At 31.2% G+C, this 288358-nt stretch overlaps 1 pseudogene; it reads left to right on the top strand.

Moving 5' to 3' along the window:
• Positions 1-19907: 19907 nt before the first annotated feature.
• LOC138715746 (DNA-directed RNA polymerase I subunit RPA1-like) lies at positions 19908-168072 on the top strand (annotated as a pseudogene).
• Positions 168073-288358: the final 120286 nt, after the last annotated feature.

The raw sequence follows: 288358 nt of genomic DNA on the forward strand, positions 1-288358 counted from the left end.
TTAGTGTCATTGAGTTCATCTGGGCACAAGTGAAAAATGATGCCGCTAAACACAATGTATCTTTCAAATCCAGTGAAGTTCTAAAATTAGTTAAGAAGCGTTGTCCAAGATCACGCCAGAGAATTGGAAAAATGCGTGTGAACATGTTAAAAGGGAAGAGAATTTTTATTTGGAAAGGGATGGAATGATTGACAAGGCGGTGGATCGTTTCGTAATAAGTTTGGACTCTGATAGTGACAACATGAAAGAAGAATCCGCCACTGCATATACAGATAATTTCATGGAGGGTTTCTGTCTCTTGCCACCATCCCCCCCCGCAGAAGACCGGTCAGCCACGGAGTGAGTGAGAGGTAAGAACTATATCTTTCTCTGTCTAAATTTCTCTGCCAACTAAAGAATTCTATACCAAAACTCGTTGGGTAGAACGCTGCAGTCCCGCCATCTAGGCGGGATTGTGTTGCTGCTGTGTGAATGGATTCAAATCCCGCTGTACTCACAATAATTCGCGTCGGTTTCGCACATAGACAAATAACAGAGCGTACGCAAAACATCTGTATACTTGTCTATGCAAAACATCGACGCACAATTCGATTTGTTGCCATCTATTGAGGAGTTATTGAAGGAACGAGGACTTATTGCCTACCACCATCGGTAGATGTCTCTCAGTTCATGTTGTAAACAGAGTCCATGGATATACAGAGTAGCGCAATCACCGAGTCGGCCGCCATTGTTAGTCCTTTTCAACACGCTACGGATAGGAATATTTGTAGTAAAACTCAGATATTTTTAATTTGAAGGGCAAAAACGTCTAAAGGATCTTCTCACATTATAGAACATTATTATCAGTCAACATACTAATGTATAAAAACTTCATTTAATAATTATTACAGCATAAATACGCATTTAAGTGTTCAATATACTCCTTCATAAACATCACAGCAGCATGAACTTAATAAATTACAAGTAACAAATGGAAACAACAATTTTGCAAATAAAATAACAATAAATCTAAACATTTCCAACTGCATTCCTCGTGCAAACTCTCCGGCTTCCGCATATAAGGGCACACTATACTGAAATTTCTCGAAGTTTATTAGTTTTAAGAGTTCACAACAGTGAAACCAATAACTACCATACTTACGAAGCTAGATTCACCACATTTTGATCACTGGTATATCTGCTTATTAGTGACAAGTGTACAAAATTGCATCCGCCTATGATACGTGTTTGCATTTTATTAATTATTTTATTAAAATATTGAACCGCTTTATATAAAAAGTCGCACTACAATTGACATTATTCTTAAGTGATTTTCACTTACATGGCTCCTTACATACATGGAATCAAAGCTTACTATAAGGTTTTGTTGTAAAATTAATAAGTAAATTGCTAGAATTTTTTAGTTAATGAAAAAAATTAATAGTCATAAAAATTCCTAGTAATTTACCCATTCGCTGTACAGAAAATTCCAATAGTAATGTTTGTTTCTAGGTATATACAGAATCTTATAAGTGAATATCAATGAAAAATAATATAAATTGTGACGCAAGGGACTTTTTGCATTAAGCAATACACTATATAATTAAGTTATTAATAAAGTGCAAACCACTTATCATAGAGAGAGACGAAAGTTTGTACATGTGTTATTATCAACCAGAATACTAGTGATAAACATTTTGTGAGTTTAGCTTTAAAAGTATGGAAGTTAGTAATTTCATTATAATGTCCCCAAGGATACACTGATGTGAGATTTTGTCATTTTTGGTAAGAAAATCGTTTCTTTGTTTTTATCTTTAAAAATTCATTTATGGTCTAAAGATGCCCTCTGCCAATTTTCATGATCATACGACCGGTCTATCAGCTGTTTAGGGTCACATTTTTAAAAGGCTGCGAGCTCTGACTGTTAATTTAAATTCTCCGTCCACGACCCCCACTCTGAATTCTGCGACCATTTTGGAAATTACGCTATATTTCATACATTATTTATTATATTAGATTTCCGATTGAGCCAGTGTAGCTTCTTGACTTCTCGAAATATTTCTTCATAGAATCCAACAGGTGTTAGACCTACGTACTTCAAAGGCTGCTTTCCTTTAAAAGATATTCAGTTACAAAGGAGAGCACAACTCTTATCTAAAGGAAAATTCGACTTGTTGCTAGTAGCCATAACAACGTGTTTTCCATGCTTGGTTTTTGTTTGTGATACAAGAAATATTTGCAAGTTTCTAACAGTTTTATTGTTAGTGTTATAATAGTGTCTATAGTCCATAGTGATTTGTAAATAATATTTATCTATTATAGTGTTTTCATAAGATTACATAATTTTTAGTCATCTTTATTTACTAGTGTAAGTTAGGTGTGCACAGCGTGGTAGCGTATATAAGGATAAGTTCTATATATAATATGATAGTTCTACATGTTTCAAAATGCCTAGAAAATAAAAAAGACAGAGACCTGGTTAATTATTATTATCCCAAACCTTAGAAGTCAATTTTCTCCTTTTTAATTTTCTGTAAATGTTGCATTGCTAAAAATGCTACTCTTTCTACAGATTCTGTACTACATGCATGATTTTTTTGTAGAGGTTTTTGAATATGTTCTTAACAAAACTTATTATCAGTATTATACCTAACACTCATTTTTTTTTGTTGTTCTTGTTGTTTAGTCAATTGTCCGAAGACAGATTTGAACCCCATAAGTACCACCAATAAGGCATCACTCATGAGAAAACTAGGCCAGGAGATAATGGGGTAGGGTGGCAAGTTTCTTTCCCCCTCCAATGCATACTTCGCCGATTAGCTACATATTCCACTAATCACACTTTAGATACTTACAAACAATTGTCTTCCTCTGACACATATCGTCAAGTGAGATGTACTGCCTGATTATATCTATATGCATATCAGCCAGAAGAGGTATTTTTTAATATTAAGTTTTTTATGCTCGAGTTGAATTTTTCTGTTTTTTACACTTTTAGTGCATTAAATATGTTTAATTATTTTTTAGTAAAATAAAGAGGAAAATTGTATAGTAAGTTTCGTTTCTGAAGGTCTGACACTTATGTAGACAAAAATTGTGGCCAAAATAGTAGCAATTTTTGGAAACCTAAATTTGCACAATTTAAAATTACAAATTAAAAGTACAAAATTTCATAGATCTACTTAGAATAGTTTAGAAAATTGAAATTTCACATCAGTCTAACCTTAATAGGGTTTCTAGTTTCCACGGTCTTTGTATTTTCTAATCGAGCCAAACAATACAATCTTGTCTCAAGAACAAATTCAGAACTTCACAAATACATTTTGTCATTCTTGCAAATAGCAAATAGGATCAAATTCAGAAATGCTTGTTTTGAAAGGGAGAAGATGGTAAAAATTTGACACTGATATTAATTGGTACGTGACTTTCATTTGTTTTATGTAGAAATATCATTGCTGAATCAACTTAAATTCTAGATTAGTTTTATAAAAATATTTTGGGGCCCAAATTTTGAAAAAATAAATATCAAAATACAGTCATTCATTAATCTCACAATGTATGCTCGCTTAGGTAGCGGATCGTTCCTTTTTATATTTATAGTCACTTCTTTCCTTTTTCCTTATTTCTTTCACATTGTCACAGAGAAAACAAATGTGCGCTTTTTTCAGTTCTCTGTGAACAGTTCTGAACACAGTAGCATTACATTTTTTCATGTTTAAATTACATTCTTTCCCTATGCAACTGTATATTGCATAGCGCGCGCTGGACAAACAATGGCGGATTTGTCGGCATTTGCCGGCTCAAACGATTGCGGTATTCTGGATATCCACGGACTCTGGTTGTAAACTGCAGTTGTAAACACAGTCCGTAGATATCCACGGACTCTGGTTGTAAATAACTCAATACAAGTTGCATCCCCCTGGTTTCGCATTCGCTACCGCTCCCGCGTCGGTGTGCGCAGTAGCTCATAGGGTATTACCAAAGAGTTTGTAATACTTACTAGAGACACATACCCGTGAGTGGCAGGCAAGAAAAATGTCACAAATTGAATCGGCTAGCATCCGCCATTAAAGGGAGTGTTTGCGGCGCAAAATTCGAAAACAGTACCACAATACATTGATGTAGCCTGGTGATAGACACTGTTTTAAACATCTTTTACAAAGGATGAGTCGTGATGAAATAAACATGAATGGCAGAGGAGCGCTATATTTATTAAAGTATTATAATGATTCATCTTTGGCGATATTCTAAAAAATAAATTAAATCACCCATATGCACTCGGGATAAGTATGTGAAATAGTGAATAATGGCAATGTCAGCATTAATTTTCAGTATTACTAGTATTGTTTTAAGGACATAATAATGGATATTTACTGTAATATTTCAAGTGATCTATATTTCAGTCCTTTCATGCAAAGGAAGAGGAAGGTATATGGTGCTTAGAAAATATTTAGTGGTGAAATATGAGATCATAAAAATTCTGGAAACAGATTTAAAATATAATGAGAATACATTTTATCATAAAACAATCTATTCATTGTGTAGTTGATGACCACCAAGTTATAGGTCAGTACAGACTTTTTAATACAATTAGTAGCGGTAATAGTAGGCCTAAAAGTAGTGGTAATAGTAGGCCTAGTAGTAGTGGTAATAGTAGGCCTAGTATTAGTGGTAATAGTAGGCCTAGTTTTTGTGGTAATGGTAGGCCTAGTGGTAGTGGTAATAATAGGCCTAGTAGTAGTGGTAATAGTAGGCCTAGTACTAGTGGTAATAGTAGGCCTAGTACTAGTGGTAATAATAGGCCTAGGAGTAGTGGTAATAGTAGGCCTGGTAGTAGTAGTAATAGTAGGCCTAGTAGTAATGGTAACAGTAGGTGCAGTAGTAGTAGGTCTAGTTTTTGTGGTAATAGTATGTCTAGTTTTTGTGGCAATAGTAGGCCTAGTAGTAATGGCAATAGTAAGCCTAGTAGTGGTAATAGTAGACCTAGTAGTAGTGGCAATAATAGGCCTAGTAGTAGTGCTAATAGTAGGCCTAGTATTAGTGGTAATAGTAGGCCTAGTTTTTGTGGTAATGGTAGGCCTAGTAGTAGTGGTAATAATAGGCCTAGTTTTGGTGGTATTAGTAGGCCTAGTAGTAGTGAGATCTAGCTAGTAGTAGTGGTAATAATAGACCTAGTATTAGTGGTAATAGTAGGCCTAGTTTTTGTGGTAATGATAGGCCTAGTAGTAGTGGTAATAATAGGCCTAGTTTTGGTGGTATTAGTAGGCCTAGTAGTAGTGAGATCTAGTTAGTAGTAGTGGTAATAGTAGGCCTAGTAGTAGTAGTAGTAGTAGTAGTAGTAGTAGTAGTAGTAGTAGTAGTAGTAGTAGTCGTAGTAGTAGACCTAGTAGTAGTGGTAATAATAGGCCTAACTAGGCCATCAGCTATATTTTCACTAATTTCTTTGCATTTAATACAACCAAAAACTAGGAGTACATACTGTACAATACGGAAATTACATTATTAATTCATTTATTGTGAAACAAAACAGTTTTAGACAGATATAGTCTTAGGATTTTCTTATGCACTCTGCTATTATAATCCACTGTAATATGATGGCACCTAACCGTTACAGACATTGTTGAAACCAACCTTGTAAACCTGATTAATTTGTTTCTGGAAAAACTTTATCCAAGAAATATTCCGACATTCTGTAAACACATTCAAAGGAGGAACTGCATTTGGAACATTCTTTGAAATATTAAGATATGCATGCTTTCCTGAGCATCCTACAATAGTAGCTATGTTCGAACAATTATTTGCGGCGCAGTATTTCACCATTTTCTTATTATTTCCCTTCAAGTGTACTTATATTTATTCGCACTCCTCAATAAGCACGAACTGCTCGCACTCCCGGCGAAGCATCAACTCCCTTTAATGGCGGCCGAACAGCGGTTCAATTTTGTACGCGAAACTAGCGCCGTTGGTGTCTCTAGTTATATATTACAAACTCTTTGGGTATTACGAACGCAGGAGCAGTAGCGCCACGGTTCCGGGCTGCAGGACTCCACTGGCCTTGGTCGAGTAATATTTACGGTACATTTTAAAATCTGCACGCATGGATAAATGGATAAATATTTATTTATCCATGCTGGAGGTTTTTATTCGGATTCTGCTGTTTTTTTCGAGGGAATTTTAGCGGCTTTTCATTCCTCTGCGTTGGCGACGCTGCTCAGGATTTAATCGGAAGCAGTGTTGCCAAGTCAGCGGTTTTGTAGCTAAATCTGGTGTTTTCAGGACTATGGTCAGCTACAGAATTTTACCGCCAGCGGCTAGCTATTTATTTGGCGTTCCTTGATGATTCCGGCGAAAGGAGAGGGTATTTTTAAGTTTTTTTTTTCTGTAAAGATGTTATATTGTTTTTACATTGCGGACAACAACATTAGTTAATCATAAACCAGAGATTAATATGGTATTATCACAATTTTTCATTGTGCAAGTATAAAATATCAATGTTTTATGATAACTCGATTTCGTACAACCATGTTCATTTCCTGCCTCATCCATTGTTGTACAAATAATGGTATGCTACATTCGTAAACTTTTAGTTTAATCATGTAGGCATAGTTTTTGTAAATAAATTGATATTTTTAATCATAAAGCGTAGATAATGAACTAATTACTTTCATTTATGATAACTTAAGCCCGGTTCAGACGGTGTGTGTTTCTGTGATGAATTCCAAGGTGGTTGCGCGGATGGGTCGCCTGCGTGGTCACTCACCGGAAGTAATGCACTCTCGTGGCTCCGTGGATGGCTAGCTTGCTGGATTTCGAGGATAAGTTCCTTGCTATTTTTCCTGCGTGCTTCTGTGCTGGTTCAGTGTTACCAAAATAGTTGTTCTCCAACTAAATCTTTTTTTTTTTATGCATTTCTTAGTTTCTAAGGATAGAATAATCAAATATAGAACTTTAGTTGTTTTAAACTTCTTGTTTAATTGCTTTGTTGCAACATTTACTATTGTTAATGTAGAATTTTAGTTGTTTTCCACTTATGGTTAGTTTCTTATTTATCATGAATGTTATCTAGATTGTTCTGGGACCTTGGGAGCGAGAAAACAACAGTGTGGATCATCCTCTGGAAGGTTGCAGAAGCTACTATTTTAAGGGGAGAGGATGGTATTTTTTATGAAAAGTTACTAAATTAAAAAAAAAAATCTTTAAAATACCCTGTGATATGTGTGCATCGTCATTTTTAAACTTCCTGCATTATGGATTTTTAAATCATTCGCCCACTTTTATTGTTGTTTCCGGTAAATTAAATTTTCAAAAAATTGTTGTTTTTTTTTTCTTTAAAATACCCTTTGATATGTGTGGAATACATTGCATAACATTTTGTGGGTATTTGTGCCCTTATCGGATGTTGAGACGTCATTTTTAAACTTCCTGCGCTATGGATTTTTAAATCACACGCCCGCGTTTATTGGTTTCCAGTAACTTCATTATTATTTTTTTTTTTTGCTACATTGCCAGACAAAATGAATATAATTTCTGAACTATTAAAGATACATGCATGATATTTAGAACACACATTCTTTAGACTATTAGGAAACTTTTCTCTGTAACAGAATTTTGTTAATTAACTTCATTTTAAAAATACGTGCGTTTGTTTGCAAGAAAGGAAATCAGAAAATTGTTATTAAATTTTAATTGTTTATTTTACCAACGTAGGGACTAATATCAAAATTCTGTTACAGACAGTTTGTAGAACATACTTTTGCAAATACATTGCAAAAACTGTTTGAATCTATCTTTGAAAACGGTTTAGATATATCGGTTTTAGTACAATCCTGCATTGGGTATATTTTTTTTTTCAAAATATTTTTAATTGGTTGAGTTGCCACAGCTATGAGCTCTCTACATACAAAAAATTAATAATTTACACCAAATAGGAAAAAGAGTTTTGAAAAATACCATCCTCTCCCCTTAAGAGAGCAAGTCGAAAATTTTGATTATGAATTCCCACGGTTGGACCAAAACCAAGTTAGAACTTTAATTGAGGTGTACAGAGAAGAAACATGTTTATATGCTATACAAACAGCATTGTTAAGACATCTTGGCCCGTATTTCTACGCAGTAACCATTTTCAGCTCCACATTCTACTCTTTTTAATTTGATCCGTCTCTTCAGCGTTCAAAGCTAGCAAAACAGCAAAGGCTGCTAAACGTCTTCTTCGTACAGCTTCACATACAGCTTCCATATTTGATGTTTACAAATCGTACCGCGCCAGCATCTTCAACTTCCAAACTAGCCAAAGAGTTTGTAATACTTCAAACTCTTTGGATCCAGCATGCAAGGCAGCTCGCTCCGTATGAACGAAAACCATCACCGCAGCCACCACGGAACCCAGCACCGTAGCCACCACGGCACCCAGCCTGCTAGCCACCTTGGAATCCATCACAGAAACAGGCACCGTCTGAACCAGGCTTTAGAAACTAAGAAATACATAAAAAAAGATTTTGTTGGAAAACAACTATTTTGGTAACACTGAACCAGCACAGAAGCACGCAGGAAAAATAGCAAGGAACCTAACCTCGAAATCCAGCAAGCTAGCCATCCACGGAGCCACCAGAGCGCATTACTTCCGGTGAGTGACCACGCAGGCGACCCATCCGCGCAGCCACCTTGGAATCCATCACAGAAACACGCACCGTCTGAACCGGGCTTAGACCAAAGACGTTGTAGTTATATATCTAGACACACAATTGGCGCTGGTGTCGTGTACAAATTTGGAACCTCTCGCGCAGGTTCGCGCGACGCCATGTTTGGGGAGCACGAATGATTGTTTCTATAAAGCATTCGGAGTTTTGAAAATACAATTGAGTATATAGGCGTTTCTTAGTGGATTTCCTCCTTCACTGTAATATAGCTAAACTTATTTACGTATTTTCTAACGTATAATATAAAATAACAGAAGTAAATCTAAATATTGTAACTAAGCATTGTTTTAAATACAAACGCCTTATATTGCTCATAAATAGACATTAATTTATTTCTATTTCCTATGACCCAATACATGGAATATTTTTACTTATGTTATTTTATATACGTTAGAAAATACGTAAATAATTTATTTAAATTAAGTTACAAAGAGAGGGATGTCCGCTAAAAATGTCTATAATTATGCCCAATGGTATTTTCCAAACACCTAACGCACTGTAATAATAATCCTCAGTGTTTTGAGAATCAGAGGCGATATGACTCTTCTACTGCAGACATTGATTGCAATTCCCTCATTCTTACATCATTCTCAATGACACAATATTGTCAAAATGTGATTGTGTTCATTGCTAGCTTAGTTATTAAATCATTAAGAAAAATATGGTGTAATAAATCTAAAGACTCAATTTATGATACGTAGCCTACCAGCAGTAAACAAAATGTCTTTTATTTTTTTAACGAAAGAATAATGGGAGTCTTGTCATCCAATCATCTGAGATTATAGAAATATGCCGCTTAAGTGAAAGAGCGATTATACAGATGTTGACAGTTCAATGGCATATTACCACCCACTCCTACATCGTGTGAAAACAATGTGCTCCAGAAGTAGAACACTTGTACAATATTTCTACACTTATAGGAACATATTTTAGAAAATGGATCCCAGATTCCTCCCGAGAATCATATTTTAAACTTATTAAACTGACCATAAAAGTACATCAAGATCTACTGACGTAGCTCAGTGGGCTAAGGACTGTCGGTCTGGAGTCGCGCTCGGTCACGGGTTCGATACCCACTGATTTCCTGGTTGGGTTTTTTCTTATATCCCCAACCGTAAGGTGAATATCAGGTAATCTGTGGCGGATCCTTGGCCTCGTCTCGCCAAATATCATATCGCTATCATCAATTCCATCGATGCTAAATAATCTAGTAGTTGGTACAGCATCATTAAATAACCAAATAAAAGAAAGTACTACATAAAGAGCAGATGTTAGCACACAGCTTAAGGTTACCAGTACAACACGACTTTACATAAAAATGTTGTAAGACAATATTTAACGGAGTCAATAATAATAATAATAATAATAATAATAATAATAATAATAATAATAATAACAATAAATCAATAGGCAAGATGTTCTGTACACTAGGCATGAGTTCTCTTACCGTATATGACTAATTGACTAATTCATGCATGTGACGTTTATTTCATACTACATCTGTGATAATGAGGTATTGCACGGTAGACCTACTTAAATTTCAAACTAAAACATTAGGTACATGTTTCTATTTTACAGGTGTAGGTCTATATTATGTGATATGCAAGCGAAATTGTTAATTTCTCGTCCACATCAAAGTAACGTCTTATACAGGCAGTGTTTTGTTAATAATAGTTAATACTAATAATTTTCTTTTCATCTGAACTATTACTACAATATGCATTTGTATTTCTGTTGTCAAATAACTATACAACATCTTTAGTTACGGTATCAAATTGTTACAGTTTTCTTTCGTTTCATGTCAAACTAACGGTAACTGAGCTTGATTAATTCTTTAACGTGGTCGCTTTAAATGTTAATAAGATTTTTTTTCATTTATCCATTCAGATTGATTTATTAGAGACACCAAACATATATATTAAACATTCAGCATTGTATAGTGCAGCCGTCTGCTAGCCGGCGCTTCTCCCAAAGCATGGCGGCGGACGCAAGCTTCAATTTGTCCCTACTCTAAACTTCTGCGCAGCCTCGGCTGTAGGGGCTCGGCTTAGACCACTGCCATCGTGATCTAGACCAGGCCGTAATGCAGGTTTTGTGACGTCATACGATGAGTCGGGCTTTTCTATTTGAGTATACGGAGCTGAGAGAAAGATATTACTTTATAGCGTGTCGGCGCTCAATTTTATTTAGTGTAATGTGTGTATAAGACCCCTTCACACTTCTTATTGCATAATATGTTGCAGAAATAATTACAAAACTGTGTTATTTTAATGTGAACGGAGTTTTACATGGTAACATAACCTGGTTGCATCAACATTTTAAGTTTGGAATGGAAGCTATTTTGAGATTTAATAAAGAAGAATTATTTATATTGTGATTTTAATTTAGCACGTCTACCTTCCTTACTTGTAGGTACAAAATTTACCACAGTCCCTCCTATGAAATTAGTGTATGTACAGTTGTGTGTTAATCTGGTAGGTTAGATAAATACAATTCATTACAACCCAGTAAAGTAGGGAACAAATAAATAATACAATTAAATTTTTATTCAATGTAATATGTGCATAAGTTCCATTTATGTGTTGCATAATGTGGCAGGAATAATAAATAAAACTGTGTTATTTTTATGTGAAGAGAATTTACAATGTTAACATAACCTATCTGCGTCAACATTTTAGGCTTAAGTTGAGAACGAAAACGGTTTTGAGATGTAATAAAGAAGAATATATTTTTAGGATAAACTTCAGAACACGGTTACCGTCCTTACTTATAGGTAGAAAATTCACCACAGTCCCACATATGAAATGTACATACGTTATATTACTTAGTAGCGCTGAGGTATAGTTCCGGTAATTTATGAACTGAAAACAGTTGAATTTATTTTTTGTGGAGATGCATTTGATCCTATAAGCAAGGCATATTAAAATCCTGAACGAACCGAACTAATTTGTATATGCAAGATGTATGAATACGAAGGGAACTACCTCGGCGCTAGTTTAGCCCTAGTAACATATTAAACTAATCAGACTTCAGACTGGAGTACCGTCTGAAACGAATAAATACAATTGAAGTGTAGACAAATTGCATTTATAAGTTATACGTAGCGTTATGCTTAATTATAATGCATAATTGCGAATATGGAAATAAGGCAAGTACTGATAGAATAAACATAACCTATAACTTCAACACATTAAAATATGCGTGCGATGCAACTGAAAATTGTTGAAACGTGCATAAATTAATGTGCAAGAATTTCGTAATGAAGCATGAGTGCTTTATTTCAACTAATTACAATTCTAGATACTGTAACAGTAATGAAAACTATAGGGTATAATTTTTCGTAATATACTATATGTATCAGTTATTGTATCTCGTTTTTAGTTCAAATTGTGTATATTATCAAACGTCGTATTATTTACTCGTATAATGTAGGTTATTCACAAATAAAAAGGGCGCAATAATTTAAATTTAATAAGACAAATACGTTAAACTAACAATAATGGATTAGACAAGAGTAACATCGGTAACGCTGCACTTCGGCCTAATCACAACTTACTTTACATGCCAGTCAGTGTTTCACTTTCACGTATATATTATTACACATATTTAGCCTACTGTTTATAAGACCAAAATTTCACTTAACCACATAAGGGCGCAATATTTAATCGAAATAAAGGCAGGTATTACACATACGAACTTTGCCTGCAACAACGTAATTTTCACACCAAAAATAATATTATACCTTAAATTGCAAGTAAATTGTGTCTCAAGTGTCTCACAATCACTGTTTAAAATTTTACTGACGCAATTACACTGCATTTCAGAGAAATATATGTTATTCTTCATGCACTGCAACTAATTCATATGGTTGAAAGACCGCCTTTCGCGATCAGCTGTTAAGCGAGTCACGTGGTCTGCCTTACGGCCTGTATTAGATCCCGATGGCAGTGCTTAGATAGACATTCTTAAAACCAGACTCATTGTTGGCAGACACGTCTCCAGCTCAGTGTGAAATCAGATTTTGAACTGGCGTGATTGTGAATGTGATTGTTTCCGAAGTGTCCAGTACAATATTATTCTTGACCTACTTCATTCAATTTTGAGGAAATATGCCGCGTAAAACACCACACGTACAAAAGTTTAGAGATGTGAAAAAAAAAAAAAAAAAGAATATGTGTTGAAAGATTGAGTGGAAGAAGTTGCCAGTGATAGTTCGAAAGCTCGATGATTTAAGGTGATATTGAATGCAAAATATTCAGATTTTGCCTAAGAAGTGATAAACACTTTCCATAATTTAATCTATATTTTTATAAAATTCTCCAGTTCCTAAAGCTGTATAGTTTGTATTTTAAATATGGAAGTGATGTGTTAAGAAAAATCTGGAGTTTTTCAAGTACAGTTTAGCGGTTTTTTTTAAGCTTGTGCAGCGGTAAATGGAATTCTGAGTTGGCAACACTAATCGGAAGATTCGAGTCGAAACAAGTATTAGCAGGGCACGTAAACACGTGTGTATTTGGTGTGTAATATATCAAATGGTAGTTATGCTATGTATATTTTAGATACGAAAGTATGTGGTAACTTCTCCATGTTACTCTTCTTACGAGGTCGAGTTTACAGAACCCAGAAATTTAAGTCTTTATGGCAATGGTAAAGTTTAGCGGTCCCTGCTTAGGTCGTTATTGCACGCATGCAAGTACAACGGGATTCAAAAGCACTGCCATAATAAAATAAGTCTGACGGTTTTATGCGTTGCTTACGAGATTATACAAGCTGGCGCATAGAGCTTGAAAAACGAGTCTGAAGTGGTTCCCTCGTAATGCCAATTACGCCGCTCGGAGCTCTGTTCTGCCCTATATGTTCATAACAACACTTAAAAGACATTGACATTTGGGACATTTAAAGGACTCACCATTGCTTATTAAATGCTTCGTACAATATTTTATGGACAATAGACGTAATTTCCAAACTTCTACTCCTCAATTATATTACAATAAAAGGCTGTCATTCTTGATATTAAAACATATTACATATAAACTGAGGGACTGTCTGCTCTGTACTTCAGTTCATACACCAAACATTTCCGGAAATAAATTAACTTGACATCTCACATATACGCACTATAGCCTACCCTTTTCACCTAATATTATTAATATTGTTATTAAATAAGATATTGCAACTAATTAAGGTACTGCATTATCTTTAATTTCCTTAAATTCATAATTACGCATTTGCAAGAAGGCCTAACTTTTCCCTCTCTTTTTAAAAAAAATACGGACGTCACAATAACTGAGAAGTATAATTATTGCGCGATTTTTTCTTGCAGTGGTGAAAACATTTCTATAGGCCTACTGATTAATCTATTGAGCATAGTAATAGTAAACGCTGTAGTATTTTAGTCCGTGTACGCCTACTTAGCTCTTGTAAAACGAAATTTTCACTTTCACTTTCAACGGAACACTCACTTATATTCAGTTCTTGTATCTTGCAGTAAATTATCCATTTGTGATCATCTTTCCAATATAACCTCCCATTGAAACGACCACTTAAAATCATGAGCTAGAATTTATTATTTTAAAAACATTTCCACGTACATACTGTTATAATTGTTATGAACCACAATACAAAAGACAACATTGTGAAATTGGATTAATTTACCAAGATCAACATCAATACCGGTAGTATAAAATCACATATAGGCCTAGGCTATATTATTTCATTACTTTATGGTAATAATTAGAAGAATTAATTTTGAAGAATTTACAAATATGCTGAAATAATTTATGACACCTCTTATAGAAATGTAAAAATATGTATGTACATTTTGAAACAATGGGTATAGCACCACTTGAAAATGTTGAGCATTTTAACAGTAACTTGTAAATTGTTCCATCACGTTGTCTATAGTGTTCATTTATTGTAGCACTTTTAGAACGAACGTGGTTCACATAAAATGAATGAATGAATGAATACATAAGAAGAAATGACGATGGAATGAGTCGAACACATACAGTTTTCTTTAATTTTTAGCAAATGATGAAGTTGAATATATACTGTTACTTCATATCCTAACATAAGTAGAGTTGCTACCATAGATGTAACACCTGAAATGAATATAAAATAAATTAATGTATTGGTAATGATACAAGAATAAAAAGAAATTAGGCTAGACATAACCTCACAAAATTACAAACACATGCTAAAACAAAAAAAAAAAAAAACAAAAAAAAACTTTACGTATCCGTATATAATAAAACTAGATATTCCAGATATAATTTGTTTCACACGATAACCACCTCAGCCTATTTCGGCAGCAGCCATTATTAGTTACAGTTTGAGGTGCATTACCTAATCTCATACTAACCTTGTTAAGTTCTCTAACCTAATTCACTGATAATTACGTAACAATACACAGGTCTAAAATACAGACAAATACACATTAATTACCTAATAAGTACAGTATGAAGATAATTAATTACTTTTGTCGGTATTTTTTAAAAGAGAAAGGGAAAACAGTAACAACATTATCTTCAATGTTTACATCACGTCGTTCACATTTTCATTAGGCCTATATCAGTAATGCTTGGTAAGTGAAACAATGCATGAAATTATTTTACATTTCGGGTCACATCATTCGAGAGTCGGAAAATGCAATTCGCCACTTTTAACATAGCATTGCTTGTTATATGAGAGAACTTTGACATTTACCTTAACCTATAAAGATACGACCTGTTGGTACCGAGTTCTTCACATAGCAAAACACAGACAATTTTCGAATATAACTTAGCTGAACAAACTTCAAATAACACTGTAATATGCTTGGCATATTTATAATATTCGTACTCAATCAGTAATGCACAATTAATCGAACTACTTTCACGATGCACAATGCTTTGTAATGGTACTATTCATCATTTCATAGGGCAGAGAGGCGAACCTAGCGGCAGAAATTGTCATGACTCACAGAGACCTACTCTCGATCATGCTATGCGCCAGCTCGTGTAATTCCGTAAGCAACGGTTTTATGTATGCAATTGACGGCGTAGTTTACGAAGCCGGTACTAGTGGCGTAAAAAGCGCAATTATATTAATTTGTCTATGATTATATTTACACAATGAACGTATGTCACTTTAACCTCTCCTTTAAATGTCAGTCGACGGTTCGAACTCCGAAATGAAATTATTCTTTATTATAGGTATATAAAAAGCGCAATTATATTAATTGTCTATGAATATATTTACACAATGAACGTCTGTGTAGTTATTGTGTCCATTGAAAATCTAACCTATAATGTTGCATGTCAAAAGTTCTGCTGCATTGAAAATATTTTATCTTAACCAGGCGTTTAATGTGAAGTTATAAATTTGAAGGTGAATATTAAAAGATAAACGTATCATTTTGAATATCCGAGTACTTTTGAAGGAACACCCAGAATAGGGATTTAAAAAATTGAATAGGTCTTATATGTGTACCTTCCAAGAGTTATACCACTATTTTGTTTAAAAAGTGTCGCCGTGATTTTCTTTTAATTTGATTGGTTATAGTTGTTATTTGTTCTAGAATTTTCGTTAATTTTGAATGGATAATGACGTTATCAGTTGTTCTTGGTTGTTTGACGTGAGTGGTGTTATGTTGTGTCTGATGGCTAAAGCTATTGAAAGTTTGTCATTTTATGATTTTCTTTCGCTTTGATTGGTTATAGTTGTAATTTATTCTAGAATTTTCACTAATTTTTAATGGATAATGATGTTGTCAGTTGTTCCTGGTTGTTTGACGTGAGTGATGTTACATTGTAGATTTGTCTGCATTTGTCGAATGCGCATCATCATGCTTACGAAAAGGCACTTTTCAGTGCCAATGATTTATTTTGTGTGCACAAGGTTGGAACTTTGAAGTAAGAGGGAAAGGAAGGAATCCGTGTTCTGAAATTATTTATTAAATTTTGTGTCGATTTTGGTTTAGTTCTTTCGCTGGTGATTAAGGATTGTGTTGAATGTTGAGGAGAAAACTGTTTTTTCTGTGGTTTAAAGAAATTACTTACTGAATTTTCTGTAGATGTTAAGGTGTAATAAGTGTTAGAAGAGAATTTCATTTAGTGTAAAGACGTGGTTTATTTATGCAAAGGTGACTGTACGACAAAGTGTTGGTTTAGTTCTTTGTTGCCTGCATGGTTTAAGGTTAGATTGCCTTAAAGCCTGCGTCATTTATACTGGAAGTGAAGTGGTTGTCGATGAAGACGTCAATGAGAATTGAATTTTATTTGATAAGGTGATAAATTATTATGTTTTTTTTGTGTGTTTTTGTGATTTTTGGGGGTAAAGTGCGGACGAAAACTACCAGAAAAGTACTACCAACTACGACGTTCGAATGCCACGAAACGCCAAAAAAAATCAAAGGCGAAAAATTAAATATATTTTCATTTTTTGGAGGGCATCTTGGTGTTTGTAAGTATTACTCCTGATCACATGTATATAACAGATTGACCATCCCCATGTTAAAAACGGTAACATAAAGAAGAGAACAACCACCAAGATCGATTAGTAACGACCGCTAGATAGAAGTATAGTTGCTCCATGCAATTCAAATGAGAGTCTTCTTCTACTGTCGTTAAATGGCAGCATAGTGAAAGTTGTTGCCTTCAAAGCCCGTAAGAGTGATCAATCTGTTATGTGATCTGGGGTAATACATCAACTATTCACACTAATTTAACTTAATTGTAGAACTCATCACAAATTTGTAACAGTTTTCTATGCTATTTCCAACAACGAATGATAGGCCTACCGTCATTCGTTTATCCGAAAATCTTTACAGTAATTTTAAATTTGGATATTTGGCTTTTCTATAGCACGCAACACTGAAACTTCCAACTTGCATTTTTCTAAGTTCTACAGTGCGGAAATCTGTGACAGATTAGGTTAGTGTTTTCATATGCCTTCCATATACGAATCTGTGCCAGGTTAGCTTTGGTTATTTTAGGTTTTTTTAATATGCTTTACATATACGAATCTGCAACAGGTTAGGTTTGGTTAATTTAGGCTTTTGTATGCTTTGCATATACTAAGTGAAGTGAAATATGCATTTCGCGTTCATTTTGAAGTATTCTACCTTTTTATTTCACATGTTAAATAATCATTTTTAAGTTATGGAATGACACACAACCAAATAGATCACATCTTGATAGATAAACAAAAACATACTAGTATAGTAGACATTTGAACTTTCAGGGGGGGCAGACTGTAATTCTGACCATTATTTGGTGATTGGAGGATTAAGAGAAAGACTATCAGTAGCCAAGCGAGTAGAGCTACAAGCTAATATTAGCAGACTCAATATTCTGAAATTAAAGGACGAGGAAAGTAAGCAACATTATCTGGTCGAAATTTCAAATAGGTTTGCCGTATTAGCAACGTCCGACGGAGATGAAGAGTTAGATGTCGATAACGTGTGGGAGAATATCCGAGATAATATCAAAATTGCAGCTGAGCAGAGCATAGGTTATCATAAAACTAAGAAAAGGAAACCATGGTTTGATGATTGTTCCAGTGTAGTAGATAGAAGGAAACAGGCAAAATTGAAATTCTTACAGGACCCAATTGAGGAGAATAGAGATAATTATTTCAATGAAAGACGGGAAGCAAGTCGTACACTTAGGAATAAAAAGAGAGATTACTTGAAGGAAAAACTGAATGAGGTAGAAACAAATAGTAAGAATAAAAACATTCGAGATTTATATAAGGGTATAAAGGAATTTAAAAATGGATATCAGGCAAAGGTAAACGTGATCAAGGATGAGAATGGTGACTTGCTTGCAGACAGTCCTGAATAGATTGAAAAACTATTTTGGACAATTACCAAATATACATAGGCCAAATAGAAATGATCGGGACGAAATTCAAATACAAACTGCTGAGCCATTTATACCCGAACCCACACTTTCTGAAGTCAAAATTGCGATAGAAAATCTGAAAAAGTACAAGTCTCCAGATATTGATCAAATTCCAGCAGAATTACTACAAGAGGGTGGAAGGGCATTATCTAGCGAAATTTATAAGCTTGTACTTGCAATTTGGGAAAAGGAAATTGTACCAGACCAATGGAAGGAGTCCATAATCGTACCTATTTTTAAGAAAGGGGACAAGACTAACTGTAATAACTTTCGAGGAATATCACTTTTGTTGACATCCTATAAAATTTTGTCGAATATCCTTTTGAGAAGATTAACTCTATATGTAGATGAAATTATTGGGGATCATCAATGTGGTTTTAGGCGTAATAGATCAACTATTGATCAGATTTTTTGTATTCGACAGATATTGGAGAAAAAATGGGAGTATAAGGGTACAGTACACCAGTTATTCATAGATTTCAAAAAGGCATATGACTCGGTTAAGAGGGAAGTTTTATATAATATTCTTGTTGAATTTGATATTCCCAAGAAACTAGTTCGATTAATTAAAATGTGTCTTAGTGAAACGTACAGCAGAGTCCGTATAGGTCAGTTTCTGTCTGATGCTTTTCCAATTCACTGCGGGCTAAAGCAAGGAGATGCACTATCGCCTTTACTTTTTAACTTTGCTCTAGAATATGCCATTAGGAAAGTTCAGGATAACAGAGAGGGTTTGGAATTGAATGGGTTACATCAGCTTCTTGTCTATGCAGATGATGTGAATATGTTAGGAGAAAATCCACAAACGATTAGGGAAAACATGGAAATTCTACTTGAAGCAAGTAAAGCGATAAGTTTGGAAGTAAATTCCGAAAAGACTAAGTATATGATTATGTCTCATGATCAGAATATTGTACGAAATGGAACTATAAAAATTGGAGATATATCCTTTGAAGAGGTGGAAAAATTCAAATATCTTGGAGCAACAGTAACAAATATAAATGGCACTCGGGAGGAAAAGGAAATTAAACACAGAATAAATATGGGAAATGCCTGTTACTATTTGGTTGGGAAGCTTATGTCATCTAATCTGCTGTCAAAAAATCTGAAAGTTAGAATTTATAACACAGTTATATTACCGGTTGTTCTGTATGGATGTGAAACTTGGACTCTGACTTTGTGGAAGGAACAGAGATGAAGGGTGTTTGAGAATAAGGTTCTTAGGAAAATATTTGGGGCTAAGAGGGATTAAGTTACAGGAGAATGGAGAAAGTTACACAACACAGAACTGCACGCATTGGTATTCTTCACCTGACATTATTAGGAACATTAAATCCAGACATTTGCGATGGGTAGGGCATGTAGCACGTATGGAACATTTTCTTTCTTCACACCAGAAGAAATTGAGAAACTGAGTGTGTTGAAGATAACAACGCCATTGTCATTCAATTCTATTGGTCATCCATTGAAGTGTGGGCTTTATGATCCCGCACTGGGTAAGTATGCACATTAGACTGTTAGGTATGAAACACAGTAAAAGCATGAAATGTGTGTAACTTACAGCCATCAGATTGAGTCGTCTACAGTTTGTAGAGATTTATATTCAAGGGTGCGGTGTAATTACATATTCCAATATAGTACTGGGGCCAGCCCATCACCTTGTTTTAATTTAATCCTTGGTTCACTTGAAAAATAAAGTTCCACATTCTCCTTGAATATTCACACATGAGACAGTTTCTGTCATTGTTTCATTTAGCTTGACTTTTCAGGAATTTGAAATTGTTGTAAGGTTTTATTAATCTGGGTTCTGTTAATTGAGTCATAAGCTTTGTTGGAAGTGCACGAAAATCTGAAATAGATCCATACATCCTTCTCAGAATTTTTCCATTATCAATTTCACTGTGTTGACCAATTTTTCTTAAATCCTGCTTGTTATTCCCCTATGATCGTCTTGCATATGATTCGAGTCTCATTCTCAGGATGCTCGTAAAAACTTTAGGAACAGGGATGTACCCCTATAGTTGCCACAGTTGAGCTTATCGCCTTTTGGTAGATTGGACACATTATTTCTCCCAGTCTGTGGTAATTTGTTCTATGTTTCATATTTTAACTACCAAACTATGCAAAATATTCAGGAGGTCTGTTCCTCCGTATTTCTGAGGGAATTTCATTATATCCTGAAGCCTTATTATTTTTTAGTGCTGATAACTACTTTCTGTAGTTCTTCTGTAGTAGGCCTAGGTAGTTTCTCTGGATTTTCTACATTTCCTTCTTCTATCTCAATACTATGTGTTATTAGAGGGGCTGCTAAGACACATTCCAGACTAGTATAATTCATAAGCTTTTGAAGTATTCAATCCTTCTGTTTTTTATTTTTTCTTTGTCACCTATCAAATTACTTGCCTTTACTTTTGCAAAGATTTGCACGTGTTTTAAATTCTTCTTTCGTCATTTTGATTTCTTTAGAGGTTAGTAGGCCTATGTGTTTCTTATTTTTAGATTCTCATTAATTTTTTGTTGTACTCAAAAAGCTGTTAAAATCTACGCAGGTACATTACTTCCGTCCTGTATATTTTTGTATAATTTTGTTTACTTGTTCCAAATTTCAAAGCAACAATTGAATACCCCCCCCCCCCCGAGTAAGGTTATATGACTCATTGTTTCCCTACGTACTTATACCCTTATTCCAGTGTGGAGGTATTCAATTATGATATATGATCTGTGGAACACAATACAATTGCTTAAAATTAAAAATAAGAACCATATTCCACTTTTCTTGGCAACTCAGTGCATATTCAGATGCAATTTTAGGGGATCCAGTTTCAATACGTAGTGAAGAATTGAAGATTTAAGTTTTTTCCATAGGGACCGGATGTGTTTTGTTTTTATCTTGGTTACAATATGTGGAAGAGTGTAATATATAATACAATAAAATTCACTTGTATTCGTTTTCTAGACTTAATAAAATGTTCTCAGATCTTATAGATAGTCTAGTAGTGGGGTTGCCACTTAACAAGCATTATTAACATAAGAAATGCATTTTTTTTATGTTGCAGGGCCTGTAAGTGATAGCAGCGACCCGTGCATGACTTGTTCGAACAATGTGTACAAATGTCCTGGACACATTGGACATATAGAACTACCTCTTCCAGTAATTAATTCATTGTTTCATAAAGTAATCTATAATATTCTCAAGTTGGCATGCTTGAATTGCCATAACTTCCGAATTAAAGGTGAGTAATGGACTTGGAGTCTTGTCTTCTTTCTTAGTAATTTCGAATTCAGACATTGTTCTCTAGGAGGGGAGAATGAGTAAATCCGCGGAGGGAAGGGAGAAACTATGCTTTATAAAGCAAAATATATCTAATGGCTCTATTAAAAAATTTACATAAACTCAGAACAACAAAACTTTCACTAGTGTTTTAAATGTATACGTACAACATGCTGTTAAAACCATACATATAAATTAATCATTCAACAGTAAGTTAACATGGGTGCACCCATTTGAAATATATTTCTGAAAAAGCTCGTAAAAGATTCTCTCTTCTGAAAAAACTAGCAGGAAAGAAATGGGGATGCTCTAGGAATACTTTGAACACTACATACAAAATATTTATAAAGCCAGTGCTGATGTACTGTGGAGAAATTTTAATTACTTCACCTTTCATAAACGAAATAGAATATGTTCAAAAGCAAGCTTTCAAGCTCATTACTGGGGGAATCAAAACAACTCCAATAGATTCTGTGAGATTCCTCACTAATACTAACAGCATCAAAATGACAATAGAAGAAAAACCACTGATTCAATATGAAAAATTTAATCAGATTACCATAAAACAATTGGCATTCATACAGTCCTCTCTGTAGATTAAAAACTCAAAGTTTCATATCCAAGATTCAAGAATTAAAACAGAAAATCAACATCCCGAATTTAAAAGAAAACTTACAAATTAAACCAAATCCTTTAACTCTGTTAAATATAGAGTATGAGCTAAATTTAACAGAAGAAGTACTGAAATCAGAAGTAAACACTGAAATAATGAAATAATTGTCTTTACAGACAATACCCTCTACAAAACTGGCTTCATTTATACACCGACGGATCCTTGATCTCCAGGGAACAAAGTGCCGGTGCAGGTGTTACGTGCTGTCTCTTCTCACTTTATAGATCTCTTGGATATGGAACAACAAGTTTTGTTGGAGAAACATTGCAATAAGTGAAAGTCTCAGGAATCTTCTATGCCACATCAATAAATTAAAAATTGCAGTTACATTGTCAGATTCCAAAGCAGCTATTCTATCAATAGTCTCTAGACACACACCTTAATTTCAAACAGCAATTGAATTCTTTTCTGTAGTTTTTGAAGTTGTTGGATCATTTTGTGACATTCTTTAATTTGGATTGACATCATTTTATATTAATTTATTGCATATAATGCTGCTTTAGAATCAGAGAGAATGACAGCATTTTGAAATGTATCTATTCTGTACAGTAGGTGTTCGAGTGACATATGAATAGCCATTATTTCCGCATCAAAATTTGTTGTATGATGTCCTGCTAGTTGAATAACGCACACGTAATTCCTGATCCTGAGTTGTTATCGATAGCAGACCCATCTGTGTAGATATGTAACCATTCTTCTGGTGGGTATCTATTGTTCACAGCTTCTAATGACAGTGCTTTTAGTACAGGTTTGGAAGTTTCAGATTTTGTAACTGGTTCTTCTAAATCTAGTTGAATGTTAATTGGTTCGAAGGTTAGAGGGTTTTCTCTGCTTAAAATGTTTTCTTTAGATTTAGGGAGATTCAATTCTGTTTTTATTTCCATGACTTTGGACAGGAAACTTGTTTGTGTTTTCAACTTGGTTGGTTGTAACAGTCTTTTTTCCCATTTTGTTGTTGTTAACCGTAGCATTTTTTCATGGTGTGTCAGTGCCTGCTCCTCTAGAGTGAGATATATTGGAGGGTTCTGGGTTAGGGCTTGCATTGCCGTGATTGGGGTTGATTTTACTGCACCAGTTATTAGTCGCAGGGCCTGATTTTGGCATACTTCTAGTCGATTCAGGTTGAAATTATTTGCTGTAATTAATACCTCCGCATTGTAGAGAAGTATTGGCTTGATGAATGTTTTGTACGTGATGTTCAAAGTCTGCCGATTACTACCCCACTTGGCTTCAGCTAATCTCTTTAAAATTGGAAGTCTTTTTGTTGATTTATTTACTACTGCTTCAATATGATTTCTCCAAGATAATTTTGCAATGGATACGTGCACATTGTGGAATTGCTGGTTATGAAACTGCTGACTTTCTTGCCAAAAAAGGATCCAATTTAATTCAGAATACAAATACAAGCCTACCTTTTACATCCATCAAAAGACTAATTAAAAATAAATATAAAATCAAGCAAAACCAAGCACTATGTACCAAAGCCAAAGATAAAAAATGGAGCATTTTAATAAAAAAACCAGAAATTATTCCAGGAATCCCACGTAAATCTGCAGTAGCAAAATTCAGACTGCTTACAGAACACAATTATTTGGCCAAACACTTGAATAAAATAGGAATTTACACAAATCCAAATTGCCCTCTATGCAACAAAGAAGAAGAAATGACTGAAGATGATCTCATAACCTGTGAAGCTCTACCTGATGGATCCACCACAGAGAAATATTGGAGAGCAAGAACGCTAATGGCTTCGTTGCCAAAGCCCGGCATTAGATAACAACAACAACAACATAATTTGAAACAGCAGAAATAACTAAAATGCTCTCTCATTTAATATCACTCAATAAAAGAATTGTATTCCAATGGATACCATCCCATTGTGGAATCCTGGGAAATGAGAATGCGGATGCTTTAGCAAAGGAGGGCAGCACTGCTACTTACAGACCTGTTACTAAATCTACGTATTACTCTGTGGAAAGATTTATTAAATCCACATATTTAGTCCACACCTGTGGAGTAATGGTCAGCGTGTCTGGCTGCGAAACCAGATGGCCCGGTTCGAATCCCAGTCAGGGCAAATTACCTGGTTGAGGTTTTTTCCGAGGTTTTCCCTCAACCCAATACGAGCAAATGCTGGGTAACTTTCGGTGCTGGACCCCGGACTCATTTCACCGGCATTATCACCTTCATATCATTCAGATGCTAAATAACCTAGATGTTGATACAGCATCGTAAAATAACCCAATAAAATAAAATAAATCTACATACTTAGACTTCAACAAACAAAATTTGATAACACAATCTCAAGGGAAAAAATGGAGACTTCAGCAAACAAAACTTGATAACACAATCGCAAGGGAAAAAATGGAACTCTCTGCATCATAATCCACAGTTAATTCCCAATTTACCACACAAATCGTCTGTAGCTGCATTTAGATTGGCAACAGACTGTTTGGCCAAGCACCTGCATAGATTTGGAATATATCAATCCCTTAACTGCCCATTGTGCAACTCAAATCAAGAAATGGATTCGGAACACCTCAAAATCTGTGCTTCAGTGGCTGACCATGACAATATCTTTGAAAAATATTGGAGTGCAAGAGGGCAAATGACTTTATTGTCAAATGCCTGGCATTAGAAAACATCAACAACATAAATTAATCAATCTTGTTTTGAGAGGATCAGTATATTTCAATATATACCGGTAATGTAGACTATTTTTAGTAGTAGATTAGCTTACATGTAGCTCTAATATATTCAGTTAAATACAATGACTTACTATGTGCAGGGTTGGTCATAATCTTTGCTTAGGGATCAAAAGTAAAAACAAATCCATATAAACACACATGGCTATTATAACTTTTTAAAATTATTAATTTTTACTCATATTCTGCATCAATAATTTGCCTCCCAGTTAGCAACCAATCTTATCTGGATTATCAAAGAAGAAGGTGCATCACCGTTTTTGAGAGAACGTGGCAACACTCTTGATCTTCTTTAAAAATGAATTGCAAACTAAGTTATAATAGCCAAATGTGTTTATATGGTTTTGCTTTTACATTGGATCCCTAGGCAAAGTTTATGAACTTAACACCATACTTTGCAACAAGCAGGTTTACATAGGTCTGTGCGTGAAAGTGTTCAAGTATGGACTTCAGATTTGTACTTTTTCATTTACCTTAGAACTGTTATTTTCATGCTTCCCTACTGTGCTTTGAAGGTAATGATTTGGATGTTGTAAAATAAACTTAAGTTATAAGAATAATCAAAAGAACACATGTATTATTATTGCTGCTAACCACCATCACCACCGCCACTGCCACCACTGCTGTAGCTATTATTGTTAATACTGCTACTACTGCTGCTGCAGCTGCTACCACCACCACCACTACTGTTACTTCTCCTGCTGCTACTAATGACCACCCCGCTACTGTTTATGCTGCTAATACTACAGCTACTGCTAACCATGAAGGCTTTTTCATGTAAAATAGACAATATTATGTCAGACTACTTTATCTTGACTTTGTATTATATGAACGGCACATGGAGTATTTTTTTTTTTTGACAAATAATAGTCTGTTTTTCAGGTACGAAAAAAAAAAGATAGTATTTGGCTTCAGTTCATTACAATTATCTCCGAAAGTGAAAATTGATATTTCTTGGATACAGGATCATTTCCCTTTGGCCACTTATTGAATTTATCTTCATAGTAATACTGATAATTATGATTTTTTATATTTCTACGTAACTACATAAACCATTAATTTATTTTCCAGGAGTTTCTAAGCATCTTTTCGTAACAAAGTTAAGACTTCTTGATGATGGTCTTATCACTGAAGCCCAGGAAGTGGAAGAAGTCATTGCAGATCTACTTTCATCTTCAAATCCAACGAATGTAGTAAATGAAGCTACTACAGTTCTGGTGGAAGAAAGATTGCAAGAGTACTATAGCAGAATGAAGAAAAGTTAGTTGTCCTTCATTTAAATTTACTTTCATAAATGATTTGTTCATAGTACACTTATTTATAAAATTTAAAATCTCTGTAACTTTATTCATGGAGGGGAAAGAGGAATCTGTAATGAAGCCCAGTGAGACCACAGTCTACTATACAGTCACGAAGCTTGGGATGAATTTTTGCAATTCTCGCGATAGTTGCTAGCCGCTTGGTGCGCTGTGAGTACCAGGAACAATAGACTGTACCACAGCCATCGTGATCTAATACAGGCCGTAAGGCAGACCATGTAACTCTCTTAACCCGATCATGAAGGGGGGCGTTTCAACCATATAAATTAGTTGGAATGCATAAACAGTAACATATGTTTCTCTAAAATGTAGTGTAATTCCATTAATAAAATTTAAAACAATGATTATGAGACACTTCAGACATAATTCACTTGCGAGTTAAGTTCTAATATTATTTATTGTGTGAAAATTACGTTGTTCGTATGTGTAATACATGCCTTTATTTCGATTAAATATTGCGAAATTCTTGTACATTCATTTATGCACGATTCAATAATTTTCAATTGCACTGCATGGATCTTTAGATATGTTGAAATTATAGGTTATGTTTACTGTACCAGTTGCCCCTTTCTGTCTAAATTTAGTGATCTCCAATGCCCTGCCATTCATATGAAAATTATAGGTTATATTTAACTTATATTCCTAAATTCGCAATCATACATTATAATTAAGCGTAATGTCATGTATGATACCCCGGACATTCGATTTGTCTGTATTTTAATACTACAATTGAATTGTATTTATCTACTGCTTAAGAGACGAAGTAACACAATTGTACGTACACGAATTTCATAGGAGTGGTATGGTAAATGTTTTGTCTAAAATTAGGGAAGGTAGATGTGCTAAATTGAAATCACAATATAAATTCTTTTTTATTAAACCTCAAAATAGCTTCCATTCTAAACTTGAAATGTTGACGTGAACAGATTATGTTAACATGTAAAATTCTCTTCATATTAAAATAACACAGTTTTGTAATTATTTCTGCAACATAGTATGCAACAAGAAGTAAACGGAACTTATGGACACATTACACTAAATAAAGCTTAGCAATGTTGAGCAATAAAGTTATAATATAATATTTCACTGAGTTCCATACGCTGAAATAGAAAACCCGAACAAACATTACGGCCTGGTCTAGATCGAAAAAGCATTGACTGTGCCATATTTCGCATTTTTGTGAAAATGCTATGTAAACTGTGAAATGTTCGTTATCGGTTGTGATAACTGTAAATGGCTAAAATACAATAATTTGAATAATAATATGGGAAAGGAGATGTTTGTAGTACTATAAATTGTAAGAAAAATAGGTTAGAGTATGCTTCTTCCGAAAGATCCAGGAAGGTGAGTTTATAGAATATATAGGCTATTTTATGAAAATAATATATAAACCTTAACGGATATCAGCCAAGGGTAAACGTGATCAAGGATGAGAATGGTGACTTGCTTGCAGACTCTCCATCAATCCTAAACAGACGGAAAAACTATTTTGCGCAACTACTAAATGTACATAGGCCAAATAGAAATGATCGGGACGAAATTGAAATACAAACTGCTGAGCCATTTATACCCGAACCCACGCTTTCAGAAGTCGAAATTGCGATAGAAAATCTGAAAAAGTACAAGTCTCCGGGTATCGATCAAATTCCAACAGAATTAATACAAGAGGGTGGAAGTGCATTATATAGCGAAATTTATAAACTTGTACTTGCTATTTGGAAAAAGGAAATTGTACCAGAACAATGGAAGGAGTCCATAATTGTACCTATTTTTAAAAAGGGGGACAAAACCAACTGTGGTAACTTTCGAGGAATATCACTTTTGTTGACGTCGTACAAAATTTTGTCCAATATTCTTTTGAGAAGATTAACTCCGTACGTAGATGAAATTATTGGGGATCATCAGTGCGGTTTTCGGCGTAATAGATCGACTATTGATCAGATTTTTTGTATTCGACAAATAATGGAGAAAAAATGGGAGTATAAGGGTACAGTACATCAGTTATTCATAGATTTCAAAAAGGCATTTGACTCGGTTAAGAGGGAAGTATTATATGATATTCTTATTGAATTTGGTATTCCCAAGAAACTAGTTCGATTAATTAAAATGTGTGTCAGTGAAACATACAGCAGAGTCCGTATAGGTCAGTTTCTATCTGATGCTTTTCCAATTCACTGCGGGCTAAAGCAGGGAGATGCACTATCATCTTTACTTTTTAACTTCGCGCTAGAATATGCCATTAGGAAAGTTCAGGATAAAAGGCAGGGTTTGGAATTGAACGGGTTACATCAGCTTCTTGTCTATGCAGATGACGTGAATATGTTAGGAGAAAATACACAAACGATTAGGGAAAACACGGAAATTTTACTTGAAGCAAGTAGAGCGATCGGTTTGGAAGTAAATCCCGAAAAGACAAAGTATATGATTATGTCTCGTGACCAGAATATTGTACGAAATGGAAATATAAAAATTGGAGATTCATCCTTCGAAGAGGTGGAAAAATTCAAATATCTTGGAGCAACAGTAACAAATATAAATGACACTCGGGAGGAAATTAAACGCAGAATAAATATGGGAAATGCCTGTTATTATTCGGTTGAGAAGCTCTTATCATCCAGTCTGCTGTCCAAAAATCTGAAAGTTAGAATTTATAAAACAGTTATATTACTGGTTGTTCTGTATGGTTGTGAAACTTGGACTCTCACTCTGAGAGAGGAAGATAGGTTCAGGGTGTTTGAGAATAAGGTGCTTAGGAAAATATTTGGGGCTAAGCGGGATGAAGTTACAGGAGAATGGAGAAAGTTACACAACATAGAACTGCACGCATTGTATTCTTCACCTGACATAATTAGGAACATTAAATCCAGACGTTTGAGATGGGCAGGGCATGTAGCACGTATGGGCGAATCCAGAAATGCATATAGAGTGTTAGTTGGGAGACCGGAGGGAAAAAGACCTTTAGGGAGGCCGAGACGTAGATGGGAAGATAATATTAAAATGGATTTGAGGGAGGTGGGGTATGATGATAGAGACTGGATTAATCTTGCACAGGATAGGTACCCCTGGAGGGCTTATGTGAGGGCGGCAATGAACCTTCGGGTTCCTTAAAAGCCATTTGTAAGTAAGTAAGTAAATATATAAACCTTATGTATTTCATATTTCAATAGTGGAAGGAAGGCGTTAATTTTTTCAAAAGAACACGATATCGAAAGTACAATACATTTTATGGTCTGCTAGGGAAAGAGTCTGTGATGAGGCGATAGTAGCGATCCTGGTGGTGAGCAACTATCTATGGATGCACATTTCAACTGTCTATGTTTGCATATTTAGTAAGTATTAAGTTTCGTGACTGTATATACTAGACTGTGGTGAGACTATGTAGATTCTCCTGCAAAGAAAAGTCCACAGAATCATTGAAGCATTTAAGTCAGAACACATTAGAACAGAAATAATTCAGCTCTCAATATTGAGTTTGGAATATTCGTTGATTTGCCATTTAAATTGTCTTGTCAACCAATTTTAGTCTCTTTAGAGTTGGGTCAGACCGAGTCGATCTCTGATGAAACAGTTTATTGTTACAAAATCTTGCAGGTAAACAATTTTGTGGTCTACGAATTAAGATTGCTTTCAACAGTGGTTAGAAAATTACATTGTTACTTGTTGTGCTGAAATCCTGATTAGTGCTGATTCTTTTCCTATTATGATTCTTTTTAAAATATTCATTCCAATGTAAGAACAGCAGCAACATAATTTGCTATTTTTGTCACATAGATAAAGCACTGTCACATTTTCTGTCTTGGAAATACTCGTGCAAATATAAAAAAAATTTAATCTTCATCTTACAATGTTTGGATGACGTATATACGTCCGTTGATGTGACATATTGATGAATTAAATACAATTATAGTCATAATCATGCCATGGTATGAAAGAAAAATTTCACAACCTCGAGCGGGAATCGAACCTGCGACTTCCTGTTCTCCGGTCAGGTGCTCTACCACTGAGCTATCGAGTTCGTCTCACGCCAAAGGCTTGGAATTATTCTTTCACATTGGCGACTCTGTTATAGAGTACTGTCAGATGAAATTGTTAAAACTTTGATTCTAAATATTTTTATTCTGTGTTTCTTAAGTGAATTTTAAAGTTTTAGTTCGCATAAAGCAAAGATATGAAAATTTGTTTTTGAATTGTGCTTGCTTGAGATGTTACTTCTTGTTTGAAGAGAAAGTCGTAGAAGATACTGTTGGTTGAGTTAGAGAAATATGGAGTTGGAGGAGAGAATGCATATTGTCTCTGTGCCTCCAAAACTCGCTATATGCATTTAAACAGATTTTTCAAGAGAAAGAAAAACATTGTCAATTTCAGTTCCCTTGAATTTCAAAGCTACATTCAATCATTACATGAAAAATGATGAAACTGTACCGTACCAAAAGAAGCTTTGAAAATCAAGGTGATTAAAAGTGATCATGTTTATTTTTTCTCTCTCCTGAAAAATCTGTTTAAATGTATATAGTGGATTTTGGAGGTGCAGCAGTGATATTTTATATATTGATGTAATATTTCACATCTGTTCTGAATTTGAACTGAGCACAGGAGAATAAATGGTGTGCGTTATGTATGTTACAGTGCATGCATTTGTCCTGAAAATATAAATATATTTATATTTTTACACTTCTTTAACTAATACGTTCAAATAAAATATCAAAATTCATGATTGTGAGTAATAACAGTAACAGTGATAAAGCATCGAAATATTAACCTCTGAAACAAATTCTATCTGTGCTTTCAATATCCTTGTGAAGTGGCCGACTGAGATGTAAGGATGATAAAAATTAAGTTCGGGTCAATCCTGAAACCATAACACCAGAGGAGGAGCAATGCTTGAATAAATTGTCAAAATGAACTAGTTGTTTTGTAACAATAGGAATTAAAAGGTTGGTGGCAAACCTTTCTCATTGAGTAGTCTCTCTCTTTCTTTTTTTCTTTTCTAACCCTTTCTTCCTTTCTTTGAAATAACAATGTTGAATTTTGATGCAGTGAAATCATATCCATGAACATCAGGCATATTTTTTTATCTTTATGTATGAGTATATGTATGTCTCCTAAAGATAGCTTATTCGTTTTCAGAAAAAAATGTTCAAAAACCACGTTCACGTACAAAGTTTGTGGAGTTCATAATAAATGATCTTGTTAATGCAGTAGAGAAATCTGTAAATGAATTGAAGGCTTGCCCAAATTGTAAGGCGCCTATGAAGAAAATCTCAATGTACCGAAACAAGTTGATGATCAAAGTCCAGAAAGCTTCGACAGAAACAGAAAGGTAAGAATGGATTTATAATTACTAATACAATTTGAAAGCAAGCAATCCCTTTTTAACGAATCTTGTCCTTAAGTAGGACTTTTTGATAAAAGGGGCTTACACAAAATGGAAAGGAAAGGCTAAAATAACTAGTACTGACATGTGTGTTGTGTGCCAAACATTATAATCATTTAATTAGGCCTACAATTTTATTTACAACTAGCCGTACCCGTGCGCTCCGCTGCACCCGTTAGAAATAAATATAAAGTAATTACATAATTAAAATAGGACATTTGATCCAGGGAACATTCGTGTTTGATAGAAGGATAAATCGTTTAATATGTTACTTAATTTAAATTGCATCCAAATAATTAAAATGCGATCATTTTGGTCCATACACCACTCATTGGTGCAATGACAATTCCTTTAACATGTTTCTAATTTTTATTACATGCAACCATAATTTAATGAACATTGACATCATTTAGATTTAATGTGTATACTATATTTTACTTGTTATAGGTTTCCATTGAATTATGGTAATAACTTAATTTTAACCCTTGTTTTCTACATATTCAGTAAATGGCGTTTGGCCCACTATGGTTCTGAACCCTTCAAATAAATTATATTATATAATATTACATTAGGCCTACATATATTATATTATATTATATTATATTATATCATATCAGAAGTTACTATAATAACATTATAGCATTATGTCCATCTAGAGAAACTTCACTTTCCAATGGTGAAATAATAATTAATTATACAAATCCGTTAATTTAGCTTCCGATATTACTTCATACAAGCACAGAAACATTCTCTGTAGGCTATCTTTCATAGCTTTCGATTGTTGCTGTCCAAGGCCCCTTATAGACGGAGTCGTTTGTTTTTTATTTCATTATATGGCCTTAGATGGCGGTTATTTTAACTTTAAAAATCATTTATCTCATTAAATATCAGTCCTATCAAAATTTGTCAAGGAATAAAACTTATCGAAAATTATTTTTAAAGAAACATTTGTTATGTAACATTTTTCACAAAAATCAATAATAAGCGAGATATTTCGATTTATTTAATTGAGGCCCCCTTATAACCCCCCTTTTAAATAATGTATTTTGAATGCCATATAGCCTATAATCTAAGTTACAACGAACATAATTTATATTCCAATTTTCATCGAAATCCGTTCATCCATTATCGCGTGAAAAGGTAACAAACATACAGACAGACAGACATACAAACAAAAATTTCAAAAAAGCGATTTTTGGTTTCAGGGTGGTTAATTATATATGTTAGGACCAATTATTTTTGGAAAATCGAAAATTACCAGAAAAATTTCGGCAACACATTTATTATTATTAGTATAGATACACTTCATTATTATATTTTTGTAACTCTTCAAGTGGTAGGCACAAATGTTTTTTCACTTGGTTGAACCTGAACCATACTGAAAATAAGCATTGAAAAATGTCTTTTTTCTTCTTCTTCATTGTTCCCCCATAATGAAGTAATTGGCAAACCATGCCTTTTGCCATATGCGATAGTGCTATTTGAGGATTGGCCTCGACATCCCTTATTATTTTCACTTTCTGTCCGATAGTTAATTTCTTCCAGTCAGTTGTCATTATAATGATGCATAAACTAACAAAAGAACTTGGAAACAGGATCCACACAACACGCGAGAACAAAGCAAGCAAAGCGGCCACTCTGTGCAAGCAACACAAAGCAAGATAAAGAATAATGCTGCCACATGGCACTGCATTGCCACAGATGGAGACGTGCTGAGCTGTACTATTGATTATTGAAAGCCAGGTCGATATTTTGGGCTTCGTTTTCATAAAATCCACTTGAAAAATATTCCCGAAAAGCAGGATTTCCCTTAAATCTGGTTTTCTTAAAAGGAGAATCAATTACACTATTACATTATTTTTATGGTAATTTGACTGGAACTTACCAGATTATTCTTTGAAAACTGGAATGTTGTTGTTGCTGTTTTCAAATGCCAGGCGTTTGACAATAAAGTCATTTGACCTCTTGCACTCCAATATTTTTCAAAGAATGTTAAAATCAGATTTTACTGCAATTTCAATTTATTTGTTAGAGTATCCCTCATCGTTTTCTTTTCCACTCGTCTTATTTCTCTCCCTCCTCATCTTTTCCTTCCTTTCTTTTGTCTTATTATTAATCATAATCATCATCATGATCTTTCTCCTTAATTGTGACGTAACTACACATCATGGATAAATTTTCATTAAGAATGAATATTCTACACTTCATTGACAAGGCATTTAATTTAATAGATAGCAGTTTTGAAATTTCTAATGCTAGAGAAGAGTATTTAGAATTGAAATTTTCATTAGAGTAGATAAATATTTACTATATCTGTTTTCACATTTGCTTGAATTTGTTGGTTTGACAAGTTTATGTTGATTGCAAGTTTCTTTTAACTGGCACTGCTATAGCAGTTACAGCATCCTGTCTTTTCCTGTGTTGTATTCGGACAGTTCACATGAATTTCTTTTTGTCCGTTTTTATTTCTCAGACCCAATGTAATTTGACTTACTGTATATGTTTTCTAGTGGTCAAGTTTATATTTGTAGTATGGCTTTTCTTTGTGGTTAAATTAGTAGTGTTATGGGATAAATATTTCTGTTGTCTGTTACCGTTTTGTCGAGTGTATTTTGTAACATTGTTATTCATTACATCTAGTGGGATAACACAGCGCAGTCGAGAAGTCTCTCTGCAATGCTGTGTAGCCCGTGGTGCTATCATGCAGCACACGATGGACTGGGGGGTGAGGCTGTCGAACTGGAATGAGTGGGGGAATGCCAATTGTCTACAGGGTTACTAGAATTAACAGAGCTGCGGAGGGACTTTTCGATTGCACTGTATTAAAATGGATTTGAGGGATGTGAGATATGATTGGGACTGGATTAATCTTGCTCAGGATAGGGACTGATGGCAGGCTTATATGAGGGTGGCAATGAACCTCCATGGATGAATATATAATAGGATGCGAAACTTACAGCGTTTCCCGTAACACATACTAGAGGCGCTGTTGTAGAAAATGATCTTGCTGCCACCTGTTAGAGGAAGGGGCGTTATTACATCTAGCAGCGCACCAAGTAGCAAAAAGAGTAACTAATTACTCCATGCATTTAGCAGTGCACCTGGTGACGAAAATGTTAAACTGTGCAGAAAGTATTCCCTCCCACCCTCATCGATATTCGAAACTAACCCAATTTAAAATAAAACATTTACATTTTTATTCCTCACAGCATCTTCTACTGAAAATTCTTACCGGAGCCAATAGGAAGATAAAAGAGACTATCTATTTTACACTACCCAATTAAAATATAACCAGACACAGACAAAAAAATAAAGCAAAAGGTTAGATAATTGGGATTGTATTCTTTGGGTATTTATTGTACAGCACAATGGAAAAGTCTGCGAGAACTACTTAGATAGTTCAATTTATATATTACTATTACTTTACAATACATTCAACAGCACTATTTTTACAATGTCCATAAACATCACTGTTTAACATGCACTGCTTATACACACACGTATCACTTTATGTTCACTTATTAGCAAGTTTCTGTCTGCCATCTTGTCTCCTCGAGCAATATCTCGAATGGATAAATAGAGAACTCTGGGTAATGTACCCAACACATAGTTCTAATGTTCACCACCTACGACGTTGGTCGCTGATCATCTTATTTCAGCCCCCCATTGCCAGATGGTGCTGACCACAGTTTCGCATCCTATTATATATTTGTCCATGGAACCTCCGGGTTCTCTAAAAGCCATCTAGTGGCTTGTTTTTATGTGTGTCTTCTGTCAAATGATTTTTTTTCGGAGCTAATAATCATTGATGAAGAAAATTTAGAGTATCTGAATGTGTAGTCAACTGTCTTTCTGTTACAGTTGCTGGTTAGTTTCTATATTCCATGCAGCTTCTGTTACAAGTTCATTTTAAAGGCTAGCTGGTACTGAAAATTTTGATTGTATTGTTATACTAATTGAGTAGTTATAGGTAGGTAAGAGCATCTTTTTGTACATTCAAGCAGGTAATTGTGTTTCTCGTGTGACTAATGATACAGTTGAACTTTTCCTTGGGTACACAGCCTGACTTCTTGTGTCAGTGGTTTCTCGTATTTACTTTCTCTGTAAGTTCCCTGGTTCAGGGATTAAGATATTGATGAGAATGATTAGTGATATTTTTGGGTTGTTATAATCCTTTCAATCTAATGTAAACATCCTTATATGTTTTGATCGTGTGATATCAATAACGTTTTTACTTTTCATCCAGAAAAATAAATTTTGATTCCTCTTAGATTATATGATGGTGTTTTTGTTTCAGGAACCAAGCATCTAGTGGAATAAATAGGGGGAAGTTCGTTACAACTGTAATTCTACCAGATGAATCAAGGTATACATAAATTATAAGATTTAATTTTCTTCTGTTATCACTTTGTTTTTTTCCCTCCCAAATCTTAAACAGAGTAATATATCCTATGATGGTGCTGAATTTTTATGTTTTTAAAATGTTCGAATCATTATTTTTGTGGCTGTACTTTCATATCGCCGCTTGAATGCAAGAACTAGGTAACTCGAAATTTGCGGTTTTTAGTTACCTCTTTTATAGCATAGCAAAAATCGCACAAAATGTAATCCAGGACCTAGGTAACTGATTGAACGATACCAGCGACATCTATTTTCCAATGTAACAAATAGGTAAAAGAAAACGAGACATATTCCTTAGTGCAATAAATAAGTAAATAGGCAATGACACAAAATATGAAAAATCAAGTTACCTAGTTCTTGCATTCAGGCGATGATATAATATTATAGGATACTACGGACAGTTGTGATACATTTGAAATTACCGTAATTTCAGTAATTTTAGATTTTCTTGCTTTCATCAGTTTGCAAGGTCAAAAGGGATGGCTGCTTAGTCAGTTTCAAAATGTTTGACAATTTAGAAGTTTGTGTCGAGTTCTTTATGCAGAATAACTGTATTAAAGAAATTTAACATAATCCTCATTCTGTACAAAAAGACTCTGCATATCAACAAACATACCACAAAATCTTCCAGCTCCCCAACTTCTGATTGGTTCTATGTTTGTGCTGGAAAATGAGGCATGTATTTACACTGACTGACACATGACATAATAGAAATTATTTTAAGCTAATAACTTAACATAAAGCATAGAATGCATGTGGAATTTTTACAAGAATGTATTAAATTATGAACGGGTATCCCCTGTTGACCTTACGACATTTTAGGCCTGAATTCCCAGCAACAACACAGCACATCACTGATACAGCATTATAATACAGTAACAGAAACTGATTGATTAGCCACCATTTCCATTACTCTGTTTGGGTTAGTATTTTGAGTGATGATGCACCTTACACAACCTCTTTGTTATGTTATCATGTCTCATTGCAACAGTCTGTGATCGACCCCATTTACAAATCACATTCTTTCTTGACAGTCTTAATTAGTTTTCAAACTACTTGAAATATAATGTTTCGTGTTTAAAAAACCAGCAAGTTTACCAACAGGTGTGTTTTCAGACAGGGAACTGCAGTAAAACCTCGTTAATCCGGACTAATTGGTGGGGTGGGGTGGGGTAAGTTGACCAATTTAACGAAGGTCCAGATTAACTGAAATAACCTAAAGGAACAGTAGAAAGTGCATTAAAACTCCGTTTATAGCAAAAAACATGTTTATTATAGTGTATTTAAAGGGTATAGGGCTAAATACACTATACAATACAGCAAAATGTAAAGCAATACATACAATGTAGTACATTATTGTAGTTCCACAGTTCTAATGTATAAAAGTAAGTTTTAAAACAAGATTCTTCAATTTTTTCAAACTTATCTGTTTTTTGCCTATCTGGATTAAGCGAAGTTCGGATTAACGAGGTTTTATTACAATTAATGTCGCGTTTTAGATGCCATAAAGAGGCTCTATGTTCTGTAGCCACTAGGAAGGGCTACAGACACGTGCTTGAAGCTTATATTTCGATACAGTAAGCTCCTCATCGCAATACCATGCTACATTGGGTCAGAAAATGGCATTTAACACACTCAGTATGAGACAAGTGTTGTGTTTCTCATTGGAGGAACATAACGTCTGAAAATACACAAAGTGTAATCTGTGCACGACATGCATTATCACTTTGACTAGCAGAGTGCAGTTTAAGGAGTTGCACGGAGTTCTGTAGGGTTAAACCAGACTAATCAGACATACTCAGTAAAACAGGATTGTCTGATAAAACACACTTTCATTTTTTTGGACTTGTCAACAGGCAGGATTTTCGTTAGAAAAGGAAATCTTCGTGAAGTGCAGAAGGTTCTCCTTCATTTTGTAGAAGTTACAGTTTGGTGTGGTTGAACATCATCTACCATTATTAGGCCTTACTTCCTTCGAGAATGAACACAACAAAGCAGGGAGATGTGCTCCCGAAATTAATTACCAAAGAATGCAGAATAATATGTTCTGCATTATCCCATATTTCCTTCATTTTCATGAACGTGCTATGGGCTATTTTTCCAAGACAAATCATATCTCGATTTGGGAACATTGCATGCAAGGTCAATAAATGCACAATAAGTATCTTTACAAATCGGTTCTTTTTTCTTTTTCTTGTAGTGTAAATAAGTTATCAATGCACAAACGACCAAACCAGAAATCTGGTCTGTAGAACTTATATTGTTGATTTTAAACAAATTTTTATTGAAAATTATTGTATTTCATATGCATCATTTTTGGATAAGCCTACTCATGTGTACAGAATATGGACAAAGTTTGTCCTCAAATTCAGAAAAAATGATTGCACACAGACAGATAGATGACATATCCAGAATTAATTTTTCGGTATCTCAGATGCTGGAAAAGAGATCAAATAAAATCTCGAAATCGATTTTTTGCTCACTGTACTCCGTATAATTAGAAAGTAAACTGTGTCAAATAATGATGGTGAAGAACTGAAGATTTATATTTGCCTGGTACATTTAAAATGTTCTACTGTCCATTTGAGATAGTGATTTGATTCGGTTTTACAATGCAAAGTAAGCATGCAGAAAAACTTATGAACACTTGAATATAACTAGCATACAGATTAGAACATAATTGACTGTATGAACAGTGTAGTGATTATTGCTTCCTATAATAAATTCTACAGTTTTCAGGAACGAGAAACATTAATATTTTTACTGTATTTTGTAATTTTCTAGGATTATTTTTTTATGGGAAAATTTTGCCATTCCTCGTGCCCCTCCCTGAGTAAACCTCTTGAGTTGGTCAGGGTTGGAATATATTCAAGAATTAATTAATTTTTATGTAAATGGTGATTGTTTCATTTTAGAACACATTTGCGCAAGCTGTGGCAGAATGAGAAGAATTTCATGTGTGCTCTGTTGCCAGTATTGGAATACTGTGATACACAGTATCCAACTGATGCCTTGTTCCTCACAATTATTCCTGTTCCACCACCCAAAATGAGACCAGTAAGTAAAGAATTGTACTTGTGTCAGAAGAATTTTACTTAACCTCTTTCATAAAAACTGATAGCACCTTCTAACAGTAAGCTGCTCTTGGAAGTCATTTGCTGTTTGAATACTGTATTATATCGTTCTTAATTTTATGTAACCACCTATATCCACTGTACAGAGCATAATCTTTTCAGGAGGAAGGAAAAAGTAATTAAATATCAATAGGTCTACAGAAGAATATTATATAATTCGGTAGAAAACATTGGTGAATATGATGACTGCATCGAGGATCAGCGTAGGGCTATTGATATTTAATTACTTTTATGCTCGACCATGCGGAAATGTACTAATTATACACCTGGTAGCAGTCCTTTAATGCATGTCATTAAAGTACACCTACTCATTAAAGTACAGGTCTTCAGCCAATGATAACTCAGCTTACATGTGTTCAGCCAATGACAAGTCAGCTTTGTACCGTTATAAAACAGCAATTATCGATTATTCTCGGATATGCAATCGAAAGAGAATTAGCGAAAAGTCATGGAGGCTGGATATCCAATACTGTCGCACAAGGTTATGTTCTGTTACTATAATAATTAGCGTTAATTGTAAATAATATTCAAATAAATTCAATTTGTCATCTCGTTTTTCAATGTCGAATTCAATAATCAAGGTTATAATATTATAATATTATCAAGTTAAACGGGACTATGTCAAGGTCAATGACATTATTGTTCCTCGGAAAAAATCAATACTTTCGCGTCTGCGCACATCTCACAATTCACGACCTAGAACAAGGTCACTTCCGATCTTGTCAGATACAAATAAAATGTATACATCTGAATACCGGTAATTTCAAGTTAGAAATATGGTCGAGCATAAAAAGTCATATGAAACTCGCCTATAATGGTAATTAAGAAGCTCGTATGAAAATTATGAAACGAGCTTGCGCTCGTTTCATAAATATCCATACTCGATTCTTAATTACTATCATTATAGGCTCGTTGCATAATGTACTATTTCCTTCCTCCTGAAAAATTATGCTTTGCACTGTCACATGTTTTAATTTCTTAACAATTATTAGATTTATATCCTAGTATGGACGCACGCACAAAGAAAGTGGATTGTTTGCTGCCAATCAGTGTGAAAATTGCTTATGTTTTAGCAGTAGACATTGGATGTTCAGGCAAGTGCCTGTTTTATATGAACTAACGTTTTGAAAATCTAATATGTATGCATTATTTAAATATTAAGTACCCTAATGCCCCATTTCACGAAGCTTCAATAAATCAATCCAAATGAAATATTAACTAGTGAAAATTAAAATATAAACAATTCACTAAAATGCGAGCTGTTCACCAACCAGATTTTCTTAACATTTAATGAATAGTAAGTAATGCTTCATTACAAATAAATAAGTGGGTTCAGTGAATATTTCATAAGTACAAATATCACAACATTTTCATGATTTGAAAATTTGTAATTAATTTCTTTGATATGCCTGCGAGAATTCCACTACTGATCTGTCTACTTTTGGGCAACAGTTTCATACTAAAACCTTTAAAATCAAAATATTTTAATCGGTCAGCATTAAGGTTTGCTTCTTGAATAAGGAAGATATCTACATTAATATCTGAGAGTATATCGGCTAGTTCAGTCTTCTTAGCTGATGTTATGGCGTCAGCATTCCATTGTAAGATGTTTAGTTGATTCTGTACCATTAGAGTAGTCCCCGTCCAGAGATCCGATTGGGGGACTATTTTAGACTATAATCTAAATTTAATAGAAGAAATACTGAAATCAGAAGTAAACACTGAAATAATGAAACAATTGTCTTTAGAGACAATTAATATTAGGTACCCTCCACAAAACTGGCTTCATTTATACACTGACAGATCCTTGATCTCCAGAGAACAAGGTGCCGGTGCAGGTGTTACGTGCTGTCTCTTCTCACTTTATAGATCTCTTGGATATGGAACAACAAGTTTTGATGGAGAAATCATTGCAAACAGTGAAAGTCTCAGGAATCTTCTATGCCACATCAATAAATTTAAGAATGCAGGTATATTGTCAGACTCCAAAGCAGGTATTCTATCAATAGTCTCTAGACACACACCTTCATCTCAAACAGCAGAAATAACTAAAATGCTCTCTCAATTTATATCACTGAATAAAAGAATTGTATTCCAATGGATACCATCCCATTGTGGAATCCTGGGAAACGAGAATGCGGATGCTTTAGCAAAGAAGGGCAGCACTGCTACTTACAGACCTGTTACTAAATCTACGTATTACTCTGTGAAAAGATTTATTAAATCTACATACTTAGACTTCAACAAACAAAATTTGATAATACAATCTCAAGGGAAAAAATTGAACTCTCTGCATCATAATCCACAGTTAATTCCCGATTTACCACGAAAATCGTCTGTAGCTGCATTTAGATTGTCAGCAGGCCATGACTGTTTGGCCAAACACCAGCATAGAATTGGAATATATCAGTCCCCTAACTGCCCATTGTGCAACTCAAACCAAGAAATGGATTCGGAACACCTCAAAATCTGTGCTTCAGTGGCTGGCCATGATAATATCTTTGAAAAATATTGGAGTGCAAGAGATCAAATGACTTTATTGTCAAACGCCTGGCATTAGAAAACAACATTTTCATGAAACCACAACCTACTATGTTGTAAATTGTTACCTGGTATATCATTTGCATATGAGCCAACAATGAAGCAACACAGTTATAAAATATAGAATATGGAGGAAAAAGTATTATTATTATTATTATTATTATTATTATTATTATTATTATTATTATTATTATTATTGATCTAATTGGATTCATAACTTATTTTTTTTTCTGCTGCTATGTGTGTATTAATTTTATACTATATATTGGTTAGATCCAAGCTTGAATATGCATCTGTAATATGGAACTCCATTACTTCTACTGACTCGGATAAATTGGAGAATATCCAAAGAAAATTTATTTCTTTGTGTTCTTATAGATTTGTACCCAGTTCCAGTGATTATAAATATGAGATTAACTGCAAATATTGTAATTGCTATAGTTTGTCAGACATCAAGATCTTGATTATTTATTTTTTTGTAAAATCATTAAGGGTGGTATTGATGTGAATCCTTCTTCAGCAATATCAGTCTTCATATTCCTGCTAAAATTTTTTGCAATAGAAATTCTAAATCTCTCTCTCCGGTCAGCAGTTGTATAAAATATGCTAATTTGCATAGATTAAACTTGGATCCATTTCATGTGTAGTATATGCTTTTGGAGTTTTATGGCAGTTGTTATTAATTTATGTCTTTTATTTAGATATGTATTGTATTATGGGTATTCTCGTTATATTTCTTATCATTCGTATTATATTCATATATAAGATTCCATCTTTTATTTTCAGTTGTCATATTTTAAATTGTCATTATTTTAATAATAATTATTCCTATGTACTTTTATTGTAATTTCTATCATTATTAATGTTCTTGTAGTGATATTATCATGTGCTGAACTGTTATTGGCCCCTGGCTGTTGTACAGCACATTAAATATTAGTAAATAAATAATAATAATAATTATTTTTTTATTATTATTATTATTATTATGATTGTTGTTGTTTTATTATTGTTATTAATATTATTATTATCATTATCACTATTATCATTATTATAATTATTATCATTATTATTATTATTATCATCATTATCATTATCATATTATTATTATCATATTATTATTATTATCATATTATTATTATTATTATTATTATTATTATTATTATTATTATTGTTATTTTTATTATGATTGTTATTATTATTATTATTATTATTATTATTATTGTTGTTTTATTATTGTTGTTAATATTATTATTATCATTATCACTATTATCATTATTATAATTATTATCATTATTATTATTATTATCATCATTATCATTATCATATTATTATTATTATAATATTATTATTATTATTATCATATTATTATTATTATTATCATATTATTATTATTATTATTATTATTATTATTATTATTATTATTGTTGTTTCATTATTGTTATTAATATTATTATTATCATTATCACTATTATCATTATTATAATTATTATTATTATTATTATTATTATCATCATTATCATTATCATATTATTATTATCATATTATTATTATTATATTATTATTATTATTATTATTAATACTCCTGCTGCTGTTGTTATAGCTGTTGTAATTGTTGCATTCCTGATTCCAGTGGTCGCATCATTTGAGGGAGGAATGATACATACATTAACTCAATTTAGGTATAGATAATATTCTTGAAATCTATTGTCCAGAATGAAAAAAATTAGAGACTTATGGATTTACTGTAGTATGAAGTACAGTTGCAGAGCTGAAAGAAAGTAGAAACTTAATATCTACATAATATGCTGTATTTATTTTATATATTCATTGAATAATCAGCTCAAAGAATTTGAGTGACCATAAGGGTCCTGAATACAATAAACGTGCACAACATAATGTGATTTGAAACATTAAGAAAAAAGAAAGTTAATTGTTGAAGGGAAATATATAAGTGGATTAATTGAAATAGAAATGATGATGTAATATTTGAAGAGAATCCTTGATAATATTTATAAGGACAGACATTACATAATCAAAAGGAATGTGAAGTTCCTTAAGATAATTCCATGTGATTTTTGTAATTGAACCTCTACTGCCAAAGAGCAAACCAATGACGGACCATTGTTTAAGAGGGATGTTGTACTTTTGAGAAAGATACGGCAGACAAGGTTCATATATAGACTTCTTCTCAATATCAACTTCGGCGGCCTGATTTAGGTTCCTTTCGAAACAGATAGTAGGGTCAAGAACCTGTGTGCCTAAATTTAATTCTAATAAATGGAAGTTACTATACCAATTAAGTTTCGTTATGTTTGAATGTACATTGTGTATTAATTTACTAACATTTATTACGACGAAGTAAAGAGAAGCAACTAGACGCATTTGAAATGGGGATATGTAAAAGAATTGAACATGTGAAGTGGACAGACAGAATGAGAAATGAAGCTGTGTGGGAAAGAGTGGGTGGAGAAAGAATGATGCTGAAACTGATCAGGAAGAGGAAAAGGAATTGGTTGGGTCATTGGCTGAGAAAAAACTGCCTACTGAAGGATGCACTGGGAGGAATGGTGAATGGGAGAAGAGTTCTGGGCAGAAGAAGATATCAGATGATAGACGACATTAAAATATATGGATCATATGAATTTACAAAGAGGAATGCAGAAAATAGGAAAGATTGGAGAAAGCTGGGTTTGCAGTGAAAGACCTGCCCTTGGACAGAACACTAAATGAATGACGTAGTTATAATAACCACTTTCATGTGTTGAAATAAAAATTAAGTTCTATGTTACCTAATTGACTAGTTTCAGCGTTGTCTCAGTCATTCTGATGATATTCTAACCTATGATCAGTTTCTTCTAAAATTTTGAGTACCGGTACCATGATCTTCATGTCCACACCTGTGGAGTAACGGTTAGCGCATCTGACCGCAAAACCAGGTGGCCCGGGTTCGATTCCCAGTCGGGGCAAGTTACCTGGTTGAGGTTTTTTCTGGGGTTTTTCCCTCAACCCAATATGAGCAAACGCTGGGTAACTTTCTGTGATGGACCCTGGACTCATTTCACCAGCATTATCATCTTCATCTCATTCAGACGCTAAATAACCTAAGATGCTGATAAAGCATCGTAAAATAACCCAATAAAATAAATAAATAAACGATCTTCATGATGCTTTATCTTTCGTGAAATTTTGTGTCATTCAGATTTTCAAAATGATCCTTTCTTAAATGGTTAAAATTTCTCCATCTGGCTCTTGATTTTCGAGCAGTTACAGATGTAACAATTCTGCATCGAAACGTTCCACCATTTTTGATTGCAACTAATGAACCATTAAAAATTTAAAGACAGAAATTTCTATCACTGTCTGCCGAGTTAGCTCTGTGGTAGTGTATTTGCCTACAGACTAGCTGGCCCGGGTTCGATTCCTGGCGAAAATGTAAAATTTCTACCTCGGGACTAGGAGAGATGGCAGTGCACAACTTCTAATCACTGGATTTTGCACCAATATGCTTGGATTAAATCCCAAATCTCTCCGCAGTACATATGAAGAGAAGGCATATGTCATTGTTTGTTGATAGTGATTCGTCCGTCGGACGGGGATATTAAGCCTCACGGCCCCTTGGTGCTATTCGACAGAAGTTGGCTACGTGCCGGCACCAGGTTTCCCCTTCTCCCTTCCTCATCTTTATCATCATCATTCATTCCAGACACTACACTTACACATACTCTCACCCTAGTACACGACATAACTCTCCACAGATACACATCATGTACATTGTGGCCAGCCAAAGTGGTGTGCAACTAGGGTAAATGGATCACAGTCCTGCCATCTATCCGCAATATGCGGAACCCGAATCACGTAAAGTGAAGTGGGTAGGCATTGGATACATACATACATACATACATACATACATACATACATACATACATACATACATACATACATACATACATACATACATACAATTTCTATCACTAAACTGATGCGATAGCTTTACTGGTTCTTTAGGGCTAAAGATGCTTGGTGAGCTATAAAAATAATTTAATGAACCAATAAATAAATTAATGAATCATTAAAAACATAGTAAAGCTTGATGAAATCGGCTATAAGTGTTATATTCCCTATTTTTCCATTTTTGGTGTAAATTCTTCATGGTCATCAATTGCCTTTTTTACTTTGTGTACTTATTTGGAAAACACTTGTTGATAAATTGGGAACACTCAGTTATTGTGAAGTTGTGAGGAAATACAATTCTATGATGACTCAGCTATAACCAGGGTGCGAATTAACGGGGGAGGGGGGGGGATTTCCGCCCCTGTTGGAAAGTTATCTCCCTCTCATAAATTTATATTTACGTTCCTGCCAGAGATAACTTCTATCCCCCTCACAGAATATAATTGTTTTAATATGAGTATACTTTATAAAGTACAGTATAAAGTAAGCAAAAAAATAATATTGATGTATTTATCATTACCGACAAGCTCACAACAATAAATAACTTAGGAATTACACATCTTATCTTAAACCTGCTCATGGGTATAATTATTATTATTATTATTATTATGATCAAGATGCAACTCAGTGCGACCAAGCGTTGAGCCGTATCGAATGAGGATAATACTAATTTTATGTAGTATATTTTCTATCCCCCTCATTTGAAGTCTTAATTCGCACCCTGACTATAGTTGATGTCCATTTGGCTGCTTGCTTAATACCGGTAAGTTCCCCCATGTTGACAGCAAAGAATCCAGTAAATTATACCTTACAGGAAAAAACCAAGGACAGGAATTAGTGTAAGGTAATTTTGGCTCACAAATTTTCAATTTGATTTTAAAATTTCAAGGCAACCTACCACTTTTCAAGGGGTCACATAGCATTGAGTGTTTATGATTGGTGGAACTTATTTTTCACTATATTCACCAATGTGATAGAACAATCTGAAAAAGATGTAGTTTTTCAATTTTATTTGGTAACAATCATTGCATCATCAACAGTGTGGATTAGTACATTATGCAACGCGCCTATAATGGTAGTAATTAAGACGCCAGTATGTTTATGAAACGAGCGCAAGTGAGTTTCATAATTTTCATACGAGCATCTTAATTACCATTATAAGCAAGTTTCATACGACTTTTTATGCTCGACCATATTTCTAACTTGAAATTATTCATAAGTATTCATGTTATTCTTATCTGAGTGGGGAGCGGAACTGACCTTGTACAATATCTCGTAAATTGTGAGATGTGCGCAGACGCAAAAGTATTGATTTTTTCCGAGGAACAAACGTCATTGACCTTGATATAATCTAGAGAGTAAAATGAACATTAATCTTGATATAACCTTGAAATTGATTTAGACATTGAAAAACGAGATGACAAATTGAATTTATTTGAATATTATTTACAATTAATGCTAATTATTATAGTAACAGAACATAACCTTCTGCGACAGTATTGGATTTCCAGCCTCCGTGACGTTTCACTAGTTGTCTTTCGATTGCATATCCGAGAATAATCGATACTTGTGCTTTCATATTGCTACAATGGTGTTTTTTGATTGGTGGAACACCTGAACTTTAATGAATAGGTGTACTTTAATGAGGTCCATTAAAGGGCTGCTACCAGGTGTATAATTACTACATTTCAGCATGGTCGAGCATAAAGAATTTTACGACATTTTGAATAGTGCACTCAAAACTTCAACTAGGCCTAAATTAAGGACAGAAAAAGCATTCAGATTGGTATTTCTAATGAAATGTTATACACAATGTGATAAGCTCTTTTGATTAATTTTTTTTGCAGTAGTAATAATAATAATAATAATCTATCTAAATAGTTTAATTTTTTTATAGAATAACAATTTAACTTTAGATAATATCTTGCCCAGAGCTAAGCTAATAACGTGATACAAGTATTAATGTATGAAGGATAGTTTATTATTGCTGTAATTTTAATTGTATATAAACATAATGAAGACATATTTTAAGCAATGTTATTAGTCTATGAAACTTTCTAGAGTTAAAACGTTAAAACTGTTACAATTTTTTTAAAAGGTAATGTACCTTTATGACAGACAGGCCCCATTTCAACACCGGTGTGGTGTCATCTTCAGTGTCCTGACACTGTTTTATTCAAGTGTTAAAGTGAATGATAAAAACAATGAACGTTGTTAGTATTTAAAATAGCACATTTAGAAATATAGGGATATGTACTACCTAATGCATATGTTAACTTCATTAGAAAAGTGCCAGAACATTTTTAATGATCAAATCTGATTTAAATAAAAAATAATTTATTTGATTTTCCACAGCTTACCAGCTTGTATTTGCTGCTTCAACAATAAAAAGTTCTTACTTGTTACTTTCAGCATGTTCCTCCTGCAATAAAATTCAACCTATGGAAATAAAAATTAATTAGTTATTAATAGCTTTAAAATTCGCTGGCACTAATATTGTGTGCTGTAGAAGGTTGTAAAATTTTAATGCTTTTTTTTTTTTTTTTTTTTTAAGTGAAACCTGTTTTTTAGCATCTAAACATTCGATGTATAATTAACATACGGCTGGACAAAACACAGTGTTCAGAAAATCTCAGGTTATTATTTTATATTCGTTTTTTGAAAGAAATTATATTAGCTGCTGTAATATGTATTAAAAAGCCTTTTTCCAGCAATGGTAGAGAGACATTTAAACAAAATATTGCTGAAATCCAATTTTGTGTCCAGGTGAATTTTATTAATGATAAGATAATAGAACATCCACAAAGTAAGACGCTCAAAGCCATTCTTCAAGATTCCATAATTGTCCAACATGTGATGAAGGCAGTGCGAGATGGCAACACAGAAAACTTAACAGGAGAAGGACAGGTAAAAGCTCTTTTTTCTCCTTTTGTTTTGCTACTGTTTTTCTCTTTTTTTTCCCTGCCTCCTTCCTCCTTCACTCAATTCCTTTTTCTATTCCTGCTGTTTCCTTCTTATTTTACTACCCTGTCTGCTCCCAGCACCACCCCCACCGCCACGTTTGTTATGTGTCAAGTTTTTTTATACAATTTTTTTGGAGTCGTGTACCATTGAGTTTATCCAAATGGCATTGACTGATCACAAACAATTCCAACATAGAAGCCACTTGGTAGCTGATTATTCACTTCGCATTCTGTTAGGCAGAGTTCTTCTGAATCTGATTTTCTCTATACCACACTTTAAAATTCATTTTTCGTAATTGATTAACTAGTGGAACTTACTCGTGTTAATTATGGAAGTCTGTGCGGCTTACAGCTGTTTCAGTGTATGATCACACCATCTTACATGAGTAAGTTCCACTAGTTAATCAATTACTTATATGCAGGTGTTAAAAGTAGTATACGCAAGATTCAAAATGGATCATTTTTCGTATTTTTATATTGCACTTCTTCAGATATACAGTACATTTTATCGAATGTAATTGTATTTTTTTTTTTTTTTTTTTTTTTACTGATATTGTGTTTGATTTGACTCAATACTTGATCAGAGCGTAGTGGAAGATCTCTGTGGCACCACCTTGCAAGAGAAGCTGCATTTTGCTTGGGATGTCTTACAAATTGATGTGAACAATCTTATGGATAATGACATGGATAAGGCAGCAAATAGATTGAAAATTCCTCCTGGTTTAAAACAGGTAAAACATTACAACAAGTTTGCTTTTATTATGCTCACACCCACAATTCTGTGGTTCCAAGGCAAATATGTTAATTTTTGACGAAAATGATATTTTACGATATGTTGTGCATCCTGACGATAACTTTATTGTGACAGAAGATGGTATGCATATATCTATTATTTTTCTTTCTAACTCTTTGTTATGAAACACGATTGCAATGATTTCATGCAGTTGTTCAAACTTTAAATGCTCGCTCCTGAAGAACTGCAAGAAGTGATACATCACATTTTGCCTTACATCACATTTTGCTTTTGAGGCACAGAATTATTAATTAATTGACAAGAACTGTTATGACTCCATCAGTTCATTGCTATTGCTGGCATGTGTCATTACATATTGTAAGTTGTCATTTAGATTTTTCAGTTATTTTATCTTAATTGAAACCATATTAGTAATCCTTTCCTTGTAAGCCTCTTTTGCATGACACATTTCATTTTCTTTTGTTGTGGGGTGCTTTTATCATATGTTTTATTGCTTTATTTTAGATAGCACAGCTTATTGTTGATGTTAGTATTGTAAATTTAGTCATTTATTGTAGTTCTCCATTAACTAATAGAGTCTTTTAAGTATAAATATTTTCATTAACAAATAATTGACTTTGGTGATAGAGTGCTCACTGGATTTGCACATAATCCAAGGTACATTGATTGAATATCAGTTGAGGGCCATAGAGCTTTAGGCAGAAAAATTCTTTTAAGTGCGACTTGACTTCCATCAAAGGAAGAATAAATAAATTTGTTGTAAAAGTACGGAATGAAATGTATGTGAGCTCAGCAGCTGGGTTGCCTTCTTGCACCCCAATAGTGTGTTGTCAATTGTTGATAGCTGCTTCCTTCTGTCTTCTTCATGGCTGGATATTGGAAGGGATATTCTTTATCCATTGCATAGTACTGATTGGTTCTTTACATCGATGCAGTCAGATGAATAGATGGATAGCCTTTGTAAATGTTTTGCAGGATAGATATGACCTGTATGTAACCTGAAGAAAGTCACTGCTTGTGATCTTTGGAAGTCTGGGTGGAAATTTGGCGCCCTCCACACTGTTGACATTTAGATGTTGCCTGATTTCTTATTTTATATAATTCTTTTCAATTTGGAAGATACGTACGAAAGTTTAGCATTTGATAACTGACAGATTTCTGTTCCTTTTTAGCCTGTTCATTTCCATTGATCCCACAATGTGAAGGTGTCACCTTCCAGTGGGTTTTATTGCTCATATTAAGAGCCCCAGTGCTTCATCTTGCACTATTCTGTCAGTTGATAATCTGCTGAGATGCAGTTAACAAAATCCCACAGTTGTACAGTGAGATGGATTTAATAAATGTTTTGTAGGTTACTACTTAGGCATAGTACTTATTAAATAATAACAAACCTACACATTAGCAACGCGTATCTCTAACTTGTAGGAACATATTCATACTTCGAAGATATTACACGCTTTTAAAATACACTAATTGTTAGAAATGACTATTAATGTACTCCATCACTGACTGAAAAACTAAACTTTCTATTGACTTTAACTTTAAAACACTATTAAAAGTAGACTAACACAAATTAACACACTATTAATAATAAACAACACAAATGAACACATGAATCTTTGTGTTGATGAAGTGCTTCCAGTTCCTTTCTTGTACGTGTACCTACAATTAAACGTAGACGAATTCACCATAAAGAATGGTACTAGTCACCCAATTAAATTCAGTACTTAGACGTAGGTCTATAATTAAACAATAACATATCTACACATCAGCAACATGTATCTCTAACTTGTAGGAACACATTCACGCTTCGAAGATATTACGCATTTTTAAAATACACTAATTTTATTATGAGAAACTACTATTAATGTACTCCATCAATGCTAAAGACTAAACTTCCAATTAACTTTAACTTTAATGCACTATTAAAGTAGACAACACAAATCAACACTCTATTGAAAGTGAACAACACAAATGAACACGTGAATCTGCATATGTTGATGCTTGACAAAGTGCTTCTGCCCCCAAAACATGACGTTGCACAAACCTGCGTGTCTAGATATATAACTACAATGTCTTTGATCCAGATAAATAAAACATAAATTTCGTCGTCTTTGGTGGTTTTGTGGTTACCGTAGTAGTAGTTGGATCTAGGATTCGTTGGTTCTAACAGAGCCAAGGGCAATGGATTTTAAAAGGCAATAAAATCCTTAGCGCAGATTCCTCTTAGAGGGAACGGACTATGTCATAGATTTACATACAACACACAAGAAAATTCTTTCCCTAATACAGGGTTCAGGCAAAATTTATAGGCTATTTCTCTCTCAGTTGAACTTTAATGCTGAATAGCCTCTGGAATTGGAAGTATCGTTAAGTAGAATGGTACTACTCCTGTTGCTGCTGCTAATATCTCCATCGATGATGACAGTTTTCATGGATGAATTTGCTATGTGAATGATGACTTTATGAAAGTGTCAGAAGTGCTCATTTGTGTCTGTTAGTCGGGCTTAGACAGTTAGCATTTATGGGACATTCAAAAAACTGTTGACTATGAGGTGGCGAAATCAAGAGAGAAACTTCAGTTTTTGTGTGTGGGCAGGTGTGCGTGTGTTTTTTTCTAACACGTCAATTCAAAATAAAGTGTTATACAGATATGTTGTTTCTTTTTTTATACAGATTATTGAGAAAAAAGAAGGTATTATTCGTATGCATATGATGGGGAAGCGAGTAAATTATGCAGCTCGCTCTGTTATAACTACAGATCCATGTTTAAACATTGATGAAATTGGTCTCCCCGAGGAATTTGCCAAATGTCTGACATATCCTGTGCCTGTCACGGGATGGAATGTTGCAGAGTTACAGAACATGGTGCTCAATGGGCCCAATAAGCATCCAGGGTAAGATAAGTAACATGTCACAGCTAATTTTGTTTCTTTTGTATGGCCTTCAAGATTGTGTCTTTGTTAGAAGAGAACCAATTTTATTATTGTTTCATACATTTACTGTATGGCGGCCGGGTAGCTCAGTTGGTAGAGCAGCTGGCTACGAACTGAAAGGTCCGGGGTTCGATCCCAGGTGGTGACAGGATTTTTTCTCATTGCCAAACTTTCACTCAGCCTCCTATAAAATTGAGTACCGGGTCTTTCCCGGGGGTAAAAGGCGGTCAGAGAGTGATGCTGACCATACCACCTCATTCTAGTGCTGAGGTCATGGAAAGCATGGGGCTCTACCTCCATGCCCCCCAAGTGCCTTCATGGCATGTTACGGGGATACCTTTACCTTTATCATACATTTATAAAATGAGAGTCGATTGAAGTGAAGATACTGGATAAAGGTACTGTTTGCAAAGGTCTTGGCTACAAATGCATTGCATGTTATGCAGTTTTATCAACTTACCACAGTGGCTAGGTATCCATTGAAATAATATTTCTTTTTGGAGATTCTTGAGTTCACTTACTTTCGTTTCCTTTTTCTTAATAAAGTAATGAGTTTGTGGAAAATCTGTTGTGAAGCAAATTGAAATACATATAATTAACTCAGTGTGATTATGAAAGAGTGCCTTACATGATGCTCCTTTTCAGAGCTGTGATAGTCTAAAATGAAGATGGTTCTGTGATAAGATTGTCTGCTTTCAACTCTAACCAGCGAGAAAGTGTTGCAAAACGCCTCTTGACGCCGAGTGATTTAACTCACAACTCCCAGAGGTTGAAAGTGGTGTGTATAGTGTTCTGGAGCAAATTTACCTCTTCTGACACTTTAGAAATGTCGCTTGTGGTTGCACGAAATTCATTAAATCCAATTTATAAACACTAAATTGTACAGGAAAACTTTTTTATAATTTTCATACTCAAATGTTTTTTTTTTCTTCAAGTCCCAGCAAAATTCCTATACTTTTCACGTTAATTTATTTTGGTTACACATTTCTTTTATACAATTTTTACACTTAAAGTTCGTTCCAACAAGTAGTTTATGTATCAATTCATGTACGAACCTTGTATCATCTTACGCACGTGTGCTGGTTAGGTACCTACTATGGGATTGAAATAGAAGTGAATGATGTTGAAACACTTTTTCAGATCATCACATACTAAAACCAGAGATTCTGTAACTTTTGCCTGAGAATGGGCTGCTTGATTATTATCGTGTTGCAGCTAATTCAAATTGCAAAAAATAAAATTTCGATAATTTTATATAAAAAGATAACAAAAAGATTGTAAGGTAAAAAATGTAATTAACTATTTCATTACCCAAATAATTTTCATTCTCTTTCTTTTTGGTGAAAATTTAAATTAAATCTTTAATTTTTATTGGGCAAATCGCAATATAGCGATGGCCCATGGCCCCTTCCACTTTTCCCCTACTAGCTCATCAGACACACTACGTGATAGACGAGTGTTGTGTCGAATGCACATTTCATGTGGGTGGGGATAACTTACCCTACCGGCGTTCAGTATATTGCGATTTATCCTTTTTATTATTTGCAGTTCATTTTCCATCTTAACCTCTAAATTGTGATGTGAAAGACATAAGCAGTCGATCTTGTCTTTCTTCAGTATCCAGGAGACGTTAGTGAGCATATGCACATGTCCAAGACAGTACATGCCTCAGTGCACCAACTACTTCTGATCGCTCCAGATCCGTGTCAAAAGTTTGTTGGAACGTTCAACTGAAGTACATGTTTCCGGTTCAGAATTGGTTTGGAGTGTGTTGGAATGTCTTTTCTGTACTGCGCATGCTTACAGTAGTTACGGATGGTTACTGACTGTTGTTGGAACGAATCTTTATACAACTTAATCGCATTTTAAACCCCAGAAGATAATGAACATCATTTAAACATTCTAAATGAATTTTGTTCGAAATTAGGTTTGCCATAAAAATACAGTGTGTGTTCATTGTTAAGATGCAGAAATTCGAAACTGCCCATGCTTTCCTCCCCCAGTTTTGTGCACCTACGTTACTGCTTTGGAAACAGTGAAATATTTTGTGAACACCATGATGTAATTGAACAAATTATGGAACAATTATCAAAATTTGAGGATATGGTTTGTTCTTTAGGAGCTAGCAATCCAAAATGATTGACGTGTTTGTAAAATAATCACATGTTATTAAATGGAGATCACACTGGAAGAACGAGGTAAGTCAGTATTGTAAAATTGCCTGGATTGGAGTTGTGGCTCTGAGCAACTAAGATTTCCTATAAATAAATTTATATTATTCGAGATTCGTGTTATAAATTTGAGGATCGTATTATAGACTCAAAGATTTATTTATTTATTTATTCTGGTGTAGTAAAAAAATACACTATATACAAAGTAAAGCTACACAAGAAATAGAGAGAGAAAAAAAACACTATAAACAAAGTAAAGCCACACAAAAATATACACAGGTTGCAGTCACACAAACTTTAAATGAGTGATTAAGTATCATAATAAATTGTATCCTAACTAATTAACTAACATACACAAGAAACTTGCAATTTTAATCTAGGTTAAAAAAGAAAAGGAAAAAAAAAAAAACACAAATCAATACTTCTAGCAATACCTAAAAAACATTAACTAAGACAAAATTTTCCAATTTAATTTTGAATTGTGATAAAGTCCGGCAGTCCCTGACGTCATTAGGTAACGAATTCCAGAGGCGAGGTAGTTCTACAGTATAGGAAGATGTATATAAAGACTTTCTATGATGAGGGATAGAAAGAAGTGCTTGATGTCGGTTTCGAAGAGTTGTAAGACAATGAAAGCATGATAACAGATAATTCAGAGTAGAAGTATGCATGATTCTAAACAGAAGAGACAGGGAATGTATTGTTCTTCGTTCCTTCAGACGCACCCATGAAAGTAACTGGAGGGAAGGTGTTATATGGTCAAATTTACGAGTATTGCAGATGAATCGTATGCACACATTATGAACACGTTGTAGTCTCTCAGCTAAGAGTGAACTTACATTAGTTAGCAAGGAATCGCAATAATCAAAATGGGGCATTACAAGCCTCTGAATAAGATTCTTCTTTTAGACTAAGATGGCTTAATTGTGAAGTTCTAAATTTCTTTTATGGAAATTTTACTGAATTGGCTTAACTTGTTTTTCCCATAAAATCTTTAAATGTTATTTCATATGTTATTGAATGTCATTTTAATTATATGTTTTCCTCACATACATTTTTTTTTCTCCAGACCCCATAAAAATGTATAAATGAAGTTTTACTGTGTCAGGTTATGAAAAATTTCTTAATTGTATACATTTGGTCCTTTATTTAATAGATCTTAATAATACTTTTGCAACTGACTATGGACTGGAAAGTTCTAGGTCCAATTCCAAGTGGTGGCGAGATTTTTCTCGTTGCCTAAACTTGCAGATCAGTCCTGAGGTTCATTCACCCTTCTATCAAATTGAGTACAAGATTTTTTCCAAAAGTGAAGGCAGTTGGAGCATGATTCTGATCACACCACCTCATTCCAGTACCAAGGTCATGAAAGCATCTCGACACGCCCCAAGTAACTTCATGACTGACATACAAAGGGGATACCTTTACCTTTTTACCTAATAATAATTTTAATTGTTGTAATTACTGGTTTGAACCAAAGTATGTTTGGCTTACAATGAGACTCGTTTACTTTATAGATTTCTAATTACTGATTTTATGACTTATTTCACAAAAATAAAAGCAAACAATATGAATTTGTTTTTTCAGAATATTTCTTTTTCTCGTTCTGTGAAGTGTTTCATAATGTTTGAAGAAGTTCAGGGAATAAAATTAAGTAGGTATGTTCCAAATACAAGAATTGAAACAGGTTGGTAATATATAATATAGGCTATTTTTAACATTGATCTTACTCTTGTTTCCTGATAATAATGTGTTAAATTATCACATGAGGTGTTTGAATCAAAAATACTTATGTGTGCATGTTCCAAATACAAAAATTGAAACAGATTGGTAATATACAGAGCGTTTACCTACGGGTGGGGCCAGGAAAGCGGCCTGCCTGCAGTGTCGCTTGTTGGAATCGTCTATCCGTAAGCTTCCGCTTTCTATACTATAGTCTTTAGGGTTTTAATTTTAAAAGTTTAGCAGCAGTAAAGACTGATGTTTTTGAAACACTAACTTCCTATGAAACACATCTTAGAGATTTATTAGGAGAGCGTGTAAATTATGCACTGATTTCATCAATTTTTTCTCCCGTCAGTACTCTTTGTTTTTGCTTAGGAATTGTAGCATTTATCGACCCTGTTGTCCTTCATTTGTTAACAAGACGTCTAACAGTTTCTCTACCCTGAACTGGAGCACCCGGATATTTCACTTCAAATTGCCTACGCACCTCTCTACATGACTCTGTTTTCACATATGCATCATACATAAAAACTCTTTGTTCAAGCGTTAATTTTGCGTTTTGCATTGTTAAGAAATTTTACACAATGCTGAATATTTAAGCAACTGTGTCAAGAAACTGCACTGTACGTCTTAAATACTGCAACATCTGGCTCACAACTGATAACTTGTCGACCTTGATGTCTTTGATTGTCGAGCGTGTCTCAACAACTGCTTGCACAAAGCGGTGTATCAGTACATGCCGCTTTCCTGGCCTCACCCGTAGGCGAATGCTCTGTATAATATAGGCTATTTTTAACATTGATCTTACTCTCGTTTCCTGATAATAATGTGTTTAATAATGACATGAGGTGTTTGAATCTAAAATACTTTAGTGTGTTCTATAGCATTTGTTTGAACTATATAATCTATTATATTGTTTTTCTGTAGGTTCACAGACATCTCTGCAATGGAGACGTGTTACTTCTAAACAGGCAGCCTACTCTACATAGACCTAGCATCATGGCCCATACTGCACGAATCCTGAAAGGAGAGAAAACTATACGGTTGCACTATGCAAACTGCAAAGCTTACAACGCTGATTTTGATGGTGATGAAATGAATGCTCATTTTCCCCAGAATGAAGTTGCTCGCAGTGAAGCCTACAATATTTGTATGTATTAATTATCTCATGATTAATTACAGCTTTCCTCTTCATTAATTTTAAATAGCACTGTAGCATTCTGTTATAGATTTAACACTTGCTACTGCCTGTCAAAAGGTGCTGCTGTTTAATGCAGGAAATTTTCTTTGTGCTTCAAATAACTCCACTCAAATTTAAAATAATATGTTATGTAAGAAATACAGCTTTCTTGAGTCACGTGTGGGCATGAGTAATGTAACAGGAATCGTGTATTTGGATGTTCACTAACAGTTTGAGCTGATCCATTAGCTGTCAGTTTTTTCCGAACACAGAAGTGCTTGTCCTTGACTCACATGGTGCGTGTGGACGTCTATGAGTGCAGACATGTGTGACATGGAACCTTATTTGTGAATATCGGAACATTTTGTCTTTGTTATTTATTTAATTTTTTTGTGCTTGGCTGATTACCGAGTTATTATTATTCACTCGAATTCCATAAAAGCAAGTACAGCCAGTATGTTGTTGTTATCTATGTTGGTGGGATATAAGGAACCAATCCATGAGTCTTCTGGCATTCCAGTACAGTTTTGAGAGGTTCTTCGTCTTCTGGAGAGTGGGATCCAGTTTTCGCCATTGACGTAGATGTTCTCCATTCGTTTTAGTGCTCTGGTCCTTGCAGATGGTGCAGTGTTCAGAGTTATAAATTTCCATGCGATATAGATGTGATGCTAGACAGTCACGCTCAGTGCAGGCAATATAACAAGTTATATTGTCATCATACGACTTAGAGGTGGTGGTGTCCCTCACATTTTTGTATACAGTTCACCACTACACTTGATTACATTCAATCATATATCCTAAAATATTTTTCCTCTCATCTATATCTCCCCACATCTTCCATTACCTTCAGTTCAACTCTATTTCAGTCTATTTTCTCCCTCCACCCTTTCTGATATGCTGTACAGTATTTTCAACTCTTCCCCTTCTTTATCTTCCTCAGTCCCATTCCCGAATACTATGCAACACTGTCTACCTTACTCTTGTTCACAAACATTCTATTTATCCGTCTCTATTATCATTGTCATCTTCCATTATTGTTATCCCTAATTTTCTGTATATCTTAAACCCTTTCTTCTCTGACTAATATTCACTAATTTTTCTACTTTCTCATCTACATTACCATATTATATTATTTGTTTCATTTATTGTTCCAATGTTCCACTGTTTATAATACTTCCTTACTATTACTTCTTCAATGCACATAATTCTTTCCGCAAATCAAGCTTTCAGGTATAACTTCCTGTAAAGTTCATTTGAATAATTTCGAGGGAAAAATTGTTCCGGGGCCGGGTATCGAACCCGGGACCTTTGGTTAAATGTACCAGTGCTCTACCAACTGAGCTACCTAGGAACTCTACAAGACACCGATCCAACTTTTCCGTCTATATCCACAGACCTCAAAGTGGGCTGACAACCGTCAAGCAACCAGCACTGAGTGCACACTAACTCTGTGTGAGGAGGAGGGGAGGTTGTAAGCTGATTTGGATCAAAATTAACATTTTTTGGTTTTTAGCTGAACTAATAAATTAAGAAAAAGTCGGTAGGTTAAGGAAGATCACAACTAAAGGTGTCCAAATTTTCATAGATGTAGATTGAATAGTTTCTGAGATAAGTGTACCTGAAGTTGCTAAATTTAACACAGCGAGGATAGCCCTAGTTCAGCTAAAAAACCAAAAAATGTTAATTTTGATCCAAATCAGCTTACAACCTCCCCTTAAACGAACAGTGGCGTGTATTATGCAAATCAAGCTTTCAGGTGTAACTCCCTGTAAAGTTGATTTGAATAATTTCGAGGTTGTGAGCCCACTTTGAAGTCTGTGGATATAGAGGGAAAAGTTGGATCTGTGTCTGGTAGATTTTCCAGGTAGCTCAGTTGGTAGAGCATTGGTACATTTAACCAAAGATCCCGGGTTCGATACCTGGCCCTGGAACAATTTTTCCCTCGAAATTAATCATTTTTTCCCCCTTTATTGGATAACTTTTTCCGTTCGCTCTCACTACTTTTGCTCACTTTCTACATCCTCAACTCCCCATATTCTTCCTCCCTCAGTTACATGAAACACTCAGTATTATTTTTTCCTAACTCGTATTAGCCTCACTACCGTCATTACTTTTCTTCTCACTGTTTATTCTATTCATTTTCTCCTCAACACTTCACTACTTATTCCTCTATCTTATTCTCAGATCCACTTCAGTTACACTAATTGATCTAATCATCACATCTTTGATGGCATCAATACCTCAGACTAAGTCAGATTTCTCCTCTAGTTCACTTATTACACTTCACACATCCCTGTTTCTTTAACTAATATTCGCTGAACTGTTTTTACAAGTTTCCTCTAGTTTTTCGTACCTATCAATGTCTCCTATGGTCGCTGGACTTGGATCATCTCCGCTCTTCTTCTCTCTTATATTCTCGACTTCTTCTTTCTTCTCTTCATCTCAATCCCTTTCGTAACTTACACTTGGACTTGCACTCGTCAAGATTTCTTCCATTACACTCTACTTATTCTCCTATTATCCCAACCCTGCACTCCTCTCCCTCTCTTTCCTTCTTCTTTCCTCTATCATCCCCTCACTTGACTCATGTCAATCAATAGCTTCCCATTCTTCATAGATTAAACATATTCCAGAAGTATATTTGGCATTTAATTTTAAAAGAAAACAATCAGATAATTTTTCGAAACACTTTATTTATACATTCAAATAATTTTTCCAAGCACTTTATTTATTATTTGTAATAAATAATATGGATATGGAGGGTAGCTGCGAATATATTGAATAAGCAGTCGTGGGTGGTCCTCCAGCTTGGGAGTTGGGTGAAGGGCTAACAACCCATCACCGTAAGAAACAGCTAGTTACGAAACCTAACAATAAGGTTGAGAAGCTTCTGTCATCTAGTCTGCTGTCAAAAAATCTGAAAGTTAGAATTTATAAAACAGTTATATTACCGGTTGTTCTGTATGGTTGTGAAACTTGGACTCTCACTTCGAGAGAGGAACATAGGTTAAGGGTGTTTGAGAATAAGGTGCTTAGGAAAATATTTGGGGCTAAGAGGGATGAAGTTACAGGAGAATGAAGAAAGTTATACAACGCAGAACTGCACACATTGTATTCTTCACCTGACATAATTAGAAACATTAAATCCAGACTTTGCGATGGGCAGGGCATGTAGCACGTATGGGCGAATCCAGAAATACATACAGAGTGTTAGTTGGGAGACCAGAGGGGAAAAGACCTTTGGGGAGGCCGAGACGTAGATGGGAAGATAATATTAAAATGGATTTGAGGGAGGTGGGATATGATGATAGAGACTGGATTAATCTTGCTCAGGATAGGGACCAATGGCGGGCTTTTGTGAGGGCGGCAATGAGCCTCCGGGTTCCTTAAAAGCCATTTGTAAGTAAGTAATAAATAATATAAATCTTCCATGGCCAATAATTTGAGTATTAGAGCCACTACTATATTTCCTCGTGTATTAGACGCACTTTTTTCCATAATTCTTGGTTTAAAAATCCAGGCATAAGTATTATATGCCAGGAAAAAATTTTAGGCGAAAAAAATCATAACTATCTGACATTCCACGTGATAATCACAGCTGTTTCGACATCGAACATTGAACTGATATTGAAAATCATTGACTTGTGCGACTTCAAAAGCATTGATATATCAAGGAGCAGTAATAATACGAAATGAATAAAAAATATAGCACCGTATAACCTAGAACTGAATACAAATAAAGGAATATAATGATGTTATAGTATGTACATTCAGACTTCGCGAATAAGTACATCGACACGAAAATATACCCACGCTGAAAAAATTGAACACTGCACAGTAGCCTTCTCCACTAATAGGAATGTAGCATGCTCTATCAACTGCTGCTGAACACTGCTGTGTTGTCAGTTTGCTTCATGTTGTTACTAGCACTGCTGTGAAATCCTGCAAAAAAAAAGATGTTGTTCAGAGAGTGATGACTCACAGACTAGAATCCTTTGCATAAAGGCAATAGCATCTTACATAGTAAGGCATCAGAATTGTGCAAAGGACTCTTCTGCTGTTGTATGGTGGTCATTGTGACATCGGATCTCTCACTATCTACATTACACAAAGCTGTCAGGTACATAGTTACAATTGTATTGTATTTTTTTACATTCCATCGCTTCACAGCTAGAATATGGAATATGTCGAAAGAAAAGTCGTGATAGTACTACAAAGACTTACTCCATAGTGACAGTCTAGTGAAATACTAAGGCATTCAGTAATGGCAACAATACTGTAAATCAGCACTCCTAGCAGTGAGCATCGGAATCTTTTAGTATGTAATAAAGGAGCGATTGTTGCATAAATGTGGAATATTAAAAGTCTATAAGTAACCATATTTTGTGAATACAGGGACTGTTTCTGATTTGTATTAAGTAATAACGCCCTAGAAATGTTAATAAGGTATGAACAAAGATGCATCATAAAAATACAAGTTACAAGAGGAAAAAAATGCAACTCAGAAACTTGTGGGAGAAAAGTCCTACCATACCGAACTGTTGCAAAATGGGTGGAAGCGAGGCATTTGCTTTCAATCAAAAGTTGGCATCCGAACAGCTTTAGATTGATCAGTGAAAAAGAGATCCAGAAATGATGCTGCAGATGGAGTCCATCATCTTCCAAGGGTTTGTCAATGTACTGTTGACTGGCAGGGGTCTTTATTTGAAGTATGTAATGCCAAAAGCAACCTGAATAAATTTAGGGAGAAACACTATGTTGCCATTATTCTTCGAATGCCCTTGTATATACAGAAGGGTTTTACATTATACTAATACAACACAAGGGGTTAGTATCGATACTTAATACAAGATAAAAATATACGTTCAGCATTGTTGAATGTCATGAATTCATCTACAGAATAGAAGGTATGAGAAATTAGGTACCTCTTTAATTTGATCCTAAATATTCGTAAGTTTTGATTTTTTTATATCCACAGGAAGGCTATTAAAATGTTTACTGCCATGTAACATACTTGAATACTTGTATATTGGGCATGTTTGCTTGAACTGACAGTAATTTGCAATAACATTCCTTGTGTGCTAATGCAACATCCGCACAAATTCATTTTATATTACATGTTATCCTAGATCATATATGTAACAGATAGGTCGGCCTTATAGGCTTTGACGTTAACAACTTTTATCAGGTTTACTACGCTGCCATCTAGTTGTTACATAAGGAGTCACATCATAATTCCCATTTGAATTGCATTAGCAACAGTACTGCCATCTCGTGTTCGTTTACGGCGGACAGGTGGCGATCCTGGCTGTTGTTCTCTTCAAAGTGCTACCGATTTTAACATAGCGATGAGTTAATGTTACATATATGATCTAGGGTGTTATGCATTACATTACTTGTGTCTGTATGTGACATTAGATTTTTTTAAAACTTTCTATATTTAATTACCTAAGTATTCATTGAAATTGATCATAAAATGTATTTTAACACTTTTCTTGTTATCAGAATTACCTTTGGACCTATGTATCCTAAGTTCAAACCCATACATAGTAGTTTTTTAAGTGGATAAAATTGCAAAACATAGTTACTTCCATTGATTAAGAAAGTAGAGTTGTTGGTCCCATTTCATAGATTTACTTATATTGGAGATTTAATTGTTCAAAAATAATGACGAATAAAGACAAAATTCTGTATCCAGTTCTACTATTATTCTTCAGTCTCAACTCTTGGTAACATGTATCACCATGACAACTTAACAATTTACTGTAGGAAAGAGTGAGAGTGATTAAGATCTCATTAGTACACATCCTTCTGCATACCGATACACAAACTGTGTTAATTAAGATGACACCAGACAAGAGTACTCGTTGATCTACTTCTCAAGTGTTCGATATTGGATACCACCAAACTATGCCATTGACTCTGTAGCATGTCCTTTAATGAATCAAGGAAACATGTTTAATATATTTTGTAATGGTCAATTGAAAGATTAAAAAAGCAAAGTTTGTGCGCAGTAAATAATCTGACCCTGGTTGTAAGAAATTATGTTCTTAAAAGTTTGCTTGAATTGCACCTGCTCTTTCGTCCCAAACAGATATATTTGGCTTCCATTTCTGAATTTTGTTTCATTTTCAGTGAATGTAAATAATCAGTACCTGGTTCCAAAAGATGGAACGCCATTGAGTGGCTTGATTCAAGACCATATTGTGGCAGGAGTACTGCTGTCTATTAGAGGACGATTTTTTGTAAAGTGAGTAAACTAATAATTTCCTAGAGTCAGTGTGAAACATATCACTTTTCTCGTTTTCATTTCAAGATCAGTGGCAAATATTCAGAGCATGCCCTATTATTATTTTTAAAAACACAATACCTATAATTCGAATTATTATTATTATTATTATTATTATTATTATTATTATTATTATTATTATTATTATTATTATTATTATTATTATTATATTTATTTTTCTTGTTTTATTTTCCGCGCAAATATTAAATAATGCTGTATTCACTTTAAATCTAATCAGGTTAGACTGCATACAGTTTATATGGCCTATATCCAGCATTTGACAAAAATGCCTTCGGAAGCCTCAGGGTGTATTACTGTTCACAGATCTCATACAAGCGCTGAGCAGACAAAGAATGTGTTAGGGTGAAATACCTGTCAGTTCGGATGCCGTAAAGGCAGAGTGTAAATCTGCATGCTATATGACAGTGACGGACTGACACACAGTTTTCTGCCTGCTTGACCTTACGTTTTTATGGTTATTCTGACAGTGATATTTTTCAGCATAATAGCAAATGGACATAGTTTATTCACCACTCAAAGATCCGCACCTTTTACAATTTAGCTTTCAGTGTAGCATGATTTCGTGACAGTTCAAGTGCTCAAGTTTCGTTCAGATCATCGAGAAGATAAAGTTGTATTTTGTTGTTTTGTTTAATGTCAACATGGGTGACTGTGACAAGGTGTTGTTACATTGGAAAACATAAATTGAAACCTTTCCAACATATGAACTTTGAGGAAAAGCAAATTATAGCCTATTTTCTCAAGACAGTCTAGTAGGGTGCTATTCATAGACATTTCGCAGCACACGCTACGAGCATACTAAGCTAGCCCCTGCTATCCTCTGGTTACTAGTACAGAATTCAAATCATATCCTATCGCTAACACTGGTTTATGAATACGAAAAACGCTGATCATCCACTGGAAACCCGCGCTAAAAATGTCTATCAATACGGCCCGTAGTGCCTAAATTAACAGCAGGTGGATTTCAAATATAAATATACTGGTAAATCTACAGAATTACATTTTGGAAGTTAAAGAATAGAACTTTATGCTGTGTAATAATAATAATAATAATAATAATAATAATAATAATAATAATATAAGGAATAATGTCTAATCACGCCAACTTTCTTGAGAGAAATTAAAACAATTGCATGGTGCATGCATGCTTTGCCATTGTTCAAGATGCCAAATTGTCCTGAACTTACTTTGACTAGGATGTTATCAGTGCATATAATTCATAGCTTTAAGCCTGTTTCTTCCTTCAAGAGAGGTTTAAGCCTGTATCCTATTTCAACAGAATTCAATTTCCATGTGGTCAGAAGGTGCCAGTATCATATGAGTTTGAAATCTAGTAATATTTTGGTGTATCTCTCGGTTGACATTTTTAAAATATGTGTGTACCAGTCTTGTTTCTGTTTGTTTATATACACTCAAGTAAATGGAAAATACGCAATTCTGTTTGTTTTGTATATATAAAAGCGTTATAGGCCTATTCTATCACCTAATTAGCTTTTTCCTTTCTTTGTGTTTGTTGCAGCTCACACAAGTCAGCATAGGTATAACATTCTCATTTGTGCTTTTCAAAATGTGTTTATATATTCTCCATATGTTCCACATATTCTTTGATGTATAATTAATTCCATATTAACATCTTGTTTGAGGTGCTGTGATATATTAAAAACCAGATGATGAACATTTGCTGCATGCTCTGTAATGTTATCTTCTATCTTACATGGAGTTTTGCTTCCTTAAAATGTCATTGTTTTCATTTTTTAATCTATATTCGTAAATGTCTAATTTCTTTCATTCTACAATGCACAATTTCTCTTGCTAATGGTGGAATACTGTTTAATTTTCATATTGATAAAATGTTCATGCAATATAAATTAGTGCTTGGCAGTTGTAATTTTCACAAAAGATTAAATGTAAACCTAAGAACAGTTAAACTTACTGCTAGAGTGTTGTCTGGTGTGACTCCTTGAGATACAATACAGACGTGGACAAATTATTAACAAAATTGACGATTTTTATGATAATTCTGTTTACAAAATTTGACTTTTCAATTTAGACTACAGTTGACAATTTTGCATATTTCTATCATTACAATAGACAAAATACGCAAAAATGTCAACTGTAGTTTAAATTGAAGAGTTAAATTTTGTAAAAATATATAATAAAAATCTTCAATTTTGTTAATAATTTGTAAATTAGCAAAAATTTCAACTACAGTCTAAATTGAAGAGACAAATTTTGTAAAACTATAAAATAAAGATCTTCAGTTTTGCTAATAATTTGGAAATATCCCAAATGTCAACTGTATTCCAAATTGAAGAGTCGAATTTTGTAAAAATATATAATAAAAATAATAATAAAATAAAATTTGTAAATATGCAAAAATATCAAATGTAGTCCAAATTGAAGAGTTAAATTTTCTAAAGCTATACAATACAAATCTTCAATTTTGCTAATAATTTGGAAATACGCAAAAATGTCAACTGTAGTCTAAATTGAAGAATCATATTTTGTAAAAATATATAATAAAAATCTTCAATTTTGCTAATAATTTGGAAATACGCAAAAATGTCAACTGTAGTCTAAATTGAAGAATCATATTTTGTAAAAATATATAATAAAAATCTTCAATTTTGCTAATAATTTGTCCACGTCTGTAGATAGTTACGTGTTTAAATTTTGTATAATGCGGAAAATAATCCCCCCCCCCTCCCCTCGCTTTGAACAAGTTTTATTGTATTTATTTTTTATGTTATTATTTCAGAAGTTCAACATTAATACCATTGTAGCCTACAGACTAGCAGGCGGAATGTACATTACAAACATTGAATCTGTGTTGCAGAGAAGAGTACCAGCAGCTTGTCTTCCAGGGACTGGGGCATCAGAAGGGCGAGATCAAGCTGTTGTCACCAGCCATATTGAAACCAGCTCCTCTTTGGTCTGGGAAACAAATAATTTCTACAATAATTATAAACAACGTGCCTAAGGGGCAGCACCCACTGACTCTCACTTCCTCATCAAAAGTCTCGGACCAGGTACGTATACTATCCATTGTAAGTGCTCAATGCACCATCATGTTCTAGTGGTTACTGTACTTGTCCCTGTTTGCCTTTTATTGCTTGACATCAGAGGCTTCTGTCACTCCATTGGCCTCATCAAGATTACATTCCCGTATTGCCTTGGCAATTCCTTCTCTTCAGCTGATGCAGGTCTTTGCCTTTCCTGCATCCTTGCTGTGACCAAGACAAGATCTGCGTTCTGGCATCCTTTGATACTACTGCAGAGCTTTACCTCCCAATCATTCAGCTACTGATTCTCTTTGGCTCATTTTTTCTCTCATTACATAATTTCAAATTCATTGTAATGCAGAAACTAGGCAATTCCTTTGCAATCCATCCATTTCCATCGGATATAGTTTTTGCGTGTCTCTGATGTTCACTTTAACACTTATTATAAAATATAAAACTTTATTAAAACTTAAAAATTTAATAATATATCTTATTGACAGATGGTACTGTCACAGTCTACTATATACAGCCGCGAAGCTCAATATGTAGTAAAAATGCAAACATGGGTAGTTGCCCACCACTAGGATCGCTACTATCGCCTCATCATCGCAGATCTCTCCTATACTAAAAGCCAGGTTATGAACCGACGAAACAGGAAGTAGTTGGGAGGGCGAGAGGAAAGTGCAGGTTAGAGGGGTAGCCTGTGCAGCGATGACACGTTGAGTATGGCGGGGCGGAGGGGGGAAGGAGAATGGAGCTTTTCATTGGACCTCACGTGAAAATGTCGTCTGCTAACGAAAATCTGGCAACGGAATCACGGAGACAGTATAGCCAAACTTCCCAGCAATACCACTTGCATTACGAGTCGCATTTTGTACAGCGTCATTAGCTCGTGCTTTCTTAAAAACAGTAATTTTAATTACTAATATTGTAGGTAGTGTTATCGAGAACTATATAAAGCAGTTATTTTAAACATATCGGTGACAAATGCTGAACACGCTTTGAATCTCGCGCCACTATGTGGCAACAGAGCTCAGAAAGAGACCAACAGAACGTTGCTTCCGGTTTAGTTGGTTCATAACCTGGCTTTTAGTATAGCAGATGACAAAATGTTACACTTTCGTTGTTGTGTTCTTTTGGAAAAATTAACACCTTCCTTCCATTATTGAAATATTAAATGGATAAAGTTAATTTATTATTTTAATGAAGTATATTAAATTCCGCCATAAACTCGATACCTGCAAGAAATAGGTTAATATTATTTTTGTTTGTGCAAAACGAACTGAAATTTACTATAATCATTTCACTCATTTGACATTATAGCGATAATGAACTATGAAACCAATAAATATTAATTTGCATTTCCCTTTACAACAATAATATAATAACAATAATAATGGAAATATGAATGAATGGAATAACTTATGTGTACTGGTACTTGTAGTGTAGGCTTACGTAGTTAACAAAGTGGGATGAGGTTAAGCAATAATAATCACACCAGAATTGGAAATAAAACGTGATCAATAAATTTTATTGTAACAGACTTACTTTTTCTACGTCTCTAGTAAAGTAACAAATAAAAATAACAACAAAATTAACAGCTATAATTAAAAACATATCCTTTGAAAAAAAAAATAGGTCTAAGTTGTCTGAAAATATACAATTCTGTGGTGTTCGGGTAAAGGAGTATAAGTTATTTTTTTGTCCAGGTGGACTTTTGTTTGCCCAGATGAACACACAAGTTAAATTACACAAGTGAGTGTGCAAAAATCAAAGAATAGTAGCAGTTGATGTGTTTTATTTGTGTAGAAAAATTTTTGTAATAAGGGTTCCAAGTTTAATTTTCATTTATCTCCGAACTCATTTTTATGACTTATCTCCCTTTACCCAAACACCACAGAATTATTCCAGGAATCAGCTGATACAGACGTAGAATTAGTGCAAAGGTTTTGTTTCTCAGCTACAGGTTTATTTGAAACATCAAATAAAGTTGGAACTGCATTCCAGATTAATTTTTTTTTTTTTTCATTCATAAATTGTGTGTTTTCGAAATGAAGAGTGCAAAACTTTATATTATTATAAAGATATGTTTCATTCTTTGTCATTAGATCTTCCCTCCTGCTGTTTATTAACCACTTTTTGCATCTAGAAGTAAAATAAGAAATAGATGTTAGGATTTTTCTTCAGGAGCATCAATGCGAAATACGCAACGACCTAGCACTCGATGGAAATACGACTCAGTCCACTCTAAATCCAAAGTCGACCGTGGACAGTCTATTATTTCTAGTTGCTAACTGCTTGGAGCGCTTTATCGCGAGATTTGCAAAAAATCACCTCAAGCTTCGCGACTATATTTAGTAGACTGTGGTACTGTCATGTCTGAGACTTTAGCTGGTCTTGCTTTTTAGTGTTCACTGTCATTTGTGGATCGTATGACGATGGGGGTTGTTTGTATTTTGTGTGTTATTAGATCAAATAATGTGTGTTTGTTGAATTGTAATTGCGTATTAAGTATATGTTGTGGATGTGCTATTGTGTGTTTGTAGATTTCATATTGTTTTAATATGCTTCACAATACTAACACACAAAAATGCAGCTTCATTCAAGAAACTAAAATACAAGATAGCATATAATTTAAAGATAAATAGGAAGATGTTTGGTGTGGAATTCTGTTTGAAAAATTTTAACCATACAGAGATAGGGGCAAATGTTGATGAAATGAAAGAAAGAGACCTGAAAGAGGAGATAAGGAGCATTGCAGTAAAATATACGATGGGAGAACTATTTGGAAAATTAGAAGATGGAGAGGTCATCACACAGGAAAGAATAGCAAGCAATGGAATGAAACAGTCCGTGAATTACAGCGACCAGGAAGAGAGGCCAGCGACCAGCACAGCTGCAGCGGCAAGCAAGGATGACGTCAATAAGCGATCGAGGAAGAAAGAAGAACTTGCACTAAAATAATGATGTGGCACCAGGCAGACAATAAGGGGATAATCGAATGGCAGTAGGAAAAGGAAACAACTGAGTTGTCATTAGAAGAAGAAATGGCCTAGGCAGAAAACCAGATATCTACATTGTAGTCAACAATAGTTACTAAAAATACAGGGCAAGAGCTCCATATTAAGGCACAGTCACACGTCACTACTTTTGCTGTGCAACTTTTGTACTGCAGCTGCAAAAGTTGCGTGTCGTGTTCACACGTAAGCCGGAAGTAGCGCGCTGCACGCTACTTTTTGTGCTGTGCAATCCGAATACTGCAAAAGTTGCAACTGAAGGTTGCGAGTCTGTTCACACACAAGGCGCTACTTTTGCAGCCGCAGTCTAGCTGCAGCTTTGCATATCCATGTTGACTTTTCAATATACATTTTGTGAGTATGTTCACATTAGAGTTTTGGATTATGAAACTCATGCGATAGCTTACTTATCTATTATTTGCTTTTCTGTCCTAACTAGTATTCAGAAATTAGCATTATTTTTACTATAAAGCTATTAAAAAACGCCTATATACTTAAATGAGAACCAACATATTCACATAATCAACGTTGGCAACCCTCTTGTTTGAACCTACGCTATGAAAAATAAGAAAAAAATTAATTATGTCATCAGCAAATATACTCTGACTGTGTTGTACATTTAGTAACTGTTACAAATCATTTATTTTCATCACATCTAACATTAAAATATATCCAAACAATAAAAGTATCATTGGCACATTTGGGTGGCAGCACTGGTCGCAACTGCTGCAAAAGTTTCAACAAAACCGATATCAAAAATGCTGCGGCTGTAACCCTGAGAACCCTGTTCACACGTCGCTACTTTTAAGCTATGTACAGCATGAAAAAGTAACGAGCAGCAGGTTCGGCAGCCGCTACTCTTCGGGTTGCACCGTTGTTCACACATCGCAGTATGAGAATTGCGCAGTTTTTTGTACTGCACCTCTACAAAAGTAGCGATGTGTGACCGTACCTTCAGACACATTCTTGTTATGACGATGATCAGTGTTAAGGCCTGCAGTGCTATAAGTGATACCTCTTCGACAGAATCAGGTTACATCTGTGGAGCCAACCCTTGACAAATGAATAACTAGGAAAAATAGGTGAAAATGAAAACAAAAACTGCCAACCTGCTCTAATTCGGCCTGTCTACACTTAATGCGCGGATTAGACTTTTTAAATGTAAATCTATTCTTAATTTGTCGTCTTGATGTTAGGAAGTGGCAAATAAGATGGCAAGGAGACGAAAATAATGTAGAAAACGGGAAAAACCCATATTAAAGGTTGGATTAAGAGTTGAACTAGGCTTACTTGTGGACCAACCTGAAGTCTGGGGTCATGAGGGAACACAGCTCGGTCATTTTTTACAGTGTAGATCGAGCTGCACAGGTTGTAGTGTGCCCAATTGAAAGATTTACCACAAATTTTAGAACCTGCCATGTGGCTGTGATATCAATGAGGGAGATTATGAAGAAAGTGCCGTACAAACTGCGCGCATTTTTGTAGAGAAGTACCTCTAGTACTACATGCCAGCATCATTGCACAAGGTGCTTGTATATGCATCAGCGGCCATTTCTGCTGCCCTTCTTCCAATTGATCAGATGATAAATGAAGCTCAAGACGCAACAAACAAAAATATAAAATCATACAAAGAACATCACTTCAGAAAAATTTCCAGAACTGCTACAAATCAGAATATTTTTCGAAGGCTTCTGCTAACATCCGACCCCTTATGTCTTCTATCAGACATTTTCCAAGGAAAATTATGGGATCACTCTACTGATGTCGTTAATCTTATGAATGCACCAGAATCTCCTAGAATAGCAACAGAACTTCCATCTTCAGAGGAGGAGGATGATAAGGAAGAAGAAAATGCAGAAGGGGAGAAAACTGATCTATTCAAATAGCAAGGAATGTTTAAGCCACCCAAAAGTAATCTCTGTATGTTAATGGATTGCAACATGCAATATGAAAATAATGTATACTAATATATAGATAATAATATGAAATTAATAAAATGCGGTACTAGCCTATAATTTACAGGACTTGTAGTCTAGTATGAAATGGTTTATATTGGTTATAAAACATGCAATACTCTTCACTTCTTTCTAAAAAATCGTTTTGAAGTGATTTTTGTAAATAATTTTGCCTCTCTGATTTTTGCCGGTTTTTTCGTCTTTTTGGATCACTGAGCAATGGTTTCCTATTTAATTCTGCTTTTCGTGTTAGGACTTGGGGACACAGATTCTTGTAACTGTTTTCCAGGCATGTCTTGATTTTCCAAATCCCACAGTATGTTCTGTCTTGTAACATAATTTTCCTGAAGGCTTTGTTTTTACCATTCCTTAGTAATTAATACACTTCCTGCAACAGCCCAGATCAGCTCCAGATTTTGAGTTATAGGTTCATTGTTACGTTTCTGTTGCCTCTAGAATTTTCCATGTCATCCAATTAGATTTATTTTACTTTTCACTCCCTGGTCCAGAGGCTTTTTATCAGCTTCGTGAATTCATGATTTTAAATTTTCATACATTGCAGCAGCAGGCCAGTCTTCATTTACATTGATCTTCTGTTCTAATTGTTGATACTGCCATCCTGCAGGAGGTTCGGGATGTGCTCGGCTGCATATACATAGATACTTACCAGTGAAATACCTGAGGAAAGAATAGACTATGGGCTATACTTGATGTCAGTAGAAATATCTCTTTTTCTTGAACATGAAGAAAGGGCCAATGTTGAATGATCCTATCATAGATCTCTTTTTACAGAAAAATCGTCGAATCGAACTTCAATACAAGTAGTCTATAATGTCACAGTAACTAAATAAAGTTATAGTAATATCGTACTTAGGGGTTAAATTGTATTGATTAATGTCCATCAGCAATACCCGTGTAATAATATTCACACCACGCCACCGATATATGTATAATATTTAAATCTAAAGCGTAAAATAGTTGAAGTAGTTTTATATTATAGGTATACATGAAAGAAATATACTAGGACATTCAGTAAGTAATGGCAACAATACTGTAAATGAGCACACCTAGCAGTAAGCATCGGAATTTTTAGTGCATAATAGAGGAGCGATTGTTGCATAAATGTGAAATATTAAAAGTCTGTAAGTAACCATATTTTGTGAATACAGGGACTGTTTCTGATTTGTATTAAGTAATATCGCCCTAAAATGTTCAGTAGGTATGAACAAAGATGCATCATAAAAATATAAGTTGCAAGAGGGAAAAATGCAACTCAGTGCTTTATGGCATTACAAGAAGCTTGTGGGAGAGTAGTCCAACCACACTGCACTATTGCAAGATGAGTGGCAGCGAGGCATTCGCGTTCAATCAACAGTTGACATCCGAAGAGCTTTAGATCGATCAGTGAGAGAGAGCTCCACAAAATGATGCTGCAGATGAAATCCATCGTCTTTCAAAGATTTGGCAACATGGCAGGGGACCAGGGGCGATTTCTCAGGGCATGCTATGCTTGCTGCGCAAGCCCAATATTTTCATAGAATATGTATTTCTCAAAATGGGATTACTTACATTAAAATTTATTTTGATTTTTGGAATACTGTATAGGCGTAATACCATCCGCAGGTTGCACACCGCAAGTATCGCAACGCTTGCTCGTTTCTCGGAGCTACAGGAAGGACGTGGAAATAGCGAGAATATGATGCGCGCGCAAGTGTCTTCCTCCTTGGTCCGTCCTAGGCGCACATGCTTCTGTTACGTGTTGTTTGAAGCTCTGGTCCGAGAGCTACACCAACGACTATTTAACGTTACACAGAGCAGTATTGACAGCGGGGATGTGCTGTGCAATGTAATTGTATGAGCGCAATGCATGTGTTAGCTGCTGCATGTATTATTAATTCTTAAACATTAATTTGCAGTATTGCAATGAGTTCGGAATTGTGTGTTATTGAAACCTTATTATTAAATCCATTTTCCTGAAGGACTATTCAAGAGAAGACAGACATTATAGAGAATATGCGCGCTCGTTCAGTGCAGCTCAATACAACAATGTGCATTGGTTGGCAGGGTCGAAAAAACTAAATAAACTGTTTTGTTGGCCATGTTTGTTTTATTATATCGAACTTCTACATATCATAAGCAAATATGATCCATGACTCATAATGATTTCATAATTATAAAATAAATTATTTATGTCGGTCTGATTATTTTTATTAATTATGAATTATTACATCCTCCCATCTTCCTCTATGAATAAAAGAGCAAGCCTGACTTTCGTGATAGCATTCGCCCCTGCAGGGGACTGTATTTGAAGTGTGTAATGTCAAAAAAACCTAAATAAATGTAGTGTTGCCATTACTTTTCGAATCCCCTGGATTGTTTTGTATGTCAAATTACCTTACCAATTCCGCATGCTGAGGTCTCCTGTACAGTCTGTGAAGTCTGTATACTTACGGTTTCCTTCATAGCGTCTTTGTTATGAAAACGATTTTGATAGGCAATATTTCTCTCATGGTTGATTGGTTTATATATGATTGACTTTTTTTCAATTGAGGATCTCGAAGTAGTATGTTCGAGAGAATCGTTATACAGCAAGATTATGAATTCATATGTTCCCATTTTCTAGTAGAGTGCTCTCCAATGCGACATGTTATCTGTTACCAAGAGTTTAAATGTAGTACCAGCGAGTCTGGGCAAAGAAATTCGCCTTTATTCATCTGCTATAATTATACTCTCCATCTTGCCTATAAATCCACTAAACTCAGGCGTAATCAAATCTATATAGTTTGGAGCCAATGGTACGATAACTAGTAAATCACTGATTACATATTTCTCTTATATGAATTTCATATTCTCTTGATTATGTTTTGAAATTCGCGTTTTTTTTTTTTTTTTCGGAGGCCTTGATCTCAATTTTTTTATTCTAGTGTATGAGAATATGGTAAGTTCTGTCATTTCAATTTTGTAACAATAAGAAGTTTTCATAATCTTGGTCTAGCAATAATGAAATTAATTGTAATTATAGTGAATGTAATGTATAAACTATGATCAATTCAATAGTCTATAATTAATTAAATCACCGTAGGTAATCAATTGATAATTGATTGATGCACACTTGATGCAACTGGCAAACTACCTATTAAAATCAGCAAAATCGATGTTTAAACAAAGTAAAACTCATACCGTACTTAATATCAGTGCACAGCAAAAACAAAATAATCTGTAAAAAATTAAGGTGTGCAAAGTATGCAGGGACCCAAATTATGGGAGCAGATATAACTTCCTGCTGATGTAATTTTGAAACGTAAACCATGTTTAATAAATTATTTAAATGTTAATATTGTACGAACAGTAATTTTAAGTAATAAAATACAGAAGTAAAAAAATAAATAGTTTGTATACGAGTTTCTAAGATGTTATTGTTTAGTCAGCTGCCCAAAGACAGGTTTGAACCTCACAAGTGACACCAATAAAGCATCACTCATGAGGTAACTAAGCCAGGAGATAATGGGATAGGGTGGTCAGTTCCTTTTCCCTTCCATTGCATACATCGCTGACTAGATACATATTACACTAATCAGACTTCAGATGCATATAAACAAATTGTTCTTTCTCTGACATATATCGTCACGTGAGATGTGCTGCCTGATAATAGAAGTACATATCAGCTAGGACCTAAATCAGAGGGTGTTTTTTTAAGATATTAGAAACAAATTGCTTCATATATGAGTAATTAGTTTTCCCCCATTAAAGATTATCTTTGTACTTTCATTTCACGATAGGCATGGGCAGTGAAGAGACCTCGATCGTGGAGAGCTGGAGGAACCCCGTTTACTGATCCGAAAACAATGTCAGAAGCAGAGGTCATAATTCGAGATGGTGAGCTTTTATGTGGGGTTCTGGACAAAGCTCATTATGGTGCCACTCCGTACAGTTTGATTCACTGCATGTTCGAGGTAAGCCAAATTATCAGAATGTGTAAGTCTTACAACATTTCTCCAACTCCAGTCTGAGGCTAAAATGAGTAAACTTGTAACGAACCCGAGCTGTTAGCTTATTGCTCTGGACAGGCATTCAATCGAGTGCTGTGAAGGACTGAACACTTGTCTGATATTTTATTAATAGGGCTGATGATGTTTCTCATTTCGATTTCAGGAACTGGATACAACATTATTTGAAGTCTGTTGCATTACAGATTGAGTGTCCACTGTTTTATACCGGCAAAAAAAAGTGGATCACTGTGTAAAAACCGATTCATCGTCAATAAACCACCAATTTAGAGAGAGTATTATTAAATTGAATATGTTTTATGAGTAAGGAAAGATGCATTCAACATTTTTGGAGATGAATATGATGATAAGATGTCTCGGTATGAGCCACTTTCTACCAGACTGGTGCTTCATGGTTTTACAACAGAGACCAGCAATAAAACAATGGTGCAGTAACCCCTATTGATGAATTATCATTGTGTGTCAGGCACATTTTCTGTCATAAGTCAATATTTTTCTTTAGTTACTGTTTCGAATTTGATAAGTTAAGATGCCTCTTATTCGAAAAGACTTTGCTGGATCTGTTGCTTTGGTTGTGGGTAGATGAATCATTCGTTTTGAAGCTAATGCTATCGGTGTGTCTTTCAACGTGCCCTGTGGCATTTCTGTGAACTGGGTACTTGCCATAGACGACTGGAATCAGGCTGTAGTAGGTTTACGTCCACCAGGGATAACAGATTACTGATTCTCTGTGTCTTGCGACATCTCCGCACGACTGTGGTCTAGGCCAGAAATCATCGTCATTGTGATTGAGAATAATGTTAGACAAAGACTCGAGGAAGCCAATTTGACCTCAAGAAGAGCTATGTCAGAAATTTATTTTTTCAGTCGTTGACTTTACTACTTTATATATTTTGTTAGGTGTTAACCTTTACATAATAAGTTGTGTGATGTATGAACGTTTTCGTTGAGCATGTCAACATCATCAGATACAATCTGTCATTTTACAATATCAATACTCTCAGTGTTATCTACATAATCTACACATACAATACATGTTTACTATCATATGGGTATAAAACCTATTAAAAATTATATGAATTAGTTTTATAATGAATAATTTCAAGAGAAAAATTGTTCCGGGGCCGGGTATCGATCCCGGGACCTCTGGTTGAACGTAGCAGCACTCTGCCAACTGAGCTACCCGGGAACTCCACCCTACATCGTCTCAACTTTTCCCTTTATATCCACACAACTCGCGTGGGCTGACGAAATGCCAGAGACCCACGTCGAGTGCACACAAACTCTGTGTGACTTGGAATTGTGGTTTTCTGTTAACGTACACAGTGACGTATATATTATGCAGGGAGCTTATCTGAAAGTTTGATTTGCATAGTTTTATAATGTTCAATTGTGGATACCCCAAATGTCAACATTTAAAATATACTTATACTATCATGGATTTTTTTTTTTTTTTGCAAGTCATCACATGTGAACAATATTATGAACGATGTAATGATATGAGACTAAAAGTGAGATTAAAATATAAAAATGAGCTAACTCTATTCAATGCTTTACTACGCTGCTCAAGAAGAGCAGCAATTTCTCCACAGCCCCCTCCAACACCAGGCAGCATGATTACTGTTTACTGGAACTAGACTATGAACCAGTGGTCAATGATTCTGTTCATGAATGAATCGCGATTTTGCTTCTGGTCAGCTGATGATAAAGAGAGAATATGGAGGAAGTGTGGAAAGTGATATTCGCCTTGAAATTTCCCCGAAAGAACGGCGCTTGTATGCGGCTCAATCATGGTATGGGGCAATATCAGTTTGAGGCCCAAATAGAGCTTGTTTTCATCGTTGGAGGCACTCTGAATGCTCATGGATGTGTTAATAGACCATGTAATCCCCTTTGTTCTCTTCGCTGGCGAAAATTTCATTCTTATGCATGACAGTGTCCACTCCCATGCTCCTCACTACGTGACATCAGGATACCAAATCTGGACTGGTCAGCACGCAATCAAGACTTAGATCCTATTGAACACTTGTGGGATAAGCTCGACCAAAGTGTCCGACGTTGCAGCTTCCACACCCTGAACGAAACGTAGGCAGCATTGTTGGAGAAGTGGGCTTTCAACCATCAGGAAATGTGGTCAGCATCGCATTATGAATGGAGAACGTCATCACCACTAGAGCTTGCAACACACAAGGTGCGCGCACAGTGGCATAACCATATGTTATAATGTGAGCCATTGCCTCTAACTTAATGAAATGCATTATTTGAAATTTTGCATAAATTACAACACTTTCGAACTTAAAAATAAATAACAAAAACATTTTGATGATGGAATTGAAGTGCACAGGATACATATTTACTTCAATTTACAATATGCCTTTTTCAGGATGCAGTAAAAATAAAGCATAAGCAATAAAATTGTAGTTCTTAAAAAAAATTAAGTGATCCACTTTTTTGGCCAGTCAGTGTAGATAGAATTGTGCTGTGTTATTTTGAATTATGAACCTTGCTCCGATTTTTCATATCATTGGCAGAATGATGTTTTTATATGCTAGGAATATTATTTTTTTTTTTCCTCGAAAGAGGGCCCGCGGGCAAGCACCACAGCCTTGGGCTTATTGAGCAGCCTCCTTATGTTGAAATGATTGTTGAATCCATTAAGGATCGCTTTTCAAACATGTGATTCACTGCATGGTTCATCATATCGATTCATCCACAGCATCCAGTCCTGACTGGAGACTGATCCTCCGCCTTCCTGTGATGTTATCCTGCGGTCTCCTCAGATCGATGGCATCTGTTCGCAATTCATGTGCTTGAATGTGTTACATCCTTAACCAGAGGAACATGTAGCAGTCAATTCCACGACTTACCAAGGTGCCATCTATCCAGGGGTGCTACACTACCCCGGTTGCCCACAGTCCGCTTATAAGTCCCTGTAGCTTCACTGGATATGTGCAGCTCCCACAGACAGATGCCTCCTATAGGCAGATCCTGGACCACATCCGCCATGTCCTCCTTGTCGACCTGTAAACTGTTAAGATGATTAGTGAAATGATACTAATGAAGGCAAAATGAGTCCGAGGTTCAACGTCGAAAGTTACCCAGCAGTTCGGCTTCGAGTGGTTGAGGAAAAACCTCAGGAAAAAATCCCAACCAGGTAACTTGTCCCAACCAGAATTTGAACCCAGGCCCGCTCGTTTCATCGCCAAGAAGGCTAACCGTTACTCCACAGGAATATTATTTACGTATTTTTTTCTTGTCTGAGTAAGCGCAGTACCCAGTCTACAACACAGTATTTGTACAGCAGAGAAAATTGTTTTTGGCATTGGCCTCCACTGTTCATGCATAGAAAAGAGTCTATAAAGTTGATTCAATATAAAAGGTATAAATTACCTGTGCATTTACCAGCAAGTGGAGTAATAACCACGCGAATGTTGTCTTCCAGCCACTAGTCTGAATTTTACATGTAAATATGGCTGAAAAGTGTTTCAAGTTTGAAGTTACCAGATTTAGCAAGCAGAATGATAAAATCAGAGTGACAGTTAGTGGCGAATTTACAATTCTGTTACCTGTAGGAACCCAAAAATATCCTGCCCCTTTTTCCTTAACATTTGCCCCTCCACTTTCATCCTCGATAAAAGTTGAAATAAAAAATTTCTCCACTGTGTTGGCAGGGTTATGCCAGCACACAGAATATGTCGCCTATTATCTGGAAAGAAATTACAATTGAGGCATCAGAAGCAAAGGGGTATAAGTGCACTTACGTTATTTTCTAGAAATGTGATTAAAAGTTACTAAGCTTTCGTAAATTCTGTGAACTTTAATTGCTCTCTGCCAATTATTAAATCTTCCCTTAAATAAATATAACAAGACAGTAATTCTTTCAGATTCTAAAGCTGCAATTCAGGGAATATGTTCAAATGCTACAAAGAAGTCAACAAAAATAAGAGAATGCTACAAAATGTTAACACAACTCCAAAAAGTTAATAAGATTGTCCATCTCCAATGGATTCCAGCACACTGTGGAGTCATAGGGAATGAAACCGCAGACACACTTGCCAAGAAAGGCACGACAATAAAACAAAAGTCTAAATTTAATTTCTCATATTCCTCAATAAAACGCTTGATCACTACAAAATTTTCTCATTCATACCTACAAGAAATAGAATCAAATGCTAAAGACAAAAAATGGATTACACTACTTTCCAACCCAGATATAATCCCCCAGAGACCAAGGAAAACAGCAGTTGCAGCCTTCAGACTATTGACAAATCATGACTGTCTAGCAAGTCATCTCTACAGAATAGGTATCTCAGCTTCACCAATATGTATCCTGTGTAACGATCCAGCAGAAATGAATGAAGACCACTTGAAGACCTGTGAAGCATTAAGATCAGAAGAAACTACAGTTCAAAAGTATTGGAAAGCACGACTGCTAATGGCTTCATTGCTAAATGCAAGGCACTAGACAACAACAACAACAATTTTAAATGTTAATGTGCAATGTGGATAAAAGACATCCCTTTACCACTGAAATTTTAAATGCTTTAGTTTACCCTGGAGGCACGTAAATCATTTTTTTAAAATGTCACTTACACCTCTTTGCGTCTATCCACCTCAGTTGTGTTGGTTTGAATGTTTTATTTTCGTGTCGGTTTTCTAATGGAAGATACGATAACAGAAGTAATGAATGTGAAGCATGCAACATATTTTCGCTTCACTCTCCCTTTTGTATGTTGTGCAATACAAGAAGAAGATTCTATACCTCAAAAATATTGGCGTGCAAGAGGACTAATGGCTTCATTGCCAAACATCTAGGCATTTGAACAACAATATATTTTCACTTCATATAAGGAAACATTCTGAAATTAGTCCCAGTTCACAACAAATTTTTCACTGTAGTTCTCTCAAAGTGTATCGTACATGTCTATTATCACTTTAATATTGCAGAACTCGCAATTACAAATCAAACCAGCGGTTGCACACATCTGTAGCTGCCCTCAGTGTTGAGATAGACTGCGTGGCACTGTTCATTTTACACACAACTTTTGTGCTCTCATGCTCGTAACAAGGGAAGATGGCAACATTGGTTGTGATCACACAAGTTACATTGCTGCGTGGCCTAACTACTAATAACGTTAGCATTTGGCTGTGGCAGATAGTCTTGTTAGAGGAAGCATTTTAAATTCTGTCATTTTTTGTTTCGCCACGGATACTGGAACAGGTTCCCATACCCATTGCGGGGAAAGACATATTCTGTGTCAAACCCTATGAGTTCTGTATGACAATATACAGCTTTCTAACATCTTCTGCTGAGCAAACTGATCATTGAATTTGGACAAGCTCATTTTCTCCAAAATGTTGTCCTCTATGGAGATGATAGCTAGTGAGGTAGTTCTGAGTTATGTTTGTGCGCAAATCATTTTTTTATCTTCTCAGCCGTGAGAAGGTGTGCTCTGCTGAGCACTTGGCGCAGTGGAGAGCTGAAAGATGTAAACATGCCGCAGTCTGATCTCTCCCACATGTGACCTAGTGTGAGTGTTCAACTATCCACTGTCCCATGTGTACAAAAGAACAGCTGCCACTATCATTTATAAACACAGTTATCTGCAAATTACAGTTATCTTAAAATTATCTGAAAATTCCCACATCTACATTTTATTTTTGTAGATAATTGAATAACTACACGCTGTTCATATAGTGCTACAAATGAATAATAGGTGTTATTTGCACTGAAAATTGTCGAAAAACACAAGTTTCCATAGTCGACTATTGGAAACTCTTCTTGTAGTCTAGATATCACGTTAATTCAACATATATTAAGAAACGAATAATAGTGGTCTTCCAACTTAAGACATAGATTTGTTATTTAAAAATTTCCTGCCCCTGAAAATTTTTCACCATAGCAGCTGCTCTCTATCTATACACAAATTTATAATATCATCGCAGGTTAGTGACTTTTATGGGCAAGACATTTTATGTTGAAAAGAAGTAAGTACGTGTGTGTTTGCAACAAATTTCAAGATGATCAAATGAAACTGAATGATGGTCCAGAGCAACAGAGGGCCAGGCCAGGAACCTTGCATACAGATGACAAGTGTGCTGTTGTCGAAGGTTTGATAAGGGACATTTGAAGAATCGAAGTCCGTGAAATTGAAGCAGTGATGAACATTCCAAAGGGGATTCTTCATGAAATAATCTCAGGCTTAAATTTATGTGAAGTATCCACGTGCTGGGTTCTGAAATTGCTGACTGAGGAACACAAAAGCAAAAGAAAGGTTGCATCACTGCAAAATCTCTACCATTACTACTGAGAGGAAGAAAACCCTTTTTTGGAAAGCAGCATTACGGGAGATGAAACATGGGTTTAGAGTTCGCTTCAGTGATGTAAGAAATTCGAAGTTCAGTCATCTGAAAAAAAAAAAAGTTGTTGTTGTTTTCTAATGCCAGGCATTTGACAATAAAGTCATTTGACCTCTTGCACTCCAATATTTTTCAAAGATATTATCATGGCCAGCCACTGAAGCACAGATTTTGAGGTGTTCCGAATCCATTTCTTGGTTTGAGTTGCACAATGGGCAGTTAGGGGACTGATACATTCCAATTCTATACAGGTGTTTGGCCAAACAATCATGGCCTGTTGCCAATCTAAATGCAGCTACAGACGATTTTCGTGGCAAATCGGGAATTAACTGTGGATTTTGATGCAGCGAGTTCCATTTTTTCCCTTGTGATTGTGTTATCAAATTTTGTTTGTTGAAGTCTAAGTATGTAGATTTAATAAATCTTTTCACAGGGTAATACTTAGATTTAGTAACAGGTCTGTAAGTAGCAGTGCTGCCCTTCTTTGCTAAAGCATCCGCATTCTCGTTTCCCAGGATTCCACAATGGGATGGTATCCATTGGAATACAATTCTTTTATTCAGTGATATTAATTGAGAGAGCATTTTAGTTATTTCTGCTGTTTGAGATGAAGGTGTGTGTTTAGAGACTATTGATAGAATAGCTGCTTTGGAGTCTGACAATATAACTGCATTCCTAAATTTATTGATGTGGCATAGAAGATTCCTGAGACTTTCACTTATTGCAATGATTTCACCATCAAAACTTGTTGTTCCATACCCAAGAGATCTATAAAGTGAGAAGAGACAGCACGTAACACCTGCACCGGCACCTTGTTCTCTGGAGATCAAGGATCCGTCAGTGTATAAATGAAGCCAGTTTTGTGGAGGGTACCTAATATTAATTGTCTCTAGAGACAATTGTTTCATTATTTCAGTGTTTACTTCTGTGATAATAATTGCGATTACTCTAGGATTTTTAAGGCCTTCAATGGTGACATACTGTGACACTCTCAACATATTGATTGAATAAGCCAGGGTTACATGCTCGTGAGAGATTTCTGCATGGTGGTGCACTACCTCACATCAAACCAGGCAAAAGCTTGGAAAAGTGCAAGTGGGAATTTCTGCTGCATCCACCTCGTAGTCCTGATCTGGCACCATCAGATTTTCACCTCTTTGGTCCATTCAAGAACTTCTTATCCAGAAAATTATTTAAGGATTAAAACACATTGAAAACTGGAGTTTTGCATTATTTAATTTTCCTTGGACAGGAAAACCCTATGAAGGAATGTTTGAACTTGTTTGAATCTTAATGGTGACTGTGTGGAATGTTTGTTTTATTTCCCCTCTCCCTGCCCCAGATTTTGTGAAACATGTTGATATAAGTCGGATCTGTGCCTTACATATCGAACCACCCTCGTATGATTACAACAAAAGCATGCAATTCAAATTGTTGTATAATTAATTTTCAAATTGTGCGATAATATGAAAATAGTTGACTGAATTCGTTTTACAAATCAGAAGGAAGGGCGAAAACTATCAATGAATTATCTAGTAGTTGTATTCTAGTAACGGTATTGAATACATCCAACTAGTTAATGGTGTCCATGCTAATAAAAACTGTGCTGTTAGGAGATTTGAAGATACACAGCAAGCTTAGGTGTATAATGCTACTTCACAACTTTTTGAATGGTGAAAAATGACTGTTCTTGCTTTATATTTGACTGATCATTTTTGTTAATAGAAACTTGTTTATATTTCATTGTGTTTTCCAGCTGTATGGTGGAACATATTCTGGTGCATTGTTGAATTCGTTTGCAAAGCTTTTCAATGCTTTTCTAAAAATTGAAGGTTTCTCACTTGGTGTTGAAGACATTCTTGTTGTGGGTGCTGCAGAAAAGTGGAGGTCCAATATCATTAGAGATGCTAGAAATGTAAGTTTTACTTTACTTTGTGACAGTATTCCTTTCAACTAAAAGTGGAAAATGATGCAGAAACAAGGATCAGATTTCATCAGTAGAGCTATAAATTAACTTTTTTTTATATAATGTAAATATGAAAAGTTTTGCAAATATAACAGTTAAAATAGTAAATATAAAATTTGACATAGCTTTTTAAAGATGTTTTCTTGCATCCTCTTGTTTCATCTTTCTTATATTTTAGGATTTTTAGAATTTGTACAAAGTCGTCTCCATAAATGAATGTTAAAATCCTTCACTCTTACATTTGATGCTATAGTATAAAAGATTTTTTTTCAAAGATTGTATAATTTTTTTATATATAAATAATTTTTATTTAATGAACTTATGTCTCACAATTTTCAGATAGGTGACACTGCTGTGAAAACTGCACTTAACCTTCCAGAAACAACATCACGAGAAGAGATGAATCAGAAAATGGATGAAGTGTATCAGGACAAAGCCATAGGAAGAGCAATTATTGATGGCTCATATAAGAATTTGCTTGATGACTACACAAATAAAATAAACAGGTATGTTTCAGTGAGATATTTCTGAAACACTGTAGCTTTCGTTTATTAATAGTGTGACTTTTAATTCAAACAATAATGTAACTTTTATTCACAACAATAATGATTTTCTATAACTGAATTTAAACACTCCCGTCAACAATGGGTATTTCACTCCACACAGCACACACAGTATTCGTTATTGCACTCCACAGACGACAGTGACAATTCACTTGGATTATTGAGAACAACAATGTACTGCTAATCTCAACTAATGTTCACAAAGCACTATTTACAACGCAAAACTGTCAGTTCTCAGTTCACAGTTCATTGCCTTAGCTAGTTCTTCTAGCTCATTCACTCAAGTTCACAGTATATCGAACCCAAGACTTCCAGAGACAGTCCACTGCACTCGAACTCAAGACTTCTGGATACGCCGCACTCCCTGGTCACTGTCACAGTTGCGGTCCTCCTCAAGTTGAACCCAGGTCTCGAAGGCTGGCTTCCTTGACGTTCACTGCTGCCTCGCAAGTTGACTCGCTGTTCTAAACTGAACTGGCTCTCTTCGAAGGCTGCTCGATTTTTATTAGTTAAATCACACTTCGCGAACCTTCGACCCTGGAAGTTTCTGTTTCTGGGCGATTCTCGGTCTCCCCATCACTCAGACTCCAGACTTCCTTTACGTCCGTCGCAGTCGGTTTTCTCCCCCTCTCCCTTCACCACGTGCCGCGCCACCTCCTCGCGCCCCCTCTCTTCTGCCGGATGCGCACGAAGTTCCCCGAAGCGACCAGGAACGACTAGAATATTCGGCCTGCCGTCACAAAAGATTTGAAGGCTTGTGTGTACACATTACCACCATCACTATTGCTGTCATTATAGTTGCCACTGACATAAACACCAGTGACTGTGTGCATAACAAATTAACAAATATGATTAGGTGAAAAAAAATTCGTACCAGTATCTGAAGAACAAATAAGCAAACACGAGGTAAATGGAAAAGGGATGGAACAAGTTATTAGTAATAGGACTCGAAGAACAAGTCTGAGCGAGAGGTGCTGGAGTATCTGGATATCTTAGAGGAACAAGTACAGTGAAAATCTGATGGGAGAGTATGGCTTGAAACATGAAGGCCATTGTAACATCGTTGTGCTTTTGTCCCATCAAATTGGCTGTAATAAATATGCTGAAAATACTGTAAATAGTAAATGTTTTTAATGAGTGAAGGCCAAATTCGCATATAATTAAATTTTAATAATCTGTAATACAGCCATTTTCATTGTATTTTTTTGTCACAGAGGAGTGTCTGATGGCTTGCATCTCAGCCTGAGTGTTATTGTGCTTACCTCCTTTGATAGGGATGATTGTTTAAGGCCCGGTTTTGTAAATATGGTTAATATAAAGATTATGTTAAACCTAACCGTGAGTTTAACTCTACGTGCTGTATTACAGAGTCTCGGTTAAGTTAAACCATAGTGGAATACAATTGGTATTACTGCTAGAAAAGAAAAGAAGACGATCGCAATTGCTTAATTATATTATTGATTTAAAATAGCTGATGCTCGTGGAGAATCTTCATTAAGAAATATCTTCGTTCTTCGATCAGAGAGAGTATCATAATAAAACCTAAAGAAGACCAATACCGCATACTTCAGTATGCTTGTCAAGCAAGTGAATAGTAAATTGAAATCAATATTTTGGTGTTTAGTATAGCTCTCAGTTGCAATACAGCAAAATTAGCAGAACAAGGTTTTTAGCAATAAAATCAGAATGCTCATTCCAAGTCAATAGATTATCCATAATTATGCCAAGAAATTTAGTACTGTGTTGGCTTCGGGTCGATATATCCCCCAACTGACATGGAAAATTTATATTCATGGGTCTATTAACAAATTTTAAACATACAGTCTTATTAATATTAACAATTAATTTGTTATAATCACACCACGTTTTGAACTGAGATATAGCCAACTTTACTTATCAAATCATTACAAGACTCCGAATAAACAGTAATAGAAGTATCGTTTGCGTATAATAAAACTTTACCTTCCTTTATATAATTAGTCAAATCATTTACGTAAAGTAAAAATATAAGAGGTCCAAGTACAGAACCCTGAGGGACTCCCATATTTATATAAAACTCATTAGAAAGAATACCATTAATATTTACACATATTTTTCAATCAGACAAGTATGATTTTAAAAATGCTAAAAATGTACCTCTAAAACCTAAGGCTTTTAATTTAATCATATATAATTGAAGTCCAAATTATCAAATGCCTTAGCTACATGTTTACCTTCACCAAGGTTTTCATAAATATAGTTATTAAATTCGTAAAGAGCAGTTTCTGTTGATTTACCAGGGAGAAAACCATGTAGATCAGGAGTAATTAAATTAAATTTTAATAAAAATTGTAACATTCTATTATATATTAACCGTTCAAATATTTTATAAATCGTGCTTAACAATGGTATAGGTCTATAGTTTCTTACATCAGTAGAATCACCTTTCTTATGAACTGGTTTAACAAGAGCAGTTTTTAATAAGGATGGAAAAACTCCATTATTAATGCAATGGTTAAATACGAAGGCTAGAGGAGATGCAATAATGTCACTGATCACTCTTAATAGTTTCAAGGAACTATCGTCAATACCAGTGCTATTAGTATTTTTTAACGATTGAATTGTTTTAACAATCTCATTAGCATCAGTATCATAGAAAACAAAACTATTATTAATTCCTAAAGATTTGGTGCATAACGTAGATTTGCTTGGACCAAAATATTCATTCAGTGCATCCTCCACATTGGTTGAAAAATACAATCAAAATGCATTGGCAACATCAGTCTTATTTGATACCCTGTCATTATTATGTACAATAGTAATACATTCTACAGGCTTCTTTCTGTTTAATTTACTATTTACCAGTTTCCAAATTTGTTTTGGTTTGTTAGAAGAATTACAAATAAGTTGATCAAAGTATTTACTTTTTTCACTAAAGATTAATTTCTTGTAAGCCTTCTTTTTGTTTCTATATAATTGAAGTAAATCAAGATTGTTATGGAAATTGTTTGTTAACAAAAGTATATTCCTAATTTCATCATTCAATTTTAAAACCTCAGGAGTAATCCAATGGTTATACTTTTTGGTATTTGTTTTTTGTATAAGTTTCAGTCAACATAGGTAAATTTATATCAATAGCACCAGTAATCATATTCATTAATTTAGTAAACAAGTTGTCTGCATTAATATTCAATTCATACATCGTATCAAAATCTAAAGCATCAACAGTAGACCTTAGACCAGTTAAACCATCATTTGTTATTTTCCTAAAACTTTTTACTTCCGATTCGACAGGAATCATTTGACTAGCTAGATTGATATTATAAATTAAAGCCAGATGGTCACCAAGATTAGGTTGAACAACTTGTGTAAGAGCTATCAAAAGCGTTAGTAATTATATAATCAATCTTAGACGATGACATATGACCGTTCTTATTTACAAAAATTCGAGTAGGTTCTGAAGATGTACATCTTAATTCAAAACATTGCAATAAATCATCTAATAATTGTTTATATATCTTATTGTCTAAGGAACTATAAATTAGGCACCTAAAGGAGATAAATGCTGTCCCTGGCAGGGATAAATTATTGTCATTTCAGCAACAGACACCAAATTCTCCAGAAGGGACAATCCCTGGCATCCTCCCTATCAATTTGCACCATGGTCTTCTGTGCCATCAGGAAACAGAGATGGATATGTACCATATAGACATCTGTAACACTCATAGACTCAAAATATTGAAAAGCACAACTTTATTGCGAAGTCAAGAGAATTAGATGCATACATTATTACAAATAATAGTGATTAGAAAAAGTTAAAACTTCATTAATTGCCTAATACACTTTTGGAATAATCATGGAAATAAATTGTTTTGATATTCTAGAGATGGTTCATAAATAAGGTTCGCATTCATAGATGTTTGAATGTACTGTATTATGAATGCCTTTGTATTCATAGGAAAAACTAACAGGTGATGAATCATCTCGAACATTACGCATAATGATTGCAGTATCATCAGATGAATGATTCCCATTACTTCACACATTATATTCTGCGTAACATTACTCATGACTGTACGCAGTCAGACTTACATACTGAATACAAAGTATAAAATTCCACTCAAATGAGATTTTTACAACCATTATAAGACTACACTACATAGTGACTATTGTCATATCTGTGAATGGTCTATCACCTTTCAGTAGTTTCAGGCTGATCGAAGGTGCAGCAGATGTAGTGCTTTTATTTCCACACAGATGAGGGAGCTGCATAAGTCCCAGGGGGATGGAGAGGCTTTCATAACAGACTGTTGGACATGAGTGATGTGCGACTGAATCGATAGATGGCACCAAATGGTGAATCACGATACCTACAGTAACATGATCTTTAGGTCAATATATAGGATGCAGCAGGGAGGTAGTACCACAGTCTAGTATATACAGTCACGAAGCTTGATACGTAGGGAATATCCATCCACAGATAGTTGCTAACCACTGGGATCGCTACTATCACCTCATCACAGACAATGCGAAATTGTACTGGCACAGTCTTTTGTTCCTAGTACCCTCAACAACTCAAGCTTCGTGACTGTATATACTAGACTGTGGTAGTACCATTATTTGCATACAGATAACATCTAGCAAAGGAAACTACTGAAGTCACAAAGGGACAGAAGTTTCTGAGTCCATCAGAGTGGGGGTTGTAGCTAAATTCATGGCTCCAAACAGTGAATCGCGATACTCACAGCAGTGTACTTCTGACGACTTCCATAATGAGTGGCACAATATGCCTCAGGTTGAGGTGCAAGCCTTCATGCCCTCCTCAGAAAAAGGGGAAAAGATGCTAGGAAGGAAAAGGGAACAAGGATGACCAAAGAGAATATATTAGAAAGCTTTGTATTATTATCAATATATACATTATGTATATAAGTTGGAAAGAAAAGCAGGCTTATGCCTATATCGAAGAAGGAGATTTGGGCAAGGATTACAGTTGGGGTGGAGTTGCTTTATTCCCATTTAGACTGCCATCCTACCAATTCATCATTTTACCATGACCTTTCCAGCAGAATCCCTCATATCCAGCACCAGGCTAGTTCCGGATACAAGATTTTGCTGGATAATTGAATAAATACCAATATGTACGTATTTCATGGTGCCAAATGTTGAAACTGGAGCCATGTGAAGCTTATTTCTCTATCACTTGCTCATAACTGAATAATCATAGAAACTGTGTGGAGTTTCCTTATTAAAACACATGACACAACACAAATAATACACTAATTTTAGGTTTGAATATGAAAGTTCATGCGAACTTCCTAATGTGGCAACACTGACAGCCCAAACATAATTAAATAAACATAAAAACTGTGTAGATTTTCTTTATTAAAACACATCACACAGCACATATAATAAACAAATTTTAGGTTCGAATATTCACTAAAAACGAAAGTTCATGCGAACTTCCTAATGTGGCAACACTGATGGCCTGAACATAATTAATAAACATAAAAGCTGTGTGGATTTTCTTTATAACACATCACACAACACAAATAATATACTAATTTCAGATTCGAATATTTACTGAAAACAAAAGTTCGTGTGAACTTCCTAATGTGGCAACACTGACAGCCCAAACATAATTACATAAACATAAAAACTGTGTAGATTTTTTTTGTTAAAACACATCACACAATACACAAAACACATAATAAACAAATTTTATGTTTGAATATTCACTGAAAACGAAAGTTTGTGCGAACTTCCTAATGTGGCAACACTGACAGTCCAGACTGTAGTAATGTGACAGATTTGAACTTTTTTTTGCCCTGCCAAAAGTGCCATTGTTTTGGTATTGCCGGATATTTGGGTGCTGGTTACGAGGTATTTTACAGTATCTGTCATATAGATGCCTAGTAATGTGTATAGCTCTGTTCCATTTTTATAACTTCTTCCAGTGGGCTTGTATTATAAAATTTGTTTTGAAATTGTGCTGACATATACGTATTCTGTGATTGACCATTATAGTTGATATGTTAATTATATACAAATTGTTAATGCAACTTTAGTTTGTCTAAAATGTCTTCATATCTTGCCTGATACAAGATACTTTAACAGACAGAATAAGACACAGCAGAAAAATCATACAGCAATGGCGTTCATTCAGGATAGGCTATGTATGCTGCACCTAACCTGGCTTTATTAATATTAACAATAAATTCTATTTAAAGATATTACTAGCTTCAGAAGCTAATAAATATCCATTTTTTTTTTACATAAATTACTTTTTCTTTCAAAGCTAGTCTAACTTTGTGCTGTCTTGCAGGCAATGCAACGAGCTCTACTGTATGGTCAGCTATCAGAACCATGATCATGTATGCCGCAACTCGTTTTCTCTTGTCTTCTATCTTGCCTCGTTGGCTTGCTTACTCTCTGTATGCAACCATTTGGTTTGTTATGTCGGTCCAGTAGGCACTAAGCAGATGTGCTTTGGCAGTGATTTCTAATTCCAAGAGTATTGGTATGTAAAAATAGAAGTGAATAATGTTTCATTATTGATGCAAAAGTGTAAATTGAAGGGTGAGTGTCATATAATGACTTAAAATAAGTACACAATAGAATAAATCCTGAAAAAGTCATTTGATTGCCGTTCTTTCAATGAAAAAGCGAAATTGTAACTGTGGGAAAGCCTATGTCAGAATCGTGGATGTGAAATTAAAACATAAAAAATAGGTGGCATATTTTCAATATTTTAATATAAATCAATATGAAAAAATTATTCGTGGTAAATATCCTCATGAACTGAAATTTAAGCGACTACACACAGCAGTCTGAACTGTATGAGTTGACATCATTTGTTTTGTTCATAACCAACACATTAGCATCAGTCGAATGAAATCACTTGAACGATCGACTCAAGAGTAAGAAAGATTGAACAACCTAGCCTTGATGTCAGTAGAGAAGAAGAAGAAGCTACAAGCACTTAAAATTCTGCAACATTTTACAGTGACTGTATCAATGAGCTTATGAAGCAAAAGGAAAGAATGGAGTTTTTCTTCAAGTAAACAATATACAATTCTTTAAAATGTTGTGTTATTTCTTGATTAGTTTTGTGCTCATTGTCGAAATCTGCTAGAATAATTTAATGAACATAATACATAATATGGTCTAGAGTGTGACATTAGGAAAGTCCAGGATAACAGAGAGAGTTTGGAATTGAACGGGTTACATCAGCTGCTTGTCTATGCGGATGACTTGAATATGTTACGAGAAAATCCACAAACGATTAGGGAAAACACGGGAATTTTACTGGAAGCAAGTAAAGAGATAGGTTTGGAAGTAAATCCCGAAAAGACAAAGTATATGATTATGTCTCGTGACGAGAATATTGTACGAAATGGAAATATAAAAATTGGAAATTTATCTTTTGAAGAGGTGGAGAAGTTCAAATATTTTGGAGCAACAATAACAAATATAAATGATATTCGGGAGGAAATTAAACACAGAATAAATATGGGAAATGTCTGTTATTATTCGGTTGAGAAGCTTTTATCATCCAGTCTGCTGACAAAAAATTTGAAAGTTAAAATTTATAAAACAGTTATATTACCGGTTGTTCTTTATGGTTGTGAAACTTGGACTCTCACTTTGAGAGAGGAATATAGGTTGAGGGTGTTTGAGAATAAGGTGCTTAGGAAAACATTTGGGGCTAAGAGGGATGAAGTTACAGGAGAATGGAGGAAGTTACACAACACAGAACTGCACTCATTGTATTCTTCACCTGACATAATTAGGAACATTAAATCCAGACTTTTGAGATGGGCAGGGCATGTAGCACGTATGGGCGAATCCAGAAATGCATATAGAGTGTTAGTTGGGAGGCCGGAGGGAAAAAGACCTTTAGGGAGGCCGAGACGTAGATGGGAAGATAATATTAAAATGGATTTGAGGGAGGTGGGATATGATGATAGAGAATGGATTAATCTTGCTCAAGATAGAGACCAATGGCGGGCTTATGTGAGGGTGGCAATGAACCTCCAGGTTCCTTAAAAGTCAGTAAGTAATACATAATATACTTCTAAAGCTGGATTATAAAATATTGTCGTAGTAGTGACATTGAGTTATCTCTCTAAAGGAAAAGCCTACCCTAAGGAAGCAGACACCGCACACCGCACTGATATGCAGCATGTAACTATTGTATGTTAATGAAATTACAATTTGAAATTAAATACAGGTTAAAAAAAAGTTTAAAATGTGCTAACATCATTTAATCTGTTCTGGCTATAGGGCGTGCATTCCAGGGGGGCTTTTGAAGAGATTTCCCCGCAATAACTTGCAGCTTATGATTCAGACTGGTGCCAAGGGTTCAGCTGTGAATGCTATGCAGATCTCCTGCCTGCTGGGTCAGATTGAACTGGAAGGCAAGAGGCCTCCGCACATGGCGTCAGGCAAGGCACTCCCAAGCTTTCCTCGCTACGACACGTCGCCAAGGGCCGGAGGATTTGTGGATGGCAGGTTCATGACTGGTATCAAGCCACAGGAATTTTTTTTCCATTGTATGGCTGGAAGAGAGGTACGGATAAAAAAATTGGTATTATAAACGTGACACATTTTTTTCTTATTCATTTTACGCCTTTTTCAACAGTTCAGGTATGACTGGTATGATCAATTTTGTCACTTTTAAATTTGACTTCATTTTGTACTTTAATTCTTTAGGTTTTTAGGTTAAGAATGTGTTTATTTTATGTAAAACTGATACATGGTTTTCGAGAAATAAGCATTTTAGTGCAACACTGCAGATTTAAAGAGGCCCCAGGTAGGCTCAAACGTCATTCCTTACATTTTACTACAGGCCATGCACTAACTTAAATTCAGCAGTTTAAAAAAAAAGAATCACTGATCTGTCATGGCTACAACAGAAATTAGAGCAGTTTGAAAGAACCGTTACAGAATTTAGAAATCTCGCTATTCATGAGCTGCCACAAGGGACAAAGAGTAATGATACTTGTTTTCATGTATGTATTTAACCACAATATTTCACAGTATTCATAAGAATATTGATACTTGTTTTCAATTTCACAGTATTCATAAGAATACTGATACTTGTTTTCATTCATGTATTTAACCACAATATTTCACAGTATTCATAAGAATACTGATACTTGTTTTCACGTATGTATTTAACTACAATATTTCACAGTATTCATAAGAATACTGATAATTGTTTTCAATTTCACAGTATTCATAAGAATACTGATACTTGTTTTACTGATACTTGTTTTCAATTTCACGGTATTCATAAGAATACTGATACTTTTCATGTATGTATTTAACTACAATATTTCACAGTATTCATGAGAATACTGATACTTGTTTTCATGTATGTATTTAACTACAATATTTCACAGTATTCATAAGAATACTGATACTTGTTTTCATGTATGTATTTAACCACAATATTTCACAGTATTCATAAGAATACTGATACTTGTTTTCATGTATGTATTTAACCACAATATTTCACAGTATTCATAAGAATACTGATACTTGTTTTCATTCATGTATTTAACCACAATATTTCACAGTATTCATAAGAATACTGATACTTGTTTTCATGTATGTATCTAACTACAATATTTCACAGTAATCATAAGAATACTGTTACTTGTTTTCATTCATGTATTTAACCACAATATTTCACAGTATTCATAAGAATACTGATACTTGTTTTCATGTATGTATTTAACTACAATATTTCACAGTATTCATGAGAATACTGATACTTGTTTTCATTCATGTATTTAACCACAATATTTCACAGTATTCATGAGAATACTGATACTTGTTTTCATTCATGTATTTAACCACAATATTTCACAGTATTCATAAGAATACTGATACTTGTTTTCATGTATGTATTTAACCACAATATTTCACAGTATTCATGAGAATACTGATACAGTGAATCCTCTCCTTACAGACACCCCCAAGATATGGACACTTCTCAAATACGGACAGATTTTTATGTCCCAACTGAAATAATATAGAAATAATGATAAATTAAACTCTCGTTTACGGACACTCTCAGACACAGACACGGACAGCTGTTTCACAGTCCCAAAAACTTGCTTTACCTCCTGACTGCAGACAGAACTTGGATTTGAAGACCTAATGTGTTACAAAAATGGAAAATGTAGTTTTGAGAACTGCACAGAAATTCCTTAACGTGAAAGAAGACAATAAGGGTCTCATAGGCTACCACTAGCCCAGCCGGCTACCCCTTCTTAGCTGGAAGCGGGTGGATAAACAAAGTCATTAAATTTAACCTGTCTGATGGGTCCAAGACTTCCGCGATCGTGAAATTGTATTCAACACATGATAGGGTTAGTAGGATTATTCTCTTCACTTCAATCAGTTGTTCTGTTTCAAGAGACGTGGCACCTGAACGTAAAGGTTAAGTTGAAAACTGTAAATTACAGTACTGCATAACTGTAGACCTAGAATAAAATTGCATAGTACAGTACTGTATTTTCCTTTTGCGGTCTTATCTACTGTAGTTCAAAGTTGCAAAGAATTTACTGCAGTACAGTAGACCGTATTTAGAATTAAACTTCAGTAATACATTTCATTTAAGGCGTGGAGGGATATATAATGCATATTATGAATTTACTGTTCGATTGGGAAGCCTCCCTCCCAATAAAGGACACCTCCCAGATGCGGACAGATTGTTACGTCCCTTTGATATCCGTAAATGAGAGGTTTCACTGTACTTATTTTCATGTATGTATTTAACCACAATATTTCACAGTATTCATGAAAATACTGATACTTGTTTTCATGTATGTATTTAAACACAATCATTTCTTATTTTCAGGGTTTAATTGATACAGCTGTGAAAACCAGTAGGAGTGGATATCTCCAAAGATGCTTAGTTAAACATTTGGAAGGTTTAGTAGTTCATTACGACATGACAGTTAGAGACAGTGATGGCACTGTAGTGCAGGTATGACAATGAACAGCAGTCACCATTCATTCCTTCAAAAGTAAAATGATATTGGTAATGATGATTACAATATGGGTCCAAATCTATTACGATGTTTTTGCATAGAAACAGCTGTGTGAAAACCATTCTTATAATATTGTAATCGCAGCCTAGCATTTTTCAGTGACTATTACACTCTTACTACGTCATACTACTTTTGACCAATAAAACGGTACGAAAGGACGTATTTCAACCAATCATGGCCGCTTATCGCACAATTTTATCGCGTCCCTAGCATTTGTTTAATTTTATCGCGTCCCTAGCATTTGTATCTTTGTTTGCCAACATTTGAAACTGCGCTGCTCTGGACATAAAAAAAAAATATATATATATAAAATTACAAACCACTCCAGTCGATGCACAGCAGTTTCAAATATGACTCGCATTGGCATTCAAGAACATGAATTAATAAAAACCACTTATCATACCTGTGCATCTTCTGAAATCCGATTTGCAAATAAATGAAGAGCACCATTCGGAAACCCTGAATAAGTTGAATACACCATGTAGGCCTAAATCAACGAGTTCCACTTCTATTACGCACACGTCCAATATAACATCAATTGAACCACCAACCACATTCAAATTTGAAAATTGTACATTCAATAATTATTCCTTTTAAAATTATTCATGTTTATTTTTTATGTCATCGTCGTTAATTAAAGCTTTTCTAACACTTGTGTATATTATTTAGGTTATGTTATAGCTTCTGCCATATGATATTATGGATAGTCACGTATCAGAGATTGTTTAATATTAAGATTTATTGAAAATCATCTGTCAAGTGACGTTGATTACTGGGATTCGGATAATTGAAGTGGAATGTTGCATTTTAATAAAAATGAAACTGAATCAACAAAGCCTTCTTGACTAGTAACATTGCCATCGTGTATAATAGATCGAGAACTTCTCGACGAGAAGGCATTGCTCACTACTGCCATCTAGCATGCATCTAGCGTAATATTTGTAATGTTGAGATGGTACAATAATACATTTGAAGACAGTTGTATTTTCGTAAGTCAATTAATATTTTATTGTATTGGAGTACTTCGTTACTTCTAATCTTTATATACTTTCTTCTGATCGTGTAATAGTCAATTAAATCCCACTAGAGTTTTGATTTTCTCTAGATAAATCAAAACGTCTAGTGAGATTACTGTTGATAAAAGAAGTCTACTTTATAGGACGTGGAGACTATACTAACTGACCATATACTCTGCGCATGTTATCCTTAAAGGGTTTATTTACAACAAACCTAAAGCAGTCAACCATAAATTCCTCAGTCATGCAACCATTTTGTGCTTGAAATAGAACACCAGGGTGTTTAGAATGGTTGAAGACTATTGCTTAAACGGACCGTGCTCTGAAACCAGTAGCCAATAGCAAATTGGAAAAAACGAAGTGGACACTTACTGATCCATTACATATTTACACCATGGATGGCTGTGAGTCAATTGTGAAGCGTTTCAAAAAGTGCTATGTTTCTAAGAACATGGATAGCAGTAAGGATGACATTTTGTGGCAGGTTTACTTACTTACGGTGTCACCCTGAGTAGCACAGTTCGTATAATGCTGGCCTTCTGTGCCTGAGGTAGCGGGTTCGATCCTGGCTAGGTCGATGGCATTAAGTGTGCTTAAATGTGACAGGCTCATGTCCCTAGATTTAGTGGCATGTAAAAGAACTCCTGTGGGACAAAATTCTGGCACACCAGTGATGCTGAAATAACCTCGGCAGTTGTGAGCGTCGTTAAATAAATCATAATTTATAATTTTTATTTTACTTGTGGCATTTAAGGAACCCAGAGGTTCATTGTTGCCCTATCCTGAGCAAGATTAATTCAATCTCTATAATCATATCCCACCTCTCTCAAATCCATTTTAATATTATCCTCCCATCTATGTCTCGGCCTTCCCAAAGATCCTCTCTGGCCTCCCAACTAACACTCTATATACATTCCTGGATTCGCCTGTACATGCTACATGCCCTACTCATCTCAAATGTCTGGATTTACTTACTTACTTACTTACTTACTTACTTACTGGCTTTTAAGGAACCCGGAGGTTCATTGCTGCCCTCACATAAGCCCACCATCGGTCCCTATCCTGAGCGAGATTAATCCAGTCTCTACCATCATATCCCACCTCCCTCAAATCCATTGTAATGTCTGGATTTAATGTTCCTAATTATGTCAGGTGAAAAATACAATGTGTGTAGTTCTGTGTTGTATAACTTTTTCCATTCTCCTGTAACTTCATCCTTCTTTGTCCCAAATATTTTCCTAAGCACCTTATTCTCAAACACCCTTAATCTCTGTTCCTCTCTCAAAGTGATAGTCCAAGTTTTACAACCATACAGAATAATTGGTAATATAAGTGTTTTATAAGTTCTGTCAGTTTTTTTGAGAGCAGACAGAAGCTTCTCAACCGAATAATGAGAGGTATTTCCTATATTTATTCTGCATTTAATTTCCTCCCGAGTGTCATTTATATTTGTTACTGTTGCTCCAAGATATTTGAATTTTTCCACCTCTTCAGAGGATAATTTTCAATTTTTATATTTCCATTTCGTACAATATTCTGGTCACAAGCAGTGGCGTAGCCAGACTAATTATTTTGGGTGGGTCAGATATGCAGGCTTTAGAAAGTACCTGACCCATCTCCTGACAATGCCGCTGCCTTCAACTCTCTTGAAACTCATTCTCGGAAGTCTCATTTAATAACATGCAAAATTATGATAAACAATCATGCAAGGCATATCTATACAAACGCTTCATAAGGTGAACTGGAGCTGTTGAGATTTCCTAGCAATGAATCTGTCGATCGCTGATGGTGGATCCTTCAACAAATCCCAACTTTTCTCCCTCTCAATGGATAGAATTGCTAGATTACAAAGTGTATTGCTTGACATGATTGTCGAATTTTTCTTCGTTTCAGAGCTTTGAAAAGTTTTATATCATTGCCTTAATGAAGGACGAACATTTACTAATATCCATTTTTGGAGACTGAGGTGCTTCCAATAATGAATTTGCAAGAGCAAAAATATCGTTTAAAAATACCAAATAAAATAAGGTGTCAAATTTTTCTAGCTGATGTAACAATTCAGTAGCCTCCACGGCTTCCTTCTTTTTATTGCTGCCAGACAATTTTTTAGGCCCAACCCAACACAGTTAAATTGGATCTTGAAGAAATGAACGCATTTTTTACTTCTTACCTTAATGCTATCGACTGTAACTATTGCTCTGGAGCCATGGTTTAGTTTTAATGTTGAGTATTTTCTATTAGATTTTTGCCATTATGGTACTTATTGGAAGAGTGTGGTCTCTAGAGTTAAGATTTAAATATGCATGTATTGTCATGTTAAGTGTATTGAATGTATATACAGTGAAACCTATTCAAATCGGAACCTGAATAATCCGGAATCCTGTCTATTTCGGAACAATTTATTGGTCCCGGCGAAATTTGTATGTATTATGTGTAATTTTTCCTGAATAAAACGGAAACTGTCCAACGCGGAAACGGAAACTATCTGCTACTGTTCAGAACGGAAACAATATTTTGGACACACTATATTTTGTAACTATATTTTGAAACAGCGAGTAATTTCAAGGATTATACGAAATATGTAGGTCACTAAGATAAAAACAATTTTTCTTTGTAAAATTCTAGAGGGTATAATATGAGGGTGTGTTGGCCTGTCAGTGATAAATTTTATTACTCTGTTGACTAGGCAGATGAGTCCCTTCAAAGATTTTCAACACTTCACACCCGTATACTGTCGTAGCTAAACAGAGCGCAAGTGTAGTGATTTCCAAGTAAAAAAAAAAGTTGCATAAAATGTGGCATTAACATTAAGTGAAGAAGTAAAAGTTATCGAGATAAAGGAAAATTAGAAACAAAGTCTATGTGAAATAACATTGAAGTAGAGTTGTGGAAAACTCAGGTGTGCCAATATTGGTGACACAATAGGAACCAGAAAGCAACTGTTTATGTGGAAATAAATGAACTGTTGTGAGAGTGGGTTCTTCATGACCTTTCAAAGAACAAGCCAATTTCTGGATCTGTTCTGTAAAGCAAGCTATTGAACTGGGAAAGAAATTAAATAAACCAGAATTCAAGGCTTCTAATAGATGGCTCCTAGTCCAATTAATTAATAATGTGCAGTGATATGCAGTACAGTATTTCTGCACACAGTATTAGATATTAAATAGAATGAGATTAGTAAACTTTAGTAATGTTTAATGACTAATGAGGGAGTTACGATAATATTTATACAGAAAATGAGATTTTAATCAAGATGATTCACCAACGGAATAAGTGACACAAAGCTGATTTAATGTGATGAGTGTTAAATGGAATATTTTGTACTTCTTACAGTTGCGGTATGCCATTTTGTTTTTCATGTAAATGAATGACAAAATATTCCATATTAATGTCACACCTGAATAATACGGAAACCTGTCCACAACGGAAAAAAAATTAGGACCATGTCACTTCCGTCTTGAACAGGTGGAAGTGAAATAACCTTGCAGATTGAAAGGGACGATAGGGTATGCTGAATGAATAGAAAACCTATATTATGCTCCCTTCTCTAGCTACAATGTTGCGATGCATCGATCAGTGGTTTTTTAATTAAATTTACACGAAAAGCGCCCACATTATTGAAATAGGACAGAGGGATAAATGATTCTTTATTAGATTTTCTATCAGTATGGACAAGAATTACAATCCAATTCGCAATAGTTACCAAATAAGAGGGTGTTAAACATTTAGGAAAAAACATTTTTTTCTGAGAAAACTGTGAACTCTCCACCAATCTGGTATTACAGTTTTTTGTTACATGCAACATGAGCTATTCACTCTAAAAATCTGCAGGGTTATTTCACTCCCACCATATATATGTATATATATTTTTTTTTGGGGGGGGGGAGGTTATCTTGATGAAATAACTTACAACTTATTTTTGAATGAAGTGTGTATTTAATGTTGGTTCCTCTGAAATTTTTTTTTCGCAGTATTTTTCAAAGAAATTCCGAAATGCATTTTTTGAAATCAAGTCCTTGCACATGTCTTTCCAGAGCTCATGTACTCGGGGTTAGCTTTGATGCAAAAGTTTTCGAAGTCATTGCTTCCTTGTAATCTTCTTCATAACAAGTTGGTCTGAATGTGTTGCCTGCCTACTAGGAAAGGGGCATCTTTTATTGAAGATTGTGCAATGTATACAAAACTTAAGTTACGCATAAAAATTGCACTTAGATGTTTGCTGCATGCTTGACAAACCATTACTTTTTTCCATTAGTGCTTGGGGCATATTCGCCAGTGAATTTAGGAATTGTTTATTTTGCTTTAATAACAGAGCTTTTGTACATTTCAACATAACATGATCCACAGACATATACTGTATATATATATATATATATATATATATATATATATATATATATATATATATATATGCAGATGTATGTTTCACTGAGTCACAATGACTGTTAACTCGGTAGTGCTGTTAACAGTATTTTCACGTATAAATATGAATATATAAGATATTTTTTTCTTCTGTTTCTATCAAACACAGACTAATGTCCTATACACCGTGTGATAAACAAATGTTGGTGAGTTGTGAGCTGGCCACAGAAACAAATTATCTTTCATTGTTTTAATATAGACATGGCAGAAAGAAAAGTGTGTTGGAAAAGAAAATTTGCGATTGTCAACAGTTAGGAACATCTGTTACAAAAATTTTTAATCTCACATTTTTCAAAAGTTTCGCCCTTTGTCAAAAGCATATTATTTGAAAAAATGAGGGAAATAAAAACAGTACTTCTTCAATTACACAAGCACAATGTGACAAATGTCCATACGTTTATTTTGTCCTATAAAAATATGTGTCTCTCCACATTTTCACTACTTGAATTAAATATTTTAAAATAGCAGTCCATTTATTTTGAAGAACTATATAGTTTAAATTAGCATACAAAATTTCAGCCCTTTATCTTAAGTAGTTTCTGAGTAAATGGTTCCTGAATTTAGAACAACATTTTTTTTTTCTCTTAATTACTCACCTGCATATATTGTATATGTGTGGATGGCAGTTTTTATCTTCGCATACATATTTTTTAGTTTTTCATTCAACTCACCTATGTGCTGTATATTGTACGTGTGTGTACAGTTTTATGTCAACATGTCATACATAAGTACTAAATAATAACTGCCGTTTATGAAGTTCAAACATAATGTGAAGAAGATTTGAAAAAAGCATGTCCATGTTCAGCCAGTTTTTTGTTTTATCATTATTCTTGTCTGTTTTCCAATTGCATTGAAAGTGCAACATGGAATACAAGAATTTACATAGATATTACGTTTCTGTTTTTAGTTTGCTTATGGTGAAGATGGGAAAGATGTCATGAAAGCCCAGTTTCTGAAGAAGAAACAAATCCCATTTCTTGCAGACAATTATAAAGTGATTAAGAATTTTTCGTCAGAAATGTTGGATGATGAACAAACTACTGCTGACATAGCACAGCGAAAAAAACAGGTAATTTTGATTTTCATATACAGACTTAATTATATCATACAACTAATTAATTATATACAACAATATATAATAACACCTTCACATGTTGGACTATTTGGCAATGAAATGGCAGATAACTTTCCAAAAAAGGCACTAAAATCCAAACAATAATCCACTCCAAATCAAACCTCTGCAGGAAGATTGAAGAAATCAAGAAAGCATTTCAAATGGAAAACACGCAAGAAAATATTACAGCTGCCAGAGGGAAGTCATGAGAAAAAATTGATGAACTATCAATGGAATTAAAATATAAAGGCTGCAAGGAAGCTGTAGCAAAATTTAGGTTGATGTCAGGACATGACTGCCTGGCTCACCATAGGCGTATACCACTCCAACAGATGTGTTGTGCAATAACCCTGACCAAATCATGGACAAACAACACCTCCTGTCCTGCCCAGCCTGAAACCCAACTGCACAACAGACTGGGGACCTTGTTAGCTTGTACTGGGAAGCTAGAGGGAAAATGACTTGATTGTCAATTCTAGCCATTGGAAAATAAATAAATAATCTTACTTTCAGATGTCAGTGTTATGACTGGGTTTAGGATTTTTGGAATATAAAAATTGAGAATTATTAATTTTTTAATGTGTTAAAAAATTAAAAAATATTTGCTAAAATATTTAAAATATTTTCATCGTTCACATAATAATGTTCAATATCCTAACACCTAAAAATCCTAACCTAGTCAAATATGAGTAAAAGCCTGTGTACTCACTAACAGTGCCTCATCAGTCAATTGCTGAAATGTCTTTGGAGTTCCATTTCACAATACATGATATCTCCGAATTATCCATTAAAAATCTCTGTTGATTGTCACAGAACACAGTCGGTACTGGGAAAACGACTGTTCTATATCAAATGAAGTCAGTCTAACGTACTTCAGAAGAGGGATATCAGACATTAACTCTCAGGTTCTCATTGTCTACTTGTTGATCTTCTGGAGCTTGGGCAACTTTGCTCATAATTTCAAATTCAATATTTTTTCTAAACACAAGTTTGGATTATTTTTTAAAACTTTTCCGTTTTGTTTTTAAACTTGCCATTTTTTAATCTCTAAGCAAATATTTTTCTTTCAGTATCGTGTACTTTTTTAACAGTTTCTTTCAGGAGGTTTGTTATTTCTTCTAGTTTTTAATGGAGTTGGACAAGACACTCAAATTAGCAGAAACATATGGAGATTTATTTCTTCAATACATTTTGAACGAAGTTTTTGTCCATTTCATCTACTACCAATTTAACACTATTAAAATGATATGCTTAAGACATCACTGCAGAAAATATTTTGTTGCATATTTTTATCCTGAAAATTTGTATTTTTATGCGATACAAAATTTGGATATACTCTTTTAGACCGAAAAAGGAATGAAGAAATTTTAGAACAATTGGAAGTAGACTCAGTAGAAGAAAAAATCAGCAGATACAAATTAAATTGGCTAGATCATGTAAGAAGAATGGAAAATTCAAGAATCCCAAAAATTATGATGCAGTATAAACCTAGAGGACATCGTCGACCAGGAAGACCTTTTAGAAGACTGCTAGATGGGGCTGAAACAGGTCTACAAAGGCCTAATTCGTGAAGGATGATGATGATGATGATGATAAAATTTGATATTTTTGCTGGAGACATCATGTCTAAAATTTTTAACTTAATTGATAAGTAATCACGAACAAAAAAACATTTATTCACCTAAAAAATCCTAAATCTATTTTATCACAGTATCCAGATATTAACCTGAGAATCTCGAATTTCTTAACTAAATACACCTAGTTTTACTATAGTTACTGTATGTCAGTTGATTAGCAACATATTAGGTTTGATTCCATTCATGCAGAGGTTTTGTAGAGCGTTAAGGAGTTAATATTGTGAATAGAAATAAATTGGAAAATATATGTTTTCTAAGATGTTGAAGTTAGTTTTGAGAGCATTAAAATCTGTGATTATTTTGAACGGTTTTATCCTGATTTAGCAATAATTTTATTTGTAATATAGCACTTTGCAAAATATCTCAGAAGAAGCAAGAGGCACGATACTTAAATAAATTGGCAAACTTAAATACATTTATAATCTTATTTGTAGCTATGAGACATTTGAGTGTGAAAGAAATGTTGCTGCTACTGCTGTTGTTGTTCTTGTTACACTGTAGTCTATGGGATCAGATTCATAAGCTTCGACATTTTTAGTCCATTATTTATTTTGAGAAGATTCTGTACGTTTTTTATTGTAAGCAGTCCAATATGTATTGGGGTTGGCATCTGTTTTTATCACAATTAAAAGGGATGGAAAAAAATTACTGGACATCCACTCTATCATGTGATTCTTTGGCAAAAATCAAGACTCTCTTCTGCTTACATATATAGGGTGAGTCTTAATATGTGGGACCCACGTCGCAGGGGGGAGGACACACTAAAACAGTGAAAAATGCTATATGAACAGTGTCCATTTGTACCGCATTTCCAAGTTATCAGTGCAGTTCTGTTGCAGCAATGATAGGCGTAACATTACAAGAAATGCTCAAAATGTCTCCCTGTGGCTTGAATGCTACACTCTTTCAAATGAAAATTCAGTGGGTTTAAGTCTGGGGAACGCACAGGCCATCGAGTGGGTCCTGTGTGTCCTATCCATTTGTTAGGATATAGTTCATTGAACACGTTTCTGGAATTTTATTTGTGGAACTGTCTGAAAGAAATTGTGTACTCAGAACCCATTCCCACTGTTGAAATACTTCGTCAGCGTATACAAGATTGATGTCAACAAATCTGGCGAACACCGTACAGTTGGGTTGGCAATCCTTCTTATGAAAAAATTGAATGCTATGCAGTAGCCTTCTGAACCAATCAGAACGTAGCATTTTCTATCAGCTGCTCATGTTGCCACATGGAGCACTGCTGTGTTGTCGATTTGCTTATGTTACATAGTGTTAGTATCATGTGCGTAATTTGTTAGTTAGTGTTATAAAGTTATAAATAATTTGTAGCACTGGTGTGAAATGTTGCAAAGAAAAAAGATGCTCAAAAAATGGTAACCCACGTAGTGGGAATCCATGCGTAAATAGTCAGGCGTCAGAATGGTGCACATGATTCTTCAATTTTATGAGCAGGAGATGGAATTTGTCCGTATATATGGGCAACCCTCCATTTGTGCAGATAATTTAATACAACGGACATAAAAAAAAAAAAAAACTTCAGGTCTCTCCAAGATAACAATAATAAAGAATGAGTTACATAATAATTACCATTTAATTTAACGGAGCAAAATAGCAAACTCCGCATAATTTAAGTCAGCTGTTGTGTAGTGAGGGTCACTGTGGCAAGGTCACGTCTCTCGTTACCAGCGTAACACTAAACTGCCAAGTGCAATGTTGCAGTGGCCTGGGTGTAGGTTGTTACAAGGCCATTATGGAAACACTACTCTCTTGTAGAGAAAATTGATTTTAATTGTTCCTATAAAAGTAACATGAACTAATATTTTATATGCATCAGTCATTACTCCTCTGATTTTCTTTTACTTTCTGATGATTTTTTTTTCTTCACTTTGTGCCGCTTTCTTTTTTTCAGATTCGTAAATGGAAGAAAAAGAATGGAAATCCTTTCCAAAAACATAGAATTAGTCCATTTTTATTGTTTTCTGCTGATATGAAAGATCATAAAGTATACAAAGGAAGGAAGTTGAACAAGGAAACAGGAAGACCAAGATTTGCTGAAACTATGTGCAAGCTTTGGAGGGAGAGCGATACTGACACAATTGAAACGTGAGTATTGTGAACCATTTAAAATGTAACTTTCTTTCAGTCCTGTAAGGTTTATTATGTATTCGGAAGTGATTTTTACAAATTTGAGATGTGGAGTAGAGTGCTTTAACATGAATGCACATCCAATGGCAATAGGGAAATGCAGACCAGTGCCAGTAGTATGGAGTGGACCAGCCTGCATAGGGAAGTGTGTATGGACTTGTCCATGTATTGGCATTCGACCACTTGCTGCATACCAACAGATTTTGTTGAAGTGGGAGCGGTAGGTGGTAGATAAAATCAGTACAAATTGAAAATTTTCTGCAACTTATTCCTTATTCTAATTGTTTGTCCAGAATTTTAGCAGTATATCAAGTTAGCATGGTTTTCAAATCAATTAATGTTATCGTCAAGTGACTGTTCGTCACCCTTATTTCTGGTAGTAAGAAGGATAATTTGAAGTGACCACCAGTAGGCTATACATGCAGAGTATGTATGTTCCTGCATTTGCACGCAAAGTACGAGTAGCTATTTGCTTGAACTAGTTTCTAAAAATGTTTTCATTGTTTTCTATCTATTTAGCAGTTGCAAATACCATATTTACTCATGTAATAGGTCCTGTTGCATAATGTACGCATCCCAATTTTTTACAGTAATATGTAGGGAAAATAAATCCGCATTACATTTTATACCTAGTTTCTGCTTTATTTGTATTCAGTTTTAGGTTATACCAGCGAATAGGGATTATAAAGAATGGACACTTCGCGTCGGTACCTTTGATGTAGCCGGACCGATTTCAGTGACCTTCAAGCCAGCTAAGCGTCTGATTCTGCTTTCTCCCTAGAGTTGGCGCTGACATCACACCAGCTAGCAGTCGACACAGCAGAAATATAACACATAATTAATACATCTAGGTACATTATGTACTCAAATAAAATAAATTGGATCCATAGAATAATAAATCCTTCATTAACTGCAATGTCTAGACTCTAGAGTTCCTTTATAATGAGAGTTGAGACGTTGACCCCAACAACAATTAAAATATGTAATGATTTGATAGCGCTGAAAATGGAAAAACAAAACTCTTACGAGAAGTAAAACCATATACCTATATTATATTATTATACAAATATTAAACGAATTCGATACTTAATTTTATAATGTATTATATTATTTTATAATATAATTTATTGTATCTGAAATATAAAATATTATTATTACAACTAGTTTGTCACTGAGAAATAAGGAAAAGCTGTTAACTTGAATTTATTTGAAGCAAAGCGTTACTGGATTATGCAATAAGGTAGGCGATTTTTGGATCCTGTGTCTCAACTCTATACTCAATTATTATTTTAGCGTATGCTCGATTACACTACCTCTAGCGCTTGAAAGTGGAACTAGCCGCTGGCGCACAGAGAAACAAAACACAGGAAAATTCGCTCAGTGTCCATTCTTTATAATCCCTCTTCGCTGGTTATGCTGTGCTACATTTGTTATTCATTTCGTACGTTACGCACTTCACATTGTTATTGCTCATAAGCATTTGATATGTCGGTGCTCTCCAAGTCATACAGACCCAGAAACAAAATTTGGGCCACCTGAATTTTGTTCTGGGCCTGTAAAATCAATCATTTTCAATATTACTGAAATGTCTGATGTCGAAATCTGCTGTGATTATCACGTGGGCTGTCAGGTAGTTACTCAGAATTTTTCCTTTCATATAATACGCACCCTGGATTTTTAATCCAAAAATTATGGAACAAAGTGCGTCTATTACACGAATATATACGGTAATATTAGATTATACAATTATGCGTGCTTCCAAACATGGCCTAGGCAAATATGATTTTTGTCTGCTGTAAGGATTGAAATGGAATTGAAGCTTGTGTTTCAATCTCAGGTATAACTACAAGGCACTGAGATGTGCTGATCCTGTGAGTGCAGAGTTCCAAGGAGACCGTGACTTCGGTGCTATAACAGAGAAGCTAGACAGTCTCATGGATGAATATTTGAAAGAAAGGCACAGTTGTAGGAAATCTGAGTTCCGGCATCTGATGTCTGTGAAATCCATGCTTTCTCACGTACATCCAGGGGAACCCGTCGGACTTCTGGCTGCTCAAGTAAGTTGTTTCTTGTATAATAATATAGCATTCATCATCATTCACCAAACACAAATTCAGGCCATAAGTTGACCTATTTCGCTGTAGACTGTAGACAGGATCTACAGTCTATGCAAACTAGAAAGGTATTGACAGTTCTCGCTTGCACTTGCGGAAAGGGAGCGACATTGTGAAGTTATGCGGTAGTCAGTGCGGCTCTTTGCGCCTCCTATCTGCCGTGTCGGAACTAAGCAGCTGACATGAAATCATAAACTCATAAATTTGTATCATACGGTAGTCTTTGACCAGACTAATATAATAACATATGAATGAATGCGATTATGGTGTATGTGTGTAAGCGATAAATTCTCTCCACTAATACCTTACAACCATTGATTTTTTTATACTTGAAACCTAAATTCTTTAAGACAGTGTGCAGGGAAGAAACACTGCCGTGAAAAACATCCGCATCTCGAAGCAAAATTTGCAGCTTTTGTAATTTAGGTTGCCCCTCCCGTCGGTAATATAAATATACATGCCGCCAGATTGCATTCTCCTGAAAGACATCTAAAGGTCCGGTCACACGTCGCTACGTTTGCAGCGATGCAGTACAAAAAACTGCGCAACTCTTGTACTGTGACGTGTGAACAATGGTGCAACCTGAAAAGTAGCGGCTGCCGAACCTGCTGCCCACTACTTTTCCATGCTGCGTGCAGCTTAAAAGTATCGACGTGTGAACAGGGTTCTCAGGGTTGCAGCCGCAGCATTTTTGATATCGGTTTTGTTTAAACTTTTGCTGCGGTTGCAACCAGTGTTACCACCCAAATGTGCCAATGATACTTTTATTGTTTTAATATATTTTAATGTTAAATGTGATGAAAATAAATTATTTGTAACAGTTATTAAATACACAACACAGTCTGAGCATAATTGCTGACGATATAATTCATTTTTTAAACTTTCCATAGCGTTGTTCCAAACAGGAGGGTTGCCAACATTGATTACGTGAATATACTATTGGTTATCATTTAAGTATATAGGCGTTTTTAAAAGCTTTATAGTAAAAATAATACCACTTTCTGAATACTAGTTAGGACAGAAAAGCAAATAATAGATAAGTAAGCTTTCACATGAGTTTCTTAATAATGCGAACATAACCACAAAAATGTATATTGAGAAGTTAACACGCAGATGGAAACCTGCAGCATGACTGCGGCTGCAAAAGTAGCGTCTTGTGTGAACAGACTCGCAACCTCCAGTTGCAACTTTTGCAGCACTCGGGTTGTGCAGCACGAAAAGTAGCATGCAGCGCGCTACTTTTGGCTTACGTGTGAACATGAGACACAACTATTGCAGCTGCAGTACAAAAGTTGCGCTGCAAAAGTAGCGATGTGTGACCGTGCCTTTGATTTGTTATCCACTTTTCCACTTTCATTTTCTTTCCCAGGGTTTCCAGTCGGGAAGGTCCATCCTCTTGCTCATTCAATTTAATCTTTCCTTTCCTATTGTAACGATGGTGTTCTTTCCTATTTTGAGAGCCTCTGCAGTACTATTTACCACCTGTTGTACAGGATAAGAGGCCCGCCATTGTCTCTTCTTTCTCGAAATAGTCTTGCTCATTACAAACCATTTCTCTCGCCTGACTTGTAAGAGGAGCACTTTTTCCGTTATTTCTAGACCACTTGCTGTCCCTTGTAGCACTCCTTTCTCCCTCTGAGCCCGTGGTTCGTTTTGTGCCGCTAACTGCAGGAATGATGTCTTGCAACATTGTATAAGTGAAACACACTGACACTATAAGTCATGTTACAAATACACTCACAGCTAAATTAAATTTAAAACTAAATTCAAACTAACTCCACCTTCATCAACAACAAAATATCTACGAAAACAATAGCCACGACAGAACACTAATACTTGCTGTAACACAGTAACGAAGATTCATCACTTCCAAACAAAACACGTACTCTCTGCGAAACAGTCGGCAACATTGGCCTGTTGTCATGGTCTCTGATTGGCTAGTTTGGGCAGTTGCCATGGTGACGCTTAGAAGCCGCTGAACTGTCTGTATAGACTGTAAGAGTTGTTTTCGTGGATGGCCAATTCGACGTCTTCCTTCTGGCTGGTAGTGTAATACAATGCAACATTAGGTATCTGAGTTGGTGGCATTCATGACATGTTGGAGCCATCTTTTCCTGTAATTGAAAAGTTTTTCTTCTAATGGCTGCATGTAGAGTATATCCAGCTGTTCGGTGCGTACTGTATATCTCATTTCTGCAGCTCTTAATGTACTGAAGTCTTTCTTCTTCAAGTTTCACTTCCATATAGGATAGTCAGAGAGGCTAGTGATTTATACAATTTTAATCCCGGGTTTTCAGCCCTATGTGCTGATGCTTTATCCACTAAGCCACACCAGATTCCAGTTTCACTGCCGGATCGAATCCCCTCAGTTGAAGTTCTACCTCTCAGTTTTCCTTTTGGTGGCGTACCCTCATGTACTGTATGACAGAAAATGTGACAGTGGCAAGATGTCCAATGCACTATGTACAGAGGCGCACTCATTATGAGTGACTAAGTGGCCGGAATCCGACAGGATGAGCATCATCTTGAATCACAAAGTGATTACTTATGCATATCATATTAGTATATCATTATATATTATAGTCATCTTGAGATTTTTTTTATCAAAATGTTTGTGGACTTAATATGAAAAGTGATTAAATTTTCCAAAATATAGTGATTAATAATGATATCACAATCTGTCTCACTGAAACATGGTTATCCGAATCTGTTGTTAATACAAATTTGTTTCCTAACAATTATACTGTGTTTCGTGCTGATAGATTATTTGAAGTTACCAACAAAGTAAAAGGTGGGGGTGTCTTAATGGATACCTTTTATACGTCGGAGATATGATTTAGAATTCATTAATGAATGCGTTTGGATTGAAATTAAAATGCTAATTGGAAATCATTATTTCCCACCCGATATAGATCATAAACATGTAAAGTCTTATCAAAATTTTATAGAAAACAATCTTGATACCCACAACTTTAGAATTGTTATCCTCGGGGATTTCAATGCTCCTGGCATGGTTGCATTCTTAATGATATTCATTATTATGCTAAAATTAAGTTTCAGGATTTATACCGGCATTCCTTTTCTTGTCTTCTTGGACTAAACCAATTAATCTTATGAGAAATAGTAAAACTCTTCTTGATCTTGTTTTTACAAATGTCTGTAACTGTTCAGTTAATCTTGCTAATCATTCACTAGTTTTGGAAGATGTTCATCACCCATTAAACTATTCTCAAGGTGATTATCACTGTATTTATCCACTCTCCACAATTTTGTTTGGGATTGTATACGGTATATCTTACTACCGATGTCAATGTTGCTACTAATTCTCTGACTAAAATTGTAAATGATGCTATATCTAAAGCTGTCCCTGTTACCTTTGTGAAAATGTCGCACTATCCTAAATGGTTTTCAAACAGTCTACATCAACTCATTAAGAAAAAGAACAAAGCACATAGAAATTTAAAAAAATATAAATCTGATCAACACTATCAAATTTTCTCTTACTGTAGAAAACAAGTCAAGGGTTTGATTAATTCTGATAAACGTAATTGGTTACAATCCATTGATGACAGTTTAAAAAAGAGCCTAATAAATTTTGGAAATATGTAGAATCTTTTCAGAAATCGAAAAACATTCCTAATGAATTTATTATTAATGGGGTTCACATCGCTGATCAAAGAGTCATTGCAAATGCATTTGCTAGTCAATTTAAATCATTTCAGATCAGTCATAACTCCAATTTTCTCAGTTGTTATTCTAACATTAATGACTTTTTACCCCTATCTGTAATCTCTAGTGAGAATGTCAGGAAGGCCATAAAAAATGTCAAGCCGAATGAATCTATGGGTCGGATGGCATCCCTAATTTTATTATTAAAGGATGCTCTGAAATTCTTATAGGCTTACCTGTTTTAACCTACATTTTCAATTTGAGTTTGAAAACAGGGAAATATCCTTCTCTTTGGAAGAAAGCATCTATTATTTCCATATTTGAGAATGGTAATAAAACTATTGTAAGTAATTATAGACCTATTTCCATTCTTGATAACTTCTCAAAATTAAAAAAAAAAAAAAATTAAAAGACATATTTCTTTTTACGTGAAAAACAAAATGAATTCGGCCCAACATGGTTTTACAAACGGGAAATCTACGACTACTAATTTAGTATCATATCTCAATTTTGCTATGCCTATATTTGAAACTCAGAGTCAAATTGATTCCATATATTTTGACTTTAGCAAAGCATTTGGTGTTGTTTCCCGTAATATGTTACTGAGTAAATTAAACTCTTTTGATCTTACCACTAACTACCTGAACTGGTTTGAAAATTTTTTAAAAGATAGACAATCCTGTGTTAGACTTCGAAATTCTTACTCTGATCCATATATTAGTTTATGCGGAGTTCCATAGAGTTCCACTTTGAGGTCTCTATTAGTTTTATTATTTATAGATGATATCAGTGCTAGACTAAGTTCTAACTGCCTTTTATTTGCCGATGACCTGAAAATATTTCGCAAAATTAATAGTCTGGCATACTGCGTAACTTTGCAAAATTATATAAACGCTGTTGAGCTATGGCATGCTGGTAATGGAATGAAAATTAATGAATCGAAAATTTTAGTCATTTCCTTCTCTAGAAAAACCACTTCTCTCAAATTTAATAATTGAGGACCGTTTTTACAAAACTTGCTAACTGAAAAAAACTGAATTTTACAGGAGAGACAAAACATTATAGTAAGCAAGTTTTGCTGTATGTCTCACTTATAGCAGAAAGCAAGTTTGGAAAAAACGACCACATTTTGACACACTACAATGAAGAGAAATAACCCAATTTTACTAAGACGCTTTGAACATCATGTAGAGGCCTGCCTTATGTTAATGAATCCATCAAAATCTCAATTTTGCAAATTTTGCAGTTAGCAAGTTCTGCAAAAACGGTCCTCAATTATACTCTTAATAATATCAACATAATAAGGAAAGACGGTATTAGAGACCTGGGAGTTATACTCGATACCAAATTACATTTTCATAATCATGTCCAATATATTTATAATCATTCCATTAGAATGCTCGGACTTATAAGGTCTTTTTCTACTCCAGCTACTCTTGTAATTTTATACTATACATTAATCAGATCGAAACTCGAATATGCATCTGTTGTCTGAAATTCTATTACTTCTACTGATTTGGTTAAACTGGAAATCATTCAAAGAATTTTTTATGTCCCTACTTGCTTTCAGGTTTTTATCAAATTCATCTATTTTCAATTATGAGCGTACTTGTAAATATTTTAAGTTTTCTAGCCTTTATGTTAGACATCTTGAATTTGACTATTTATTCTTTTCTGAGGCTGTAAAGGGTGATATTGATTGTGAATCCTTCATAAGCAATATCTACCTTCGGGCCCCTTCGAATGGTTTAAGATTTCAAAAAATTGTTTTTACCTATAAGCCGGAATCTCTCCAGTTGTCAGATGTATGAAAGCTGCCAATTTATATTACATTAATTCGGATCCGTTTAATGTGTAGCTTGCTGTTTGGTTATTTTTATATTGAGTATACACATCAAAATCACACTCATTTCAGTTTCATTCGTTTGTGTTGTTTTTTAGCTATTCTGTATCATGTATTTTGCAGTTGTCTATTAATTTTGTCATTATTGGTTATTTTATTTGTCTCTAATTTTAATAATTATTTTTATGCACTGTTTATGTAATTCCTTGTGCATTGTAAATCTTGTGCTAACTTTTATCTTGTGCTAAACTGTTGTTGGCTCTAGGCTGTTGTACAGCACAATAAATATTAGTAAATAAATTATTATTATTATTATTATTATTATTATTATTATTATTATTATTATTATTATTATTATTATTATTATTATTATTATTTATAAATTACACTTGTGAGGAAGTTAAACGCAGAATAAATATGGGAAATGCATGCTATTATTCTGTTGAGAAGATTTTGTCGTCCAGCCTACTTTAAAAAATATTGAAAGTTAGAATTTATAAAACAGTTATATTACAGTCGTTCCATATGGTTGTGAAACTTGAACTCTCATTTCGAGAGAGGAGCAGAGGTTAAGAGTGTTCGAGAATAAGGTGTTTAGGAAAATATTTGGGGGTAAGAGGGTTGAAGTTACAGGAGAATGGAGAAAATTACATAACACAGAACTGTACTCATTGTCTTCTTCACCTAACATAATTAGGAACATTAAATCCAGACATTTGAGATGGACAGGACATGTAGCACGTATGGGTGAATCCAGAAATTCATATAGAGTGTTAGTTGAAAGACCTGAGGGAAAAAGACCTTTGGGGAGGCCAAGCCGTAAATGGAAGGATAATATTAAAATGGATTTGAGGAGGTGAGATATGATGGTAAAGATCGGATTAATCTTGCTCAAGATAGGGACCGATGGCGGTCTTATGTGAGGGCGGCAATGAACCTCTGTGTTCTCTAAAAGCCATTTGTAAGTAAGTTATTTTAAATATACAATCTTTCTGCATAAGGAGTCTACAAATACAGATGGTTTTTCTATTTCAGCCCATCGGAGAGCCATCCACTCAAATGACTCTGAACACATTTCACTTTGCTGGTCGTGGTGAGATGAATGTGACATTGGGTATACCTCAATTGCGAGACAGCATCACATAATATGAAGACTCCAAATATGGACATACCATTCCTTCCTGACATACGTAAACTAGAGAAAAAAGCAAATAATTTGAAATTGAAATTGTGTAGAGTTACAATGTCTGACGTATTGCAGTACATTGATGTAAAGGACAAAATTGAACTTTTTCCTGAAAGGTAAGAAGTGAAAATGTATATAACATTTATGCTGAACAAATTACTGTATGTGAAAATTAAAGCTGTTTTCAATTTTTTTGCATAGTACTTTCTTTCACCAAGTACGCAATGTTTATAAAATACTACGTACAAATGTATGACCACGTTTTTAGAGATATCAGCAAATACGTTAGAAACATTGATTAATAATTTATTTTGGTATTCTCGTTAGTCTGTAATCGTTGTAAACTTCTTCACCAATTTATGATTATACTTATTCTCAAGGTATCAGATAGACTCTCAGTAATCATCTGATAAAACTTTGCGTTTACTTGTGTTATAACCTCTCTCTATCAAGTCTATAAATACAGGTTCGAAACTTACTGTTTTCCGTTAGAAATCTGGCACTGGTTCTTATTAAATTACTACTTGGCTTTATTTCCATGCTTCTGTGTATTCAGAGCTTTCAGATGATTAAGATTTGGTTGAACTGTGTTTCATAAATGCTGATGTTGCATTTCTTTGAGCATCTGTAATGTGAAGGCATTTTAAACGGGATAATTCTATTACTGTGTGTCCCATTTTTATTCTTGCTCCAGATGTTTGAATTTTACATGGACTATGTAAATATAAGTGTTTGGGATTTTCTTAGGAGTTTTAATATGATGTTTTTTTTTCAAAAATAGGATTTTGTCATTGAGAGAAAAGTCTTAAAGGAGTACTGAACTCAAAAACACATTGAGGGATGATATATTCTAAACAACATGCAATGAAGCAAACTAGACCTTTCTACGATTAATGGTTTCCAAGCAACATACTTCTGAACGTGGACATTGGCAATGCGTGTGACATCATACTGCTATGCAAGTCCATTGTTGCTTTAGTTACATTACATTCACTATAATTCATGTCCAATACCGTTCTTCTTTCCATAACAAAGCGTTACGCAGCTGTGAACTTGTACAACGCAAACCACGGTTGCAGTTGTGACTAACAAGAAAGACAGACTATGATGTGATGTCACATTCTTAATCATAACTATGGACCTCAAATTTCTTGAATAAAATCCCTTAAATTTCTTGAGTGACAAAGGTAAAAATTCTTGAGTAAAATAATTAAATTCTTGGGTGAAAAAGGAAAATTCTTGAGTTCTGTGATCATCTATACTTGAATAAACAGCTCAATATGGCACCAGGTACTGTTTACAGTTTTATTAGTATGCGAGGGAAAATAGAAATAGTAGCTTCGCGCACAACTTGCTTATTGCAGAAACTGCACAGCATTATATTATCTCCAAACTTGTTCATTCCATCTTGGGAGAATTGTTTGTTCCGTTTATCTAACCTGAGTTTCGGCAGCATAATGAATAATATATAAATCAGTTTTTATTTTCACTCAATCACTTATCATGTTAAGATGGCAGAAATGAATTCTGTTACATCAGGATACAATATTAATATAAGTCACGAATATTTTCGACTTACTTTCAAGTCATCTTCAGGTGATAGTTTACTAACAAACAAACATTTGAACATGGTGAAAAATATTATTTAAACACATCTGTAAAACACTAATAAATAGTCTAACCATGATACTTTTTCTTAAAGTGGTTAAATGGCGTACATGGTATTAAATTAACTTTCAGATACAAAGCCTTCCAGTGGATATAATTATAATTTATGCAATATATTAAAAAGCAGGCTCCCCTCTAGCTGAGTTGGCAATAATAAAATAACTTCAGATAGGATGTTTACTGTTTCTTAAGATATTAATCATTTGTCTTCGAATGTAGGCTTTCATGGCAGCCATAAATGAGGTGAGTGTTTTCCAAGCTAAGAAGCAATGATCTACTTCGTAGAGGTGCAGACAGTTATTATATGCAACTTAATTTCGTAAAATTTTCTGTGGCCAGTCTTTTCGCATACACATGTATGAAAATAATTCCATAGTGGTGCATTGCGAGCGCGTGCTGCATCCAGAAAATAAATTGTTACAAATGTATGTATGCATATCCCACACTTTTGATGCTCTAGTTACAGATAATACATCAGGGAATAGGTTTGTATTTTTTTTTAACTATGCTATTTAATGTAATCGTTTTAATTTGAAAGAAAAGTAATTTAAAAATTAGGCCAAATTGTGTAAAGTAGTAAAAAGTATTGCATTTAATATTTCAAATGCACTGAACCCAAAATCTCAACTATATATAGACTCAAAAGTACTAAGCGATCTTATTACAGTGCACACATACTTCGCATAGTTTCAGATAGTCATAACTACACAAATAATAAATAACTGTGGAAATAAACAATATGGATCTCTTTATTTGATGCCTGGAATTCATAAAAAAAAATTCGCCCATTTATGAAAAGATCATACTTTGTCAGTTTGCGATTTGATGTGGAATGACTCTTAAATAAAAATTCAGTGGTTTGAGGTAAGGAGGAATAGACCAAAATGTTGGTCCCCATGATCTTTTCATTTCTTAGAGAATCACTGACCTAGAATCGTTCCAGCAGCAAAAGAAAAAAAAATGAGGCAGTGCCCACCATGCATGAAAACCCAGTTCTTACACCTGCTACTGGTGAATTAATTTGACTAAATTTCTGAAACTGAACTGTCAAGAGAATGAATAAAGTATTGTAATTTGTTCATTTTCTTATTTCAGGAACCAAGTATATATGATACATATGCAGTTTCTTCCACGTGAAGTATACAAGTCCAAATTTTCTGTGAAACCATCAGAAATTCTGAAGCATGTCGAGAAAAAGTTTCTGAAGGAGATCTTCTGTGCCATGAAGAAAATATTGAAAATAAAAGCTACATTGTAAGCACTAATTTAATTTATTTTTATACTCGTTCACTTAGATCTTTTATTTCCTGCTTCAGATTTTTCTGTATTTTTTACCAAATATTTTCACTCGGTAAAAAAAGAAAGAGAATTCAATATCCTATACAATGGCCAACAACTTCCTAGGTCTTATGAATCCAAATATCTTGGAGTTATTTTCGATAGTAAGTTAATATGGAGGAACCATTTGAAATACATTTCTGAAAAAGCTCGTAAAAGATTCTCCCTTTTAAAAAGACTAGCAGGAAAGAAATGGGGATGCTCTAGGAATACTTTGAACACCACATACAAAATGTTTATACAGCCAGTGCTGACATACTGCGGAGAAATTTTAATTACTTCACCTTTCATAAACGACATAGAATATGTTCAAAACCAAGCTCTCAGACTCATTACTGGTGGAATCAAAACAATGCCAATAAATTCTATGAGATTCCTCACTAATATTAACAGCATCAAAATGACAATAGAAGAAAAAGCACTGATTCAATATGAAAAATTTATCAGATTACCAGGTAACAATTGGCATTCATACAGTCCTCTTTGTAGATTGAAAACTCAAAAAAGTTTCATATCCATTGTTCGAGAATTAAAACAGAAAATCAATATCCCAAATTTAAAAGAAAACTTACAAATTAAACCAAACCCTTTAACTCTATTAAATATAGAATATAATCTAAATTTAACAGAAGAAATACTGAAATCAGATGTAAACACTGAAATACTGAAACAATTGTCTTTAGAGACAATTAATATTAGGTACCCTCCACAAAACTGGCTTCATTTATACACCGACGGATCCTTGATCTCCAGAGAACAAGGTGCTGGTGCAGGTGTTACGTGCTGTCTCTTTCACTTTATAGATCTCTTGGATATGGAACAACAAGTTTTGATGGTGAAATCATTGCAATAAGTGAATGTCTCAGGAATCTTCTATGCCACATCAATAAACTTAAGAATGCAGTTATATTGTCAGACTCCAAAGCAGCTATTCTATCAATCGTCTCTAAACACACACCTTCATCTCAAACAGCAGAAATAACTAAAATGCTCTCTCAATTAATATCACTCAATAAAAGAATTGTATTCCAATGGATACCATCCCATTGTGGAATCCTGGGAAATGAGAATGCGGATGCTTTAGCAAAGAAGGGCAGCACTGCTACTTACAGACCTGTTACTAAATCTACGTATTACTCTGTGAAGAGATTTATTAAATTTACATACTTAGACTTCAACAAACAAAATTTGCTAACTCAATCCCAAGGGAAAAAATGGAACTCTCTGCATCAAAATCCACAGTTAATTCCCGATTTACAACGAAAATCGTCTGTAGCTGCATTTAGATTGGCAACAGGCCATGATTGTTTGGCCAAACACCTGCATAGAATTGGAATATATCAGTCCCCTAACTGCCCATTGTGCAACTCAAACCAAGAAATGGATTCGGAACACCTCAAAATCTGTGCTTCAGTGGCTGGTCATGATAATATCTTTGAAAAATATTGGAGTGCAAGAGGCCAAATGACTTTATTGTCAAACGCCTGGCATTAGAAAACAACAACAACAACTTTTGTGCATTTGGCATGAGTCACTACGTACTAGTGGACTGGTGAATGTTCACTGTATCATCATTTCTGATGATGGATTGAAGTATGCAGTATTTAAGAAGTAAATTAGAGCTGTCATGTCAGCTGTTAATCTTATAAAATAAATATTATGATGATGTACCGAAGTACATGTGATATTTCCTGCAGGAATTCTGCATACCACGTGATGAAGGCTGGGTAGGCACCAGGACTTGAACTCGAGTTTTCAGCTCTACATGCTGATGCTTTATCCACTGAGCCACACCGGATTCCAGTTCCGGTGTCAGATTGAATCCCCTCAATTTAAGTTCTTCCTCCCAGTTTTCCCTTTGGTGGCCTGCCCTCATGTACTGTGTCACAGAGTATGTGACAGTGGCACAATGTCCAACGCACTATGTACAGAGGTGCACTCATTACGAGTGACCAAGTGGCCGGGAAAATGTATGCTATTGTTGCCAAAGTGCAAATAGCAGTTAGCAAAGCTTTCTCGTTTTCCATGGTCGTCCATCATGCGAGTAGAATGAAACTAGAAATGTGTTCGAGGCTTGTGCGTCCTACTCAGGTGGTTCGTATCATGTGCAGCGCTTGCACAATTTACTCCGCGCATTACATGCAGCGCCACTGTACTGCTGTTGCGTGCCCATGTATATGCGGCCTAGTGAGCATTGAGTCAGAAGCTAAGGACTGTTAATTCTTAACCGATGTTGATGCACCCAACCATAAGTATTATATGTACACTTGTTGTTGTTGTTATTATTATTATTATTATTATTATTATTATTATTATTATTATTATTATTATTATTATTATTATTATTATTATTCATCCAAAGGAAATTCATATCCTTATGTTGATTCAGATTTCTGCCCATTAACTCTGGGTATAGCTATGAGATAATTTGCATTTACCTTAATTGTCGAAGCCTATATGCTAGATGCCATGAGCTCGATTATCTATTCTGCAAGGTCCTCAAAGATGATATATCCTGTAACTCCTTAAAAAACGTTATCTTACGTATTCTGCAAAAGATATGAGAGCTTACAAACTTTTCTATAATAGAAATTCAAAATTTCTTTCACCAGTCTCCAGATGCATTAAAAATACCAACATGCATGGCTGCGAATTTGATCCTTTCACTGTATGGACTTAGTTTGTTCCTGACAATTACATAATCTTTTATTTATTCTTGTAAACAATTGTCTTCAATTTTTTATTGTAATTTTTCTGTTTTTTTTTTATGCTACATTATATCACTGATTAGCGACTCATTTTTTGTTTGGCATTGTTTTACTTGTATCTATTAATTAACAATATAATATTAATCCAATGTATAAATTTTTTTATTATTGTCATCATTGTAAATATTGTTTTCAATTTATTCTGTATTATTGCATTATTATCGTCTCAGTTGTGATAGATTATCATTGGCCAACTGCTGATGACTAACACATTAATATTAATAATGAATAAATAAATAAGGAAATAAATTTATTATTATTATTATTATTATTATTATTATTATTATTATTATTATTATTATTATTATTATTATTATTATTATTATTATTATTATTATTATTATTATTATTATTATTATTTTAGAATTGAAAGTGCAGCTGAAACAGCAGAAAAGTCCTTTAAGAATGAAGATGACGAAACTGAAATAAAATTGGAAGATGAAGTGGACCCTGACTTTACGAGGAAAATTAAGAATGCTGGAATAGGAGAAGAGCATGAAAGTTCTGACGAAGATGAAGGGGTAAGACACAAACAGTTTTGTACATGGAAAAAGTACAGTATAAATCAATTTCAGTGAGAGTTGTAAATGTTGACATTACATATTATCACACTGATAAACTTCACAGTTGTCTAAATTAGGGGCAATGAGTACTGGTAATATTTAATTATGTAATCTCTCACATTTCACTTCTTTATCAGCTGTGGTGACTGAATGGCCACCCTGCTTGCCATTAAATCAGAGTCCTGTGTGTTCAATCTCAGTCCAGAGCATTTCATTTTAAAGATGATGATAAAATCCTTTTAAATGGCTTCAAAAGAAAAATAAATGTGGAATCCTTTGTCACACGTTTAGGGCCCTGTCTCTAAATCAAACGGCTTCATACAAATTATTTCCACATGTTCTTTGCAAGTTATTAGGGATAATGAATTTTAGTGTATAGATGCACACCTCAGAAATTTAATTTTTATACTGCTATAGAAATAGGATCCAGGAAGTTCTTCACTGATGATGTGGGGTTATAGCTACTAACATTTTTCGTGTGCTTGAAAGGTTATATGTTAATGATAGAGCCCAAATTTATATGCAATATTCTGATATACAAGATCTATTCCAAAAGTATTTTTGACTCTTGGCTGGGAAAAATACAATTATTACTCACCAGAAGGTCTGAAACCACGAACATCTTTCAATGCACTCTTCCCCTTGGGACTGCCCACATTTCTTCCACTAGTCCTGCCACGTTGGAAGCATTTCTGGAAGGCTTCTTTGGAAATACAGTAGAATTGAGTCATTGTGTTACAAATGATGTCTTATTGTGATTTAAACTGAGTCCCTTCCAACAGCATTTTCAGCTTGAGGAACTGCCAAAAACGAGAGGGAGTCGTGACGGGAGAATAGAGAACCTGACGAACCTGAGGAATGTTATATTTGGTCAAGAAAGCCTGAATCAGTCGCGAATAATGGGTGGGTGCTTTCAAGTTTTTGCTGGTCATTTGCCTGCACAGCATCACGAATGCGATCGAAAACTTACAGATAGTATTCTTTGGTAATGATTTGGCCTTGTGAAGCATATTCGTAATGCACCACCATAGGAGTCAAAGAAAAGGGTCAACATGAGTTTCACTTTGCTGCGCATCTGCCATACTTTTTTAGTCCTCGGTTATGATAAAAGTTTTTACTGCGATGACTGTACCTTCGTTTTTGCTTTGTACATTGAAGAACGTAGTCTTCTCCTTGGGACTGCACACTCTTCTCCCAGTGGTCCTGCCACTGGAAGTCATTGTTGTCTGCGCATTCCAGCTAGTCCTGCAGAGTTGCTTCTGCTCCATACTCCATCATGATCAGCTTCAGTACGAATTTCGTGGACATTCTGCATGGCCAAATCCTCTTTAAAAATGGAATGTACCAAACTACCTTGTCCACAAGTTCTTGGACTGTAATATAATGTTCCTGCATGACCAGTGTCCACTTTTGGTCAATCATCTTGCCATTTCGGCTTGTTGAGGGCCTACAGAAACATGATTCGCTCTCCACCAATGAGTGGCCATGTTTGAAATGGTTGTACCACTCCTATATTTGTATGATGCCCATAGCATTGTCACCGAAAGCCTATTGAATCTTTTGATTCGCAAAATTTGTTGCATTACTCCTGTTCAAGTCATTCTGTCACTTTGCACAAGTGAAAATCTGATGGGCATGCACTTACTCGCAGGTTGACTGCCAGCAACTGACACACTCTGCAGACAGAAAAAACTCAATGCATGCACATGAAGGTGCCCTACACCACACCTGAGATTACTACCTGTGTGTGCTTCATTTATTTCCACGGGAGAAAAAATAAAGTCAGATTATTTCAAGAGCACAGGGGGGAAAAGATGAGGGTTTATACAACTTTATGTTGAGAAAAACAAACTTTTAACTTTGAAGTCTCATAATTACTAATTAACTTGACTGTATACACAGTAAATTATAACGTTTTAAATTTTACTTAATGTTATTTGTGTACAAGTATCTCATTAATTACATAATGAGAGAATATAATAATATGCAAATGTCGTAACTTACATTGGAAAAAGATGAATGTTATAAGGAAACACTATGATCACTTTCATAATACTGAAAGTTTAACAAAATTAAACTACTGTCACTAATAAAGCAAATAGATCTACTTATAATGAGAACTGGATCTCATATTGTTTCACTTAGGCATCACAAACAAATCGAGCTTTTTGAGAAAAAATTTTTGAAATGCTGCAGGTAATTATATTTTGGTTTACATAGGTGTGAGGCTATAATAAACTGTCCTGAAGATGATGTAGGAATTTTGGCTACAGCTTCAGTTCTCAGTCCGAAGTACTTATATCATTCAGGGATGATTTTCAACTATAATAATTTCTTTTACAGGTCTTATTAGCAAATGGGCATTTATTAAGATATTTTGGAGGCAAAAATATATGTCGAAGGTTTCAAAATAAGACGATTATCATGTGGTATCACTTCAAATGCATCAGACTTAACTGTAGCATTTCGCACAACTGTATTTCACTCATATGGCAATTCCACTATCGTCTTCAGACTGATTAGTCACATGTTGCGATCACACTCTAAGGTATTATGAGTGTCTCTGGATTGAAAACACAACAGTAATCTTTTTCAGTCTTTTTACTTTATTCACAATGTAGTGGAGCATCAGTATAATGTTTGTTCTGCCCAAGCATAGTCAGCTCCTCAACCTCATGGCCCAAATGATTCATTGAAGTCCCACAGCATTGTTAACACTTCCTTCTTTAACATTTGTATTTAGCTTAATGCATTGTTCTCTGCCAGATTCTCTAGTTTTGTTTATTTCATTAGTCTTCTTCTCAATTGTTTTTATATTAACATCCTTCATTCCCCTTCCTTTTCCTTGTTAATTTTGGGATTAAACCTTCAAAAACTGTTCACTTAATAAGCCAAGAGAACACCTGCTGTTCACAGTAGTAAGTCAACAAAGTGATATAAAATGCACGGCTACATTATTATCCACAGCTTGAAACAGGGAACGGATTACTACTTGTAGCTGGATGGACTATTACAAGTGACTAAATAATTCGGGAAAAATAATTTTATTAGATTGATTACTGTTTAAAAATAACCTAATACAGTAAAATTAGTTGTATTGGCAAACTTGCAAACAGAGGTTAAGGATTGCCAACATAAACAGTATAAACAGCATATTGTGCACTCTCATTTTTTTTTTCCTTCATCCTTTTTTGCAGTGTACAGGTTTTTCAAAACATGGCTGTAAAATTGTTTCCTCATCTCTCTTTTGTTTTTTTTTAAGCCTATTCCTCTCATCTTTTTTCCCCGGTGCTCTTTATTTCTAATTCTTAATAGATTTTGTATGTGAAAAGTGAGATTCTTGAAAAAATTACTCTTTTTCTTCTCATCGATTTGATTCTAAATGCTGGGTAACTTTCGGTGCTGGACCTCGGACTCATTTCACCGGATTATCACCTTCATCTCATTCAGACGCTAAATAACCTAAGCTGTTGATAAAGCGTCGTAAAATAACCTACTAAAATAAAAATTGATTCTAAATGTTTATTTCTATAGAAAGAATACACTGCTTAAAACTATTAGGAGAACAGTATGAGTTTCTTAAATATTTTTGTACTGACAAGAGTAAAGATACGAAAATTGATAATAACATTACTTAAGAATGTATTTAACATCATGCAAATAAAAATAAATTAATAATAATGAATTTTAATGCCACTAATTAAATTTACAATAAAATTCGTCCAAGTAAATATTTAAATCTTGGCATAACTCATCAAACCTGAAGATCAAATAGAAGGTTCTAGTATCATGTATGGCATCCACGACTTTCGATGACATATCTTTGGCATCTTTGTGGCATATTCCGAATGAGTTCTTGTACTTCATCTTGGGGAATTTTCTCCCATTCCTCCTCCAGAGCATCCACAAGTTCGTGCAGGATTTGTGGAGAGTGGACTCTCGTCTGATTTTCCTGCCCAGCAGTTCCCAAAATGTTCAGAACAGGACTACTGCAGGCAAGTCCATAATCTCAATTTCGTTCAACCTTAGGAAGTTCGTCTCAGTCACAGAATGTGCCCCGGTATTATCACAAACAAGCACGAATCCAGGACCTCCTATAGCAGCAAATACTACATGGTCTTCTACAGGGTGGGCAAGAAGTAACTAGATGTTAAAAGAGGCATATAAAATTTACATTTACAACGCAAATTTATTGAAACTAATTTTATGTGTACATTATTAAATGGGAATACAGATGCATACCTCAAAATTCAATGTAGGCACCTGTAGCTCCGACCAATTTCCTCAAACAGCCAGGAGTGGAATCCACAGTCTTCTGGAGGAAGTTGCGTGAAACATTAGTGACGCCCCGAATCTTTGCTTGCAATTCTTTCAGAGTGCGAGGTTTCGTCCATTACACTTCATCGTTTGCCTGGCCCCATAAAAAAAGTCACAGGTTGTCAGGTCAGGGTTTCTTGCAGGCCGTTCATGAGATCCACATCGCCCCAGCCAACATCCCGGAAACTTCTCATCCACCACATATGCACGACATTTGCAAAGTGAGGTGGTGCGCTGTCCTGCATAATGTCATTCAAGGAAAATCGATTGGAAGGCACTGGCCATCAGACCCTCTCGCACTGCTCGTGACGTCATCTACCGTCAAGACTGGGCCTTTAACATCCCTCATACTATGAAAAGCAATGCACCGAAGATGCAGGCTTCGAGACTTCGGACCCGATAGAGCAGTTCAATGGGAAATCCGCATAACGGCGTAGTGAGTATAGTGGTAAAGCGTACAGTGGGTGGGGGTACTGTAGAATGCATGCCAACAAAGACGCAAAGGAAAACGCTCTGGATTTGAAGGTTCTGACGAATAATTTGGTTTTCATATAAATCTGTTTTCAAACTGTGTCTGAAACTATTACACGGTTAGAAAAGTCAGAGCAAGAGATGCCGGAAGCCCTGAAATTAGTTAAGGAAATGACACAGAGAATTAATGAGACACCAAGTACACTGGTTACTGACCGTGTAAAATAGAAGTGGAAATCAATTTTATGTAAAAATAACGGATATGGATCACTGTGTAATATAAACAGCAAATTAGTGGACATATAGTCACCTGAGAATAAAGGACTGTCTCTTAGAGACTGCAATGATGTTTAGAACGCATCTTTTCACAGTACAAACTGTGTTTGGCAGATAACCGAAAAATATTTACATTTGAGACACTGAAAATGTATCTTGTAGTACATTGCAATTCGGTACTGTAACTGTAGTTCCTAAAGACGACCAATAGGATAAATGAATAAATTAAAATTGCTACATGTTTATTTCCACCATTAACACTGTGTATAATAATTAAACACAAATGCTTATAAAAGAGGAGAATAAATGCTTTTCACATTCTTTTGACATTGCCATTGTGTAATGTATATTTGCTTTCAGAATGTACATATGTGTGTGTTTCCCCATACTACTGTACTCTACTCTAAATAGCAACCTCAACACATCTCTACCTTTTACTACCTGCAGCGAGTCAACAACCTATAGTACATGGACAGTAAACTTATTGTATCGGGTCCAAAGTCTCGAAGCCTGTTTATGATACTCATAGAAAGACCATTGTGATCCCAAAAATTTTTCAGTTATTGTGGGCTCTTTAGACATTGTTAAAACACTTATGTGAGGATATGAAAATAATACAGAATGATTCTCTAAGAAGAATATTATATTATTGTGCTCACATTACATAGTTAACGATTTTCTTAATTTTCTTCGCTGTTTTATGGCTAGTTGTAGACGAATTACTTTTCTGCCCTTGTCGATGTTTGTTGAGAGCTTTCATGATGGTCTAGTTGTGGACTATCATTCTATAACGAATGGATCTGTAGGCCAATAGAGATCTTTCCGTTCAGTATATTAGCAAATGTTTGTGCTAGGTTTTTGAACTTGTATGGCGAAACCTGGGCTCATCAGAGAAGAACACGAACCGCCACCAATTGATATTTCAATCTGCATGATACCAAGCAAACATACAGTATGTCTTGCTGCTCTTCTTATCGTATATTGTGTTCTCGTAATCTGTTTCTTACATTTGATCTGAAACACAAACTCCAGAAGCCATGTGAAAATCATTCAATAGGTTCCTGGTCGTACTTACACGACGTTGTAGAGCATAAGTCTTGCAGATGGCTGGTTTTACGCTTATGGCCATTGGCCAGCTCTCCTATAACACTATCTTGTCTCTGTATCTTTTCCAGAGTCTGGACACCACAGATAGATAAACACCAAACTCTCTACTTACTTGTCACTTGTTGTATTAAAAGAATTACGTGGTAGACATCCAACTCATTTAAATTGATCATTTTGTCAGTAGTTTGAACCACTGTCTGCTGGATCTCATCCTGTGGCTGCTTACACTGTCTGCTCAATCAATGCTTACGTGCGAGTAGCCACTAGGTGGCAGGTAGTGCATACCATTATTGGGATAATGTTAATATCTGCTACCTAGTGGCAAAATAACTTTGATTGAGCAGGCATTTACGCATCCATAGGATTCGATCCAGCAGGCAGTGGTTTGAACAAACAAAGCAACTATCACCATTCGTTGCCATAGTAATACCAGAAAACTGACTAATGGAAAGTTTGTCATTACCTTATTAATCATAGACTTCTCAATATTTGTTACTTCAGTTATTTCTCTGAATTTGGGAAAAGAATCTTTCGAGTGCTCGTACATGAGTAAATTCTATGTTTCAATTTGTAAACTTTTTAATTTTCAGTACCACAACTTCAAAAGACAATAAATTGAACACATTATTACAAGTGTTTCTCTAAATTTTTTGACCAGGTTGCACTCTTTCTGTCCCAACAATACATTCCGTACTTTACTGATATGTTCGCCTTTTAAATAGCTCAGATTTATTTGATATAGAAATTGTATTTTGTGGTAATAATTATAAAAAAAATCGTAACAATTTCAGTACATGAACTTACATAAATATGGCACCTCTACTCTTTTGAATGTTTGTATTGTTATACAGTTAATGTAAAAAGTCGCCATACACTTATTAAAATAGCACAAATATGTCGTAAAGAAGCGTTTTGTAACCTCAGTATGCTAATTTATAATAAATATTGTAAATTTATTTCCACTCAACAATAGGATTTTATTCTTCCAACAATAATTCCTTTCTACAATTCGCCTTAAACGCTCTCGTCAACAATTGGATTTTCACTCAACACAGTATTCGTTATAGCACTTCACTGACGGCAATGACAATTTACTTGGACTATTACGAACAACAATGAACTGTTAATCTTAACTAATATTTACAAAGCACTATTTACAAATCAGAACTATCAGTTCTCAGTTCACAGTTCTTCTGGCTCAGTCATTCGAGTTCACAGTATCTCGAACCACAGACCTTCAGAGACAGTTCACTGTACTCGAACTCAGGTCCCTCCAACTGCGGACCACTGCACTCGAACTCAGGTCCCTCCAACTGCGGTCCACTGCACTCGAACTCAGGCCTTCTGATGCTGACGCAGTTGCGGACGCACACTCGAGTCGAACTCCGGTACACAAGACTGGCTTGCTTGCTCTGGCTTTCTCACTTACTGGCTGACTAATCAACTGAAAACTGAAAACTACTGTCGTTCCTTTGCATCCGTAATTTATAACCACAGCGACGTAGCCTCGAAAGTTCCACGCATCTCTAGAGATGGCACTCCAGAAAAATCCAGAGCCCTCTCCTCTTTACCAGCACCAGATGCGCGCGCACTCTCTCTCTCCACTCTCTCGCCGCGTAGGCCCTTTCCCCTTACTTCTCTCCGCCGCGCGCCATCCCCGCGCGATCTGCTTTCTTGCGGGACGCTGGTCGTGAGTTCGAATCTCACGTCATTGTCACAATATAATATGTTGAAGGATAGATACAAATATAATAGAACATACAAAAAAATAAAGAAAAATAATTTTATTTCGAATTCCATAAAAAAAATAGAAACGTAAAGAAACATTTCAAATCAATGTGTAAAAAGTCTTTATACACAACTAAGTATTCCTCTGAAACAGCTGAACCTCTGCTACAGGTAGGGGTAGGGATAGTGTCTGTTCAGTTCGTGGTAAGCGCAGATACACCTGTGTACCGATGCAGGCCGCAATTGTGTACCATGTTGAAGTAATACAACAATATGAATTGAAAACGATGTGAAATGACTGACGAGGAGAGAAGAATTATCATTAATTTGCATAATAAATGTAAGTTTCTCTCCGAAATATAAAAAATTGTAGGAAGGCATAGAGCAACCTTCAGCCTATAATTGACAGAGCTGGTAAGTCCAAAAAAAAAAAAAAAAAATCGAAGGGGATCAGGCCATCCAACAAAAGTGAGTAAACGAGCTGAATCACTGATACTCAGAAACATAAGAATAAATCCACATATCAGTGCTCCGAAAATAGCTAGTGAGTTAAGTAATGAAATTCACATAAATGTCAGTCCTTCAACAGTAAGAAACTGCCTATGACGAAATAATAATTTTCATGATAGAGTAGCATGTAGAAAATGTTATGTCAATGAAAGAAATAGAAAAAAGAGGTCCTTGTTTGCTAAAATGCATGTAAACATGACAAAGGAGTTTTGAGATAGTCATTATTTACCAACGAAACCAAGTTTAATGTATTTTCGTCGGATGGGAGGACAATGGTATAGATGGAAAAAAAAACACAGAGCTACAAAAAAAGAATCTGGAACCCACTGTTCTTGTTTGGGGGTGTATGAGCATTGCTGGTGTTACATCCTTGCATAATAACCAGATATAAATCCCATAGAGTATCTGTGGGCCCATCTCGACACTAAAGTCAGAGAAAGGCAACTGAAGAACAAACAGAATTGAAAGATGCCTTCTGGGAAGAATGGAATAAAATTCCTCCTTCCAAGATTAGAAGTTGGATGCTATTAATGTCAAGACGTCTCACAAGAGTTGTGGAAGCAAAAGAAAATCCCACCAAGTATTAATTTCTGTTAATTCTATGAAGAATGGGGCATTAATTTGTAATGGTATGAACACTTTTTGTTTGTTGTTTTTAGTTTGTTTTTACAGAAAACAATTATTCCCAAGTGATATAGTGTTAAAAGTTGTGTAATCAAGATGTATCAATATGTTTGCTGACAACATAAAGTCCACTATAGTCCACTGTAGTCTATTCAGTTGTTGTTTTTCACGAGATGTATAATTATTTTGTATTAAAAGAATTGGTCCTGATTTTAATCATGTGCATGTAAATATGTTAGTTATGTTATTAGGTGTATAGGAAAAAATTACTGTTGTTTATACTGTGTACCTCTATTTAGTTAAAATATTTTGGTGTGTGAAGATTTTGTACACTCACTTTATATAGCTAGTCTGCGATGTATGCAATGGAGGGGGAAAGGAACTGGCTATCCTACCCTATTATCTCCTAGCTTAGTTGCCTCATTTGTCCTCGGTAACATAGTTCCAGTCGAGGTCGATGGCATTTAAGTGTGTTTGAATGCGACAGGCTCATGTCAGTAGATTTACTGGCATGTAAAAGAACTCTGGAGGGACAAAATTCCGCCACACCAGCGACGCTGATATAACCTCTGCAGTTGCGAGCATCGTTAAATAAACCATAACCTTAAAAAAATTTAGTTGCCTCATTCGTATCACTTGTGAGGTTTGGACCTGTCTTTGGACAGTTGACAAAACGACGTGTACAGTATTATGCTTAGTTGTTATTCATTTTAACTACAACCTAACATACCACAGATGCAGTAGGGTTATTTGTAAATGTTGGATATTCAATAATAATGATAATGATAATAATAATAATAAAAGTGTGTACGAGTTTAAAATCAAACTTCATTAAATTGCATTGAAATTTAGCCACAGGCGTGGCTCAGTCGGTTAAGGCGCTTGCCTGCCGGTCTGAAGTTGTGTTCAGGCAAGGGTTCGATCCCCGCTTGGGCTGATTACCTGGTTGGGTTTTTTCCGAGGTTTTCCCCAACCGCAATGTGAATGCAAGGTAATCTATGGGGAATCCTCGGCCTCATCTCGCCAAATATCATCTCAATATCACCAATCTCATCGACGCTAAATAACCTAGTAGTTGATACAGCATCATTAAATAACCAATCAAAATAAAAAAATACATTGAAATATCATCAAAGAAAATCTCAGAAATATTTTCGTTACATAGGTGAACTGTAAGTCAAATCATTAATTTTAAGGGGGTGGGGGTGATTTAATCTTTCAGATATCTGAAGCAGAAAAAATGTTTTCAATAAAAATTTTAGTAGGGTGTTTTAGGAAAACTTTTGACTTAATTTCCAATATCCTCAGTCAATTTAAGAGAACATCGAATTCTGATAATAAATGATAGAACGGATTTTAGTTTTGTCCCTTAAATTTGTAGAAATTTGATCCAAACAAACAAATGTAAATTTTCATTCCTTAGAGCAATTTTAAATTGTACAGAACCGTGACAACGCTGTAAAAAATTCTGCAGTCAACAGACTTGTAGCTTGTATGTACATGATGGAGAAGAGAACAGGAAATGTAAATAATGTGTGATGGTGGTGGTGGTGGTGGTGGTATGGTAGTGGTGGTGGCGGTGGCGGTGGCGGTGGCAGTGGCAGTGGTGGTTTTTAAACGGAAAATTTAAATAGTATATCATCTGTATTTTTTCTTAGAACATTAAAGACAACCTATATGACAGTGACTTTCCACTCACCTATTCAAAAACGTCCAGTGAAGGGGTTGTTCATTGAAACACAACAGGCTATTGTGCATTCTGTCAGTGATTATAATGTTGCACGATGGCATAATTCATATGTTTAAAATTGCACGTTTCTCTGGAAGACTATCCAAAACACAGCAAAATGATACTTTACTTTTTTTGTTGCTCTTTACTAAGAAATATTCCACCAGAATTAATGATCTGACTTCCAGTTCACTCAATATACTGCAACAGAAGAAAAACAGAATTCATTGATATTATGTCTGTCCTATTATGATTGTATTATGCAGTGAAGAGCATTTATTGTGATCGGAAATAGATAGTGCTGAGCTATGGCTTGATTACCATGAGGTGCATGCCTGTATCAACAATATGAGGTCCACACCTGTGGAGTAACGGTCAGCGAGTCTGGCTGCGAAACCAGGTGGCCCGGGTTCGAATCCCGGTTGGGGCAAGTTACCTAGTTGAGGTTTTTTCTGGGGTTTTCCTTCAACCCAATACGAGCAAATGCTGGGTAACTTTCGGTGCAGGACCCCAGACTAATTTCACCAGCATTATCACTTTCATATCATTCAGACGCTAAATAACCTAGATGTAGATAAAGCATCGTAAAATGACCCAATAAAATTAAAAAAAAAAAAAAAAAACAATATGAGTTGTAGAATTTATACTTAGCTAGATCACATTCATTGCTCAAAATGGCGGTGCAATTGCTGCAATTCATTCACAATCTTGTATGAAGTCGTTATTCACTTTCACATATATACCCACTTTTCCAATCATAACTTGGTTCAGATGCCACAGCACTGAAAAACCTGCATTTTTCTTCAACACACTAGCTCACTATGTAATAATTTGACACAATTTGAGAAATTGTGAAATAGCTGTTAAAATTAAAGAGCAACAAAACTGTAATTCATGTTTCAGGAGTAAGGAAAATAATTTTAGGGGCATATTTTATTAGACCTTGTGTTTACTATCAAAACCATTTGCGTAAAGAAGGATCCAAGTTTTTTCAGCCATTCAACGCAAAAATTGATCGTTATAAATAAATGCTTTAAACTTACTTTTCCCACCTAATCACATATTTCAGGAATCTGATGTTACACCCTTTTTCCATAGAGTTCGTCAATTGAAAATGTTCATTGTTGGTAACAACAGATGCATATTGTCCATTTTATATCATGGAGTGCAGTTCGGTGGCTCCTTTGAACACTCACTTACGTACGTCTGACCATTCCAGCCTGTTCCCTCATCCCAACATTGCACAGTTGCCACAATCCTGGCAACCCTCAAAATAAGAAGATTCGTGGCTGGCATCCCCATCTGGACGCCATGTAATACCAAGAGCTGACTGCTCAATGACTGCTGTATTTTACTGCAGTTTATTATAATTTCATTATCCACATGTTTAACGAATACTATAGAATACACTCTCAATGATACTTTTGTGCTAACTGACGGGATTCTTGGGATTCGGAAAAGATGTGGCAACTCTGCCTCCACGTGGATTTGGCGGGTACCTGTCAATTCTTCTGAACAAGAGTTGTGATTGGTTACTGACAGGAGAAGACAAGATTTCCGTCACAGTAAGGAAGACATTTATTTATGACATCCAATTAGTAGGGAGCAGTAGAATGTCTGGCAGTAAAGTCCTTTCTATGAAAGTGCACTCCATGAAATAAAATGAACTATATATAGCAAAGGTGTGAGGTGCGTGCCCAATCCTCAGCAAGATGACAGGCTGCTCCTTGGATCTAGATAAATGCTCCTTTTTGTATATATGGTCGAAGGGATATAGTTATTATTATTGTTATCCAAATATTGAAACCCTATTTTACCTTTGGTATATTAGGGTTGTAGTTTGTTACATGTGAAATACAATATGTAGTGATAATACACAATTTTAAAGAATTAATAGTAGGTGTGAATCATAGTTACAGTATAAATATACTAATTAAGAGACAGTAAACAATACTAATACGTTATGCAATAATTACTTTCAGTTAAAACAAAATGAAATAAAATTAGAAATTATAATCGAAGGTGTAGAGAAATTGCAAGATTATTACATTAATTTGTGATCTTATACACAATTTTAAGCAATATTAATGAGATAATGCACATAATTGGCGTAGTTACAAATAAAATACCTATTATATAGTTGGTTTGCGATAGGAAAGAAAAAATAAAAACAAAATTACTTATGGTTACAAACTATATACCTGTCATCAAATACTCAACAATAGTAAAATCTATAATACAAACATAGTTATTGTTGTCATTACTATTATTATGTCCCAAAGATAGACACCTTGTTTTACATAGTGCATTAGGATTTTATAACATCATTAATTTATATACAATTAACAGCTACAGTCTTGCGTGGATGTGGTGTATAAACTCTGTGAATTGTTTGTAACAACATTTTTTTCTAAGAAAATGGTAAAGGGGTGTGGAGTAATTTAAATTGCAATCCGAGATATGATATCTTAAAAAGTGTCTTTTCCTTTCGAACACTGGACAGTGAAAAATCAAATGTTCAACAGTCTGATTCTCTTTGCATATGCACAGAGATTCTTCTGCACTTTTGATCCTAAATCTTTCGAAGTAGGAACCGAATTTTCCATGGCCGGTCATAAATTGGGTGTAAAAGAAGTCGGTTGAGAACTGACTGCAACATAGTCTGTCTTGTACATTGGGAAAGAATAATTTCTTGGTCACAGAGCCTTTAACACTAGAGTTCCAGTATGTATTCCACTTGAGTGTAGTTGTGTGCTTGATCTTCTGCTTGATGTACGAAATAGGACAGGTGGAATATTTATATTCTGAGTTGGTTGAGGCCGCTTGCTTCGCTAATGTATCCGCTCTTTCGTTTCCTTCAGTACCTGTGTGGCCGCGCACCCACATTAAGCAAATACGACCTTCAAATTTAAGTATTAGGGATCTAATTTCGACGGCTATAGAATGCAAGTTGTATTTATCGTCAATGGTTTGTAAGGCAGATTGAGAGTCGCTGTGAATACATGAGTCAATCCCGTTGGTAATGCTCCATTTCACTGCTTGCAAGATGGCAAAGAGTTCTGCTTGGAACACGGAGCACATGGGCGCCAGGCGGAACGTGGCAGAGTGGACTTCAGTAGTGTTGTAGTAGGTAACAAAAGCACAGCCCACCAAGGTGACGTCGTTCTCCTTTTGCAACCGAGAGCCGTCAGTATAGATGTTGTATTCATGTCGATCTGTACATGTATTTGATGCACGGTGAAAATCTTTCGGATGACCAGTTAATTGAAAATGTGATCTTTTTTCCACCTCAAGATATGATTCTTGTTCTATAAATATCCCGTTTCTTTTCACGTTAGAGATTTCAGCTTTAGCCATGGCATTTAAAAACAATGGTGGTATACCCGCGATCACTAGGGCTGCGTCTGTCGATGTGGTTCTGTAAGCCTTCGTGATTCGTAGAATGAATCCACGCTGGATTTGTATCAATTTATTTTGAACCCACTTTTTGTGAAGTATATTTTGAAATGCCGAGACACAGTATAATATCAATGGTTCGAAAGCGCCATGATATATTGTTCGCAATATATCAGGACTAAGACCCCAGGTTGGTCTGGTGGCCCTATGCAAAGCAGATTGAAACTGGTGTGATTTAGTGACTAGTGAATCAATATGTGCCTTAAAAGACATACGTTTGTCGAGAGTGACGCCTAAATACAAGAGTGTCTCTACTATGTCGATATCCTTCATGTCCATCTGTATGTGTGGTAGGTCGTAATTTCTTTTCCTTGTAATCAGCAAGGCTTTTGTCTTAAGAGGGTTGAACTGTAGTTTGTTGTCTTTTCCCCACTTGGATATGGAAGTCAGCGTTTCATTGGCTTTGTTTTCAATACAGTTTATATTGTCAGCTGTTATTAGGACGAGAGCGTCATCAGCATATGCTATTAATTGACAATCATTTGGCAGATCCATCTGTAGCAGGTCGTCATATAAGATATTCCAAAGCCCTGGACTACAGCAGGAACCCTGGGGACATCCTTTATTAACGTCTTTCATTAGAGTAGTAGTTCCTATCGTGAGTTGTACTTTGCGATTGCTAAAGTAATTTTTGACTAGGTTATATAGGTTTCTAGGACAACCTTTTTTCTTCAGTTGAGACATAATTTTAGGCCACCAAGCGTTGTCAAATGCCCCCGAAATGTCCAGTGATATGAGTAATCCGAACTGCCGACGTCTTAGAGTTTGATTTGCCCAGTTCACAACATGAAGCACTGCATCTTCTGTGGATTTTTGCGGTGTGAACCCATATTGATTCCCTTTTAACATATTTGTATTATACAAGTTATACATAATTCTATCTATAATAAGTTTCTCCAAGAGTTTTCCCATAACAGGTAGCAGACAGATAGGCCGATAGGCGTTTGCTGTTCGGTTATGACAGTGCGGTTTTGGTATTATTTTAACATTTGCGATTTTCCAGCAGTCAGGAAAGACTTGCAATGACATACATTTATTGAAAATACTCACAAAGAGATCGGCACAGCTCGTATGTACATTTTTAATTATATTGGCAGAGATTGCATCAATCCCTGGTGCTTTTTTATCATTCAATTTTTTTATTGCCCTCTCTACCTCTTCTGCTGTGAATTGTGGTTCATCTTCCGTGTCAGGTGACAGCTCGGATTCAAGTCTGGTACGCTTGTGCACATCCGTGTCTATAGAATCATCAGGAAAGAATTTATTGATTAGGACACTAGCTGTTTCGTATGTATTAGAGGTAAACCCGTTGTCGGTTTGGATAGTATTGAGAGATCTGTTGAAGTTCTCGGGTTTTCGACACATTTTATAAATTATCCCCCATGGGTTTTGTGGACTTTGCGATGAGCAGAACTCCTTCCATGCCTTAGTTTTAGCCTGCAAAATTTTGTTTTTGTAATCAGTTTTAATGTTGTTGTAAAATTGCTCGTATTTAATTCGAAGCGTTTCACATTTACATCGTTTGTATCGCCTGTGGCTGGCTAACACTCGTTTTCTCATTATGTTTAACTCTGCGGTCCACCAGTAGTTTTTGATCGCGGTTTGAGATTTCTTTGGCAGATGAGCTTCACATAGTTCTGTTATGTTTCTAGTCAGTTGTTCTATAGCTGAGTTAAGTGATTCCGGCGTGTTGCTATTATTAATGTTTATGGATGTTCGACGCAGTTTGAGTCGTGCTGCCCTTTGGAATCGCGACCATTTGACGTTGTTGGTTTTGTAAATGCGTGCACTTCCTGCATTAGTATATAACTTTGGTTGTAGTTTTATGTCGATTATGATTAATTCATGATCAGACATTGTGTGAAAGTCACTAACTTTCCATTCTACGATGAACGGTGTTAGAGAATGACTACATACACTCACGTCGATGAAACTCGTGGAGTTGTTGCGTCTGAAGGTAGGTTTGTTGCCAGTGTTCAGGATAGCTAAATTGTGTGAGCAACAAAAATCAAAGAATTGCTTTCCTTTATAATCGCTAACAGGACTATTCCAAGCATGATGTTTGGCGTTGATGTCCCCTACAATTAACAGATGTTTTCCCTTAAGATCAGAGCAAATAGCCTCCAACTCATTCAGTATCTGCGTGAAGTCACAGTCCGGGTCGCAATAGATATTACAGACATATATATCCTGACCGAAAAGATCAACACATACCACTACTCTGTCAGGGGTGCAGTACTGAATAAGATTAATAACATTATTGTGTCTTGTTATTGTTGCTGCCCTTATGTTATTGCCCTGATTATTTGCAGTTTCATTATTATTATGTTCGAATATGAAGGTATTAGAGCCAAATCCAGAAGCACGGTTTCGTTTGGTATTGGGTTCTTGAACACAAAGTAATTTAATTTTGTTGTCTATTGTACTGGATGAAAAATCTGCGTTATGAACCAGTTCTTGAGTAGGCGTAAGTGATTTGTGCAGGTTTTGTTGGTAAATGGTAAGTTCACCCATAGTTGATTTTGGATATTGTGATGACTATTTTCTCGTATTGGGGACACTCAAAAGAACTGGCTGGATGGTTGGTGATACAAACACTAACATCTAAAAAGCTGCTGGAATTGCTATACCTATATGTTGGAATAATCCCATTGTTAAGAATAACTAAATTGTGAGCATGGAAAAGATCATGGAACATTTTACTCCGAGCATCATCCACTGGACTGCCCCATGCACAGTGTTTTGAATTTATGTCCCCTGTGATAAACAGAGGTTTTCCCTTTAATTTCTCACATACACGCTGAAGATCGTTAAGTTCAACAGTCAGATCACGCCCTGGTTCGCAGTAAACACCACAGGGATATAGTTATCCATAGATTAAGAGGTAATTCACTATATGGTAAATTGACAAAAATATTCTATTAACATTTTTTTTTATTTATAAGTGTAGTTTCATTACAATAAGCGTCAGGGGAGAGAGGGTAGACAGTGTGTATCCTTAACATTTTGTGAACGGAAAATTTTCTAGTTAATTCAGTTATTTTTTTAGAACATTAATTATTCCCAAATACATTACATTATTGCATTCCCCACTTTACTTATTTTCGACTCACTTCAGCAGCTCAAACCATGTTGCTATAGTAGACGAAAGTAGACGCTGACCAATCTGTGTATTTCCACTTTGAATTTCAAAGCTTTCAGATAGAGCAACACTAACACTATCCGTAGGTGCGGGCTGTGAAACTGTGCGAAATTTCTTCGCCCAGTAGAAGTCGAGCCAATGTTTCTTCTTGCTGTCATTGGCCGGTATTTGAATCTCGGTTATAAAGGTGCTCTTTATTGGCTACTATCTCAGGCATGCTCTTAATGTAATTAATTTGAATTTACTTTATTATAAGACACGTCTAAAATAAAATAATGATATAATAATATTCAAATACGAAGTATGGGAAACTTACACCTAATAAATAAATGATGGCATCAGACCCCTCAAGTACTGTACATGCCTTTTCTTGCCCGCCAATATTAGTTACGAAACAGTTTCTTATTTAGAAAGTTTCAAAGTTACGAGTATGGTGTGAGACATGAGAGCAAGGTGGCTAATAGGGTATGCATTTATGTTAATGTGTTATAATAAAGTGATAGCCCTAAGTGATAATTTTGCTTTATATAGGCATACTGAATAATTACTGATAAAATATAAAGTGTAATTATTGTTTTCTCGTGTGGCAATCTGTGTGTTTATTCAGGATATAGGCTAATGACTTCTGAATTTAACAGTCCTGACTTCGATTCAGTTGTGTATTTACTTAATGATATTTTCTCCTTGTTGTTAGAACAAAAGGTAACGAGAAAAACGTTAGAGAAACGGCAGACCTAACGTTATCGCAAGAGGACGAAAAATTTGTTCGAAAATTTCAGAAAAGCTGGTATAATAAATATCAGTGGTTGTGTGGAACTGGTAAAGATCATGAACAAAAGCTAATGTGTTTTTATTGTTTGATGTTTGGCATTGATGGGTAAGATTCTTGGCGCAGAAGAGGTGTAAACACCATAAACAATTTCGAAAAAAAAAAAGCTAAAGAACACGCAGCATCTGGAAATCATATAAAGTGCGCCGAGAAATTTCATATGTTAGGGTGGTGCCGTATCGACCATGCCACTTCAGAGGCCATTAAACACAATGAAATGGTTTAAAAAAAAAATAGGAAAATTGTCAGCAGATTAGTAGACGTTGCTTGTCATTGAAGTATTCAGGAATTGCCATTCAGAGGTCGTCAGGAAAGTCAATGTTCATGTAATAAAGGGAACTACTTGGCTACTCTTGATTTACTGGCTTTGGTGGAATCTTTCATGAAGCAGGAGCCATTAATATAATATTTAACACAGATCTGTATGCGTTGAAAACAAAAATTCCATACATAATAATATGATTAATATCGGTTAAATAAAAAAATAAATATCTATCTACCCCCTTACGTAGCTACTGACGAGACATTTGAGACTTCTTAATGTACTATATCAGTAACAAAATGGCGGCCACAGTTATTAATAGTTTCGAATAAACTTATTAATGCTATCATGAGATTTCGAAGTTTAAATTTGAAGAAAATCGTGATTCATGTAAAGAGTTAATTGGAAACATGAAGTATGTTTCTTAGGATGTTATTGTAAACAACCCCTTCAATAAGAAATTGTTGACTGACGTCAGCATAGCACAGTTCTGCTACTGTTATTATTCAAAATATATGACTCATATTTTGTTGCAACATAATATATTTCCAAATTTTTTGTTAAAATCTCAGAAAAAACATTTTTGAGATGCCAACCTCTTTCCTTCCTGAGAGAGTGTCCTGCTGTGACTAAATAATTGCTTTGTTAGTCTCTCTAATTTGAATTGAGATCTCGTCAGCTATTTAACAAGGAAGGTCGTCCTAACCATGGGTTGTCTTCTATCCACATTTGTAGCACCGATACATCTGATGCAGCACTAAACACTTAGTTAAACATTTCACATTTAGTCACCACCATGGTGATCTAGTGGCTAGAGTGCTGGACCTGGGTTCGATCCCCAGTGTACGCACTGATTTATAACGTGTGTTGGTCAAACCCGTGTTCGAGGTGATGTAGAAGTTTTCTCTGGGAGCTCCAGTTCCTCTTGTGCATGCCAACAAATCTCCATCATCACTGGTGTAGCGTAGGATACTCTGGACAATGATTCTCTCTGTAAATGGTTTACACACTGGCTTCATATGGGTGAATGACGAACAGTCAAGTACCTGCCAAAAAAAAAAACCAGATTCATGCACTACCCTACATCAGACATTTTTAAATAGCAGAAAAGTCACTATAAGTTAAATCTGCACCCACTACAATGGCTTGGTGTAAAAACAAAAAAAGATATGTACTGTAATTCCTCACAACTGTGGTCTATGATACAACCATTCAAAGATCATTGTAGACCATTCATAGATAGCTGCAGTGACTTAACTTCAAACTTCAGTATAGCAAAAATGTGGATAAACGAGATACTACATTTTAGAGTGCAAAATTTGAATGATTGTATCGTGGACCATAGTTGCGGGAAATTACGGTACATAATATAGCAGCTCATGAAAGTCATTGCTAGAATGTACCACTTGCTAGACACTGCAAAGTTTTGGATCTTTTTGGATAGATCTTTAGACTATAGTTATCATATCATATATCATATCTAATGCATGAGATGTAAATAGAAGTTCACGTAAATCACTCACTTAAAATATTTGATAATTAATATTGTGACCAGTAGTTAACATTTGATTTCTTGCATTAGTCAGCATTTCCTGAAAGATAATGATTCGCCCAAAGCATTCCTTCCAGAGTAATCAGTACTGTTTCATTTCTTTAAGTACACCAAGTTTTTAAACACCTTTCTTTTCTTAAAATGAATCCATAAAAATATCATCTTCTAATATTTCTAAATCACAGCGCTGTAATTTTAATGGAGCAGTTGAATGAATACCTCATACCTGCTGAGTGATTAACATAAAGATGTGTTATAATTTTTTTCAGGGTGATAATGATGATGCAACAATGGCTCGCACTAGACAGAGACATACAGAAAATCAAGAGTATGAAGAACCAGAAGAAGAAGAAGAAGAAGAAGAAGAAGAAGAAGGTTAGTTTCTCAGTTTTCAAAAACTTAATACAGATTTCATTTATACATTTTTTTGGGGAGGGGGGGGGGGAATGTTTTGAAAAAAAATACATAAGTAAAAAAAAAAAAAAAAAAAACTTATAAATGAAATGATATTTAATAACAACTGAAATAGCATTTGAAGACGAGTTAAATCAATTTAGCAAAATTTTCACAAGACAAATTTATCATTTTAGAGCTACGCCATCTTTGAGTCTATGATAGGCCTACTCAAATTTATAACACATATTCTTGAAGAATGTAAGGTTATTTGTAGGAAATCTTACTGATTAGAGCCAAAACTGGCTGATATATATTACATTTCTAAATGCAATCCAGAAAATTTTACGAAATTGATTTACCCTGTTCTTTTCATGTGACTATTTTACCAATAAAAAAGTCAATTATTTTTGGACTGCTTGCCCACAGGGAATAAGCCATGCTCTCAGATTGTGATAACTGTTCCATAACTTGTTCATTTACATCATACATTTCTATGCTAACTCTGTGACGTCACATGTCTCTGCTCTCGAGCGTCTTAGGAGGGGAAGCACAGGTAAAAGAGCAAAGTAAGGGGATGAAAATGTTTAAATAGCGGAGACACAACATTACCCTCCCTCACGTGCTCTACCAGCTCTGCTCAGAGAGGGGAAATGCACTCCGACATCACAGATTAGCCAATGGGAAATGACTAGTCATAGTGCATTACGAAATGTAACAGCAGATTAAGCATGGGCAGCTTCGAGTTTCAAAGTGGGTTACATCTTAAGTGGGTTGCTTTATTTTCACATTGTTACATTTTCACAGCAAATGTAATTTCGATCAAAATTGATTTAGGACGTATAAATCAAGTTCCGTATCTCTTGAGATTTAAAATATGATCGTGCAAAAAAAGGCATAAACAAAAATGTATAACCGAACTAAATTAACATAGAAAGTATAGGAATTTTGCCAGGACTTCAGAAGGAAACAGAAGTGCGAAACATACAGACATTTTGCTGTATTATTGAGAAACTGTAGTGAGTCTAAATGAGTTGAAGTTTTCAAAATAAATAGCAAGTATTGTTACTGGTAATGACTTTTTCTACTTGCTTATAAATAGCTACAGTGGAGCTTCTTTCTCATCAAAGCCATAAAACAACTAGAGGGCCTTTAAAAGATCATTCATTTGCAATGCATTCCATCACATTACAGGAGACAGAGTAACGAGAAAATTAATTCTCTTGCAAAGAAAGACTCAACAGTTCTTCAGAATAGCTCCAAAGAAATATCTTCTATCTGCACTAAATAATCTGTTCGTTTTGAGTTAAATTAAATTATGGTTTATTTAATGGCGCTCGCAACTGCCGAGGTTATATCAGCATCGCCGGTGTGCCGGAATAATGTCCCACAGGAGTTCTTTTACATGCCGCTAAATCTAGTGACATGAGCCTGTCGCATTTAAGCACACTTAAATGCCATCGACCTGGGCTGGGATCGAACCCGATGATGATGGTGGTCGTGGTGGCGGTAGCAGTGGTAGTGGTGGTATCTGTTGCCCAGGCACTTGGAATTTCTCCATTCGCCTTCTAGCTTCCCAGTATAATTTAGAGTCCGAATCCAAAAGATTTGATGCCAGAACTGGACATTTTCGTAAATGTTCTCGATTCATCTAAGAGTCTTCTAGGTTACACAGGATGCATTTTGGTGAACAAAAATTCCAATTTTAAACAGATGTGTTGCTAAACAGTCATGGCCAGTTAGCATTCGAAATTTTGCTACTGCATCATGTTGAGAATCAGGTATAAATGTTCTTTCTCAGTAAGCAGTAGTGAACAAGATTTATTATTACTGTTTTCTTGAAATTTCTTTAGAATTTTGATTTGAAATTGTGTTTATGAAGAATTTGACACTGATAAGTGAGCTAGGATTTATATGTAGTACTAGCCGTACCCGTGCCCTCCGCTGCACCCGTTAGAAATAAATATAAAGTAATTACATAATTAAAATACGACATTTGATCCAGGGAACATTCGTGTTTCATAGAAGGATAAATCGTTTAATATGTTACTTAATTTAAATTGCATCCAAATAATTAAAATGCGATCATTTTGGTCCAGAGACACTCATTTGGTGCAAGGACAATTCCTTTAACATGTTTCTTAATTTTTATTACATGCAACCATAGTTTAATGAAGATTGACATCATTTAGATTTAATATGTATATTTTATTTTACTTGTTATAGGTTTCCATTGAATTATGGTAATAACTTAATTTTAACCCTTGTTTTCTACGTATTCAGTAAATGGCGCTTGGCCCACTATGGTTCTGAACCCTTCAAATAACTTAAATTATATTATATAATATTACATATTATGTTATATTATATTATATTATATTATATTATATCAGAAGTTGCTGTAATAACATTATATCATTATGTCCATCTAGAGAAACTACACTTTCCATTGGTGAAATAATAATTAATTATACAACTCGGTTAATTTAGCTTCCGATATTACTTCATACAAACACAGAAACATTCTCTGTAGGCTATCCAAGGCCCCCTATAGACGAAGTCATTTGTTTTTTAATTCATTACACGGCCTTAGATGGCAGTTATTTTAATTTTAAAACTCATTTATCTCAATAAATATCAGTCCTATCAAAATTTTTCAAGGAATAAAACTTATCGCAAATGATTTTTAAAGAAACGTTTGTTATGTAACATTTTTCACAAAAATCAATAATAAGCGAGATATTTCGATTTATTTAATTCAGGCTCCCTTATAACCCCCCTTTTAAATAATGTATTTTGAATGCCATATAGCCTAAAATCTAAGTTACAACAAACTTAACTTATATTCCAATTTTCATCTAAATCCGTTCAGCCATTATCGCGTGAAAAGGTAACAAACATGCAGACAGACAGACATAGAGACAGACATACAAACAAAATTTTCAAAAAAGTTATTTTCGGTTTCAGGGTAGTTAATTATATATGTTAGGACCAATTATTTTTGGAAAATCGAAAATTACCAGAAAAATTTCGGCTACAGATTTATTATTAGTATAGATGAGTTAAGAACAACGCCGAGTATTGTTGAGTCAATGTGATGCCTGTTAAGAAGGTTTTAAACCTAGTTGACAAGACTGGCAGCTTTTAAACCCGAGCTGTTTTGTAAGAGGATTAAAGACCCTTAGCACTAACTAATGGAAGTACTGAATGACGAGAATGGCAAGTATGAGGAGTGGGGGGCATGGCTTGCATGTTTATATTAGCTTTACTACATGCGAATCCTAGCTCTAGTGATAAGATATCTTTTTCAAGGGTACTTGTAATATTTTAGTTCCTTTCTTTGCCAAACAATCTGCAATCTCATTGCCCATAATACCACAATGGGCAGGAATCCATTGCAGATACAGTTTTTATTTTGTTTTGCCTGTATGTGTATGAATGATTGAATTTCTGCGTTTTTGGAATTTATAGGAATATTGATTGAAGCTATGACTTGGATTGCAGACATTGAGTCGCTAAATATAACAGCATTTTTGAACATATTAATTTGATAAATAAGTTGTGTTAATGCCCTGTTGATTTCTGCAATTTCTCATCAAAGTGAGTAGAAGGACTCCCTGTAGACAAATAAAAATTGAATAATTTGGAATATATCCCAGCCTCGGCTGGTTCATCATTTAGATATTTGCAGCCATCTGGAATGTATTTATAGTTTCAAGAGCAACTTGTTTTATTTATTAAAGTGTAGACGATTCTTCTTCTTCTTCAAATCCTTAAATAAATTTGTATTATAATTTATACTGTCACATTGTAATGGTGATTTATGTAATAGGGACTTTTCTGGTTTTAAATTAAAATTAAATATAAGTATAAGTTTCTGGATTGCCTCTACAAACCCATTTCGCGTTTTCAGTTTTCTGAACCTGAATTGGTAGCTTGTCGAGTATGTGTCATGTGGTAACCTTACCATTCTTTCATGTTGCAACAGTGATCTTTTATGTATCTTCTCTTTTATGGGATAGTGCTTTGTTATTATTTGCATTGCTATTGCTGTTACTGAGGTAGATTTAACTGCACCAGTAATTAATATCATAGCATTATCTTATGTCACTTCTAATTTGTCAATGTTTTTGTTGATGCTGTAAGTTAGTTTTCACGTTCATAAAGAATTTGTGGTTTTATATATGTCTTGTAAGTTGTATTCAATACTGGTCTTGAACATCCCCATCTCACTCGCTGCCCAAGGGTGACTCTCTCTCACTACTGACTAACTGCTGAGAAGACTAACTCGAACTCAGGTCCACCTCACTCGCTGGCCAAGGCTGGCTCTCTCTCACTACTGACTAACTGCTGCGAAGACTAACTCGAACTCAGATCCACCTCACTCGCTGCCAAAGGCTGGCTCTCTCTCACTACTGACTAACTGCTCCGAAGACTAACTCGAACTCAGGTCCACCTCACTTGCTGCCCAAGGCTGGCTCTCTCTCACTACTGACTAACTGCTCCGAAGACTAACTCGAACTCAGGTCCACCTCACTCGCTGGCCAAGACTGGCTCTCTCTCACTACTGACTAACTGCTGCGAAGACTAACTCGAACTCAGGTCCACCTCACTCGCTGCCCAAGGCTGGCTCTCTCTACTACTGACTAACTGCTGCGAAGACTAACTCGAACTCAGGTCCACCTCACTCGCTGCCCAAGGCTGGCTCTCTCTACTACTGACTAACTGCTCCGAAGACTAACTCGAACTCAGGTCCACCTCACTCACTGCCCAAGGCTGGCTCTCTCTACTACTGACTAACTGCTCCGAAGACTAACTCGAACTCAGGTCCACCTCACTCGCTGCCCAAGGCTGGCTCTCTCTACTACTGACTAACTGCTCCGAAGACTAACTCGAACTCAGGTCCACCTCACTCGCTGGCCAAGGCTGGCTCTCTCTACTACTGACTAACTGCTCCGAAGACTAACTCTAACTCAGGTCCACCTCACTCACTGCCCAAGGCTGGCTCTCTCTACTACTGACTAACTGCTCCGAAGACTAACTCGAACTCAGGTCCACCTCACTCGATGCCCAAGGCTGGCTCTCTCTACTACTGACTAACTGCTCCGAAGACTAACTCGAACTCAGGTCCACCTCACTCGCTGGCCAAGGCTGGCTCTCTCTACTACTGACTAACTGCTCTGAAGACTAACTCGAACTCAGGCCCACTTCACTCGCTGGCCAAGGCTGGCTCTCTCTCACTACTGACTAACTGCTCTGAAGACTAACTCGAACTCAGGTCCACTTCACTCGCTGGCCAAGGCTGGCTCTCTCTACTACTGACTAACTGCTCTGAAGACTAACTCGAACTCAGGTCCACCTCACTCGCTGGCCAAGGCTGGCTCTCTCTCACTACTGACTAACTGCTCTGAAGACTAACTCGAACTCAGGTCCACCTCACTCGCTACCCAAGGCTGGTTCTCTCTACTACTGACTAACTGCTCCGAAGACTAACTCGAACTCAGATCCACCTCACTCGCTACTCAAGGCCGGTTCTCTCTACTACTGACTAACTGCTCCGAAGACTAACTCGAACTCAGGTCCACCTCACTCGCTGCCAAGGCTGACTCCCCTCTCGCTACTGATTCACACACACTGGCTTCCGTCGGCACCCGCGGTTTTATTTATTTATCACTGTCGCGTAGCTTCCACAACAATCAGTCTCCAGACGTTTCCTTCTTCCGTTGCCAACTCCGCGCCAAGACTGCAGTCTTCTTTCCTAGCGCCACGCCGAAGTGTCCACCGAAGCTGGAGTTCCGCTTCCCCACGCCTTCCTTCTCCCCAGACGCGGCCAGACACAACTAGAATGTTCGGCCTGCCACCACAATAAATTAAAATCAAGTGTTGAAACTAATCAAATCTTTGATAATTTTACCAGTATCATTCCAGTCATTATATTCTACAGTATCAAAATGGATATTAAAGTCTCCTAATAAGACAGTCTTGTTATGGATATCGAGTGATTGTTTCTGTAATTTCTTCTGTGGGGGTTATATACACAGAACACCTTTATATGGTTGTTATGTTTCAAAACATCTATTTTAACTATTTCACTTTTATCTTTTTCTGAGATATTCTTTACAATATTAATTTAGAGGTAATTTTTTGTGTGTTCCAACTAATATCCCACTGGCCACTTGTCTAGATTTTGGAAGCATATTAATTGTGTAATCTTTTATCTCATAGTGTTTTATATTATTTTCTCATAATATATTAGCCTCTACTATACAAAAGAGTCCAGTTTTTCATCATATAATATTTTCGACAATTCTGTTTTCTTCGTCTAACTTAGGCCACCCACATTCCATTGCAATATATTAAGGCTTCTTCCAGCTCCCAACCGGAGATCTGGCCCAAATACAGAAATGTAAAGGGCCAGCAGGACCAGAGAAATTAATGTGAGAATAAACCATATCATATCATATATCATGTTATATCATATCATAATAATATACGTAATACATAATTCAACAACTGTAAATTGCATATTTTACAGTTGAAAATGAAGAGGCTGAAAATGATGAAAATGAAGATGAAATTAAGATAAAGAGAGAATATTCAAATGAATGGGAACATGGAAGTGATAATGAACAAGAAGATCATGAATTGTTCTCCGATGCAGTAAGTATAATTAATTTCCATATACATATGTGGGTATTTATGTCTGTGTTTGTGTATGCAAGCTCCATAACTGAAGTTTTCTGCATATAGAAGCAGTTTTCATTTTGTGCTTATGTTGTACATACTTCAAATTATTTTGCTCTGTAGCTGAGAATATCGGTAATTGAGATTTCATGTTATCTCAAAGCATTTTACATTAAATCTTGAAATGTGTGAATATTGTATCAAGCAGAAGTACAGAATAATTGTACAGGTATGTCCGTCAAAATCACAATACTATAATTAGCAAAATATTACAACATTTACAGTTATAAACATTTTCGGCATAAGCTGCCATCTTCAGAACACCTAACAATACAAGAATATGAATACTTCGTGTGGAAACATTATACATGTTGATTACATATTAAAATATTTAAAACTAGATTGTATATGAACATGGACACATAAAATGAATGTTGCTGAATGATAAAATAAAATTACATGATTCAAATATACAGGGCATATCAAAAGTCCGGTAGCACTTTCAATATTTTATTACACAAAAACTACTAATGATAGCACTTTCAAACACACGTAATTTTAAAGTCAAACTCTCAAAGTTCTGTTTACACCTTACAGAGATTCAATGTGTGAACCACGAGTGACTCGGCAGATGTCCAAACGATAATGAAACTCTTCCAATACCCTTTTCAACATATCCTCTGTGACCGTGGCAGCAGCTTCTCGAATTCTGGTTTTTAGTTCCTCTAAATCACATGGCAAAGGCGGTACAAACACAGTTTAAAGTCAAACTCTCAAAGTTCTGTTTACACCTTACAGAGAGATTCAATGTGTGAACCACAAGTGACTCGGCAGATGTCCAAACGATAATCAAACTCTTCCCATACCCTTTTCAACATATCCTCTGTGACCGTGGCAGCAGCTTCTCGAATTCTGGTTTTTAGTTCCTCTAAATCACGTGGCAAAGGCAGTACAAACACACGGTCCTTTAGGTACCCCCATAGAAAAAAAGTCACATGCAGTCATATCGGGTGACCTTGGTGGCCATGTCATGAAACATCTGTCCCTTACTCCAGCACGTCCTATCCAACGATCAGACATCTCCGTATTCAGGTAAGCACGAACTGCGTTGTGGAAATGTGGCGGAGCTCCATCTTGCTGAAAGATAAAATCGTCATCGAGATCTTGTCTAAGTTGAGGCACCAACCATTGCTCCAACATGTCCAGATATGAATGTCCAGTCACAGTAGCCTCGATGAAGAAGAAAGGTCCGTACAGTTTTCGTTGTGACAACGTGCAGAAAACATACACCTTTGGTGAATCACGCTCATGTTCAATGATTCTGTGAGGTTTCTATGTACCCCAAACACGACAGTTGTGCTTGTTAATTTTCCAACTTGTATGGAATGTCGCTTCATCGCTGAAAATTAAGCAGCTGAATAAGTCGTCATCTGCTGCCTGTTGTAGCTGGCAAGAAAACTCGTAGCGCTTGCGTTTGTCATCCTCATTTAGCATATGCAGAAGCTGCAGTGTGTATGCTTTCATAGCCAGCCTCCACACAGTCATTGAAGGAAGTTGAAGCGCACGGGACGCTCTATGCACTGATTTCCTTGGGCTCCTTACGAATGCTTCTCTGACTCGCTCAACGCTCGCTTCACTCACCCTGGGACAGCCACTCCTCTTTTGCAGACACAAGCAACCCGTGGTTTCAAATTTACGATACCAATGGTAAATTACCTTCCTACTTGGTGCTTCTTTTCCATACTTGGTCCAGAATTTTCGTTGCACATTGGTAGCACTCTTGTTTGCATGAAATTGTAACATGCAGAAAGCTCGCTCAGCACCAGTATTCGCCATTGTTGTAACTAACGCCAACTGTCGGTAAATTATGCAACTATGCGGTAGTATTTGAGAGTTTGACTTTAAACTGACATGTGTTTGAAAGTGCTATCATTTGTAGTTTTTGTGTAATAAAATATTTAAAGTGTTACCGGACTTTTGATATGCCCTGTTCTGTTGCAAATATCTGGTAACTCGAGTTCTCGACCACTGGTGATATATGAGTCGCTGCTGGGTGACACTTCAACACAGTGTGAAATAAATATTTGAATTATCATAAAATATAAAAATATATACCTGCTTTCAAAGTTTCAAACAATGAACAGTTAAGTTAAATGATTTCAATAATATGTGACTTCAGTGACCCATTTTCTGTTGACGACACCTTGCCAGAATCCTTACTTGGTTGGCAACAGGAAATTAATATTCTATCATCTCAGAAAAGGCTGTAAAACTTTTTATGGTGTTCACAACTGCTTACTTTTGTGAATGTGGTTTTTTTCCTCTAATTTATTTTAAAAGTAAGTACAGGAATAAGCTGAATGTTGAACCTGATGTAAGACTGAAATTAACTCAATTGAAACCTGGCATAAGAAATTCTGTTTTGCTAACAAGCACGATCTTCACACTGAAACTGTGTTTATTTATTTTAGTTACAAATTTTAGCATCAGCAGAGATACTACGTGTTTATGATATAATTTCTTAGTATTTAATCATTTACCATTATGTAACAAATAGAGCTAGACCTATATGTATTTTTCTGTGTATTTTATAGAGCATTCCATTGATTAAGTTCGAAGAGGGGCTGTTTCTTAATTAAACATGCCTAAATAAAGCAATTATTGGTATAGTAGCATAGGAAATGAAAATTATGACCCTAAGAACAATACATGACATTTTCCCATAATAAATTTGGTTGGTGGTAGAGCTAATATCCTAAATTGAAAATAGTGTTGTTATTGGGTTATTTTACGACGCTGTATCAACATCTAAGTTATTTAGCGTCTGAATGATATGAAGGTGATAATGCCGGTGAAATGAGTCCGGGGTCCAGCACCGAAAGTTACCCAGCATTTGCTCGTATTGGGTTGAGGGAAAACCCCGGAAAAAACCTCAACCAGGTAACTTGCCCCGACTGGGATTCGAACCCGGGCCACCTGGTTTTGCAGCCAGACGCTCTGACCGTTACTCCACAGGTGTGGACTTTGAAAATAGTGATACATCATTGGAAAAGGTTGGGAACCACTGCACTACAAGATATCAAGGTTTGAACATTTGAGTCTTGTGACATACATGAATAATACTAGTATACTTCCTAGAAAAATAAGAAATAGAACATTTGAGAATCAAAATCGTTGTGATAATAATCCTCTTGTTATGCATATAACTTTAATATATTATATTAAACCAAACATGCTGTGGCCTTGTGTCTTCCACTGTAGCAACCCGATTACGATCCCATCTGAGACGTGAAGAAATTTGTGGTGGACAAAGCAGGTGCAAGGGGGTTCCCCCATTTTCCCTCATAATTATCACCATTCCACCAATACTCAGCAGTCACCCTCACTCTGCGAGATCCAAAACAAGACCTCCAGAGCAAATAAAAAACAGCTGAAAGTTGTATAGATCCAGAAACAAAATTTGGGCCATCTAAAGGTGCGGTCACACGTCGCTACTTTTGCAGCGCTGCAGTACAAAAAACTGCGCAACTCTTGTACTGCGACATGTGAACAACGGTGCAACCCGAAAAGTAGCGGCTGCCGAACCTGCTGCCCGCTACTTTTCCTTGCTGCGCGCAACTTAAAAGTAGCGACGTGTGAACAGGGTTCTCAGGGTTGCAGCCGCAGCATTTTTGATATCGGTTTTGTTGAAACTTTTGCTGCGGTTGCAACCAGTGTTACCACCCAAATGTGTCAATGATACTTTTTTTGTTTGGATATATTTTAATGTTAAATGTGATGAAAATAAATTATTTGTAACAGTTATTAAATACACAACACAGTCTGAGCATAATTGATGACGATATAATTCATTTTTTTTAATTTTCCATAGCGTAGTTCCAAACAGGAGGGTTGCCAACATTGATTACGTGAATATACTGTTGGTTATCATTTAAATATATAGGCGTTTTTAAAAGCTTTATAGTAAAAATAATGTCAATTTCTGAATACTAGATACAACAGAAAAGCAAATAATAGATAAGGAAGCTTTCGCATGAGTTTCTTAATAATGCGAACATAACCACAAAATGTATATTGAGAAGTCAACACGGAGATGGAAACCTGCAGCATGACTGCGGCTGCAAAAGTAGCGCCTTGTGTGAACAGACTCGCAACCTCCAGTTGCAACTTTTGCAGCACTCGGGTTGCGCAGCATGAAAAGTAGCGTGCAGCGCGCTACTTTTGGCTTATGTGTGAACACGACACGCAACTTTTGCAGCTGCAGTATAAAAGTAGCGCTGCAAAAGTAGCGACGTGTGACCGTACCTTAATTTTACCAAGTTCCAGATGTGCAGTAAACAAGAGCGCCTGAATGTATGCTACTTGTGGACTGTTGCGAAGCTTGTTGCCTACATAGAGGAGGAGGACAGCTACCAAGACTCGGCCCATTTTTTAATTCCGTATCTGTACACATTCACCTCTGCTGAGGCAGCCACCATTTGGCTGGCAGGCCTTTGCCCTCATAGGCTGTCACATCTATGTTATACTGCACGATATTGTACAGAGTGTATGCAGATTGATGTCAAATATTTTGGGGACATGTTATATTCCTAACAACAAAACATTGAAAAACTTTCATATAAACATAGTCCTGAAAATGCTTAATTTCAGACTTAATGCTAACAAACTCACAGTAAAAGTGATACTATTAAGCAACTTGTTTAAAAAATACTTATTACAAAAATTGCTCAAAGTGGCCTCATCCTGCATTCCATGCTTTGAAAACACCTGGAGTGTTTCTTATTTGTTCAAATGTATTTAGCATTAGGTACAGGAGTTGCACAGACTATGGATTTCAAATGTCCCTAGAGATAGAAAAGCATTGAGTTTGAATCTGGTGACATCCCAACAATTCACCATTGTCACCATGCATTACAAGTGCAATGTGGATGTTGCGCTCTGGATAGTCTCTGATGAGCTAAGTGGTCTATGCTTTTCGGCACTAGTGACATCTATGAGCACACTTGTAAAGCCAGGACAAATAACGACATGTTAACCCATTTATGCCCATAATTTTTTCTTGTTGAATATTTTCATAATTTTCGCACCACCACATGAAACTGAAATGGAAGTTAATTATTGTGCTGCAGGCTCCTTTGATTCTTCTAGTATACACAGCAATGAAATAAAAGTTAATTTTGTAATTCATTCCTTTGCATTTTTGCAGAACAATAATTAATGCAGATATGGCCCTGCCATTGGACAAAAAAGAAATTCTTTGTTTTTTTATATAAAAAATTTAAATGTTGTTGTTTTCTAATGCCAGGCGTTTGACAATAAAGTCATTTGACCTCTTGCACTCCAATATTTTTCAAAGATATTATCATGGTCAGCCACTGAAGCACAGATTTTGAGATGTTCCGAATCGATTTCTTGGTTTGAGTTGCACAATGGACAGTTAGGGGACTGATATATTCCAATTCTACGCAGGTGTTTGGCCAAACAATCATGGCTGTTGCCAATCTAAATGCAGCTACAGACGATTTTCGTGGTAAATCGGGAATTAACTGTGAATTATGATGCATAGAATTCCATTTTTTCCCTTGAGAGTGTGTTATCAAATTTTGTTTGTTGAAGTCTAAGTATGTAGATTTAATAAATCTCTTCACAGAGTAATACGTAGATTTAGTAACAGGTCTGTAAGTAGCAGTGCTGCCCTTCTTTGCTAAAGCATCCGCATTCTCGTTTCCCAGGATTCCACAATGGGATGGTATCCATTGGAATACAATTCTTTTATTGAGTGATATTAATTGAGTGAGCATTTTAGTTATTTAAATGTAAAATATCATCAGAGCAAGACATTACATTATAACTTGGTTTTGATGCATGTATTTTTTCGTATGTTTATTGATTTCTTAGAAATTAATTTTTATATTTGCATGTGACACGTTTATTCTTTAAACATAAACAATAGATTATATAAGGAAGACAGTTAAAAACAAATTAGAATACACCTTTACAAACAATATGAAAATAGCATTTTATGTCTCTTTGCTCAAGTTTAGAGAGAGAGAGAGGCCAAAGTATCAGCGGAATATGAGGCCAGACGAAAGGCAGTAGTCTGCTCAATATCTAGTGTGACTGAATATGATTATGACTCTGAAGAGGAACTCTGGTGTAAAGTGAAGTTTGCTGTAAGTATTAAATTTGTTTTATTCAATTAATATTGCCATTGTCATTATCCTGACATCTCTGAATAATATCTGTTTTTGAAAAGGGACTTTAAAATAAAGAATTACCTATCATATAAAAAATTTAAGAGAAAAATTATTTGAAGATTTTCTATATGAATACGAGAACGGAAAAACATTGCAGCTTTTTTTCCTAATACAGTATTTTAATAGAAACAAGTTTCACATACTCTGTTTTATACTGTAGCGAATTCTGTTGGTTGACAATGGAAGTACAACCTCCAATATAGGCAGTAGAATCTAGGAGGTTGTTGAAAAAACGCATGAAGTGTTTTTTATGTTCCTGTAAAACTTTAAATTTGGTGCTTGCAAGTTTTTTCCACTCAGCTGTTCATATGTAATTCTTAGATAATAATGTAAATTTTATTTCAGCCAATTGTAATGAATTTATTCTTTGCAGTTACCAGTGAAATACAAAAGAATTGATTTAACAAACCTGTTGACTGAAGTTTCTGAGAAGTCAGTCATATGGGAAGTGCCCCTAATTAAGCGTGCAATCACATATGTGAATCAAGAAACTCAACGGCTTACTTTGAAGACTGAGGGAATAAATTTTCAGGTACTGTAAAAATTGTAGTGATGTTTATGAGATATGCTTAAATTAGGAAATTTGTGTGTTTTTCAAATGACATACTGAGTTAAAGATAGAATTGACGTTGTATTTTCCTTTAATAATCATGCTTCTCCTGGTTGAGTGTTAGAGAAGGCCGTCTGGCCTTAACTCTGCCAGGCTACATAAATCATTATTATTATTATTATTATTATTATTATTATTATTATTATTATTATTATTATTATTATTATTATTAATATTATTATTGTTGTTGTTATGTGTCCGACTTCACCCCCTTCCAGCTATGCAGTAAAGTGCATTCAAGTACTTCTCTTTCTGTAGAGCTTCCATGAGGCCTTATCGTTGTTTAGATGACTTATTGTTAACATCACGAGACTGGAGATCAATCCATTCTTCTCGAAATGTAACATCAAAGGTTCATATGTTTTATAACAGGCACTAATTTCTTCGAATTGATCATTATTTTTACTCATATACGATTTATTTTAAACACCTTGATACTAGTTTTATTTACTTACTAGCTGTACCCGTGCGCTCCGCTGCACCCGTTAGAAATAAATATATAAAGTAATTACATAATTAAAATAGGATGTTTGATCCAGGGAACATTCGTGTTTGATAGAAGGATAAATTGTTTAATATGTTACTTAATTTAAATTGTATTTAAATAATTAAAATGCGATCATTTTGGTCCAGAGACACTCATTTGGTGCAATGACAATTCCTTTAACATGTTTCTTATTTGTTATTACATGCAACCATAGTTTAATGAAGATTGACATATCATTTATTTTTAATGTGTAAATTTTATATTACTTGCTATATGTTTCCATTGAATTATGGTAATAACTTAATTTTAACCATTCTTTTCTATGTCTTCAGTAAATGGCGCTTGGCCCATTATGGTTCTGAACCCTTCAAATAACTTAAATAGTGATACAGCATATATAGTGGTGTTTAATTACATTTCTTTCTTTTGAAAATGTAAGAATTCACGATCTCTTATGTACCATTGCCATGGAATGAATAAATGTGTCTTTTCTTCCTACTCAAAAATTTATATTTTGCAATAGGAGTTACTGCAGGAACAACAACGCTATAATCTGAGGTGGCGGTGAAAATGTATTATAATATTGTTATCTTAAAAGTCTTGTATATCATTAAATATCGGTCCTATCAAAATTTTGCATAGAATAAAACTTATCGGAAATCATTTTTAAAGAAACTTTTGTCATGTAACATTTTTCACAAAAATGAATAATAAGCGAGATAATTCGATTTATTTAATTCAGGCCCCCTTATAACCCCCCTTTTAAATAATGTATTTTGAGTGCCATATAGCCTAAAATCTAAGTTATAACGAAATTAATTTATATTCCAATTTTCATCGAAATCCTTTCAACCATTATCGCGTGAAAAAATAACAAACATCCAGACAGACATACAAACAAAAATAAAAAAAAAGCGATTTTCCGTTTCAGGATGGTTAATTATACATGTTAACACCAATTATTTTTGGAAAATCGAAAATTACCAGAAAAATTTTGGCTACAGATTTATTATTAGTATAGATTTAATTTTTTTTGTAATGTAAATTCTTCGTTAACTTTCTCCTTTTATTTCTTTAATTGTCTTCACATCCTGGCATTGTTTTGTAGACCACTTGATGTCCGTCCTGCTTTAAGGTTTATGTGATAGTGCTTTTTCATTGTTCTTCTTAAGTGGCATTTTTTTTTTTCACATGAGACAACCACTAGTCTTGTATTGGATTCTCTTTTCATTCAAGGGTTCTCTTTCAGGAAAGGAATACAAGTAAAAATAAATAATATATCTCACTTAAATAATATTTTACATGCTGCAATGAAATAATACTGACAACATCAGACAACACATTTTACACATACTTGATAAAATATGAGGCGTGTCCATAAAGTAACTTTCCCACTCTCGCACAGATGGTGCGTTGCTGCTGTAGACAATTTTCAGCAGGACGACAAAATGTGCATGACGAGGAGCGCAGTGGGAGGCCAACCATCATCACAGACGACCTTGTGGAGCAATGCACCATCTGCTTGCTCATGATGTTAGGCCCATAGACCTGGCACAGCTGACGATCAATTTCAATCGGCGCTATGCCCTGTGCATTCAAAAACTTTATCACTGACCGCACTTAACACGCGGCGGAGCTGGAATAGGAGCATCCATCTTCAACCAATGCAACGAAGCTGCTGAGAGCACTCGGGAAGTTCCGCTAGCGCATGCGCCTTGCCAGGACATTACTCTATCACGTAAACGCAGTCGCTTTGCGCAACATATGGTTTGCTAGCTGTGGGCCGAGTGGGAAAGTTACTTTATGGATGCGCCTCATAGCACTGAAATACAAATTTAAAATCTCAACTGAAAAACAAATGTAATAGTTTTCAGTGGCAATTATCTAGTTAGTAGTAATAAATTATGACATAGTGAAACAAGTAGCAAATTTAAATTTCTTGGAAAAAAAGAAATCCTTTAATTATTATAAACATAATTTTGTTTTAAATTTTGGCCCTCCAGGTTGGGGGTTGAGGCGATAGGCCAGCTTGCTATTCATTATAAAATAATATTCTGCTAAAAAGCCCAAAGTGAGTATAATTACTTACAGAGCAGAAGTTTGGCCACTAACAGAAAGAACAAATATTTATTTGTCTAATGGCTAGGACATGATATTTACTATCACTGACTGAGCGAAAAACAAGAAAGTGGTGAACAAAACTACGGATTAAGTAATTAAAAACATTCGGGCTCTGGCTTCCCAGTAGCGGTCGACTTCCGTGGAGGATTTCAGAGCAGGGCATTGTGCAAGATGTTGTCTGTCCATGTCCTCTTGTTGATGGCACAAAATGCACCCTGGACAACGCTTTGCGGCAAAATGGTCTATAATAAGGCAAAGAAAATGAGAAAGCCAACCAATTGTCCTTTTAAGGATTACTCTGAACAAAAAATGAATATAGATGATACTGTTTTGGACTACATTAAAATGAAACAATTACAATGGTATGCCCACCTAAAAGGGATGAAAGAGCAACAACTACAGAGAAGCATACTGGAATGGATAACTCAAGGAAAGCACAAGAGAGAAAGACCAAAAACAACTTGGAGGGATCGTATAAGGCAACGTTTCCTAAAGTGTGGGTCACGACCCCCTGTAGGGTCGTGTAAAGAGTTGAGGGGGTCGCGAGATGTTTAAGAAAATAAAGCAGAAATGCCTTATTAACACATTTATGTTGTATTCAGAAAAAAAAATTAACATAAAAATAAAGTTAAAAAATCCATGTTGAATCTTTCGTACACTACTTTTAACACTTGAATATAAATAATTGATTAAATGGCGATCTTACTCGTGTTAATTGTGTAAGCATGTGCGGCTTACAGCTCTTTCGGTGCTTCTTCACACCATCCTCAGAGCCTGAAAGTTAAAAAAGTTTCAGTAGTTAAGTATAGCTAAAGTAAAAAATAATTAGTGCTGTAAATGTGTCTGTTTTTGAGAAAGTAGCTTCTCAAATCTTCGCTCTGTATTCAATATTCACCCAATTGTATCATTTCCAATTTCAAGGAGATTTCTCACTTTTGTTTTGATGGAAATCATAGACTGGAAACTTATTGTGCATAAATACGAGTTCGCAAATTTATAAAAAAAAAAAAATTGTACTTTTAATCTTCCATCAGTAAGCACATATTTTAATAAGTTTTTTCTCCCCCCCCCCCCCCCAATTGAATGAAATTGTTAGAAACGGATTCAGTATCTATCTGTCACTGTCATGATTGTTTTGAGTTTCTTCCGGAAGATATTAAAAGAACTGTTGTTTAAAATTGTGCAAAGTCAGTTGTATGTCCACAAAAACTAACTAAGAATTTGTCGTGTCATACGATATATAGCTAAGTTTTCCTCGAGTTCTTTTCTTTAATGCACTGGAATGAATTAATGTTCTTTTTGTCCATATGTCTACCAGAAAACAAGTTTCCTTATAAATCCGTCGATTTTATCTCTGGCTGTTATGCTAACATCTTGGCTTTGCAAACTACTACTTCAAGTGTTCTAAGTGTATCAGTGTATCAGCCAAAAGAATTGAAATAGTACATTACGATACAAGTTTGGGAAGTTCTTTTTACAAAATCGAGGTGAAGTCTGAAAAACGAGCAGAGCGAGTTTCCGAGATTTTGTAATGCACTTCACAGACGTGTGTTGTTCAACATTTTTTGCACATTCAGATTTTTAAAATTACAAATACAATATATTTATATTTTGCATTGAAAATTTAGAGCATTATTATTCCAAAGCCTTCGCAAAACTGCACTGTAATGGTAACTAAGTAACAATAAGTGCACTGTAATGGGTCTATTTCAGTATAGTTTTGTTATGAAGAATGGTTTCCCTAGCAACAAGTTTCTGTGTGAGAATTCTAACTTTCAAGGCCTGACAACAATAGCTGTAAATACAGCAAAAAACACGATCATGCAAAAAATAGGTTTGCATATTGCAATTTCTCGTCTTGCAGGTATTGACACATTAAAAGTTGGGTGTATTTCTGGTTTTGAGTAATTATCGTTGTTCACGATCTTACTGGCATTTGTATTTTTCAAATGGGTTAATTACTAGTATGATAAAGGGGGGATGGGGGTCGCAAACGAATGTCTCACCCAAAAGTAGGTCGCACCTTTAAAAAGTTTGCGAACCACTGGTATAAGGTGTGCTATGCTAGAACTATATCTGGATGAGGATCAGTGGAACAGCAGATGGGTAATCAGAAGATGTGATTAACATTGTAACAACCAGTATATGTGAGTATATATAATTTTGAAAATAAACTCTCAGAATTCCAGTTCATCTGTGGAACAATAAAAGCATTATCTAAGAAAATACGAAAACAGACTCTATTAAAATGTTATAAAATCACAGCTATACTAGTTCTACATTGCATCTGTGATAGCTGGTTGCTGAGAATTAAAGGTTGAAAACAACTACAATCAGCAGAAAAGAAGTTGAAAGATGTATGTGCATTGCTGGACCGAACATTAAAAAAATAAATAAATGGGGACTTTCAATAACAGTCCTTCAGAATCGAGTACAGAGCTGCATGAGAGAATGGAGTGATCACATCTTAAAGATGAACAAGACAAGAATCCCAAGAGCAGTCTTGGACTACATCCCTAGAGAAGAGATCAGGGCGCACAAAAAAAAAGAGAGGGAGAGAGAGAGAGAGAGAGGATTGTCATCACAACTGTTCTAAATCTATCTGGACAGATATATTGTCTGTTCTGTATAGATGATGATGGTTATAAATAGAGCTGGGATTTTTATGTAGTGTCACTTAGCAAAATATGTAGTGAAAAACAGTGAAATATGTTGTAAAATATTATGTAAAATGAGAAAAATATGTAATATCACATATTTAATACAAACTTATTATTTTGTTAGTTACAACACTCAAAACACGTTTATACATTAAATTTGTAGCACAGTGCACAATAATGTATTCTTCTATGTTCTCTGGGGTCATTGAAAGACGTGTGTCACTCAGAATGTTCTTATATGCTACGTCACATGATGTAGCTGGGGCAAATTTTAGGAGAGGAATTTTACCTGGAGAAATGTCCTTGGGTGGATCAACATCATCTCCATTTGGAATTCGGCACACACTGTAAAATGTTAAATACGTGGGGTTTCTTTTCAAAACTTTGCAATTTACTCAATACACTTGCAACAGTTTCTCCATGCACAGCACTTAGTTTTCAATAGCATCCTCTATGACATCAATAGATGGATTTGAACCTACAAACCTCGGTTCCAGTGGCAAGCATGTTAATCACTAGACCACTGAGGACGACTATTGGAGGGTAATACTCGTCTAATGATAGATTTTAATTTTACATCTTGAATCTTCTATGCAAACTTTAATCATACATAATTGTTAGGGATCCTCAAATTTCTTGAATAAAATCACCTAAATTTCTTGGGTGAAAAGGAAAATTCTTGGGTTCTGTGATCATCTATACCTGAATTAAAAGAGCTCAGTATGGCAACAGGTATTGTTCACTGTTCTAATAATATGCAAGGGGAAAAAGAAATAGTAGCTTTCCATGCACTTGCTTATTGCACAGCATTATAATATTATCTCCGGACCTCTTCATTCCATCTTGGGAGAATTGTTTGATCCGTTCATCTAAACTGAGTCTCGGTGGCATAATGAATGTTTCTCAAATGAACGTACTACATCAATCTTCTCCTTATACTGCTGGAATGTAACTGGAGTGCTTGGAGATATGGAGATAATGCGTGTGCGAGGTGAGATGTGGTTTTATACATTTGGGTATTCTCGTATATTTTCGTTACACCATCATGAAACTAGTGCTCACGTTCAGGTATTCACAGATATCGTCGTTACATCACCAACGGAATGGTCAGCGCTAATTTGCTTGGGTCATTGTGGCATTTTATCTATATTGGCGTGATACTTTGTTAATAGCGGCAACATATTTGTTTTGGTACTTCCAGATTCCAGAACATAGCATACAAATTCCAGGAAATCATTCCAAAAATGATCCTCCATACATTCTTAAGTTAGATTCCATCAAACTACTCTGCAGCACATAAATAAGGATCACCTTCAAATTTATACAGATGGATCTCTAAATCCTAATAATGGGACATCAGGAGCAGGGTATTATATTCCAAAATATCAAGAAAGTTATTTCATACCATGTTCATCCTCCTCCAGTCTTGACACTGAATTGCTAGCTATTGATGCTGCTCTTCAGTGTGTTACTTAAATTCCTGAAAAATCTATTTGCATACTTACCGACTCAAGGGGGCTATATTTAATATAATCAAATATGTAGCAAACCTATATATATATACACATAGAATTATTCCAATTCAGAAACAACTAAGTAAACTAAAAGAACTCCAAAAGGAAATAACATTTCAATGGATACCTAGTCATTGTGGTACACCTGGAAACGAGAAAGTCGATAATATTGCAAAACAGGCAACATATTTGCAACCAAGACCTCTTCAAGTGATATCTCTATCCAGTGCTTTTGCTTCAGTAAAGTATCATGTTACAAACCTATGGTTCAACAATTGTTCTCTTCTGTTAAAGGAAAAATTTTACAGTCTGTACAAAAGAAACCAAATGACCTGGAAATTTACAAAAACTTGCCCAGACATGTTCAAACATTTTTAACAAGAGCCAGAACAGGTCACATTGTCACAAAATTGTACCTACACCGATTTCACATTTGTCTGTGGTGTAATAATCATGGTGAAGATCTGGAACACATTCTTCTATACTGTCCATCCATAAACCATAAAAGAAGTAATTTAAAATCGTCAGTACCAGTTGCAGAAGACACAGCCCTGCAGTATATATTGACTACACCCCAACCTTGGCTACTAGCAACAGGCATCTATAATGAACACTGATCAAAATAGCCCTCATTTCTCATAAAAAGAAGAACTGAATAGACTATAGTGGACTATAGTGGACTTTATGTTGTCAGCAAACAGCTGGATACATTAAGAAGATTGATTGATTGATTGAGTGATTAATTGATTTGTTAATAAATTGCTGAATGTGGGGGTGGGGGAGAAGAAATAGTGCGGGGAAGTAATGACTTTAATTTACGATTTTTTGCTAGTGCTATTCAATTTCTCGAGTAAAAGTAGAAAGTCGCTGATAGAGACAAATTTAAAAAAAAATCGCGGGTACTTGATGTGTCGAAATACATGTAAATATATTTAAAATTACTTAAAAATACGTTTCCCATCATTTTGCAATGTTTTTAAATTTTTCACGAGTCGCGAAATTTGAGTGTCTCTAATAATTGTGAGAGGCACCATATTCATACAGAGCTGTACAAATAAAATTTATTTAATGCTGCTGTAAGCTCTACCAAAGTCAGTAAATAAGAGATGGTTATTTACACACTTACTTACTGGCTTTTAAGGAACCCGCAGGTTCATTGCCGCCCTCACATGAGCCCGCCATTGGTCCCTATCCCGAGCAAGATTAATCCATTCTCTACCATCATATCCTACCTCCCTCAAATCCACTTTAATATTATCTTCCCATCTACGTCTCGGCCTCCCCAAAGGTCTTTTGCCCTCCGGCCTCCCAACTAACACTCTATATGCATTTCTGGAATTCGCCCATACGTGCTACATGTCTTGCCCATCTCAATAGTAATATACGTTACAAGAGCGGTATATTGACGTTTTCATGTTCGAGGAAAAGATTGAAAAAGTGAAACGTAGTTGAGCTTTTTTAATTTCCGAGAACATGAAAACAAACATACCACTTGTGTATCGTACATTATTTTGTGCGAAGATCGTTTATTACATACCTGAAAGACGAATTTCTAATTAGTTGCAATGAAATCTCCATCTTGGTTTCTGTTTAATGACGGCAACTTTAGAAAACAAAAATATCTATACTCCAGCAGGCTGTGATATACATCTGTCTTTTTTTTCCCCCAGTCTATAAATGCGAACTTAAAACAAACGGTAAGGTTATATAATGATTTATTTTTCATTTTAATATTTTAACAGTATTATTTATATAACATATTGCAGTAATAACATCGGCATCTGGAGTCTTGTTGATTTTTTCACGGCTTCCTTAATGTTACTTGTATCAGGAATGCAATAAGTTTCGTGGAGTAGTAGACTTTACTTAATTTTTGCAAATATTTAAAAACAATAATTAACAGTGCAATTTAGGTGAAATTGCAGTGGTAAGTTTCCAATTTATAATTATTACTGTGTTAAACGTCTCTAAAAATAATATGTTAAAAGCCTAATGCAGTAAAATGAATGTCGCGCTTAAGCGGTAAGAAGAGGGAAATTGTTATGTGTGTTACGTTGGGAATACTGAATGTGGTATTTCACACTTACCGCGTATTGGTTCTGTGCGGAAAACAAGCAACTATGCACGATCTCGCACAAACATTATTTATACACTACGAGAAAATGTTACTGTAAAATATTTTGAATCATATTGTTTCAAAGTGCATGTAAGAAAGACAATATGTCCACCACTGTGGAGTAATGATGGGCAGATATTAAAAAATTCTATGGCTTTCTTCATATTATCTTTTTTTACGATGCTTCATCATCTGCTATGATTATCTAGCATCTGAGTGAAGTGAAGATGATAATGCCAGCGAAATGAATCCAAGGTTACCCAACATTTGCTCTTAATGGGTTGAGGGAAAGCCCTGAAAAAACGAGTGGGCCCTGGTTGAAATCCCAGTTGGAACAAGTTACCTGACTGAGGTTTTTTCCAGAGTTTTCCAGAGCAAATGCTGGGTAACCTTGGCATTATCATCTTCACCTCACTCAGATGCTAGATAACCATAGCAGATGATGAAGCATCGCAAAACAAGATAATATGAAGAAAGCCATCGAATTTTTTAATATTTGCCCATCCATTTCAACATGTATTCCTGCAAGAGGAAGGCTGGTCATGTGAGATTACAGTTCGCTACATCAAACCGGATGACACAAATTAGCAACTCTGTGAATTTGTATGGAACATTTAGATTTACTATAGGATTGATGTTCCGTGAAAGTAATATAGTATACTAATTTCATTTTACTTTTCACACTGATATTAATAATAATTTTATCGAGAGATTATGAAATGATGGCAGGGAGATGAGAAATATTTCGAGAAAACCTGCCCTGACACTGCTTTTACCTACCATAAGTTCTGCTTGAACTCGGTGCTGGGATTTGTGCTCAGGTTTCCAGTACAAAAATCTGACGGTCTTAACCATCTGTTAACGTTTTATCAGATATTTCAGATTGGTACCGTAATACGAGTATTGTAATGTACTGAGGTTATATTTATTACAAGCAAAAAAGTCTTATTTTTTTCTAACTGATTACTGATTTTGTATGATAATGTTTTTAATTTTCAGGAAATGTATAAATTTCATAAACTTCTTGATCTCAACCGACTCTATACAAATGATGTCCACAAAATGGCAGAGACTTTCGGAATAGAAGCAGCTAGAAGAGTAATAGTGAAGGTACGCAAATTGAAATAGCTTAGTTTATTTTTCTGTACTTTTTTTTTTTTTTTCAAAAAATAACTAATGTTGTTATACTCAATTGTTAAATTGTATATTTATTTTAAGGAAATCCAAGATGTGTTCCAAGTGTATGGCATCACTGTTGAGCCACGACACTTGCTTCTGGTGGCAGACTACATGACTGTCAGTGGAAAATATGATCCATTCAGCAGAAAAGAAATGGAACACAATGTATCTCCTCTGCAGCAAATGTCTTTTGAGGCATCGGTGAACTTTCTGAGAAGGGCTGTGACACGAGGCAAGCTAATATTTTAATACGGATTACATTTCACACATTGAATTCATCTATACATTTGGAGTGAAATAATGTAACGTCTGAGTTATTTCTGTGGGTCATTATTTCATTGTTCTTACGCTTTCCTGCAATATTTGCTGCTTTAAATCATATTCTATGGTGAATAGAATGTGAAACTTCACTTTAATATTTCCCCCTTTAGCTTTCCTTCCCTTAAATCTTTCCCTGACACCCCTCACCCCTCCTGATTCCCCAAAAAGTGTTAAAGGGATTTGGGTATATGTATATTATTATTATTATTATTATTATTTTTTTTTTTTTACAAAGTCATAGTTTTCTTATTCATAAAATTTACTTCGGACCTAATCAAGAGCAAGAAATAAATTTTCAAGAACCACATGAAAAAGAAACGTGTTACAATGCTCAAAAGTACAGTAATTAGCTCATGTTTACAGTATAACCTCGATTATTCGTCACCCTATTAACTGATCAGCGGATTATCCAACACACACTCTCCCTCTCCCCTCCCCCTCCATCCCCCCTCTCTCCCTTTCCCCCTACTACCAAAAAAAAAAAAAGAATGGGTTAATATGACATATTTCGGTAAAGTTTCTAACCAACTTAGTAATTTAAAAAAAAACACGGCATTGGCATAGCTTTCTGCTCAAATAACAAATGAAATAACATAATTCCAAATAAGCTCAACACCAGTGATAGACGTCAAAGTGGAGGCATATACATGTTGCAATGCAAGAACTGCCCACATAAATTTATTGGCCAGACTTGTAGAAACTTTAGAACGAAGTGCAGTGAACATGTTGCCGACTTTAAGCATAACAGGAGAAAGTCTAAGTTCGGCACCCATCTGATCGAGCAAGGCCATGAATTAACCAATATAAATGAGGCTTTGCACATTATTCTCCCTAGCACATACATCAACGCAGCTGAACACTTTCATATAGCCTGGGCAAATATCGCTTTTGAATGAACAAGTTCCCAATCTGCGCAACCCACTTTTCACTCTGAATACACAACCCACGTGCCTGCTTGTCAGCCTATAACCAACCTCCCCCCCCCCCCTTCCACCGTCAGCTGCTACCTAAGCTTAGTAATACCTGTAAATGAAGCGCACCCAACAGTTGGCTCTCTACCATCATAGACTTTGGAAGCACCGTTACTACACACACGATTGTAAGTTTGTTCATTCATTATAACCCAAGATAACGCTGTTTAGACATATTAATAATTATTTTATAACTTATTAAACCCCGCTTAAATCATTTCATAAACATTACTCAGATTAATAGCAATTGTTCCATCCATAATTCGGTACGCGAAGCTTGTAACCAGATATTATATTAATGTTATTATATTAAGCTTGTATAGGATTCAACAGTACATAAGTACATTTCATTGTTATTAGTTTGTAATTTCCTATTATGCATGTATTATTTTGGTCCACATTTTATTCCGTATTACAGTTGAATTGTCTCCATTCAAGACGCCATACTGGAGCCTTTGTCTGAGATGGTTCAGCAAATTATAATCAGAACAACATTTTCTATTTTAATATTTTATTGATCACAGCTTATATAAGCTTTTATCTTATTTAACTACTTTTTAATCACTTTGGAGTTCATAATTGTTTATAGCAGAGGCTCATAACTTGCTTATTGATCACATTGTATCACATAACACATATGTACCAACCCTTATTTATATGTTTTCTCAGGCATAATTTTCTGAAGATGGCTCCTTGGAGCCGAAAACGTTCAAGCTAATAAAATGTGACAAATAACTTTATCGTTTGGTGTGTGGATAAGCTTCAGGGCTTCCACCGCATTGTTTTGGTGTTGGTGGCGGTAGAAGCCCCGAAGCTTATCCACACACCATGTACACCAGCCGCAGAAGCCTGCGCGAAAACTTTATTATTTGTTATGTAGATAAGCATAGACGGATCCAATTCAATGTATTAGCTTATCGGTTCTCATCATGGTATGGATTAACCATTGAGTCACTCCCTTCATTAGCACGGATAATAGAGTTCTGCTGTATCTCTGTCTGAAGTACAAAGTGGGCCTACCAATTATTAACCATCATAATCTGTTAATAGTTACTACAATTAATTATTTCCTTGATTATCATCAGTACTAGAAGTTACTGTATTGTACTGCTGTTTTTACCACATACAGTATATTAATGTTAGTTGTATAATTATGAATACTTTCATTTTGCAGGAAAACGAGATGACTTGCAGTCGCCTACAAGCCGTCTGATGGTTGGACAGCCCGTGATGGGTGGAACAGAGATGTTCAATCTGTTCCTGAAGTATTCCTTTTCACAGTTTTGAAGAGGATTGAAATGTGTAATTAAAGTAAAAGAATGGAACTTTGTATTTAACAGAAATATTTAGAATATTGTAATTGTAATAAATAAAAAAAAGTACAGCTGCAATTTTATAATGTCTTACTTCCGATTATCCAAGATGATAAATGAGCTGCATAATTATTGACAAATCGTGAGGAATTCATTAAGACACGTGGAAAGTTATAAGAATGATTATAAATAAAACTAAATATTGCAACATAATGTATCTTTTAGATATTAACTAAACTTAGAATAGAACTCTTCACTATCAAGAATAGATACTGGCTTAAGATTTATCCTTCTCTTTCCCTTTTTTTTCTCTTCACTTCACTCACTTTCCCCTCTCTCTTGCTGTATCACTTCCCCTCTCTCTTGTTATCTGCCTGCCTGCCTGCCCGTCCACCTATATCTATATCTATATCTGCTTGTCTGTCTAATATATCCAATCCATCCCATCTATCCTAATCTAATCTAAGCTGGTATCTATATACTGTACAGTAAAATCCCTCATATCCAGCACCCAAATAACCGGCACTACCAAAACAACGGCACTTTTGGCTAGGGGTGAAGCCACAGTCAGAAGAGACCAGACATAAAGTGAGTGAAAGACAATTGTGCAGTACATCATTTTAAAGCTTGAAATCTCTTTCACTTAGATCCGTGGATAATTTTGCAAAAATGTACAGAATTTTGAAAGGGAGCTTGAAAAATGTTTTTAAATGGTGTAATTTTGTGTTACCACAAACTCATAATGGGTTAAAATAAAATCTGTGAAGAACAAAGACAGTGTTGGAAAAGTTGGTCCTAGGGTTCTCAATAAAATTGTCCATCATCTTTTTGTGAAAAAAGTGTTTGTTCTTGTCAGCCAGAATTGTAACATATCCCCTAGCACCAAGAATAACTTTCACATCTGAACAGCCGAAAAGAGATTCAGGGGGTGAAGTTTATTTTGAAATAAGGTTCCTCAAATTCATTCATACATACACTTCTGTATAAGACTGATAACATTAGGGGCTACTCCCATTCATAAATTTTGACATTTTTTTCCTGAAGCAATTTCCTCATTAAAGCTTCATATTCATTATGTTTAACGTATTTCTGGAACATTTCACATTCATATGGAATCTCTTGTCATTATCGTATATCATAATATATAGCATCTTATGGAATTTGAGAAATTGATAGTACTGGTAATGTGTTTCTTAAATTGTGTTTATTGCTATGATAAATTCTTTGTCAGTGGCATCTTGTGGTCAGAAATTCGGTAGTGCATCAATAATAATAATAATAATAATAATAATAATAATAATAATAATAATAATAATCTATTACTAATAATAAATCTGTAGCCGAAATTTTTCTGGTAATTTTCGATTTTCCAAAAATAATTGGTCCTAACATATATAATTAACCACCCTGAAACCGAAAATCGCTTTTTTGAAATTTTTGTTTCTATGTCTGTCTGTATGTTTGTTACCTTTTCACGCGATAATGGCTGAACGGATTTCGATGAAAATTGGAATATAAATTAAGTTCGTTGTAACTTAGATTTTAGGCTATATGGCATTCAAAATACATTATTTAAAAGGGGGGTTATAAGGGGGCCTGAATTAAATAAATCGAAATATCTCGCTTATTATTGATTTTTGTGAAAAATGTTACATAACAAAAGTTTCTTTAAAAATAATTTGCGATAAGTTTTATTCCTTGAAAAATTTTGATAGGACTGATATTTAATGAGATAAATGAGTTTTAAAATAAAAAACTGCCTTCTAAGGCCGTGTAATGAATTAAAAAAACAAATGATTTCGTCTATAAGGGGCCTTGGACAGCAACAATCGAAAGCTATGAAACATACCCTACAGAGAATGTTTCTGTGTTTGTATGAAGTAATATCAGAAGCTAAATTAACCAATTTGTATAATTAATTATTATTTCACCACTGGAAAGTGTAGTTTCTCTAGATGGACATAATGCTATAATGTTATTACAGTAACTTCTGATATAATATAATATAATATAATATAATATGTAATATTATATAATATAATTTAAGTTATTTGAAGGGTTCAGTACCATAGTGGGCCAAGCGCCATTTACTGAATACGTAGAAAACAAGGGTTAAAATTAAGTTATTACCATAATTCAATGGAAACCTATAACAAGTAAAATAAAATATACACATTAAATCTAAATGATGTCAATCTTCATTAAACTATGGTTGCATGTAATAAAAATTAAGAAACATGTTAAAGGAATTGTCATTGCACCAAGTGAGTGTCTCTGGACCAAAATGATCGCATTTTAATTATTTGGATGCAATTTAAATGAAGTAACATATTAAACGATTTATCCTTCTATCAAACACGAATGTTCCCTGGATCAAATGTCCTATTTTAATTATGTAATTACTTTATATTTATTTCTAACGGGTGCAGCGGAGCGCACGGGTACGGCTAGTAATAATAATAATAATAATAATAATAATAATAACAGAAAAACGACAATTTGTATATATCCAATTCATAATTTCAATAGTTTGGATTGTTTTGCGAACTCTTGTTGAACAATTAGAAATTTTAAAACTCAAACAGCTGCAATCCTTATTCAGGAACCTGTTGTACTCAATGCCTGTGTACCATATCAGCGACAAAAATAAATTCATATTATTATTATCATTATTATTGTGTTTGTTTTTTTCGCTGTATCTGGGGAATATCACTATGGATATCAACTCTGAACTAGTTGCACAATAACCTGGAATGTATTCTTTATCTTATGTTGGTCTGGTGCCATCCTAACATGACCAAGGAATTAAATGTCTGGTGTTGAATCATCATCCGCTTAATGTCAGTAGGTAACATTCATTCTGTTCTGCTTAGGGACTGGAATAGAAGAATATGGCACATTTGAACTGAGCCTCTGAGAGAACTACACAATTGCACTTGCTCTTCTAGTGTCTTTCAAAGACTTACGTAATGTGTAGCATAAATTGGTGTGTATTCTATTAACATTAGTAAGATTGATTTGATTTAAGGAGATGATGCTCTGCTATATGTTCAATAAAGCAAGTCGCCACTGACTATACATTATTAATTTCATTCACATCAATTCTCATTATAACTGTTATAATATTTTTAGATTTCATATCCTTTGATCATTCCGTCTGTATGTCGTGACCAGACAGCGGATTTTCGGTCCCTACACAGTGACAAGACGTCATGTTCCTCGGCATGCAGAGGGAGAGACCCCCTGCAACTGACATATGCTTAACGTTCAGTAAAATGCTCTGTGCTGTCTGATTAATACATTGTCTCAGTAATATAGTGATTCATAGTTTTCTTCACACACATTCCTCTTTTTGAAAATATTATATTTTTGGAAAAGATGCACTAAATTTCATACCAGTAAGAGAAACGTTGAATTCGCTTAGATAAAGACTGGAAAAGGTGTTGCTAATGTACATCATATTGTAATTCACACATCTAGTGAAATATTGTCGTGTGTCGAAAATCACATATTAGTTTTGTAAATTATTTCCAACGCTGTTTTACTAGTTGGAAGTATGAAATTCTAATAACGAAATAGTAGATTATCAAAGGTTTTGGTGCCTGTTTGTTCAAGTATTTTACAGCAGTATTTTACTAGGAAATACACAAATCACAATTTTCGAGGTACTGGGAGTGCGAATTGAAATGTCTGCATTACAATACCAGTATGTATTGAAGCATGCAGTGATTTAGTTGGAAGAAATATTTACAGGAGCTATCCTGATCAATTTTGCAATCACCAAATGAACTCGTACTGGGTGTCAAGTTTGGCATCCTCACATTCGATATGCATACACTTTTATTTTTCGGAATGGCATTGTGATGCGTTCACGTGCAACTAAACCAGTGGATGTATGATGTGTGATGTTGATTATGTAACAATGCAGACTGCTTTATTAAGAATAATGTACATATGGACTGTAACAGTAATATGCGTTACAAGAGCGGTATGTTGAAGTTTTCATGTTCAAGGAAAAGTTTCCGAGAATTTCCGAGAATTGAAAGTAAACATACCGCTCGTGTATCGTACATTATTTTGTGCGAAGATCGTTTATTACATACCTGAAAGAGGAATTTCTAATTAGTTGCAATGAAATCTCCATCTTGGTTTCTGTTCAATGACGGAAAATTTACAAAACAAAAATATCTATCTTCAACATTGTTGCTTTAAAATGTTTTCTGTGTTTACTATACTCCAGCAGGCCGTGATATACATGTCTTTTTTTTTCCCCCAGTCTATGATGAGTCTGGAATCTTGTTGATTTTTTCACGGCTTCCTTAATGCATCACGAATGCAGTAACTTTAGTGGAGTTGTAGAGTTTACTTAATTTTTGTAAATATTTAAAAAAAATAATTAACAGTGCAATTTAGGTGAAATTGCAGTGGTAAGTTTCCAATTTATAATTATTACTATATTGAACGTCTCTAAAAATAATATGTTAAAAGCCTAAAGCAGTAAAATCAATATGTCACTTAAGCGGTAAGAAGAGGGAAATTGTTATGTGTGTGAGGTTGGGAATACTGAATGTGGAATTTTAGACTTTCCGTGGATTGGTTTTGTGCGGATACCAAGCAAATATGCACGATCTCGCACAAAAATTATTATTGTACTTTCATCATATTTACTTGTAAACTTTTCATTTTAATTCAGATTAATTTGGATGACTAATGTAACTAGAAATGCGAACTAATAAGTCGATTACTGATTATTTTATGTGACTTTGCTAGAGTTTGGTAGAATTCAACAGATTTAGAACTAGATTTCCAAAGTTTATTACTTTTTCAGCTTTTTCACTGCTATAAAATCACATTATGCATAACAGTGAGTAGAAGTAATGTAATGTAATACAATTAAGGATTTACAATTTCTAGTCATAGAAATTTGGATCTGTAGTCCCACGAGTACAGTGCTGGTATTATTGGTATTTCGTCTTTAAATTGTATTCTTTCGTTAATTTTAATTTCTTCTGCTACAGTACGTAAATTTAATCAGACTCGCTTAATTTATTCTTCCACATTACATCATACATTCTTCTTTCAGAATTATGCTATTTAAAAATATTCTTTAATTTTTACTCTTGTAGAAGGGATCAAAATTCATGTAATGAATGCAATGTTTTGGGATAGAGAAACATGTTTAGTATTAAAATATACTTAGGCCTATACAGGGTGATTCAGACCACCCGTAACAGTAATTTATTTCGAAAACTAGTGCATTAAAATTTTCCGAGACAAAAATGTTTAAACTAAACCATATGTGAACTTTCACTTGAGCTTGATTTCACCAATCAGCCCTAACAGGAAGTAGGGTCAGTGGCGTATCACTTTCAAATTTCAAATGGGAGTCGGGTCAAATAGCATAGCATTTGATAGAGCTCTTGAAAACAAACAACTTTCGTACGTAAGAAACGTTTTTACCAATTCCTGATCTTCCTATAAGGAAACGTGCGAGAAGGTAATCATTAATATTGAGAAATGTTACAAGAAGAAAATATAAACAAGATTATTTCATTTAATGTTAACACAGTAGGCCTACACACGCACAATTACCTGGTGGCCGGCAGCACCATCAAGGGGTGAATACAAGTAAACTACCCCGTCCCTTTGCTCGCACAGCAGCATTTCCTTTAGTCACCACAATACAGTACGGCCAGTGCACTTAGCCAGGTAATAAGCTCAGATGGAATTGCCCAACAATGTAGGCCTACATTAAGAAGAAAGTATTTTGTTTTCTCTGTACCTACGTAAGTACATTTTTCAAGTTATGCAATTACTTTTGTGACTAATAAAATAAATATCTAAAAGTTAAGAATGATTACAAATACCTACTACGTACTACAAACAGTAATGGTTTACACAACTCAAGAAGGTTTTGTTATGTTGGTGATAGTGGGCGAATCTCGTAGAAGCTTCCGGGCTGCCCAGCGTCTATAACCGCAAAGTGCTCGTCAGTCTTGTGCTCGTTCATTCATTCATTCATTCATTCATTTATTTTATTCCATAGATCTTACATGAGCAATGAAGCTTTAAGATGTGGAACAAGTCAACATTTTACAATATTACAATTACAATTTCTACAAATTTTTATAGTTTTACAATTTAGTAATTTTCTACAATTTTTTAATTTTTTTTTACATTTTTTTTTTTTTTTTTTTTTTTTTTTACATTTACATTTTGGCGAGATGTAGTGAGATGAGATGAGGTCCGAGGACTCGCCAAAATATTACCCGGCAGTTGCCTTTTGTTGGGGGAAACCTCGGAAAAACCCAACCAGGTAATCAAATCAAAGGGGTTGATGCCAAGGACTCGCCATAGACTCGCCATAGACCTTCCAGCTTCAGTCCCACAGCTGGGGAAAACCTCGGAAGAAACCAAAGACCAAAGGGGGATCCAACCCAAGCCCGAACGCAGCTCCAGATCAGCAGCCCAGCGAGTCTGCCGACTGAGCTACATCGGTGGCTCTACTAAAAGTATACAATACATAGCCAATCAGATTATTAAATTTACAAACGCGAACGATCATTCATCAGTTGAGCTATATGTATAATACAAAACAAGTTAATTAAATTTAAGGCATAAACAATTCAACCAGTTGTGATATACAGAAATTGATAATACATATCATGCAAACTACTTCAAATTACAAATACAAACAATTTATCAGTAGAGCTATATAGATTACTATTCAATTTAAAGCATATACAATTCATCGACCAAAACTATACAAATATATACAATACAAAGTAGCATACTTTCATGTACAGCAACTGGACAGCTGCAGCCTAACCAGTCAAAATAGATGTGACAGACGAGAGATCTGCTGATGTCATTGCTGCCATTCTTGTCAATCCTCACGACTCGACCAGGAGAATTGCTAGGGAATCTGATATTAGTCAGACAACGGTGTGGAGGGTTCCTTACCACATCACCATGCACCAGCAGCTTGAAGGAGATGATGTTCAGAGTCTTGTGGTTTTGTACAATTGATTGTCACATAAAGCCGTCGGTTTCATCACAGTATTCTTTGCACACATGAAGCGACATTCAAGAGCAATGTTCCAGTTTTCTAAATCCGTACTTATTTTGGTGCTGTAACAATTTAAAGTCCCCGAAACCAATTGAAAGGGACCAGCACGTGCGTGAAGCTGCAGACACTGATTCTAACTAATTTTATTTTTCATTATATAAAATGTTAATATCACAGAGAGAAATATCACAATACGCAGTGTGAAAAGGGACATAATGAACTCACTGTTTATAGTCTTGTAAATAATTACAATAAAAAATAATAAATAACTTTTAATTGAAGATGTGATCGTTATCTAGCATCTGAGTGAGATGAAGGTGGTAATGCCAGCGAAATGAGTAGGCTACAAGTCCAGCGCCGAAAGCTACCCAGCTTTTGTTCTTATTGGGTTGAGAGAAAACCCTGTAAAAAATTTCAAACAGTTAACTTGTCCCAAACAGGATTTGAACCCGGGACCTCTCGTTTCAAGGTCAGACATGCTATTCACTATTGCTGTAAATGACACTCCTCTTGGTACATAAGTAAGAATCTGTTTAGGCCATCTAGTGTGATCCATCCTTTCGACATGTTTTTTCCACTGAAGTCGATATTGTTGAACAATATTAACTATAGGATCCATTTTTAGTTCCTGCAATATGTCCACATTTTTAAAGTGTTCTAAATAATTAATTAATTAAATTAAAAAAATAAAAAATATTAATTAATGTATTGAATTAAAAATTTGAATTAAATAAATTAAATAAGTAACTAAATAAAATTAAATAAATTAAATAAATAAGTAAATAAATAAATTATTAAATAGATAAAATAAATACATTAAATTAAATAATTAGATAAATTAAATTAAATAAATAAAATAAAATAAACAAATAAATGAATAAATAAATAATATTAAATAAATTAAATAAATAAATTAAACTAATAAAATAAATAACATTAAATAAATAAAATAAATTAAATTAAAAAAATAGATAAATAAAATAAATTAGCTCATGCGATAAGTATAACATTGTAAACTAATTTCATAATAATGGTCCATGGGCGTGAATTTGAATAAAATAAATAAAATAAATTAAATTAAATCAATAAAGTAAATCAATTAAATAAATGAAATAAATACAATAAATTAAATAATTTAAATTAAATAGATTAAATAAACTAAATAAATTTAATTAAATTAATTAAATAAATGAATAAAATAAAATAATTAAATAAATTAATTAATTAAATAAATTAAAATAAAATAAACTATCTATCTATGTGTCTGTCTGTCTGTCTCTCGTGGTACTCTTTGTCGATGGCAACCTGTAGTGGTTACGGGAAGAAATTAAATCAAATCAATAAATCAATTAAATAAAATTAAATATAAATAAATAAATTTAACACAATTACATATAAACATATAGGTTATTAAGATAAAATTGAATATAAATAAATGCAAAAATAGATAAATTAAATGAAATTAAATATAAATAAATAAATCAATTAATCAATAAATAAAATAAAAACAATTAAATATAAATAAATAAACAAAATTAAATATAAATAAATAAATAAAATTAAATGTAAATAAATTAATTAAATAAAATTAAATATAAATCAATAAATAAAATTGAATGAAATTAAATATAAATAAATATATAAATGAATAAGTAAATAAATAAATAATTAAAATGAAATAAATGTATTAAATTAAATATATTAAATAACTTAAATGAAATAAATAAATAAAATAAAATAAATAAATTAAATAACTGAACAAATAAGTAAATAAATGAAATAAACTAAATAAATTAAATTAAATAAATAAATAAAATAAGTAAATGAATTAAATAAATAAAATAAAATAATTTAAATAAATAAATAAAATTGAATGAATTAAAATAAAAAAATTAATAAATAAAATAAATAGATAAATAAATAAAATAAAGTAAATAAATTAAATTAAATAAATAAACTAAATAAATGAAATAAGTAAATTAAATAAATTAAATAAATAAATTAAGTTAATTAAAATTAATAAATAAACAAATAAGTAAATAAATAAAATAAACTAAATAAATTATATTAAATAAATACAATGCAATAAATAATAAATAAATTAATAAAATAAAATAAAAAATTATTTAAATTAAATTAAATAATTTAAATATATATATAAATAAAATTAATGAATTAAAATAAAAAAATAATAAACTAAATCAAATAAATAAATCAATAAAGTAAAATAAGTAGATTAAAAAAATAAATGAATAAATAAATAAAATGAAATTAATTAATAAAAATCAATAAATAAATAAGTAAAACTAAATAAATTAAATAAATAAATTAATAAATCAATTGATTGAATAAATTAAATAAATAAGTAAATAAAGAAATTAATTAAATAAATTATGAAATAGATAAAATAAATACATTAAATAAAATAAATAAATAAAAATAAAATAAACAAATAAATGAATAAATAAATTAAAGTAAATAAATAACATTAAATAAATAAAATAAATAAAATTAAAAAATAGATAAAGAAAATAAATTAAATTAAATCAATAAAGTAAATCAATAAAATAAATAAAATAAATAAATTAAATAATTAAATAAATTAAATAATTTGAATAAAAAATAAAGTAAATATATCATTAAATTACTTAAATAAACAAAATAAATTTAATTAAATTAATTAAATGAATGAATAAACTAAAATAATTAAATAAAATAAAATGAATATATTACTTAATTAAATTCAGTTAATTAACTAAATTAAATAAATCAAGAAATAAAATGAATAAATAAAATAAATACATGAATAAATTAATTAAATTAATTAATTGAATTAAATTAAATAAATTAAATAGATTATGATAAAGTAATTTAAAATATATATATATATATATATATATATATATATATATATATATATATATAAATCAAATAAATAAAGTAAATACTAAATGAAATAAAATAAATAAATTAAGTAGTCGAACATGCTGTTTTAGCACAATAAAGAAAAAAAAATAACTTAAGAAAATAAAAATAAAATAAATAAATAAAATAAGTAAATAAATTAAATTAAAATAAATAAATATATTAAATAAATAAAACATAAATTAGATTAAAATATTGAATAAAATAAATAAATTAAATTAAAATGAATAAATAAAATAAAATAAGTGAAATAAAATGAAATAAAAAATAAATAAAATATATGAAATGAAATAAATAAACTAAAATGAAATAAAAAATACATTAAAGTAAATAGAATAAATAAATTAATTAAATATATTAAATTAAAGATATTGTGACAGCGACGTGAGATTCGAACTCACGACCAGCGTCCCGCAAGAGAGAAGATCGCGCGGAGCACTTTGGGATGGCGCGCGGTGACGAGGGGAAAGGGCCAACGCGGCGAGAGAGTGGAGAGAGAGTGCGCGCGCATCTGGTGCTGGTAGAGAGGAGAGGGCTCGGGATTTTTCTGGAGTGCCATCTCTAGAGACGCGTGGAACCTTCGAGGCTACGTCGCTGTGGTTATAAATTACGGACGCGAAGGAACGACAGCAGTTTTCAGTTGATTAGTCAGCCAGTCAGTGAGAAAGCCAGAGCAAGCAAGCCAGTCTTGTGTACCGGAGTTCGACTCGAGTGTGCGTCCGCATCTGCGTCAGCATCCGAAGGCCTGAGTTCGAGTGCAGTGGACCGCAGTTGGAGGGACCTGAGTTCGAGTGCAGTGGACCGCAGTTGGAGGGACCCGAGTTCGAGTACAGTGAACTGTCTCTGAAGGTCTGTGGTTCGAGATACTGTGAACTCGAGTGACTGAGATAGAAGAACTGTGAACTCGAGTGACTGAGATAGAAGAACTGTGAACTGAGAACTGATAGTTCTGATTTGTAAATAGTGCTTTGTAAATATTAGTTATGATTAACAGTTCATTGTTGTGCGTAATAGTCCAAGTAAATTGTCATTGTCGTCGGTGGAGTGCTATAACGAATACTGTGTTGAGTGAAGATCCAATTGTTGACGAGAGCGTTTAAGGTGAATTGTAGAAAGGAATTATTGTTGTGACGAATAAATTATATTGTTGTTACTAATAAAATTTACGATATTAAGACAAAAAATTAAATATGTAAATAAAATAAGTAAATTAATAACATAAATAAAATAAATAAATAGAATAAACAAAATTAAATAAAGCATATAAAATAAAATAAAATAAAATAAATTAAATGAAGAACTTAAAAAAATAAATTGAAATAAAAATGAAACTTAAAAAAATAAGATAAATAAATACAATAAATTGAATGAAACTATTTAAATAAATGAAATAAGTAAATAAATAAAATTAAAATAAACGAATTAAATAAAACAAAATAAATTGAAATGAAGTAAATTAAAATAAATGAATAAATTAAAAATTAAAATAAATAAAATGAATAAATAAATGAAGTAAATTAATAAAATGAAAAGTAAAATAAGTAAATGAATTTAATTAAAATAAAGAAATAAACTAAAATAAATAAACTTAAATAAATAAAAATAAATAAACTAAAATGATTTAATTAAAAATAATTAGAATAAATGATATAAATTAAATATGATCAATAAAATAAATTAAAATAAATAAAATAGAATAAATAAATATATTAATTAATAAAATAGAAGAATAAATAAATAAAAATGAATAAATAAGATAAATGAAAGAAATAAATAAAATAAGAATATAAATTAAATTAAAATAAATAAATTAAATTGAATAAAATAAATGATTAACTTATCTAGATAAATAAAATAAAATAAATTGAAATAAAATTAATGTTTATATAGATTTAAATAAATAAATGAAATAAATTAAATCAAATAAATTAAATACGTAAATTAAATTAAATTAAATTAAATAATATTGAAATTGAAATAAGTTAAATAAAATAATTAAATATATAAAAATAAATAAATAAATAAGCATAAATAGAATACAATAAATTAAAATAAAGTAAATTAAATAAATTAAGTTGTAATAAATAAAATAAGATAAATGAATAAGAAGTAATAAAATAGATAAATTTTAAGTAATAATAAATAAATAAAAATAAAGTAAATAAATGAATAAAATAAAATAAATACACAAATTAAGTAAATATAATAAATAAAAAAATAAATTAAATATAATTATTTAAATAAAATATATTAAAATAAAATAACTTAAAATAAAAGAAATTAGAGTAAATAAAATTAATAAATATATAAATAATTTAAAAAATTAATTAATTAAATTAAAATAAATACATTAAATAACTTAAATTAAATAAAATGAGTAAATGATATTGAATGAAATAAATTAATATAAGCAAACGAAAATAAATATGTAAATAAATTAATTAATTAATTAAAAAACAATATATATACATGAATTAAATAAATAACTAAATATACCAAAATAAATTAATTCTATATATTAAAGAAATAACCAAATAAATATATAAATTAATTAATTAATTAATTAAAAACAAATTACTTAGATATATAAGTAAATAAATTATATTAAATATAAATAAATAAATAACATATAAATAAATGAATAATTATATATAAATACATAAATAAAATATAAATGAATAAATAATTAAATGAATGAATGAATTAATTAAATAAATGAATAAATAAATATATAAATAAATAAAATTAATTTTAAATATAAAAATAAATAAGTAAATAACTAATTTAATAAATCAATCAAATAAATCTCCAATCTTTCCTATTTTCTGCCTTACTCTTAGTCTCCGCATATGATCCACATATCCTAATGTTGTCTATTATTCTTTTCAACCAGAGACCCAACCAGTTACTTTTTATCTTTCTAATCAGTTTCAGCATCATTCTTTCTTCACTCACTTTTTCGAACACAATTTTATTTCTTATTCTATCTGTCCACTTCACACGCACCGTTCTTCTCCACATCCACATTTCAAATGCTTCAATTCGTTTCTCTTCATTTCGTCGTAATGTCCATGTTCCTTCCCCATACAGTGCCACACTCCACACAAAGCACTTCAGTAGTCTCTTCCTTAATTCTTTTTCCAGAGGTCCGCAGAAGGACCCTTCTTCTTCTTCTATTAAAAGCTTCCTTTGTTCATGTTTGCAGTTTTTCTTGGGAAGGATAGGCCTAAATGCGGTAACATCCCGTTGCTTTCCGCACACCACTATCTCTTTCGCATCTTATTAAATTCCAGGGGGCCCAAGCGTGGAGATGAGGAGAGTAGATTTGACTAATTGGGCCCTCCGGACTTCACCGAAAGTCACGGTAAGGGTTAAATATTAATTCTATCAGGATGTTTGACCCTATCAGAGATCGGGAAATCTCAATTAGCCTTTGCCCCCCGCATCCTGGACTAGCTTCTACGAATCATCAGAAAATCTTAGAGTGTGATTGGGCCAATTTTTCCGAAAATGTTTCCACACTTTTGTCCTCGTAGCTCAGCGGACGAACGTCGGAATTTAGATGTCAACGTCTCAGGTTCAATTCCTCGTTGCTCCTTTTCATTTTATTGTGGTTCAAGATAGTATAATGTAATAATACACAAAGAAAAACTAATAGCAGTATTATGCAACTGGATTTTTCCAAACCTAATATTAAATTTATGTTATTTATATCGCTAAAGAACGATTACAATATAAATAACTTCAATATTATTTATATAGTATCACTAAAGAACGATAACACAATATAAATGATAAATATCGGTTTGTTTAATTAATATAAGATATTGTATAATACGTATTTAATTATCTAAATAAAATAACCTATTTTACAAAGAAAGATGTTTATTTGTGTTATAATAATTACTTACATAAAATACAGATTATTTATATTGCGAAAGAACAATAACAATATAAAAAACGTGAATATTATTCATATCGGAATTTCACAGATTTATTACAGATGTATTTAAGAAATTGTAGAAGAATAGTAATTAGTAACAGTGTCCTATTTATTCTTCTTGGAGCCAAATTTGTAACTTTTAAAAGTGTGGTTACTATGTTGACGTGTATGTGTTGTAACGGATGCTTGATTTGTTACGTATGTGAGTCAGTTATGGGATGCTTGATGTCGTCGCAATGTCGTAATTATAGTTTGATTGTGTTTGTGTGACTATTGTGTATTAATTTATGATGTATGGTACGGAAAGCTGCATATTTGTGTTATAGAAGTGTTACGTATGTGTGTTGTTAATATTTTTGTATGTTTCAAATTGATACCTGATATTTGTTTTGCAATCGCAATGCCTAATTTACGGATTGTTTATGTTTTGTTTACATCGCGTAAGTTAATTTAATTTTCTTTTCCATTTCTCTTTATGCTTATCTTTTTTGTGTATAAAACTATAGCCCTAACATACATATGTAAAATAGGGCTAACCACCATTGGAGATACAATAATAATAATTGTTATTCATATCGTTATAAAACGATAACAGAATACAAATGATGACTTGAATTTTATTCATATCTCTAAAGAACGATAACAAAATATAAATAACGTGATATCCACCAAGAACGATAACTGAATATAAATGATAATTTGAATATCATTTACATCGCTAAAGAACGATTAAAAAATAAAATGAAAACTTGAAGAAGGCCCGAACCCACAACCTTTGAATCATTAAACAAGCACTCTACCGCTGGTCTGCGAGGAGCAGATATGGAACACTTTCATAGTTCCGGAACTGCTTGTACAAGCACATGCATCGTGTAACATCGCCGCGACCCGAAGTGGACTTTGAAAATATTCGCTGTTCACGAGTGCGGCCACTTTTTTTTTGACAGCTGTACATCCACATCTTTTGTTAATTCTTCAAACATAATAAAGTGTACCATTTGTAATAAACATTTTACAAAAAGAGGTATTCACATACCTTAACTTAAGTCCATCTGAAGATCAATTAACTGTAATGGGCTTCGCAGATGATATTGTTATCATTGGTAAAGACAAAAAATCCTCTTTAACAGTCTTCAATCACGCAGTTCAACAATTCCATGAAATCGGACTAGATATTAACATTAACAAGTGTAAAGGCATGTGTATTAAAAAGGGTCAGCTGTTTGAAGGAAATTTCCACATCTCGTCTGGAAATGAAATAGCTGGTTTGCAAAGAGGTGACTTCATTCGCTATCTAGGAGTCAATTTCTATGACGAGATTAATTTTGATCCTCTTTCAACATTGTCTAAACTAAGAATAAAATGTAGAATTGCTTATTTCTTCACCACACTTACAAGCGGATCAAAAATACAACATCATTAACACCTCAATCTGTCCTAGTCTAATATATCCATTTCAGACAGTGCCTCCAAACAAAATTCTAATAAATTCATAGTGGATGTAGATATTATGATAAGGGGTGTGCTGAAAGAAATACTGCAACTGCCTAATGACCTTCCTACAGATATGTTGTATACAGACACAAAATTCAAGGGATTAGGTTTATTCTGCTCAGAATTATACTTACAAAATATAAACACATGTAAGATATTGCTTAAATCCAATAATTTCTTCCTACATGCTACAAGGGAATTATCCCAAGAAATTACATCCAGTCTCACAGCACTCAATATCACCGAATCAGCAAATATTTTGGACAAGTACGGCACTGTAGATACGCGAAAAGTACGGCAAGTAGTAAGATAAAAAGCGTTTGAGAACTGGAGCCAGAAAAAACATAAAGGCAAAGGCGTGCTCTTATACCAACAATATACCCGGCCAATAAGTGGATCCGGAATCACAAGGGTCTTTCCTGTAGTGAGTGGAGGGAAGCAATCAAGATGAATGCGAACGTATCAGCTGTGCGTAGTGTACCTGGCAGGTCTTCGGACAGTAACCTCTGTCGACGTTGCGACAGGGAGGTTGAAACCCTTGCCCATGTCCTGGGGGCCTGTCCACACGGTGAACTTCTACGAAATACGCGGCATCATACAGCAAGATCTATAATAGCAACTGCCTTAAGGAACAAAGGCTATTCAGTATATGAAGAAGTACACGGCATATCCAGTGAGGGCAGTAATCGAAGAATCGACATAATTGCATTTAAACCTCCCTCTCTTGAAGGTTACATCATAGACCCTACTGTGAGATTCGAATCGCACGAACATCAGCCAGAAGAAGTACACGAGGAAAAAAGGAATATATATGAACCTTCCATCAGTTTTTATAAGGACAAATACCATCTGGAATCCCTCGTCATTACGGGACTAATGATAGGAGCCCGTGGGACCATACCCCGGTTCCTAGTCGACTTCTGTAAATCTTTTGGCCTGCATAAAAATATTTTAAGAGATCTAACAATTGCAGCACTCAAAGGCTCAATAGCTACTTTCAGGCATCATACATATGGACCATGACTAATTCGCATCTCCTTGACGTTACTTCGTTTAATATAATGTGTTTCAATATAATTCAAATTGTTTATTTTTCACTCTAACAACAATTTATCACTAAGCCTCAAGGCATTGTATCATGGTACTCTTTGTCGATGGCAACCTGTAGTGGTTTACTGGAAGGAATTAAATCAATCAAGTAAATTAATAATGTAATTGATCAAAATAAGTAAATAAATATATAAGCGAATTAACTAAATTTAAATAACTTACCACATTTTGCCCCATTTATCACCAACTCACCCTAAGTTCCGCTAAAGTACCCCAAGTTACCCTAAATTATCCTGAATTACCCAATTTCCCAATATTACATTATGTACAGTTTCCCTGGAAAAGGATGAGACGAGTGAATATTCCAAAGTCTCAGATGTAAGACACTACGCATGATCGGAGACCAGAGCACTGATACACAAGATAATGAACATTGAGTTACTTAAATTCAGGCTATTTGGTTTGTTAGTAGCATCGTTCCGAAATTCACTTCAAAAACTACAAGAAATATGATAATATTACGTAAATAAAAGATAAATATATACATAAATCGTGTAGTTAAATCGACAATGGACCTTCATGACTAGATCGACACTCCGCACAGAAAGGAAAGCTTTCATGTCGTTTCAATAGCTCAGACGGTAAGACTTCTGCGTGTTGTGTAGAAGAGTGCGAGTTCGATCCTTAGTCTACACAACGATTTTTTTTGGTCTAAATAACGTTGAAATAGCTAAGTAACGTTGAAATAGAGTTTTACAAAGTCCTGAGATTAAGTGTTAATGATCGCAAACAATACAAAATTACAAGTTATAATATTATAAACGTTAATTTAATGAATGCATTTATACACACATATACAATGTAAATGCATATAATATTGTGAATTTTATTAGTTACAACAATGTAATTTATTCGCCAAAACAATAATTCCTTTCTACAATTCACCTTAAACGCTCTCGTCAACAATTGGATTTTCACTCAACACAGTATTCGTTATAGCACTCCACCGACGACAATGACAATTTACTTGGACTATTACGCACAACAATGAACTGTTAATCTTAACTAATATTTACAAAGCACTATTTACAAATCAGAACTATCAGTTCTCAGTTCACAGTTCTTCTATCTCAGTCACTCGAGTTCACAGTATCTCGAACCACAGACCTTCAGAGACAGTTTACTGTATTCGAAGTCGGGTCCCTCCAACTGCGGTCCACTGCACTCGAACTCAGGTCCCTCCAACTGCGATCCACTGCACTCGAACTCAGGCCTTCGGATGCTGACGCAGATGCGGACGCACACTCGAGTCGAACTCCGGAACACAAGTCTGGCTTGCTTGCTCTGGCTTACTCACTGACTGAATAACTGAAAAACTGCTGTTCCTTCGCGACCGTAATTTATAACCACAGCGACGTAGCCTCGAAAATTCGCGAGTCTTCCACTTCGACGGATTTCTGGAATAGTCGGGAAGGTCGTTCCACATTCACTGCGTTAAGTAGCAGCTGCGCGCGCAGCCTCCCCTCGCGTGTAGGCCCCTTTCCCCTTTCCCCGTGAAGCCCGCGCGATATGCTCTCTCGCGGGACGCTGGTCGTGAGTTCGAATCTCACGTCGCTGTCACATTGCTCCCTCCTTAGGACTGCTCGTCTCGGGCAGTCCCTTGGTAGGCTGCTAGTCGGTCCAACGTTTGGGGTCCTCCGGCTGCTCTCTCCTTATGGTGGCGCCACCCCATCCTTGGCTTGGCTGGGCAGCGATACTCGTACTGCGTGGGCGCCATCTTGCTTTTCCACTTGGCCCTCCAAGGAGAGCTCGCTGGCCACGGGTTGGTCCTCGGCGTCCATCAGGAACACTTCATCCTGCCCAAGACGGAGTATACGGCGCCGGACGTCCACCGTCGCATCGAGTAACCGCATGGCGTCGAGTCCCAGGACGACGTCCTCGGTGATGTTGGCGACGAACACCCACATCTCCAGTTTCCTCTTCCCCAAGGTCAGGTCCAGGAAGACCTCTCTCTGGATGGGCAAGCTCTCGCCTGAAGCAGTCCGTAGCTCGTATTGGCGCAGCGGCGTCCTGCCAGGTAGGCCCCGCACGACGTCTGGTCTGGCGATAGTGAGCATCGCCCCGGTGTCCACCAGTACTCTGCATGGACGGCCTTTTATCCGTCCTTCAGCAATCAGCCCATCGTCGCATCTTCTGTCAACCGGTTTCAGGACGAGCCGAGGGGACGGTGATGACGGCGCCGACGTGCTCCTCCGAGCATCGGCCCCCTCTGTCTCCTGACTGTATCCAGGTCGGTCGCAACTCCTCCGCAAGTGCCCAGGTTCACCGCAGGACCAGCAGGTGGGCACCCGTCGTCCCCGTTGCTCAGGCGACTGTTGACTCCTCTCAGTGCCAGCCACCTCTCTCTCCGGCCGGTGGCCAGAGCGGTCGCAGTCCCTCCTTAGGTGTCCCGGCCTCCCGCAGGACCAGCAGATGGGTGCCTGTCGTCTCCGCCGCTCCGTTGACTGTTGGCGCTCCTCGACGTCGGCCACCTCTCTCTCCTGCCTGTGACCGGATCGGTCACAGTCCCTTCTCAAGTGTCCCGGTTTGCCACAGGACCAGCAGGTGGGCGCCCGTCGTCTCCGCCGCTCCGTTGACTGCCGCTCGGGTGGCTTCGGTTGGCGCCCCCCAGCATCCGTCGCCGTGACGCTCCTGATCCAGTGCGGTGCTGAGACTCCAGCCGCCGACTTGGCCGCCTCCATCCTGAGGGCCGCCGCCAGAGCTGCGTTGATGGTACGATGCTCTGCCAGGAGTAGCTGTTGTCTGATTTCGGGGTCCCGAACTCCGTTGCCGAAGGTGTAGGCCGCCTCTCCAGCGATGAAGTCATTAGGTAGGCCCCTGAGGGCCTTATGGGCCAGTTGTTCCACCGCCATCGCGAATTCTTGCAGGGACTCGCCTGACTGTTGGACCCTCGTTTTCAGTTGGGTCCTGAATGCTGCAGCAAGTTGATGGTCACCATAACGTCCCTCCAAGGCCGCCATTATCTCAGCGGCTGTCCCATCTTCTGGAACGCTGTGAAGAATCTCCGACGCCTGTCCCTGAAGCGCGGCCAGCAGCTGAGTGGTTTTCTCTGCTGGCGTCCACCCATTGTGCTCTGCGATGGCCTCGAACTGGCGATGGAATATCGCCCAAGACGTCGTACCGTCGAACTTCGGCGTCTTGACGTTGTGATGTCTGGCTGAAGGCGATGGTTCCGCAGGGCCACTATAGGGAGTCCTCAACTCTGTGGCCGCTTCTTGCATGGCACGTCGAACCTCCTCGGCAACTATCTGTTTATGTTCTCTAGCCTGGCGATCCACCAACGCGAGGATGTGCTTGTTTTCTACAGCATGTTGGTCCATCAGCACACACGTTTCCTCTTGACGACGTTCGAGATCGCGGATTTTGCCGTCGAAATGGTCTACCTCCTGTCTCAACTCGGCTACTGTCTCGTTTATAGTTGTAAAATTCTTGTTTAGGTTGTCAAGATCGGCTTTGAGTTCGTCTTTCACGACGGCGACAATTCCATCTACGTGGGCCGAAACGCTTTCAATTTGCGAAGTGACGTCGCCTTTCACTCCGCTTATGTCACTTTTCATCTCCGTTTTCACTTCACTTATGTCGTTCTTGACCTCACTGATATCGTTCTTCATTTCTGCTTTTACGTCACTTATGTCCTTTTTCATTTCAGCTTTCATTTCCGCGATGGCTTGCAGGATCTGCTGTAGGTTCTCCATTGTCGATAATATCCCGGTTCTGACACCAGTGTGAATTTTATTAGTTACAACAATGTAATTTATTCGTCAAAACAATAATTCCTTTCTACAATTCGCCTTAAACGCTCTCGTCAACAATTGGATTTTCACTCAACACAGTATTCGTTATAGCACTCCACCGACGACAATGACAATTTACTTGGACTATTACGCACAACAATGAACTGTTAATCTTAACTAATATTTACAAAGCACTATTTACAAAACAGAACTATCAGTTCTCAGTTCACAGTTCTTCTATCTCAGTCACTCGAGTTCACAGTATCTCGAACCACAGACCTTCAGAGACAGTTTACTGTATTCGAAGTCGGGTCCCTCCAACTGCGGTCCACTGCACTCGAACTCAGGTCCCTCCAACTGCGATCCACTGCACTCGAACTCAGGCCTTCGGATGCTGACGCAGATGCGGACGCACACTCGAGTCGAACTCCGGAACACAAGTCTGGCTTGCTTGCTCTGGCTTACTCACTGACTGAATAACTGAAAAACTGCTGTTCCTTCGCGACCGTAATTTATAACCACAGCGACGTAGCCTCGAAAATTCGCGAGTCTTCCACTTCGACGGATTTCTGGAATAGTCGGGAAGGTCGTTCCACATTCACTGCGTTAAGTAGCAGCTGCGCGCGCAGCCTCCCCTCGCGTGTAGGCCCCTTTCCCCGTGAAGCCCGCGCGATATGCTCTCTCGTGGGACGCTGGTCGTGAGTTCGAATCTCACGTCGCTGTCACAATATTAAAAACTAGCAATTAAAATGAAATTAAAAAATATATGTAATAATGGACAAACTTTTACAAAGGTTTACAGTCCTTAGGTTAAGTCATTTGTTAAGTAATTATTACAATATTTTATTAACAGCTGTAGCAATGTGGTGTCATAACTTGGGGTTTGTTTACTTAATGTAATTAGATTTAATTTGATTAGTTTCGCAACAATTGGACTTCCTGTTATATCCTGTTATTTAGATATTTAATTTAGGGTTGATTTATTAACTCTTACTTTGCAAGATGCCTGTTATTTCAATAATTCTATATCACGTTAAATAGTCATTGTCTACACTAAAGTATTATCGTCATCCCTCATTTCTCATCGTAATGGCGAACCGACGTGACATGAGACAGCGAGTTATAGCTCTAGTTGAGGCTGGATATGGGGCTAGATCTGCTGGCCGTTTGGTCGGTGTTCCTGGAAGTACAGCCGCGAGGTGGGTTCATCGTTACCAAAATTTAGGGGAGGTCGAAAATCGCCCTATTCTTGGGCGTCCGCGGATTTCTTCATTGGAAGAGGATGCTCTTTTATTCGAGACAGTTCGACAATACCCCATTCGGACTGCTAACGAAATAAGAGCAGCATCTAACTTTCCCGGCTCTTCACAGACTGTGATCAGCAGGTTGAGGAACCGCGGTATTAGGAGCCGGAGGGCTGCGCAAATGGAAATATTGGAGGAAGCACAAGATGTCGACCATCTTGCCTTCGCTACCAATCGAGTGGATTTCGATTGGAGAAATGTAATTTTCTCCGACGAAACAATCATCTCGAGTGATTACGAAGGTCCTGTCCGTGTCTATCGTGAGGATGGTCTTCGACATGATCAGCGCTATGTGCACCGACGTGAAAGATCGGGGCGCTTTAGCATATCGTGTTAGGGGTTGATGTCTTACGATGGACCTGGCGTTATAGAACGCATCGATGACCGGTTTAATGTGGGAACTTACGGACACATTCTGGAAAATATATTGCTTCCCTCCGCCCGAGAACGTTTTCCCGAAGGAACATTGCTGTTCCAGCAAGATAACCATCCCGTGCACTATGCTGCAAGCATTCAAAGATGGTTTCAAAGGAGACCCGAGATCGAAATCATTAATTGGCCTCCGAAGCCACCTGATTTGAATGCCATCGAAAATTTATGGGCGGAATTGAAAAAGAGAGGGATAGCCACCTATGCCCACCGACGCCCTCGAAATCGAGACGAATTGTGGGATCAAGTTGTTGACACCTGGGAAGATCTCGCCGGGGATCAGAACTTATTCCACAATCTCGTGACATCCATGCCGGATCGACTTAGAGCTGTAATAGAAGCTCATGGCATGTGGACAAGATTTTAAGTTAACATGTCTCTTTTTGTTTCTTATGATTTTTGTTTGAGGAAGAATACTTTCAACTTCCAAGTAAGATTTATTTATTTTTTGACGAGGTTCAGCCCACTTGTAAGACCCAGAAATTGGGCATAAATTATTTCATATTTTTCGACAAATTAGACAGTCGAGGAACTCTGAACAAATTAATTACACCTCAATAAAAAAAAGTTTTACCCGGGATCGAACACGAGACGTTTCGGTTATATAATGGAACCGGCACGCTACTATATGAGCTAACGAGACAAGACAGTGACAGCAGCAGTCCAGAATGTAGATCCCTTAGCAGGCATTTGCCATTCGGTACAGTGAAGCAATGATATTTTGTGACCCGAGCTATGTTGTGAAATCCTGGCCTTAAATGGCTGTCTATTCGTGATCCTTATTCTGGTCCTTGTCCTTGTTGTGGTCCTTGTAACAATTCTTGTACTATTTGTCATGTTATATATCGTGACGTCGATATCGAGTGAATTGCGCTGTAGAACTTTTAACTTCCGACGTCCAAGAATCGTCTCATTCTTTTTCAGGGTAACTGTACCTCAAAATTATCTTATGTTAACCTAAGTTCCCCTAAATTACACAAAGTAACTGTAAGTTACAATAAATTAAAAAAAAATTAGCTTAACTTACTATAAATTCCCCTGAATTACCCCAAATTAAATATGGCTCTTATAAATTACGTCAAATTACCCCAAGGTACTCCAAGTTACCCCCAAGTTACCACTAAATACTCCACATTACCCCATTTTACCACAAATGACCCCAGTTACCCTAAGTGTCCCCAGATTAACCGAAATTACTCCAAGTAACCCAAATTACACAAAGTTCCCCAAATTACCCCCAATTACCCCAAATTACTCCAAGTTACAATACATTACTCCAAATTATCCTACATTACTCCAAGTAACCCTAAGTTACCCCCAAATTACATCAACTTACTCCAAATTAACCCAAGTTACCCCAAATTACCCCAAGTTACCTCAAATTACCCCATGTTACTCCAAATTACCCCAAGTTACACCAAATTACCCCACGTTACCGCAAATTACACTGTTACCCCAGTAATCTCAAATTACTACAAATTACAAGTTACACCAAATTAGCTCAAGTTACCCCAAATTACAGCATGTTACCCCAAATTACACCAAGTTAACCCAAATTACCCAAAATTATACCAAGTAACTGCAAATTACCCTCAAGTTAAGCCCAAATTAACCCAAATTACCCCAAGTTATTACAAATTACACCAAGTAACCCAAATTACCCTAAGTTACCCCAAATTATCTTAAGTTAACCCAAATTACTCCAAGATACCCCATATTACCCCACGTTACACAAATTTACCCAAATTACCCCAAGACGCCCCATGTTACCCCAAGTCACAACAACTTACCCTTAATTACCCCATGTTACTCCAAATTTCACCAAGTTACCCCAAATTACAAGTTACGCTCAAATTTCCCAAAGTTACCACAAATTACACAAAGTTACCCAAATTATAAAAAATTACACCAAGTTACCCAAAGTTACCCCAAATTACACCAGTTACCCCAAGATACTCCAAGTTACCCCAAATTACCCCAAGTCACAACATATTACCCAAAGTTACCCCAAAATACTCAAAGCTACCCCAAATTATCCAACGTTACCCAAATTTACTCCAAATTACCCCAAGATGACCCTGAGACCCCAAATTATCCCGTCACAACAACTTACCCAAAGTTACCCTAAATTACCCCATGTTACTCCAAATTTCACCAAGTTACCCCAAATTAAAATTTACGCCCAAATTTCCCCAAGTTACCACAAATTACACAAAAATTTACCACAAATTATACAAAGTTACCCAAATTTCCCCAAATTATAAAAATTACACCAAGTTACCCCACATTACCCCACCTTACCCAAAGTTACCCCACATTACCCCAAGATGCCCTAAGTTACCCCATATTACCCAAGTCACAATATATAACCCAAAGTTACCCCCAAATTACCCCAAATTATCCCAAGTCACAACAAAATACACAAAGATACCCCAAATTAACCCACGTTACCCCAAATTACCCCAAGTTACCTCATGTTACCCCATGTTTCTCCAAATTACCCCTAAGTTACCCCATTTTACCACAAATGACCCCAGTTACCCTAAGTTTCTCCAGATTAACCTAAATTACCCCATGTTACCCCAAATGACACTAAGTTCCCCAAATTAACACAAATTACCCTCTAAACCAAAATCACTCCAAGTTACCCTACATTACTCCAAGATACAAGTTACCCCAAGTTACCCCAAATTTCACCAACTTACTCAAAATTATCCCAAGTTACCCCAAATTATCCCAAGATACCCCAAATTACCCAAAGATACCTCAAATTACCCATCATACTTCAAATTACCCCCAAGTTACACCAAATTACCCCACGTTACTACAAATTACACTGTTACCCCAGTTATCCCAAATTACAACAAATTAACCACAAGCTACACCAAATTACCCCATGTTACCCCAAATTACAGCATGTTACCCCAAATCACACCAAGTTAACCCAAATTACCCAAAATTTTACCAAGTAACTGCAAATTACCCACAAGTTACGCCGAAATTAACCCAAATTACGCCAAGTTATCACAAATTACACCAAGTAACCCAAAATTACTCCAAATTACCCCAAGTTACCCTAAGTTACCCAAGTTACCCCAAATTATATCAAGTTAACCCAAATTACTCCAAGTTATCCCATGGTACCCCACGTTAACCAAATTACCCCAAGATGCCTCATGTTACTCCAAGTCACTATAACTTACCCAAAGCTACCCTAAATTACCCCATGTAACGCCAAAATTCACCAAGTTACATCAAATTACAAGTTACGCCCAAATTTCCCAAAGTTACAACAAATTACACAAAGTTACCCAAATTTCCGCAAATTATAAAAAATTACACCAAGTTACCCCAAATTACCCAAAGTTACCTCAAGTTACTCAAAATTACCCCAAATTACCCTCAGTCACAACATTTTACCCCAAATTACCCCAAAATACTCCAAGTTACCCCAAATTATCCAACGTTACCCAAATTTACTCCAAATTGCCCCAAGATGAGCCATGCGACCCCAAATTACCCCCAAGGCACAACAAATTACCCAAAGTTACCGTAAATTACCCCATGTTACTCCAAATTTCACCAAGTTACTCCAAATTAAAATTTACACCCAAATTTCTCCAAGTTAACACAAATTACACAAAAATTTACCACAAATTATACAAAGTTACCCAAATTTCCCCAAATTATAAAAAGTACACCAAGTTACCCCAAATTACCCAAAGTTACCCCACATTACTCCAAGATACCCTAAGTTACCCCATATTACCCCAAGTCACAACATATTACCCAAAGTTACCCCAAATTGCCCCAAAATACTCCAAATTATCCCAAATTACCCTAAGTCACAACAAAATACACAATTACCCCAAGTTACCCCATGTTACCCCAAATTACCCCAAGTAACCTCATGTTACCCCAAATTACCCCATGTTTCTCCAAATTACCCCCAAGTTACCCCATTTTACTACAAATGACCCCAGTTCCCCCAGATTAACCGAAATTACACAAAGTTACCCCAAATGACACTAAGTTCCCCAAATTATCACAAATTACTCTGTAAACCAAAATCATTCCAAGTTACCCCAGGTTACCCCAAATTTCACTAACTTACTCCAAATTATCCCAAGTTACCACAAATTGTCCCAAGTACCCCAAATTACCCCATGCTATTCCAAATTACCCCCAAGTTAGCCAAATTACCCCAAGATACCACAAACTACACCAAGTAACCCCAAATTAACACAAATTACCCCAAATTACAAAAACTTACCCTAAGTTACCTCAAATTACATTACGTTACCCGAATTACACCCAAGTTACCCCAACTTACAACCAAGTTACCTCAAATTTACTCGACGTTACCCCACCCCAAACTACCCCACACTAAACGTTCCCCGAAGTTAGTTCACGTTACAACCCCAACTCAAATCACCATAAAAACTATAAATAGGCCTACCCTTAATTTTTTCAAGTATTAACTTTTGAAAATAGAAGACAAAAAAAAAACCTTTGCTTTTGAACAAAAAATTAATTTAATAAACAAATTATTGAAAAGTTAAAAAGAAAGTATGTAAAAATAAGAAAAATTGAAGAAAATTGCAAAAATTGATCGGTTAAAAGAATTAAAAAAAAAACGGAAAAATGAAAATAAAGACTTTTTTTCAATAAAAATTTTGAAAAAAAAAAAAATAAAAAAATGAAAAAAAAGGAAAAAATGAACAAAGAAATTTAAAAAAAATAATTCTTAAAAAAAAAGTAAAAAAAAAAAATAAAAAATGTAATACTTCAGAAACAAATTCTGACAAGAAAATTAAACGAAGTAAAAACAATAAAAGAGAGAATTGAGAGTATAAAAAAAATTGAAAAATAAAAAAGAGCATAGAAGAAAACAAAAATAAGGGAAAAAAATTGAAAAATATTTAAAAAAACAATGTCTAAAAAAAAATTTGAAAATAGGAACCGAAAAAAAATTAAAAGAAATCCTGAAAAAATAAGAAGAAACAGAATTTAAAAAAAGTCTGCCAAAAATAAGAAAAAAAAATTGAAAATAAGAAAAAAATAAAAACACTATTTGAAAAGTTATACAAAAATTGAAAAAAAAAAATGAAAAGAAACCAAAAAATGAAAAAAAAAGTTTCACAAAATGAAACGAAAAAAAACTATAAATAAAAAAAAATTAAAAGAAGTTTTGAAAAATGAAAAGAATAACAAAAATAAAAATTGAAATCAAATAAAAAAAACTCATTTTTGATTTTAAATGTTAAAAACATTTTTTCTATAATTTTTCATTTTTTTAATTTTTTTTCTCCTATTGTTATTTTTTTTTCTTTTTCTGATAGAAATTTCAATTTTGTTCCTTTTTTATTTTTTTCATGATTTCTTTTAAATTTTATTGTTTCTTTTTTTTTTAATCTTTTTTTAACATTTCTTTTCGAGAGTTTTTTTCAATTTTTATTATATTTGTTTTCTTGAGGTATCTTGGGTTAATTTGTGGTAACTTGGTGTAAGTTGGGGTAATTTGGAGTAACATGGTGTAATTTGGGATAACTTTGGGTAATTTGTTGTGACTTGGAGTATCTTGGGGTAATTTGGTGTAACTTTGGATAATTTGTTGTGAAATGGGGTAATTTGGGATAACTTGGAGCATCTTGGTGTAATTTGGGGTAACTTTGGGTAACTTGGGGTAATTTGGAGCAACTTGTAATTATTTATAATTTCTGGGTAATATGGGGAAATTCTGGGTAATTTGGGGTAACTTGTATTAATTTGGAGTAACATTGGGTAATTTGGGGGTAACTGTAAGTTGTGTCTTGGGTAATTTGGGCTAACGTGGGGCATCTTGGGATAATTCTGGGTAAATTAGGGTAACGTGGGGTTATTTGGGGTAAATTAGAGTAATTTGGGGTAACTTGTGATAATTTGGGGTAATTTGGGGTAACTTATGGTAACTTGGGATAATTTGGTGTAACTTTGGTTAACATGGTTTAATTTGTGATAACATGGGGTAATTTGGTGTAATTTGGGGGTAGCCTGTGTGTAATTTGGAGTTACTTGGGGTAATTTGGGGTAATTTGTAGTAATTTGGGCCAACTTGGGGGTAATTTGGGGTAACTTGCGGTAACGTCGGGTAATTTGAGGTAATTTGGTGTAATTTGGGGTAACTCAGGGTAATTTGGGATAATTTGGCATAACCTGGGATAATTTGGGGTAACTTAGTGTAATTTGGAGTAACTTAGGGACATTTTCGGTAAATTTATATATTTATTTATTTATTTATTTATATTTAATTTTTAAAATTAATTAGTTTATTCCATTAATTAACTTTATATTAATTGCTTTTATTTATATGTATTTATTTTCAATTACTCTATTTTAATTCATTTATTTTAATTTAATTAATTAATTTTATTTTTTTATTAAATATTTTATTTATTTATTCTATTTTATTTATTTTAATTTATTTTATTTTATTTATTTTAATTAATTCATTTAATTATTTGTTTGTTTTAATTCAATATATTTACTTATTTTCATCTATTTCATTAATCCATTTTATTTATTTATTTTTTTATTTAGTTTATTTCACTTTATTTATATCCCTTAATTAATTTTATTTATATTCATTTATTTTGTTTTAATTAATTTTATGTATTTATTTTAACTTACTTTGTTTAATTAATTAATTTTAATTTTATTTATTCAGTTATTTTATTTATTTAATTAATTTTATTCAATTTATTGTATTTAGTAATTTTTTATTTTTTAGTATATTTATTTATTTTATTAATTTATTTCATTGATTTTATTCAACTTATTTCATTTATTTTATTTGTTTATTTTTTTATTTCATTTAATTTGATTAATTTGTTTATTTTATTTCACTTCTTTAATTCAATGTATTTTAAATTTATTTATCTTATTTGATTGATTTATTTTACTAATTTTTTATATTATTTAATAATCTATTTTATTTATTTACTTTATATTACTTAATATATTGAATTTAATTTATTTAATTAATTTATCTATTCATTTTATTTACTTTAATTTATTTTTTATGTTATATTTTTATTTATTATACTTTATTTATGTATATGATTTATTTCATTTATTTATTAATTTTAATTTATTTTAAATTATTTTATTATTTATTTATTTTATTTAATTTTTTTACTTTATTTTATTGACTCTATTTTACATTATATTGATTTATTTTGTTTATTCTAATTTATTCTATTTTAATTTATGTTATTTAATTTATTTATTTTCTTAATTTTATTTATTTGAATTGAATTTATTTATACATGTTATTATTTTTTAAATTTATTTTATTCAATTTCTTTAAATTAATTAATTAATTAATTTATTTATCTATCTATTTTAATTTATTTATTACGTTTATTTTATTTTTATTTATTAATTTAAATAATTAATTAATTTATTAATAATTTAATTTATTTTAAATTATTTTATTTTAATTTTTATTTATTTATTTTATTTTTATATTTATTTTATTTAATTTACATATTTTATTAATTAATTTATTTGTATTATTTACTTTAATTTATTTAATTTATTTGATTTATATTAATTTATTTAATTTTAATTTATCTAATTTCATTTTATTTATATATATAATTTATTTTATTTTATTTAACTTATTTAATTTAATTTATTTATTGTAATTCAAATATTTATATTCAATTTTTTAATTTAATTTATTTTATTTCTTTATTTATTTTAGATTATTTATTTTAATTTAATTATTTATTATTTAATTTATTATATTTATTTCATTTTGTTTTACTTTAATTTATTTTCATTTATTTATTTAATTTGTTTATTTAGTCTATTTTATTTATTTACTTATTTTAAGTAAATAATTTTAATTTATTTATGTTATTTTAATGTATTGTATTTAATTTTTTTATTTTAATTTATTTCATGTGTTATTTATTTATATTATTTATTTGATTTAATTTATTTTATATAATATATTTAGTTTATTTGTTTTTTATTTTATTTTATTTATTCATTTTTATTGAATTTATTTATTTATATAATTTAATATATTTTATTCAATATCTTTAAGTAATTAATTATTTAATTTATTTTATTTTATTGATTTTCATTTATTTTATTTTCATTTATATTTTTTTATTTATATTATTTCTTTATTTGGTTATTTAATTTATGTTATTTTAATTTATTTAATATATTTTATTATTTATTAATTTGATTATAAAATTAATTAATTTATTTATTTCAGTTAATAAATGTATTTATTTATATTTATTGATTTACTTTATTTCAATATAATTAATTTAATTTTCTTACTTTATTTAATATATTTAATTTTAATTAATACATTTATTAAAATGGACTTAATTGATTTAGTTGTTTTATTTATTCAATTTATTTTATTTAATTAATTAATTAATTATTTTTTTAATTATTTTACTTTAAATTAATTTATTCTAATTTTTATTTACTTATTTATTTTATTTTATTTATTTATTTAAATTATTTATTTTAATTTTATTTATTTTATTTCAGTTATTTATATTACTTAATTATTAATATATTTTATTGAATTTCTTTAAATAAATAAATAATTTAATTATGTTATTTATCTTGACTTATTTTATTTTAATTAATTAATTCGTTTATTAAATGCATTTTATTTTTATTTATACATTTCTTTTAATTAATTAATTTTTTTCAATTCATTTCTTTACTTTACTTCATTTTATTTATTTATTTCAATTTATTTATTTATCTTATTTAATTTATTTTATTCAATTTCTTTATATAAATAGTTGATTAATTAATTCATTTATTTTATTTTATTTATTTTTTCAATTAAGTTATTTTACTTTTATTTATTTATATAATTTATTTTATACCTCATAATTTATTATAATTAATGTATCTATTCATTTTTATTTATTGACTTATTTGTGTATTTTAATTTATTTCATTTAATTTCCTTCAATAAATAATTAATTAATTTACCTATTTATTTAATTAATTTTAATTTATTTTATACCAATTCATTTAATTTCATTTAATTTATTTATTTATTTATATTAACTTATTTTATTTTAATTGATTAATTAATTAATTTAATTTAATTCATTTAAACAATTATATTGCATTTATTTTTATTTTTACATAATTTATTTTATTTTAATTTATCGATTTAGTTATTTATTTCATTTAATATATTTATTTTATGTAATTTATTTAAATTCATAGATTTCATTTAATTAATTTTTTATTCAATTAATTTATTTTATTTTATTTATTTTTTCAATTAATATATTTATTTATTATAATTGAATATATATAATGTATTTATTTATGTTTATTTATTGTCTTACTTATGTATTTTATTTCAATTAATATAATTTATTTATTCATTTTAATTTATTAATTTAATTATTTAGAAATTTATTTAAATAATTTTATTTTATTTATTCTATTTTATTTATTTTATTTATATTTTTAATTCATTTTATTCAATTTATTGATTTATTGTATTTTTATTTATTTCATTTAATTTATTCATTAATTTAATTTATTTATTTTATTTAATTAATCTATTTTATTAATTTATTTTGCTGATTTAGTTATTTATTTACTTAATTTATTCATTTTAATTGAATTTATTTAATTATTTTATTTATTTATTTTATTTTAATACCTTTATTTATTTTATTGATTTATTTAATCGTTTAATTAATCAATTAATTTATTTTATTTCTTTATGTATTTTATTTATTTTATTTATTTGATATATTCTTTTAATTATTTCAATTTATATAATTTTAATTAATTAATTTATTTATATAATTTAATTTATTTTTATTTAATTCATTTATTTTAATTTTATTTACTTAGTTATTCTTATTATTCATTTAAATAATTTTATTAAATTTATTGTATTTATTTATTTTTCTTATTTTTTTTATTAATTTAGTTTACTTTATTTTACTTTAATTTATTTATTTATTTTATTTTATTCATTTATTTTTTATTTAATATGATTTATTTAATTAATTAATTTTATTTATTTATTTAACTGAATAAATTTATTTTATTTTATTTCATATATTTCATCTAATTTGCTTATTTAATTTAATTACTTGATTTCATTTTATTTTATTTCATTTATTTTATATATTCTTATAGTTATTTATTTTAATTAATTTATTTACATAATTTATTTTATTTTTATTTTATTTATTTATTTATTACATTTAACTTATTTTACGTTATGTTATATATTTATTTCAATTTAATTTAATTATTTTATTCAATTTTTTAATATAATTTATTATATTTTTTTCTAATGTATCTATTTTAATTTATTTAATATATTTCATTTATTTTATTCACTTTACTTAATATATTTAATTTAATTTATTTATTTACTGTATTTACTTTAATTTATTTTATTTCGTTTTATTTTATTTTATTTCACTTATTTATTTATTTAATTTAATTAATCTATTTTATTTATCTCATATATTCTTTTAGTTATTTATTTTAATTTATTGATTTATATAATTTAGTTTATTTTATGTTATTTATTTCAATTCAATTTATTTGTTTTATTTAATTTTTTAATTTATTTGATTTATTCTAATTTATTTTATTTTACATTATTTTATTTTAAGTATGTAGTTAATTTTATATTTAAGTAATTAATTTATTTTAACTTATTTATTTCAATTTAATTATTTATTAATTGATTAAAATAATTAAATTTTATTTTATTTATTATAATTTGTGTTATTTTACTTTTTTTAATTTATTGTTTTTTTATTTTAATTTTTTATTTAATTTAATTTATTCATTTTTTTTATTTTAATTAATTAATTAATTTATATTCATTTATTTTAATTTATTTATTTTGTGTTATTAATTTATTTCATTAATTTTTAGCTGATTTATTTACTTATTTTATTTATCTATCATGACTTATTTTATTTTAATTTTTTATTTTATTTTATTTTTATTTATTCATTTAATTAATTAATTTATTTTAATACATTTCTTTTAATTTATTTATTTTAATACATTTGTTTTAATTAGACAATTAATTTATTTTAATTAATTTAATTTAACTTATTTATTTATTTATCTGATTTATTTATTTAATTTATTTCATTCAATTTCTTTAAATAAATATTTATTTTACTTATTTTTTCAATTAATTAATTTTATTTTTTTATTTATTTATACAATTAATGTATTTATTCATTTTTATTTATTGACTTATTTATGTATTTTATTTTAATTAATTTAATTTCATTATTTTATTTATTAATTTAATTTTATTTCATTTAATTTCCTTAAATAAATAATTAATTAATTTACCTATTTACTTAATTAATTTTAATTTATTTTATTCTAATTTATTTGATTTAATTTAAGTTATTTATTTATTCATTTCAACTTATTTTATTTTAATTGATTAATTAATTTAATTTAATTTATTTAAACAATTTTATTGCATTTATTTTTTATTTTTATTTAATTTATTTTATTTGAATTTATTGATTTAGTTATTTATTTAATTTTATTTATTTATTTTATGTAATTTATTTAAATTAATTTATTTAATTAAATTAATTTATTATTCAAATAATTTATTTTACTTTATTTATATTATTTATTATAATTTAATATAATTAATGTATTTATTTACTTATATTTTTTGACTTATTTATGTATTTTATTTTAATTAATTTAATTTAATTTATTTATTTTTTTTATTGATTTAATTTTATTTCATTTAATTTCCTTAAATAATTGATTAATTTTTCTAATTATTTAATTAATTTTAATTTGTTTTATTCTAAATTATTTCATTTAATTTAAGTTATTTATTTCTTTATTAATTTTAACTCATTTTATTATAAATGATTAATTAATTAATTTAATTTAATTTATTTAAACACTTTTATTCATTTTATTGCATTTATTTTTTATTTTCACTTCATTTATTTCAATTTATTTAATTTTAATTTATTGATTTAGTTATTTATTTAATTATATTTATTTATTTTATGTAATTTATTTAAGTCAATAGATTTCATTTAATTTATTTTTTATTCAATTAATTTATTTTATTTTATTTATTTTAATTCAGTTTATTTTATTTATTTTATGTATTCTTTAATTATTTATTATTAATTAATTTTCTTATACAATTTATTTTAATTAACTTATTTTATGTCATGTTATTTTTATATATTATATTGAATTTCTTTTATAATTATTTAATTTTTATAATATATTTATTTTATTTTCTTTATTTATTTAGTTTATTTATTTTATATTTTTTTAATCAATTTATTTACTTGAATTAAATTTATTTATTTATTTAATTTATATATTTAATTTATTTAATTTATAATATTAATTCATTTATTTTAATTAATTTATTTATTTTTATGTACTTATTTTATTTTAATTAATTTAATTTATCTTATATCTTTTATATAATTTATTTTAAGAATTTATTGACCTTATTTATTTATTTATTTAATTTATTAATTTTAATATAATGTATATATCTTATTTATTCATTTAACTTATTTTATTCAATTTGTTTAAATAAATAACTAATTAATTTACTTATTTATTTAATTTATATTAATTTATTTTGTTTTAATTAATTAATTGCTTAATTCATTCGTTTTATTTATTTGTATATATTTATTATAATTTAATTTATTTAATCTAATTTATTTATTTTAATTTATTTATTTAATTACTTTAATTTATTTAGTCCTAATTAATGAATTAAATGTAATTTAATTATTTTATTAATGTTCTTTATTTAATAATGTATGTTATTTAATTTATTTAATTAATTTTATTCAATTTATTGCATTTATTTATTTTTCTTATTTTTGTTTATTTATTTATTTTAATTTATTCTATTTTAATGAATTAATTTATTTATGTTATTTATTTAATTCAATACATTTTATTTTATATATTTTTTATTTAATTAATCTATTTTATTTGATAATGTATTTTATTTCTTTCATTTATATTGCTTAATATATTTAATTCAATTTAATTTATTAATTTTATTCACATTAATTTATTTTATTTTATTTCATTTATTTTATTTTATTTATTATATATATATTCTTTTAGTTTATGTTATTTGTTTATTTTAATTTAATTTAATTCTTTAATTAATTAATTTATTTCATTTATATTATTTCATTTTTTATTTAATTTAATTTATTTAATTCATTTATTTACTTTATTTATGAATATAATTTACTTTATTTTATTTTATTTAATAGATGTTATTTAATTTATTTTATTTTATTTTATTAATTTTATTAATTGCTTTATTTAATTTATTTACTTATTGCCTTCAGTTTATTTTATTTCATTTTATTTATTTATTTTTTTTAACTAAATTAAATTCTTTTATTTATTTGATATATTCTTTTGGTTATTTATTTTAATTAATTTATTTACATAAATTATTTTATTTATATTTCATTTATTTCAATTAATTATTTTATTATTTATTTTAATTCAATTTATTTGATTTATTCTAATTTATTTTATTTTATTTTATATATGTATTTCATTTTTGTATTTAATTTATTTATTTATTTTTATTTATTTACTTTAATTTAATTATTAATTAATTAATTTAATTTATTTTATTTTATTTATTCCATTTTATTTATTTTAATTTATATTATTTTAATTCACTTTATTAGATTTATTTTATTTACTTATTTATTTTCATTTCCTTTATTAGAATTTATTTATTTCATTTAATTTATTTATTAATTTAATTTAATTAATTCATTAATTTAATTTAATTAATTCATTAATTTAATTTAATTAATTTATTTATTTTAATTTATTATATTGAACTAATTAATTTTATTTAATCAATCTCTTGTATTAATTTATTTTGATGATTTAGTTATTTATTTATTTAGTTATTTTATTTATTTATTTTAATTTAATTTCTTTATTTATTTTATTGATTCAATTAATCGTTTAATTAATCAATTAATTTATTTGATTTCTTTATGTATTTTATTTATTTAATTTATTTTTCTGATTTATTTATGTAATTGAATTGATTTTATTTGATTTTTTTGATGTATTCTTTTAATTATTTATTTCAATTTATTTAATTTTAATTAATTAATTAATTTATCTATTTATTTATTTGATTTTATTTCATTAATTAATTAATTTTTATTTAATTCGATTTATTTAATTAATTAATTGTACTTATTTATTTAACTTAATATGTTCATTTTATTTTATTTAATATTTTTTACCTAATTTGCTTATTTAATTTAATTTATTTCATTTATATGAGTTTAAATATTTAATTAATCAATTTATTTATTTTAATTACTTTATTTTATTTTATTTCATTTATTTATATTATTTTATTTATTTGATTTATTTTATTTTACTTATTTTATATATTCTTATAATTATTTATATTATTTTTATTTTATTTATTTATTTATTATATTTAACTTACTTTATTTTATGTTATTTATTTATTTTATTCAATTTTTTATATAATTTATGTTATTTATTCTAATGTACCATATTGACTTTATTTTAATTTAATTTAATTTATTTAATTATTTTATTTAGCAATATAATGTATTTTATTTTATTTAATATATTATATTTAATTAATTTATTTTATTTATTTATGTATTTCATTTATTTAATTTATTTTACCTAATATATTTAATATAATTTATTTATTTACTGTATTTACTTTAATTTATTTTTTTCGTTTTATTTTATTTTATTTAACTTATTTATTTATATAATTTAATTCATCTATGTTTTTATCTGATATATTTTTTCAGCTATTTATTTTAATTTATTGATTTATATAATTTATTTTATTTTTATTTTATTTATTTATTTATTTTATTTAACTTATTTTATTTTATGTTATTTATTTCAATTCAATTTATTTGTTTTATTTAATTTTTTAATTTAACTTATTTGATCTATTCTAATTTATTTTATTTTACTTTATTTTATTTTATATATTTAGTTAATTTTATATTTAATTTATTTATTTATTATAACTTATTTATTTCAATTTAATTATTTATTAAATGATTAAATTAATTTTATTTTATTTTATTTATTATAATTTATGTTATTTTACTTTATTTTAATTTTGTTTTATTATAATTTATTTATTTTAATTAATTTATTTATATTTATTTATTTCATTTTAATTAATTTAATTTATTCATTTTAATTATTAAATTATTTAGCTGGTTTATTTATTTATTTTATTTATTTCAATTTATTTATCTTGACCTATTTTATTTTAATTAATTTATTTATTAAATGTATTTTATTTTTATTTATTCATTTAATTGATTTATTTCAATTCATTTCTTGTAATTTATTTACTTTAATTCATTGCTTTTAATTAACGAATTAATTAATTAATTTATTTTAATTAATTTTATTTAACATATTTATTTCAATTTAATTAATTAATAATCTTATTTATTTTGCTAGTTGATCATATATTGTGTAAAGTAGATAATTTTTATTTATTTTAAATTTGGATATGTAACATAAACGTATCATGTAGTATTGCAAATACATGCTGTTTTAGCACAATAAAGAAAAAAAATCTTAGTTATTTATTTAATTTATTTTATTCAATTTCTTTAAATAAATAGTTGATTAATTCATTCATTCCTTTTATTTCATTTATTTATATCATTTATTTTATATCTCATAATTTATTATAATTAATGTATTTATTCATTTATATTTATTGACTTATTTTTTGTATTTATTTATTTTACGAATTTATTGAGCTTATTAATTAATTTATTTAATTTATCAATCTTAATTTAATGTATTTATTTTATTTATTGATTTAATTTATTTCATTCAATTTGTTTAAATAAATAACTAATTAAGTTACTTATTTATTTAATTTATATTAATTTATTTTGTTTTAATTAATTACTTAATTTATTCATTTTATTTATCATAATTTAATTTATTGAATCTAATGTATTTAATTTTATTTCATTGCTTTCATTTATTTAGTCTTAATTTATTAATTTAATTTAATTTAATTATTTTATTAATTAATTAATTTATTTCATTTAATAATGTATTTTATTTTATTTAAATATTTAAATAATTTTATTCAATTTATTGCACTTATTTATTTTTCTTTTTTTGTTTATTTATTTATTTTATTTTATTTTGTATTACTGAATTAATTTACATAATTTTTTATTTAATTAATTTAATTTATATGTTATTTATTTAATTCAATACATTTTATTTTATTTATTTTTTATTTAATGAATCTATTTTATTTGATAATGTATTGTATTTTTTTAATTTATATTGCTTAATATATTTAATATATTATTTATTTGCTGTATTTGCCTTAATTTATTTTATTTCGTTTTATTTTATTTTATTTCAATTATTTATTTATTTAATTTAATTAATTGATTCATATAATTTATTTTATTTTAATTTTAAGTATTTATTTATTTACTTTATTTTACTTATTTTATTTTATGTTATTTATTTCAATTCAATTTATTTGTTTTATTTAATTCTTTAATTTAATTTATTTAATTTATTATAACTTATTTCATTTTATATATGTAGTTAATTTTATATTTAATTAATTAATTTATTTTAACTTATTTATTTCAATTTAATTTATGTATTTATTTATCTTATTTATTTATTTAATTTATTTTAATAAATTTCTTTAAATCAGTAGTTGATTAATTCATTGATTTATTTTATTTTATTTATCTATATCATTTATTTTATATCTCATAATTTATTATAATTAATGTATTTATTCATTTACATTTATTGAGCTTATTAATTTATTTGTTTAATTTATTAATCTTAATTTAATGTATTTTATTTATTGATTTAATTTATTTCATTCAATTTCTTTAAAAAAATAACTAATTAGGTTATTTATGCATTTAATTTATTTTGTTTTAATTAATTACTTAATTTATTCATTTTATTTATTTGTATTTATTTATTATAATTTAATTTATTGAATCTAATTTATTCATTTTTATTTAATTACTTTAATTTATTTAGTCTTAATTTTTTTATTTCATTTAATTAATTATTTTAATGATTAATTAACTTTATTTAATAATGTATTTTATTTTATTTATTTAAATAATTTTATTCAATTTATTGCACTTATTTATTTTTCTTTTTCTTGTTTATTTATTTTATTTTATTTTGTATTACAGAATTAATTTATTTAATTTTTTATTTAATTAATTTAATTTATATATGTTATTTATTTAATTTAATACATATTAATTAAATAATTTTTTATTTAATTAATCTATTTTATTTGAGAATGTATTTCAATTCTTTAATTAATATTGCTTAATATATTTAATTTTGTTAAATAATTTTATTCACTTTAGTTTATTTTATTTTATTTCAGTTATTATATTTTATTTATTTTATACATTCTTTCAGTTTTTGTTTTAATTTATTTTTATAATTTATTTTATATTTATTTTAATTATTTATTATGTTTAACTTATTTTAATTTATGTTATTTATTTATTTTAATTTAATTTATATATGTAATTTAATTAATTTATTTTATTTTTTATTTCATTTAAATTATTTTATTTTATTTTATTTATTTTATTTTATTAAATTTATTAATTGATTTATTTAATTTATTTACTTATATTATTTATTTATGTATTTTATTAATTTAATTTATTTTACTTAACATATTTAATTTAATTGATATAATTAATTTATTTAGTTACTTTATTGCCTTCAATTTATTTTATTTCATTTTATTTCTTTTATTTTTTTGATATAATCTTTTAGTTATTTATATTACTTTAGTTATTTATATAATTTATTTTATATTTTATTTATTTCAATTAACTTATTTTATTTTATGTTATTTATTTATTTTATTTATTCCAATTTATTTTATTTTAATTTATTTTATTATATTTATGTATTTCATATTTGTATTTAATTTATTTATTTTAATTTAATTATTTATTAATTTTATTTTATTTATTCTATTTTAATTATTATAATTTATGTTATTTTAATTCATTTTATTCAATTTATTTTATTTATTTACTTTAATTTCTTATTTTATAATTTATTTAACTTATTTTGTTTTTATTTATTTATTTAATTAAATTTATTCATTTATTTAATTTAATTATTTATTTTAATTTATTTTATTTTATTAATCTCTTTTATTAATATATTTTGCTGATTTAGTTATTAATTTATTTCATTCAATTTAATTGAATTTATTTAATTATTTTACTTATTTATTTTAATTTAATTTCTTTATTCATTTTATTGATTTATTTAATCGTTTAATTAAACAATTAATTTATTTTACTGATTATATTTAACTTAATTTATTTAATTTATTTATTTATTGCCTTTTTTATTTTATTTCATTTATTTATGTAATTGAATTGATTTTATTTTATTTACTTGATATATTCTTTTACTTATTATTTTCAATTTATTTAATTTTAATTAATTAATTTAATTATATAATTTATTTTATTTTTATTTAATTCATTTATTTTAATGTTATTTACTTAGTTATTCTTATTATTCATTTCAGTAATTTTATTCATTTTATTGTATTTATTTATTTTTCTTATTTTTTGTTTATTAATTAATTTAGTTTGATTTATTCGACTAATTAATTTTTTTATTTATTTAACTTGATATATTCATTTTATTTTATGTTATATATATTATCTAATTTGCTTATTTAATTTAATTTATTTCATTTATATTAGTTTAAACATTTAATTAATTTATTTATTTTAATTATTTGATTTTATTTCATTTCATTTATATATTTTATTTTATTTATTTTATTCATTTCATTTCATTTATTTTATATATTATTATAGTTATTTTTTAATTAATTTATTGATATACTTTATGTTATTTTTAATTATTTATTTATTTATTTATTATATTTAACTTATTTTATTTTACGTTAGGAATTTATTTTAATTTAATTTAATTATTTTATTCAATTTTTTATATAATTTATTTCATTTATTCTAATGTATCTTATTGAATTTATTTTTAATTTAATTTAATGTATTTAATTATTTTATTTACTAATATAATGTATTTTATTTTATTTTATATATAATATACATAATTAATTTATTTTATTTATTTATGTATTTCATTTATTTAATTTATTTTATTTCACTTTATTTTATTTTATATATTTAGTTAATTTTATATTTAATTAACTGATTTATTTTAACTTATTTATTTCAATTTAATTATTTATTAATTGATTAAATTAATTTTATTTTATTTTATTTATTATAATTTATGTTATTTTACTTTATTTTAATTTATTGATTTTAATTATTTTAATTTTTTTATTATAATTTAGTTATTTAATTTATTTTTATTTTCTTATTTAATTTAATTTATTGATTTATTTATTTATATTTATTTTATTTTATTATAATTTCATTTATGCACTTTAAGTTATTAATTTATATAGCTTAATTTTTTATTCATTGTATTTATTTTAATTTCTCTTGACTTACTTTAATTAATCAATTTAAATATTAAATGTATTTTATTTTTATTTATTCATGTAATTTATTTATTTTAATTAGTTTATTTTAATCCATTTCTTTTAATTAATTAATGAATTAATTAATTTAATTTAATTAATTTAATTTCTTTATTTCAATTTAATTTATGTATTTATTTATCTTATTTATTTATTTAATTTATTTTATTCAATTTCTTTAAATCAATAGTTGATTAATTCATTCATTTATTTTATTTTATTTATTTATATAATTCATTTTATATATCATAATTTATTATAATTAACGTATTTATTCATTGACTTACATATGTATTTTATTTTAATTAATTTAATTTATTTTATATATTTAATATAATTAATTTATTTTATGAATTTATTGAGCTTATTTATTTGTTTATTTAATTTATTAATTCTAATTTAATTTTTTATTTTATTTATTTATTTAATTTATTTTATTCATTTTCTTTAAATAAATAACTAACTAAATTACTTATTTATTTAATTTACATTAATTTATTTTGTTTTAATTAATTACTTAATTTACTCATTTTATTTATTTTTGTTTATTTATTTTATATTTATTTTTATTTATTAAATAGCTTTAATTTATTTAGTATTAATTAATTAATTTAATTTAATTTAATCATTTTATTCATTAATTTATTTATGTATTTATTTTAATTTATTTTATATTAATGAATTAATTTATTTAATTTTTTATTTATTTAATTTAATTTATTTATTTAATTCAACACATTTTATTTATTTTTTATTTAATTAATCTATGTTATTTGAGAATGTATTTCATTTCTTTAATTTATATTGCTTAATATATTTAATTTTATTAATTAATTTTATTCGCTTTAGTTTATTTCATTTTATTTCAGTTATTATATTTTATTTATTTTATATATTCTTTTAGTGTTTGTTTTAATTAATTTAATTTTTATAATTTATTTTATATTTATTTTATTTATTTATTATGTTTAACTTATTTTAGTTTATGTTATTTATTTATTTTAATTTAATTTATATATGTAATTTAATTATTTTATTTTATTTTTTATTTCATTTAATTTACTTGATTTTATTTTATTTATTTTATTTTATTAAATTTATTAATTGATTTATTTAATTTATTTACTTATATTATTTATTTATATATTTTATTAATTTAATTTATTTTACTTAACATATTTAATTTAATTGATATAATTAATTTATTTAGTTCCTCTATTGCCTTCACTTTAATTCATTTCATTTTATTTATTTTATTTCATTTATTTATTTAATTAACTAAATTAATTTCTTTTATTTTTTTGATATAATCTTTTAGTTATTTATTTTAATTTAGTTATTTATATAATTTATTTTATATTTTATTTATTTATTTCAATTAACTTATTTTATTTTATGTTATTTATTTATTTTATTTATTCCAATTTATTTTATTTTAATTTGTTTTATTATATTTATGTATTTCATTTTTATATTTAATTTATTTATTTTAATTTGTTATTTTAATTCATTTTATTCGATTTATTTTATTTCTTTATTTATATTAATTTCTGATATTATAATTTATTTGACTTATTTTATTTTTATTTATTTATTTTAATTTATTTAATTTAATTAATTAATTTTATTTAATTAATCTCTTTTATTAATTTATTTTGATGATTTAGTTATTAATTTATTTTATTCATTTTAATTGAATTTATTTAATTATTTTACTTATTTATTTTAATTTAACTTCTTTATTCATTTTATTGATTTATTTAATCGTTTAATTAATCAATTAATTTATTTTACTGATTATATTTATCTTAATTTATTTAATTTATTTATTTATTGCATTAATTTTATTTTATTTACTTGATATATCCTTTTACTTATTAATTTTAATTTATTTAATTTTAATTAATTAATTTATTTATATAATTTATTTTATTTTTATTTAATTCATTTATTTTAATGTTATTTACTTAGTTATTCTTATTATTCATTTAAGTAATTTTATTCAATTTATTTTACTTATTTATTCTTCTTATTTTTTGTTTACTAATTTTGTTTAATTTATTTTTTAATTAATTTTATTTATCTATTTATTTAATTGATGTAATTTAATTAATTAATTTACTTTTTATTTAATTTGATTTATTCGGCTAATTAATTTTTTTATTTATTTAACTTAATATATTTATTTTATTTTATATATATTATCTAATTTGCTTATTTCATTTATATTAGTTAAAAAATTTAATTAATTTATTTATTTTAATTATTTGATTTTATTTTATTTCAGTTATATATTTTATTTTATTTATTTCATTTCATTTATTTTATATATTATTATAGTTATTTTTAAATTAATTTATTGATATAATTTATGTTATTTTTAATTATTTATTTATTTATTATATTTAATTTATTTTATTTTACGTTAGGAATTTATTTTAATATAATTTAATTATTTTATTCAATTTTTATATAATTTATTTCATTTAATCTAATGTATCTTATTGACTTTATTTTTAATTTAATTTAATTTATTTAATTATTTTATTTACTGATATAATGCATTTTATTTTATTTTATATATTACATATAATTAATTTATTTTATTTATTTATGTATTTAATTTATTTAATTTATTTTATTACACTTTATTTTAATTTATATATTTAGTTAATTTTATATTTAATTAACTGATTTATTTTAACTTATTTATTTCAATTTAATTATTTATTAATTGATTAAATTAATTTTATTTTATTTTATTTATTACAATTTATGTTATTTTACTTTATTTTAATTTATTGATTTTATTTATTTTAATTTAATTTTATTATAATTTAGTTATTTAATTTATTTTTATGCTCTTATTTAATTTAATTTATTCATTTATTTATTTTAATTTATTTTATTTCATTTTATTTTATTTTATTTATGCATTTTAACTTATTAATTTAAATAGCTTAATTTTTTATTTATTGCATTTATTTTAATTTATCTTGACTTACTTTAATTAATCAATTTACATATTAAATGTATTTTATTTTTATTTATTCATGTAATTTATTTATTTTAATTTATTTATTTTAATCCATTTCCTTTAATTAATTAATGAATTAATTTATTTAATTAATTTAATTTAATTTATTTATTTCAATTTAATTTATGTATTTATTTATTTAATTTATTTTATTCAATTTCTTTAAATCAATAGTTGATTAATTCATTCATTTATTTTATTTTATTTATTTATATATTTTATTTTATATCTCATAATTTATTATGATTAACGTATTTATTCATTATTATTTATTGACTTATTTATGTATTTTAATTTAATTAATTTAATTTATTAATTTTAATTTAATTTTTTATTTTATTAATTTATTTAATTTATTTTATTCATTTTCTTTAAATAAATAACTAACTAATTTACTTATTTATTTAATTTATATTAATTTATTTTGTTTTAATTAATTACTTAATTAATTAATTTTATTTATTTTTATTTATTTAATTACTTTAATTTATTTAGACTTAATTAATTAATTTAATTTAATCATTTTATTAAATTATTTATTTATGTATATATTTTAATTTATTTTATATTAATGAATTAATTTATTTAATTTTTTATTTATTTAATTTAATTTATTTATGTTATTTATTTAACTCAATACATTTTATTTTGTTTTTTATTTAATTAATCTATGTTATTTATTAATGTATTTTATTTCTTTAATTTATATTGCTTAATATATTTTATTTAATTTATTCAATTAATTTTATTCGCTTCAGAATATTTTATTTTCTTTCAGTTATTTTATTTTATTTATTTTATATATTCTCTTAGCTTTTTCTTTTAATTTATTTATTTTATGGAATTAGTTTATTTTACTTTACTTTTTATTTAATTTAATTTATTTAATTCATTTATTTACTTTATTTATTAATATAATTTATTTTATTTTATTTTATTAATTGATTTATTTAATTTTTTTAATTTATTCTACTTAATATACTTAATTTAATTTATGTAATTAATTTATTTAGTTATTTTATTGCCTTCAATTTATTTTATCTTATTTTATTTTATTTATTTATCTAAATTAATTTCTTTTATTTACTTGATATATTCTTTTAGTTATTTTAATTTATTGATATATATATAATTTATTTTATTTATATTTTATTTATTTATTTATTTATTTCAATTAACTTCTTTTATTTTATGTTATTTATTTATTTTATTTATTCTAATTTATTTCACTTTAATTTATTTCATTTTATTTATGTATTTTTTGTATTTAATTTATTTATTCATTTTAATTTATTTATTTAATTTAATTATTTATTAATTTATTTAATTTATGTTATTTTATTTATTGTATTTTATTTATTTTAATTTATGTTATTTCAATTCATTTTATTCGATTTATTTTATTTATTTATTTTAATTTCTTATATTATAATTTATTTATTTGACTTATTTTATTATTATTTATTTATTTCATTTCATTTATTCATTTATTTAATTAAATTAATTAATTTATATATTTTAATTAATTTAATTTAATTAATTAATTTTATTTAATTAATCTATTTTATTAATTTATTTTGCTGATTTAGTTATTTATTTAATTTATTCATTTTAGTTTAATTTCTTTATTTATTTTATTGATATATTTAACCAATTAATTTATTTTACTGAATATGTTTAATTTAATTTATTTAATTTATTTACATATTTACTTTATTCTATTTTATTTCATTGATTTATTTATGTAATTGAATTGATTTTATTTTATTTATTTGATATCTTCTTTTAGTTATTTATTTCAAATTATTTAATTTTAATTAATTAATTTATATAAATTATTTAATTTTTATTTAATTCTTTTATTTTAATTTTATTTACTTACTTATTCTTATTATTCGTTTAAATAATTTTATTCAATTTATTGCATTTATTTATTTTTCTTATTTTTTGTTTAATTTATTTTACTTTAATTTTTTATTTATTTAATTTATTTTATTTAATCAATTAATTTATTTTTATTTAATTCGATTTATTTAATTAATTAATTATATTTATTTAATCTAAAATATTTATTTTATTTTATTTAATATATTTTATCTAATTTCCTTATTTGATTTCACTTATTTAATTTATATTAGCTTAAATATTTAATTTATTTATTTATTTATTTTAATTACTTGATTTTATTATATTTTATTTCATTTATTTATTTTATTTTATACATTCTTATAGTTATTTATTTTAATTAATTTATTTATATAATTTATTTCATTTTTATTTTATTTATTTATGTATTTATTTTTTATATTTAGCTTATTTTATTTTATGTTATTAATTTATTTTGATTTAATTTAATTATTTTATTCCATTTTTTATATAATTTATTTCATTTATTCTAATGTATCTTATTGAATTTATTTTTTATTTAATTTAATTTATTTAATTATTTTATTTACTAAGATAATGTAATTTATTTATCTATTTATGTATTTCATTTATTTATTTTATTTCGTTTCATTTTATTTATTTATTTAATTTAATTAATCTATTTATTTATCTGATATATTCTTTTATTTATTTATTTTAATTTATTGATTTATATAATTTATTTTATTTTTACTTTATTTATTTATTTTATTTAACTTATTTTATTTTGATATTTATTTCAATTCAATTCATTTGTTTTATTTAATTGTTTAATTTAATTTGATTTAATCTAATTTATTTTATTTTACTTAATTTCATTTCATATACATATAGTTAATTTTATATTTAATTAATCGATTTATTTGAACTTATTTTTTTCAATTTAATTATTTATTAATTGATTAAATTAATATTATTTTATTTTATTTATTATAATTTATGTTATTTTACTGTATTTTAATTTAAAGATTTTATTATTTTAATTTTGTCTTATTATATTTTAGTTATTTAATTTATTTTTATTTTCTTATTTAATTTAATTTATTTATTAATATTTATTTTATTTTAATTTATTAAATTTAATTTATTCATTTTAAGTTACTAATTTATTTAGCTGATTTATACCTTTATTGTATTTATTTTAATTTATCTTGACTTATTTTATTTTAATTAATCAATTTACATATTAAATATATTTTATTTTTATTTATTCATTTAATTTATTTATTTTAATTAATTTCTTTTAATTTGTTTATTTTAATCCATTTCTTTTAATTAATTAATGAATAAATTTATTTATTTTAATTAATTTAATTTAATTTAATTTATCTATTTCAATTTAATTTATGTATTTATTTATCTTATTTATTTATTTAATTCTATTTCTTTAAATCAATAGTTGATGAATTCATTCATTTATTTTATTTTATTTATTTATATAATTTATTTTATATCTCATAATTTATTATAATTAACGTATTTATTCATTTTTATTTATTGACTTATTTATATATTTTATTTTAATTAATTTAATTTATTTTATATATTTTCTGCAATTAATTTATTTTATGAATTTATTGAGCTTATTTATTTATTCATTTTATTTATTAATTTTAATTTAATTTTTTATTTTATTTCGTTATTTACTTAATTTATTTTATTCATTTTCTTTAAATAAATAAGTAACTAATTTACTTATTTATTTAATTTATATTAATTTATTTTGTTTTAATTAATTACTTAATTTATTCATTTTATTTATTTGTATTTATTTATTTTATATTTATTTTTATTTATTTATTTAATTACTTTAATTTATTTAGTCTTAATTAATTAATTTAATGAATTTAATCAATTTATTCAATTTATTGCATTTATTTATTTTTCTTAATTTTTTGTTTATGTATTAATTTTTATTTATTTTATATTAATGAATTAATTTATTTAATTTTTTATATATATAATAACATTTATTTACGTTATTTATTTAATTCAATACATTTTATTTATTTTTTATTTAATTAATCTATTTTATTTGATAATTTTTTTTTCTTTAATTTATATTGCTCAATATATTTCATTTAAATTAATCAATTAATTTTATTCGCTTTAGTTTATTTTATTTTCCTTTAGTTATTTTATTTTATTTATTTTATATATTCTCTTATTTTTTTCTTTTAATTAATGTATTTTTATAATTTATTTTATTTTTATATTATTTATTTATTATGCTTAACTTATTTTATTTTATGTTATTTATTTATTTTAATTTAATTTATTTATTTAATTTAATTTATTTATTTAATTAAATACATTTATTTTATTTCATTTTTTATTTAATTCATTTATTTACTTTGTTTATTAATATAATTTACTTTATTTTATTTTATTTATTACATTTTATTTTATTAATTGATTTATTTAAATTTTTAATTTATTTTACATAATAAATTTAATTTATGTAATTAATTTATTTAGTTAGTTTATTCCCTTCAATTTATGTTATTTTATTTTATTTTTTTTTATTTTAGGTATTTATTTATCTAAATTAATTTCTTTCATTTACTTGATATATTCTTTTAGTTTTTTATTTTAATTAATTTATTTATATAATTTATTTTATTTATATTTCATTTATTTATTTCAATTAACTTATTTTATTTTATGCTATTTATTTATTTTATTTATTCTAATTTATTTCATTTTAATTTATTTTATTTTATTTATGTATTTCTTTTGTATTTAATTTATTTATTCATTTTTATTAATTTATTTTATTTATTCTATTTTATTTATTGTAATTTATGTTATATTTATTCATTTTATTCGATTTATATTATTTATTTATGTATTTTAATTTCTTATATTATAATTTATTTATTTGACTTATTTTATTTTTATTTATTTATTTCATTTCATTTATTCATTTATTAAATTAAATTAATTAATTTATATATTTTAATTTATTTAATTAAATTAATTAATTTTATTTAATTAATCTATTTTATTAATTTATTTTGCTGATTTATTTATTTAATTTATTCATTTTAGTTTAATTTCTTTATTTATTTTAATGGTTTATTTAATCGTTTAATTAATCAATTAATTTATTTTACTGATTATGTTTAATTTAGTTGATTTAATTTATTTATTTATTTAATTAATTCTATTTTATTTCATTGATTTATTTATGTAATTGAATTGATTTTATTTTATTTATTTGATATCTTCTTTTACTTATTTATTTCAAATTGTTTAATTTCAATTAATTAATTTATATAAATTATTTTATTTTTATTTAATTCTTTTACTTTAATGTTATTTACTTAGTTATTCTTATTATTCATTTAAATAATTTTATTCAATTTATTGCATTTATTTATTTTTCTTATTTTTTGTTCAATTTAGTTTAATTTATTTTACTTTTATTAATTAATTTTATTTATATATTTATTTAATTGATTTTATTTAATCAATTAATTAATTTTTTATTTAATTCGATTTATTTAATTAATTAATTTTATTTAATTTAACATATTTATTTTATTTTATTTATTATATTTTATCGAATTTCCTTATTTAATTTCATTTATTTCATTTATATTATTGCAAATACTTAATTAATTAATTTATTTATTTTAATTAGTTGGTTTTATTATTTTTATTTATTTTATTTTATATATTCATATAGTTATTTATTTTAATTAATTTATTTATACAATTTATTTCATTTTTATTTTATTAATTAATTAATTAATTTATTTATTTTTTATATTTAACTTACTTTATTTTATGTTATTAAGTTATTTTAATTTAATTTAATTATTTTATTCAATGTTTTATATAATTTATTTCATTTATTGTAATGTATCTTATTGAATTTATTTTTTATTTAATTTAACTTAATTATTTTATTTACTAAGATAATGCAATTTATTTTATCTATTTATGTATTTCATTTATTTATTTTATTTCGTTTTATTTTATTTTATTTTATTTATTTATTTAGTTTAATTAATCTATTTATTTATCTGATTTATTGTTTTAGTTATTTATTTTAATTTATTGATTTATATAATTTGCTTTATTTTTATTTTATTTATTTATTTATTTTATTTAACTCATTTTATTTTGTTATTTATTTCAATTCAATTTATTTGTTTTATTTAATTATTAATTTAATTTATTTGATTTATTCTAATTTATTTTAATTTACTTAATTTTATTTTATATATTTAGTTAATTTTACATTTAGTTATTTAATCTATTTTAACTTATTTATTTCAATTCAATTATTTATTAATTGATTAATTTTATTTTATTTACTATAATTTATGTTATTTTACTTTATTTTAAATTATTGATTTTATTTATTTTAATTTTGTTTTATTATCATTTAGTTATTTAATTTATTTATTTTAATGTAATTTATTTATTTTAAGTTATTAATTTATTTTATTAATTCATTTAGCTGATTTATTTATTTATTTTAATTTATTTATATTCACTTACTTTATTTTAATTAGTTAATTTATTTGTTAAATGTATTTTATTTTTATTTATTCATTTAATTGAATTATTTTATTTCATTTCTTTTTATTTATTTACTTTAATTTATTTTTTTAATTAATGAATTTATTTATTTATTTATTTAAAAAATATAATTTTATTTATTTATTTCAATTTGATTTAATTATTTATTTATCTTATTGATTTAATTTATTTTATTCAATTTATTTATATAAAGGGTTGATTAATTCATTCATTTATTTTATTTTATTTTTTTTCAATTAATTTATTTTATTTTGATTTATTGACTTATTTATGCATTTTATTTCAATTAGTTTAATTTAATTATTTTATTTATTAATTTAATTTATTTCATTTAATATCCTTAAATAAATACTTAATTAATTTACCTAATTAATTAATTAATTAATTAATTAAATTAATTAATTTAATTTATTATAATTAATTTATTTAATTTATTTTAATTTATTTTTTCCATTTATTTAATATTATTTAATATATTAATTGATTTATTTTAATTAATTCATTCATTTTCGTTTACTTATTTTATTTTAATTTATTTATTTTATGAATTTATTGAGCTTATTTATTTATTTAATTTATTTTATTCAATTTCTTTAAACAAATAACATTAATATACTTATTTATTTGATTTAGATTTATTTTGTTTTAATCAGTTAATTACTTAATTTATTCATTTTATTTATTTGTATTTATTTATTATAATTTAATTTATTTAATCTAATTTATTTAATCTTCATTAATTAATTTAATTTAATTTCATTATTTTATTAATTTATTTATTTTATTTAGTAATGTATTTTATTTAATTTATTTACATAATTTTATTCAATTTATTGAATTTATTTATTTTTCTTATTCTTTTGTTTATTTACTTATTTTAGTTAATTTAATTTAATTTATTTATGTCATTTATTTAACTCAATACATTTTATTTTATTTATAAATTTTTTAATTAAATTGATATATTTTATTTGATAATGTATTTTATTTCTTTAATTTATATTGCTTAATATATGTAATTTAATTTAATTAATTAATTTATTCGCTTTATTTTATTTTATTTCATTTATTTTATTTCAGTTATTTTATATATTCTTTTAGCTTTTTCTTTTACTTAATTTATTTAAATAATTTATTTTATTTTTGTTTTATTTATTTATTATGTTTAACGTATTTTAGTTTACGTTATATATTTATTTTAATTTAATTAATTTATTTAATTTAACTTATTTTATTTCATTTTTAATTTAATTTAATTTATTTAAATTATTTATTAATATAATTTATTTTATCTTTTATTTTATTTAATAGATGTTAATTTTATTAATTGATTTATTTAATTTAATTACTTATTTTATTCATTTTTATATTTTATTTAATTTATATTACTTAATATATTTAATCTAATTTATGTACTTAATTTATTTAGTTACTTAATTGCCTTCAATTTATTTTATTTCATTTTATTTTATTTTATTTTATTCAATTTATTTATTTAACTAAATTAATTTCTTTTATTTATTTGATATATACTTTTGGTTATTTATTTATTTACATAATTTATTTTATTTATATTTTATTTATTTATTTCAATAAACTTATTTTATTTTGTTATTTCTGTTAATTCAATTTATTTTATTTATTCTAATTTATTTTATTTCATTTATGTATTTCATTTTTGTATTTAATTTATTTATTCATTTTAATTTATTTATTTTAATTTAATTATTAATTAATTTATTTAATTTATTTTATTTTATTTTAATTAATTTTATTAAGTTAATTTTATTTATTTATATTTATTTCCTTTATTATAATTTATTAATTTGACTTATCTTACTTTTATTCATTTACTTCATTTAATTTATTCATTTATTTAATTTAATTAATTAATTTACTGATTTAGTTATTTATTTATTTAATTTATTCCTTTTAATTGAATTTATTTAATTATTTTATTTATTTCTTTAATTTAATATAGTTTAAGTAATTTATTTATTTTATTTATTTTGTTTCATTATATTTATTTATTTTACTTTAATTCCTTTATTTATTTTATTGATTTAATTAATCGTTTAATTAATCAATTAATTTATTTTATTTATTTTACTGATTATATTTAATTTATTTAATTAACTAATTAATTTACATCATTTTATGTTATTTATTCGATATATTCTTTTAATATAAATAAAATAAAATGTATTGAATTAAATAAATGACATAAATAAATTAAATTAAATTAACTAAAATAAGTAAATAAACAAAATAATAAGAAAAATAAATACATTCAATAAATTGAATAAAATTACGTAAATAAATTGAATAAAATACATTACTAAATAAAATAAATTAATTCATAAAATAATTAAATTAAATTAAATTAATTAATAAAGATTAAATAAATTAGATTAAATAAATTAAATTATAATAAATAAATACAAATAAATAAAATGAATAAATTAAATAATTAACTAATGAAAACAAAATAAATCTTAATCAAATAAATAAGTAAATTAATTAGTTATCTGTTTAAAGAAATTGAATAAAATAAATTAAATAAATAAATAAGCTGAATAAAATCATAAAATAAATTAATTAAAATAAAATAAGTAAACAAAAATGAATTAATTAATTAATTAACTAAAATAAATGAATTAATATATTAAATAACATTAAATAAATAGAAAAAATAAATTAAATAAATTAAATAAATAAATTAAAATACATTAAATAAATAAATTAATTTAATTAAAGTAAATAAATTGAATTGTATAAATAAATAGGCAAATTAATTAATTATTTATTTAAGGAAATTAAATGAAATAAATTAAATTAATAAATAAAATAATTAAATTAAACTAATTGAAATAAAATACATAAATAAGACAATAAATCAAAATAAAATAAATTAATTGAAAAAAAAATAAAATAAATGAATGAATTAATCAACTATTTATTTAAATAAATTGAATAAAATAAATTAAATCAATAAGATAAATAAATAATTAAATCAAATTGAAATAAATAAATATATTTTAAAATAAATAAATAAATTAATTAATTAATTAAAAAAATAAATTAAAGTAAATAAATTAAAGGAAATGAAATAAAATAATTCAATTAAATGAATAAATAAAAATAAAATACATTTAATAAATAAATTAATTAATTAAAATAAAATAAGTCAACATAAATAAATTAAAATAAATAAATAAATCAGCTAAATAAATTAATAAAATAAATTAATAACTTAAAATAAATAAATTACATTAAAATAAATAAATTAAATAACTAAATGATAATAAAACAAATTTAAAATAAACAAAATCAATAAATTAAAATAAGGTAAAATAACATAAATGGTAATAAATAAAATAAAATTAATCAATTAATAAATAATTAAATTGAAATAAATAAGTTGAAATAGATTAAATAACTAAACATAAAATTAACTAAATATATAAAATAATATTAAGTAAAATAAAATAAATTAGAATAAATCAAATAAATTAAATTAAAAAATTAAATAAAACAAATAAATTGAATTGAAATAAATAACAAAATAAAATAAGTTAAATAAACTAAATAAATAAATAAATAAAATAAAATAAATAAAATAAATAAATGAAATAAATAAATAAAATAAATTACATTATATTAGTAAATAAAATAATTAGATAAATTAAATTAAATAAAAAATAAATTCAATAAGATAGGCCTACATTAGAATAAATGAAAAAAAATTATTTAAAAATAAAATAAAATAATTAAATTAAAGTAAAATAAATTAATAACATAAAATAAAATAAGTTAAATATAAAAAATAAATAAATAAATAAAATAAAAATGAAATAAATTATATAAATAAATTAATTAAAATAAATATCTATAATATTATATAAAATAAATGAAATAAAATAAATCAAATAAATAAAATAAAATCAAGTAATTAAAATAAATAAATAAATTAAATATTTAAACCAATATAAATTAAATAAATTAAATTAAATAAGCAAATTAGATAAATATATTAAATAAAATAAAATAAATATATTAGGTTAAATAAATAAATAAAATTAATTGGTCGAATAAATCAAATTAAATAAAAAGTCAATTAATTAATTAAATAAAATCAATTAAATAAATAGATAAATATAATAAATATATAAATTAAAGTAAAATAAATTCAACTAAATTAATAAACAAAACACAAGAAAAATAAATAAATACAATAAGTTGAATAAAATTATTTAAATGAATAATTAGAATAACTAAGTAAATAAAATTAAAATAAACGAATTAAATAAAAATAAAATAAATTATATAAATAAATAAATTAATTAAAATTAAATAAATTGAAATAAGTAAGGAAAAGAATATATCAAGTATATAAAATAAAATCAATTCAATTACATAAATAAATAAATGAAATGAAATAAAATAAAGGCAATAAATAAATGAGTTAAATAAATTAAGATAAACATAATCAGTAAAATAAATTAATTGATTAATTAAACGATTAAATAATTCAATAACATAAATAAAGAAATTAAATGAAAATAAATAAATGAAATAATTAAATAAATTCAATTAAAATGAATAAAATAAATTAATAACTAAATCAGCAAAATAAATTAATGAAAGAGATTAATTAAATAAAATTAAATAATCAAATTAAATAAATTAAAACAACTTAATTAATTTAATTAAATTAATGAATAAATTAATGAAATAAATAAAAATAAAATAAGTCAAATAAATAAATAATAATATAAGAAATTAAAATAAATAAATACATAAAATAAATCGAATAAAGTGATTTAAAATAACAAATTAAAATAATTAAAATAGAATAAATAAAATAAAATTAATAAATAATTAAATTAAAATAAATAAATTAAATACAAAAATGAAATACATAAATATAATAAAATAAATTAAAATAAAATAAATTGCAATAAATAAAATAAATTGAATTAAAATAAATAAATAACATAAAATAAAATAAGTTAATTGAAATAAATAAATAAAATATAAAATAAATTATATAAGTAACTAAATTAAAATAAATAACTAAAAGATTATATCAAAAAATAAAAGAAATTAATTTATTTAAATAAATAAATAAATGAAGTAAAATAAATAAAATGAAATAAAATAAATTGAAGGCAATAAAGTGACTAAATAAATTAATTATATCAATTAAATTAAATATGTTAAGTAAAATAAATTAAATTAATAAAATACATAAACAAATAAAATAAGTAAATAAATTAAATAAATCAATTAATAAATTTAATAAAATAAAATAAAATAAATAAATTAAATAACAACTATGAAATAAAATAAATAAAATAAAGTAAATTATATTATTAAATAAAGAAAATAAATGAATTAAATAAATTAAAGTAAATAAAAAATAAAATTAATTAATTATATAAAATAAATAATTTAAATTAAAATAAATAACATAAACTAAAATAAGTTAAACATAATAAATAAATAAAATAAATATAAAATAAATTATAAAAAATCAATTAATTAAAACAAAAAACTAAAAGAATATATAAAATAAATAAAACAACTGAAATAAAATAAAATAAACTAAAGTGAATAAAATTAATTAATTGAATTAAATATATTAAGCAATATAAATTAAAGAAATATAATACATTATCAATTAAAATAGATTAATTAAATAAAAAATAAATAAAATAAGATGTATTAAATAAATAACATAAATTAAATTAATTAAATAAAAAATTAAATAAATTAATTCAGTAATACAAAATAAAATAAATAAATAAATAAACAACAAAAATAAAAATAAATAAGTGCAATAAATTGAATAAAATTATTTAAATAAATAAAATAAAGTACATTATTAAATAAAATTAATTAAATATTAAAATAGTTAAATTAAATTAAATTATTAACTTAAGACTAAATAAATTAAAGTAATTAAATAAAAATAAATTAGATACAATAAATTAAATTATAATAAATAAATACACATAAATAAAATGAATAAATTACGTAATTAATTAAAACAAAATAAACTAAATAAATAAGTAACCTAATTAGTTGTTTTTAAAGAAATTGAATGAAATAAATTAAATCAATAAATAAAATACATTAAATTAAGATTAATAAATTAAAAAAATAAATTAATAAGCTCAATAAATATAAATGAATAAATACATTAATTATAATAAATTATGAGATATAAAATAAATGACATAAATAAATAAAATAAAATAAGTGAATGAATTAATCAACTATTGATTTAAAGAAAATGAATAAAATAAATTAAGTAAATACATAAATTAAATTAAATTAGTTAAAATAAATAAATTAATAAATAAATTAATTAATTAAAGGAAATGGATTAAAATAAACAAATTAAAAGAAATGAATTAAAATAAATAAATTAAATGAATAAATAAAAATAAAATACATTTAATATGTAAATTAATTAATTAAAATAAAATAAGTCAAGATAAATAAATTAAAATAAATACAATAAATAAATAAATCAGCTAAATAAATTAATTTAAAATGAATAAATTGAATTAAATAAATTGAAATAAAATAAATAAATATAAATAAATAAAATAAAATAAATAAAATCAATAAATTAAAATAAAGTAAAATGACATAAATTGTTATAAATATAATAAAATAAAATTAATTTAATCAATTAATAAATAATTAAACTGAAATAAATAAGTTAAAATAAATTAATTAATTAAATATAAAATTAACTAAATATATAAAATGAAATAAATTAGAATATATTAAATAAATTAAATTAAAAAATTAAATAAAACAAATAAATGGAATTGAATTAAATAACATAAAATAAAATAAGTAAAATAAAGTAAATAAATAAATACTTAAAATAAAAATAAAATAAAATATATAAATCAATAAATTAAATTAAATATATAAATAATTGAAATAAAATGAAATAAAACGAAATAAAATAAATTAAGGCAAATACAGTAAATAAATAAATTATATTAAATATATTAAGTAAAATAAATTAAATGAAATACATAAATAAATGAAAAAATTAATTAAATATAATATATAAAATAAGATAAAATAAATTACATTATATTACTATATAAAATAATTAAATAAAAAATAAATTCAATAAGATAAATTAGAATAAATGAAATAAATTATATAAAGTAATTAAATCAAATTGAATTAAATAAATAACATAAAATAAAATAAGTTAAATATAATAAATAAATAAATAGAATAAAAATAAAATAAATTATATAAATAAATTAATTAAAATAAATAACTATAAGAATATACAAAATAAATGATTAAAATAAAATAAATAAAATAAATGAATTAATTAAATATTAAAACTAATATAAATGAAATAAATTAAATTAAATAAGCAAATTAGATAAAATATATTAAATAAAATAAAATACATGTATTAAGTTAAATAAATAAATAAAATTAATTAATGAAATAAATCAAAATAATAAAAAATTAAAGTAAAATAAATTAAACTAAATTAATAAACAAAAAATAAGAAAAATAAATAATTGCAATAAATTGAATAAAATTATGTAAATGAATAATAAGAAGAAGTGAATGAAATTAAAATAAATGAATTAAATAAAAATAAAATAAATTATATAAATAAATAAATTAATTAAAATTAGATAAATTGAAGTGAATGTTAAAAGAACATATCGAATAAATAAAATAAAATAATGTAAATTAATTAGTTAATTAAATAAATTAAATATAATCAGTAAAATAAATCAAATAAATTAATTGATTAATCAAACGATTAATTAAATCAATAAAATAAATAAAGGAATTAAAGTAAAATAAATAAATAAAATTAAACAAAATAAATAAAATAAATAAATTACTTAAATTATATTAAATTAAAGAAATAAAATAATTAAATACATTCAATTAAAAGGAATAAATTAAATAAATAAATAACTAAATCAGTAAATCAATTAATTAAATTAAATAAATGAATAAATTAAATGAAATTAATGAATAAAAGTAAGATAAGTCAAATTAATAAATTATAAAAAGGAAATAAAAATAAATAAATAAAATTAACTTAATAAAATTAATTAAAATAAAATTGAATAAATAAAATATAATTAATTAAATAAATTAATTAATAATTAAATTAAAATAAATAAATTAAAATGAATAAATAAATTAAACACAAAAATGAAATACATAAATGAAATAAAATAAATTAGAATAAATAAAATAAATTGAATTAACAGAAATAACAAAATAAAATAAGTTTATTGAAATAAATAAATAAAATATAAATAAAATAAATTATGTAAATAAATAATTAACCAAAAGAATATATCAAATAAATAAAAGAAATTAATTTAGTTAAATAAATAAATTGAATAGAATAAAATAAAATGAAATAAAATAAATTGAAAGCAATTATGTAACTAAATAAATTAAGTACATAAATTAGATTAAATATATTAAGTAAAATAAATTAAATAAAATAAAAAATTGAATAAAATAAGTAATTAAATTAAATAAATCAATTAATAAAATTAACATCTATTAAATAAAATAAAAATAAAATTAATTACATTAATAAATAATTTAAATAAATTAAATTAAATTAAAAATGAAATAAAATAAATCAATTAAATAAAATAAATAAGTTAAATTAAATAAATAAATTAAATTAAAATAAATATATAACGTAAACTAAAATACGTTAAACATAATAAATAAATAAAACAAAAATAAAATAAATTATTTAAATAAATTACGTAAAAGAAAAAGCTAAAAGAATACATAAAATAACTAAAATAAAATAAAAAAATAAAATAAAATAAAATAAAGTGAATAAAATTAATTAATTAAATTAAATTACATATATTAAGCAATATAAATTAAAGAAATAAAATACATTATCTAATAAAATATATTAATTTAATTAAAAATATATAAATGAAATAAAATGTATTGAATTAAATAAATGACATAAATAAATTATTAAATTAACTGAAATAAGTAAACAAAAGAATAAGAAAAATAAATAAATTCAATAAATTGAATAAAATTATGTAAATAAATTAAATAAAATACATTACTGAATAAAAGAAATAAATTAATAAAATAATGAAATTAAATTAAATTAATTAATAAAGATTAAATAAATTAGATTAAATAAATTAAATCATAATAAATAAATACAAATAAATAAAATGAATAAATTAAGTAATTAACTAATTAAAACAAAATATATCTAAATCAAATAAATAAGTAAATTAATTAGTTATTTGTTGAAAGAAATTGAATAAAATAAATGAAATAAGTAAATAAGCTCAATATATTCATAAAATAAATTAATTAAAATAAATTAAGTTAACAAAAATGAAATAATTAATTAATTAAAATAAATGAATTAATATATTAAATAACATTAAATAAATAGAAAACTAAATTAAATAAATTAAAATAAATTAAATAAATAAATTAAATAAATTAATTAATTTAATTAAAAAAAGTAAATTGAATTAAATAAATAAATAGGCAATTTAATTAATTATTTATTTATGGAAATTAAATGAAATAAATTAAATTAATAAATAAAATAATTAACTGAAACTAATTGAAATAAAATACATAAATATGTCAATAAATCAAAATAAGATAAATTAATTGAAAAAATAAATAAAATAAAATAAATGAATTAATCAACTATGTATTTAAATAAATTGAATAAAATAAATTAAATCAATAAGATAAATAAATAATTAAATCAAATTGAAATAAATAAATTAAATTTTATTATTAAAATATATAAATAAATAAATAAATTCATTTATTAAAAAAATAAATTAATGTACATAAATTAAAAGAAATGAATTAAAATAAATCAATTAAATGAATAAATAAAATAAAATACATTAAATAAATAAATAAATAACTTAAAATAAAATAAGTCAATATAAATAAATTAAAATAAATAAATAAATCAGCTAAATAAATTACTAAAATAAATTAATAACTTAAAATAAATAAATTACATTAAAATAAATAAATTAAATAACTAAATGATCATAAACAAAATTAAAATAAACAAAATCAATAAATTAAAATAAAGTAAAATAACATAAATTATAATAAATAAAATAAAAATTAATCAATTAATAAATAATTAAATTGAAATAAATAAGTTAAAATAGATTAAATAACTAAATATAAAATTAACTAAATATATAAAATAAAATTAAGTAAAATAAAATAAATTAGAATAAATCAAATAAATTAAATTAAAAAATTAAATAAAACAAATAAATTGAATTGAAATAAATAACAAAATAAAATGAGTTAAATAAAATAAATAAATAAATAAAATAAAAATAAAGTAAATTATATAAATCAATAAATTAAAATAAATAACTAAAACAATATATCAGATAAATAAATAGATTAATTAAACTAAATAAATAAATAAAATAAAATAAAACGAAATAAAATAAATAAATGAAATACATAAATAAATAAAATAAATTACATTATATTAGTAAATAAAATAATTAGATAAATTAAATTAAATAAAAAATAAATTCAATAAGATACATTAGAATAAATGAAATAAATTATATAAAAATTGAATAAAATAATTAATTTAATTGAAAATAAATTAATAACATAAAATAAAATAAGTTAAATATAAAAAATAAATAAATAATATAAAAATGATATAAATTAATTAAAATAAATAACTATAATAATATATAACATAAATGAAATAAAATAAATAAAATAAATAAAATAAGATCAAGTAATTAAAATATATAAATTAATTAAATATTTAAACCAATATAAATTAAATAAATTAAATTAAATAAGCAAATTAGATAAAATATATTAAATAAAATAAAATAAATATATTAAGTTGAATAAATAAATAAAATTAATTAGTCGAATAAATCAAATTAAATAAAAAGTAAATTAATTAATTAAATAAAATCAATTAAATGAATAGATAAATATGATAAATATATAAATTAAAGTAAAATAAATTCAACTAAATTAATAAAAAAAACACAAGAAAAATAAATAAATACAATAAATTGAATAAAATTATTTAAATGAATAATTAGAATAAATAAGTAAATAAAATTAAAATAAATGAATTAAATAAAAATAAAATAAATTATATAAATAAATTAATTAATTAAAATTAAATAAATTGAAATAAGTAAGGAAAAGGATATATCAAGTAAATAAAATAAAATCAATTCAATTACATAAATAAATAAATGAAATGAATTAAAATAAAGGCAATAAATAAATGAGTTAAATAAATTAAGATAAATATAATCAGTAAAATAAATAAATTGATTAATTAAACGATTAAATAATTCAATAAAATAAATAAAGAAATAAAATGAAAATAAATAAATGAAATAATTAAATAAATTCAATTAAAATGAATAAAATAAATTAATAACTAAATGAGCAAAATAAATAAATAAAAGAGATTAATTAAATAAAATTAAATAATCAAATTAAATAAATTAAAACAAATTAATTAATTTAATTAAATTAATGAATAAATTTAATGAAATAAATAAAAATAAAATAAGCCAAATAAATACATAAAATAAATCGAATAAAATGAATTAAAATAACAAATTAAACTAATTAAAATATAATAAATAAATAAAATTAATAAATAATTAAATTAAAATAAATAAATTAAATACAAAAATGAAATACATAAATATAATAAAATAAATTAAAATAAAATATATTTCAATAAATAAAATAAATTGAATTAAAATAAATAAATAACATAAAATAAAATAAGTTAATTGAAATAAATAAATAAAATGTAAAATAAATTATATAAGTAACTAAATTAAAATAAATAACTAAAAGATTATATCAAAAAATAAAAGAAATTAATTTATTTAAATAAATAAATAAATGAAATAAAATAAATAAAATGAAATAAAATAAATTGAAGGCAATAAAGTAACTAAATAAATTAATTATATCAATTAATTTAAATATGTTAAGTAAAATAAATTAAATTAATATAATACATAAATAAATAATATAAGTAATTAAATTAAATAAATCAATTAATAAATTTAATAAAATAAAGTAAAATAAAATAAATAAATTAAATAACATCTATGAAATAAAATAAAATAAAGTAAATTATATTATTAAATAAAGTAAATAAATGAATTAAATAAATTAAAGTAAATAAAAAATAAAATAAATTAATTAAATAAAATAAATAAATTAAGTTAAAATAAATAAATAACATAAACTAAAATAAGTTAAAAATAATAAATAAATAAAATAAATATAAAATAAATTATAAAAAATCAATTAATTAAAACAAAAAACTAAAAGAATATATAAAATAAATAAGACAACTGAAATAAAATAAAATAAACTAAAGTGAATAAAATTAATTAATTGAATTAAATATATTAAACAATATAAATTAAAGAAATTAAATAAATAATTAATTTGTCAATTTATTTCATTAATTTCAATTTATTTTATTCTAATTTATTTAATTTAAGTAATTTATTTATTTATTTCAACTTATTTCATTTCAATTGATAAACTAATTTATTTATTTAAACAATTTTATTGCATTTATGTTGTATTTTTCTTAATTTATTTTATTTTAATTAATTTAATTAATTTAATTTATTTATTTTATTTCTTTATTTAATTTTATTTCATTTAATTTCCTTAAATAAGTAATTGATTAATTTTCCTACTCATTTAATTAATTTTAATTCTTTTATTCCAATTTATTTCATTTAATTTCAGTTATTTATTTATTTTAACTTATTTTATTTTAAATGATTAAGTAATTAATTAAATTTAATTTATTTAAACATTTTTTTTCATTTTATAGCATTTATTTCTTATTTTCACTTCATTTATTTTAATTTATTTAATTAATTTTTTATTCAATTAATTTATTTTATTTTATTTATTTTTATTTATTTTATATATTCTTTAGTTATTTATTATTAATTAATTTATTTTATTTAAATTATTTTATTTTATTTCATCTTATTTTTATATATTATACTTAATTTATTTTCTAATTATTTAATTTATATAATTTATTTATTTTATTTTTTAGTTTATTTATTTTATTTATTTTTTATTTATTTAATTCAATTTATTTACTTTAATTAAATTAATTAATTTATTTAATTTATTTATTTAATTTATTTTAATTTATTTAAGTTATTTTTTCTATTTATTTAATGTAATATATTAATTCATTTTTTTAATTAATTAATTCATTTTTGTTTACTTATTTTATTTTAATTAATTTAAATTATTTTATATGTTTTATGTGATAAATTAATTTTATGAATTTATTGAGCTTATTTATTTATTTAATTAATTTTATTCAATTTCTTTAAATAAATAACTAATTAATTTACTTATTTATTTGGTTTAGATTTGTGTTTTAATTAGTTAATTACTTAATTTATACATTTTATTTGTATTTATTTATTATAATTTAATTGATTTAATCTAATTTATTTAATCTTCATTAATTAATTTAATTTAATTTAATTACTTTATTTAGTAATTTATTTTATTTAATTTATTTAAATATTTTATTCAATTTATTGCATTTATTTATTTTTCTTATTTTTTGTTTATTTACTTATTTTAATTTAATTAATTTAATTTATTTATGTCATTTATTTAATGCAAAACATTTTATATTATTTCTTTTTTTATTTAATTAATCTATTTTATTTGATAATGTAGTTTATTTCTTTAATTTATATTGCTTAATATATGTAATTTAATTTAATTAATTCATTTTATTCACTTTAGTTTATTTTATTTTATTTCATTTATTTTATTTTAGTTATTGTATATATTCTTTTAGTTTTTTCTTTTACTTAATTTATTTATATAATTTATTTTATTTTTGTTTTATTTATTTATTATGTTTAACGTATTTTAGTTAACGTTATATATTTATTTTATTTCATTTTTATTTAATTTAATTTATTTAAATTGTTTATTAATATAATTAATTTTAATAATTGATTTATTTAATTTAATTACTTATTTTATTTATTTATTTTATTTAATTTATTTTACTTAATATAGTTAATCCAATTGATGTAATTAATTAATTTATTTACTTTATTGCCTTCAATTTATTTTTATTCAATTTATTTATTTAACTAAATTAATTTCTTTTATTTAATTGATATATTCTTTTCGTTATTTATTTACTTACATAATTTATTTTATTTATATTTTATTTATTTATTTCAATTAACTGATTTTATTTTGTTATTTATTTTAATTCAATTTATTTTATTTATTCTAATTTATTTTACTTCATATATGTATTTTATTTTTGTTTTTAATTTATTTATTCATTTTAATTTATTTATTTTAATTTAATTATTAATTAATTAATTTAATTTATTTTATTTTATTTTAATTTGTTATTTTAATTCATTTTATTATAATTTATTAATTTGACTTATTTTACTTTTATTCATTTATTTAAGTTAATTAATTAATTTTTTTTATTAATTTAATTGAATTAATTCATTGTATTTAATTAATCTGTTTTATTAATTTAGTTCACTGATTTATTTATTTATTTATTTAATTTATTCCTTTTAATTGAATTTATTTAATTATTACATTTATTTATTTTAATATAATATAAGTAATTTATTTATTATATTTATTTTGTTACATTTTATTTATTTATTTAAATTTAATTCCTTTATTTATTTTATTTATTTTACTGATTATATTTAATTTAATGTATTTAATTAATTAATTACCTTATTTTATTATATTTATTTGATGTTCTTTCAATAATGATTTCAATTTAATTCATTTTAATTAATTTATTTATTTATATAACTTATTTTATTTTTATTTAATTCATTTATTTTAATTTTATTTACTTATTTACTCTTATTATTCATTTAAATAATTTTATTCAATTTATTGTAATTATTTATTTTTCTTATTTTTTGTTTATTAATTTATTTTAATTAATTTTACTATAATTTATGTATTTTAATTATCTATTCACTTAATTTATTTTATTTCATTAATTAATTTTTTATTATTTTGATTTATTTAATTAATTAAGTTTATTTATTTATTTAAATTAATAAATGTATTATATTTTATTTAATATATTTTATCTAATTTGCTTATTTAATTTAATTTATTTAATTTATATTAGTTTAAATATTTAATTAATTCATTTATTTTAATTACTTTATTTTATTTTATTTTTTTCATTTATATATTTTATTTTATTTATTTATTTTGTACATTCTTATAGTTATTTATTTCAATCAATTTATGTATATAATTTATTTCATTTTTCTTCTATTTATTTATCTATTATATTTAACTTATTTTATTTTATGTTACTTATTTAATTTAATTTGATTTAATTATTTTATATAATTTATTTCATTTATTCTAATTTATCTTACTGAATTTATTTTATTTTATATATTATATTTAATTAATTTATTTCATTTATTTATGTATTTCATTTAATTTATTTTACTTAATATATTTAATATAATTTATTTATTTACTGTATATACCTTACTTTTTTCATTTCGTTTTATTTTATTTTATTTCAATTATTTATTTATTTAATTTAATTTATTGATTTATATAATTTATTTTTTTTAAGTATTTATTTATTTACTTTATTTTACTTATTTTATTTTGTTATTTATTTCAATTCCATTTATTTGTTTTATTTAATTATTTTATTTAATTTATTCTAATTTATTTCATTTTATATATGTAGTTAATTTTATATTTAATTAATTTATTTATTTTAAACTTATTTATTTCAATTTAATTATTTATTAATTGATTAAATTTATTTTATTTTATTATATTTATTTTTAGTTTGTTTTATTATAATTTAGTTATTTAATTTATTTTTATTTTCTTATTTAATTTATTTTATTCATTTATTTATTTTAATTAATTAATTTATATTTATTTGTTTTATTTTAATTCATTTAATTTAATTTTTCATTTGAAGTAATTAATTTATTTACCTTGACTTATTTTATTTTAATTAATTAATTTACATATTAAATGTATTTTATTTTTATTTATTCAGTTATTTAATTCATTTCTTTTAATTTGTTTATTTTAATCCATTTCTTTTAATTAATTAATGAATTAATATATTTATTTTAATTAATTTAATTTAATTTATTTATTTCAATTTAATTTATGTATTTATTTATCTTATTTATTTAATTAATTTATTTTATTCAATTTCTTAAAATCAATAGTTGTTTAATTAATTCATTTATTTTATTTTATTTATTTATATAATTTATTTTATATCTCATAATTTATTATAACTAATGTATTTATTCATTTATATTTATTGACTTATTTTTTTGTATTTATTTATTTTACGAATTTATTGAGCTTATTAATTTATTTGTTTAATTTATTAATCTTAATTTAATGTATTTATTTTATTTATTGATTTAATTTATTTCATTCAATTTGTTAAAAAAAATAACTAATTAAGTTACTTATTTATTTAATTTATATTAATTTATTTTGTTTTAATTAATTACTTAATTTATTCATTTTATTTATTTGTATTTATATATTATAATTTAATTTATTGAATCTAATTTATTTATTTTTATTTAATTACTTTAATTTATTAACTTAAGGTAATTTAATTATTTTTATAATTAATTAATTTTATTCAATTTATTGGACTTATTTATTTTTCTTTTTTTTGTTTATGTATTTATTTTACTTTATTTTGTATTACTGAATTCATTTAATTTGTTATTTGATTAATTTAATTTATATATGTTATTTATTTAATTCAATACATTTTATTTTATTTATTTTTTATTTAATTAATTAATTTATTTGATAATGTATTTTATTTCTTTAATTTATATTGCTTAATATATTTAATTCAATTAATTAATTTTATTCACTTTAGTTTATTTTATTTTATTTCAGTTATTTTATTTATTTTATATATTCTTTTAGTTTTTGTTTTAATTAATTTATTTTTTATAATTTATTTTTTATTTTTTATTTATTTACTATGTTTAACTTATTTTAGTTTGTTATTTATTTATTTTAATTTAATTTATTTATTCAATTTAATTAATTTATTTTATTTTTTATATAATTTAATTTATTTAATTCATTATTTACTTTATTTAATATAATTCACTTTATTTTATTTTATTTTATTTATTTTATTTCATTTTATTAAATTTATTAATTGATTTATTTAATTTATTTACTTATATTATTTATTTATGTATTTTATTCATTTAATTTATTTTACTTAATATATTTAATTTAATTGATATAATTAATTTATTTAGTTACTTTATTGCCTTCAATTTATTTTATTTCATTTTATTTAATTTATTTCTTTTATTCATTTAACTAAATTAATTTCTTTTATTAATTTGATATAATCTTTTAGTTATTTATTTTAATTTAGTTATTCATATAATTTATTTTATATTTTATTTATTTACTACAATTAACTTATTTTATTTTATGTTATTTATTTATTTTAATTCAATTTATTTTATTTATTGCAATTTATTTTATTTTAATTTATTTTATTATATTTATGTATTTCATGTTTGTTTTTAATTTATTTATTTTAATTTAATTATATATTAATTTTATTTTATTTATTCTATTTTAATTATTTTAATTTGTTATTTTAATTCATTTTATTCGATTTATTTTATTTATTTATTTTAATTTCTTATATTATAATTTATTTATTTGACTTATTTTATTTTTATTTATTTCATTAAATTTATTCTTTAATTAAGTTAAATTAATTAATTTATTTTAATTCATTTAATTTAATTAATTACTCTCTTTTATTAATTTATTTTATTCATTTTAATTGAATTTATTTAATTATTTTATTTATTTATTTTAATTTAATTTATTTATTTTATTGATTTATTTAATCGTTTAATTAATCAATTAATTTATTTTACTGATTATATTTAACTTAATTTATTTAATTTATTTATTTATTGCCTTTATTTTATTTTATTTCATTTATTTATGTAATTGAATTGATTTCATTATATTTACTTGATATATTTTTTCCTTATTTATTTCAATTTACTTAATTTTAATTAATTCATTTATATAATTTATTTTATTTTTATTTAATTCACTTATTTTAATGTTATTTACTTAGTTATTCTTATTATTCATTTAAATAATTTTATTCAAATTATTGTATTTATTTATTTTTCTTATTTTTTGTTTATTAATTTAGTTTAATTTATTTTACATTAATTAATTAATTTTATTTATCTATTTATTTAATTGATTTTATTTAATTAATTAATTTACTTTTTATTTAATTTGATTTATTTCATTTATATTAGGTTAAATATTTAATTTATTTATTTATTTTAATTACTTGATTTTATTTCATTTATTTATTTTATTTTATATATTCTTATAGTTATTTATTTTAATTAATTTATTTATATAATTTATTTCATTTTTATTTTGTTTATTTTTTATATTTAACTTATTTTATTTTATGCTATTAATTTATTTTAATTTAATTTAAGTATTTTATTCAATTTTTATATAATTTATTTCATTTATGCTAATGTATCTTATTGAATTTATTTTTTATTTAATTATTTTATTTACAACGATAATGAAATTTATTTTATTTATTTATGTATTTAATTTATTTTATTTCGGTTTATTTTATTTCATTTTATTTATTTATTTTAATTTATTGATTTATATAATTTATTTTTTTTATATTTTATTTATTTATTTATTTTATTTAACTTATTTTATTTTATGTTAATTATTTCAATTCAATTTATTTGTTTTATTCAATTTCTTAATTAAATTTATTTGATTAATTCTAATTTATTTTTTTACTTAATTTATTTTATATATTTAGTTAATTTTATATTTAGTTATTTAATCTATTTTAACATATTTATTTCAATTTTATTATTTATTAATTGTTTAAATTAATTTTATTTTATCTATTATGATTTATGTTATTTTACTTTATTTTAATTTATCGATTTTATTTATTTTAATTTTGTTTTATTATAATTTTGTTATTTAATTTATTTTTATTTTCTTATTTAATTTAATTTATTCATTCATTAATTTTAATTAATTTAATTTAATTTATTTATTTTAAGTTATTAATTTATTTTATTAATTTATTTATCCGATTTATTTATTTTATTTATTTTAATTTATTTATATTGACTTATTTTATTTTAATTAATAAATTTATTTATTAAATGTATTTTATTTTTATTTATTCATTAAATTTATTTATTTTAATTCATTTCTTAATTAATGAGTTTATTTATTTATTTATTTATTTATTTGTTCATTTATTTATTTTAATTAATATAATTTAATTTATTTATTTCAATTTAATTTAATTATTTATTTATCTTAATGATTTATTTTATTTTATTCCATTTATTTAAATAAATATTTGATTAATTTATTCATCTATTTTATTTTATTTATTTTTTCAATTAATTAATTTTATTTTGATATATTGTCTTATTTATGTATTTTATTTTAATTAATCTAATTATTTTATTTATTAATTTAATTTTATTTCATTTAATTTCCTTAAATAAATAATTAATTTGCCTATTTATTTCATTAATTTCAATTTATTTTATTCTAATTTATTTAATTTAAGTAATTCATTTATTTATTTCAACTTATTTTATTTCAATTGATTAATTAATTAATTTATTTAAACAATTTTATTGCATTTATGTTTTATTTTTCTTAATTTATTTTATTTTAATTAATTTAATTTAATTTATTTTATTTCTTTATTTAATTTTATTTCATTTAATTTCCTTAAATAAATAATTGATTAATTTTCCTACTTATTTAATTAATTTTAATTTCTTTTATTCCAATTTATTTCATTTAATTTCAGTTATTTATTTATTTTAACTTATTTTATTTTGAATGATTAAGTAATTAATTAAATTTAATTTACTTAAACAATTTTTTTCATTTTATTGCATTTATTTTTTATTTTCACTTCATTTATTTTAATTTATTTAATTTTAATTTATTGATTTAGTTATTTATTTAATTATATTTATTTTATGCAATTTGTTTAAAATAATAGATTTCATTTAATTAATTTTTTATTCAATTAATTTATTTTATTTATTTTTATTTATTTTATATATTCTTTAGTTATTTATTATTATTAATTAATTAATTTATTTTATTTAAATTATTTTATTTTATTTCATCTTATTTTTATATATTATACTTAATTTACTTTCTAATTATTTAATTTATATAATTTATTTATTTTATTTTATTAATTTATTTAATTTATTTATTTAATTTATTTTAATTTATTTAATTTATTTTTTCTATTTATGTAATGTAATATATTAATTCATTTATTTTAATTAATTAATTCATTTTTGTTTACTTATTTTATTTTAATTTATTTAATTTATTTTATATGTTTTATGTAATTAATTAATTTTATGAATTTATTGAGCTTATTTATTTATTTAATGTATTTTATTCAATTTCTTTAAATATATAACTAATTAATTTACTTATTTGATTTATATTTATTGTGTTTTGATTAGTTAATTACTTAATTTATTCATTTTATTTATTTGTATTTATTTATTATAATTTAATTGATTTAATCTAATTTATTTAATCTTCATTAATTAATTTAATTTAATTATTTTATTTAGTAATTTATTTTATTTAATTTATTTAAATAATTTTATTCAATTTACTGCATTTATTTATTTTTCTTATTTTTTGTTTATTTACTTATTTTAATTTATTTAATTTAATTTATTTATGTCACTTATTTAATGCAATACATTTTATATCATTTCTTTTTTATTTAATTAATCTATTTTATTTGATAATGTATTTTATTTCTTTAATTTACATTGCTTAATATATGTAATTTAATTTAATTAATTAATTTTATTCACTTTAGTTTATTTTATTTTATTTCATTTATTTTATTTTAGTTATTTTATATATTCTTTTAGTTTTTTCTTTTACTTAATTTATTTATATAATTTATTTTATTTTTGTTTTATTTATTTATTATGTTTAACGTATTTTAGTTAACGTTATATATTTATTTTATTTCATTTTTACTTAATTTAATTTATTTAAATTATTTATTAATATAATTAATTTTATTAATTGATTTATTTAATTTAATTACATATTTTATTTATTTATTTTATTTTATTTATTTTACTTAATATAATTAATCTAATTGATGTAATTAATTTATTTATTTACTTTATTGCCTTCAATTTATTTTTATTCAATTTATTTATTTAACTAAATTAATATATGAAGAAAGGAGCAAAGGAAGCCATGCACAAAGCTGTAAGTGACATTAGAAACATTTTTAATGAATTACAATTCGCCCTAGATGATAGAACTAAGGCTCAGAAGAGGCCTGACAATGAGGTTGGAATAGACAAAGCAACAAATATTTGCGTCTAGAGCCCAACCATCAAAAGCTTCCACTTGAGTAAGTAGTTAGAATTTCACTCACCAGGTGGCAGTGGTGTTGCAGTTTTCATATTAATAGAATCTTTTGGCGCTAGATGGCGGTAACACTAAAGCCGAAAATAGTGACTGTTTTTGTTCAAGTTAAAAGTTATTGTATTCGTGTTAAAATGAGGTGTTAACAGTTAAATAATGACGAAAAAATTTGTTTGCAAGCTGTGCGACAGGGAGTATGATTATTATAATAACCTTAAGAAGCATGTAAATAGATCTCATCCTGGGAAAGTAGACGAAATTGCTCCTAAACTGAGACAAACTAACTTGAGTAAATACAAGTTTAAATGTTCTTATTGTGACAAAATATTTATTCAAAAATATCATGCTACATTTCATGAGCGGAAAATTAATGGATTGCCCTCTAACACAGTTCTAATTGGAAGCTTTTGATGGTTGGGCTCTGCAAGTGCAACAAATACGGAGGGAGATGACAATCGACCTACGGGACAACTAGCGACATCTGCCGGCCCCTGCGCAGGAATCACGACAGCCAGGAGACTGGGGATGAAAAGGACTTCCCCCACCAGACGACACCTATAGAACAGACTCACATAGCATACTCAGTCACCGAAATGGAAGACAAGATCACAAAAAACGTAACACAGATGATAAAAAACATGATGGAGAGCTTCACGAGTAATATCAGAAACATGGTAAGAGAAGAAGTTACAAACAAAACAAACCCAAAACTGACGGCTGATTAAAAAAATCGTCCAGATGCAAACACCTCAAGAGCAACCACAGAGAGACAAAGAACTATGGACAACTGTAGTCACTAAACCCTTAACGCCCAAGGAAAACAGCGAGAAAATGAAGGCCACAACAACCGTGGGTACAAGAAAACCCGAAAATGAGAATGATAACCAACAATCGCAACCAGGACAACTGCAAGCCGCAGAACGCAGAGCCTGGTTATACATAGGGAAACTACACCACAATACAACCGAGGAAGCAGTTAAAAGACATCTCACAAATTTACATGTAACCAACGTAATGGAATGCGAAGAACTCCAATCAAGAGGCACACTTAAGGCATACAAAGTGGTGATCCCTCTGACAGATGTAACAAAAGTCAACACACCGGAGGCGTGGCCAGAGGGAGTCGTCATAAGACGCTATTGGCTTTTTCGGCCACAGGGAGCAGGAGCCAGACTACCAGTTTAGTCTACTTCTGTGGAATGTAGAAGGGATAAAGAGCGCCCTAGCACTAACAAATAATAACTTTCTGCACACACATGACATAATAGTCCTCGTAGAAACTCTGGCAACTAAAACATTAGAAATAAACGGATTCTACTCACAACACATACCTGCAACGCAAGGTCCAAGACGACGGCCAAAGCGAGGAACCTCCTGTTTCTTCAAACCTCAAATGGGAAAATTACTAAGCACGCATCAGAATCAAGACACACTAGTGATGAATTTCGAAAACCTCTCCGTAATAGCCATATACACAGAGCCACTAACCCCAATAGAAGACATAATAGAAACCATCATGACCGCCTTAAGGCACGTTGCGCCAGGGCAAAACATCATCATAGCCGGGGACCTGAACTGCAGACTAGACGTCGCCAGTCACAGAGCAAACGAACTGCTAGACATGATGACGGAAGAAGATTTCACCCTTGCCAACAAAGCAGACGAACGAACATACTTCGCACACCCCGGATGTAGCACCATAGACCTAATCTTCTTCAAAGGACCCAACATCTCGCTCAATAATTACAAAGTTTGTTACACAGCAGATGAAACACCCCTAAAGAAGCACTGCCCAGTCGTGGCCAACTTCCGCATCCCAAAAGTGGAGAACAGAGTAAAAATCACAGCTACCAAAACCTCACGACAGCTAAATAACCAACTACTAAGCCAGAAGACAAGTGAATGGAGAGAATTTGAAAACCACATAAAAGAAAACGATATTGAATTGGCAGCCATCACACTGGAAAAAACCATTCAGTCTGCTATGGTATACAACCCCGAAAGAAGAGCACAGAAATGGTTCGACAAAAAATGCTATAGAAAAAGAAGAACCACCCTCCAGGTGCTGCATACGGCAAGATCCACTAGAAGCCCAGAAGACCTCAGATACTACAGCCAAAACAGGAAAGAATACAAAGACCTCCTGAAGGCCAAACGCAAGTACATGGAACAGGAAGAAACTAAGATGGTGGAGGAAGCCAAAAAGGACCCGTACATAGCATTGAGGCCGCGAAGAGCTCAGAGCAGCGGAAAAATGGACATAAGAATCTGGGAAGAACACTTTAGCAGCATTCTCAACATAGAAAAAACCACCTCAGCATATGAACCGATCACTGCGGGGATACACCTAGCGGAACGAACCCCTTCACGATGGAAGAGGTGCACGAGACAATAATGTCTCTGAAAAAGAAAAAGACTCCAGACCCAGATCGGATATGTAACGAGCATATCAAAGACTCAAACCTAATACCACAAGCAATCACAGATATGTTAAATCTATGCCTAAAAAAGGGCAACATACCAGATATATGGAAGCTCTCGACAATAAAAATGTTATCCAAAGGGAGAGGCGACCACATGGACCAGAATTCCTACAGAGGCATCGCCCTGGAAAAAAGCATACTGAAAATACTCACAAGCATAATCACAAAACGCATCTCCAAGGAAGTAGAACACAAGATACCGGAAGAGCAATTCGGATTCCGAAAAGGCCGGAGCACACTACATGCCATCAAGAACCTGCTAGATGATATAGAGGACGCACTAAGACATCCCTGAAGAAAATTCCACGCAGTCTTCGTAGATTATACGAAGGCTTTTGATGAATTAAACAGACGCCTTCTAGTATCGAAGCTGGAACAAATAAAAGGAAAAGATAAACTCACAGTGCTGATCCATAATATGCTGACAGCCAACGTCATCCAGATCACAGACGACGTAACCACATCGAAAACAATAACGCAAACCAACAGCGTATTGCAGGGGGACCCATTAAGCCCCCTACTCTTTAACATTGCCACATACGATGTTGTTCAGATGATTAAACAAGAGACGGAGGAAGTCAAAATCTACATATACGCAGATGACATGGTCATCGGATCGAACTCCACACACACCTTGCAAAGAGCAACCAACCAACTTGAGAAGTGAGCATGGGAAAACAAAATGGAAATTAACATGGAGAAAACAGTACAGATGACATTCCGCAACGGAGGCCGAGACGCTAAGGAGGACAGAATCTACATAGGATCAGAACCTCTCAGGACAGTTAACAGCTTCAAATACCTGGGTATAACTCTGCGAACCACCGCCAGGTCATTTAGAATACACATAAAATCCCGAGCAGCAGCAGCCACAAAAGCCATGTTTGACATCCAGGCGATATCCAGAATATCACTCAAAACCGCCATGGCCTTGTTCAACGCAAAAATAGTTCCCATCGCAACCTATGGAATAGACCTCATCTGGGAAAAGCTGAGCCTAAAAGACTTAATGACTCTGGAAGCAGTGAAGTCACGATTTCTGAAAGCCACCTTGGGTATCTCCAAATACACAAAGTCGAGGCTAGCATACGAACTCGCCAGGGAACCCTTCTTCATAGAAGACCTACGTATGAGGCTCCCATCTACCGACAACTCAAAGAAACTTCTACACGAAAGGGAGAAAAAGAGAAGGGACATATGGTTGGATTTTTATACAACAGAAGCCATGACAAACAGATCCTGGACCGACGCAAATCAAGATCTCCGACACCTAGTGAACTCAATAGCGGTGCATGGATACCACCACAAAATATGCAAGACTAAGTGCTTCCACGAACCTGGGAACAACTGTGTGTGTGAACTGCGCGAGCAACCATGTGACCGATACCACGTAACCAAATGCAAAAAACGAATGAAATCCCTGGTAGAATTCTGTGAATAATGAACAAGGTGAACAGTTAGAGGGAAATCCTCGGTAGAACATTGAGCACAAACAATGTGAGCAACAGAGTGCTAAGTTCAATCTGCATCTTATGTAGCTTAACTACCTTATGCACGACTTGTGCGCATTTATTCTATTATTATTATTAATAAGTAAATAAATATATAAATATTAACTTAAATATATATAAATAAATAAATTAGTAAATAAATTAATGAATAAATTAATAAGTGAAGAAATTAATAAATAAATAAGTAAATAAATAGATAAAAAACAAACGAATTAATTAAATACATAAATATATATACATAAATAAATATGTAAATAAATAATGAAATAAAGAAATAAGTAATAAGTAAATAAATATAAAATTAGTAACTTAATTAATTAATAATTATATAAATTAATAAATGATTAAATTAAGAAATAAATAAATAAAGTAATGAATTAATATATTAAGAAATAAATAAATAAGTAAGGCAATAAATAAATACAAAATAAATAAATATTTTAATTAATTAAATTAATAAATTATAAAAGTAATTAATAAAATAATAAATAATTAAATATATAAATTAATTAATTAATAATTAAATTAATAAATTAGTTAATAAATTAGTAAATTGTTAAATAAATAAATAAGTAAATACTTTAATTATCTAATTAGTAATTAATAAATTAATAAATAAATGTATAAATTAATAATTAAATTAATAAACGAATAAATTAATTAATAAACTAATATGCTAGTAAACTAATTATCAAACAAACAATGAAACAAACAAACAAACAAATCAATAAATAAAGAAATCAATCAATAAATAAAATTATCATATTGTACTGTACCTTACCCTAACCTACCATACCATACCATACTATACCATGCCATATCGTATCATCATATAATACCATACCATACCATACCATACCATACCATACCATACCTTACCTTACCATACCATACTATACCATACCATACCATATCATATTATAGAAACATTGGAGTATTCAATACTGAACACTGAATGAATGAAAGAGTAAAATTCTGAGAAAAGGTCAATAAAAAGTAGAGCAAATAATGTAATATTGCAATGTAAATGAAAAAGTGGAATATAGATCATTACCGTCAACCGGGTATACTTTACACAAGGGGGGTGACTTTACACATTTCTAGAAAAAATGTTTAGATGGCAGCAAATTACAGACAATGTGTAGCAACTCCGTGGAACTGATTCTGTGTGACAACAGCACATGTGTGTAGTAGTCTGAAGTGTGTGCCATTATTAAAGCTGTTATACACCATTGTTGCTGGTGAATTTCACGAGGCAAGTATTTTACTCCTTTTTATGTGCAAAAACTTTGTGTTGCACTGAACAGTTCAGTTCACACATTCAATTGTGACTAGTATTATGAAGCTTTCGGACTGCCTGACCAGTTTTTCGTTACATGTGCTATCCTGCGAGAGGGAAAACAAGAATGATAATAACCTAATGTACCTCTGAACGGGGCACTTATTAAAAATAAAAATTCTTTTTAATATGATATATAATGTCACTATTAATGGTAGTAGGATCGATTCCCGTCAATGATAGGGGAAAATAAATGACTTTCAAAACAGACAAGGTTGTTACTTGTAGATTATTATTATCATTACTATTATCATTATTATTATTTTACATAATCCGTGGCACGTCAGCTCTGAAGGATCAATGCCAGTTGGATCGGTTACTGCATCTAGTAGGTAGCAGTATAGTCATGTGGTTAGCATGACGCTATCCCTCAACCGTTGGACCGTCACCAGGTTCTGAAAGGCTTCCTACAGCACCTTCCCAGGAAAATCACAATGTAGCAGCGCATTCATAAACTGCATATAACCATTTATTGTACTGTTATTACATTTCTTTACTTTTATATAAAATATTTCATTTTCAGGAATTTACCAATACATTTTGTTCCCACTGTGCTAACTGTAGTGGGCTAATAAATTGCGAAACACGTCATGTTCAGAAATGTTTTACCTTTCCAATCCCAGTACTTAAAACAGTGCAATGATGGACCATATAGGACAGAATACTCGATTATAAGGCAAAGTAAATATGTGTGTAAAGTAACCCTGTAAACGGGGCATCTTTACACACGTGATTATTTATTTACAAGTGTGTCATAATGAATATGTACAACCACTAGATTTTCAAATTTACTCAAATTAACCAGGAACATTCACATAAAAATTAATTTATGTATCTAACTTTATAATCTTCAATTATTTTAACGAATAAGCAAAAAAAGTGTGTAAAGTAACCCCAGTTGACGGTAGTGAATATTAGTTAGAGATAGTCCCCGTGGGGGACCTTGTAACCCCTATCGGGCGCGTCCCTCAGGTGGCGGATGAGGGATCCCACCAGATATGGTGGGGTGGTCCGAATAATTAACAATAAAGACCCGTGGACCAACAAGGAGCCCAATTCCTGGGGGCTTTAAAATACTGGGACACCCTCTCTCCAGGGGACATAAATATGGAGAGCCCTGCCAGGGTTATGGTGAAGAAGACCTTAACGGCGACTCAGGCGAAGAAAGACTCTTTCAACACGGCTCAGTCGGCGGAGAAGGCACCCCTCCTGTTTGGGGAATTAAACAAGGATGCCAGTCCAGAGGCATTAAGATGGCAGCCCCATCACTGGACTAACCCATCAACAGGCTCGTAACCTGTTATGGGGACATTTTTATACTGACAATCCTCAACAAATGAAGCCGGACGGAAACAATGGTGACGACCACAGCAAGGACAAAGGAAAACGAGTAGGTATTAAAGATATAATGAACTTGGGAGTATGGAATGTAAGAGGACTACGAAATAAAGAAAAAGAATTGGAAAATGAACTTATGTCTAAGAGAATAAACATAGCAGTAATATCAGAGACAAAATTAAAATGTAAAGGAACGAAAGACCTAGATAATTATGTAATGAATTATAATGGAAAACCTCAAAATGAAAGAGCTAGCAGTGGTGTCGCAATATTAATAGATAAGAAATGGAAAAATAAGCTACATAGCTATACTTTCATAAACGATAGAATCTTAATGACGAGGTTTAATATAGAAAGAGGACATTTAACCATAATTGGAGTATATGCTCCGGAAGAAGGCAAAAAAAAGACACAGAAGAATTTTACGAAAATCTTCAAAAACAACTACATAAATGGAATAAGAAAGACTATCTTATTATTGCAGGGGATTTAAATGCTAGGGTTGGGAATATAAATATCCCTAATGTAATCGGAAAATTTGGAGAAGAGACTATAAACAAAAATGGAGAAGAACTAAAAGAGTTTGTAACATATAATGATCTTAAAATAACAAACACATTTTTCAGGAAGAAACATATTCACAAATATACCTGGAGCGCTAGAGGAAGTAGATCAATTATAGATTATGTAATTGCCAATAGAAAGATAGCATCACAAATAATTGATACAACGGTTTATAGAGGAAATGATGTGAACTCAGATCATTTCCTAGTAATGTCAAAAATCCAAATAATGGCTAGATGGAAAAGAAATAAAATAAAAAATGTTCCACCAACAGAGACATAGATGTACAAGATCTACCTTCTGAATCAAGAAAGTATCAGGAATCTATATCAGACACGAATAAATTCGATCACAGCTAATACCCCAATAGATTTGGATATAAATAAAGAATGGAACAATATACAGGGAATCATAAAAATAGCAGCAAATGAAGCTTTAGGATCAAAAACCAAAAATAGAAGAAGGAAGGGTTTAAGAATTTGGACACCCGAGATAGCTGCAGCCATAGAAGAAAAGAAAGAAGCGTACAAAAAGATGCTACAACTAAATACAGAAGAGACGAAAGAGATATATAAACAAAAACGAAACTATTCAAAGATATTAGTAACAAAAGCACATCAAGAATCCTGGGACCGGTTTGTAAGTAATATTGAAAATGATATTCATGGAAGACAAGAAATAGCTTATAAAATCATGAGACATTTAAACACAGAAGAAAAAGATAATGCAGAATTAAATATCATTAAAGAGAAGGGATGGTTGGAGCATTACAGAAAATTATGGTATGATCCAGAAATTGAAGAGGAGGATTCAACCTCATATGAAGTATATAACATCGATCCACTCACTATGGATGAATTTGAAGAGGCATTACAAAAATCAAAAAATAGGAAGGCTCCGGGACTTGATGGAATTAATTTAGAGTTGATCAAATACTCAGGAACAACATTAAAACAAAGATTATTACATCTTCTGAATTTATGCTGGAAGAATTGCAAAATACCAGATGAATGGACAAAAGCGAAAGTAATATCTCTTTTTAAAAAGGGAAACAGAAGCTCACCAGAAAATTATAGAGGAATTACGTTATTAAATGTTGCATATAAGATATATACGAAAATTATAAATAAAAGATTTACAAATATATCTGATAAAATACTGCTAGAAGAACAAAATGGGTTTAGACATGGAAGATCTTGCATGGATGACATATTTACAATTAACATGGTTATACAAAAGCGAAGAGAGCATAATTTAGAGACACATATTGGCTTTATCGATTATGAAAAAGCCTTTGATACACTACATCGCAAGACATTATGGAAAATCATGGAAAGAAGAGGCATTCCACTGCACTTAATACAAGTTATAAAATCGATTTACGCCAAAACAATTAACAGAATATCAATAAAAGGAAAATGATAGGAAGAATTTATGATTAATAAAGGTGTCAGACAAGGATGTAATCTATCCCCAAATCTTTTTAATATATACATAGACGACATTCTTAGAGAATGGAAGAAATGTACTAATGACGGGATTTCGTTAAATCGACAAAACATTTTAAATACCCTTTTATTTGCAGACGACCAGATAATTATTCAGGATAGTGAAGATAACTTGCAAAAGGCCATACACAAATTAAATACAATATGTGGAGAATATCATCTAAAAATATCAATACAAAAGACAAAAGTAATGGCTTTCAGAGGAAAACATCCAGTTAGAAGTAAAATAATAATAAATAATACTGTTATAGAACAGGTGAGCCATTTTAAATACCTAGGTTGCGATATTACTTATGATTATGATAAGGATGTGAATATTAAAACACAACGCTTCCAGGCTATATGTGGCACAATTGCCAAGAATTTAAAGAAGAAAACAAGGAAAGAAACGCAAATAAAATTTTATAAGACAATGGCTATACCAACTCTCTTATATGGATGTGAAGCATGGACCCTGAAGAAAAATGATATTAATAGAATCCAGTCAGCGGAAATGAAATTTCTCAGAGGAGTAAAAGGATGTACAAGATTGGATAGATATAGAAATGATGACATAAGGAATGAACTAAACCTGCTCCCAATTATAGATAAAATAAAGAAATATAGAATTCGTTGGTCGAATCATTTGAGAAGAATGGATAAGGAACGAATACCGAAACAGGTGTTGGATTATAAACCACAAGGGAGATGAGATATTGGTCGGCCAAGAACAAGGTGGAAAGTTGAGGACGGAACAGGAGACTCTCCTACTCCATGAAGAGAAGAAGAAGAAGAAGAAGAAGAAGAAGATATAAAAGCTTGAATATAGACAGAAAATTAGGGACAATAGTAATGAAATGTAGCAATAAATAGTAGAGGAGGATTAGTTAGATTGTAGCCGAGAATGTTTTAAACAAGAGCAATGTATACAAGTATTGCTGCAGTAGAGGGAAGATAGAGGAGTACTGCCACTACCATCACTGCTGCTGCTACTGTAAATTCTTGTTGCTTTCTATTAGTTTTTACAATGAAAAGACTTAGGAGCCATATTCAGATAGTTGACCCTTTTCAATTTTCGAAAATAAATATAAAATAATTGTTATTAAAATAATACATTTTCCTATACTCATATTAACGTTTAAGTGCGCTTTGATATCCGAAAAGTTTGCACAACCAACTGTGTGTTTAATAATATATATATTTTTAATTTCTACTTTTGAGTAGTGACTCTCATCTCCGCCCCCCACCGGAACGAAATCACAGCCCTATTGTCACAGAATCAGTTATACTGGCCTGAATATTTAATAATTTAATTCACTAAATGGAACGGCATTTCTTTATGACCTACACATAAACCGATACACACCCTTCCCCATCCCTACACAAGGCATACACAGATACACAATCTGTCAGTGACCTGCTTATACTATTTAAGATACATGTAGACCTTATTCTTAAGGGTATGGATTGTATAATTTGAACTTTTTCCTATTTGATGGTCATTTTTAATTTTTTGTTTGGACTCTCACTTTGAGGAAAAAACAGTGATTGAAGCTGTTTGAGAATACTGTTCTTAGCAAAATGTTTGGGGATAAGAGGGATGAAGTTACAGGAGAATGGAGAAAGTTAAACAACACAGAACTGCACGCATTGTATTCTTCACCTGACATAATTAGGAACATTAAATCCAGACGTTTTGGATAGGCAGGGCAAGTAGCACATATGGGCGAATCCAGAAATGCATACAGTGTTAGTTGGGAGACGGGAGGAAAAAATACATTTGACGAGGACGAGACGTAGATGGGAGATTAATATTAAAATGGATTTGAGGGAGGTGGGACATGATGATAGAGACTGGAGTAATCTTGTACAGGATAGGGACTGATGGGGTGCTTATGTGAGGGCGGCAATGAACCTGCTGGTTCCTTAAAAACCATTTGTAAGTATGTAAGTAAGAAATATCGTTGCTGCAACAATTTAAATTTAAGATTAGTAAAAGAAATGGGTCAGAAATCTTGGAAAAAAGTATCAGGGCACTTCAGTTCACCACAGAAATTCGAGAGTTTGAGGGAGCTATGACTTATCAAACAGTTGTTTGTTCTGTTGTTTATTAGGCCTACAAGAAATCTATAGGTATCAGCGATTTATTTTGTTTTATTTTTTAGTAGTTTATTTTACGACGCTGTATCAACATCTTAGGTTACTTAGCGTCTGAATGAGATGAAGGTCATAATGTCGGTGAAATGAGTTCGGGGTCCAGCACCGATAATTACTCAGCATTTCCTCATATTGGGTTGAGGGAAAACCCCGGAAAAACCTCAACCACGTAACTTGTCCCGACCGGGATTCGAACCCAGGCCACCTTATTTCGCGGTAGATACTTCATTTTTGTATTATAATTGACGATAACTGTTTCAATATTTTCTGTGAATATTCGGATGTGCATTATGAATTTTGTGTGTAATTCAAGATTTTTGTGATGTCTTCTGATACGTCCCTAGTTACGGATAAACAACAGTACTCAGAAAATGATATTGACATCGTTGAATCAGTATTTGTAATGATTAATTTAAGGGGAGGAGATCGTATTTTTTGTAAAAATGAATAAATAAAAAAAAATCTTTAAAATACTCTGTTATATGTGTGGAATACATTGCATAAATTTTGTGGGTATTTTTACCCTTATTGGATGTTGAGATGCCATTTTTAAACTTCCTGCACTCTGGATTTTTAAATCACATGCCCCCTTTGATTGTTGTTTCCGCCAACTTCATTTTTTTTGCTACATTGCCAGACAAAAATGGATATAATTTCTAAACTATTAAAGATACGTGCATAAAATAGAACACATATTCCCTAGACTATTAGGAAACTTTTTTCTGTAACACAATTTTGGTAATTGTTTTCATTTCAAAAATATGTCTGTCTGTTTGCAAAAAAGGAAATCAAAAAAGGGTTATTCAATTTTAATTGTTTATTTTACAAATGTAAAGACTAATATCAACATTCTGTGACAGACAGTTTGTACAGCATGCTTTTACAAGTGAAATGGAAAAAAAACTGTTGAATTTATCTTTAAAAATGGCTTAGATATATCGGTTTTAGTAAAATCCTACATTGAGTACATTTTTTTTTCCAATCTGAGTCCCAAAATATTTTTTTTTTCAAAATATTTATATTTGGTTGAGTTTCTATAGCCATGAGCTCTCTACATACAAAAAACAATATTTTACACCAAATAGAGAAAATGTTTTAACAAATACCGTCTCTCCCCTTAATAACTGTGACTCTCATTCTCAGACTGCGTGCATTCACTGTGGAAAATTATTCAAATTCGCTAAAGGTGTTAATATTCATGTCACAAAAGTGCATCCAGAGCTACATCGTACATGGTTAGTGAACAGACAGATAAATGACCCATCTAATAATTCTGTTATTTCTAAATCACAAGTGACTTTATTGTTACCCCTTGAACAGGAAGCCAGTAATGGAGTTAAGTCTAACAATAATAGTCTTCTTAGCTAAAGTCATTGACAGACTTTTTTCAGATAAGTTACTAATAAATTAATTGTATTGGGTTACTGTTCAGTCTAAACTTACCACTATCCAATATCCACCTACAACTATCATTGTATTTTAATTATTTTACCTGGCATATAAGACATATATAATGTGCATAATATTGTATATTTCTGGTTCTTCCATATTGAACAATAATATGCAAATGCCTCATAAATTACATATGCATCCTGACATGCTCCTAAGCAAATCACCGGTATTTCTAGTCTTCATCACAATGTTGTAATTCATGCATATTATATGTTGTTAACCAGATGCTTTATAATGTGTTTCTGTTATGATCATGAAACCTGGTGATGCTGTAAGGCGAAAGTGCTCGTCATATAATAAAATAAAATATATTTACATACAATGATATAATTCATTGTGTAAAAGTGATAAGTTTTAACTGAACAGTAACCCAATATAATCAAATTAAAGCCATTGATTTTCTGCCTGCATCTAAACATCCAGTGAAAAAATTTGAGGCACGTGAAAGGAAAATTAACGTTACTACAGAGAGATCATATGCACATAATTCAAATCCTGGTTAAATCCAATGATAGGTTGCCAAGTGTCATGGCGGACGAGCGCAAGGCTACTACGTCATTCAAAATTATGCACGTATGCATTGCAGCCAACACTACACTATTTAGCGATGAGAGAAAGCCTGCAATCATGTATTTGAAAAGCCAATAAGTTGTGACTATGAAATCGTGGACGTAGTTTATAGACACAACACCAGAGTCGCATTGATACGATGCATCCAGCACAGTAAACCCGTGCGGTACAGCAAGTGTTGATCCAACACATTAATACCCGGGATCGATTCCAGTATAGAAGTAATTCTTTGGGAAATGTATGAGAGAAATGCAAATTATCGTAAAATTAGGAAATTATACATCCAATGAGAGGACAGGGAAAGGACTGACAAGACGGAGACTGGACTGAGAGCACATAGAGCGCACTGGGAAGATATAGAGTAGACTGAGAGGAGATAGAGTGGACTGAAAGGACATAGATTGGGCTGAAAACATATAGAGTGCACAGAGAACACAAAGAGTGTAATGAGAAGATATAGAGTAGACTGAGAGGAGATAGAGTAGACTGAAAGGACATAGATTGGACTGAAAACATATAGAGTGCATTGAGAGTACATAGAGTGTACTGAGAGGACATAGAGTGGACTGAGAAGATATACAGTAGACTGAGAGGAGATAGAGTTGACTGAGAGGACATAGAGTGGACTGAGTGGACATAGAGTGGACTGAGAGGACAAAGAGTGGACTGAGAGGACATAGAGTGGACTGACAGGACATAGAGTGGACTGAGAAGATATAGAGAAGAGTGAGAGGACATAGAGTGGACTGAGAGGACATAGTGTGGACTGAGAGGACATAGAGTGGACTGAGAAGATATAGAGTAGACTGAGAGGACATAGAGTGGACTGAGAGTACATAGAGTGGACAGAGAGGACATTGAGTGGACTGAGAAGATATAGAGTAGATTGAGAGGAGATACAGTGGACTGAGAGGATATAGAGTGAACTGAGAGGACATAGAGTGGACTGAGAATATATAGAGAGGACTGACAGGAAATAGAGTGGGCTGAAAGTACATAGAGTGGACTGAACAGAAGTAGAGTGGACTGAGAGGACATAGAGTGGCCTGAGAAGATAGAGAGTGGACTGAGAGGACATAGAGAGGAATGAAAGGACATAGAGTGGACTGAGAAGAATAGAGTGGACTGAGAGGACATAGAGTGGACTGAGAAGATATAGAGTGGACTGAGAGAACATAAAGTGGACTGAGAAGATATAGAGTGGACTGAGAGAACATAGAGTGGACTGAGAGGATGTAGAGTGGACTGAGAGGACATAGAGTGGAATGAGAAGACAGAAAGTGGACTGAGAGGACACAGAGTGTACTGACAGGACGTAGAATGGAAAGAGAGGAGATAGAGTGGACTGAGAGGACAGAAAGTGAACAGAGAGGACAAAGAGTGTACTGAGAGGACGTAGAATGGACTGAGAGGAGATAGAGTGGACTGAGAGGACAGAACGTAGGCTGAGAGGACACAGAGTATACTGAGAGGACATAGAGTGGACTGAGAGAACATAGAGTGGACTGAGAGGACAGAGAGTGGACTGAGAAGATATAGAGTGGACTGAGAGGACATAATGTGGACTGAGAAGATATGGAGTGGACTGAGAGAACATAGAGTGGATTGAGAGGATGTAGAGTGGACTGAGAGGACATAGAGTGGACTGAGAGGACATCAAGTGGACTGAGAAGATATAGAGTGGAATGAGAGAATATAGAGTGGACTGAGAGAACATAGAGTGGACTGAGTGGAAGTAGAGTGGACTGAGAGGACATAGAGTGGACTGAGAGGAGAGAAGGTGGACTGAGAGAATACAGAATGTACTGAGAGGACATTGAGTGGATTGAGAGGAGATAGAGTGGACTGAGAGTAAAGAAAGTGGACGGAGGGGACATAGAGTGTACTGAGAGGACGTAGAATGGACTGAGAGGAGATAGAGTGGACTGAGAGGACAGAAAGTGGACAGAGAGGACACAGTGTCCTGAGAGGACATAGAGTGGACTGAGAGAACATAAAGTGGACTAAGAGGACAGAAAGTGGACTGAGAGGACACAAAGAGTACTGAGAGGACATAGAGTGGACTGAGAAGATATAGAGTGGACTGAGAGGACTTAAAGTAGACTGAGAAGATATAGAGTGGACTGAGAGAACATAGAGTGGACTGAGAGGATGTAGAGTGGACTGAGAGGATGTAGAGTGGACTGAGAGGACAGAAGGTGGACTGAGAGGCTACAGAGTGTACTGAGAGGACATAGAGTGGACTGAGAGGAGATAGAGTGGACTGAGAGGACAGAAAGTGGACTGAGAGGACACAGAGTGCACTGAGAGGACATAGAATGGACTGAAAGGAGATAGAGTGGACTGAGAGGACAGAAAGTGGACTGAGAGGACACAGAGTGTACTGAGAGGACGTAGGGTGGACTGAGAGAACATAGAGTGGACTGAAAGGACAGAAAGTGGACTCACAGGACACAGAGAGTACTGAGAGGACAAAGAGTGAACTGAGAGCACAGAGAGGAGACAGAGTGGACTGAGAGGACAGAAAGTGGACTGAGAGGAAACAGAGTGTACTGAGAGGACATAGAGAGGACTGAGAGGACATAAAGTGGACTGAGAGAATAGCAAGTGGACTGAGAGTACATACATTGGCCTGACAGGACAAAAAGTGGACTGAGAGGACACAGAGTGTATTGTGAGGAGATAGAGTGGACTGAGAAAACAGAAAATGGACTGAGAGGACACAGAGTGAACTGAGAGGACATAGAGTGGACTGAGAGGTCTCAGATTGGACTTCGAGTAGAAAGTGGACTGAGAGGACATACAGTGGACTGAGAGGACAAAAAGTGGACTGAGAGGACAGAGTGTACTGAGAGGACATAGAGTGGACTGAGAGGACATAAAGTGGACTGAGAAGATATAGAGTGGATTGAGAGAACATAGAGTTGAGTGAGAGAATAAAAATTGGACTGAGAGGACACAGTGTACTGAGAGTACATAGAGTTGACTGAGAGAATAGAAATTGGACAGAGAGGACATAGAGTGGACTCAGATGACAGGGTCTACACTATCTTCTCTCAGTCCACTCTATGTCCTCACAGACCACTCTATCTCCTCTCAGTCCTCTCTATGTCCTCTCGGTCGAATGTATGTCCTCTCAGTCCATTCTATCTATTCTCAGTCCACTCTATGTCCTCTCAGCCAACTCTATGTCATCTCAGTCCACTCTATGTCATCACAGTCCACTCTATGTCCTCTCAGTCCACTCGATGTCCTCTCAGTCCACTCTATCTCCTCTCAGTCCACTCTATGTACTCTCAGTCGAATCTATGTCCTCTCAGTCGAATCTATGTCCTCTCAGTCCAGTCTATCTGTTCTCAGTCCAGTGTATCTCATCTGAGTCCACTCTATGACCTCTCAGTCCACTCTATGTCCTCTAAGTCCACTCTATGTCCTCTCACTCCTGTCTATCTCCTCTCAGTCCACTCTATCTCCTGTGAGTCTACTCTATCTCCTCTCAGTCCACCCTATGTCTCCTCAGTCCACTCTATGTCCTCTCAGTCCAATCTATGTCCTCTCAGTCCTCTCTGTGTCCTCTCAGTCCACTCTATATCCTCTATGTCCACTCTATGTCCTCTCAGTCCACTCTGTGTGCTATCAGTCCAATCTTTGTCCTGTCACTACACTCTCTGTCCTAGCAGTTCAGTCTTTTGCCTCTCAGTCTTATCTCTGTGCTGTAACTACACTGTCCATCCTACCAGTCCATTGTCTGTCCTCGTAGTTCACTCTATGACCTCAGTGCATTACCTTTCCTGTCATTGGGGCATTATATATCCTAGTATTACGATTATTTGCATATCTGTGGTACTTATAGGCTACATGTTTAACGGAATTACATTTATACGGGGATCGAACCCGGGTAATAATTTGTTTGGTCAACAGTTTCTTTGCCGTACGGTTTTCCTGAGCTGGAAGCATCGTGTCAATGCGACTCTGGTGTTCTGTCTGTAAACTACGTCCATGATTTCATACGGTTACAACATATTGGCTATGGAAATACATGATAGCAGCTCTTCTCTCGTCGCTAAGGAGTGTAGTGTTGGCTGCCATGCATACATGCTTAATTCGATTTACGTAGTAACCTTGCGCGCGTCCGCCATGACACTTCGCTTCGGCAACCTAAAGGTGGATTTAACCATTATATTATATGCATTCTGACATGATCCTAAGCAAATCACCGGTATTTCTAGTCTTCATCACAATGTTGTAATTCATGCATATTATATGTTGTTAACCAGATGCTTTATAATGTGTTTCTGTTATGATCATGAAACCTGGTGATGCTGTAAGGCGAAAGCGCTCGTCATATAATAAAATAAAATATATTTACATACAATGATATAATTCATTGTGTAAAAGTGATAAGTTTTAACTGAACAGTAACCCAATATAATCAATTTAAAGCCATTGATTTTCTGCCTGCATCTAAACATCCAGTGAAAAAATTTGAGGCACATCAAAGGAAAATTAACGTTATTACAGAGAGATCATATGCACATAATTCAAATCCTCAAAAAGCAACTAAAAGAAATAGAGAGAAAAGGAGAGATAAATACTTTTATCAACTAACGAAATACCAATTTTATAATCAGCGTAGAAAAGCTATTAGAACAGTTCTTAACGATAAGAGTGACAGATGTCAGATACATATAAGACATGTCTAATGTGCATAATATTGTATATTTCTGGTTCTTCCATATTGAACAATAATATGCACTGCCTCATAAATTATATATGCATTCTGACATGCTCCTAAGCAAATCACCGGTATTTCTAGTCTTCATCACATTGTTATAATTCATGCATATTATATGTTGTTAACCAGATGCTTTATAATGTGTTTCTGTTATGATCATGAAACCTGGTGATGCCATAAGGCGAAAGCGCTCGTCATATAATAAAATAAATATATTTACATTCAATGGTATAATTCATTGTGTAAAAGTGATAAGTTTGAACCGAACATTAATCCAATATAATTAATTTAAAGCCATTGATTTTCTGTCTGCATCTAAACATCCAACGAAAAATTTTGAGGCACGTCAAAGGAAAATTAACGTTAGTACAGAGAGATCATATGCACATAATTCAAATCCTCAAAGAGAAACTAAAAGAAATAGAGAGAAAAGGAGAGGTAAATACTTTCATCAACTAACGAAATACCAATTTTATAATCAGCGTAGAAAAGCTATTAGAACAATTCTTAACGATAAGAGTGACAGATGTCAGATATATTCGCAGAAAATTTTTAGATATTTTGACGACCTTCTAGGGCAACTGAACAATTTAGAAAGAGACCATTATTCCACTGCAACATGGGAAGTTAAATCAGCTGTTGAAAATGATATCTTTAATCCCATTGTTACTAAGCAAGAAGTACAACAGGCCACACAAAAAATTGCAGTTGACACTTCACCGGGTTCAGAACATGTCATTGTATGCACCATAAAGAGTGATATCGCTTCAGATAATAATAGGACTGATTGCTACTCGCATGTTACAAACAGGAATAATACCAGTATGTCTTAAGAAATTAAGAGCAGTACTTATATTCAAGGGTGATGCTAGAGATGACATTGCTAATTGGTGACCTATTACGATCTATTCTGTTTTTTGGAGGGAATCGAAAGGGTTTTGGATAACTCCTTAGAGAATACATAACCTTTAATCCTCAGCAACAGGGATTTACATCATCTGCAATTGCAAATATAAATACTTCTACCCTTGCCTCAGCATTACAGTCTGCTAGAATACAGAAATCAGATGTTACTGTAATATTCCTAGATGTCAGAAAAGCTTTTGACAGCATTGGACATAATCATCTAGGTGAAACTTTAAAAACAGCAGGAATTCCTAAAAAAAACTGACTGAATTAATAATAAATCTACAGAATGATAACTTACTCGAATAGAAACAAGCAGTGAGAAAACTGCTGATTTATATATCAGAAGAACTGTTATGCAAGACTCGCCCCTTTCACCTATTCTGTATAATTTGTCAACAGATCATATTTTAGATGAACTAACTGAAGATGCAATAACTTCTCACTACATGTTTTCTCTGGTACCCAATCTGGCGCCTTTAACAATAATTGGATTTGTTGACTATCTGGTTTTAATAGAGAATAATCAAAAGTTAGCTCTGGAACTCTCAAAAATCATCACAAAAAGATTCCAGCAAATAGGATTTTCTATAAATCCGAACAAATCCACAGCAATTTATATTGAGCAGAGGAAATTGAATGAAGACCCTTTTGTATTTCGGAATATTGAAATTACAACTTTGCTACATGGAGAAGCAATTTGTTACTTGGGTGTAAATTTTTCCAATGAAATTACTTTTAAACCAGTTCAAGGACTGCAAAATAAAATAGAAAAACTTGCTTCTTCTCCATTATTACAGACAGACCAAAAAATCCTTGTAATTAATACCGTCATTTGTCCTGGACTAACTTATCCATTCCAAACCACCAAGCTACAAAAAATTCCTAAAAAATTCTTAACTGATACTGATATTTTGATGAGAAGTGCCCTTAAAGAAATAATTCAGATACCTGCAGACATTCCTAATGGAATGGTGTATGCGGAAAGAAAGAATAAAAGTTTGGGACTCTTCTGTGCTAAATGGGAAGCGTATCTCCAACATATTAAAATATGAAGCGTGTAGTTGCAAAATCAGATACATCACTTTTTTTTTTTTTTTTTAATGATTTAATGTTATACAGGGTATATCAAGAGATCAGGTCAGTCCTTAAGGAGGTGATTCAGGACCTTACTTGCAACAAAAAATCCTAATACACTTTTTCAATATTCATCCCCGTTTCCGAGTTACACGAATATCACGTACCGTATCTATCCCCATTTGATTCCACACCTAATGAACCTGTCTGATTGAGAGAAGGTTGGCTAATTGTCAGTTGTCTAGAGCAGATGCTCAAAATGTCCCATTCTCGCACGACAGCACGCCGTCTGAACTCTCGCTGCCCATTATCCAATCCGGGCTGGTGTATCTCCATTGCATCCGTGTTAATCTTTGCAACGAGCTCTTCCCTACTTACTATCTCAGTTTGGTACTCTTTCTCCTTCATGCAGGCCCAGAGAAAGAAGTTCAATGGTGTTAGGTCTGGGGACCGAATTGGCCACACAATTGGACCACTCCTTCCAATCCATCTACCTGGAAAATGGTGAACTAACCATTGGCGTACTGGAAGTCTAAAATATGCTGGAGCACAGTTTAGTTGATACCATAGTGGTCTGACCAGCCCGGTCCCCAGACCTAACACTATTGGACTTCTTTCTCTGGGGTTGCATGAAGGAGAAAGTGTACTAAACGGAGATAGTAAGCAGGGAAGAGCTCGTTGCAAAGATTAACACGGCTGCAATGGAGATACACCAGCATGGAAAGTATAATGTGCAGCGAGAGGTCAGACGGCGTGCTGAAGCATGTGTTCGTGCGAGAGAGGGAAATTTTGAGCATCTACTCTAGACAACTAACAATTAGCCCACCTTCTCTCAAGCAGACAGGTCAATTAGGTGTGGAATCAAATGGAGATTAGATACGGTACATGATATTCGTGTAACTCGGAAACGGGGATGAATATTGAAAAAAGTATATTAGGATTTTTTATGCAAATAAGGTCCTGAATCACCTCCTTAAGGATTGACTTGACCTTTTGATACATACTGTATATTTTTATATCTTCATATGATTCTACAACTGCTATAGCACTATTATGCTCCAAAACCAGATACATCACATGGATTTGTATGATGAAAGAATAGTATTGGTTGTAAATCCTTGGTTCCTTGCAAACACTTTTCCTTCATACTGAAAATTATGTTTTAGTGATGTATCTGATTTTGCAACTAAACGCCTCATATGTAAAGTGTTAACCGTCTCAAGTAATGATTATATATACGCCACAAAAAACCTGGAAAAATAAATATCTCTATCACTACAATCACGATGATCTTAAAATTCTCACTTCCATATTATCGATGCAAGGAAAGTGATAACGAAGCTAAGAACAAGGGCCCTCCAAGAGTAGAGTAATTTGCAGCATAGACCTAAAGGGAAAGGCGTATGTCTATACAAGGAGAATACACCCACTAACTCATGAATCTGAGACCATCGTGGCTTGTCAAGCAGTAAATGGCGAGAGACTATCAAGATGACAGAAAATTGTTTCTGCAGTTAGATCTGTACTGGGACGATCTCAAACCGATTATCTTTATAGGCACTGCCGCAGAGGTAGAAACCCTTGCGCATGTTTAGGGATCCTGCTCTCACAGTGATTTATTAAGGAATACGCGTTCTCATAACATTTGCTCCATTATAGCTGGAGCACTAAGAGATAATGACTTCAAGGTTTTCGAAAGAAGTCCACGGCCTAGCAGAAAATGGAAGCCGCAGAAGAATCATTGTAATTGCCTTTAAAAACAAAAGTGAAGGTTACATTATTGACTCAACCATCAGATTTGAAAGCCATCAGTCTCAGCCTTTAGAAGTTCATCAAGAAAAGCAGAGCATTTATACACACGCATCATTTCATATTATAAAGAAAAATACGAACTCGACGATATGGAGGTATTTGGTCTACTCGTTGGTGCTAGAGGAACAATTCCAGGCTTTCTAGCAACATTTTGGAAATCTCTTCTCCTGCCAAAATCTATCTTAAAAGAAATAACTATTGCCACTATCAGGGGTTCCCTACAAGTTAAAAAAAAAAAACTTTCTATTCTCCACCTTAATTATTGAGCTTTTCAGGATTTTCACTGTTGTAAACTTGTATTTTCTTTAATTGAACACTGTATTTAATGCATTACATAAATTCATTATTATCTGGTATGCCTTGTCTACGACCAACCTCAAAATACGAGGAAGCAATAAAATAAAAAATGAAAATATATACAGTATCTCAGCCATTTTTAAGATGAATTCAGAAGCTCTTAGTTATTTTACTCCTAAAAACACACTGTTTAAAATGTCTGTAGCATTATTTTGATATTCGCTTTCATAATGTTAAAATAAAGAATACATCTTAATCAGTTTTAGAGATACTTTTATAGAATACATCTTAAGAATCAATTTTAGAGATACTTTTATAGAAACATGGGAGGATATTTTTCAAATGCAACAAAATAACAAATCTCTGTTATACAGAAAAGTTTCCTGATGGCCTAAGAATCTGTGCTCCAAATATCATGCTTGTAGCATTAATATTTCCGAAGTTATAAAGATATTAACTCTTCTGTGAGAATAAAGCAAAAAAATTAAGGTTACCAGAAATTGCAATCCAACTTTATTGTCATTTAAAAACCCTGTGCACCAGAGCTTTAAAAATGACAGCTAAAAGGGCTATAAATGTGCATTAAATGTTGTGTGATGAAATTTTCACATTTCAAAGATTATTTTAGCAAGCATTTTTCCTTGTAAAAATTACTGGTTTTGTACCACATTATGATATCTGATATTTTATTACCTTACCCTTTCAACATTTATAAAAAATTGAAATTAAAAGATTTAAATGAGGAATTCTACGCGACCTCACGTGCTTAATAAAATTGTCACCGCATTTATTGGAACCAAGGGATGGAGCGTGAGATTCAGACATTATTTTAGTGCAAAAAGAAAAAGGCCGCCAAACAAAATGAAAGTTATAATGGTTGATAACATTAAGGAATGTACATAATGTACTAATACTGTAACAGAATTGCTTAACCCTTTCCAGCCCAATGATTCCATCTGGCATCATACACTTTACCTGCTCTGAGAATGCATGTAAAATGCCAAATGTCTCCATATGTTATCATAGCCATATTCTTAGTTATTATTTAAAATAGCTGGCATCCCTGAAATCCCGAAACAAAACACTATCGGGCAGAGTTTCTCCTTCATGTCAAAATCTATTTTTTTTTAATTTTCAATTTAATTTGGGCTGGAAAGGGTTAACTGTGAACAAGATGAGGGAAACAGAAACACACTAAGGGCGATCTATCTAAAAATGGCTCTTAGACAACAAAATTTATAACTACTTACGCCTAAAAAGACGCAATAAGAATCTAAAACATGACAAGAAGCCACGCTTCTTTCTTCTCTTACCTTTTTTTTCTGTTGCTAGGTGCTCCAATGATGGTAGTGGCATGGGAACAGGCACGGACTTTTGCAAGGGATCTAGTATGGGATCTTTCCTGGGATCTGACATCGAATCTAGCATAGGACCTTGCATGGGACCTTGTGTGAGTAGTGGCATAGGAGATACCATGTTATCTGTCATGGGGTGTGGTGTGACAGTTTGCATGGAAGCTGCCAAGAACGTGGGATCAAATCTGTCATGAGAGCTAGCATGGGTGCTCGTATGAGATTTTATATGGCAGCTAGCATCGAATCTAGCAAGGGAGCTGGCAGGAGAGGTGTCATGGAATCTGGCATCGGGTCTATCTTCGGAGCTGGGTTTGGATTTCCCGTGGGAGCTGATATGAGATGTGACATGGGAGATGGCATTGGAAATGGTATGGAAAGTGACATCTGACCTAGCATGGGCGCTGACATGAGAGGTGGGTTGGAAGCTGGGATCGGATCTGCAATTGGAGAGGGGCTCGGATCGGGTGTGAGAGGTGGCATGGAATCTGGCATCGGGTCTATCATCGGAGCTGAGTTCGGACCTAGCATGGGCGCTGGCATGACGGGGGGGATGGAAGGTGGGATAGAATCCGACATTGGAGATGGACTTAAACCTGGTGTGAGAGGAGGCATGGAATCTGGCATCAGATCTAGCAAGGGAGCTGGCATTAGAGGTGGCATGGGAGCTGATACGAGATGTGACATGGGAGATGGCATTGGAAATGATATGGAAAGTGACATCTGATCTAGCATGGGCGCTGGCATGAGAGGTGGGATGGAAGCTGTGATCGGATCTGCCATTGGAGATGGGTTCGGACCTGGTGTGAGAGGTAGCATTGAATCTGGCATCGGGTCTATCATCGGTGATGGTTTCGGATTTCCCGTGGGAGCTGATATGAGATGTGACATGGGAGATGGCATTGGAAATGGTATGGAAAGTGACATCCGACCTAGCATGGGCGCTGGCATGAGAGGTGGGATGGAAGCTGGGATCGGATCTGCCATTGGAGATAGGCTCGGACCTGGTGTGAGAGGTGGCACGGAATCTGGCATCGGATCTATCATTGGAGCTGGGTTCGGATTTCCCGTGGGAGCTGATATGAGATGTGGAATGTGAGATGGCATGGGAAGTGGGATCGGACCTGCCACTGGAGGTGGGATCGGAGTTGGCATGAGAGGTGGCATGGGAGTTGGGATCAGATCTGCCTTTGGAGGTGGGATCGGAGTTGGTATGAGATGTGGCATGGGAGATGGCATTGGATCTGGTATGGGAAATGACATCGGATCTTTCAAGGGAGCTGGCAGGAGAGGGGGCATGGGACATGACATTGGATCTGGTATGGAAATTGACATCAGATTTAGCAAGGGAGCTGGCAGGAGAGGTGGTATGGGAGCTGGGATCGGATCTGCCATAGGAGATGGGATCGGAGGTGGTATGAGAGGTGGCATCGGATCTATCATGGGAATCGAGTTCGGATCTCCCGTGGGAGCTGATATGAGTTCTGGCATGGGAGATGGCATTGGATCTCGCATGGAAACTGACTTCGGACCTAGCATGGGCGCTGGCATGACGGGGGGGATGGAAGGTGGGATAGAATCCGACATTGGAGATGGGCTTGAACCTGGTGTTAGAGGAGGCATTGAATCTGGCATCAGATCTAGCAAGGGAGCTGGCATTAGAGGTGGCATGGGAGCTGGCATCGGATCTGCCATAGGAGATGGAATCGGAGCTGGTATGAGAGGTGGCATCGGATCTATCATGGGAGCAGGGTTCGGATCTCGCGTGGGAACTGATATGATATGTGGCATGGGAGATGGCATTGGATCCGGTATGGAAATCGACATCAGATTTAGCAAGGGAGCTGGCAGGACAGGTGGTGTGGGAGCTGGGATCGGATCTGCCATAGGAGATGGGATCGGAGCTGGTATGAGAGGTGGCATCGGATCTATCATGGGAGTCGAGTTCGGATCTCCCGTGGGAGCTGATATGAGTTGTGGCATGGGAGATGGCATTGGATCTTGCATGGAAACTGACTTCGGACCTAGCATGGGCGCTGGCATGACGGGGGGGATGGAAGGTGGGATAGAATCCGACATTGGAGATGGGCTTGAACCTGGTGTTAGAGGAGGCATGGAATCTGGCATCAGATCTAGCAAGGGAGCTGGCATTAAAGGTGGCATGGGAGCAGGGATCGGATCTGCCATAGGAGATGGAATCAGAGCTGGAATGAGAGGTGGCATCGGATCTATCATGGGAGCAGGGTTCGGATCTCCCATGGGAACTGATATGAGATGTGGTATGGGAGATGGCATTGGATCTCGCATTGAAATTGACATTGGACCTATCATGGGCGCTGGCATGAGGGGTGGGATGGAAGCTGGGATCGGATCTGCCATTGGAGATGGGCTTGGACCTGGTGTGAGAGGTGGCATGGAATCTGTCATCGGAGCTGGGTTCGGATTTCCCATGGGAGCAGATATGAGATGTGGCATGGAATCTGGCTTCGGATATCGCCTGGGAGCTAATATGAGATGTGGCATGGGGCATGGCATCGGATCTAGTATGGGAGCTAGTTTGAGATGTGGCATGAGAGTTCACATCGGCTCTCACATCGGATCTGGCATGGGAGCTGTCATGTAAACTGGTATGGAAGTTTGCACTGGAGAAGGCTTCAAATCCGACATCGCCAGTGGCACCAGTGCAGGCTGCGAAGCTGCCATCGGAGACAGCATCGAAGATACCGGAACTGATATCGGAGTCTGTTTCTGACTGGAGCGGTAGGATAGGTGGCAATGCCCTGCAGATTTCTTCGAACTCTGCGAGAAACAAAATAAACTTGATCGTTAAGCATGTGCCATTGCATTCATAGGATTTCTGTGAATAGGGTGAGGATTCTTATGCAACTGTATATTTTTACTGTCCATTTACAAGTCGTAGAAAACCATTGTAAAGGCCTACCTGCATTGAATGACTGTAATGACGAATATTTAAAATTAATTGTATAGATTTCAGACGTTCCTGTACATAATCGACTATTGAGCATGTAATGTATTTTATGGCATAACGGGCCAAATTAGCATATTTTGTAAAAACAATAATATTCTAAATTGTTTCTCAGCACATAATTTTTTCTCTTAATTGTACTGTTTGGTAGAAAATTTCTTGCATATGCAGTGTGGGTGTGGGAAACCAAAACAACCACACTATGCTTTTGTTCCATTATGCCACTGTCGGTAAGCACGTCTAGCCGCGAAACCAGGTGGCCCAGGTTTGATTCCCGGTCGGGGCAAGTTACCTGGTTGAGGTTTTTCCGGGGTTCTCCCTCAACCCAATATGAGCAAATGCTGGGTAACTTTCGGTGTTGGACCCCGGACTCATTTCACCGGCATTATCACCTTAATCTCATTCAGACGCTAAATAACCTAAGATATTGATAAAGCGTCGTAAAATAACCTACTAAAATAAAAAAAAAATTATGCCACTGCACAAACTGCACAACAAGAAGCATTCCCAAACATCTCTACCTGCCTTACTTCTTCATCATCATGATCATCAAAGGAGTCTACACCTGTGGAGTAAAAATCAGCGCGTCTGACCAGGTGGCCCAGGTTCGAATCCCGGTCGGGACAAGTTACCTGGTTGAGGTTTTTGCCGGGGATTTCCCTCAATCGAATTCGAGCAAATGCTGGGCAACTTTCGGTGCTGGACCCCCCGACTCATTTCACTGGCATTACCACCTTTCATTTCATTCAGACGCTAAACAACCTAGATGTTGATACAGGGTCGTAAAATAACCCAATAAAATAAAAATAAAATCAAAGGACGGAGCAGAGTGACTGTTCTTAAAAGTTTACTTACTATTTACTATAGTCTGTTTATGTTGAAGCAGAAACGGTGCCTCCAGAAGTACACAACTGGCGCGTATCTGCAATGTCCGTACAGTTGTATCAAAAGAATGCGTACACTGTGGTGTACATGACGGCTGTGAATTTGTACTCTTATAAAACACTGCATTGTACTTACGTGTAAAGTAAATACAACGTAGTCTGTGCATTGCAGTGGACATATGCGGAGATTGTCGAAAGTGAACGTTCCGCGTCTCTCACTTAAACAAAAATTATATCGTGAAAAACTCCTTTCGACATCGCAAGACTAATAGGTGCATACGAATAATATATTATATCAGGAATATCAATATCAGTGTCTGATATATTTCTTTCACTGTTTGATCTGGAGGACTGTTCGTTTTTACAGCAACACATCTCGCTCACCACACATGATTGACAAACCATGATTTTTTGCTAACAAATTCTGAAGATTCTCGTTCACTTTTTTCGTAACTTCTCCGGCTTTGGTTTCCTTAACTTCGATAGATACTTCTTCCACTATTTTTATAGCCTTTGGCATGTGTAAATCAGAACAAAGTTATGGTTTTCGATAAGTGAGGCATTCAGAAGTCAACATGATTAACTCCACTTTTGGTTATTTCAGACTTTCTAAGTTGGCAATGTATTAAATTGACCATATTTTCAGTGGTCAAAGTGATTAACTCCATATTTCAGTAAAAAGCCCACAGAATGCAATATTCTTCTTGACTACAACACAGAATCAATTGTGTGTATTCAACTTTAACCTTGAATATCTCAAAATCTTTGGAAAAGGAGTTAATCATGTTGACTTCTGAATGCCTCAAGTGAAAAAAAGCTATTCTGTATGAAATATAAACTGCTCGCAAGATCGACTGAAATGAGAGATTTTGCTATTTCAATTGCATGTGCCTCTGTAGAATCTAAACTATTGATCACTTTCACAATTTGAACATATTATGTGGCATAATAGAAGGCAGCATGCAGCCAATACCCCATCTTGGTATTATGGGGTTTGGTGAAACGGGAAGGTGTTTTCAGAAACATTTACTTGACATTGCCTATAAAGCTATCGACATAACTATAAGAGCAATTACTTCCACCACCCTATGGAGTCCATGTGCTATGCATGTTAGGTGAACCAAATGTCCTTGGTCGCCTTTATCATATAGGGCGCAGCATCTGTGACTAAAAGAAGTACATTATTATACCTGATATCAGTAGGCCACAAAATATCCATGGCATTAGAAAATATAGTTATCATTGTTGTGTGGTTCATCTTTTCCATCGTCTCACATGTTAGTAAATACAGTATTTCTTTCCAGTAGAGTTAGGTATAAGTGTTCTTACAATTACATTCACGACGAACCTCCCTGTCACATCTGTTATTTGATCCATACTAACGTATATTTTGTTTCTAATTTTGTTCATAACATCCTTGTACAAAGAGGGAAATAATTTTTCCGTAATGATGACTCGCTGGGAATATAGTCGCTTTGGTAGTGAATGGTTCTATTCCACAGAGAGCAAGTTTCGAGATAAAGTGATTTGAAATTTTTGTGCAATCAGAAAAACTACATTATTTAACATTGTGAGAGTAAATTTGAAATTGAAATGGATTTGATGTTCTCATACAATTAAGAAACATGCTATACTATGTTTCATTTAATTAAAATATTTTAATATCAAACTTATATTTTATAATGTGGCTTAGAATCTTTCACCATATTTATTAATTAGGGATTATCTAACTTAAATTGATGAAATGACATAACCCAAATCTGATAATATGAGACAAAAGTATTGTAGATGATGCTAAAGACATGTATCTTATTTAAAATATTATCAATTACGGAAAAATCAGTGTATTTAATCCTTTCTAGCATCAATTTTTATTTGCAGCACAATGCAAAAAACCGTTCTAAGTGTTATTATTTAAGGGATCCTCAACCTCATTTAAGGCCCAAAAATAAATTAATGTCAAATATCTTCAGAAATGTTTCCAAATTAAGAATTTACACTTAAACTTACTATATTTTTTTAAATTCGGATAAACTGCTTTTGAAAAAGTGATGTACACAGGCGTGAAAGGGTTAATACTACATTGAACAAATGATACAAAGCATTAATTATATATAAGTCATCTTCTTCTGATGACGTCACTGTATCTGAGCAGAGTATACTGTTATCACTAGTAAGAAAATCTGTTTCTCTTCGTTTAGGTATCTTTTGTCACTGTGATGGTTCGAAATTCTAGGTCACTCAATCTTTCTAGAAAAATATGCGGGTTGAATTTCCTTTTCTGCATTGCAACTATTTTACCTTCAACCAGTTTAGTGTATCTCCATCCTCATACTTGTTCTTATTAGTTATCAGTCCAGCAGAGAAGCTCTTAAAATCAAAGAAATCAGCGAAGTCCATTTCAACTACCCTATAGAAAGGGTTTCATATTTTGGCTGTTCGTACCATCTATCTGGGGTAAAAATAACAGTCTTGTCTATACCTTCAATGGCAGAATAGATACTATCACATTCCATTTCAGAATGACAGACTCCATAAATTATTGGTTAATCACGTTGATAGGTAACATTATTACAGCAAGCTGAAACATAGTCACATTTATATGGCTACGGTTCTGTCCTGATGCTGTGTCCAAATAGATAGTCGCTTCTTGTACTGCTGGATGAAGATTTCTTATTAAAGTTTCCCAAAGACACATTGCTATTTCTTAGGACCTTCATGCCACATAAAATTTACAGCCTCAGAGTTGCCCAAATTATATGTAGTGAAATTAAAAGTTTTCAATTTCTGTATGTAATATAGTTTTCCAATATTCAACGCTGGTGGTGTGACAAGAATTTCTTACACATACATTGTGAAACAGGAAATGAATTTTCAGATTTAACTCTTCTTTTATTAGCTGTTTTATATACACTTGCTTCCTGTTTCCTAGCCACATCCAGATCCATATTATTCTTGAAGTTCTTATTACCCTGCCTCATCTTTGTTATTAAAAGCATACAGAAATCACATTGATCCTTTTTCGGCTTGTGGAAACCATAATTAAATACAGTGGTGATTTTTTTTTATAATAACTGGCCTTCTCAGGAGTTATGCCAAGTTCTGCACAGTATTCTTTATAGTCACTGTATAGCCTGTTTTCGGATAAGCCAGAAGCAAGGTACTTCATTTTAGTAGAACTTCGACAGTAATGTGAATGATACTACTGGTAATGGCTATATTATGAGACCTTATTATGTTTTTCGCACTCTCTATTTTCTTGTATGGTAGGCGTTTCTTGCCCCTTTATCTGTCTCTACTGTACCAGTATTTGTAATTTATTTTGAACATTACATTTCCATTTTGTCGAATTTCGTTTCCTTTTCTTAGTTAAATTGCTGTCCTCTGTTACATCTTCATTCCTCTCGCTTATCTGATTTTTCTCAACTTGTTCTGTTATCTTCTGTCCATCAGAGTGTGCTGGTGATTCTAAATTATCTTCAGAAGTTGTCTCTTCATCATCCCCTTCTGGATGGTATGGCCGATCATTGTCACTTATATCCCCAAATAATTCATCACTACTGTTTTCAAAGTCTGGATTTATGTCAGTTTTACTAGAAGTTGATTTTGATGGCTCAGTACACAAAAAATAATCAAACAATGGTGCCACAAGTCTAAATTCCTAAGCTTCCAGAAATTAAAAACAAGATAATTTAAGCATTTTATGTGGTTTAAGCCTCTTCACAATTCACAACCTTTCGAGCATCCCTGTTCAAATGAAATTGTGAATGGATGTAAGACACTTGCAGGTGGATTAAGACCCTTCACAACCGTACAAACATTCCAGTTCCAATGGAACTGTGAATGGATTAAGACACTTAAGTCTATTCACAACTAAGTAATTGTGGTATAGGGCTTTTCACAAAATTCAAATATCTCCTTATTTTTTAAATTAATCACATATTACCTTTAACAAATGTAAAATTTAGACTTCTTAGACTCCATAAATGGTTTTAAGTCGAAAATAATAATGTTGTGGGTTAGGCCCCTTCACCACCAAAGCGACGATATGTTGCTTTCTATATTTACGTAGAAAGTCTAAAATAATGTGGATTGTCTAATTTTACAATGGAATATTTGCACCGATCATCATAGCATACAAGTCGTTGCAAAATGTCGCATTTAAATTTGCATCCGATGTCATGGATTCTCTTGCATATATTCCCTGCGATATCTGCTGTTGCAGTGCCTTTCTAATTACCATTTTTCGTAGCTCTTAACATCACTTTACATATATTACACGTAATTATTTCTCCTTCACTGCTGAAGATATTATCTCCGAACTGGTGTACAAGACGTTCACTTTTTTCACTTTGCGCATATTTTTCCTTAGGCATTCTGACAGTTTATACATAACAACACCAATACCACACACTTGTTTCTAACTGCTCTGTTTAACTATAGGCCCACTACTATGCGTAGTTCATCAGATACGTCGTATTTCCAAATAATAACTCCGCATTTGCTTTTACTAGTAGTATCATACGCCACCTGTTTGCAAAGCGGAACGTGATGTTCCTACTACATACTGTATAATTCTTTACCCACTGTCTGTACCTACGGAACAAGTGCCGAGACTTTCTGCTCTGCATCAGTAACGTGGTCATGGAACCTGTTCACTCTGATCCGCCCTCTGATCATTGATCATCATCATCATCATCATCATCATCATCATCATCCATACATCCCTGAGTGGCGCAGTTGGTATAGCGCTGGCCTTCTGTGCCCGAGGTTGCGTGTTCGGTCTCAGCCCAGGTTGATGGCATTTAAGCATGTTTAAATGCGACAGGCTCATGTCACTAGATTTAGTGGCATGTAAAAGAACTTCTGCGGGACAAAATTCCGGCACACTGGCGACTCTGATATAACCTCGGCAGTTGCGAGCGTCGTTAAATAAACCATAATTTTAAATTTTTAAATTTGCCATACAAGTATTAGGCCATGTAGCCTACTACGATCTCATAATAAAGAGGAATTTTCTCCCTAACTCTTTCCAGAACGTCCCAAAGATCTCTCCCCATGGAGTTGATACTGAAGCATGGCGTTTGAGATTCTGTGGGATCTCATACATCACAAATAACTCATCCAGTTGTCCTGATATTTCTGTTTGAAATGGAATACTGATTCCAGACAGAGTTCTTTCATTACTTTATCGTTGCGTTTATGGTCCCATTTTGTACATAATGCTGTTCTTCGCCCTCGGTAACGTAGTTCGTATAGCGCTGGCCTTCTATGCTCGAGGTTGCGGGTTCGATCCCGGCCCACGTCGATGGTATTTAAGTTTGTTTAAATGCAATTTACTGGCATGTAAAAGAACTCCTGTGGGACAAAATTCTGGCACATAGGCGACGCTGATATAACCTCTGCAGTTGCGAGCATTAGATAAACTATGATAATAATAATAATAATAATAATAACAATAATAATAATAACAATAATAATAATATTATTATTATTATTATTATTATTATTATTATTATTATTATTATTATTATTATCATGCTGTTCTTCGCATAAACTCATTTATTTGGCTCTTATTCTGCTTTCATCCATTTGCCTTAATGTCCATGCCGCACTCCTCCTACCATAACAGAGTACAAGGTTTGTGAAAGTCATATTCTAACACATTTCTGTATCAGGGAAGATTTAATTACCCAGTTTATTATTCTCATAGTTTTAGAAAATTTTACAATTTTGCTCATTATATCCAAATCATTATCAAATAACAATTTGTAGCTAAGATATGTAAAATAATTAACTCTTTCTAAAATTTTGCATTCTAAGCATATTTTATTAGGGACAGAGTATTTTTTCCAGAAGGTCCTAACTTTGTTTTTATTCCTGCATTTATTTTCATGTTATATATTTTTGCAACGATATTTAAATTATGTACTGGGTATTGTAGGCTAAATCATTTTCTATAGGTGCTATTAAAACTAGTTCATCTGCAAATATCAATGAACCTATTTTTAAATTTCTGTTTATCTACAACTGACCATGTTGCATTTGTCTCCATGCCTGAAGAATTTCATTCATATGCATTATAAAGAGAAGAAAGGAGAGACCGCAACCCTGTTTAAATCCTGTGTTAATTTAGAGCCATTCTGAGGTTCTATTATTAATTTTAACTTAAATTTAATCTGTCTTACCTGACTTAAAAATCTCATAACCATCTTTTCTCTGTTTCACTTATTCTCAGTTGGCATTTTTTTTTGTGAAGTTAATTTATAAACAATTTAATCTGGTCACATCACATGTGTAGGCAGTGGCGGCTCGTGAACTTGTGGATTGGGAGAGCTGCAGTAGATTTCGGTACATACAAATTTCACTTCTTGATACCATTACTAATAAGTATAGGACAAAAATAAATGCACTACATATCGAAAAACCAAAACTTCCTGACTTAGTTCAGAGATGTCTATGGGACCATTTGCTAATCCCTAAGAAAAACTAATACCATCGATTTCAGGCTGAATTTCAGATCGGCAGACACTCGACTTACAATCTACCAGTTCATTCTGAATTGTCTTAGAATAACCTTAAACAGTGGCATGTTCCAAATGATTTTTGAGAGGCTCGTTTAGATTACTCACGAATTGTAGCAACCCACGAAACACATCAGGGTTCTTCGAATGGATTTTTTTCATGTCCCCTAAGGGGAAGTTCATATTGGCCACAAAATTTGATACAATCAATTTTTTTAAATAATTTCACGATTTTTTATCACTTCTTGATTATGTTTGAAAATGTTTGTTCTGTTCGTTTCATTTAATACACAGCAGTATGAGTTGCGTAACATAGCCAATGAAACAACATTTTTCAGGTGAGACTGCGAAGATTCGTGCATTTTGCTTTTTAGGGGCAAATGTCCTAAATCTGTCATACCACTCCTAGTCCATGCAGTATCACCATCGAAGAGGAGGCAAGGAAAACAAAATACAGGTTTTTTTTGTTCACATCCACGTAACCACAAATGCTTAGCGTAGATTTCATTGTTATACATCCTAACATATATGCACTATTTCGGCTGGATGAAGCTTAAGTAAGATTTAAGTCGGGTAACGGACGACCCTTTAATTTCACTTCATTACATCAATATTCTCCGCAAGGGAAAAATAAAATTAATATTCTGTAAGTCACACACACTCATGCTTGCACATTTGCACTGGCTAAGGAGCGGTATTAAGACGTCACACCAAAGCAACACTCAGATATACTGATGGTCAACAATTTTCTAAAACTGGAAAAGCAGTCTCTTTCGTATTTTACGTGCTATATCAAAAGGATTCTACTCGTGCAATCATTTTGAGTTAAGGCAAATATTAGGTTCTGCTGGAGGCTGGATATATACGTAATAATAAGGTAAAAGAGAACATTAATTTCGTTATATTAACTCGATAATATTCTACAAAAATAAGTATGTGAAAAGAAAATAATAATTTTGTCATTAAGTTTCAAGGGAACAGAGAATCCATTTGACACAGCATTACAATAGCGGTGTGGGAGGAGAGGAAAGATCCCTTGTTGCCTGGCTCTGCAAACACTGCAGCGAAATATGGGTTTTAAACAGCGGCAGTTTCCCTCTGCCTCACCTCCCTTCACCTCTCTAACCCCTGACCAAGCAAGACACACTCTCTATGAGCTAACCACCCTGCAGATCCCAGGACGACTTTGAATGCAGTGTCAATTCCAATACAGTCAACGCGCAAAAAGATTATGCATAAGATAATAGTACATATTCCCGGTCAGATGAAACATAAAGCAATTTACCAATAAAATCTGTAACAATTCTTCTAAAAATTAAAATAAATATTATTTTTATTTTCCTGTCAAAGCAGGGAGTGCTGCAGCTCCGCAGCTTTATGGACGAGCCGCCCCTGTGTGTAGGTTCTTAGGATATATCAGTAGGCCGTGGAGTTTTGTTCTGACTCTGTTTTATTGTCATGTGTTATAGATGGCTTATGCTAATGTAACTGATTTCGATTTTGTTCCAATGTTTATGGTATTGGTGACTAAGGAGTTCATGAATCATGGTATGTAAATTTTCAATGCAGCATGTGCTTTCTTGACTGAAGGATACCATGAAAAACCTCAATCACATTGGCAGACCACGGGTTTGAACCCGAGATCTTCCGAATACGAGTCTTAAATACTACTGTTTGAGCCAAGTCACTCGTCACTAAATCTTTCATCCAGTATTCACACGCGAAAATTTAGGTATACTGTACTGGAATGTGGCGCTTTTTAGATCGTAATAATGGTGAGGTTAAGCCTTGCTCCAAAACATGACTGCATTTCTTTCTGGAATTGGTAAACCCTTATAAACTCCCATCTCTCCTAAACCCTTAGGCATGTGGCAGAAATACAATATAACAGTGACTTTAAGAATTTGCAATTGAGCTAAGTGTTTATCCCTTACTCGTTCTTGCAGTTAAATGGTGAAGAGAGTGAGGGAAGGCCGTCATGTTTTGGAGTAAAGTATAAATGTGGAGTGTCGTTTCAAATCGTACTAATGCAGAAAAACAAATTTTACAGGAAACGTAAAAAAAGTTTCACGGCTAAGATAATGGAAAAATTTTTAATATCTTAATGTCACATTTTAGACATTGTGAAATGACACCAAATGTAATAAACACTGACACTGATTGTTTAATCTAATGCATGATATTGCCAATTTAAGTTTGCACTTAATACGTTTTGCACCGACACTGTGTATTTAATATGTTTTGAAGCGATTTTGACACATAATACCATTTGCATCTATAAAACCACGCTGAATTGTGCCCTGTCATTTGTCAGTTTTTTCTGTGGTTCTTACAGCAGCATACTACGTAGGTCGATACATCAATAGTTTTTATTGCTTTCTGCTGGAAAATAATGATAAGGAACGGCGAGTTTCTTACTTGCAACCTTTCGAACGAAGCTGTCTAAAGAGACATACTTTGGTTCGTGCGGCCACCCAGGTCGATCTCTAACTCACATTGAATATAAATTTTAAATAATTATGGCATCTAGAGGGTGAGCACAAAGTTCCGTTACCCCCTTAAATATCTGAAATACCTCAAATATGCACACTATTGATGTAATTCTGGTCATAATTCAAACATGCAAACAAAATAGCCACTGCACACTAATTGTGTATACCTAAGTATCTAAAGAGTCAGTATGTTCCCCATTATTCTCATGACATAAAATAATATGGAGTAATGGGACTTTTTACCCATCCTGTATACTTTATTCTTCAATCCTTATACCGGTATATCAGTATTTTATTAAGCTCTATAACAAAATTATGAAATATGGTGTGAACACTTGTATTAATTACTGCAATATCTAAGTAAGCTTTAATATCAAAATTACAAAATTACATATTTTTGTAAGCTTTATAATAAAATTATAAAAAATATGTTGTAAAGATTTGTATTAAAATACAGTATTACAATATTTAAAGTAAGTAAGCTTTGTAACAAAATTATGAAATGTGGCGTGAACACTGGAAAATGTATTAATCAATGCTTTAGATTGCACACACAATTTCATTAACATTTTAAATTCTACCTATACGTGATTCTTCATGCAAACAATCAGATTTTTCATTCTCATTGTTTTAACTTTCACTAATCTGATTTGTATTACTAAAAATATCATACAATTTCACTGAATCAACCTCTTTCCAATTTTCTCCAATTGTACTATTGAGTTGGTTTCGCAAATCAGATTTTTTGGCATTACTGACTGATCTCAAGGTGGTGACTTTCGGAGGTACTTTGACAAGATCCATGAACATACCACGTTTCATCACACAAGCACATGATTTAGATGGATCATCACATCGGTATGTAGGTTCCATTTTGAAAGTGACATTCACTTTCACATTCTTCTCGCATTTATTTAGCATTATTCTTTTCACTTCTTTTATGCCACTGAAGTTATCAAATTCATTAGCCAAGAGCTTGAAATCCCTGACATGCCAATCTGTGCCTAAATATTTTACTGTCCCCACTGTTTCATATATCACCTTATACTCCTCAGGAGTAAGAATTTCATTCTTCTTACGCAAAATCTTTTCTAGTAGCCCAAAGACTCTGTTAGCTGATAGAAAAGAATGGCCTCTTACCGGAAAAACTAACAGATTTTCAGAAACCTGAGGACGTGGTTTTCTTTGGAGCCAAAGACCAAGAGCATGTACAACATGCATGCTATTTTGTCCACCACATTCATAGGCGAACAGCCTAATACATTTGGTGAACTGTCGAAATTAAATTCACTGTTAAATGTAGTGGCACAAGATTCCACTTCAATAGCGCCCACCCAGCCTGTGCTTCATTTCATGTAAAGAAACTTAGCCTCTGTGAAGCTTTTTCAGTTACACATAGGATATAGAAAGCTGATTGTCTTGAATAATAAACTTCACTTATGCTGAGTTTCGAGAGCGGTTGCTGTTGCTGTAAGTCGAAACAAAATGACTGTGTCTCATTAGGTTCTGTTCTCATAATTTTATGGAACGTATTGGCACGAAGCTTATGTGCGCCTAAATCGACTACTCTTTTTCAGTGTATCATCGCAGTTTCTTATTGGGAACAGCATGGGTGCGCAATAACTGCATTCACCATTGGCCGGTGTACAAAATCCTATAGCCTATTGAATTCTGTTCCGAGAAATATTTGGAAAAAAAAAAAAAAAAAAAAACAAACAAACAAAAAAAAAAACAAAAAAAAAAACAATCTTTTTACTCTTAAGTCTGGTATTAACACTTTAATTGTAGATTTTGAAGAGCTGTGTAATATTTAATTCGGAGGCCAAATAAAGTCTCTGACTTTTACTTCTATTGTAATGTGAATCCCTTGCTCTTTCTTATAGTAGGTTATTTTACGACGCTCTATCATCTTCTGAGGTTATTTAGCGTCTGAATGAAGTAAAGGTGATAATGCCGGTGAAATGAGTCCGAGGTCCAGCACCGATAGTTATCCAGGATTTGCTCATATGGGGTTGAGGGGAAAACCCCGGAAAAAAACCTCAACTAAGTAACTTGACCCGAACGGGAATCAAACCCGGGCCACCTGGTTTCGCGGCCAGACGTGCTCACCGTTACTCCACAAGTGTGGACCATTTGCTCTTAATTTAGAGATAAATTACACTACTTCCCTCTTCTTAGCTACATATAGTGCTCTCTTTCGGGTACCACCTCTCCTCTCTCTGATTCCCTTACTGCTCTTAATAGATTTTGCTAGTGTACATACCTTGATAATCACAATGTTATAAAACAGTGGGAAACTCGATAATGGTAGGAAGATACAGCATGCTGGCCAACGCTGTCCATTTAAGATTTTAACTAATGGAAGTTGTACATAATACGATTTGATTCGACACATCATTGGAGTTGTACATAATACGATTTGATCCAACACATAATTTACATCATAGAAAAAAGCCGGGAAAGAATACGAATTGCTCCAATATGAGATCAAGGTCTTAAAGAATACCGTCTCAGCTATGCGAAACCACTTCAAACTAAATTTCGACCGAGGATGTATTTAATACTATTTGAAACGACACGCCACAAATGTAAAGTTGTCGCCTTTACATGCACTGAAGATATTTGCGAGCAAAGGAGGTAGAACATCACGCCCAAATTTCCTCCCATAACTAGTGAGAAGAAAATAACTAGGGGATTGTAAATAGACAGTATAATTAAATAACATTACTTCATAATATGAATACACTACTTGAGGTTGTTCCACTAATTTATCTTCATAGACCTATAATAAAGTCAGGCCTTCTCTCTTTCTGCGATGCATAGTGGTCTGTACTGTATAAAATTCCTAATAATAAGTGTGCATTATGATAACTTGAAATTACAATATTAAAACTTTTGCTTATGGACATGCTTGTTCAGCTTCGTAGTCAACGTCATGAGGTTAACACATCGCAACTCCAGTAATCACACGTGCAGATACGTTGATATATCCAGTGGCGTCATTCTAATTTTTTAACAACCGGTTCTCTGCGCTAATGACCGCAAATTTAAAAATATTAAATAACATAACAATAAACAGCTAAAAATAGAGACAAACTGCAATTCAACATGTTCTTGCATAACAAAACTGCGTGCATAATTTAAAATGCTGACTCACGTCACGAAGAAGGGGAGTAGACTTCTGACACTTCATCTGTGCGCTCGGCCGACGTCAGAGCGGCAGAGAGTTGCCTGGCTACAACTCACTACAGAAATATATCATTTCATTACAGCATCATACAGGAACATAATTTTATTTTTACTTCAATTTTTATTGTACCTGAGTTTTTTAATATCCCACCCCGTCTATTAGTAAACTTCCAACCGTTATCAACATAGAACCAAGCGCATACAATCAAAGTCGCTTTACGGTCATAGTAAACACAAACAGTACTGAGTTAGTGAGTATAGTACGTTCCAGAAATATGTTCGCGTTTTCCAGTGACGAAAGAGCTTTCAATATTGAATCATATTTTCGCACAGGTACTGTCGTCCGTTTGCCTACGTCGCATCCCGGTTTCCCCCACCCACTTCTGCTCGCCCCTCTGTAGAGACTAGTGGCTGGGCTGTCTTAGCTATTTTCTGAAAACATTAATTTCTGTTAGGAATTGGACGTCTACGCAATATTGTACAACTATTTAAAATAACTTAAATAAAAGGGCCTCGTTAATTAATTAACTGTCACGTGATTTCCCTCCTTACTACGACCCTGCGACAACACCATTTGGACGGACAGTAAATAGTATGTCTGAGTAATGTTATCTTTTCTGATCGGGCAGAAGTGAAGATTGAATTTACAGTACGTTAGGTAGGGGAGATGGAGGCAGGTTGGCTATCGTCGAGGCACGTTGGCACAACAGTTTATTTAGGTAGTTATGCAATGGATTGCAGCATCACGCAGGCAATATGATCCCTGCTTTATAAAGCACATTCCACGGAAGCGTCAGACTTTTGTGGCAAGCGGTAGAAGAAGGAAGCTGTAAAGTTGTTTTTTCAGCAAGATAAATAAATTTTCACCATCTCGTGATTATTTTTTTACAGGTTACAAATGTAATATTAGGTGAACTTTAAATACATCGTTGGAAAGTACTTTTAATTGGTTCTGTTTCGTGCTAATTTCATTTCGATCATTCATTATTCTAATTCGTAATTTTTAACCCAAATCAAATATCTACACCAGTGGCAAGTTGGCACAGTTGTTAGGGGGCAGATTGTTACGGTGTTTAACCTACCCCGCTATGTTACTTGAAATGATTATATAAATTATACAATAGATCATTTACTTATTCATACAATTTGTAATTATATAAGTTCAATTTAATTGATTGTAAATATAAAAAATATATGTTCATTGCAGTGAATGAGAAAATGAGGACTTTAAAAAAACTGACAGCGCAATTACTTCTACTGATAATGTGATGATGCCACGAGCTGTCAGTGCTGTAAAGTCAGAAAACGCTGGTATGAAAATTATAAAACTCGCTTGCGCTCATTTCATAAACATACTGGCGTCTTAATTACTACCATTATAGGCTCGTTGCATTATGTACTATTAGTTTTGTCTTATAGCTGCGACGCCCAAAACATAGACCGACGATGCACCAGGGCGTCGCGACGCACAGTTTGAGAATCCCTGCCCTAAAAGATAAATATCGCTTCCCTCTTGTTGTTTCTAGAAATTCACCCTACATAATTTTTATACATCCGAAACCTCTATAATTTTTAAGCAAAAATAAGTAACCTTAGAAACTGTAACAGGAACTATTAACAATATGCACATACAGTAGAGTATGTCAAAATATGATATGCGAATATACAAATGAAACAAAGTAGTTGTAGCCTATGCCAGAAAAAGTATATCTAAAATGTTGTGTCAAATTAAACTAGATGAAAAATAAATAAGCCAAATACTTACTTGTATGCAGTGTTGCCACGACCTACTCACAAAAATCAGGAGAAAATCACCGAAAAAACAGGAGATTACAGTAGATTAAATAAACATGAATTTCCTCTTTGTATTATATTAATTACAAAACAGTGTACTGTAAGAAAGATGATTCTGTTGTATTACTATATAGCACATCCCTAACCAATGAAATGGAACAATTTTGCTAAATGAGGGGGTCAGAAGCAAAGGAATATAAGTGCACTTAAGTTATTTGTGAGAAAATGTGGTTGAAAGTACTTAAGATTTCGTAAATTCCGTGAAATTTTTTGTTTCAATTTTAGTGTGTGATGTGATTAAAACATATATCTCTTTGCCACTAAAATTGTAAATATTTTAGCTTGCCCTGGATGCACTTAACTCATGTTTTTAGAAATGTCACTTGTATCCCTTTGCTTCTGACTATTCAATTTTGTTTTTACACAGCAATGTCTTGCTGACAATGTTTCGCATTAAAATGTATTAATCAGGAATTTTTCGTGTATTTACAAAAGATTTTCAATACGACGAGATTTATTTTAAAGGTGATATTAAATACAGTACTGCATTAGCTGCGACTATAACAGATGAAAAATTATCCCCTTTCCTGCTTTTGCATAACTACCCTTTAAATTGTTCATCATTTTCCCACTCTGATTTATAATATTCTGGGAGTATTTACTTTTCTTTCCTGCTGGGACACTTTCACTCATTTTAAAAGATCACTGTGCAAGATATGTAACACAAAAATGCCATTACCTACACTTCACTCTCTCACTGTTTCACGTGCACACAATCAGAAACAAACTTCACTGCTGAATAAGTTTTGTTCTTCCTCCGTTCCCCGGGTCCTCAAAACAATAATGAAATAACTTAATTCTGTCGTCGATTTGCAAAAGGGGATACGTCCAAAATAACAAAGTGCTGGAAAATCTGAACTAAAAAATCATAACACACTTAAAATATTAAAATGTTCATGGATCCTGAATGTATGTATCCATAGTGATCTAATTAGTTTTTGCGATTTTCCAACACTTTGTTATTTTCGACATGTCTCATTTTGCGAATTGACGACAGTTATCACATGCTTACGTTGCATGAAGATTATATACTTGTGTTTGTGTGCGTGCGTGCATCCTTTCGTGGTAAGGTTTCAAACATTCGTTCTCTATGATTCTGTAATATTATGGAGAGACCCATAACTCTGAGCCATGTGCATAGAACATGGTCTTTATCTGCAGTGTGCTGCTATCATAATCCGTCGCTGGACTCCAGGCGAGGGAGACGAAAACATTGACTTGTGTATAAGATGCAAAATTAAGACATGATGACAATATATGTGTACTAAAGTAATAAGTTGAAAATCTGGGCGTAGAACTAGGTGACTGCAGCATGCCAAAAGGCAGGAGAAATTCGGACTTTTGGCAAAAAAATCAGTAGAGCAGTAGATTCAATGAAAAGCAGGAAATCTCCTGCTAAATCAGTAGGTATGGCAACACTGCTTGTATGTAAAATAGGTTTTGTGTCAAATAACTTTATGTCAAATAAAAGTAAGTGAAGTGCAGTATGCCAATCCACCCGGAACCGAATGACACCACTGCATATTCGCTACCTATAAGAATTCAAGTCTCCGAACTTGTGCACAGTGTCTGTGGATATCCAGAGTACTGCAATCCTTTACGCCGGAAATGCCGACAAATCAGCTATTTTTATTCCAGCGCATCCTATTTGCCGTATACACATATATAGGGAATGAATGTAGCCTAAATCATAATGAAATTCTTTTAATTTTAAGTGCCATGGACACTGACCTAAATTGAGTTTTACTTTAAATGTTCCTATCTCAAGCGTGTTCAAATGGAATACCAATTGCGGCCGAATAGTTGATTGCGCTACTCTGGATATCCACGGACTCTGCTTGTGCATAGCTGAAAGCGCCACTAGTTCAGAATGTAAACAATTACTTACCACTGTCAGTGAATTGCCTGTCTAGGAAGCAATGAAACAGGTAAGTCTCCAGGAACAACAGCTTCCTCCTCTCCTCCTTGCGGACTAACTCTTCTTCCCACTTGGCGAACCGTCTGCTGGTTTTCTTGAAGTAGTAGCTCTTTGTGGTCTGAGAGGCAGCGTCTACCAGATTCGGATTTCTATTTCGTAGCGCTGAAAGGTAGTGTAATTCTGAGTTGAAATTTTCGTAATACACTGATTGCTAACTATGAAGAGTTACGTCAAGATTATTTTTTTGGTCCTACAGAAATTATCTGTTATGATAACAATGATTGCTAGAGGAGAAAAATTTGCTCTGGCGTCGGGGATCGAATCCAGGTCCTTGGTTCTACATATCAAGTGCTCTAACCACTGTCATCATAACAGATAAATTCTGTAGAACCAAAAAAAAAAATCTTTATGTAGATTCTTATCCCAAGAGTGCATATACATACTCTGGGATCCCGGCCACCAAATCACTGAATTGAGTGCGCTCCTTGTATCATGACTAAAGATGAGGGGTTTGTGCGCAGCACGAAAAACACGTTGACTCGACAGGGAGCATAGGTGGACAGACAGGTGAACGACTATGACCAGTGCAATCAAAAGAAATGCAACTACACGCTATCCATTTGCCTACTTACCGTCTTATCATAACAACACGAGACGAACACAGGCCTTCATAGTCCAATGCACTGCAGTAGTGAACGGACGTAGTGAGCAGTAGTTACCTGCAACGACGGCAACTATAGGGCATAGCAATAATAAAAGAGGTGGCAGAAAAAATCAAGAAAGGCCATGCAGGACCTTGCACACAGCGAATAAAGAATAAATAACAGAAAAATAAGAGCTATTTAACAATTTGTAACAGGCTGAATAATGCAAAATCATCAGACAATAGGACAGTATACTTAACGTCCTGTGACGTTGAAAGAAGCTTTTCGCAGTTCAAAAACTGTTTGAGTGATCAACGACGACGTTTGACATTTGATACTTTAAGAGTCTGTAGTTAGTGCAATTCGGCTTGTGATTGCTCTGAAGCTATGCATGAATCATAAAGGCAAGTTTCTTCTTCTAACTATACTAATGTTTCTACATATTCCTCATATATTTGGTAAATTGTCATCTGCTAGACATTAACGGAGTGTTGCATTTCTCATTTTTAGACTGTACACTTCGCGTGGTTTGTTTACGTCGGAAGTCAACACAGGTCTGGGCATACAGCTGTGTAACGTCTATGCACACGCAACCTGACGACAAACCGCACAAATCCCTCATCTTTAATCATGACAGTTGAATTAGTATATGTCAACATATGTCGAACATAGAGTACGGTCACATAGGAAAAAAAAATAGAAGAGGGAGATTCGATCCGGTGCTGTGGATTGAAATTCGGCGTAGCTCAGTGGTTAGAGCGCTTGGTACGTAGAACCAAGGACCTGGGTTTGATACCCGGCGCCGGAGCAAATTTTTCTCCTCTAAGAATCATAACTATGAAGAGGATAAATAAGTGCTCTCTAGTCGAATGGTTATGTCGCATCCCGGTTTGCCCCACTGTTCCTCATGTCCTCTCTGTAAGGGCTAGTGGATGAGCTGTTAGGTCTTCTCTGCAATTATTTGCTGTATGAAATTGAAAGTTTACGTATTATTCTAAAACTGTTTAAAATAATTTAAAGAAAAGGGCCCCCTTAAGTAAGTAACTGTCATGTGATTTCCCCCGTTTTGACGACCGTGTGACATAACCACTCCGACGGACAGTAGCATGACAACACATATGTCACCAAACTATTAACATTAACTGAATCATAAAAGTGAAGTCTGAAAAGGAATCAAAACGATGAAGCACATAGTAACGATTACTTCTAATGTAAAAATAAATTCAGGGAATTGAAATAAAAGAAGTTTAGACTTTTATTAAAAAATGAAATTAATTTATCCATATTCTTTTATTTACAGATGGCTCCTAAATGCTGTGTGGCAGTGTGCACCAGCAATTATTAGAGAGCTATAAGTGAGTATGTTATGTTCAGGCTTAGAGACTTTAGACGCGATAGACGAAAACAGTGCGGTTTCAAGTTGGAAAGCAGGACGATAGTGGGAGGGGGCAGTGATGGTAGCGACCTACCTGTCACCCCAAGTGCTTTATTTACTCAGATACTCATAAGTAGGCCTGTGACATTGGAGCATGTTTACAGTGAAAGGAAACCAATTCACTACAAGATAGCACAGAGTACGCAAGTGTAGGTGTGTACGGAGACGACACAACCGCCGCGGTACAGTTCATTCAAGTATAATACAAACTGTCGTTAAGTGTAGTGCGCTCCGCAGTATGGCTCAGAAAGAAAGAAACACGTTCAATATGCAGTGCAATTATTATGGCCATTAGGTAGGTATAGAAGATGACAAAGGACTTCTGATTGTAACGTTGCTGCATCCCAAGTGTTAAAGGCAGTAACTACATTAAAAACAACATACAGAAAGATGGTAAACATCACAGTTTACCCTGTCAGGTAGCTAATATTCTGCCGGATGATAAACACACTGCAGATAATTTAGATGTCAAATATTTCACATATGCAACTGTCGTTTCGCAGTTTTCTGCATTCAAATCCATACTAGACAGTAGTAGACACTCATTCGCTTTCGAAACTTTGAGAATGCATCTTGTTGTTCACTGTAATTACAAACTAAACACGCAATAGACAATAAATCTAACCCAACATGTGTTGAATGGAATTTTCTAATAGTTGAGATGAAATTAAATAAAGATAATTCAGTGGGATGTGTGTATTATTCTCTTCTGCAGACTGTACCGTACGGTGCTGTGTACTCTGTGCATATCCTGGAGTGAGTTGGCTTTCTTTCACTGTACACATGCTCCAATGCCACAGGCCTACTCATAAGGCAGGTACTGTTCTGATAATAAAAACAGTCCCGTACACCTAGTTCACGTTGTCAGAAGAGAGGACAGGAGATAGCAGTCTATAGTTTTGATGTGTGTATGTGGTTATCTATCTGATTAGTCGAAGAATATAATTAACAGTAAGTATGCCAAAAGTGAAATACTCTAAGACGCATTTATTTGTGCAGGAGTCCGGAAGTGATTATTTTGAAGTTAATGGGGACCATGTTACATTAAATTGTGTCATGTCAGACTAAGGGGAGACACAAACGATACATTGGGACCCACTGTAACTCTCAAAAACACATTTCACATATAAACATTTTGTCTCTTAACACAGAAGAAATTCCACCTGTGACAGACTAACGTATAAATAAAGAATCCTAGTTCTTCCTAGTTCTATGTGAAATGATGGTGGCTGTAAACATATCATTTAATAAAATAAATAACCCTAATTTCAAAGCTTTCATGGAAAATTATACCAAGAGAATAGTCTCTACTGACTCGACGTTTCGGCAGACTTACTTGAGAAAGTGATACGATAGAACATTAAGTAACATTAGACAACAAACAGCAAATAATAAAATCTGGGTGTCGATAGATGAAGCCACTCATAGTCGGAACCCTCGTGACTGACAGTTCAGGAAAAAAAATTCTACTAACCAGTGAGGTTATAGAAATGGTCAATTATTCGTCTGCTGAAGCTCTAAGATTAGCCTAATTGAGGAGATAACAAAAGTAATTCATCAAGAATCCGCTACACCAGCTAGTAATCGTGTTAAACAGAAATTAAGCTCATTTTTGTGTAAAAACAGTGGATATGCCATGCTAGCAGGGAAGAAGTCTACGGACACTGCTGAGGTAGTGAAGACAGATTTCAATGATTTAGTGTTTTATCATTTTACACCCATTACATCATGTGATGTAGAACGGATCTTCTCCCAATACAAAATTTGTCTTGCCGACAACCGAAGAAAATTTAGTTTTGAGACCTTGAGAATGTGTGTTGTAGTACATTGTAACAGTTCAAATAGTATTCTGGAAGATAAAGCTGGAAAATAAACAAGTTGAACAGAACATAAATTCTCATTACATTATATTGTAAATATATTATATAGGCTATATTGTGGGGATATCATGGATTGCACATTATAAGTTGTGTATATTGTGTACGATTCTTATGTATGTTGTGTAAGTATTGCACATGTGCTTATGGAAGAAGCCGAAAAGAAATGTATATTAATTTATTTTGGAAATTTCGCATTATAGGTTTGTATTTTAATCTACGTATAGATTTGTTTTTGGTCCTACAGAATTTTTCTCCTCTTACAATTATTTTATTTTAATGTTTGATAAATTAGTTGTCTTTCTTTGGAACGTCACTGTACAGCACCAGAAGACTGGACTGAACTTGGTTTCATGTACACATGTCTCTCCTTCTGCCGACTCCCATCCACCTCAAACACAGTGACAAAGCTGCCTATAGTATGGACTTAGTAAACTTGTTCTATCAGGTCCAAAATCTCGATGTCTGGACTTATGTTACAGTTCTCAAATTTCCAACTGAAAAGGATGTTTTGTGGGTGGAAGTTACTCGTATAACAAGAAATGTCTTCACGCCAACAAAGCATTC

The sequence above is a fragment of the Periplaneta americana genome, chromosome 15, assembly GCF_040183065.1.
Source record: "Periplaneta americana isolate PAMFEO1 chromosome 15, P.americana_PAMFEO1_priV1, whole genome shotgun sequence".
Lineage (NCBI taxonomy): Eukaryota > Metazoa > Arthropoda > Insecta > Blattodea > Blattidae > Periplaneta > Periplaneta americana.